The sequence below is a fragment of the Diprion similis genome, chromosome 6, assembly GCF_021155765.1.
Source record: "Diprion similis isolate iyDipSimi1 chromosome 6, iyDipSimi1.1, whole genome shotgun sequence".
Classification (NCBI taxonomy): Eukaryota; Metazoa; Arthropoda; class Insecta; order Hymenoptera; family Diprionidae; genus Diprion; species Diprion similis.
This window is the reverse complement of record NC_060110.1, coordinates 12223685-12512042: the sequence shown is the minus strand read 5'-3', so window position 1 is coordinate 12512042 and position 288358 is coordinate 12223685. Positions and strand designations below refer to the sequence as shown.

Below are 288358 nucleotides of genomic sequence, written 5' to 3'. Positions count from 1 at the left end.
ACGTAGTGTACTCATACACGAGCCAAACGATCGTTCGAGGTACATTCACCATCCTATTTCTCATTACGAATGGTGAAGGTTTTCAAGCTGATTCCCAACATGCGCCCCACACGCTAAGAACTATTCCAAACGTTGGTGGTGGGAGTTGTGGTGCTAGAGGGAAAAAATGCCCGCCTAATTGCAGCTAATTTTCATGCTTCAACAGCGAGAAAGTCCATGGAAGACTGTTATTTTAAGATGCATTTCACATCGTGGTATATTTTGATTGAAAATTATACTGTAAATTGACGTTGGACGTTGTAATGCTGCAAGTGTTATTCAGTCAGGATTCTACGTAGCAAAAGTCTTCAGCACCGCAATATATGATGGTTTGATTCTTGATTTTTTACCATGACTAGTTAGATTTCTGGTCAAGAGACTACATCAATGGACGTGCTGCACTTATAAATTGACGGAGAACTGGAGAATCGGTTTTGGTGTAATACACGGTTTTGTCTCAACATTTCTCAGCAGGAATTATTCCTCTACCGGTTTATGGTGGGCCACTTTACGTCATGAATAAAAATATGATGTATATGTAAAACCAGCGGTGACATTTCCGACGCACCTAATTTCTCGATATATTTAGGACATGAATAAATTCTACAGGGTCCCGTAGGTATCGGAAAGTATTGAACAACTTAGCCGTAAGTAAGGACTATTATCCTTCCTTTTGAGAGATCCTTACGCCGTGATACATTTCTAATTCGTTACTTTATGATAAGTGGAATCGCGGTGGAATATTTGGCAGGTTTGCGAAAGGAAGATTCAAAGCAAAAGACCGTGAGGCATTCGTCAAATCCGTTTGCCTGTAATACACAGAGCCGTTGGGATATCCCGACTTTGTTTATTTTATCATTAAATTCGATTTCAACGTCAGTTGTCAACCGAGTTAAGCCTGCATTTTATTTTGAATCATACGATTCTCGTCTCACCGATTCTGGCAGGGGTTGTTCGCAGCTCCCTCGAGGGAAATTGTACTCTTCTCCTACATGCGTTAGCACTTATCTCCTACTTGTCTGCCACACTCACAGCTCCAAAGTGAGTCCCCGAAATCGATCACGGCTTTACTTGCCTTCGCTTCACGTTAATTACAGTCTCTCAATCAGGTTTCAGAGTCGATAATATAATTATTCATACACTTTCTTTCGATGAAAATCTGGATACTACTTGTCGTAAGTTTTTGCATGCTCAATTTATTACAGAGCCCTATTACTGTGCGCAATATTGTGTTACAGTGACAGAACATTATTTCTTCCGAAGGCGAAGCATCGAGTTACGCAATTTTGCTCGTTGCGTAATACGGGTACTGTTTAATTGGATCCACATTCGAAAGTTCTGGGTAATCCGAGATTTTCATTATATCCGATAATTGCGAAACTCCCATAAACGATGACTTTTCTAGTGCTTGTTGCAAAGTTTCGGAAAGTTATCAGATTATAATGTGTTATATTGACGTACATACCTATAATAAATTATTTTTATACCTGCGATGAAACACTACAAATATTAAAATTTGATCTGGAAAAACGATTGATATCAAGTATTACAGTGTCAATTGCATCTCATTTGTCATGTAATATACGAAACACGTAAGTGGCAACTACGACATTCATTAAATTCATGCAGGTGATTTTTTAATTTTTCCGCTGCGGGTAGAATTAAGAGACTGAGATCGAGGATCAAAACTTGTTGAATAATGCCGCATTATTAATACTGTAAGGTTTCAGAATGCAGGCAACGCCACAGTTCTTACAAAATGAACAAAAGTTGCAGTGGATGGATGTTTTCCTGCACGCCGCTTGTCGCCGAGACCATGTCATGTACAAAATAAATAAGGTACAAACATGTGATGTGGTAAATTACAATAAAAATGAGATACTTTTGATTTAGAGGTGAACTATCGTCGCTTGAATTCAATTTTGTTACCTGTAGAATTTTTCTTATTGGCATTTCTTTTTTGTTTAACTCAATTTCTATTTGCTCCGTTGTTATCCTGGCATCGCAGCTTGATTTCGATGCTATTACTTGTTCAGAATTCAACTCGTGAGCCAAGATTTGATTTCACTATTCCTCTTTTAATGTTTCTAATCGATATCAATCATCCCCCCTTTCAATTATGTCCACGTACACACGAATGTGATACTTCGTGTATTAATATAATTATCGCTTTCAAGGATTGTTTAAAACTGTAATCTGGTATCAATACTCATGTATAATATGATTCATTGAATATGTCAAGTTAAGACACGCGAAAAGAATCAAACTATATCGATAAGTGGGACCAATCTGCATTACAAATCGAATTACAATAAGGTTATATGCGTGCGTCAGTGTCAGATCGATCAGTTATAAAATTAGCTGAAATCGGAGATAAAAATAAGTACATTTTATGTTCATCTTGGGCCGTAAAGATATTGTGTCAACAATAGGCATTGCTGACGGAATGTATAGTGTATGCTGCGAAAATTCGCCACAGATGTTCGCAACGTTTAAAAACAGTGGGAGTTATGATTTTCTGCTAAATTGATGCTGGGGGCAGAACGAACGGCGGCGAATACCGCTGGCTCTCGTCAAACCGGCCCGTCAATAACAGGTGAGGTGAACGTTGAGTGTCATGGACCATTTATATCTCGGTGCGTTCCGCCAAAGAGACGTCGAGACTAACGCTTGGAGCGTGTCAAGAGGAAGGTTGAGAAAGAGTGGAGTGAAGAATGAGACAAGAGCTGGGGTCGCGTTGGCCGAGGAGGAGGAGGAGGAGGAGAAAATAATAGGGGCGTGCGAAGGGTGGATAATTAATAAATTCACCCAAGCAGCCACCATCAGTTTCACTTCCTCACGAACTGGGATATGTACATGCCACACAAACTTCCGCCCTCCTAAACAAACAATCACCTTGCATTCGAGACGGTGCGCAATTATTGCCCTGTAATCAATCGAATTGTGATTAAGTATAATCAAATTTACATGGATCTCGTCGAGCAGATAACTGGCAAACAATCAATCATTCTATGCGCAACACTCGGTGGTTACAGTCGATTTACTCGTGAATAGTTATGTCCAAATCAACAACCTCCAACCCAGTTGAAATGCAGAACAAACACACGATATGAAAAGTTGTCGTGGGTACGCGCACGCATTCACGTAGGTACGTCTTTCTGTGCGACGATTTTTATTATTTTTTCTTCTTTCTATGTGATTAGCGGGTTAAGTTAGCCGTGGGACTAATGCAGGAAGTTACGGACACTGATGAATACTTTCCTCGCATGATGCTCCACATCGATATAGCGTGCTTGGGGTAATACGAGCATGAAGGTACGTAGAACCCGATTGCCTCGGTATTCCTATTATCGTTGGTGGTTTCCCGCGTTCTTGCGCCAGTGTTCTTTTGTCATGGAACTTCCGAGAAAGTTTCCCGTCAAGTGAAAGTGGCAAAAAGTGGAACAAGGGTTTAGTATTATTTGTGACCGGAAGCAGACGAGCTGTCCAAGAGCTCGTTATGCGGATAGACTTAAAGCTACATGATGCACTCAGCCTTTCATGAACTATAAACATGCTGTGCCATCTTTTCACGAGGAAGAATTTCAGGATCTTTTCCTTTCGTTTCACGACCGTTATCAAGGACATTAACCGCACGACCTGTCTGCATCAGTTTCGTTGGAGTTGTTCAAATTTCCGAGAACATATGGAAGGACCTCCATAATCTGTCGATCGTGCTATTCGCTCATCTCCAACATATTTGGAAGTCTGGTATTAACTGTGGCAGACGGAAGGTTATGAGCAAGGACATGTGAACTATCGGGGTCTGAAACTGCTAAGTCACGTCTTGAGTGTCACCTTGGAGGTCGGTATGCATAGATGAACTCAGTGTTTTACAGGACAGTTGACGGCAACTTCTGCGACTTTGTTTGTTATCGAGTGGATACAGCGTGGAATAATATTCAAAGGCTTAGATTGAGCGAGAACTTGATTCAAATTCTGAATTTCAAAAGTCGCGATTCAATTCGAATCTTATTGTTAAGAAGGTTAGACAACTTTTCGAATTCTAAGATTACAACGTGAATTATATTTTCGGTTTTTTACCGTTAACGTGTGCAATTCCAGATTTTTTTCAATATTTACTAATCTCGGAACAATGATGTTGAAGATGGTTTGTAATCTGTGTGGAATTTGAATTGAAGAGCTTTCTGAGGAACTCAGACGTGACTTTTGAGCGTTCCTCTCCGCTTCTAATTCTTCACGCTTTTCCCTTTAGCTCTGGTTCTGCGGAGGCATCAACCTTCTCCGTGCTGCCTTTGACTGCACGAGGAAATGTGTTTCCCTCGTCAATTATAGGACCGCTAAATGAAATTACTCGAGTGATTGTACGGTGAAATTCCAAGTCCTTAACTTATTTTGAATCATATAATTGCAAGGCAAAGATACAGGGCAACCCGTGTTTCCCTCTCGCCAGCCAAAATTCCGTGAAAATTGTTCAAGATCCTCGTAAATCGCCGTGTCATACCGTCTAAGGTTATTTGAGCTGACGTGAATATAATCTAATTAAAGGAAAGTTAAACTTACTAATTTACCGGTAACGAGGAGATATCATTTGACTGCGGGGAGAGGATAGAGGAGACGGAGGGTCGCGGGGTCGAGGGAAACCAACACCCTACCAGATCCTTCCCTATACCCTACGCTACGCCGGGGTGCCGACACCAATGCCGGCTCTGTACCAACATCACCATCTATACCTGCCTCCAGCGTTGTAACTTTGGCGCCCGACACCCACTCTGACAACTCGTATTCGCATCCTCGCCACTTGAGAAAGTTTAAGCACTACTTCCGAAGCACGTAAACGGGAGTTACAAGAAGAGAATAGAATAAACAATGTGACGCTGCCTTGGTGTACATGTCCGCGCGGGTGTATTTCATAATGCAGTAAGTAGATGCCATTCGCATATACTTTGTAGGTAAGATTTTGCCTGATGTCAACTCATATGTATGCACAAAGTGCAATAACTTGGAGGGTATTTTTAAGCGAAGTCTAGCAATCTTGACCATTTCGTACAACATTAGTTGCTTTCAAGCGATGGAAATGCCAGGATCATTCCACCTTCCACCTTATGTGTTCCATCAAATTTGCTGAATACAGAACATGTTGTTACATCGTAAGTACGGGGACTTCGTTGAATCGCAACAATTGACGTCACCTAAAGCGCTTTGATCACATATGTGGAGGGTCTATTGTTGATCAGTGGAATTTCACTTTACGATTCGTGCTTTAAAGAGGAGTCGTGAAATTGAACTACTTTACGGGAAGGTGATTTCAATGGTTGCAGCGTGTAATGCGGTATGCATGATAAGGTAAGCTCGTAGGTTTCACCACGGGCAAACTGCTCCTCACCCATTGGTAAGAATCACCGCAATGAAAATCGCAAACGTACCGTACGTTCAAGATATATCTACAACGTGTAAAAGTGGGTACTGTGATACGTGACGTCGTTTACTTGCGTCTTCTTTTTTTCCCTATAAAAATTCAGAGGTCTACTGAAAGCTCGCGGTACTGTTAGTCTAATATTCACACCACTAACAAAAGAATTTCAGGCGTACCATAGCATATGTTTATTCGTTTCCCAGATGGCCTACAGTTCTATACATGCGATTTTCATCATGAAAGTAGGAGTGCTCAGTTTAGACCAATGAAATATTATCTGTGTGTCTGTGGACATGGGGACGTGCATGGAGCCGTACACATACGATTGTAGTTTGTACCATTGGCTCACATGACCAAACTCTAACTAGCTAAATATTAGAGGATCTATCGGAAAGAAGGGCAAGACGCGGAAACCCGAGCTATCGGATTCCAGCCACGTCGTTTTCCAAGAAGAAGAAATAAGAACCAGCCGAGTTTCAACTTTCATTCGAGCTTTCGTGATACCAGTGAAAGATCCAGGATTGTAACGATGTCCAACCTGGGTATAGAAAGCGAGGGGCGTCTGTCTCCTAGTCCCTCTCGCATCTTAGCCACAGAGAAGGTTAAGGAATTGCTATTTGCTTATCTTGCGGTTTTCCTCTGGCAAGCATGACGTAAGGCAGTAGTTTGATGTCAACACGTTGTTTAACTAACGAGTTTAGCGACAACGAGCTCAAAGCATCTATCCGAAACGCCTCACAATTAGTCGTCCACTGGTATATCAGCCGGTCACTCTTGATTGATTTAAAATCGATCCAAAGTTAGGTGAGCGAGACAAGAGAAGAAATGGAAAGAAGATATATAATATAAATTTGTCAGCATACTTGACACGTAATAGCGAGACGGTAGATGCGCAGTAATATTCATTAATTACTTAACCTTTCAGCTAACTTATTTTCGGTCCGAAATAAAATGCGAATTCAATTTTATACGAATTATGTAACAATGACTTCCATTCCCTCACGTGGGCTACATCGCCAGTCATTGTCAAAAAATTTCTATAGAATCGAACTCGCATTTCGTTTTGAACCGAAAACAAGCTAGCCGGAAAGTTAAGGTATTAATACATTACTGTACGTTATTCCAACATGAAGGAATGTCCTAGTAATTCCTCTGAGAGCCGCAGGAAACAAAGGTGTAATTGTGAATTGCCAACCCAGGGAGTACTTCCGCTGGTAGGTAGATAGGCAGGTATATCGACAACGCGACAAATGAAAATTGGCCAATACAACGAAACTTCACCGGCTCACTGTATCTGGTTTGTATTTAATCTCCTACGTGCTCGCGGAATTCCGTTTGCAGAAAATCAGACGGTGGTCCGGATGCGACCCAGCGCCAACCCGGAGGTGACCCGGGGACCGGTCATTGGCAACGACCGCCACGAGCAACCCGTCGTTGAAATATAAACATACCGCGGCCTCGGATCACCAGCATTCTGCGACAGAGTGAGAGATTATACTGAAAATTGCGTACTTCTACCATTCCCTGCAGTACTCTCTGCTGCGCCAGTGGTATGGTCATGGAAATGAAGCCAAAAGTTGTCGAAGCATGGCTCAGTAGTGGATTCAAACCAGTAACCACGATTTTGGAATGCCGAGTTGAAGGAAATCCGACACCGCTTTTCCATTTGGAAACCTCGGGACCATGATCGATTCCAAGTAGTTAACGCTGTTGTTTGTCAGCTCCAATTTCGTACAATCTAGATTAAGACACATTTCATTTAAAATACATAGAATGGTGGAAAGACCAACTGGAAGTGTATCTGAATCTCAGTTTACACCTAATGTGTAAAATCAATTCCGTTCATGCAGATATAAAAGTACAAGCTTATGTTTCTTTTCTTTTATGCACAGGGAACTTATATAGGACTATAGACGAAATTTCGACACACTTTGCACACCACTAACTTAGAAGATGAGAAAAAGCATGTGTGCATTTTCACATGCATGTGTGTGTCGACGAATTTGGCATTGTGGTGTAAATCGCACTTCTGCGCGTGATTAGGGTGCCTGGGTGTGATTGAGTGGGTGGATTTCCAATTTGCATTGCGACGCCAAAGATGGCGCAATACGGTACATATAGGTTACAGATGGCACAGCCATAGATGAAACTGAAGCTCAAACTGGAGATAGGAGTGGCGGAGGCGGAGGAGGAGGTGGATGTAGTCGCGGTGTGACGGAGGTGGAGGCAAGTTGGGCTCCCAACTCACCCCGGTTCACCAGGCGATGGCGGCCGACTGGTCTGGTTAGTAGTGGATGGTGTTGCCTGGGTAGTTGGCGGAATGGGGTGTAACCGCAGGCCGTGAGTGATATACCCTCAATATCCACACTTTACTCTAAGATCTCCCTAAATCTCTCTTATACTCTCTCCAGTCTCCCATCGCCCCACGTTCGCGAGCATTTATGCACGGGGTGCTCCCAATTTACGAGTCTTAATATCTCACCGTATATCATGCGTGTCTACGTATGAACAGTACGTAACGTACATGCGTGACGTGGTGTTGGTACACGCATAAAATCTAAGAAATATGTGCACATTGTTGCGATTCCGATCTAAAGACTCTGAGGAATTATGGAGAGTTTTATACATCGCATCGTCTGCCTGCCTACATCACCTATTCACATATTTCGCGAATGTATACACATAATAGAAGTTTCCTTGACAGAGTGAGGAACGAGTATACTGCCGGTGCCTGGCACGACAGGGAAACGATATATATTAAAATAAAAACCGAAGGACTTGAATAACGCAGTAAAGTCCAATCGAGGGAGTTAAGAACCAAGTCAGGCAAGGTAGCGAAAATATTTCGAATTTATTCGTAGCGTAGCAAATCGGCAGACATACGATATGGACATGTCGTATATTATGCGCAAGGGTGTGCCACTCGACAACAAACATGCGTTGTGATAAAAGGCGGCGTTTATCGAACATCGACCAATCTGGGTATAAGTCGGTTTTGCATGTCCCCCTCAGACGTCCCAGATGAGTTCACGACAATTCACCCTAGAACTGTATCACAAATGGGATTAAGGGCATTTGGGAAATTGATTGCAATGGCAATGCCGTTAAGCTGCCACTTGATTTTTGCCATAAGTTTTTCTGCAATCGAACTGGCCTGCCAACTGTTCCAAACCACTTCGGCTTCCCATTTCCGGTCTTACAGAAACCTCAGACCAAATACATGTGTATACAGTACAACTGTCGTGAGCTACGCCAAAATTTCACTCTCACGTTTAACCGATGTACATTGCACGTCGCAGTGCACTACCTAATGCCAGATTTCACTTGACGGATTTACATACTGTGATCTCCACACACTGTCTCCGGGCTCATTGTACCGAAAGCTGAAATCAATCGGATGAATTCACGGGATCAATGGTTACAGTTTCGTCAACGGTGAAGCCACTCCAATCTCGATTCCGTATGCAACGTTGTTTTGATATCAGGAATCTCCGTACGCCGTGAAGGATGTGGAACTTTGATTCGTGTAACCGGGGATCCATTGAAACTGTAGTTATCGTTGCTACTGAGACGGTCATAAGCTCTGAATCTTGTACGTATTATTGGTATTGGATTGCCTGTAAGTGAGATGTACCACATACAACCAAATATCTAGCTTGCACGAAAATTGATACGACTATTCTTCATCTAGTGGTTTTGTGTAATCGAACTTCAAAACCATTAGGAAATTATGGTGTTAATATTCGGTACAACGAGAAGAGACTTGGTGCAGCGATTTTGGGTGTTGTATGAATTTTGATGTAATATTTGCCGGGTTTAATTAGAGAACCTTTTTAATCTGTGACAGCACGCGTTATCTATACCAACGTGTCTGATTGAAAGATTTCCCTTCGGAGAATGTCCAGCATATGCTTCGCTAATAATTTGCCAATGTGTACGATCCATTCGATGCGACGCGCTCTAGGGATTTGCTGCTGGTGTTCAATTATGAGATTGCAGGTCATCCTTCGGCTGAATCGATTGATCGGGTCGGAGTACTATGTCATAATTCTGTCTGCTCGGAAAGAGTAGTCGATGAAAGCCGTAATTAGTGCTGTGAATTTGAAAAAGTTTTTAAATGAAATTGAATGCAAAAATTTCTTTCTCTCGTACGCAGCTAAGATATTGCCAACTGTATAGTCGTTTGTGATCTTATTTATTTAAATCTACAATATTAAGACAATCAGAAACAGAAACGTCAGTAATTCGCCGACAAATAAATTACGCAAATGGTTCGTAACCGGATTGATGTCACGAACAATATTGTATAGAGCCCTCTGTGCGCAGCTCAAACGGATAAGTTGATTTATCACCATATTGGGGAAAGAATTCTTTAGATCGATGGTGAACATTTCTGCATAGTCTGATCCGCTGATTCTCAAGGATTTCAAGCTAAAGTCTGTCTGAATCCATACTCTACGACGCGTCACCTCTTCTGTTGGAAAATTCATAGTGAAACCTTTCAACACCCGATTACGAAGGTGGAGTCGATAAAAAGTTGAATAACGTTAAACATCCAGAACGGTTAGTGAGATCGTCTGAATATCTAGCATGAGAACCACTGGTCCAGACAATCACGGCGCCAGTATCACGAGCACGCATGAGACTTTTGAAAGAAGTGAATCTGCGGCCTTGCTATTTTCTGTGCAAGATTCGTCCATCCATCCACGCCAATGACGTCGCCATATAATGTCCCACGGTCTGCAACAGTGTAGAGATATCTGAGAGAGGCTCAGAGGACAGAAAATTCATGTAGCTGTTTTCCCTCAGGGCACGAGAGTCTCAACCCCACGTTATGTCAGTCACTCGGTCATTCGTTGGACTATCAGTCAGAAGGTGACTCTTCTCCAGGTTCACTAACGTGAGTGCTGCGTCTGTGACTCAACACCCAAGTCTACGCTGCCAATATGTACACATCCTAAGGATTTGAAATTCTGCTAGAGTGTGCAAACTGTTCACTACTGACGCACCAATGGCAAATAGATGAGAAAAACAGATCAGGATGAAGAGTCTAGACTAGAATTGCGTTTGATTAAATCGTGACCATTGAAGGTAAGGCTTCAGGAAAATTATTCTCCCGTGGTAATATCTCCTCGTATTACGTTTAGCATCACCAAAGACTTGTGGGGAGAAGGGAAACGTTTTGGGAGGGATTTCGAAGGTATTTCATCATCGGGGCTCCGGGAGCTTGAGTACACTTACCACAAAACCGAAGTGCGTCTCACACTCGCTCCGTGAGGGGGAACGCTTTTAATGAAGTTGCGAATCGACTGCCAAGAGGCAATTCTCCCGTGAACTGGACGAGCTCGTTCAAGTGCACTCGAAACCAAGTTGAATGGTAATACCTACTCACTCGCTCCCTCGAATCTTCTGCGTCGAATTTTATACCTATAGCTCATATCCTAAGTCAACGGGCGACGGTTGCGGCATGCGCCCCGTAAAGTACTAATGTCTAGTAGTCGATTTCCTTGCTTTATTTCCCCCCTCTTTTCCGTTTTCAATCAAGTACCAAGCGGTCAGTCATTTTTATATTCTTCGCAGAATTACCAGACATTTCAAACTTTGTTTATCATAAATGAGTACACACACGTGAATACCGATATAGAATTCCCTATTTCCAATTGCAATCACTTACGCTGGACGAGATCTTATTGCTTCTGGGCAAAAGCTGGCCGAAACTTTCTGCAAAACTAACATACACTTCTTTCCAATCCATTTCAAACTCTGATAGGGTCAAAACTTATACCAGTTGTGAACTTTAGTCTACAGAGCATCGCTTGATCCTACTTCTTACGGCGTTCTTAAGTCCTCTGCTGCCGCCTCGACGTAACAATATTTCGGTAGACGAATCCTTGCACAGCTGCAGTATAAAGCGTCAACTATTCAATTTGAATGGAAAATATTCACAACAATTTAGCGATAGCGCAAGAGTATTTTCAAACCATTTTCCGCCTCCACTCTCAATCATTCGACATTTCATCCCGTCGCTCTGTATAAGCTGTTGCGAAGCCGGATCCACTTTTGGCTTAAATTGTGCCATACCAATGCAGCCGGTTTAGTAGGGTGTGGTTCCTAACTCTCGATACTTTATCCAGGATTACACAACACGGTATAGTAAATAACATTACCGCTGGAACCGAGTAATCGATCGGTTGTGGTGAAAAATCGTATCGAAGAGAAGCTTGAACAAATCCACACTCCGGTCCCCGTGACGTCTTGTTATTTTCATTATTCTTACCCTCTTTTCTCTGATTTCATCCGTCCATCGCTCTGCTTGCGACGACTTCGATCATATATTTACAGTAATTTTTCATGGAATAGTGTATGAAGTGAATGTTCGTTCGTGCACGCAATCCGAACGTGCAAACTTCTGGTTCTGAAACGCGTCTCACATCGGAGTCTGGAAGACCGGCTCCTTTGTTCGTGGTCGCGTGGGAATGAGGGTGGGATTCGACGCGACCGTCGTGCTCTAGGAACTCTGCATACCGGCTGGCCACTTTCTGTCTCTCCTTTTCCCCTGCCTTGCTCCACGGTTTCGTCCTTCTCTTCGCCATCAGCCGAGTAGCTTTCGGTGAATTATTGGCGTTTGAAAGTTCCTTCCATGTTGGTTTCGAATTTACGAAATTTCCGACGTGGTAACTCGCGTGGAAGATATTTCTGAATATACTTGCCTGAAATAAGAAATCATTTTTTGTCCCTGTCCGTTCATTTCGTTTTTTCTTTAGGTGTGAATTATGCTTCTGTTGTCGCTCGTCACCTGTTGTCTCTGACAACAATATTACTGATATACTATAGTATGTGCAGGCAATATAACCATATTAATACCGGAAATATCATCTGCGGAGCTGATCTCCTCATTTTTGTTGGAACATCGTTATCGAGTTAGCAAGGGTGCTTTAATCCAAAAAGTCTTTGAAACCGGATGCAACGAGTTTTTAAAGATCGACAATCAACACTTGGCCAATAAATTAGTACAGTACAAATTAATTTCCTGTCGCGATGTAACATAACGTATACCCTTATAATAGGGGAGAATAATTTTGAACAAATGCAAATTGAATCGAGGATTTGAAATTGAACGAGGGCTATATGTAGCGAAGGTACAGGGATGAATTTTCCTTGGAAAATCCATTTTTCGGAAAGTTTCGTAAATTTTGTCACCCAAAGTTCGCTCCGTGTGACTTGGTACAATGAAATAATGCAGCGAGGCGTAGCGAAGTTGAGGAAACTTTATGCGAGGCGGCGTGATCTTGCAAATAGGTGGCATAAATCAATAGGGCATAAAGTGGGGGTAACGAGAAATTGAAGGAGCCGACCCAAATGGATGTTCCCGATTAAGAGAAAAATCGTATATAAATGGAGGAATCGAACTGGATGAAGTTTTATCTGTCTTTCCGTTCGAGGAAACGGAGATGGGAATGTAAGCACATGATTTCAACGGAGGAACCTGCGCTGGAAACATATTTCGAATGAAAAAATTGTCAAGAATTCCGTGTTTTCTCAGAAAGCAGTGATCGTACAACATACGTAGAAACTATAAACACACACTACTTAGAACAGTTGTAAAAAATGTATTTAGAATCTAGTAAAATTGTTATGATTGCAAATCGTATAAATATTATTGTCAAGTTTCTCCAAAACTTCATCTCCTCGTCACATGACATTTTAGGCTTTAACCGGTGGAAAATGGTTTACAAGCAGCCTGATCAATAGCATCAAAATATACACACACAAACACACACACACGCGCGCATACACATATATATATTTAAGATCATCACTCCTTGGCAAATGAGAAAAATACCCAACCCTTTGTTCCGGGGTTGCAGGGGGATCGATACGTTTTTTCAATTAGCGTTACGGCATCCCGTCTTCACTGATAGCTTCGGCAGCGATTCCCATCGGTATTTTCTTGCCAACGTTCTCGAATGACAACGCTAATAGTGCTGATTTTGTTTTTGTCCTTCGACAAGCTCTTCACGTTGAAGTTGGCGTTCCAGAAAAGTTTGCCAACTTCCAGCAATAGAGACGGATGTTATAAAATCGAGACATGACAATGAGTGTATTCAGCTTGGCGGAAAAATTTCAATGGAATAGTAAAGCTGAGGAAAAGAAATCGGAGAGATGTGTTTATCATGGTGCAGAAACGATTGGACTCGCACAAAGGCAATTCTATCTCGATAATCAGGGATTACGTAACGGCGATTGGCTGTAGGGGAGAGAGGTTGAAACAGATCTGCGCTGGATCGCTCTATATCCCGAGACAAACATAAAAACTGCTCCCGAGCCACTACAATGACGGATCAGGCCGGGAAATAACATTTTTCCGATTGGGCTCCGGCTATGCCGTGACTCACCGCCTACCTTTGTGCTTTGTCTGGTGCTCATACGCGTGGAAATAGGAGCTGATAGAGTGTACGTGAAACTAGGTACATAAGCGGTTAGAAAATATAAGGGAAAAACCAGAACGAAAGCGAGAAAGAAGAGATGATCAGCCCAGAGTGGACAGTGATTCAAGAGTTAGGTCAGGGTGAAGGACTTGGATCGATTAGCTACCTGGTGGAGTACCTGGAACATGAATACACGTAAGTTACGAAAGAGGAAAGGAATTGTTACGAAAAGCAAGGAAATGTGGGTGTTTGGTGAAAATGGAAGAGCGAGAGAGTGGAGAGGAAAAAAAAACCGGTAGGAGAGGAAAAGTGAAGGGTATACACGTACCTCAGACACAATGGCGGATTTGCTTGGAAGCCGCTTGCAATTAAGGAGTCGTATTGCAGCTGCGCCCGTCATATTATGCTTATGAAGTCACGTTGGAGAAATAATAACAGCCCGGTCTATTCGAACAACTGAGAGAGCTACGCAGTGAAAGGTAGCGAATCCAGGACGGATAAACAAAGGACGATCTTTGTCAGGTAAGTACATACTTATATTGTTGCCGCTATAAAGTTCATAGCTCCTGACGCTTTTTAAATTTATACTCCAAAATTATAAGGGTACGTATAGATTTTGTTTATTTTAAAGTAAGTTTGTAATCACAGGGTCGATGATACAGTTCAATAAATTGCACTGTTCAAGTTCAGTAAATGTGAGTAAGCCTGGTGTGTTACAATGTTTCGGTACAGTTTGTAAAATTAACTAAATGTTACAAATTGATGCCTTTTTGTTAAATTCAAAGGGGAAGCCACTTTCTTCCTCTTCTTGGCATCGATATGGGCTGCAAATTGTCAACTGTCAGTGCTCATGTGACTTGCACATGGGGTGCAGGCCCAGGAAAACACTTAAAACTAGGTTCCCTTAAATTGCTAGTGTCACGCCTACGAGGCTTCGGTATCTTTATGGTTATAATCTTGAACTCAAGACCTTTCAAAATAAGTAATAAGTCAATGCCCCGTATTATGAGTCGTTCGTAAGCCTAATCCTTGTGTTAAATTGTACACGTTGAATTTCTGAACACTAGATAGGGTTGTATACGAACGTACAAGGTTGTGGATGATTACAACCAAAAGAACCGATGAAGTCATTGGTGAGCTGCCAGTCCTACGACGAATCCAGAACCCCCTAGTTTTGTGCTGAATTCAAACCAGCTGGGTATACATTAGGGACAATTACATGCACTTGACTGAGGCAAATTACGTTACTTTGTTTCTCGATTGAATTCATACGGAAGATCGTACATAAGTCTCTCGTTTACAATGAGAAATCTGCCAGTTGGGCGAACCTTCTTGTTTTGTACGGCCACGCTATGCATACCCAGTTTACCTTGACATCTCTGATGACTTACAACAGACCGTCTTGCTTCTATAATTTCTCTATATATTATAGTAACGTTCTATTCACGATTCCTTAAAAATGGGTAAAGTCACTGCGATATTGGTTTCTATTCTGCACTTTCACCTCGTCATGGAAGGTGGTACTTATTCACACCCTCTTCGTATTGAACACTGAAATATCAAAATTTATCACTTTCGATGACAGAATGAACACTGACCACACCTTCGTTGATTCCTGGAACAGCTTGAAACGTCACTTTGGTAAATTTATATACATCTTCTAAATCTTGACAGAAACATTAAGTTTCGATCTTTGTGAACCGTTATTTGTCGTTGACGTTTTCAAGGTTCAATTAATGTTAGAATCATATCCGCTTCAGAAAAGTGATGGTCAGACTTGATGAAGAGACAGATGCAACATACAAGTATGACGCATTAGTTTGAAAGCTTGTAAAATGTTATTATAAATGTAACTGCGATTTTCAGGTTTCGTGAATTATCACCGTTGTATAGCAGCGACTATTCGAAAGTTTGTTCGCATAAAAACAACGATATTTCTCACCCAATGACCACGGTATCGAAGCTATAACACACAGATCAGTGGCAGTTTCGATGACGTTGCAAGAGTAAAAGGAGATCAATCCCAATCGAACATCTGAAGCGAGTGTAATATGTAGATGCAATTCCGTAACCAAGATCTGTTACTGTGAGTGCTGAACGTATTGACATCTATAGTGGTAACTGATTTATACCCATGCGAAACATAAACGCCAATACGCCCAAGACATTACCAATGGTTGGTTCTTCCTGGATAACGATCCAGCCAGATAGGATGTGAAATCGTTAACGACGGTCGAATGTGAAGCTCGAACAGCAGCAGCAGCAGCAGTAGCAGTCGGCGATCGGTCGATCGGGTCATTGGGGGGAGGAGGAGGAGGAGATAGCGCACGGTTGGGAAAACCAAGCAAGTGGTTAAGTGGATGAGTCGAATCCGAGTGCAAAAGGGTACCCTCGGTTAATAGAAATTTAATTGATTCTTTGGCTATGCGCAGTCGAGCGCAATGAAAATTAAAGCGTTCCAGGGAGCCGCGGATGGAAGGGCGTCGGGTCGGCAAAGAGGGCTGCCAGAGAATCCTGGAGTGGGCTTGGAGAGGGTATGGCGAACGCGTGTGGACAAGAGGACAACAGCGAACAGCACTCTTGTCCCACGCGGCTCAGTTCGCTGTTACACCCATCCGTCCGTCCATCCCGACTCTGACACCCTCCCTCCCGACGCTGAATTCCGACCAAACCGAAACCACTCTCTCCTCTCATTCTCTCTCGGCGCTCTGCCGAACCCTACTAATCCTCTCCTGGTACCGAGGCTGTGGCACCCTGCTCTGGCTTGGTTTCGCGTGTGTGCGCGTCTGCAGAGCTGGAAGAGCGACGCTGCGAGGCGTCGGGACGGCGGAGTGTACCTACCGCAATGGTGAACCCGGTTTACACCATTAGGCACCCTTAATCCGGTTATTTTCTAAATTGGAAATCTCGGAGATCAATTGAGACACGATCGGTTTTAACTTCGGGAAAATAACCTGAGGACCGACGTCAACGGCGTCCATGCGCCGTGGTTCCGGGTTTATTGATTACACCCTCTGCAATCGGGATTGTGCGTACATGTATAGGTAACTCAGTTCATAAGTTGTCTATTAAATCTCTAGGCGTCGGGAATCCCCAGCAACACCGTTGATACTGTCCCCTGATAACTGGTATCCGATATCTTGGACGAAACGTCGCTCCAGTGGTTTCTCCCGTCAGGTCACAAGCTCCAGCGACAAGGCTGACTGGCACTGATTTTATGCTCCGAAGTCGCGGCGGAGAATTCAACCCTCTTGGTCTCATGGAAGATGTAAAATCTACTCGGATTGAGATGGGTAATTCTAGGAAATGGTCAAGTGCTTATTTATAATGAATGGTCAGATTGACGTATTGGCGAACTTGCGATATTATTGAATAGTTGGTAATATTTCAATCGTTGTGAAATGTAAAATGAAAGAAACTTGAATGCGCACGCTCCATAATATCGTTTCATTTGGTTAGCGTTTCGAGATTTAGATCCTTGGAATCAAAATTAATAGTCAAGTTAAATGAATTTTCAACCAAACGCTAGCAAGCCACATCATTGAGATAATCGATTCATGTTTCTCAACTGTCTCTTTCAGTTACCTGAAATCTGGCCAAGTATAATTTCTTGAGACCTGCCTGCCAAACTTACTGTATGGGGTAGGTTTCGTGCTGAGCCTCTGCCACGCTCAACACTTTAACTCATGCAATCAATTTGTAATTTCCACATTGTTGCATATTTTCATGTTAAAACGCATTACCTAGCGCTCCGTAGAATCGTGGTTAATAACTGAAACTGTTCATAGCCTTCAGCAACTTGGAAAAAATTCAAGAGACTTTACAGAAATTCGTTTTGGATCATGCTTCAAAATATCTCGATTCTGTACTCAAGACATATCAAATCTTCACTACACTACCTGTAAAATTACCAGATACGTAGTTAATAACTGACAGTCGATAACGCATATGATAATGAATTAAAGTTCCGCTAAAAGAACAGTCATGAAAAAAATTTAATACTTTATATCTCGCAAGTATATGACAGGAATAATATGGATACAGTGTGGTATACGCTTCAGGTGGAAAGCGTGCGTCGGAAAACTGAGCTTTGCATTCGAGGTATTTCTATACATATGGAAATATATTTTCCGGTACCCATAAGAGCGCATGCACAACTGGACACATGTATAAATCTACACACCGGTGTTGAACCCCTGCATATCACATGCGAGCTAGTGCCTTGGAGCTGAGTCACAAGTTTCCAGAGTTCTGACTCCCGTCTCGTGGGTGGTCTTGCAGTTCTCAACGCTGAAGACGCGAAGGCTGCCATGCAATCTGCTTTCACTGAAATTAAACTGACGTATTTCGCGTGATACGTTTACGAATTGCATGCCATTATAAAATTAATGCGTTATATTTCTGCGACGCACTGATTCCGTTGAACGTTTGTGCCGCACTTAATAACTCACCGAGGCTTTTTTCCTGTTAACAGGGTCTTCAAATTTTTTCTAACTGAAAAGAATACGTTTCACACGTTAATTTTAAGGACTTTAAAGTAGCATTTACGGACGGATTACACTCGCCCTTACTCTTTCAACTGATAAACAAAAAGTAACTTTTACTGTTTCAACGTTTCTTGATTCGTCTGCGTTATATCGTTGTACACAATTAGTCGTTATCATACTCACAAACTCATTTGAACATGTTATTTAATTTTCTATCCTATTCTACTCCCTAGCTTGAATCAAAATAAATATGTACGTATATAGATACATTAGATACATATACTTGACGAAATATGTAGCACTCGAGGGCGCAAACTGCAGTTATAAAAGATGGAATACAGCATTGCAGGTGTTGCGGGGTGAAACAACCCCATACTACTCACACAAATTAGAGAGTAAAGGCAGGAAGAACTGCGGCTATGCAACGAGTAAACCACCCTGCAGTGCTTTAACTCAGCAGGTGTATAGTCGCTACACCCATCATACTTTCAGACAATCTACTGCTACAAAACTTCACCGTCATCATTGTGCAAATTACGAGTTGTCACAGTGATATAAGTTTCGAATTTTGTGGCCAAATTACAGCCTAACTATCTCGCTTGATTTGAAAGCCGAAATATCAAGTGTTATGATCGCGGGACTTTACTGGGTTTGAGATACTGCTTACATTTATATGTAAGCATTGTGAAAAAAAGTTTGAGGTCGATTCGTTTGGAATTGACGAAAAAAAATATTATTTAAATGAAGAAATTGCTGTAATAATATACCAACCGCATCTTTACTCAACCAAAGTTCATACCGTCGAGCTTCGTTACCGGATGCGTGAACCAAATACTTATATACGACTTGAGCCTAGAGGATTTTCCAACTTTTGTTTTCCAAATCCTTTAAGCTAAAAGTTTTTTGTTTTCTCTGTTTATTTTTCTCTTGCCATTTCTTTTTTGCTCAAGCAGCGATCAATAGTGTCACCCGCATAGAAAACAACGCGTGGTCAAAAAATTAAGGGATAGCCACAGTATTCGTAATTGTTGACCTCGACAAATGGGAAAAGTACAAATTCTATTGCGTTGGAATTATTCTCTGAAAATACTGAATTTTTGGGACTGCGGAAAATCACTTACTAAATCAGGTACAAACGAAGTATAAATGAGATTTCTTTTTTGGCAGCTAATTATAACAGACTTTATATGTGTTCACTAAAAAATGTTTAATAAAGTGTCCACTCTCGGTAAGCTGGAAAAAAAGTTTTACCAGTTATATTAAATTCGTACAGTCATGATTTTACAGTAAACTGCGTTGCTAAATCCTATCACCGAAATTTTACACGCAGTTTAATTAAAAAAGCATTTTGAAAATGAAAAAAGTTTCATAGGCCTCATGGTACTTTGTACAATGAATTTACGCAATGAAATAATTTCCGCCACAATCACGCTTCATAACTATACAAGTACGCATCTAATATTAAATTATACATTGGATTTAGAGTTTTTTTTTTTTTTACCGAGAATGTATAAATGGACAGCTAATTTGATTGCGTACTTTTATACTCATGCCTCTCGCTGCAGTAAAAATCCGATAAATAATGGTAATACTATCAGAGAAGATTCCCTCATGTAGTTAAAGGAATCTCAAGAACAGACAAAACTAAAAGAAAAAAACTTGAAACCTTTCCGCACAAATGCATTATGATGCAATTTTTCACGAACATAAAAATATTAGCAATACATCATGCATCGTTAATTCATATTCCGTAACAGACAATGTAAATCGGCTGCTGATACTTGCAGATTGTATCACGAATGCGTGCAAATATTCGAATACGATTTAGAAACGTCATACCCATACCAAGGAACGGGGAACGACGAAGGAAGACATTAAAACGAGTCCCAACGTTATGACGAATTATTCACAGCTGATAAATTCCAGGCCTGTTTCGGGAAGCGTGATACGAATAGCTCGGTAAAGGGGACGGTTTTGTACGCCGAATCAATACTACATTTCCCTAGCTATGATTAGAACACTTTCTGGCTATGTATATGGTATACTAGCACCGGGTTGAAAGAAGACGAGAGGATTTTAGTTTCCGTGTATAGTTTTTATAAGAACAGTATAAAATTGTCGATATAATTCACCGTCCCTCGCAATTTATAAAACGTAATTCAATTTATACTTCATGAATTCACTCAGCCCCATTAATTTTCATTGTTTCTGGTGGGGCGGTTTATATCGCATTTCATTATGAATACAGCAATTTTAAGTAGCCCAGGCACTCGTGAACTTTGTTCCACGCGGGACAATCGCATACCGCAGCTGTTTTACGCGGTGCGAGGGAAAGATTTAGTGGAATATATATACGCTCCTCGGGCAGTGCAAGCTAAGCAGACGCCCGAATTAAATGCCTAAATTATGAACATTGATAATTATTTAGAGAGCGTTGCGAAACGTAAGAAAATATTTCCACCTTCACTGCATCGTTGCTGATAGTCGTGATAAAAATTCTCAAAATTTTCGGATATTCGCTGGAAAAATCGGAAAATCAAATATTACGTATTATTTTTCGGGGAAAATGAAATCAATTGAATGAATATTAATTTGACGCGTTGAGTGTATTCCAAAAAAGTAAAAAAAAGAAAAAAAAAAATCGCACGTCCATTTACCTCCCTCGCTTAATTCTCGGAAAAACGGAACCAACACGAAGTATTTTCGCTGAAATTGAAAATGAATTTACCGCCAAAACGTCGCATCATGGCGTGACTGGCCGAGTTGCCTGCGGCCCGTACTTTCCACCCGCGGGAGTTTGATGTTGAATTGATTGGGTGGAAGGCACGGAGGGGGGGAGGGGGAGGAGCGATCAAGAAGGGTCACGCGATATTCCCCCATTGAAAGCGAACGAAGATGCTGTTGAAATTGCATGAAACTTTTAACATTCCGCGAGTGGTCCAGATACCCAATGCGTGATTGATTGTCGTCGAGCTGCGCTATCCTCGGAAAAACTTTTGTCTCAAAAGTGCGGGAGGATTCGATGCCGGTGAGATTAGATCGGCGCATAATGGACCGCACTCGTCACCGTCACCAATCTGAAGGAGATTCGTCCTCGGAAGGGTGAAAAAAACAAATATAAATAAATAAAATGGAAAGAGGAAATACCTTAAGGACATCAAAAGCCCGGCTTTTGTAATGCCGACCAGATTTTGTGTCCGACAATAAGAATCAGGCAGAGTTTGGTGATGCGAAAAACGCGCACTTTCCCCCCTTCTTTCTTTCCTTCCTTCCTTCCTTCCTTCGCCACACGGTGGCTCAGCAGTGCAAGCTCCTCAGTGACAACTTTACTTCTTCCATTAATCAACCCTCCTACTACTTTTGTTGCTTCTCGCGGCCGCGTACGCTGACGCGTTCCATAGTCACATAGTCACGTTGTTTTCTTGCTTTTGAAGATAACGTTCTGAAACTCGTGTTAACTTGCCTCGTTCCACTGCAACCGCTCTTCTGCCAGCCGCTTTTTGCCCACTTCACCTATCTCTGTCTTCTTTCTCTGCGTCTTCTTCTTTTTTTCTTCTTTTTTTACACCTTGTTACTTACGTCGTGCTCGAAAAATACTTGAAATGCCTTCAATTCGCATTTTCTAATCGCATAAAGATCATGACTGAGAATTTTTCGAGTTAGATTATTTTTCTGACATACACTATGGCAGGTGATTATAGTGTTACGGAATTTACAGTACTGATCTGATTCTGATTAAATCCCTGCGATAAACTCACGTCTGCAGTTTTGAATCCGCATTTACTTTTCCTCGGCATGAAAAATCTAAACGATTATTCGAAATTCGTCGGTTTTTTATTTTTATGCCACCTCAACGACCTCGTAATCATGCCTTATAACCAGTCAGTATAAATATATTAAACCTCACGTTAATTTTTTCCGAACGAATAAAAGAAAAAAGAAAGTTTTGCAATCGCCACGGAAGTGAAGAGTTGAGTGTTCACTAAATCTTGTCGTTTCAGACTGGGTGTGTCAACGGATTTGGATGATTTTGGTCCTAATCGACGCAGCTTTTTTTGGCTAGGATTTGGATTTTATCGATCATAAATTTTGAGTTATTCGAATAATAAGATGAAAAAATTAATAAATCTTATTTAACAAATGTTCTACGCGCTCGAAACGCATCCCAGTGAAAAGCTCTTGGGCTGGTCCAACGCAAGTTTTTACCTTAAATTTTGCACAAAAATTATTTCGATGGCGTCGAGATATTTCTGCAGTAACGGTGTGATGATGGGTACAGATACCGTGTCGTATCGCGTTCTACGTCGTTTCAGAAATTCGAGTGATGGGTTGGAGATGGATTTCAAGCTGGTGATACGAGGGTGGAATGTGAAATGCGTAGCCTATTATTGTTATTACGTGTAAACGGAGGATTCGAGATGATCAAGCGAAGGTCTGATGGATATTATGAGCTCTTCCACACCTGATTTGCGTAGAATTCTGTCGTTATATATATATATATATATATATATATTAACTAGAATTATATTTAACCTTATACATATCATTTCTAGCCACTGAAATAATCTGGATAAATGATAAGAAAACGAAAAAAATACAGTAGAAGATGTGAACAGAATAAAAAAAATATCTGATTCTCATTTCAAATAGTTTTTTTTTTTTCTGAACAACCGAGCCTGTATAGACTTATAATCACTAATTACTGGCTGTGTTTTTTGAATGAAAATTAGCCGAGTCGGTGGAATGAGAGTGGATCGATACACTTACATTTAGGGCTGAATTATTATTCCGGAGGAGAATTAAGCTGCGAATGAATGGAAGCTCGAAACCAGGCAACAGACTCCTCCCGCGGGAAGCTGCTAATAGCGTTTAAGAAAAAGGAATAATTAAGAAGAAAATAATGAGATTGGCGAGACTGAAAATAAAATTTTCCCTGCATCTGCAGTTCTAAAGTAAGAGGAAATTATTATTCCAGAGATAAACGTGCGATTCCATTAAACGTCAATTACTCAGTTAATTATTATTTTCTAGGAAAAGAACTTAACGCTTTGCGGTTTTCTTACAGTGAGTACTTTATCCCGACACATCGCATTAATTCAGTCGTAAATATCATAAAGATGAACCTGAGCATCCATAAATGAAGATAAAAACTCGGTTGAAAACTTTATTAGGCAAGCTTATTGCATAGCACAACGTATTATAAATGTGACATTTTTCACGATGACCGAAAACGGTAAACTCGACTACGCACAGAAAAGAATGTTCACTTTCAAATTTCATCTCAATTTGTGAGGTGACGTCTTGTTTATTCGTTTTGAAAGCACGAGAGATTTCGCGGATGGTATTAAAATGTTAAACTGATGTTTATTACACTTTGCATAATACCTCCGTTGGACGAAACCTACATTGTAGATACAAAAAAAACTTATATGTACAATGAATGTAGCTGACTATGAATATCAAATCACCGACGTGGTCGCTGATATCATTTTTGCTACCTCTATTACCGTTTCTGTTGTCGCATACAATTACCGTCGAGGCAAATTCAACCACGAATGCATACTAGCTCTTCGTGATACGAATATCGCAGGTCATTCGCATCGATCCCTGTGCCCAGCTGGTTATCGGGGGAAAAAAATCTTGCCGGGAATTGTACGTTCCTTTTCTCACATCGGAATAAGTTTCGTTTCTTTAATTAAAAAGTATAAATTAACAGTCGTATTGTACAGTCTAATGCTCGGCCAACAAGTATTACGAAGATACAACGATAAATGAAGAGGCGTTTTCTAAAATATTTAAAAATCTGATCATGATTGTTCTGAAAAGAAAATCGTCGATGGAGAATAATTTTTTTTGCCTTTCTAATTGAGTCATAAAAACATGAAACGATTTTTCGTTAAATATTCCGGGACGGAAAACCTTGCACTAACTGGACGGTCTACAACTAAAACAAATTGAAATGAAAGACCTGCAAGAACTTTAAGTACCAAAACTTGGATAATCAGAACGGTCATAAGCTGTTACTGCCAACCTTTCAAAGTTGCACGAATGGGAAGAGAGAATGTGGAAATGTACGTTAAAATTTTCTCTACATTTAAATTGTCAACTAAACGAACTGAAACGACGTGTGTGAGACGAGCAACAAATTCGCTTTGTTTCAGGAACTCATCGCAGCATCTTCTTAATTCTGCACGCTAAATTCACGACGAAACACGTACAACCCGCATCAAATCGTGAGAAAAATTTGTGAACACTTTAAAATTTTCAATCTTACAATTTCATCTTGATCGATTCATCGACATAGTAATTCGATAATTTCACTCATCTTTGTTCAAATTCGTTAGGAATGAAATCGAGCTGACAAACGGTCGATTAGAAATGACAACACAATCTTAGTAAATTGATTCGTATGAGAATAATTTATTTTACGATAAAAGTTGCAAATGAATCTCAATAACGCTCCATTATTAATTTCCGCCAAAGCGAAGTATGGCTGTTATGAGGTGGTCCGTTTCCCAGCAAAGCTGAAAGGGAGTTGGAGAGACTGTAATGGGTAATCAAAGAGGGTGAGGCATAATTCATACGATTCAGTGGACGGCCATGCTGACAGCTTTGTAACGATCAAACGGAGGGGTTGAACCTAATTATTCTTCAGGCATGTGACTTCGATGCAGAGCATGCTGTGCCCCGGAGATATATTGTATGTGAATAAAAAAGGTGTAAATATATCACGTCTATTTGTATTATTGAAAAATTCTGGTCGGTGCACATATGTTTTGACAGCCTAAGCGAACGCCATAAACATTAGAGTGTATAAGTTTAGTAATTGGAAGAATAAATTTAAAACACCCTCAGAGATTTTGCCACAATAACTTGAAGCGTTAACGTGTAAAGGGGAGAACTTGGCGAGGAAACAAGAGAGAGAAGAACAGAGAGACTGAGTGTGGCCGGAAGGGAGTGAAGAAAATCCGAGTGCGATAAAGCAATGAGAAAACGAACTGGGTGAAAATCCAAGCGGAATAAAACCCAGAGAGAATCGTTTGACCGTGTGGGTAAAGAAAAGCGATGACATTTGTAAGATGCCAAAACCTTTGACTTTGTAAAAAGTTGTTGGAGTGTCTTGCAATCTGAGCCAAAATAGCGGTGATATCAGATCACAATAGGGGCACAATGGACGCTGGAGGCGGATACGCGGTCGGCACTCAAAGAAATTGGCTCCCGGGTCCCATGACCCACGCGGTAACCTTCCCAGATAGTTTCGAACTCGAAGATAGCAGGTGGCCGAACGCAGGACTTACAGGATTTCGCTCTGTTCCTCTTGCCTCCAAAACTTGCAGCTTTTACTCTTCTCCCCTTATTTTCACGTCGCCTTTTCTACGTGTCGCTTGTTTCCTCGTCTTATATTCTTCCTTCTGTTTCTTTTTTTCCCGCCTGGTTCGCACTCGATAAGTAAAAGTTTACAGCACCCTGCAACAACCTCTGGAAGAGTCTGAGAACAGATTATCGCTAATTGCAACTCCTACGCGATATGAAAATCAAGATTCTGTTGTGAAAGAGGTAGTTTGGTATACTTGTTCGGTGGTTGAGTATTACGTACTTCAATTGAATCAGAGAACTCGCGTTTTACGGTAATTAGGTACGTTAAGATACATCATGACTTATGACGTCCAATTATCGCACGTAATTTCTTTGCAAATAGCCGCGGGAGAAAATTGCCGAGAACGACGCAACGTAGCTGAGTTCGAGAGTTTCACTGATCCTTTCTGTGAACTCGCATAGCACGTATCGTTGTGTTATAGGGATGGTTCCCTGACGCTACAATTTTAATCGGATTAAGTACCGCTGATCGCTACGTGGGAGAACATCGCGAAACATACCGCGCGAGCATATAACGATGGTTCGACTCATGATAGGTATTACATTGAGGTTATTCATATTATGAACCTGCACAATTTACGACCATGGAGTTGAAATGCTTCAGCTGTATTCCCACGCGAGTAACCGATTAGTAGAAAAATCAATGAACGCGACGAACTCCTGCAGCGAGTTTCCCTTCCGATTGTTCATCCTCGGCTGAGGGGCTTTCTAATCTGAACTTCGGAGTATTGAGACGATTTGTCCTTATCATTTTACAGTCGGTTAGCCAGACAGACTGGTAAACACGTCCGCTCGAGTATTAATACCATTGCATATTCAAAATTCTGCATTCTGAATATTCACATTCCTATAAATGATGGGCTGCACTTTAACCGCACGGTCGAGGTGAATAATATCGCAATTTATTGTCAATTCGGTCTTCCGATCGATGGATATAGGATAGCTTTCATTAAAATTCCAACGAGTCGGTGCTGGTGAATCGGTCGACAGCAAAGCCGAGAAGGCTCGATTAAAACCGGAAGGCAAACAAACGGCTTACCTTAATTCACCTGAGCGCCTTTTTCAGACTCTGAATCATTCGGAGTTAACCGTCCATTGCAGATTTAATGCCGACTCTAGGTACGTGTCACAACTCGAGAGGCAACGATCCGTAAAATTGGATTTCGTAAAAAGAATTTTCTAAACATTGGGGCACTCTGCAAGACGCGACGAGAAAAAGCCGAGCGCGAGATACAGGAAGACATCGCGAAGCTGCGCAAGCTTTGCTCAAAAATCGCTACGAAATCTGACGGAGGCATAAATCACGCGGCTCACATCGATTTTCAAGGGTGCAGATCAAAGTTCGGGCGATTAGAATTACGTTGACCTGCACGAGATTACACAATTATGTCGGACTTCTTTCGTCCGGAAAGTCAGAAGATCATAGTTTCGATTCACAAATTGGACAAAATCGGACCTGCGTAATGTCAAAACCGACTCCTGCCCATACCAAATGTCAATTTTCATCGTTTCTCCGAAGTGCCAAGAAGCTAAATGAATCATTTCGCTAGGTTTTCCGCCTTCCAGCCGGGGGTGCGTCTCGGAGGTATGGTAAGTCGGGGCGAGATCGGGCAGCGGGATCAAAGCCCGGCAAGTGTGTTATCCGCTCGAAGTGTCCCACGAGCGTGCTAATGCTAGTTTTATCACCAGGCTCTCCCCCGTTTTCCCCGCTACGCGAAACTCGGCACCTTTCCATTTTCTTTTCCCCTTTATACTGCCACCCTTCTCCGATGTCGACATCTTCTAGTTCCTTCACAGCGGGTAATTCTCTCTCTGCTTTTCAGGCCCCCACCCTCGCTTCTCTCTCTCTCTCTCTCTCTCTGTCTCGCCCGCATTTCCTGTTCCTCGGGGAAGCGAGAGAGCGAAACGAACCCCGACCGAGACGAGAACGCGGCAGGATTCAGCCCCCGCTGCCATGACACCTCAGTAGCGACCCGTGGTTGATGCATGGTGTGACGTGACCAACACCGGTTCACCTCGCCGCCGCTTTTCCCGGCTGAATAATACCCGTTTAAAAGCTAGCGGCAACAGTTTTTCTTCGCATCTCTTCTCCCTCGCTCACATACCGCCCTCCACCCCTTTTCCACCCCCACCCCCTACTACGCAGAGACTGAATAATTAGTTCAGGGCTTCACCCCTGCACACGCTTGTACCCCCGTGTAGCACGACTCCGTCCCGATTTTCACCCCCCAATTTTTTCCAATTCACAGAGGGTGTCACAGCTCGCATGGCTCACCTCCCCTTGCGCTAGGTATAGCCGTTTTACATGCCGCGAATCAGGTCCGCGTTTTTCGTCGAAAATATACGCAGGCATGTCGCAATTCCATTTAATCGTCAAATTCAACTATATCATTGCAAGACTATCTCACAGTCAATTTCGGAACGTTTCGATGTGCTTGAAACAGCTTTTTTCATCAGTCCGTAGATAATTTAATAATTTTGCAGTACCTTTCACAATGTCTTGTTCTAACCTGAGTGATAGTATTATGTAGCGATTAGTAAACTTCGAGAATTCTTATAATTTAAGTTCAGTGTTTTGTGCCAACATAATGAAAGTAAAAGTTGGATTGACAGTAAGGTAGCTCGGAAAGTTCATTTGATCTGCCATTGAATTGTTGAGTCAGCTCTATTTTAGAAAATTTGTGTTTTAAACTTTTTACAATTTCTTCTCTTCTGTATTCCATATAAATATCAAGAGAATGAAAGTAACGGGACGATCGCTAGCTTGATTGACGCAGGTTCTCTAACTTTCTGATTCCCAATAAAGCTCCGCCCTCAGAACCCCGTGGGTAGGAAGTTATGAGATGCACGCCAGCACATCGGTGCCAATCCATGCGGCATTTGTGTCGGCAGTATTTTCTATTCTTTTATTTTTTTTTCCTGCCACCCAAGGAGCGACGAGTTTTCAAGTAGAATTCGTTCGAGTCGGGGGCATTGTTAACGCGAAGTAGAAGTAACAACGGAAGATAGTATAGGTATAAGAATCTGCAAAGTTAACGATCTTATTTTCGAAGATGGGGTTGCGGCGGCTTTTCCGCGCGCAACAACTGTCCCAATCGACGTCGATCGAACATCTCCAAGCTGCGAAGTACTTTCGCCGGAAAAAGCACTACGCATACCTAGACCATCAAGTTGTCCCGCAGGAAAGGGAACAAATTCTGCTGCACGTTTTCTGCAAGCTGCGGGACACGATCCGCTTTTTTCCCGCGTTTCGTCGCATCTATTTCGCCACCAGTTTTCACCCTCGCCGTTGGATACGTGCTGCGATTTGCTGAAATAGTCAAGCGCGTGCTGATAAAATGGAACGGAATTATTAGCGGTTGGTTCCTAGGGCTTTCACCGAAAACAATGATTTTCATTCCCAATAATCCTTATCGTCGATACACGCGACGTGCCTGCACACAATGGATGGATGGATAAAACCACGTGCACTTCGTACTTTCGATATATTCAACGATGGCTCGATTTTACAAGGCACACGTTTCATCGCCGGTGTATGCAGAAACGCAATTGCGTAATTGCAGGTATTTCAGCATATTTTTTCCGTCGCATCGAAGATCGTTGGTTAAGTATTTTCGAGTCTCGATTCGAGTACTTGTCAGAATAAAATAATTGTCATTCAAATATTGATAACCTTTTGTTAGAGATGAAATCAAACTTAGTATATGTACAATTTCAAGAATTGGCATCTTGCTAATTAGACTCGTGTCGTCGCGAATGATAAACGATGTTACCTTGCCTTCAATAGTTGACAAATTCTCCTGACGAATCCTTTGAACTAGGATCGGAAAATAATCGAGGCTTAGAGAATTTGACGTCCTAGGAATTAAAATCAATGGATCGATTCTGCTTATCCAACAAAAATATTAGTGCGTAGATAAGAATCTTAATTACAGCATCATATTTTTTTCTACAAAATGCAGTCGCGCGACAGTTATCTGATTTCAGTTGTAGGAATTTCGCATGGTGCTAATTTTTACTCACCTCATTCGCAGTCTTGTTTAACGTATCGATCAAGCTGACGTTAATTGTTGACAAATTGATACGCTGCCTCGGAAATCTATGACAGATTTATAGTAATAATGAAATGTGAAAAAAATCGAATGAGGAACTTAATACGGAAAGCATGCGTAGAGAACCGTTTCAAAAATATTTGTTTACAGCATCATTTGAGTCACATCGTATCCTTCACAAAACGCACGTTTCATTAATAAATATACCAACAAAATTACCGCTCCTCTGTTACGAATACCGATTGTGCCGATTTCTTTCACGCCGATGATGAAAATGAAAAAAATTATTCCGAGCTAAGCATCTCACGAAATACCGTTCAAAAGCATGATGAAACTGCGAAGTACGCAAGCAACGTAGGCGGCAAAGCGTGATAACTCTAACAATTCCTCGGTGTAGGTGAAGTAAAATACTTCGTATGCGGAGAGTGAATTTAAGAAATTGTCTGATTGTAGGTGTCGCAAACTATAGAATAAGGCAGCAAATTGAATTTTTCATTCAATTTTGCGACCGCTTTCTGCTCGGAGATTTTGAATATTAAACTCCGAGCGACGTTATTAAAATTATGGCACGTTACCCCGTCGTCGAGGTGGCCAATTGTGGGGTGAAATTATTTCCTATCTTTGCGCCAAAGGTACATGAGAGCAGATCTTGGGGTGGTGGAAGGGGGCAAAGCACGTCGCTAACCACCGCTTAGAGTTTCACTGATCGCGACCCCCTTACTCTTGAGGATAATAACTTTATCCCATCTTAGATAATTGATTCGAACTCTAGAGTAATTAGCTGACGAGTGCAGAGATTTTACGCCTCCTTTCTGTTCCTCGCGCCTCGAGTCTGTCGCCTGATCTCTGATCCCCTTAGGCTTGTTTCCGTGCCTTAAAGTCTCGTGGATTTCGCAAGCTTTCCTCCCCCCCCGTCTCCGCTGTCGTCGTCGTCATCGTCGTCGTCGTTGTTGCCGTAGTTTCTATTCAATTCAAGCGAGACTATTCAACAAGCTAGACATCGCCGCCGGTAAATGCCGTTCTACTACGAGCACGAGCCTCGATCCCGAATCCATGACTTACCATTGAAATCCGATTTAGCTTGTGAGATTTGCGAATTGAGCCTGACGTCCGGTACATAGGATATACAACCGGGCATCATCCTCCTCTGGAAACTCGGCAAAGTAGTATCAGAAGTGTGGATCTATCTTCCCATGGTCCTATCCTCGGACAAGCTTATACACTCTGCTGTCCTCGTCTGGATTTTGTTGAATAAGGTATGAAAATTTTTTACGATAAATTATAGATTTCCGACAAATCTGTAGGTCGGAAGCGAAGTTCAATATCAAATCCGACAATACGAGTTATCGGGAACCCGCGACGTTTATATCGTTATTTTATCATAGATACCCTAATTCGATATCCAATTTAGGTGGATTGGTCCGAAAGTAAAACCGGCTACTTTGAAGCTGAAAAATCTCTTTGTGCCACAGTCGAGGCGCTGCAATATAATGTTGTATAGATATATATGTGCGCACATAAATATGAAGCCATTATTTCATTACAGCTAATTTGAGACTTTCGCCATTGGTCGGCGGTAGAAAGCAATGAGCTTGTGAAAGCTGCAGCTCGGGGAGAGAAGTCAGCTGTCATTAAACGGGCGACGCTAGTGAAGATTAACGAGGTTCTAGAACTAGAGGTCCGCCGAAAATTAATAACATTCTTTTTCCAAGTACACGGTACCCTCGGTGAAAGTCCAGGCGCAAGCTAAGCAAAAAGCTCCCACGCCGAAACGCCCGAAGAGCTTATAAGCTAACCCAAGGTTAGGTGCGTTGATGTTCGTAAGCGAGTATGTTTGTGAATAATTTTGCATTTTTCGCACGTAATTATATTCCTAAGCATGAATGGTAGGCACTTCAGGGCAGCACGTGACGGATTTTCAATATCAAATCTCGGTAATATTAAACAACCCAATTAGGCGTCCCTTCTCGGAGAAAGGTTTCCATCCAAGGAGATAAAAGAGAAAGTAAGTAGAAGGACAGATTACTGAAAAAACTCGTCAACTCCGCTGACTTATTAGGATATTTAAGTTGGTTTTCCGTAGCCTATCCAAGAGAAAGAGGGTGTCTCCACGGCGTATTAAGCGCAATAACGCCGCTCTCATTCGCAATGTCGTGAAATATCGTCTTCCTATGAGCGCGCTGCTGGCGGTATAATGCTATCGCTTTCCAATATGGAGGGATGGGGCGAAGAAGGAACTGAAAATATCGTCCCCACTGCGGCACTTCTCGGACCATATGGTGACCAACATATATCATATTAGAAGCCAATTTTTAACTCCAGAAGAGCACATTTCACGAAAAGTGGTGTTATAAACTTACCGCTAAAATCCAATGAATTGATGGTGAACGTTTAGGACCGAGACGCGCGGGGGATTCAGAACGGTGCGATTTCCCCGTTTCTGGTTTCACGCTTGAGGTCCATCAGCTCCGTTCGTGAGAGGAAACTACGGTAATACCTCATACAGGATCGGGGGAAGTGGAAGTGGTGTATGCCGCGATAGAGTCCGGCAATATAGACAGCCGCAGCCAGCGGCTGATAGCTATTCGTAAATTCGTTCCTGCAAGCTGAGTTGGAGACAGGAAGGTTTCGATTCCAATGGTGATATTGAATTTTACATTTTTTTTCCCCATCGCGTCAAAAAAGCTCAATCTCAGCGAAGGGCGCTCTGATTTTTTATCTCTATGTCTCTCGTTCCCACTTTTTTATGCTTTTCCCATAGCGATAATTTTGAGTTGAATAGACTCCACTAACTGTGAAATAGATTAAACCATTCAATGTGGAATGCAGTGCATTCCATTCCGCAGTTATAAATTTTATTTTACGTAGGGGTGAATTCTTGACCTACTAATTTGAGTGACAACTATGTTTAGAAGTGTTAAGGGATCGGTAACTGCACCTTCCTAATTGGGGCAGCAGGATGACACCAAACGTTCAATAATAGCGGATTGAAGATCAGGTGAACCATTAATCATGCATTGCAGTGCCGTCACTTAGTTGGATTTCACTGTCTCAATTATATACTATGTCAGGAAACTTTTCGCCCTCTTCAGTCTTATCTCTTAAATATAATATTTTAGCTACAAGTAAATACGTGAACGTATCTATTTACGTATACATCCAAATATAGACAGTTTGATTGGTAGCACCGAGTTTTCCTGTCAGGGAAGCTCCTTCACAGATTGGGACAGCCGGATTCAAGTTGATCCCGTGTCATTATGGACACAAAATAGAGCAGAAACATCTGCCCATTGAATGAGAATTCGTATTTACGAAACTGCCCAGTCGATGAACTAGCATTTGAAATATTTTTCATAAGTTGAAAAAACACGTTCAACCCACAGTGGTAACGCGTTTATTGATGCGATGCTTTGGGAATGTTGATAACGTGAACCTGCGGCATTCCAATCATCAGGCTTGAATTCGTCCCCGCAGATATGAAATATAAAAACGAAATATACGAAATCGATGCATTCAGTGCCGGCTGTATTTTACACGGTGAGATTTTTATTTGCTCCAAATATTGAATTTTGTTCAAATATTAACTCACAACTGAACGTTTACCGTGCACTTAATGTTGCAAAACGATGTGTCCCATTTCTGCATTGAATATCAGCGCTTCTCAAAAATTAATTTCATCTGGAATTTCAGCGGGTCCATTTAGTTACATTTTCTCGCTGAACAGCGTCCTACTTTGCTGCCAGAACAAACTTGAAAAGTGATAATTAATTCATCAATACACGAGCTGAGTCTCTCTGCTTGCATCGACAGTTCGTTATTCTCTTCATTCCACTTAATTTTCTCTTTTCCGTTGTAGAGAAGGCGCCGGAAAATCTGTTCCTTGCGGTGAAGCATTCTTCGGTCAGATTCACTCGATTTATCGTGGTTTGATTCGAGGGGAAAATCTTTAACAATCTTATTACTCTCTATAAATAGCTTGCAGCCTGACAGTAGTGAACTAATCCGGGAAGTGAAGAGAATTGGTGCTAAGTTCAATTAGGTATACCTATTTCTCAAAATAACTTCATTTGTCCTCCTTTGCGAATTGCTACACAAGTGCAATGCTCGATTTGAATTACTAAGAGGCCAGGAGAACTTGTTTCTCATAAAACTAACTCACGTTTAACGAAATCAAATTACCTTGTGCGAATTAAATTTCGTAACATTACTCGTCAAGCGTTGGAATCTATTGTTCCTCTTGGTTTCACTCACAGCACGGAAATCTTACTAGAAATATTCGGAGATCGTTCCCATTGCAATTGTTAAAATAGTCTCTAAAGAAATGTTCGATATTGATAGATCAGATCCTGCCCAATGTCACGTAATAACTCATCTACTAATTCCTGGGGTAATTTTTAATACTTTACACTAAATGTCCACGTAAAAACCTCCACGTAACCGAAAAAATATACAATTTGATATGTTTTTCGCTTTTATAACCACCCATGTAAAAAACCGTTCCAATAACTGTACGTGTATTGCAAACAGTTGTTCAAACAAAATATCCCGTATACCGCAAGGGATACTCCGATAAAGAAAGATCTCTGGCGCAAAACGCAAATATCGATAGATCCAATTTCTCTTCCTCGAGTGTATCAGTTCATTCCCCGTTTTCCTGTAATATTTTGTTCCACAGTGTATCGGAATTATACGAGGCGGGTGTCCTGTCCTTCGAATAAGGTACGTCTTGTTTTATTCAGCACTAGCTGGCTATGTTCGCCCTTCGACGGAGGGAGCCATCCATAGCGAAATAACCGGCCGTGCTTCCATCTCCCCTTGCCAATTATCCTCCTTGGTGGTCGGGAAATATTCGGACTACTCCTCAACTGACCGACGACGCTGTGGGTAAGGCTATAAAGAGGCGTTTTCATTCTGAGCCCACGTAATATAAGCTGAACTTGGGACTATTTCATTTCTGCAGGAACGACGCATGCAGCTCAGCGACGTTGCTTATCAGTTATCGGTCGCGTTTCATGTCCTGCCAATTACGATAACGTCAGTCATAACGGATGTGATTATCGGTTGCGTTTGACCGATGTTGGGAGTAATTGCAGTCTGGATTAGATTCTTTCGTTAGATTTCTACATGATTGTTTACAAAAATATGGTTAGGCTACAGTTACAGAGATGCAATAGTCGACACGACCTTCTCGCGTATACATATATTGTGGCCTTCTGTATGAAATAGTTGAGCCCATAAAATCCCGCATGTGGGAAAACAAAATTCAGGATTACGGTAATACTTCCCATTTCTAACAATTTCGTTTGTAGCAGGGATCGTTTGGTTTCATTAAAGGTTAAACGAAGCTAAATGGAAGTGTAGAGGTGACGTAATACTTGCTGGCAAACTGTACATGTATGTATATATACATATACATATATATAATGAAATAGCTGTGCAAATACATTACCGTCTGATTTACGCCTCTCCCCGTACATTTATCTCCTACCTCTGCACTCCTCGCCCTTCCAATAACGAAACATAAATACAAAGGCCAATCTGTAGGGAAACTTTGCATACAGACAATGCAAATTTTCCAAGTACCTCTCACACTCTCGTCCCATCCTCACTGTCCATACTTACGAAAACCAATCGATCTACTGTGTACAACTAATCGTTTTGAATTAGTGCCAAGAAATCATTGCGAATTCCTGCCGTCCATTAGGCACCTCGAATACTGCAGTGTGAGCAGGCAACAACTCCATTAGGTTGGAAACAGTCAACGAACGAATAAAATTGGTCAGTAATTCTGCAGGACATTTTCTCCCAGTTTCATGCTATTTTATACCGCACAGAAGAAGTTTTACCGCGTCGTCAACCGCCGTGTATAAGTCGTCGAAAGAAATTGCGACGTCACCGTGGCTGTAATAGTGTGCTTAGGAAAAAAACAACGCATTTCGAGTCGCGAATCAATGCTGATTCTGAAACAAACTGCAGCTTATTCTCCGGATCTCTGCGCGCTATTTGTCGGGCAATTTTGGTATGGTATTAGAATTAACAATGCACACGATTTGCTGAACAATTATTAGTTCGGACCCTCCATTTGCGTCTAACAGTGCGCTATTCTGATACTGTTCAAACCTCATCCAGAACTGGTCTCTGGAGAATTGGGAAGCGAACAGTGACCGAGACTCATTTCTCTTACGACGAGTCGCTTAATACGTTGAGATCCACGAATTATTTCGACTGACGTCTTCGCGAACGGAGCGGCGAGTTTCCGATGTCAGTGAATTTCGTTACCGAATCGCAGATTCCCTGACGGAAATGCCGATATGCCCTTAGAGCGGAAAAATAACGACCAAGTTAATGGCTCCCCACGACTCACGAGTCATGAGTTTCATGCCCTCTTGATCCCCTAATCCCTCTGTCTCTCTTCCTCGCCCCTCACCTCATTCCTCAACCTTGCGGAATCGCCGGCCCGAGAAGGGAGGTCAGGGCTGATCCGGGGTTCGTTCCCTGGGGGTGCCACACCGTGAAGCTGAAGTGGTCGCCCGGCAGACGCGATCAGGGTTAGCCATTTTACTGGTTTTCTTCCGCTCTAGGCGTCACCCTACAGCAAAAGAAGAAGACCAATATGGCTCCGTTTAGGCGCTCCGCAGTCTGGCCTCGATCATCGGAGGTGATGGCCGTCAAGGCTCCTCAAATTTCCCCTAATTACTCCCAAAGGCTAGCCCGAGGTTTCACCTTCCTTTGAAAAGACCGGACTAACCTGAGTTTAAATGGAATTGAAATGGATTAAAGAAGGCGAAATTGGAGAACAAAAGAGGTTCACCCGCATTCAACTTTCGCGTGGCTTTGTGTCGCTTCGTGATATCTGCCCTCTCTCCTTTTAGCTCTCGGCCCCGTCTCTCTTTCTAGCCAGCCTGCTCCGTCTCTTCCTATTTATCTTTCGCTGTAGGGAAGCTGTCTAGGGCGATACCTTCGAGATGCGTATCCCCGGACATACGCAGGGATGGCGATCCGACATAGGTTCAAAATAACAAGTCCGCCTTCTTTCTTTAACTGCCGTTTTTTACGGATACATTATTTTACGGAAAAGAAACATACACCCCGTTCATTACTACATGGCTTGTCTTTCATAAACTGTTTAAATTGAAGACCGTGATACTTTTTCACTTTTATATCCATTTTCATTAGGCACCTGATTAAGTCTCATTCATATTTTGTCAGCTGTTTTTAAAATGCTTTCAAATCTTGAATTCAAAAATAGATCACCAATTCAAAGACTTTGATCGCGATATGAGCCAACCGTAATGACTTATTTTACTTTCACTGTACTAACAACGAGACGAATCAATGCATGGAATACGGTATGAATTCGAAATTACTGAAGTTACTTTCGTTTCCGGATTGCCGTCAATGTATTAATCTTGCAGGAGAATTCCACGTGAATGTAAATGTACACGAAGACTGAATTCGACAGGTAAAATAATCCCCGTGAAATATCAATATTCAGCTGAAGCCAAAGTGGCGACCATCATAACGAATACTAAACCATATATATGCAGTGAATGAATGAATCGATCCTTCAAATCTAGTAATAAACGTGACCAACGCTCACACCAGTGGAAATTTGATTCAACCCTTCTCATCACTATCTGGCAATTACCGAGGCGTTAGCACTTTCTCGTTTCTCATGTTACTTCTTTCTCTGTTTTTTTGTTAACCACGGTAATGTAGCGAAGTAGGTGATGTTTTTCTATGGGATTCACAGCGAGTGTGCCAACGTTGAGTGGTCTTTAGAGTTATCCGTGGGTTGAAGACACTCTCTGCAACAGCGGCGTGTGTTTCTCTCTTTCGGCACGTCTCTCCTTCGGCTTCGCATCGACATAACCCCACGTGTTCCAATCCCCCAAGGAATGCGCAGGACACTTTCAAGATTACGCCTACCTCCACCATTCCCCACCGCCTTCAGCTTTTATCCGCTATATTGTATTTCCTTCGTGTCGTGGCATCGCGACGAACGTCGGAGCACAAATACCTAAACGCGCCCCCTGAACCCACCCTTCGGCGTCACACGAAGCTTACGGTACAGACCGGAGTTCAACAAACCTCCAGATTCTCCAGTAGGGCGATTCACTACCGAAGAATCAGTCCACCCTTCCAACTAAGTATATTCGTGACACGATTATGGATGCGGTTGAAGAAGGTCAAATTGTTAAGCTCGCGAATCTCCTCGACGGCGCGTCGTATACGTACATATTAACAGCCCCTGCCCGGGTCACCAATATCGGCGTCTGCAGGTCTTCTTGATTCAACCTTCGACGTGGGTTTAAGCCCGGGGTTCAAGTTTCGAGTTATTTATTGCGTGGGAAGGTTTGTTGGTGGTAAACCGCCACCCGGGGCCATGGGGCTTCTCACTTCTTGTTGACGTTGATGCGAACACATTGAGTCGAGTAACTAACTAGTTTAGCTGCGGTGTAAATTCGTCATTCCGTTGCTCCCTTCGTAATTACAATCGCTTGTCACGGCCCCCCAGCCGGCGTATCCTTCGTTTTACCCTCTGAGCCTCTTTCTCGCACTCGGCGCCATTCCCGCCGGCGTTTCTTCCCTCGGGAGAGTAAAAAATAAATGGTAGCTGCCCTGATTGATTGCCACCCCTCCAGCTTATACGCGGACCACTCGCGCTCTACTTTTTGCACTTTTAATTGAGGGTCATTTACACCGGCACAGATATTCTCTTCCATCCCTTTCCTAGTACTCGGTTCAGTGACGATTTTCTCTCTGCCAACCGCCAACGTCGAGATATAGAACCGGCGCTTTTGTCACACCGTACGTGATGTAGAATCATAGACAACGATTATACGGTCTGTGAAAAAAGATTTGATACCTACCTTGACGCTCTGGATTTCGATTGAAAAATTTTTCCGTCATTTCTTCGTTTCCCGGAATTAATATTTTTTTAAAGGAGGTTTCCCGGGTAATAACAGAAGAAGATGATCATTTTATTTAATGATTTATTGTGTCTAGTCGAATGGACGGAACAGTGTAAACTAGAACGCGTTTGTAAGCTGTGGATTTTTACTGTAAAACATAAAAAAGTTTTTTCAATTATTCATAATATTGACTCCGGTACGTCTGTTTAGGTGGTTCTCTGAAGAAAACAATTGGCAAAACGGTGACTACGTTTGTAGGCGAATGAAATATATAAAATACGAAAACCAAGACCTTTTATAATGGTCAATATGCCCTCTAAGCTTTCGTGGAACGGATTTTGATAAATTCAAGATCGGCTTGGCTGCTATTTTTTTTTCGTCAGAATTCGTGTTTTATTGAGACGATCAGGAACGTTTTTATCAATTTCTCAGGAACAAAAAGTCGAGTAAAAAATTGCATAGCAATCAAAGCAAAACTACATGTAAACGGACGTACAGAAGTCAATTTGTAAGATAATTTGAAAAAAAGTTTTGTTCTTCCAAGTGAAAATCTGCAGATTCCAAATGCATTCTTGTTCACTCTGCTTCATTCGTTAGTCTAATCACAATAAAACATTGACCAAAATAATCATATCTCAATGTGAAACTATTGGTATGAAACCAATTTCTAAACTTGAAACGGCGGGCAAATAATTTTTTCGACAACTTTTCATCCATCGTTCATTTCTCTTGCTTATAGTTAGCTGTAGATGACTAATAAACTGCAACAAGCTTCCCACAACACCCCAACCCTTCTCCAAATTGCTAAGCCATTCCATCGGCACGAATAATCAACTTTTGGAGAGAACAATGCCAATGCAACGCTAGCTGTATTGTCGGCTTCATTGGACTCGATACTTTCTTATCCGCCGCCTCAGCAATCGATTTTCTCTCCAAAACGAATAGACATGGCATACATATACCTACCTTACACGTACACCGTGGAACGAGTATCTACTTTGGTCAGCAAAGTAGCTCTGGGTAGTCATTTTCAAACTACACCTTTGCTCAAACTCTGCTGACCATGATCATATCGGGCACATCATATCCGTCAACCAGGGACGTGTAGGAATAAAATGGGCTTACGATAAAACTCACTTCACAAGTACTGTTAAATATGATGCAGTGCTGATGTGCGGATAACGAGACACTGCAAAGGTTTAGAGTATAGTTTGGTTGGTGGAAATGGGTTCGGGATGGATGGGGGGATAAGGAGATAATCAGTTGAATTAACAACGACGAATTATACCAGCACGATGTAAATAAAATCAATGATGATATATCTATATTTTTCGTTTGTTTTCATCATATTTATGTAATATATCAATAAATACAACAAATTATTATCTACAATGGATACAATATTTTTTGTTTTTCAAATCAATTCATGTATGTATAATTAATATCTTTATTTATATTCTATTTTCGTTTACTCCAATTCACCACCTCACCATTTTTCTCAATATCTTATCGTACCGCTACTATATTTTCTATACTACAATATATTAAATTATAGTCATGTATATCATATAATATCATAACATTATAATATCGGTATTTCCTTATTAATCTATCTCGCGTATAGAACGTGATTCCGATTGATGCAGACCATCTAATCCACAGTAGAAAAAAATCTGTGTCAACCGAAAATTCTCCCACGCGGTTTAATCGTGGACCAAGTGAATTCCCATCAAACGCAGGCTTTCCAATCAGCTTCTCGCGTCCGCGGAGACTTTATTTATTTATCCGTCTTTCCAATGAACCTCCGTATAGTCAAACAACAAAAATCGTTTTACAAACGGCGAGCTAGCCTAGCTAGGTGCCCGCGGTAGCGTGACAGCCTGACATGGGTTGGTAATATTTGTCAGTGGCACATAACCAGCTTGTCACGAGACAGCCGTCTCCGGATCTTTGACACGCTACTGACACAAAGGTCGGAACGCGGTTCGCTAGATCACCTCGACGTATCTTCAATACGGTCACGAAGCTTTTCGCCTCTATACTCGAGGTTGAAGTTCCAACTTCTGACCGGATCCCAGGTGACCTTCCGACTCCGACCCTTTCGTTCTCTCTCATTACCACGGGTCGACTTCTCTGCAAGAAATATCGTAACACCGCCAGTGTAGTTATATATATATATATATATATATATATATGTATAGTGTCGTGTTCTGCACCAATCGTAACCCATTCTTCGCTCTTAGTATTATCTTTCAGGCTCCCGAGAAGTCTAGTTCAGTTCAGTCAAGTGATGTTCATCTCGGTCGAAGTGACTATACGTAGCTTAACAGTTACTTTCTCTCTCTCTCTCACTCTTTCAACACCACACACTCTGTACAATTTTTAAACGAACACGAGAAAAAAGAAAACCCAATCAATAGAAATGGAAGGCTCGCATTATGAGGCCGTTCGAGTCGCTGTCTTATTACAGCTGAAGCAATACGCGCATCATCCAAGCACCGAATGATTTCGTCTCGAAAGCCATTCTCAATCGTGTTTCTGAAAGAATGAAAAATAAAGAAAAAAAAAAGTTTCACCTGACGCACAATTTTCAACGAAAACATCGGTAAGCACGGGTAATATTGAAAAATCAATTTGACATCTCATACTCTACAATAATTTGAGGAAGGATTTACAATCACACTTGGGCTTGACATTTTAAATTTCACTTCATTACATTTTATGATATTACACTGCTGCACGGTGATTATATTCCACAGAGTGAATGAAATATATGTATTTCATGTGCATAAGTTCCGTTGTTCAAATTTTATAACTAAACATATCTAGCAATTGAATCGATCAAAGATGAGTGCGAGGTTTCTTTACCGGATTGATATACTCATATGTGCTTTGATTTTACAAGCTGAGATATCAAGTTTCATTGTATAGTCCCTCACATTTCTCTCTGCAGTTTTACGATTTCATTCCGACGACCGATTTTCATTCGGCTACAATACTCGTAGAGCAAGATTTTTACAGCTGGAAAGTTGTTACACATTCTCAGTACTAACATCTCGCAGCATATACATTCCTCTCTTAATCAACGGAGCACATTGTAGCTACATTTTTCACGTGCCTTTAAATGTGTACAGAAATGGGTGTTGCGCATATTTTACTTCCGTTAAGAATAAACGAAATAGTTTCGCAACCGTGAAACGAGATCAAAAAATTCTGATTATGGGAAATACGTGCCATTTTCCTTTGACGTCTATGGCCGGTCACAGTCCGTGAAATGAAAAAGATTCTCGCTTCGGAGCCACGCATGGAAATTAATTAGATACTCCATCGATACACGCGTATTTGAGTGGGTATAATTTGAGCATTGTAACCTAATTGGTTCTTTGAATCGAGCTACTCAAGCGAATACCATTCTCGGGCGTTGTCGTCAAATTGATCCACCGGTCTCAATGGTGGATTCAACAAATCGTGAAATTCACCTATTGTGGCGACAATTTCTTCCGATGGATGCTTTCGAGTTACACCGAATTTCGCGAAATTTGCAAAAACACAAGGTTGCCTTTTGGCTCGTGTTCGTTTTCATTTAATTTATATATTATTACACGGGGTTCGCTCCGCTTCCGTCATTCAAAGTCACTCGAGCAAGTAATACTTCCCTATTTATAATACTTTTTCTAAACACTACTCGAACACACTCACCGATTACATTTTATTAAATTCATTTTGCATCGAAATTTTATTTTCGGTCGAGCAATTTATTCAAACATTTTAAACACTCGAGAATAATCGCGATACGTCTTCTTCTCAATGAAACTTGTTCAGCAGATTTTTCATCTTCCAGTGAACGATAATTTAAAATTATGAACACCGTTTTTGGTCGCTGTTGTAAGCTTGATTGCGTTCGAACTACAAATATAGACGTTTCGACTACTTGACCGAGAATGATTGTTTGCCGAAAGCGGATTCTTTTATACATATATATTATGTAAACATGTTTATATGTATTCAATATATGCATAACTATACATTTTATACCTTTGACTATAACATGATTTCATACGTATCAGCTACGAGCTCTTGATCGATGTTTTCTCGCGTAACTATTTATTACATCTCTTACATAATACTGCACAAGCATTTTCAAAATCTCGCGTATAACATCAAAGCAGCAAGGACGTCAACGGGTTCGTGACAGTGGGCATTAACTATATGTATCGCCTCATATATTGACGCAAAATAGCTGATTGCAGGGACGGTCGGCCCTCAAAAAACGTCTGTTGGGAACAATTCAAAATCAATGAATTCTGAATGATTAGTTGTCAGTGCCCAGTCCCAATATACATATATTTAGTTATTTTTCTCCGTATTGTGGAAGGGAAATGATCTCAGGAGAATTATAGTCGAGGATTCTTCCATCGGCTGAAATGGTTATCGAATACCTTTTTCCCGGCGGCGTCGCGAAGCATGATAACGAAAGTCTGTCACCGATTGCTTCAACAGCTCTGTGAATGCAAAATAAATCATGAATTATTTACTTCGGCGTCAAATTTATTATCCCTCAAGTGAACACTGAATTGGCATTTTCGAGTTATAATATATGTGTATGTGTGTGTGTGCGTGTGTATTTACAGCGAGATATGCGAAAGTGCCATCAGCGATATTACATTATGCGAAGAAAAATGACGACACGAAAGTAGATAAGCATTTTCATCCGATGCAGCTGCTGGCGCGACGTACGAACATCAATTCGAGAAACATTTCCACTTCACCCTGAGACACTTCGCCTTTCCTGGAGTATAAGTTATAAATTTTCGTCCTACCCTACCTGCCTATTTGGAATATCAAAATGCGTCGGTAGACTTCCCAAATGTGAATAAGTAGGTACACCTTGACACACGTATTTCGTCTGTTACAGTTATTACAAGCGAACTTTCGTCTCCGTGGTAGAAATGAGAAAAAGGTTACAGCTTGATTTCAAACTAGCAACATGAACCGAAAAATATTTTTCACCCAAACTGTTCAACATACGGATAATATTTAAAACGCGTTGGTACATATTGCAGGTGAAAAGTGTGCATTTTTCTCGTGGGAAGATTCATGTATTCAGATAACCTTCGTTCATGATCAAATTTACAATCTTTTGTAAGAATTATAACAGCACCATATCGAATGTCGTATGAATTAAACTCTTGTCGAGACATTCACTTGAAATGAAAATGCATTCGTGTTTTATTTTATTTTTCAAAAATGTTGTTCATTAGTAGTTTAATGAGCTCATTAAAAGAATATCAGAACCTATGTATTATATACATATATACATACTTTACCGGACTAATTACAGTTTGTCGAGATAACTTTTACGATCCATCTATCGTAAAGTGATGAAATCCTGATCCGATAAATTATCGATGGTCTACATAATAATAATAACAATCACTTCCATTTCCCAAAAATCTACATGAGACTGTGCGGGACGAGGGAAGGGACGCCTTAGCGACCCTCAATAAAAGGTTATAAAAAAAGTTGCTGCAAGTTTTTATTACAGATATCGCATAAGACTCGAATCCTGTGAAAAACGGTAGTTAATACGAAGGAATGTAAAGAAAAGAAAAATTAAAAAAAGTCACTTCACTCGACACTGTACATTATTACAGTTGCCTGGTCATAGTTTGCACGCGTCATGGACGCCTGTGAGGTACATCACCCATACTTTCGGCAGGCGGACATGGCTGTGGTTATACGTTAGGTTACATAGTTCGCAGAGCGATAGCCTGTGTAATTAGTTGCACGATGACAAACGCTGTTCGTTATCTTCGGGTATAAAAGGCCTAGGGGGTAGGTACTCTAATTGGAACATCGTGTATAATTAATGATTTTCGGTCCGACACGCCCTGGCGTTATAAATACTTACATAGATACATACGTACACACACACCGTATGCCGGACGCAATTGTAACCGGGATCGGACAATGAGCTGCAGCTGGATCGAACGCGATCGCGTCCTTGCAGGATCTAATATTAAGTGGAAAACGACGCCGCGGCGAACATCATGAGCTTCGAGCTTCCTTCGTTGCGTTTTTATAATACAGAATTTTGTTTTTCTACGCCTTTTTATTTTTACGTCTTAGTTGGGTTATTTACTTATTTATTGATTACTCGTTATCATTTAAGTTCGTTCTTTTTTTTTTTTTTTTTTTTCATTTTCTTTATTTTTGCCTTCTGGATCTTCGTTTCTTACTAGTTTATTTCTCTTCGTCTTCTTCGTCACGATTTCGATAATACTACGCTTCTCTCCTTCACCTTCTCTTAATTTTTTCGTGTTTTTTTTTTTTTAATTTTTTTAATTTTTTTTAATAATAAACTTTTATACTTATTTATAAGTCGTTTAGTATGAAAATAATTTAGCACACTCTTCTGCGGCAGAAATTTCATAGCTGCCGTCCATACCGCCTAATAAACACTAACTGGAAGCCCCATCCGGAACGTAAGAATCATCTTCTGGCAACGAACAACAGCACGAGGCTCAGAAAGAGGAGGAGATCCGTCCAGATTCCTTGAACCCGTAGCGAGGCTGGTTTGCCAGAGGCATCCGATGGGTCTTGGGGCGTCCGCATCGAGACCAGAGTGTAATCGCCGTCGGAATCTGAAAACAGATTCACAATATCGTTCTGACAATTCAAGGCATGAAAATTAAAGCATGGAACCCGCTTGACTCACCCCCCTTATTTTCTCTCTCTCTTCAATGGAAACTCGACGAATGGTGCAGTGCAGGGGATTTTACGACATTGTACCTACTTTCGAAAATAATGGTGCGGGACATTCAGGCGAACGACTTGAGTACGCGGAGTTTGATCACGAGCAGCTATAGGTACGTACCTACATATAATATATACGGAGCTGTATGAGCGAGATATTTTTATTACTCGCGGTTTACGATTTTGGCCAGGAGGTACAGCTCCTGCAGAAGGTGCTCGGAGAGCTCTGCAGTTTCAGAATGCAAATTATTCGCAAGCACGCGCCATTGTCGCGAACGTCCGGCCGAAACGCGGGGTGCCGGTCGACAAGTGAATGGGGAAAAGTTGATTTTCTCGGCTGATATACCTACACCTAGTCAGGCAGTCGGTCTTATGGGGGAATCTTCCCACGGGAGAAGCTGACAGCCCGGAAACTGCGGCCTGCACCGCAATCACCAGGACTGTGTTCAACCTACGAGCGAAGGTCGGGTAAACCGAGGCAGTTTGGAAACTTACTTAGAATCGTTTCATACACCGGCCTGCAAGCCTCGCACTGTGGTGACATTAAAAGTGACCCCTACCATTAGCTCACGCCCCGAGGCCCTTCAAAGACTCTGCAGTTCGAATGAATATTGTATAAGCGAGGTACAATATTGCTTCACATTTTAGTCTTATCGCTACCGAGTTATGGTCCTCCTGTGTACCATCACAAACGCCACAGCTATAACTCGATTCCTTTCTTTCTTTCTTTCTTTCTTTCTTTCTTTTTTTTTCTCTCTTTCATTTTACTCGCTCGTTTATTTTTATTACAACTTGTCTTTTTTCTTGGCAAATGAATTGAGAATAAAATTACCATTTTGTTCACCAGAAAACGATGGATATTGGTGAATTCTCGGAGATAATGGCTTCTGCGCGAAAATTCTTTTTCAATTTTTTCGTTACGCAAATTCCCAATGCAAGTCGCTGGAGTAAAACTATCCCGATCAAATATGCAGCCAATGTTTTCTTCTTTTCTTCGTTTCTTCTCCGTCTGCCACACCTGTGCTTTGAACTCGTTCAATTTTTAATCAGAGGTGTTAAATCGATCCTTCTTCCGTGTGAATTTTCGTAGAACCGGATTCCGTCGACAATGGGGTAGCGGAAGACAGATTCTGCACGTTTACTCCCATCTTGTTATCGCTGGCCCTTCGTCCTTCCAACTGTCATGGTTTCGTTTTTGCATCGTGGCTTGCTGACGATTCGTTTTACATACGTAAACCATTTCGATGCTACATGCGCGTCTTCGTAAACAAATTGACCTGTCTCTGCACGAAGATGAATAGATGGATAGACGAAAGATCTATAGATTCTCTGCTATTGACGAACTTTGCACGAAGGTTGGCTGACCGCGATTCGAGGACAAACAAGCGTCATGAAATTTCTCATATCGTTTCGCTGCATGTTCATCTTGTATCATCGTAACTCTGCCCGAATATGGCAATGGTCGGAAAACTTGTTCAAAATATTTTCACCGTGCACATTACATATACGTGTAAAAATTGGTTGTACAGACATACGATTGCAGCGTATATTTTTTGTGGGTGTCGTGCAAGAAGCTTTACATATAACCCGACTTGGATTTATATTTTTCGAGCAGAGACCGTGTCGGTAAGGAAAATTAAGGCATCAAGAATTGGTATTATTGTTTTTTAGCTTTATATACATATATATGTATATATTTTTGTTCTGGAAATGAGCTTATTTACTGATGTATTGACTTTTCTCTTGCGACTGGGCATTAAGCAGATCTACAAAGATTGCTAAATTGACAGTTTGCGTGGCTCAGAACCACTAAGCGGACGATAATATCCGTTAAAGTATATAATTATGACCGTTATGCGTGGAGTTCCACTAATAAAAGGTGATCTTAGCGGCGAGTTGGTTTTACGTTCCTCCCTATCCCCCACGGAAAACGTGCAAACATTTCCCGGAGTCATCGTTTTTCTTTCAAACTGGAAAAAGATCAACTCCGCTGGGAGCTTTCTTTCAAAGTTCCTTCAACACACGGCAAAATATTGTGATTCAGAACGTTAAAGAGTTTATTGAGAAAAACGGAGGGAAATATAAAAGAACGTCATTTTTCAGTGAACCCAAACGTAGTATTTTTTTAACGCGAATTATTACTCAAAAACTCATAGAAAGAAAACTTGCGTACCTATATTCTTGAAAATCTCAGTGCGATTGAATGAAAATTTCATATTCCTGGAGGAATACTTACATTCGCGTTTAACTAAAACTTACATTTTAGAAAATAAGACTCCGGTCTCCGAATGAAGCCAAAAAAAAAAAAAAATTCAAAAACGAAAAAACCACAGAAATAATTTTTCACACCCTTTCGCGAGGTATTCGGCCTAGTTAAAAAAAATCACCTCTATATTTCTACGTTTGTAATTTGCAAAAAATGTCATATATGCTTCGACTCCGCGGTGGTGCTGGCGGGAATATGAAGGCTGTGACGTACGCCGGTGAGGTGACGGAGTGCCTACGGAGAGTGGCAATGAGAAAAGGAAGTTTTAGAGCGTCGACGCCCAGCCCCAGCCCCAGCCCCAGCCCTCAAACTTTGCTTCACAATCCTCATCTCGGATGAAGAAATTGCGGCGAATTCGTTTGTTGAATTTATACACGAGCAGCCAAACGACTGTGAATTCTCATCTCGGTATAGCAGGCGCATAAAATGGGGGAAAAATTAAACTTTAGAAACATAAGTCAGGCACTTGCGTATAATCGTGATTCGTGAAAGCAATATAACATCCAAACACGCCGGAACTTCAACGACAGAATCAAAACTGGAACTCATTCTTATCAGAGAGTAGAAAATTATTATTTATAAGACTTGGCGTGATATACCTTGCGGAAAAATGATACCGTTCGTTGAAGCCTGCGGAAGTTCATCGCTTCGCTGATCCTGAGAGGATATCACGAAAGCGAAAGCCGCATGTGTGTGTTCGAGTACGACTGAAGGGAAGTCGAGACCCGGAAAACATGCAAAAGTTGCGTTCTTATCAAACGGTTGGAACATTTGCCGACGTGGTATGGATTTATTTCCCTTCTTCCATCTCTTTTTACGTCTGTCTCTATTTTTTTCTTTCTCTTTTTCTCTCCATCCACCTCCCGCGTCACTCCCCCTCCTCTTTTATCTCGCTCCTTCCTTCTTACGCGTGCAAGACGCCATTTGTCTCAATTCTCACACCTCGTTCCAGAGGATTTCGTAGGACATTGGTAATTCGAGCGAAGCCATTGATAGCGGGACCGTCAGACCCTGTCGCGAATATTGATTAGTTAGAGCAAGTTTTTGTTGTTCCTCCCTGTGACTTTTTTGCTTTCACGTATTCAGTCTCAAAGCTCTTGGATCCTCGACGTTGGTCCGGTGTGTCAAACGTCCACCAGCAGCATTCTTCGCATCAGCCTGTCCAGTATAGAGAATTTTTAATAAAATTTATCCTCCGACAAAGACGTTACGGGGAAGACGAATTTTCCACGCATTCCCAGCTGATGCTACCATGGGCGAGTTTATCTCTGTGATCCTCTTTATATTTATATGAAATTCTTCCATCCAGCTTGAGTATTCAAATTACATCACAGGCATATCTTTGTGCTTCATTCTGCAAGGAATAAAAGCGAATGGAAGAACGTTCCCGGAATTCTGTAAATTCGAAGTTGTCCTGACACCAGCGCTAATAGTCCTTAATCCACGTATTGCACCTCCTTCAATTTATCATCGATACGTCTCCCCGACTTTTTCTATCTCGCTTTTCTATCCTCGTGGAATACACTCACTCGTTGTACGCAGGTACTGTCGTTCAAACGAATTACTTGTGAATGGCTGAGAGAATCAAAGGGCGGAAAGGTAGAATCTAGGATGTGCGAATACGATTTTTAATGGGCGAATGACATTCTCTTTATTTCGGGGTAAAAATAATCGACACTGAGTGTTCTTTAGCAGCATATTCACTGATTGAATATTCACACCGTAACCTGAACTTACGTTCTGGTAACGCCTTTCATCTGACATGGCATTGTGAATTCGTCATGGAATCACGTATGCAAGGCGTAAAGCTCTGCGCGATTAACACTCGATCAATTCTGATAAAACTAAATGAGGGTGCGTACGTAAAATAAATAAAAGATAGGAAAAGTAAAAAACCGAACGGATAGTGACTGAACGATTCGTGAGATGCGTCGAAAAGGTATTTTTTATGATAAGCTGTGACGTGTGAGTATATACCTGCAATCAACGGTATTGTGCAAATTTCGAGCTGTTGTGAATGGTTTAATTAAATGAACCAACCTGATTCTCGCCATTCTTCTACCGCGTAGTCGATAGGCCGTTGACGCGAGTTTTTATTTCCATTTCTCCCTGCAAACACGCCACAGTTTCGGTGTAAATTATGTTCGAGGGAAAGCGACAAAAACTTTTCATGCAGGTCATCGTGTCGAAGCGAATTTTTGTCAACGTTAATTACACTCAGAAATTAAGGGTCAAATTTCAGAGCTGCGATGTTGCAGTGAATTTGTGAAATATAACGTACAATATATGTATATGTACTTGGGTGGAAAACCGTACAAGAATGAAAATTGAATTCACTTTATTTAATAACGTGCACGAACCTACCACCGTGAGATGTTAACGAGAATTATCCAATGTTTCTTGCAGAGTATAACGGATACATTAAGACTGACGTAGCAGAAGATTTATTGTACGGAACAAGTTACATGTACGTGTATATGTGAAATACGTGTATAAATGTTATAGTGTATATGTATATATTCGAATACGGATGTGAAACATCGTGGTTAGGACAGAAAAATTACCGTTTTTTTTTATTGATGACGTCACGTGAGGGGAAACTTGCGTTGTCGTGGTGGAAGGGGCTGGAATCTCTGTAACAAACGATTCCATCGTACCATTTCGCTGTTATTACTTTTTACCCGTGAATTCGGAACCGCGTGTGAGCAATTCTACTTGGATTTTTTACTTCTACATGGATTTTAAAATCCAGTGAACTATTGTAGGAAATAAATTAAATGATAGAAAAAATGCGTTTATAAATGCTTGTTATTTAACACAAGAACGTCTTTGTGAGATTACTAATAAGCATTTTGTATCGAGAAATCCGAAAAATTCTAGATGAACTTGGAACGGAATCGAACGACGCCTTGAATGGTAAGGTACCGTTTACCAAGCGGAGATACTTTATCGTAACGATTCGTCAGTTAACCGCTTGCATCATTCTCCATTTCGTATAAAATAGCGTGTTCCATGTTCTCTTGCTTTAACCCGCAGTTTGATCTTCGATCCACGACATATGTATACATGATATATTTGAGTTATGACAACACTTACGGTATTTTATGCAAGAGAGAATGGAGAAAAAACATCAGCAAAAGAAAAGAAAAAAACACATATCGACAAACTCGTAAATCTACCAAACGTTATAGATAATTCACACGACAAAGATCGAATCTGATTCTAGCTCTTTTGTTTGAAAAAAATTAAATATATATAAATAAAATTCACGTAAGCTCACAAATTCTCTACAGATTACTTGCAGAGTTATGAATTATTATCATACAACTCAAATTGCGCATCGCAGAATATTCCATTGTCAGAATGAAGTTTAGTGAAAGACTAAAACTTAATAATAGCCAGAGTCATGATTGTGTCAAGCAACTGCAAGCAGAAAAAGCCTAATTTTCAAATGAAAAAATAACCTAAAACTATATTCTTAGCGAGGGAGAAGAACTCCGGACTGAAATAAATATACATCGTTTCAATTTAGCCGTCATTTAGATTTGAGGTCGAACGAAAACGATGCTTGACCTCGAGGTTTGATCGATCTCGGCTAATTCCAAGGGTCAAGATTGCACGGATACGGTGGTTCATTACCGCGAGCGGTCGATCGACGCGATTAGATTTCGTGTTACATTGACATTCGGTCGTTGGTACGGCAATGTGATAAGAAAGAAATAAAGAGAAAAGCAAAATGTTATCCTCCTGACGAATCGTGCGAATTGACTAACCGTCCAGTTTAATCACGCCGTCCGTTTCTCCCAATGAATTTTTCGCCACGCATTTGTACGATCCAAAGTCTTTCGGATTGACGTTCCTTATCTTCAGCATCATATACTTGTTGTACCCGCTATCCGACGAGACAGCCTCGTGCTTGTCACCTGAAACAAGAAGGTTATCTAGGCCAATGGAAGAAAGGACGACGAAGCTTCGGTTAGAATGGAATTCACAAACTGAGTTTCGCGAATGGGTTCAGCGTTAATCAACGCGACTGCAAGCAATTCCTTCTGCAAGTTTTATAAAAGTCTCCGGGATATTACTACCGTAAAATCACATTTGTACTGCACTTTTTAAAAAGGCTCTTGTTCAGACGGCTTAACTCGAGGTAAAACTTTTCACGCGTGCAGGGGCTGCAGGTGCACATTATACACATACATGTATACGGGACGAATTTACCCGTTTCAATGAACTTTGCAAAATAATGAATCTCCATTCGCTGACGTGAGCAAAAAATTTATTCAACCTGCGTGTACTCGGCGACACTTCGTTATTCATTTCATTCCGTCATATTATATCTCTTTATCTTTTTCTTATTTTTTCAGACTTCCGTTCTTCCTCGTCCTTTTCCACCTCAGTAATAATCATCCGCCAGATCTAACGTTTAATCTCGGATGTAACGCCTGAGCAATAAAATGCTGGTATTACCGGAGATAATCATGTCGCCACGTTCCGTCGTCCAATAGTTGATCGAGGTCGGGTAGGCCTCGGTGAGACATTCCAGGGTAACATCCTGCCCAATATACGCACCTTCCAGCTGATTCGGTATCGACAACATCGGCGGGACTGTGCAGAGAAAACATATACAAACACCCATGAAGATATATATATATATATATATATATATCAATGCACCTATATACAAGGATGATAAATCGTCGCAATGAACTTCTCGCCATTATTATATACCTGCATGTAAGTGTATACGTATGTGTTTTCGCGCGGATGCAACATACAATAATACACTTCACGTTTTGCTTTGCAACGTTTTCCCTTAACGGGGGGCGAGAGGGGCTGAATTTTTCAATAGCCCCCTTTTCACAAGCCCCGAGGAGAAAATACCCGCCCGCGGAATATGGCGGAAACGTGCTCACCTCCTCGAGGCTGGCAAATAGCTCGTTTCCTTGTTCACGGAATCTAAAATACACCCCCGCACACATCCCTCGAGAGTTGTTGCGCGTATACAACGCGTGTTCGCCTTGTCCAGCTCGTTCTAACTTTCACCTCGACTAATCAAACCCTTACACACCAGACTGAGTTGGGATTAAATTAAACTGATAATTCGATTACCGCGCGGTCGCGATGCACTAAGTACCATTTATCCCATAATCTATAGGTTTGCGAACTTTTGTGGTTATGCAGTAACCGGATTCGTCAATTGTCAAAAACGAGTCGATACAGGTAAGCTAATTGATGATCGAATGACGCGAATGACGAATGAATGGATCATACAACGAATTCCAAATTTACACTGATGTATATTCTACTAAGACAGGAATACCATTGATAATAGAAAAAAATAACGTGATTATAGTACATAATAGAGACGCGGAATGAATCAAACTGATATTTTATCGAAAGATAACTTTTGCCAAAAAGAATACTTCCCAGAAATATATTCTACCAATCGGGCTTATTTTTGTCCCGAAAATCTCATCACCGTCCGAGGTAACGAAGATTATCCGCTAGTGAACCGCTTACCGGATCAATTTTAATTAAACGTTATATATAAGTCCACTACCTTCATCGCCTCATAAACAATTGTGGACAAATTCGCTATCATTATGCCACCAAGTTATTTTCTTCGTGTGGCACGGGGATTATTAATTAACGGATGGTTTACCAGACATGTATTTACTCGGGTTTGAGATTGATCATACCTGCGAGGCTCGGCTTGCGCGCCTTACTGTTCATTAACATCGTCCAAGATCGGAAGTTTTCGACAATATTCGGAGGTAAACAGATTACCATATACGCACAATTTTCTTTTGGTGTTATGTAATTGGAGACCGCTGTGAAGGCCAAACTTGTTTTCAAAACAAAACCAAAGTCCGATCGCAAATAGATTTCAACTTCGAGATCCCTTAGTATCAAACGTGACGTGACGATTCGTAGACGCGTGTACGGTCCGTCCGATGAAAAGATTCGTTATTCGACTCTTGTAAGGGCGATTTCAACCCCAGTGAATTTTACGTTTCAAGTATTGACGGTGCCGCGTTAGACTTGTGTTCTATGAATGTGTTTTGGTGTTTCGGTTACGTGTGAGTCTGCAGCAACGATTCGACCTTGGATTATACCATCAGTTTGGGTAAGTTTGAATCGATCAATTATTCTTCTACTGTTGTGTTTATGGAATGCGTACTTGAACTTTTTATAAAAAAATGGGATCTACTTGTAAGCGACCGCCTGATATCGACAGTGAAAATAATAAAATAATAAATTCTTGACCGCGTTCGATAGAACAGAGATTCGTGATTCTAGTAACCGGCATTCCAAAGTATCGATAGAAAAAACTGAAAGCTCAGAGTGGTCAACGTCCTCCGTTATTGTCGAATGCCTGTGAAGGGTGGCAATTTTCAACGTGGTGTACAAAGCTCGTTAGTCCGCGCGAGAAATTCCTAATCACTCGAGAGTTCGCAGAGCGAGTTCCAATCACTCATTTGCCATTTGGGGTTCCGTTCATCCTAGACTTGACACGTGTAAGCTGGAAGTTCTAAGCGTGAGTGCGCACGCTTGTATCAAAGGGGTAACAACGAGCGTCTGGATTATCAAGCTGGGCACACGAAGACAGCCGCGTACGTATATGTTCAAGCACGCGACACAAGCCTTGAACCTTGTTCCCTACCTCAAAGAGAAATTCCCCCTGATTATTATCGCGTTACAGTTCGCGCTCGAGGTGCGAAGTAAACGTAGCAGTAGGGCGACTGTAACTCGAGAGTGAAACAAACGGTTGTAACTCGAGTGCATCCCGTCCCAACTCTGTTGTCTCGATCCGCTAGAAAGCGTTGGTGACATATCAACTAGCGTTAGGGCACAAAACACGTACAGGCAGGACGTGGAGCCTTGGTCCAGGCTTTCAGCCTGTCCACTTTTCTTCGAGGCGCTCGAGCTCGGATAATGGCGAGCTTTCAACGTGTCTCTGGCCTATAGCCTTAGCGCAAGCGCCTCGGCAATGTTACGCTTTATTTTATATTCCTGAAGATACCGAACACCGCCCATCCCGGTCCCCCCCTTATCGCCCACCGAGGGGAGAGCGCTGTCTTGACTCGATCCTTCCCTGAGAGGGTTCAAGGGTTGAGTTATGACAGAGGGATAATATATCGCGGAGAATCGACCTAGATCCCGAATTTCTGCTACGTTTGCACTGCTTCTAATCCCTAATGTACCAGGTTCGAGACTCGTCCGCAGCTCCGATCTAGACGGAGAAGGAAGCCGGGCACTTCCAACTTTGAAACTTCAAAACCGTGTAGCTATCCGGTATTTTACTTCCGCCAAAAAACTTTTGCCCGCCGGTATACTCTCCCGAACTGAAGAAGGTTTGTCTTGTCCACTCCCACCTATTATATATCAACGATGGTTTTTTCACCCCTGAAACGATGGAGGTGAAAAATGTTACCAAGACAATACACAAGTCTTGTCAACCTGCAGCTTCGTTGTAGGGGCGAAACTCGGGATTAGTCGACAATGTGACTCTTGAAATGTTCAAAACCACTTACATTGCACCCGGAGAACGATTCTCTTACTGATCGAGGGTGGGACTCCGTTAGAAGCGATGCAGAGGTAGGCACCCATGTGCAGTCGGCTGATCTTGACGATGTGGAGGACTTCACCGTCGACTACGTTCACTGGAACATAAAGTTAACCATTATTCGAACCACAGATCCTCCGAATCACCTTTCCGTCATCCTCATAGTTCACGATCGTTCAGCCTTTTATTTATACACACTAGGGTGTTCGTTAAATAGAAAATGACGTTGGATGGTCATAAATCGGAATAAATTTTTATTCTCAGCCCTTAGTTTCCTTGTAGATCATATATTTTACACGAGTCGTGGGTGTTTTAACTTAGTGTATTATTTTTATATCATTTTTCAAGCTATATAACGCCGTATTTCATACTTTTTTTAATCTTCGTTCAATTGTGAAGCGTCTTTATTTTCTATTGTATAGGAAGATGTGTAGGGAAATCCATTCTAGTGCTCAAGAATTAAGTACAAAAAAAGCCAGCAGAGAGACTTAGGATTCAAAATAGAAATCCAAAAGATTAGAATTGTTTTTTTTTTACATATAAAGCCGATCTGCGACCATCAAAGACTGAAATTCCAAAAAAATCATTAAACGACTACCTTAATTCACACGCTTAAAAACATGCTGCCGTCAATATTTATAAGTGGAAGAGTAACGAATGCATCGTAGCATAATTGGAAACCAGCAATATTCGCGACAGTTTAGAAGATTCGTGAAGCTGTGGAAACATGATCCCGTCAACACTCTTTGGTTGATTGAAATTGTTGGCCCGCAGTCATACGAGATCGGACAATCAATTTGTACTTGATCGATACGTGTTATAGTTGAAGCGATCAATCACTTAGACTCCAATCCACTTCATTGGAGATGCAAAGGCCGTAGTTCAGCTTTGTTTTTCACCTACAACGCCAGTGGCGAAACGAAATACGTGCATGGGAGTGCGTGTTTAATCAACGGAAAGGAATGGCATTAGGTTTTTTTTTTGGCTCTGCGAATAAATTCATCTAGATCCATCTATAGACCTTCCCTTGTACTTTTCACAGTAGTAGTTTTTTTTTTTTACATTCCTAAAATACTAAGCATTTTTCGAAGCATTGCCTCGGGTTCTATCAAGCCCGCATATCCCTGAGCAAAAAAGTTATGCCTATTCGGGCAAAAGGAACCATGCTCCAGGGAAAAATAATCGCTGTCAGAAGTAGAAGCCAAGATTTATTAGCCACCGTGTTTCGCTTTGAGCCACGGCTATTTCCACTGTCGAAAAAACTTCAGCCCCAATACGTACGATTGCAAATCCTATTGTGGAAAACCTGCAAGCTCAAAAGCTCGGATCTTTTTTGCAGCAAATATACAAGTCACGTTGAACTTGAAAAATTCTTCAAGTGCAAATGTAGAATTACTAGTCCTGCGTTTAATTCGTTTGAGTGCGAAAAAAGAACGCATGGCTAATTAAGGCCACACACGCCGCAATTGGAATTAACTGCGAGCACTGAGTCGAGGTGTTTACGTTCATTAACAAAACTTACAGTCAGTCCTTCGCGTCGCGTGTCCAGGACGAGAGTGTCAAGCAGGTCAATCCTCACCACGCGGACTACGTCTAATAGGTGTATGTATATATATGCTTGACCGGAAAAATTATTACCCGGAAGTTGCTCAGAGTGAGTAGACCGAAGTGTTACATGTACTCAAGTGGGTTAAGGAGGGTGGGTCACAATCTTGTATTGTGTGGCCACTAATTGATCCTGATCATATTAATCATTGCATGCTAGAAAATATAAAGTGTGTACAGCAGTCGCCTGTAATTTCTTGAATGGAGAGGCACGTTCCAACACAGTGTTACAGAATTAATGGAATCTTAGTAGCTTGAACATCTGGTTCATTGAGTGCGCAACCGGTTCGTTATTCGCGATTACGCATTTTTTTGCCTCGTTTTGCATTACAGAATGTGGATGAAAAAAATTATGAAAACTGCGACTTATCGCAACATATCGTTGATCAGCGTTACGAATGGTTCCATTTGACGCAGCGGGTGTCTACAGCCTGAAGACGCGTGCCGGGTGTGAGAAATTCGCTCTTTCATATTTTCACATGTTGCACGACGGGAGCTATAGACATCACTTGATCTTTCAAAGAGCTCTATAGAAAAAATCGCGAAGCATTATGTCAGGAAAGCGCGGTGCTTTTTAGCAGAAGTGATGTCTACCGACCCCGCGACGTGCCATCCCTACAAAAATATGAAGGAACGTATTCGTTGGATATATATAGCTCCCGACGCAAAGTAACTCTCAAAATGTCAGCGACGTGGTACGACTATCACTTTACAAAAGGGTTGAATAATGATCGAGAGTTGACGTGGAACATTTCTTGGCGTTTGTCAATTTGATCGAATCGAAGCTTTGACTCGATCGTCATGGACATCGTTATTTCTTTAACCTCTTTTTACGAATGTATGTACACGATGTCAGGTACCTTTTACTCAGGATGTCACGCAAGTCGAATGACTACAACTCCAGTCTCTCTAAAGATTTGTGATGGATTTATTAACTTGAAAAATGTATGATTTCGCGAAGAGTTATAACGACGTGGATTTTCAAACCGATACAATGTGACTGCGAGCCAATTAATTAACTAAACCCAGGTGGAAATACCTCGTTGATGTGATTATAGGTACATACGTCTTCCAATAAAGGATCTGTGAAAATTCTTGACCGTCTTTTGCATTTTGAAACGGAATGCAGCGGCAAGCGCAAATGGCTCACGGGCTTCTTGGGATTTGATGTCGAAACTATTCAGGGAAGACTATAACGTACAGAGCCCAGCTCCTTTCAGAAATACGTAGGATACTCGCGTATAATGCAGGAACCTAGACTGCAGGAATGATCAAAGAACGGCGAGGCAGTGGAAGATTGCCGTGCCACCGTGTGTATCACGCGTTGTTTTACGTGAACAAAGGTAAACGCGTATATGTATACCTCGAGCTTTCGTATGCATGCAGTGAACTCATGAGATTTCAATCAAGGAGTCTCTCGGGATCTGAACCGCGACAGGAGCAGCCTGCAGGAAAAATAGAAGTTGATGTGCGTGGCTGCGATCCTTGCCTGAGGCGTCCTCGTTGCAATTCACTATTTTCCACTTTGTATAAGGTATAAACGTCTAACGAGTGGCAAATCGGATGGCCGCTAAAATTACGTGTAAATCGTTTCGACGCGCAAATTCACGCACGGTGTGCAACGACTCGGGGTGAAAAACACGCGATGAAGATGAATAGTTCATTCATTTTTCAAATACCAAGCAGAGGTGACCATTATTATGATGACCGTGGGGTACGAGTTTTGGAAAATTCTCATACCCCGTGGATATCCATTTGTGAAAAGTGTACATCGTGTTCGAGAATGGAGTTGTAGAATACAATTTTGCAAATGACGTGCTATAAGTTGGTTCGGTATAAATTAGAGACTAACATTTAATGAGGGGCTCTGAGAATTATTTTTAATTGAATCGAGGAAAATAATGTGACGTCAAACCAGTCAGTGTCTTATACTGGAAACGCCCACTCCTTCAAGATCGCTTTACTTCATCTAAAACGGTAAAGAAAACAACTCTAGTTTACAGAACAATGTTTCTTTCTCTTAAGCTGACAGTAGCATATTCTGAGAAATTCAATCGAAAGTCTCGACTCGCTGAAATAGTTTTATAAAATACAAGCGAACAGGAGGAAAAAGAAATTGTAAATCGAGTGAGCATCTGATCAATTCATCGTCTCCGACTCGATACTGCCATTTCCATCAATTGAGATCTCGTAACCCATTTATAACCGTCCTTCGCGTTGAGTCAATTCAAAAAAGCAAATAACGCATCATTTTTCAACTCACTGAATCAACGGTATGAATATAACTACAGTGTCAAAAATATCGGAGTGTTGTTACTCGAAGTTTTATATCATCACGGTTTTCGTTTCCTCTTAAATTTCTGCATTCCTTTCAGAAAACAGGTAGCGAATGTTTAAAAGTTGATCCAAATTATGCGTTCATTTCAATTTGTAACTTTCGCGATATTTTGTACATTACACAATAATTCACGGTCTTGCTAGTGTCACCCAAGATCAGCCGGGTAGTCAACGTTTTTTCAGAGGGTCTTTTGTAATTGCACTTTACGGTAGCTTGGTTATATTAACAATTACCCTTCAGGTAATAATTTTCAAGAGAAAGGTACGAAATTTTATAACTTAAGATTGCTCAAAATTTTAGAAAATTACTTTCAATCAGGCGTTATTTCAAGCAATAAAAATAACCAAACCAAAAACTCTGAGAGCTGAATGAGAAACGCATGCGTGTGTACTAAGCACGCGACTTTTATCTTTTTCCTCAAACGGGGCTAAGTTATATTTCTCTAGAAACATAGTGGCACACACATAAACAAATCTGCGCACTCTTGCACGAAACACAATTTAGTGGTGAGTATGTGAAATATTTCACGTCTTAGGGAAATACGTTGGAATGCCATAGCTATCTGCAATTTCTCTGAAAATTTACAATATGTACCTCGGTTGAGCGCCGTCTGTATCTAATACCCATATGTACTAGTATACCTGCATGAAACACGTGTGCAGTACGTCCGCATCTGAGCCTCGCGTAATAGAACCAAGGAGTCGAATAAATTAGACCCTATTTAGGTCACAGCGAGACCTGCAACGGCGATAACGGCAAAAACAGCACTCCTTTCAACGTTTCCCGATATGTTTTTTGCCACTAGGCGATTTCGTTTCGATGTACCGATTTGATTGCAGTGCATAATAAAAGACATCGCGAGATAGGAAATTATTCGACACATGCAATATTGCGTCTTGGTATAATATTGATTCTTTAAAAGGAACTATGTATTGTTTGTTTCATTTTTAACCAGAAATTGAACACCCAGGCACGTATAAATTTTCATCTACATACAACAAACTTCTAACTAGTTTATACATCGAATTGAAATTACCAAGAATGTTGCATTATTGTGTTACGTGGGATATGAAATTAAATTGAGATTAATTTCAATCCGATTATAAGTGAAATCTGATTAGTCGATCGAGGCGTAAAGAACGGCGGTTGAATATATTTACTATATAATCCTATATGAACTTGATAGCGTGGATATTTTAGTGTTATACGGTAGACTGATTTCCTGTTTCGACATGCAGTGCAGAATCCAATTATTCAAATGAATACGATGATAAATTTTATCGATGAAAGTTCCGACCGAATAGCTGGAACCTTTATCAATTGACATTTCATACGGGCACGAAGCTACGACCGGAAACTAAAAATAACACTGCGATTCCTACTCTGCAAGCCTTCATCACTGCAGGTCTACAAACGTTGTCTTTCACTCGAATCAATTTTAATTATCTTGGTTTTGCCTGGAGATAATTTTTGAGCTCATGAAGAGCGATATTATCAGCGTTGATCAATTGGAAATCGCGAGAAAAATATGTGCATGTAACCTATAAACGTTTGCGCGTGAATTCATCAAAGAGCACGATACTTGAGATACCTTGATTTTAGGTACAGCCTAAGTGGTCAATTGTGTAATGAATATTTTATACCATTATCCAAGCACGTGCGTGCTGCACGCTTCACATTCAGCCACGTTGTGTAGTTCGAGACGGTATTTGTCTCGAACGGCATTAATTTTCAATAAATCGCCTGTAGCGTGCCCTGAAACGGTAATTATCCTCGTGTAGGCTTTGCGAAAGGATATCGAAAATCCAGAATCTCGCATAAAAAATTCATTCGCCAATGTTTCAGCCTGCCAGCGGCAAAACGTTTCGAGAATCAGAAAGTTCACTGTCGAATCCCCAAAGCTTACTTCTGTAAGTATTCCGGAGACCTTAGCAACCGAAAAGTAAACTTTCCTCGACGCTTCGTTTAAAAAACGATCATCGAATTCGAGTCACCATAAAACTGCGATTTTCTATCCCTTCTTTTTATACGTCAGAAGCGTACGTGCAGTTCTACGATTTTCTGTAACCTCATTGACGATCAATCACCTGCTCAGAAATTCCTCCGTCCTTCATTATCTTGTAATCGAATAGCCTCGACGAAGCTAGATACAAATGATGAAGAATTCAAACTTCGTTGAAAATGCAAAGACTGACGCAGTCAATAAATCCTGATCTTTCAGACTGTGAAGTATGTGGGCGGCCCCTCGGAGATGTGAAAATAGCGGTCCGTCAAGCCTCGGAAATGGTTTACGAGTGTAAAGTACATCGGTTGTTCTCTTGAAAATACTCAACATTCTCTCGACCTTTCGTCCCTTTTCGTTCTACCGATGACTCCTAATTTGTCTGTAATTTTGACAGACTGCCTGCTGAACGAAATTAGAACGGTACTAGTTGAGGTGAAAATGGTTCAATGGCAAGTAGGAAACAAACATCGAGAAAATCCGTACGTCTTCAACTATCCAATTCAAGTACCTAACAGCGTCGAATGACAGACTTTCACGAGATGTCTCGCTATCTTTTTCGACAAAAGAAATTAGTGGGATTCGGGTGGTGTAGGAGACCGGTCGGTAACAATGGCGTCATTTTGCGATCTCGGAGATCTCTTTGCTGTGCAGCCGCGGTTCGAACCAGTGTAACTGTGTATAACGTGCTTCCACGGATAATCCATTGTCTAACGGGGAACAATGCCACTCGGACTAAGCCTTCTGTTCCCAGATATACTCGTCCGAGACAATCCCTACCTCCCCTTCACCCATTTATCCAATTACTTAATTACTCCACGGACAAATCACGCGATCCCCTAAACGACCAAGGAGAACAGAGTTGCATCGCGATTAAGAAGCTGCAGCGGGTCTATTCCTTACGGTACGTATACCGCCGCAACACCTGCTGCGATGACTTACCAGCACTTGTTCCTAGTGCAAACAGCTGGAGTTATAGGTGCACACGTACATGTGTGTTATACACAGTATACGTGTACGTACCTACAAGTATATACCGTGTTTGACGCACGTGTCGTAGGCTTCTGGCTACCACCGGAAGACAAAATGTAGGGTGAAAACAAACGGAACTGGGTATTTGGAAACTTGTTATGTTTGTGTTAGGAGGGCCCGCGCAGTCCGTTGTGTTTAGAGAAAATAGTACGATTGCTTTCTTCTATATTTGCAGGAGCTATATCCTTCGTACGTCGATGTGAAGTTCTTCCTCTCAGTACACACCTACGTACGGACGTAGGTACACACGTAGACACATACCCCGCGATAGTTTCACCAAACTCGATTTGCTCCCCCTTCATCCCCTTTCTGGCAACCCGGCCTCTCGCTAGCTATTCTTCTTTTTCTCGGTTATTCTTGGCGGGGTTTGCGCTCGCCGCGAAGGAGCGCGCGCGTGAATCGGCGAATCCGTTCTCCCGAGAAAGGGTTGTCGGGACTGGAAGAGCAGGCCGGCCGCGAGGGTGTCTGGAGGCTATCGGGCAGGAAGTAATGGCGTTAGCCGCCCCTCGGGCCCCAGAGGCCAACACATCAGTTAGCAGAACCGTAGAGCGAGCCGCTCCAACCACATCCACCCGTGGATTCTGGATATCCGGTCGTGCCGAATCCGCGCAGCCGGCGAAGCGACGTCGCGGTTTTTCCTTCAATTATGATAATCACGGTATGTGTGTCCGTGACGTTAACGCTTCTTGGCAAAAGATGAAAATTCTGATATTCCGCGGGGGTTTCTCGATCACTTTGCTTACGCCTTTATCCGTTCATTCGAGGCCTCCTTGTTAAGAAATACGCTACGTGCGAAAAGGTCACTTTCTCATTTTCATTACCTTTAAATTCAGAAGGTTTTTCATTTGTTTCGTTGAAATGTTTTTCTTCCGGAGAATGTTTTCATGTCCCTGATCAAACCGCGTTGCTCGAGCAAATGGTTTAGATTGAAAAAAGAACCGCCGATGAATTATTCACGTGTAATGATTTATGGTGATTCGCGAAAGAATGTAGGAAACAATTTTTGTGATATATAGCCCCACAACGAAAGCACATTTTGACGTTTGCTACACGTGCTAAATGATTATCATTTTTCTCTTTGTCATTTAGCGAATCTACGTGTCTGGCAACAGGCACGCGTTGTAAGCTGTGTGTGTGTGTGTGTGTGTGTGTGTACAGAGTTGATATTTTTGAGAGAACGGTGTTTAATTATTCAGCCTCGCCTCGAAGGGGGTGCAAATTGCCGTTTAGCGAGCTACGCTCACAGACGCACCGCTGCAATCATCCGCCGGCCAAAGTGAGACAAATTTAAAATTCATTCATATTATCTCTCTGGGAATCAGCCCTCATCTGTTCACTCCTGAGGTGAGCGATAGCTACCTGCAGAGTCAGTAAAGCGAGGATAATAAGTACTTAAGCCGTTCAGTGTAATTCGATTTCAAGGCTTACAAATAGATTCATTTATTAGAAAAAATTGTTGTTCTACTGAACTTGGAAAGACATGAATTTTCGCAGAAAATTATGTCTATTATGGTCATGGGATTTCGAATAAATTCAGAAAATCACCATAATAGTGAATTATCAGAATGAGAGATTTTATGAAACGTCGATAAATTCATTATTTGCAAAGGTTATAATTACATCAACTTCACGATAAATTGCTGGTCGAAAAAATTTTAAACGTTAGAGAAAAAAAAGAAAAAATGTTAATCTAGAAAGTAAAATCACCAGTTAGATGGATCCAACGCCACCTTCCAACGACTCGGAGCTATTATCCGGCTTGATTTTAACAAAATTAGAGGTGTGCAGTCGAAAATTGTTAGTTACACCGGGCAAATGGTGAATTTTATATAAAATGAATCCACGCTATTTGGTCTCCATTTAACCATTAGCTGCGGCGTACACCGCAGGAAAACCATGAACGATCGTACAGACTCGATTTGGCACACCAATAATTTATGAGTATCGCTATCAACGACAGGAAGTAGGAAAAGAGTGGTGGAACGTTTTCCTGTTTATCTCGCAGCTAATACAATTAATAAATCATAGCGTACCCACGGATGCCGGTGATTGAACCAGGAAAAAAGCTTCGCGGATAATTAATACCTTCAATATTCATTCAGAATTAATCGATCACGCATTCTCACTTGCTTATGTTTTCAGTCCAAGCTTCATAAAGCGTACGAATGTGTTCTTGGGTGATGTGAATACGGTGGAAACGTCACACTTACGGAAAATTAGGCGCAATTTTATTTGCAATGGTACAAAGTACACACGTGCACATGGAGGAATAATACGTTTTATTACGCGAATGGAATTGAGACAGACCTCGCGTTGATCTTCGATGCTTTACTTTTCCCAGAAGTGAAGTTTCGCTTTTTACACCGAAAATAAAAATATCTTCGGAATGGCAGAGGTGCGTGGGTCATGGAATATTCACGTCCCTTGGTTCGATCACAACCTGTTGACCGAGCAAAAAGGAAGCCTCGCAGCAGAATTCTACATATTCAGATATCGATGAAGCGAGAAATTTCTATCGATTCGTACGCGCGGAGTGTAATAACCCTAGCAAACAGCTCCCAGCTCTATACATATATATTCCGTGTACATATTTGTCAAGCGTCAAAAATTCCGGAGTTGTTGAGTTCAGCAAAACTCAGACGAGTCAAGTGAATACCTACTTATGCATACATTTTTTATCAATATCGAACAGAACTTTATACATTATTATACCCTGCAGGCACATCCCAGTCAGTCAGAAACGCTGCAACTACGGGAAACAGGAAATGGAATGAATACTTAAAGGCGTTATTAATAAATTGTCGCATAGCTTACTTCCTCGTAAATTTGCATTTACGTTTGTTGAAAATCAGAAGTATTCTCTTCCGACGTAAAACATGAGCAACAACGACAGCCGTTAATCAAAGCATTGTTGATCATAAAATTCAATTGCAAAACATGTGAACGAACTACAAATGGTCTGGTAATTAGTTGAGTTAGTAAAACAATTAAAATACGTTCAGCTGAACTTTTAAACAATAATTGATTGCGATATCGGCGGTTGGCGAATATCTAAATTCGAATTTCTCGACAAACCTTAAGCTGTTGCCTTTACCAAATGCGTATCGATTAAGATGATTTTTTGTCAAGCTTAGTGGCTGATCAGCGGTGAATTGGTTGTTTAATTAAACTTGAACATTTTGAGTAAGGATCAGATTTCTCGGTGCCCGAGGATATTGAACCAACAAGATGATCTAATCGCTGTGCGTAACCTCGTAATTAATTCCGACATGCCTGGCGAGGTCCTGGGTGATATTGAAACGACAATTCCCAAATTGCAGGACACCGGCCACCCGCCACGAACGCTGGGGTGAATTTTAACGAAAGGCGATCGCGTGATAACAAATGTGTGGTCACGCGTGCCCGGTTAATTGAAAAATAACATCTGTGGGTAAATTCAGTCACAAGATGGTGCTGATTTAAAGTAAACGTCGCCTGTGTTGTAGCTTGTTTGAAAAGGAAGAACTTTTGCCAACGTTAATTCCGGCTGTTGAACCAGCGGGGCAAATTTTTAACATTGCATCTGATTCATGCCGGCGATACTAAAAATTTCATGTCTCATATTTAAAAGCAAATTTTGTCATAATATGTGTATATCGTTACAACAGTCACGGCTTAAATATTTTCGGAATCATAAGGAAGCGTGGTACGAGTGGCTATTTAACGTAATCTATAAAGTTATTATCTCTAAATTTTTTGGTTTTTTCACTACCTTCCACTGCCTTTCTTCAGTTAAGTGAGTGGGCTTCAAGATTAATCTATCGTTATGCCAACATTAAATTATTGGAATGGTTACAGATAAATTTAGTACGCGTGAACGTAAACAAGAAGAATAAAAATGGTAACTTAATCTAGATTTTCTGGTTACATCTACAAAACTCATCGAGATTTTTTACTCATGGTCTCTCTTCTTCGATCATGGTGAAAAAGGAAGATATTTGAAAAGATAAAATATCGAACGTATGTGGTACGTATATGCGTGCGCGGTAGGTACAACCTATCTCGTTTTGGCCGTTTGACGCTAGAGTCAAGCGATTGACCGTTCATAGCTAGAAAGAAAAAACCGAACACAAAAAAGTATGCCGAATACGAATAAACTAACGATTAGAAATGGTAAAACGACGAATATGGCTTCATATTCGTCAACGTTCCCTCTGGATTTATATCACAAGACTAATCGACCCGCAGCTACATTGTAGTTTGTTGAATCTGACCCCAGTTCTCAACAGCCTGTGAAACGTTAGCATATACAGAGAGATGAGAATATAGCGTTGCGGTGTGTATTAATGGACAATCGATCCAACAAATACCGATACCCAGCTAAATTTGAGCATCGCTATAAGTATGATGGAACTTTCACCCCAATCTGTATACCAACGTGTTTCACCACACGCCAGACTCAAGTGATCGAAACGTCGATTTCAATTCTAATACATTAATATCATCAAGCTGACGCGTGACGGGTCAATAGAACAGATTTCAATCAGTCTGTATTGGTAATACGTAACATTTACTATCCGTCAACTGTGTAATCTGATATTATGAATTAATGATAACCTGAATATGCGAGTGTAATATTCAAATCGAGACCAAGATAGCGGTGAATGAATATTTGAAAAATTATTCTGGACAAACGTACTTATCATACGTATACGTATTCTCAGTTTTATCGCAACAGTAATGGAAAAGCAATAACCGTTCTCGAGTTAAATATTACTGTAAATGTCACTATATACGGATAGTTGAAACGTATACGTGTACATTGTTGCCATTTTGTTGTTGAAAAAATTACCTGTTTCACCGTTGTAATTGATGTCTTCGCCATCTTCACGTCTCCACATAACATAGGGTTCGGGATAGCCGACCGCTTTGCAGTTCAAAGTGACGTTCGAAGCTTCACGAACGACCATATCCGTGCTGGTCTCCTTATCGACGATCGATGGCGGTACTGCAATGAGAAAAGAGGAAATGAATAAGAAAGTGGGGGGCAGGGGGGGTTGGGAGGGGGACACGCTTTGATAGTATATGAAAAGGACTTGTTTATTTCTTTATTTTTTTTCCGCTACAAAAAGATATTTTTTATGTACTCTCTCTCGTTGATTTCCTCTGCTGTTTTCTTTCCATCTCTCACAGAGCGGAATTTTCCACCATACCTTATACGCAGCTGGTGTATATATAGATATATATATGTATAGGTGTGTGTGTGTGTGTGTGTGTATAATGTATATTTTATATATATATATATATATATATATAGTAGAGGCAAATATATGTATGTACTTGATATTTCTCTTTTGTGCTTTATTCAAATTCGACACTTGACATCACCGATTGGCAGTCGGTCGGGCGTAAGATGATGCGGTGGTAGGGGGGGGAATCAAAAATGCTTATCGTGTAAGAAGAAAGCGGGGCAGAATCTAAGCGCGACGCAGACAGGGACTCGAAAGAGTTTTCTCGGTTTTGTATTTTTCTCATTTCCTTCTTCTCCCGCTTCTTCTTCTTCTTCTTCTTCTTCTTCTTCTTATTCTACCTCTTTTCATTATTATCCTCAGCCCTCCCTTACCTGGCGGAAAGCTTTCTCGTCTCTCGGTGACACGTGAAATTTTTTTGGGAATCAACTTACCCACCACCTGAAGGTAGCCTTGACGACTTCGCATCGGGTCCGTATTCACTTGACACATGTACCAGCCTCGGTCAACTTCTTGAACATTTTTTATCTGCAGGTACCAGGACCTGTGGTCGTTGTACGACAGCGAAATCCGCGAATTCTGCGTTATCACATTGTGATGAATCGACAAAATTGTTTGCGTATCGACTCTGACCCACGCCACCTGCAACAAACGAATTACCCGAATGTTATACGCCTGCGGGATTCATTTCTATCCCGACGGACCTGCACGCAGATGCAGTCACCGTCGTGAGCGAAAAAACTTCCGGTTCACGCGCTGCTGTTACGTATTATTTCGAAAAATTCGTACGAAAACATCGATAGTTAAAAAGTTTATTCAACCTGTAAAAATAATCATTCGAAAAATGAACGATACTCTAAACAATTCTAAACTGTTTCATTCAACTTTCGGAATTACTGTAGCATCAACTATGCCGTATATAAAGGATTTTTCTGAATGCTACCGTATTTTACACTATCCAAAAAGTCGGTATCTGGCTTTTTAGTAGAAAATACCGCGTATTGTACTGGTTAAAAGTAATGCTGCATATACATATCATGTGCACTGGGAATGGGTTTACCTTGTAGTTGCGCAAATTGTCGACAACGCAGGGGAGCAAAGCATCGCGTCCAATTGTTACGGTCACATTAGGTATTGGCTCAGCGAATCTTGGAAACTGGACTTCTGCAAACAGAGAAAATTCACGCGACGTGTTAGATGATTATATGGCACATGTGCTTAAATGCTTTCGGAGAAATGGCGTGAGAGGAATAAAAAAACGAAGACGTAGAAGAAAGAATGTTAATATTTGAGTCGATCGTTATCAGTTGCACGCAAGAAGCACCGCGTCTAGCTTTCTGTGACGATAAATATTTAGTATAGGTAGTATTTTGAGAATATATCACGATGACATCAGGCTTTCAACTCGGTACACACATTAAGGAGTAAAGGAACCGTATCGATTTTCTACGGAATCCATTCCCCGGAAGTAGTCGAACGAATCATTTCACACTCAAGAGAAGTACGTTTTTCTTTGTCCGGTGCGATGTCAGGGAAATGAGGATAAATATTCCTCGTCGTGTAAGTGTGTAGTACATCGTGTTGTTATTTATCAAAACGACCCACGAACAGCCCATGTAAATCACATGTACAGTCTGGTTAAAATGTGTCGAATTCAATCTTACACGAATATAAAAGGTACTCAAATCAAGTATCGAAAAGCTGTTACTGAAGTTGGTTGTATTGACAATTCACACGAATCAGTTCGATATCAGTAGTATTTACTCAAGACTGAAAAAATTTCGATAATTTACTAGTACCGAAAAATTAATTATGAAATATAAAAATACGTGAACAATGTACTGGTATCGAAAACCGTAGCAGAATCATGCTGTTGATACTCGACTGGAATTTTTCAATGAAACTTGATGTTCTTCACATTTTGTCAAATCGTCAAAAAGACGCTTTTGATTTGTAATAGCCGAGTCGATTATCTACAACTGCACTTTGCTATGAATCGTTTCCGATAAAACCGTGAGGTTAACAAATTTTTATTACAGACTCGACTGTTTTAAATAACTGCGAAAGCGTCTACCGATTTTCTTCAAATGCGTCATCCGGCATTCCGGGCATAAAGTTTTTCAGCAATTAATCAGCATGCCATTATTCCCATCCTCGTCAGCATATCCAACGTTCTCTATGCTCGGTTTCAGGATCCAATACTAATCAATTTCAAACCGATATTTCAATCGCTGCAGCCCGAACGGCAATATACCTTCACGTCAGCTTGCAATACTAGTTTGCGCATGAATGAAAAATGAAGAGATCCGGATGCTCTTCCAAATTACTAGCCAATATTTCAATCTGTTACCGAAGAACGGCACAACGCAACGTGGATGCAGGGTATACCTACACCTACATTCCGTTCAGCTATTGTCGGAATATTTTGCCCCGCGTGGTTCTCCGCTCGGTGGAAGGGAGGGGAGGGTTCGTAATGGCAAACGGAAAGGTATAACAGAAAATATTTCACTTTCTCGGAGCTATCCCTCCTGAATATTCACCCAATAAAGAACGCCTACTGCAGCAGTCTCTGCCTGCGGATACACTCACGCGAACACAAATAGCGAATGCAAATTGCCCCGCACTCTCTACTTCGGTGATACAACGTATTACTCGGCATGCTTATGCCGGTGGTGTAATTAAGGAAGGATTCGAGCGGCGCGTCCTGTTGCTACCATGAAATACGAGCTGTAAATGTTGTTGTGCTTGAGCCTTTCATAAATTACGGAAAATTTAATTTCTAACGACAATTTAACAATTCATTTATTATACGGGCACGTGTGTGTGTTCGATAAAATTCTTTCGTTATATAATAGCTGGCAGGAAATTTTATCATAAATTAAACATGGATTGATCCGTGCGAATGTTGATATTTATTATACTTTTTAAAAATATTTTTAATTCCTTAGCAATTGGTGGTTCCGTGAAATACTCGTACCGCGTGTGTGTTTTTTCAGGTATTTAATTATCGAAATATTTTGAAATATTAATTCGAACTTTAACCGTGAAAATAATGACAAGGAAAACCTTGTTTCAATTCACTGGCTTTCTAATCACTTGAGAGTAATATTTTCACTAAAAAGAAATAAGACAAGGAATACATCACTTGACATAAAGAAAGTTTGTACATTTAGTTGCTCGAGATTAGGCAGTTGTCCGTGACAAGAAAAATATTCAGTGCCGATCGAGATTCTGTTATCCTAAACAGATAAACGCATAATCTCTTCCTTGAAATACTTATTGAAATATGGTAACTCAGTGAATATCGGGGTAACAACTTCGGGGTAAAAGTGATATATAATCGTGCAGCATCGTTAAGGAAGCACCGCATGGCGTTGTATCCGTTGTACAAAGAACAGGAAGCTTCCGATTGTACTCAAAGACGTACGTCTCGTTAGTTCAACGTCAAAGCGGCGATATCATTGAAATGATGTGTGCTTCACAGAATTGGCGCAGCAGTTAGGGGGTGAAAACTGAAAAATAATGTCCGAAAGCTGAGTCATAACCGAGGTATAAAATGTCAAGCTCGTTATAAAGACGAAATATTTATACAAACGTTAGAATAGATTTTTTTTCTGTGTTTCACGACAATAGAAGTGACGATTGAGATGAAAGAGATGCTGCAGGGTTAAATTTTCTACTCATAAACGTCATTATAATTCAGTTTTTAATGCGATGTTTTTATCGAATCAAAGTCAATCGCGGTGACGAACGTTATCTGAAAGTTTCGACTGAGAAGAGTGTTCAATAACGCATGGATTCATAAAAAGCGGGCTTGGCGAGGGGATAGTGGGACGACACAGGACACGCAGCCATTCCGCTTCGAAATTACCGCCTCTTGGCACCGTTTCCTAAACCTTATCGCGCTCGTTCTGCTCGAGGTTGTCGCAAACTATCGATTTCGCCGTCTTATCATCGAGACGCCAGCAGTCAGATACCCTCGTGAGCTTTCTGAGTTATCGAGAGCCGGTTACGTGGACCAGTAAGCCCGAAGCACACACCACCTGCAACCCGAACTGTTCGCTCATTTGGCGAAAAAAAGCGGGGAATCGGATTTACCGGAACTTTTCTGACAATGGATTTGCCTCAAATCGATCATTAGTGCAAATTGGATGCGATACTGCTAATCTAATCTCGAAGCGCTGGAGGCTGTGCTGGGATTAAATTACATCGCATATAAAGCGGGTCAAACAGAATTTTGCACATTTATTACCAATCCTATTTTACATACGGTTTTGAATTGAATGTCAAATAGAATTCACAATGAATTCAGTTGCAAATTCGACTATGGATAATTATATTCGTATGCCATACTCGGAGACAAATTTTATTATTATTATCACAATTTGGCAAGAACTGTTGTTCATGTCGCCGATGAAAGTGGATCTATAAGAAAGAGAATAGCGAGCGCAAGTTTTAATTCGCGCGTTATTCTTTAGAGCCACGTTTATTTGCGAGGGATGAAATTGAACTCTTTAACGCATACCGCGAATACATACCTACCTACCAACTGGAAAAATGTAATTTCTCCCTAAGCTTTAGCTTGTCTGCGTTTACGAACAGCGTGCGGGGAAATGGAAAGCGCGCGATTCCTCAAGACTCGGAGCCACTGCAGAGTGAAAGTGAGAGCCTTGAAAAGTGTAAGTGAGAACGAGGGGAGCAAGGGGCCAACGTTTTTATGACCCTCCTCGGAAAAAAGCGAAAAGTAAAAAAGGTATTTACGTTTCAACCGCCAAATTTCCTCACATATTTTTCCCTCGAGCAAAAAACTCACTCTCTGCCAGTTCTCAAGACGTTCATATCCAACCAAGTCAGTTCACCCATTCCACTTATTACATCTCTTTTGCACTTATACGGTGCGAAACACATGCTTCTACGGAGGAAGTTGTGCTTTCCGCAAATTTACACCGTGCGTGTAAGCTATCCAACAAGTGATTCTGATTATCGCTGGATTTTAAAGGACTATTTTTCATTCTGATTCGACGATACTCCAATTTTTGTGTAATTTTTGTGAATGTATGAATTCATCACGATTGGAAAGTTTCGTAATTGCGATGATTCTTACAGCAATTGAACGATTATTCGACACGTGTCATTCATTCGCACTTTATACCAGCATTTGACCTTACATCGACGTTTACGCGGGATGCGATGTAAAACGGTGAAATGATTTCGAATAAGGGAGACGGAATGATGTATGGAGCAGGCGAGGTTCGAGTAAAAAATTCTGAGGAAACGAGCGGCTTTTTCTTTAACCATTACTTTCAGGGAACACTATTTTTCAAACTTATGCAAATTCTTGGGTAGAATTTATACCCGTGCGTCTTTTACAGGTAACTTGTTAAAATAGGCAAAATGACAAACGATAAAACGTATTTCGTGGAACATATGTATGCAGAGCTATTATAATACGGGCGTTACGAAAGAGGCTGCGAGAAAAATTCTAGCCGATTAATCGCAAGTCGCAAAAAATTTTTTATTCAACGTGAATATGAAACAATAAAAATTATGCATGACCCATATTTAAATTTTCAATATATGTCAATCCTCGTCTTCCAGACGTGATTTAGAAGGAACAGTTGGATCAGTTTTATAACACATGAAAGAGAACCGGACAGAAAGACTTGCCGAGGAGTGTTTCTGGTAGTTTGTCGAATCGCACGCTACGCAAAATGTCAGTAGTCGGTGATTTGCCGAAATTTACGTCCCTTCAATTAAAGCCTCGAGAGTCCTTGCCGAATATCAATTGCCGGAAGAGTGTCCACCCTCTAGCATATTTTCCACAGTCGTCTCCGCCTCGTCGCTTCCCTTAATAGGAAACGAAGAGTAATTCTTGCAGCATTTCTTTCACCGCGGTGATGATCGCCCGCTGACAAAATGACAAATCTGCCGGAGCAATTCTTCGGGTTAAATATACCGTGTTTAATAACTTCTGTATAATAGCAGACACGTGACGTCTCGCGTGCGTGCAGGGTGAAATTGTCTGGTCCGTATATCCCATCGCATTAATTATTTCATACCTATATGTATATAAGTAGTATATATGTATATACACCGACGAACACGAGAATCGTGGGTTTTCTCACGAGACAAATGACGGTAAAAAATTACCACGTTGTCTCGATGAATGCTGTTACTATTGCTGCTGCTCCTGCTACTACCCCAAAAGCTTTCTTGCGACTCGTTTTGTACGTATATCGCCCTCAAACGACGCCCAACTCGTAGAGCAATTTAACGGCAATAAGCCGAGTATATTTGGGAGGAAAGGGAGGGGGAAGCTTCATTATATACTCGCAACTTCTTTGGCTTGTTTTCTGTACGTTTGTAGTTGGATGTAGTCGCGGAAATGATTTGGTAGTAAAAAACGTAGCTTTGCATTGAATTATACATTCCTTTCGAATTTTTCAGCCCCTTTTCATTTTTGTACATTCCCGATGCGCGATGACTTATAAAGATACCCGTCAAACGACGTTATGGTGTTTTTTTCCCTTTTGTTTCAACCCCCCGTCCCCCGTCTTAGACGTGATTATTGGCCAAGTTTTAAAGAAATTAAGTCGCAAGAAACGGTGACTAAAAGGTCTGCGCGTGATTATAATTGGCCCCCAAGTTACCAGCTGATGCAGGGGAGACAAAAGATTGCCAGTACATTTAACGAATAATATTCATTCGTGGTAACTAATTTTGTAAAACAAAAGAACCAATTAAAGCAACGAGGAGTAGAGGACCGCGAAGCGGAAAAGTTTTGCATGAAATAATAAGAGAAGAAAAATGACCACTATTAAAGCCGGCCGTAAAAGGAACCATGAAACAATTGCGCCTTTTACTAATTCAATCTTATAACCCACCTGCGGGCTGTTTGCAGCATAGAACAATTCGCCGGAATATTATAGCGAGAGCCGAATTACTGGCTGGCTGAGTATTCCACATCTCTTGTCCGTACTAGATTTGCCACACCATGCACCATTACGAACAGATACTTTGATTGATGGATCGACGTTGCGCGGAGAAATTCATCCACTTATAATTGATACCGCAGCTGTGACCTAGCTACATTTGATCGAGATATCGGGAGGGTGAATTCAATCAGCGGATTGAAACGATGCGGTTACTCTCAAGTGTTTATCATCATTTACTACTGCGCGGAATTTAACATCGAACGGAGGCTTGCAATTTAGGCTTCATTCGTGTTATTATTATCACGAATCTAGCTGCTTGCGGATATTCGCGTTCACACATGTCGCCGGAGTTGGATATAGGAGCCGAATATAAGGATGCATATATATGCTAGCTGAAGTGTATGTACCTACGCGTGGATTTTCCTGATATTGTCTCTCCCCTGTTCGGCTGACGCTCAAATTTCCACTCTTTTATCGCTGCCTAAAGTGGCCTCTGCGCACTGCCAATTTTCACCAACGTTTTTCATATACCTACCCGCCTATTCCACCTTATATACCTTCGGAGGTATTCTTCTGTCAAAATGTAATACGACTCCTGCCATGATGTGAAAATAGCGCCTGTTCTGTGTCCTTCCAATTTTTGGCTTCTATTTTTTTTTTGTTTTTTTCTCTCTCTCTCTCTCTCTCTCTCTGAAATGTTTCTTGTACAATTTTCACCTGCTCGATTCCTATTTTTAGAATCTGACTTCTGGTAAGATTTCTACGAAACACCGTTAGTGGGAGAAATAATGAGGTAATTATTCCTCAGCTTATTTGATCTTTGGACTTGGTGCAATTTTCCGTTTGTTAAACCCGCTCCGATTTCTACATGCTGGAGTAAGCTATAGGCTCTATAAATAGGCTGCAAGATTCCCGATTGATCGTTTCTGCACAGTCACATGGCGATGTGAATTATTCGCAATCGCAACCGCGGATAAATTGGCAAAAAGGTGGAGCGAGACGAGGTGCAGGAGTCAGATATGAGTTTTCCGACAGCTAGACGGTAGGTGGCGTTTTCACCGGCGCATCAATCTTTCATGGGTATCAAATTTCGCGGGGACGTGTCTCGAGACCGCCCCCAGCCTTGTCTATGTTAAGAACAGGCGTCCTCGTGGTGTGCCAAAAAATTCCATCACCCTATCTCGTGATCTTAAATAATCACATCCACCGAAGGGGTGAAATATTATTTTAAACCCGGGTATAAGGTACTCTTAAAATTCGCCACCGTTTCCGCGCAAGTGTCTTGGCAGAACGTCACGTTATAATAACTCTCGGGACGATTGCAGCAAGTCAAATTAATCGCTTCTCGTGTGTCACGTCAGATAAGTGTAGGTAGGTGTACGAGTATAAGAGTATGTAGGCCAGGTACCGCATCATTGAGGAGGGCAGCTGCTTTCGCCTGAGGGGAAGCACGAGACGCGAATTAATTGTGTTTTTTCCGGGTGAATATAATGACGTTTAAAAAATATTTTTCCCGTGTTACTCGGTGGAAAAATAAGATTAGATATCGCTCAACACGTGCAGAAAAATAAATGTATTTTTCGCCATTGACACATGGAGTTACAAAAATTGGTATTTTAATTGCCTGACGCGATGCATGTGATCGTCGAGCGAAAAAAACAGCTGAAGAAAGGAACGACGGATCGTTTCACGGACCTCCGATTTTACAATATTCTGTGAAATTATACGCAAAAGTGAGTTTCAAAGTTATTCACGATTCGCGTCATTCATCCTGCACATTCCTGCCAATTTCACGAACCCACCTGTGCCAGGTATACGATATTCACCGTATCATAACCATCCCCGTTATTTTTTGCATATATGGCATGAATTCGCGTCGGCGGAGACAGTCACGGGAAAAATAGATGTTATACAAAATTATATAGGACAAACGAAGGAATCATCCGTGGAAGGGCGTCCTTCAAGCTTTCCATCTGTATCCGGGAATTCCGTGTCAAAGTCATTCCTCCCGTTCGGGTTAAATTATGACAGCAGGCCGAACCAAGGAAGAAAAACGCGGAATATGTAGTTCGAGGAAATTGTAGAACCGTTCAAGAAGGCGGACGGAGTTTTATCGTGGCGAACAGCTCTACGCACATGATGTTGAACACTCTCCGTATATATAGAGACGGCGTATTGATCGAGCCAGAGCAAATAAAGGGGCACTTAGAATCATTGCATGCCGAAACTCACTCTGCGGCAGCAGGAGCCTACGCCCTCTCGCATAGACAAAGAGTCAGCAAAGAGAATTCTTAGATCGAGTAAAATGCTTGTTCCGGCTTTCAAATTACGAGTTACCTTTCAAAAGTCAAGACCGCGAAAGCTATGCGCAATTTTCGATTTATAGACGCAGTTCCGTGCCTAAGATTTCCGCGTTGCGGTTCCAGGAATATATGTGTCCTGACATAAATTGTATACCTTGACTTTAGCCTATTTTTCCGCCATTTTGTCTGCTATATTATTCATCGCGATTCAGATGGTCGGCGTTGAATTTCACAGGCTGACACGCGTGTCCGATAAATCGATACCTCGCATCAATCAAGAAAGTAATCCCGTTACATTAACGAAGCTTTCTTATTCTTCTTCTCTTACGGTGTATAATTCGCCGATACAGGCCATCTCTTCTCATGTATATATTGATCCTTACTCTTTCTCTTACGCGGGGAAAAAGCTCGCCAAGGCTTACACGTATCTATACGGAAAGACCAGATCGCGGGAAGAAATACCACTTAGCAAAACTTGAGCCGGTGAATTACTCTCTTGAGTGCAGCCGCATATACGCGTGTCTTGAGTTATTTACTTACGCTGCTTGTAACACCGTTTGTTCCACTGTGGGTAGAAAACGTTATAACTGTAGTCGTACGTATAATATTTAAGTGCGCAAACTACGCAGGAACCGATTTAAGGTGCAGATACGGCAATATCTGGGCGAAAGTTTGTCCCGTTGTATAAACGACGATGGCCGAAGTTTTACGCAAGTTTGATGATACATGTATACCATGTATAGTATACGTATATCGTGATTGCGATACGCATTGATTGCAGATGCTCACCATTGTTGAATTCCTCTGTTGCCAGCGTGAGATGAAGAGACGACAGCTTTCCATGATAATCCGAATTTCTCGTCTGTCGTCCTGCGGAAGAGAAGAAAAAATTTCACCTATTTAGTATCGGAGGATTAGTTTCATCAATTTTTGCATAGAATATACGGTGAATCTGACGCTTCAAATTCACTTCCAGCCCATACTTGGAATGAAATTTTCTGTTTACTTTGACATAACACACGCATATATGAAGTATTAGTACGTTTTTTTATATTTAATGTCTAAGTATATTTACACTTTAGTCATGAAAATGTTTTGTCAAAGTGTATTACTTAAGCTGTTATTTGAGATAGATGAGAACATCCTTGTCACATTAAAATTATCTTGTATGAAACGTTTAAAGTAGAGTATAACAGAGTATATAGAAATAATGCGTATGAAACTTGAAAAACGTGAAAAATCCAAAATTCCCGGGTTAAAAATGTTTAAGGCTACTTGCAAGCGGGATAAAGTTTAGAATAAAATAGTACGTCAGTCTATAGATCACAAAAAACAGCATTCATTTTTTTCACTGTACGTTATAAACTTCTTTGGGAGAGGATGCGATTCAAAAATGACATTTTTCGTTAGAAGCCCTACTTTTCGATCGGAATACCTAGGAATCCTGACCTGATGAAAAAAAAACGGTTAACACGTCATCGTGATCACCGCACCAAAATACACTGACTGATTCATTCAGCGTTTTGTTGGCAAATTTTTTAGCCCTGTGTAATCTGACCGCATAAGAAAAGCAACGGGTCTGAGGTTATAAAATAACAGGTGCTTCAACGGTTACGTCCGCACAAAAATGATGTATGCAAATGCGGCAATAAGTTCTCTCGCCGTTAAATCTCAGAAAAAGTAACGTGTATATGGGATGTCTGCGGTATAAGAGTGCATATACACATTATACGTATAAACCATGGTTTAACGGAGAGACGAGTGGTTGTAAGCATCGAAATTTTCTACCCCGCCTGCACGCTGTAGATTATGACTCTAATCTTCATGCCGCGATGTACTTGCCTTGGCTTGTGAATAATGTTTCGTTATGTCAGGTACAGAAATTCTAAAATAAATATTTAAACTGTTACCGGAAGGGTTGTCCCGCTTTTTTACCCTTTATTTTTTGCCCCGTTTTTACCGTTTTCCCGGTTGTTCTTTCTTTTCTTTAGACTCGACTTTTTTATCATTTTTTTTTCTTTTTTTTTTTCTTTTCCACCCTCTTCACTAAATCAACCAAATTATCGGCTGCTCGTATGCACGTTTATACCGAGTACGTGTCCATGTATACATATACAAGCCAGAGTCATAATTGATCCTTTGCCTCTATTCGTGCTTTAACGTGAAATATAACGCACAAGTAAAACGTTCATTTTTATATCGTTTCGTTTGTTTGCTGTATTCCACAAACTCTGCTCCACGTTTTGAAATCCATCGTGAACCATCAAGTCGGCATCGATTCACCGGCTCCACATCTGCTCGCGAACTTTTCAGTCATTATATTCGTTTCGCGAAAGCGCGAATATATACGCGCCGCGCAAACGTTGGCAACACGATCTGCAGTAGGCAGAAATTAGTTTCAAATTTTTCAGGGTGATTTATCACACTCGGGAATGATTTTTTAACGACTCGCAGTATCCCTTGACGTTCAAATACAGCCGGCCGTCGTCCGCGCTGTGAAAATTGCCAACCCTTTTTCTCGTCAAAGTACCTATAATATATACCCGGAGGCCCCTTTTCGAAATTAGCCTGTGAGAGCGAAAGAGAGAAGGCTTATTTACTTGACAAATACTAACTCGACTTGTTAGTCCACCCGGCTGTTATTCCCCCGGCGAAACATGCCGGTAAACGACCATCGAGCAGCTTGACGACCCGTTTACGTACCGCGTACTACGAACCATTTCAAGTCCTTAACAAGGCCTCGTTTAGCCGTCGCGTGGATCTTCCTCATCACCAACAGCGAAAAACCGCAATTGATGTTTCAGGCTTCTCCAAGAGGGTGGAAATTGCAAACTTGAAACGGAACTTAGTGCAGCAGGGTTATAGGCGACTGGTCCGAATCACGTGAATACTTAAAACGAACGACGTGTTGTCTTGGAGGAATACCGACGACATTTTCACACATGACACGATGCACCGTCACGTGCCAGGGAAATGGTGACAATTTGCCGTACGACCACGTCTGTGGACTTGATGTGCATGCAAGGATTTATTTCTACTAGTCGTATGGATTCTTTTGACAATTGTTGCAAGATTTCTGAAAATTTGCTTCAAGTGTTCATTATATAATTACTTTATTTTGGATCGGTAAATATATCGTGGCCCTAAATGCCAAGAGGGCGTTCACTTGTTTACACGCCCTTTTGGCTTTAGAGAGCCATCTAAAGCCAAAAAGGCGTATAATTTGTTTTTAAAAAGCTTTAAAGCCAAAAGAGCAGATACATTTTTTATCAGTATTTAGCTTAGAAATCAATCTATGGAACGATTACCAATGGAAAAAAATGATAGGCACTTTGAGCATTAGCACCGCGATACAATCACGATCTCTTTCACTTGATGTGATACGGATTACTAATGGCAACTATTCAGTTTTTTCCGCATTCATTTTCTTTGTATACCAGGTTCAGTATATAGAGTGAAATTGCGAATGAAACCTTGCGATATTTTATTGCGAATAAGCTTTTTCCTAGGCGCAGTTCTGTATTAAACTTTTTCATCGACTAGAAATTCTTTGACGATAAAAAGATCGAAATCGTCCGGTATAAGGGAGACTGAGATAATTGCGTGGAAGACTTCCTGTATGCTTTTACATTTTTTGTCCAGTATACCCAGAGCGTTCATCCCTTTCGTCGATGTCATCAATTTACTTTTTGCTATACCATCAAAAGGACCAGCTTAAGACCGCGTGTTGCTCGTATTTTCTATAACCCAGAATAGCCTACCTATACATCTCAAAAGCAGAAATATGACTTCCGGAAACTGTTGCAACGTAAGCTTTCTGCTGTACACATGATCGCTAACGTCACTTACAAATTGTTCTACACGAAACGAAACACCTTAGAGGGGTGAAAGACACGAATAGAGCGAATTCAGAGGGTGCAACAAAGGATTGACTTCATTTTTCCCGTTCTGCTTACACACCAGCAGTAAGTGCTTGCATAAATACTGTATATGTTATTCAGCGTTAGCCGTGACTGCATTCAACTAATCGAAAAAAGGTTTCGTTCTCAACACAGAGTGCTTGGAATTTCTCAGATATTCGCGAAATTTTACAACCGAATTGCATTGGTCGCTCCGAGCTAAATTGTCGGTACGTATGTAACGTGGTTTTAATAAAAGTTTCATCGTTACGGAATGCGGATATTTTTCTTATACAACGAAATCTCCCTGCTCTCCGTCTGTCGCTTATACTATCCCTGCAACTTCAATTTCTTCCCTTTGAACGACTCCAGGATGGTATGTATGCCTATATAATGCATACGTTTAATGTAAGTATGCGTGCGCGCGTACTCAGAAGATATTTACTCAAGCCAACGGCGGTTTATTGCCGCGAAGTAATATTCAAAACTGATACTTACTTGTATATATTATACTTGTGTACATATACATGTACATGTATATGTTGCATTTAATGTCAACGTGCGCTGAAAGTGCGATAGCTAAAAGCAACAAGCGAGTATCTGTTAACAGTTATTATTCCAATTCACGTTACATGTGGATCACGCATGATTAGAAAAATCGTCGTCGGTTAGTATAAGTCATCGCAAAAAATAACGCGAATCAGTATTCCCAATTACCTATTTCATCATTCGGTCGTGATACGGGATTGATCGGCATTGAACATGAAGCTAATTGTTGTGGACGAATGAGGTGAACAATTGGCAGGCTGTGATGAAGGGTTACCATCGGCGCATACTCGCCTTTCAAGGAAATTCTAGTAGCAGAAAGGGATGCATTCGGGAAAGGGTGATGAAACTCTGGTGTGATCAGGACGTTCCAATCACTATTCACGCATTTCAGACACCACCCCGGAGTTTCCGGTTTCAAACGAACAGTCACAGATCACGTTTCAATGTTCGAATGACGTTAATTGTAAGCCCGAGTTTAACCGGTCAGAGTCCTCCTAATTTTTCAGTTTACAAAATTTGTCGACTAGATAAATATCCGTTGCTATTCACCTGCTCTCTAAATTTAAATCGGTAAAAATTTACTGATATTCAGTTATAAGTATACCGCTTGAAAAAAAACTGAGCAAGTAATCTGACGATTCGGTTAATTTTCACTGATATTTCACTGATTTTCAGTGTTTATACACTGATTTTTTCCATGGTATATCCATAACTGATTCACATTTAGAGAGTGGGCTTGGACGTTTTAAGAATGCGGATCATTCTCTCACGATGTATGCTCCCCGTGTACATCTACGTGTTCGTAAGAAGGTTTATAACGTTTTGTGTATATTTGGGCACGTAGATACCGCCTCGTATTTGGACAGGGCAATATTCGGAGGGTAGGTTTGGAAATTTGATTTGAAAAAGACGATAGCAAAGAGAGAAAATAAAGAAACAACGGTTCGGAAGGTTGTTGGAGACATATGCATTTTGACAAAAAAACAATCCAACGACCTACCTTCGCGTTTACCCCAAAACTTCAACGTTCACGTGAACACGTATCGAAAAATTTAATAATTCATTTATTTTCATCGAACTGTTTGAGCCATATTGTTATTTATTAGAATAACTGGAATTATTTTTTTATACTTTATTTTTTATGAGAGTCGTTCCGAGTTATACACGATTCGTTAAAACTTTATGGCAAAGGGTTGAAACACGGTCTCGATAACGCGAAACCAGATTGCGTGTGAATTTGGAAGGGTGCATGACGCGTCGTAATTTATCTGAGACAAAGGAGGCCGGGGTGAATCGTAAAGCAAGTTAACAGCGGTTGGCGAGTTCTGAAGCAATAGATCTACTCGTTGAATTATGTAATCACTGAATAATTATTTGGGCAACAGCGCTGAATTAATTACACAAATTTTTCTGCCGCTAATTTTACCAAGCACCGCCATTAGTTAGCTACGCTAATTTATTCAGATTATGTACCACCCACTTCATGGCCTCTTCAATCTCTGACACCTACGCGGAAAACACTTTCACTCTTCTCGGAAGAACCTGTATCTCACGATTTGCGATATCCGTGAATTTGGTTTTAGCAATTTCTCACATATGACGTTTGACACTTGTTATTTTTCTTTCAATGTCAAAAAATTTATCAAAATTCATCCCGAAAATGATAGAATCATTTTATTAGGTGGGTCGTGAAATGACATCCGCTTTTACGTTTCCAAATCAATGCTGCGAAGTGAACAGATGCTGCGTGAATTATTGACTGATCGACGCGTGATTTTTCAGCAAAATTTTATGGGAAATAACGATCGTCGAGGGGATTTAATCGAAAGATTCGTTCGCGAATTTATCCGACCAGGAATTTTGACCATGACTTTTCATTACCGCATTTTGCACTATGATACAAACATTGCAGGTAGATAAATGTACGGACATTAATCCTGTGGTCACATGGACGACGCGGAGTGGATATATAGACGAAAATTTTTGCAGGGATGATAAAATAATTGCTGTGGCGGGTAGAGAAGAAATATACCCACTATTTTTTGCTCACGGGGGAGACGACTCGTGCATATTTCAAGTACGGTGCAGTTTGCGTTGCATGCAGCGTGGTGGTAGGTATATCGATTCGTTCAAACCCTTGTATCATGGTACACAGGTCTAGAGATTATTTCAAGAATTGACGCAGAGTCGTTTAAACACAGCTGAATTCGCTCTCTCCGGGGGGTGAAACGTACGTAAATAACCGAGTTTCTCGTTGCTTGATTTATGGAGTATATTAAGATTGGATTCACCCGTATTTCCACGCGCAATCGAAGCTGTCAGTCAAGTTCACCATTAGGTAACACCGTTTCATGGCTGTCATAAAAGAGAGGAGCTTTGGATACTTTCGAAGTATATCCGCGTACATCGCGGAGCTTAGGTCAGGGCACAAGAATGCTGCAGCCAAGTTCTTTTGAACCGAATGAAATATGGATCGAAGCAAGAAAGTTGGATGGGGAGCACATGAAGCAACAGAGGGGATAAGTTTCTAACTTTGAACCTAGAAAGTTGGTTTATCCGAGAATCGCCATCTTCAGCCAAGTTGGCACGTGGAGGCCCTCCAGCTACTGCAGAACCGTGAAGCTGCGGGAAGAACCTCGACAATCTGAACCTTATCCTCGCGTTATTTCCTCACGACAATGTCCCAGTTGTACAAGTCAGGGTATATTCGTACACTCACCCGCTTTCCGCAGTGTCGATTTCTGGCACCAATTTCTGTCGCGAATTTCTCGCCAATGAAATCTTAACGCAAATACACCAGAACATGCCAAGTTTTAAGATTAAAACGCGAAATCGCAATTTTCGTCGACTTGTCATCGGCATGCATACACTTGTAATGCACATCCAAATGGTCCAAATGGAATTTTTAACCCCTGAAAAAATTAAGTTTTTACGCACTCCGTGTGACTCGTGACTTTTCAAGGTCTAAACAATATGAAAAGAAAAGGGTTCGTGCATACTATGCATACTCATATAATTTACGAAGATGGTTAAACATTTTTTTTTCTTGTTGATGAAGAATGTTGGTAACATCGTGGAAAAAGTTTTCACCTTATTACTACAGCCCAGGTGGAAACAGTGTTCAAGAAATATACGGGGTTTAATAAACGAAATACCAAGCTTTCAGTTGGGTCGATTCTATCGGCTCATAAAACATTTCGTGCAACCGAATGTTCAATTAAAATATGTCGATGCATACGTCTCTCAATTTCGATTCCAGCCACATGAAGTCCAGAGGGTATACCATGACTGATCAAGTCTCGGCAAATGAATCACTGTTTCTTTATTAATTCATCGCGAAAAATTTAGCCACAGTGACGCACGACGTTTATTTCACCTCATGAATCATTTGCTGGTATACGCATATCGCATTATAGCTGCATAAAATGTTATGTTCATTTTGGCAAGACCGTTCAGTCTGCAAGCCTGCAGCTTTCAGGGAACTAAAATAAAGACGACGTTCCTGCGCCAAATACGGATGGGGGGGGCCAACGACCACGAGATTTATTCCAGTCAGAGTTTAGTTCGCTAAGAGTTCGAATTCACAAAAAGTTTACTGCGGGTTAATTTTTTCCTCCAACCCAGGAAGACGAATCGATCTAAAATAACCTACACGTGAACGTTTTGTATAACTTTAGATCGGATATCCTTGCTTTTGTTTATTTCAAATTTTCACACAATATAATATACCATTATTCAAATTCAATCTCTGTATCAAATAATAGAATCACTTTCGGTAGGATAATCTTTATTCGCCACCAAAGAGCGGAGCTTAAATTACTTTCATCGAACGATAAATTTTGGATTTCCCTATATAGTTTGAAACTGTTTGTGCCCGTGGAGCGGAGCCGAGGATAGACGAGGAGACCGAGGGAGATAGGGATAAAACGATTAACGATTCGTCTCCATTACACCCAAGTTCACAATTGCTACCAAGGATTATAGAGCTCAGAGCAAAGGGAGGTATGCTGCTAAGTGAAATACTTGGCTAGTCTCGGGCATTGTGTGTCTAGGGTGTAGATGGGATATGGAGCCCAGATACGTATAACTTGGGCACTATATATACGTGTCTACGTACGTAGATATACGTTACAGTTCTGGACGACGTTTGATAACGTTTTCGTATATGTATATTAACGAGGATCGGAATTAATATACCCAGCGGCCATGGCTAATATCGGCTGCAAGCCTTGAAACAGACACGCGTAGGAAAACAGAAAAGGGATAATATCCGAATTGGAGAGGCTAAGAGTGATGTGTTCGTGTTTTCGGTGATTTCGATGCACGGCTATATCGCCAATTGGTGTAGCTGAATTTCAATCGATGTCACAATTTCGTCGGTTTTGCGATCCGCAGCTGCGTAAATATCTCATAAATGCAGGTGGACATGGGAGGGTGAAAACTGGGTAGGGGGGTGAAAATTTATACCTACCTCGGCTGCAACGTTGTACAAATGTGCAGGGGGTAGTCGGACGACTTTGGAATTTTAACTAGCGGGAATGTTGACGAAATCGGTAACGGTTTTAGAGGTGAAATAGCGCGATGCACGCGTTCGGCCCTTTTTGTTCATTCAAATCGGAACGTCGATTCAATTTTCGAAACGTCCCATATTCTCGATTACACCTCTCGGCGACCTGCAATCGCGCCCTTTTCCCCGCAGATCCCGAGGTGCGAATGTATGCGTCGCGTGCAGCTCGCAATGACATTTACATTTATATTGACACGCCGTTTCGATGGGATCTTGAACAACGGGAGATACTTAACTGCATTCGTATAAGCACGGACAATCGTCAATGGTAAATCCCCGTGAATAGCCGGTGCGTGACCGACGTTTACAATAACCGACGCTGTTTCGGTCACCCTCGAGGCGAAATATGCGATTTGAATAAGAGGCGCTTCACGCAATTCCTTTTACGATCAGCCGATGCTCTTTATATCGTGCGTTTCATCCGCCCGTCCGTAAACCGCTACGGATTCACCGCAGACGGCGATTGGTTTGCTTCTTTTCTTTTTTAACGGTCGTGGAGAAATTGGGTTGCGGACATAAATAATTATTCCTACGTAAAATATCGGTAAAGTTAGGGGAAAACTTTGTTGAAAACTTACGACTACAGCGGGCAAACTCGATCGCTGTCGAATAGATAACTTCCACGCTATCCGGTCCATCAATGTGTATCGAATTTTCGAAACATTATGAATTATTTATCACGGTTAGGTTTGTTCGCAACCGTTATGCGAAACGGGAATTTGGGATCTTTGAAGAAACGTTCTCATAATTAATATCGACATCACGAGCCATAGTGATCGATCTACTCACTTTCAATATAACACCGTATTACTCGGCAAATTCCGAATTTCCTCCAACTTTTAGCCCCCTTCAGATGAATCAAACTTTCTATCCGCAATGTCAATAAAAAAGAAATGGCATCGAGTGGACACGGGGAAGTTAGAAGAAAAAAAAAACAGGGCAGATTCGAAGAACCGAACTAACTCGTAATACGTATATCTCTGTAATACTTTTCTGGGTCACAAGTCTTAAATAAATCTGATTCACAATTAACTTCAGTCTCTTGTGCCGGTATGGTAGAACTGTCAATACTTTACGTAAGCTGAGGTTAAGGAGAGTCAAATTATACAATTAACTTGGTGTACATAACGACGTAACAAGCGATTCAAGAAACGCGAAACCTTTCGATAAATCTCAAGTTTCGTCGTCAGTAGAGACAACGTTTCTCCAAAGCCAATATCGCGTTTTCTTTGGTCTTTCATTAGCACCTGCTTATAAAAATTACACAGTGTAATGATCTTCCAAGTCTAACTGTGTTAAATAAATCAACAGTCTGGCCAATGCGCGAACAGCTGTTCAAACCTCGAACCGTGCAAATGCAATATTTTGCATTTCCACGCGAAGAGCAGAGTTTACTTCGTATTCGCAAATAGAACCAAGTTCTTTTACTCCGCTGTAAACGTACGAATGAAAGATCGATATTTTAATTAAGATATGGATCTTCCCGTTTCTCGATATTAGTCAGACCTTCGAGCATTCAGAAAAGCTCTCACCGTGAAGGTTCGTCATTTACAAGCTGAGTGCGAGAGATCGTGACGTTGGTATCTCTAGTCATATATGCCATCTTCAGCCTGTCGTACCTAACCCACTTGACTAAATTCAACTCACGCATTTCCTACAGTCTTCGAGTTTAACCTCGATGAAATTCCGTATACAATTTGCTTCGTACAGTTCAACACTGAGATAGGATCCACAGCCAATCTGCCACCGTGTTTCAGGTGGCATTAACTTTATCATGTCAAAGGCCAGTTTTGATCTCTTAAACTACCTGTTTTTACTTAATTTTCAGTCCACGTGCTAGTTTCGGCTTACAGAAAAAATGAGCCTCTATCCTCGATACAAGCATGACACGCGTTTGGGGTCTTCAATATACAGCAAAAAACTTGCAACCCCGGTTGAATCAGAAATACGAGAACTGTTTAAAAGGTTGAATGAAAGATGGTTTGCATTCCGTGTCGACGACGAGCACTCTAATTGAACGAATTTGATCGTATGCATAAATTCTACAGAGTTTCTCTCATCGCCGCTTCTCCGGAAACGGAACATTTTTATTTGCAATCCTCTTTTTCTTTCGTTCGCTTCTCAAATGCAAGCGCCAGTCATATTACATGGAAAACCTTTTTCCAACTCATTATGTTGGATACGCGAGCAGTTGTAACGCGCGCCGAACAGAGAGATGAAAAGTAAACGCTTTGATGCCAGCGCGTACAAGTAGGATGTAGCTGTAATATATCAGCGTTACCAAACTGCGAAGCTGCCAGGTTGATTCAACTGAGTTTGAAAAATTCTCGAGATTATTCGATGGTTAATTAACAGACATTAGCGTTCGGGCAGCAGTCACCTCGGATGCTACCACGTACTTTATCAGGCACTTTCCGGTCTGTTTTTTCTTCTCTTCCTCTTTCTCTGAGAAATTTCTATCACACTCCTTGTTCTCGGTCATGCTTGCGTTTAATTTTCGAATGAAAAATTAATTAGCCTTCCGCAAATTTCGCTGCCTTTAGGCCTTTCCGATTAAATATTCCATCTTTCCTCGTTTTTCTTTCTTCGGTGTCCTTTTTTTCCTTATTCTTCGTCCCTATTTATCTCTCTCTGTGGCTTTGAAGGCAATGGCATATAAACTTCACCCAATGTACATACTGCACCCACTGCAAATTCACCGCGTAAATGGCATATTATTCAGCGTTTAGTCGAGCTTTGTTTAAAGAAACTGTACGCTGACTTTCAGGCAAACATTACACGCCCTTGTCTTGTGGGTCTCTGGTGTTCATGTCCTTTGTTGGGAACCGGCAAAACGAACCAACGATTCTTGTACACGGAAAGTATTATACATATATAGGCGGGCAGCCGTCAGCTTAAGGCGCTTAAGCTTTCCGTTCGCGAATAATACGACAGAACTTCAAATGGTTCAAAAGCCTTAATTGACTCACGAATAGAATAAACGCAAGCAAATGCATTTCGAGCTAAAGGTAACAGGAAAGGTGAAGGCGTCTTTGTGCAAAAATGTATACGTCAAACGAATTACATCGAGCAGACAGACCAAATATTACTATTCACTCGAAATTGAAATATAATGTATTGCAATTTCATAAATTATAATTGTCATTTTTAATTCATTTTCACATGCACTTTTTTTTGACAAAAGTACTTTAGTAGTTATTAATATACAATTGCGTTTACTCCTGCTAAGCGAGGTAAATGAATGACCACAGGTTGAAGAAGTACAAAATGATTCACAAAGACCGTCGTATTTCGAGGCTGAATGGTGGGGTAATCTCGCCCATTTCCCACAGCACCTCATCCCTCGACCGCGGTTAATAATCACGTAAATTCGTACACACAAAGTAAACACGCCAGAGGGTAGAGTGCGAGGTTTAAAACCTCCCCTTGGATGTACATATAATTCTGGTTGACGTTGAACGAAAAAGTCCGCTACCGCATCATCCACATGTCCGTGCCTGCTGTTCAGATAAGACCTTGCCAACGGGAGAAGGCGAATTGCGAAGCTTTATAGCCGACGTGTATGTGGCAGTTGCAGATTTCGTATGTAAGTTTAAGCCGCCGTTTGAGACGACCGGGGCGAAGGAACTTGTCCCGGATACCGCGACCATGAGTTCGCAAACTGCGAGTGCGTTCTCCAAAGAACTCTGCTGCAGCTCCACTCGTGAATGCCCTTTACTCCCGTTAGAAACTAGCCAGCTGAATTCTGCCGCCTAGCTTCAGAAATTGGAACTTATGCAAGTTTGCCTCCTTCAAAGTTGTCTCTTTCTCTCTCTCTCTTTTTTTTTCAATTTACGGGGCTCATTATCGAGGGCAGATTTTCATCTATCTTAATAGCCTTGACAGCGAAGATATTTGGATTCCGAGAGAGTCGGATATCCCACCACCTCGGCGGTCAAAGATTATGGATGGAACGGCGGTGCGGCGTCCCGTTGTCTGTCTGCATCCGGACATAATAATGTCGGCTTTGATTCCCCTTGAGCTCCGAGGAGCATGGAAGCTATACTGCACCAGAGCGACCGAGGAGGATTTGTAATATGAAACGATATCAAACGTCTGCAAGGTAACCTCGCCTAGATTTGCACTGCGGGATCGAGGGTGGTGCAAGCTGGTTTGGAATAGCTGTTGACAGACGAGTAAGAGAGGAAGGATGAGAACTGGCGGAAGGTCGTCGCCCAAATCAGCCCGACCACGCCCAAGGTTCTACAATTTGAATCCACAACCTCGCGGCTTGTAAGTCCCCCCAGTGTAATAAAAATCTACCCCTCATTTCCCGGCTTTTTGCAGTACGTACAAGCAAGACTCAGCTCCAAAATGTGTCCTTAGACGAGATACTCGTATCGTGTCGAAGGTGATTTCGGAAAATGCACGAGCAAATTTGAGGGAATGTAAAATGTGGCCTTCTCGTGTCAGGTTTATTAGCGTAATCAATCGTGGGAATTTCGGGTAAATGACTGGCACAGGTTTCCCTTACTGCTAGAATATGAAATATTCTCCAGACTGTAGTGTAGTTTTAACCCGGATGCCTCGATCTTTTCCAAGTACTAACGGATATTTTTGAAAAGATGAGAAAATCCACGTCATAAGTGTCACGTGAGAGTGATACTCGATTCACCCGACCTAACTAGACGCACCATACTTAACGTACATATCAGGTACCATAGAGGAGGTGCCGCAGGGGGGCCCTGCCGGGTAATTTTGTATTTGACTAACGCAGCTCGAGTGGCTCACAATGCTTGCGAGTACTGCTTACGAAGTCAGGGAATAGATGAGACCCCCTCCGATCCGCAGCGTTGCGGTAGCGGCCAGTTAAAGGCAACGTGCACCCGCTGACGAGGCTATCCTGTTCGTTGGGGTTGCCGGGGCGGGTCGTCGAGGTCGAAGAAGCACGGGGCGACGGCGAGGATGCAGGGGGTTGGGGGTTGGGGGGAGAGGGTTGAGAGGGATGGAACGGGGCAGCGAAGCTGAGCGGGCGGGATCGACGAGGCGGAAAACTCGACACCGCCCGAAGATTGCACTATCGCGAAGCCACTTGTTTTCCCTTCACTCGTATACACAAATCCGTACTTTTGTTCTGCCCTTGTTCCTCTTCCCGCCACCCTCGTCCTGCACACCTCCAGCAAACGAATCGGCCTCCGATCCGGGAATGAGAATCCCGTCGCGGTAGTGAGGACGTCAAATCCAGCCGGGGGTGATGAAAATCCGGAGGAATTAAAGTAATGAGAGGAAAGAAGGGGTGGAGAACCCCGCACAGCGCTTGGTGATACCAGAATGGAACTCTCGTCTGACCCGTGTAACTGTTTACGAGGCCGGGGCGATACCGTGTTTCGTTGATTAAAGTCTTGAACCTTATTTACGAGAGGGAATTGAAATAATAGGAGTGTTTTTTTTTTTCGCTTCAATTTTTAAAGAAAACAAGATCAACGCAATTTTCTTTTCAGTCTTGCACTCTCGACTTCGCTCTGCGCACTCTTCACCGAATCTTAGTTTAGTTTAGCTTATACCGTTCAACTTTCATCATACTAAACGCGACCGAACCATCACCATCGCTTGCAGCCCATGCGTCTATCCGTTGTTTGTCCAACCTTAGACTAACCGCGGCAAAAAGTTAATTGGAGAGATGTCGCCGTTGCATGGCGCAACTTCTCTCAGTCAACTTTACGTATACAATCTTGCCAAAATACCAACACGCTTCTCGTCACCAGACTTGTTCAACAAGACGAGGTGCAAATTTTGCACAAAAGACTTACGTACACCTAGAATTTCAGTTACACAGTGCTTATATAGTGCGGGGAGGGGAAAAAATCAGTGTCATTACCGTTATTTTTACAGTAACCAGCTTGTACTCTCTGCCCGAAAACTACTGTAACTAGTTAACTGTATCAAATATCTTAACGACTTTTAATTCATGATCCTCAAGAATCCGATCTGTTAGTATTTGAAGATTTTATAGTCTGTCTGCAGTTTTCCTTAAACCAGTAGAAGTTCGGACCGCACCCTCTAGCTCTATAGACAAGCTACGGCAAGGCTATATAATAATTTACTTGTGAGCCGTGGTGCCAACGAGGGTGAACCGATGTCGTCACGTCTTTCGACGAGGTGTCTATACCAACCACTGTCGTCAGTGTCGTCGTCGTCAGAGATTCGGCGAATAGTTTGGCGCAGAATCGATGAACCCACCCCCTCACCCCCCCTCCTCCCTGCCCTCCCGAACTTCCTAAGCTCTCGAGCATCGCTTTCATTATGCACCAGCCTGTGAGAGGGTCTACCGGTTGACGGATCACGGATGGAATGCGAACTTCATACATATAATTTTTACAAACTCCGCCTTGAATCTGTCAACGGTGAATTCAGTTAACCAATTATCACGGTGGAGATGGGACATCCGGTTACCAACAGAGCCGGGATAACGTCTCCTCCGATACCTGATTAATCAGCCCAACTCGGTCGCGCTAATGCGATGGGTGCGTGGAAACATTTCCCTGCGGTTATCAGCTTGATCGATGCTCGGTGATGCGGTCTATTGTCAAACCATTACTCTACACGGTTCGACGTAGCCGAAGCTTCGTGTAATTAAAGACCGAGATCATTGAATCACCGAGAACCAGCAACATATCGGAACATTATATATGTATGATCGGTGTGAAACGGAAGTGGCTGTCGAAAATCTCACTACACTGATCAATCAGAGATCAATCATCGCTTATATTTCACGCTCGTAGTGAATACAATTTATATAAAAGGTTTTGAAACGTACGTATATCGAGTCAGAGATTCTATTCACGTGAGTTGTATTGGTCGAATTAAAAAAATAAATCAGAGAGCTTGGGTACTTGAGATTAATTGGTTATACCACCTGTAAAATTGATTTCCGTGTTCTGAAATGAAAAATTTCTTCGCAGTATCACTTTTGACGCCACATTTTTTAAAATTATAATATACTCACATGTCTATTCTAAATTAATTCTAAAAACCACGAATGGTAAAGCCCTATTGTTTATGCCATTTCACTACTATATTGAGGAAACCCTTTTATTCGTTGAAGCATCGTGTGTTTCACCTTGCCAAAATAATACCCAACAATCCGGGATTTAATTCTAATCCCGCACGAGTACAAAACACGTTGTTTCCATTGAACAGTATTTTCGAATTCCCGAGAGCAGAAAATCGACGATCAGTCAGAACTAGAATTAATAAAAAATAAAAAAATAAATAACTAACCTTCGTGAGAGAGAAGAACGCTTGCAAAGCCGACAAAAAATCTCTGACCGAAAAAAGAATCTGAAAATAACGCAATCTATGGGGCGTGTATTGAATGCGTACAGAGATTTGGCGACAGAATGAATTAAAATAAAGTCGGTGGTTCAGCTAAGGGTGAAGTCACGCGGAATATATCCTAAATTTCAATAATCACGGGTCGAAGAGGACCAGCGGCCTCGCGAACGACCGGCACATTCTTTAGTCCCGGGTTTATCGTTGCCCTTCGTTGCGGTCAAGCGGTCTAGTTTCGAGCGGGAAAATATTCCAGCAATTTAGCGACACTGCGAAGCGACGCCCGGACGGGTTTCAGGGGCGGAGGGGCGGAGGGGTGACGCCGAGTCCGACGGCGTCGGGGAACTCCGGGTCTTTTTATGCCTCCGTTGCGCACCCGGCTTAGTTTTATCGGGGACGCGTTATCCTCCTGCGGACCAGGAGCCCTTAGCTCTGTCCTATTCTGGATTAATGCCGGTGGTCTTGCATCCCCTATATTCTCCTTCCCGGTTTTCTGGTTTGCATCCGTTTGAGTATCTCGCCGTCTTTATCTCGCTCCGACCATATAAACCCCCCGCGGAGCTTTCGCTGGCTCAAAATCACTGGACGTCTGTTACGGCTCAAAGAACCTCAACAAATCCGTCTGTTATACTGCTCGAGTCGCTGCTCTCCGGAGGCTAATTATTGCTGGACTAGCTGCTCATTTTAATAATACCTAACCCCATCCCTGCTAAATTACGTGCCGAGTTGGTCCGAGGTATTTGAGCTATTTCTAACCCCTTTTATCCCCCGCATTCACCGTCGAACGACGCGCGTCGACGCGACGGAGGAGCAACGACCCTCTATTAGTTGCCGACCCCCGGCAAATTGAGCCACGACCCGATTGAAGTGTATAAACGAATGGAATAATTTATGCAATTTATCCAAACCCCTCCCCTTTCTAGCCTCAGATTCCTCGCCTGCGTATATATCGCGCTCCTTGATCCCGATCACGCATCGTCGACGGTAAAGAAGCCGATCAAAGCTCCTGACTCGAATCAGTGAGAATAACCCTCTCGCTCCCGTTTTATCCATCCTGGAATTCGTTGGGCAGCTATTATTTCGCACCGGCTTTAGCCCGGTGGCGTGAAAAGCGGTTTTTATGACCAGTAGAGAAGAGAGAGAGAGAAAAAAGGGTGGTGGATAAAAGTGGGGGAGAAAAAAAGTAGGATAAATAAAAGAGGAAGTTGTCAAGTGGCGGGAGCAGTAATTCTATTCTCCACTTGTAGAAGTAATATAACTGCGGCGTTGGGAAAAACGGATAAAATGTAAAATTCATATGGAAAACGCGCGTTGAGCGGGCCAAGTTTATGTGCAGCCGGGAATTTAGCCCCTCCCGGGGATATTGCATCCATAAGTAGGTCGCAAGGTCGCTTAAATTCGAAATAAAAACTTTCCCATTAACTGTAATGAGCTGGATGGGATTACCATAACTAGTTCAATAAATATCGAACTTGGTCTCGACTTCGACCCTCGGATTCGGCGCTGAAGTCTTCGACGCTGGAACCGCACGCCGCAAAACAGCGCTGTTACCAGCTGCAGTATGTTTACGAGCTCATGCAAGCTCTTCGCCAGGACCTTACGCCGCAGTTTCGCAAGCTCTTTGCAAGCATCCGGGCCCTAGACGTTCGCGGATTACGTGTGTATCACCAACAGCCACCTACGTACGTGGGCACAAGCGACGCACGGCGAAATTCAATTTTCTTACGGTTTCGCAAACTCCTGGAGGGGTACAATTTGCGTCTCGTACACTAGTCTAGACGCCTCCTAACTTATTGCCCATTAGCTTTCGGTAACGTCGCCAACGCTTATGTGGGCCAACAACCTCCGCTTTGTAGTGTGAAAACTGTAACATTCCGCCCCAAACCTTCGATGTGTAACTCGCATTTTACACCCATGTATTATTCCGCCTATTATATGCATGTGCCAAATCTGCATGCCAAGTAACGCACTACGGGGAAAGTCGATGCATCGAGGGTGGCAAAAAAGTTTCCCACTGGATAGCCATAATCTCACTAGTCATTTTTCAAAAAGCGATAGTAAATACATTATATTAACCTCGTTTCTGAAAGTAAATTTATATCGCTTTCAAAAAGATCGGCGTGTAAAGAAGAATTTGAAAATAATGTTGAATTTCTTTTTCACCGCGTTTCAGAGGAAAGTTTTTGCATCTGTGCGTGCAGGAGTAGAAGCTCACGTTTTTCCACTCGAGCAGAGATAATGAAAATGCGAAAATAAAATTGAATTTTTTCGCTTGTTTATAATTTCTCTCTTTTTTTTCTTCTCTTCTCCTCCCGAGCTAATCCCTCGCTTAATTCAACTTGACGCACCGGGCGAAAACCATTAGCTGGTGCAAATAATCAATACAGTATAAAACTGTGGAGGGTGCCAGTTTCCTACTTCTGTCCAATGATTTTTCCGTGCCAACTGCAACGGCTTGCGTAACACCGGTGGCATTTTTATCTTATATCGTCGATAACGATATCGCGCGTAGAATTAACTGTCGATAAAACGTGCAGGACCTCGTTGCGTCCTTTTCACCTCAAAGGAATATACAAGGCTGGTTGTTACTTTGACGCTTCGGGTAGATAGCGGGACTGAAAACAGTGAGGTATGAGGCGGAAAAAGCTTGGAAGAGATTGTTCAGGTGTCAAGTAGGTAGTTTGGCGCTTAGGTAAGTGTCATCGCCGAGGCTGAAGCGCTCCAGTTAGCTTTTCTGCTTCTTTTATACCTCGACTGGGTAAAATCTAGACTTTAATATCCAGACTCTAATATGAAGCTGCGTTCAGTTTCTCTTTCAGGAAGTCTAACGAGCGGGAGAACTGCGCCGCTGAAACTTAATCTGTTATATTATTGCTAAAAATTTTCACATACAGCATAAATTAAGCGTACGTTTTCAGGTGTACTTCTGCAGATGAAATTAATCCTCAAATTTATCTGAGTTTCGAAATTCCGAAAGCAGCAAATTCCTGAAGGGCAAAATCGATAATGGGCACAAAATGTCAAAAGGGCATAACTCCGACAACTCAAAGTTCTGAGAGTGTGAAAATGAGAAAATTAAAAAATCTGAAACATTAAAATTCTGAATAATAAAAAATTTGCAATTTTGTTAATTTCTGGATTGGTGACATTTCACCACTTTTGTGTTTCTTTGACTTAGATTTCTGGAATCGCCTAGAATCCTGGTCATTCTGATTTTTGTTTTTTCTGATTTCTTCACACACACTCGTTCAGTGAACTATGTTGTGCGAGTATATTTTCATTTTCGCAATTTTACCTCATCGAAACTTTATTTTACGGAATTTTGCGCTATCAGAACTTTACTTTTCGGAACTTTCTTCTATGGTAACTTAAATTTTCGGTATCTTGTATTTCGGAAACTTGAACCGTCGGGTTCCGATCATTCCAAACTTTGTTGTTTCGTGCAAGTTTGAATCTTTTTTACTACAAGTTTCACCACCAAATAATTCGGAATTAGGCGCTTCCGCAACTTTTCAAATTCGAAAGTTCAACCCCGCCTCCGATGATTAAATTTGGTATTTAATTTACAACATACAAACGATTGCGCAGTTCAACGAAGCTTACCGCTTTATTTACGAAACTGTCACTTTTCTGTCCAACACCAATTGCATCCAATTTATTTTCCCGAACATACGACGCCAATACAGGCTTTAAAAAATACTCACCTCAAAAATGTTTCAAATTTCTCACTCAATATCGATGCACGCAATTTTTTTCAAGTGACCTGATAATATTTTAGCTGCAAATTTTGCTAGACTTTCAGCAAATGGATTAGATTTCTTGGGACAGTAAAACATTTAAGATTGTGTGCTTCAACTGTTGAACTTATCAGCCCTGAAAAAGACTAAAGCAAACTACCGAGACTCGTGTGGAATCTTGTCGGGACATCCACGCGTTCTTGAGGAGTCCTTAAAACCTAATATCGTCTACCCCGAAGCGATAAATTTTCCTCGCAAAAATCCATGCGTATCAAAACAATTACTCGACGATCGATGATCTACTACGCGAGGAAAAGTTCCGAGTGACGCGTGTTACACGATGCGTTAAGATTGAATCATCATATACGGTGTGGGTTGATCCTCGGACGAGTTATCACGTGCAGGTTAGTTGGGAACAGATATGCTTATTCAAGCAGTTATTTATTAGTTGGGGTAATTAGCATTAATTAGCGGAGTCTGGTGGGTGCATGTAGCAGGTTGCGGGGGTGTATTTCAGCGGTGAGACCGAGACGACGGGACCAAGGATAAGGAGGGGGATGAGAAGGATGGCGCGGTCGCAACGGATGCCATAATGCAACGGGCTGCGGAAACCACCCTCGAAGCCCCGGCGTAGGCCTTCGACCCCTCGACCCCTCGACCCTGTAAATCGTTCCTCGGACCAAAGGCTCGTTCCGAGACAACTTGCACCTCGGCACTCAATGCCGTCTCGGATCGGGTAAAATCCCATTCGAATCACGCGCATTATCATAAATCCTATAAACGCCGCCTTACCCGAATCGCTATCACGGTCAAATTTCAAACTGCTTGGCTCCGTTATCGCTCAACGAGCAGGATTAACTTTACACCAAATGCACGTTAGCGATAGTCCAGAGACCGAATCGATACCCTTGTTAACGATGTGTTCCCGCCACCTTTCAGGTAAGTTCTTACAAGCTTGCCCGGGGGTGAGTGAGTATATATTTTACATAACCGCACGTGAATTTACCTACCTCGAGCCGATCACAGGATACCTACTTCATGGACTCTGGAACCCTTCTCTTATCATTAATAAAACTTCGCTCAAGCTCTCTGCCTCTTACCGACCTCCACCCTTTCTCAAGATTCGCGTTTCATAAGTTTGCTTTTGCTCTGCAATTTTCAACTCATAAATCATCAGAGAGAGAGAGAGAGTATAACATTCTCTGCGGAACCGATGAGTTGATAATCGACTTACCTATATTCTATGTATAAAACGGATCGTCGTTTTTATTCGGAAATTTGCTTTCACCTCTGATGGTTTTTTGTATGCGAAAATTGAAACTTACTCAATCCCTAGAATAATCATATGAATGACCGGTTTATCGAATGAAGATCATCAACGATATCAAAATAACGAACAACTTTATACGTAATTGCTTTCAAAACATACAAAAAATGTACTTGTAACCATGTCTCCAAATTAACAGGAACGTTACACATTCGCGGAATTTGGTAATTGGAAAAAAAATTTAAAAGAAAAGAAAAATGATTCACGACCGATAGCAATTTTCGCATAGAACTGATATGAATATCCAACGACGGACATAGTATTCTGCATTTCCAAATTTTTTCCGCAGTCTATAGCTGAGAATTTCTATATTCTTCAGCCTACCATCAAACCCATACTTATATGTGGGTAGGCATGTATCTATAGTCTGAATTAAACTACGCCTCTGGGCCCCAACATTTTACGTGAATAAAATACTAAGATCGTCTCGTGACTACACCGGAATGTCGACGGTAGTGGGCGATTTTGAAAGGCAAGATAAAAGTGGGGCGCGTCGTGACAACCTCAGACCACTTATGGAATGTGGTAAGGTTTGCGAAGCTTCATCTGCAAGGAACTGGAATTACTTTGAGTGGGGGTGGTTTGAATTGAGAGAAAAAAAAAAAAAAAAATTCGATGTACAATGAATTTATCGGATAACGAAAGAATTTCTTTATTAAATATGTGAGATGTAATAATTATTTATGATGAAATGTAAATGGTCATAGTTGTAAAGGGGGTCTAGAATAAGCTAAGGCTGTTATTTGATATTCAGAGAGATGCTGATGAGTTGACTGTTGGTGTTTGACAGCTTTACCTCGTCGAACACTATTTTAAAAAAATATGGGGAAATGTACAAGTACGTAGGGGTGGAAAGTCGAAGTTCGTGGAAAAGTTCTTGAGAATGCAGGCGAGGAAGAGAAACTGCAGATACTGTATGTGGAACATTTTGGGCTTAAGGATTCTTAGTGTTAGGTATAAGAGACGGATAAGAAGGGGAAAAGATGCAAAGTGGAGTTGTGAAGAGGCTTAAGGGGTGAAGGGGGGGGGGGGGGTGCAGCTTGGATAGTCTATAATCATACCAATTTTTACTAGTTTTTTTTTTTGAAGAAAAATGAAAATATTTAAAGAAATTTGACTTTGAGATTTTTATGATTTATAGTTTTAAGAACATTTTAGAATTTTTTCATTGAAATTAATAGAAAAATTTCGGCATGATGCTTGTAAGTAGCAGCCGACCATGTTTTCAATCCGCCGGCGCAGATTCCTCGGTTAATTTTTCTGCGATCAAGTTAAAATTTTGACACAAACTGTAAAACTTGTTTATCGATTCAAGCTCGTCACTAGATTTTTGAATTTCAATCCTAAAATTTTTTTATACAAATTTTTTTAACAATTCTTTGATCGACAAATGAAATTCTTTGTTCATAATCGTTTCTATTCAAAAAAAGATATCCGAGACTTAAATTACTAGGTCGAACCTGAACGATGATTCTAGACCGTCCAAGTTGAACCCCACACCCCTTAAAGTTAATGAAAAAAAAAATTCCTAATATTTCCAGCATAATTCTAGATTGGAATCATAAAAAAAGTGACTCGTTAAGTGTCTTATGTCCGTAAAGCAGCTCGCGCTACAACGAGATCTACCACGTCCTTTATTTTAGTTCATTACTGTCGAATTCTACAAGCCATTCATTGGAGATTTATTCCGGTTAATAGATTCATCCGAGTGATCGGCTCCCCAATCATCGTACCATGCAATTGAAAGCGTCGAAAGCCGACAGGCTGTTGGAGGTTATGCCAATATTTTGAGCCGGAGCATAGTAGCAGTGAAAATTCAATGGGCACACGTGAATCATCTCGTTCGCGTTTTAATGCGAACCGGTAACGCGACGTGAAAACATCTCGCATATCGTACAGGCGAACGAGGAATCCCATCACGCCCATGCACACTCGTATAATTCCAGCCAACACTTTTTTAATCCCCCCCCCCCCCCCCCCCCCCCCCCCCATTTTTCGAATAACGTCCCGACGATCAGCCATTATCCGAATATAAAAACGGGAGTGCACAGAGTGCTTGACTTCTGACAAGATTAATCGACGCTGCAACAGATAAGTTGCGGTTTTAACCCCGCGTTTAATCCGTATATATTCATACTGCATATTTATTCAAGCTAGGTGTAGAATTGTTAATCGTTGAATCAAGTCTATTGCAAGCTCACCGTGACTGCACAATAAATATTATATCCAATTGTCGAGAGATGTTTTACTTTGGATGAAGAGAGAGAAATTGAGAAAAGGATAGCGAAAAACAACAAGGGATGAAGAAAAAATAAAACGTTATACCCCTCTAACACATACATATACATATATCTGCCAACCTACGTGGATCCGCGGAGCTTCGTGGGAGATATATATGCGAAATAATCAGCGAAGTCGTTAGGAGAATTTATATACCACTGCGTATACCAACGGTATAAACGTCGACGTATGTATACCGTATAGGTATAGAAAGCAGCTTGAGGCTTGGCATATATACCGGCGACCAATAGTATAAAAGGCTTGTCTCTCCGGAGGTAACGATTCGAACGAATCGGTCAGGAGAGTCCTGTAGAAAACAAACGATACTGGCTTCGGCGCAACATTATTAGCCTTGTTTTTGTCAACTCTGGAGGGTCGCTCCACAATTTCTTACCCGGGGTAGTAGTGATATTTTATCCCGGTAGACGGTCACCTTTTAAGCGTTTCACCGGAGGGCAACCGGGCGGCAGTTGCCCGCAGTGCAGAATTGCCATTTTCCGCTCTTCCACTTTCTCTCTCTCTCTCTCTTTTTCTCCTACCTCCCTCCCTCTCCACTTCATCCCCTAATCCCACCGGCTATAAATTAACCAGGACGGAAGTTCGATACGTTAGTTGCATTTGTTCACGGTTACGAAACAAAAAGAGATTAACATATATAGGCGAGGACCGACGCGACGGAGGATATCATATCTATATATAACATTATACCTTTGCTAACCTACCTCACCCGTAACACAATGTTGTATTATACCGACTTAATGCATACAATTTCACATACTCCGATCGTAATAATTCGTCGTTGCATCTCGCAAGCTCAGGGATTATGAACAAGAAGTGTATACATACCAGGATTACTATTTACTTCAAAGCAGTCGCATTTTATTACAGACTTTTTATTTCCTAGAAATTCTTACTTTATAACAATTCAAGCAAAGGTCTAACCGATTATTCACTTTTAAATGTCGCTCTTTCAGTCCGTCTCAATTTAGGAAAAACACGGAAAATCGCAAGGGGGTCAATGGATCGCAACTTATGTTAGCTCAGCAGAAGCGTACGACTCCACTCGACTTTCGTGTTGCGCTAACGAGCTCTATCGTAGAGACTCGTGATCTTCACGTCACTCTTCGCGGAGCTCTTCACCTACGAGTGCGAAGCGCTTGCCGCCAAGAACGACGCCAAGCCCCGGGGTCATTTGGTCTTGAGTAACGTGCCACATACGGATGGGGATGTAGACTCGTCACAACCCTTCGCACTTTAATTGCAGTTACATCGATGTTTCATTCCTGTTGTCTGTCGTTCCGGAGGTCTTTCAGCCATTGTCGATGTGGAGTTTAATTGGCTGTCGCTTTTATTTGTGACACGCTTTTTTGAGGGCGGAATTTTTATTTCGTCGAAAACGGTGAAAGAGTACGTTGAACGATAAAAACGGTACGTTGTCGCTGGAAAGACTGGTTCAAACAATCATCCAAGGAATTTGAGATTATTAGAAATTTCACAAGTCTTGAATCGATTCGGTGGTGTAATTGAATGTTAAGATTTGAAAAATGAGACATTTTTATAATTGGAATTTCACGATGGTGGCAAATAATTTGATCCTATTCAGATCAAGATCGAAATTGTAAATGTTCCACTTTTATTGTAATCTAATTATACCTCCGTTGAATTTTACAAATTCATGAATTATAGATCAACACTAATTTCTTACGAAACCCCTAAAATTCATAAAATCTGGCAGACTTGAAAATCAAACAAAAAAAAAAAAAAAAAAAATACTGCAACAACTAAAAAACGACATCTCAGAATTGAAGTTGAAAAAAATTTGGGACATAGATTGGGATTCATATTTTCAAACGGCGTTCTTAAAGAACATTTGAGAAAATTGCCAAAGGTATTTGACTGCAGGTTACCAGAGCCCTAGCTGTATGAGAGAATCGAGAGAATTGCATTTCGTCCTCCAACGTATACTTTGGTGGGTGTCGTAAATCACCAAAATCTGTGGCTAAGCATCCGAGTCCCTCGTTTCGGGACGAAAGGGCGTGAAGATCTCTCGAGCAGAGAAGTAATGAAATGCTTTGAAAAATCCATCCCTAATACGGAAGCCCTAATTTTCACTCCAATTTCTTGGTCGTATAACTTGCTGGCAGCATTACTGGAATCTTTTGAAAATCGTAAACCTTCATTTCCATTGCCCCTGCGTCTTCCGGGAGCTTGCGGCGAGAGTTAAACTTTATAGTCATGATATAAATAAAAATCATATCCCCCTGAGCTTTTATTCAATGAATTCTCAGACAATTTCATTTTTTTTAGTTCAAAATTTTTCGAAACTACAGAAACTACCAAAATTGCACAAGCAATTCTTCATATTCACTCATATTCAATCCCTTATAGTAGGTATCTACAGAGTTTTCAATTATTTTAAACATTTTCCTCTTCAACATACTTCACACTTTATACAGGTTTATTAAATTCAGGAGAAGAATTCATGACAGGAAAGAAATGACGATTCAAAATTATATCGATTAGCTGCACAAGTTACTTTATATCGACGATAATTTTGAGAACTTACTCTACTGAGATGGAAATAATTTTAAAGCTGAATATTCATTTGTTTATAACGTTTCATAAAATATTGAGTAATAATTCGGAGGAAAAAATCTGCAGCATTTCAGAAAATTTCTCTGCATCGTATTAAATCACGTAACTTTGTGAGGTATCGAAATATTGCTGATTGCAATACACGTATCATGTGTATAGCACGGAACAGCTCACTTGAAATTGCTGTTGACTCAACTCTTTCGGGAGATGCGATTTCCAGCACATCGAACCATGTGGCGATCAGTTTGCAATGTAGCGAAAAAGAAAGACTGTGTGAAATTGGATACAGTGAAAATTACAATGATATGGGATTGTTATATAAATTTAACCGGAAGAAATATGAAACGAGTAATATTAATCACTTTCAAAATTCCTAAACACGAGTCTGTTATTTAGTTTCTGAACATTTTCCAATTTATAGGAAAGTGATGTAAAGTCTTAACGAATTCGCAGTTAAAACATGACCAAAATACGATAATCCAGGTATCCATGCGATAACAACTGATAGTGATGCATGTACTATTCACACGTGAACCAATACCACTATAGATCATTCAATATCACGACGGAGAAAAGAATATATTTTTAAAAAAGTAATTGCACCATAATTGAATGTCTACTCTACACATTTGCAAAATTTGATTATTGCTAACTGTAGACTCCATACCCCACTCTATAATGTGTGGAAAAGTTGAAAGTAATTATACACGATATGCCGAAAATAACGCGAGTACAACGAATCCAAGAAACAGTCATATCACCGCAACCGATTACGAAGAATGATTTTTATCTGTGAATGAAAAACTACACTGTGAAGCGAAACCGTAATTGGTTTAGCAAAATATTACTTTGCGGATTAGAAAAAGAAGAAGAAAAGAGAACATTCTCTGGTGGCAGCTAAAGCCTTTGCAAGGCAAAGAAAGATTTTTAATGCGACGAACGAAAACTACGAAGATATGTCGAAAAGTAATAATTTTTTTCCTTTTTTCACCACCCGGAAAGAAAATATTCGTTTCGCCGTAGAGTCTTTTTTCTCATTGTCGGTATATTTGCATTGCTTTTTTCTTTCCCTCTTGCGTCCGTCCTAAAATTTTTTCTTCCTTCCTGTGCCACTTCCGCGTAAAGTAAAGCGTTAAAGGCTGTTAATAGCCGCGTCGTAAAATTGAATGATATTTTTTTCACAGACAGTTATATTTTCAAACGTGCAGCTACAAAAACTAATATCGGCAGTAAAGAGCGGAACGGAGATGCTGGAAGCATCGCCCACCTTATACCTCAACATATATTTATTCGCGGAATGAACAGGATTTTAATGTAATAAAAATTTATCGCCCCCGCGGATCGGTTGTTTCGCGGAATGACGCGCGTCTCTTTTAGCAGAAGGCCCGTCGGGCGTCGCATCGGCACGCGATCCAGACTCGGAAGGAGGTTTCGCGAACTTTCGGAGATGGTGATCTTCGCTCATTCCCGGCTCCTGCTCCCGAGGAAATGCAATAATACAAGTCGTTGTAGTCGGCGACAAGGCGGCGCGCCTTGTTCTGGTACCGCCAAGCTGCCTCTTTGTTTCCTACTCGGAGAGCAAGGGCGCTCGTCGACCTTGTTCCAAAGCCTTAGCCGAGATTACGCCCTTATTTACATAAACTAAGTTCATTCTTCCATCTCATTTCTCGAGGCCGGGTCCGCAGACTCCCTGCCGCCCTTTTCCTCGCCCCAGCTCCCGACCTCTTTCTTCTCCGCCCTTCGACTTTTCGCGACCCTACCGGAAATACCTTGGCAGGGTAGCGTTTGAATACTATGATAGTATAATAGATGCGTGCGGCCACGTGAAAGACCGCGACTCGAAAATTGTAGGCTTACGTAGGTATGTCACTGTATAGCTGAGTTTTCTCCCGCTGACTGAGATTGAAATCCGTATCGCAAACCATGCATAATTGTATATATGTATAATATTGCTTCATTGTTTAACGAGACGAGATATTGCTTGTGGAATAATGAATCTTCTGAAGACAACTTGGAGCAGAGGCCGCTGGGAACGAGAGGATATAGGTTGTTGAAGAGGGGAACAATTTATGCGTTGATTGTTTCTCTCTTTTAATTACTGAATTATTTAAATCCGACTCTTTATTCCAATTGCCAAGCATTATTTAGTCTCGTCATTGCATCCGTAATGTCGGAACGACGCCCCGTAACGTAGATTACGGGATTAGATAAAATTATTATACGCTGAACGCGGAAGCTTAAACAGCTAACCCCGTCCCCGTATATATAACGTATATAGTATATACGTATATGCGAGAAGTGGGGTGGATACGTACTACATGCACAATTTAGCCAGACGGTGTTGCTGATCAAAGGTAATCCTTGTCGTGTTAATGTAGGCTGGAACGTAATAAAACTTCCCCTACAAATATAGCAGTTTTGACACGTTGATACAACTTCTTTGTTTGCACCCTCCTGAATCGAATAACAAACGTGGAATGTTTCACGTTCACGGTCGTAGTAATAAAACCAAAAACCATTACAACCTTTTTTTTCAAGTAACTTCTAACCATATGCAGAAAAATAAATGAATTTGAAAGAAAGGCAAAAAAACTGACGAAGCTAATACGGAAAGACTCTGTTCGTATTAACCCAAGTGAATTTTAAGCTCAACAATGTACAATGGCCACTAATAGGCAGGATACTGTGGTTCAACTCTTTAACAGGTCTGCAATGTAACAATAAAAGGTGTAAGTATATGCGGTGTTCACGAAAATTAACACGTAATATATGCGGGTCATTTCACCAATTATGAGTAAAAGTTGTACCGGGTGGTGAAAAGTTTGAAAAATTAAATTTGCCTATCGAGAGACAGTAGTAAAAAAGATATTCATGATTTATTTTCGGCCATCCATAATATTAGATATTGGTATATTTTTTTTTTGAAAAATTCAAAGATTTACGAAACAAAAACGTCCCAAGTTTTTTTTTTTTTTTGTATCTATTACGGAAAAAGATATATATTGTGTTGAAAATCCCGTGATTTTGAAAACTTAAGAATTTGCCGCTGCTATTGCTCAAAAACTGCTGGCCAAAAAAAAATCAAAAAAAAAAAATCACGAACACCTTTTTTAGTACTGTCTTTCGAAAGGCAAATTCAATTTTTCAAAATTTTAACCACCCGGTACAACTTGTATCTTGCATAATTGTCGAAATGAGCCACATGTGTATGTCTTTCAGAGCAGCCAGAATATTAACAAGTAGGCATACATATTTATATGTATACACACGTGCCGTAAGCGTGAGAACAAAGGCAAGGTTTGTCGGACCGACAACTTGACAAAATGTCCCCACTGTCAACTCTGTATATTTCATAAATAGTCGCTGAGCCCACTCCATATTTTCAAACTTGTTTTCGTGGAAAAGGTTTAGAGTTTGCTGGGTGGTACTTGAGCGGCCTACCCGCAAGTTTTAGTAGCACAGATATGATTCCTTTAGAATGATGAAAGGCAGTGAAAAGTTTTTCATGCCTTTTCTTCTTTCTGTCTCGAAAGCTTTAGATCACGTATTGGACGACAAGCCAGATCCGCTGTATTGATTTTACCGGCTTCTTATCTTGTAAGAGCATTTCTCTTGAATCCGTTTACAGTTACCGGAAAACCAGACAATGATCGCTGGGCTAAAATATTTTTTATTCCGATTTGAGCTAAGTAAGTTATGAGTAGCAAGGAATGCATGAATTAAACGGAAGAAGGAATTAGAAAGGATAAAATCGGCACGTTTTGAGCTTATGTTTTATACATTGAAGAATGAAGAACGAAGAATGATTCGCTTGGGAGTCTCAAATGTGAACGCTGAACAATTTTCACAAGAAAAACTTTTATGGGGTGCAAAGTGAGGGAGAGGATGGATCAGTGTGGCGATGAAGGGTGAATTTCAGCTGCAAGGCAACTACATATCTCGCAAATGAATACAACGTTTCCAACACTCCGTAGTCGACGATACTCGTTGTTAAATTTTTCCACGCTGGCATAATGACGTGTAATATGTGCGCATTGAAGCTACACGCTCGCGAACGTTACACCCCGCTATATTTCGCGATAGAGAAGTTTTCTGATTATTCTCAACATCGTGAAATGTTTAACATGAACTGCGCGAGCCATGCATGCACACGTATGGTACTGGTATACCTTACATGCGAAACGGAAATAATCGAAGTGGAAAGCCTGGTGCTGCACGGATAGAAAAGCGTATACGAAAGAAGGACTTCATTGTGCGCATAGTTTATTCAGCGGTCTTGAAACCTGAATGAGAATTTGCTGCAGGTACGCGGCGTGGACGAAATATCTCTGCAGAGTGTTTATTTAAGCGATACGGAAGAGAGCTGTTGTCAATTCGCCGGAATTGCATTTCTGTCAGCTTTTACGAATCGCTCGAAATTACGGGATAAACGATCGATAAGTGATCAAGCGAAAATTGACTCAACGACAAGTGAGAACGCTGCGCGTTGGGAGCGAAGCAAGGGAGAGACGTGAGGTATCACCGGAAGCGTCGGGGTTTGTTGTTTGAAAAGAGAAGGAATTAGGGATTCATGAGGAAGAAGAAAAAGTGGAGATGGATCCTGGAAGGATTCATGGGAAAAAAAATATCTCCAAAAGAATTTTAGGGGTTGACTGCTGCGGAGTGGAGGAGATTTAGATCCCTCGCATCAAAATATCTCGCGTTCATCTCCGGGGGTATTTCGAAAGAAACGTTGCCGCGGTTCTTTGGTCTTGATCTTTATACCTACTCAACGGCAAACTCTCCAACGCGGAATTGTGCGGAGAACAACGAATTGACGGAGAGTTCATCCGCTAGGGGGAGGGAAAAAAAAAATAAAACTACGCCACGCGAGTTTTCAAACTTTGAGCACAATTCTCGCGGAAGTGCACTTTTGACAGTCTGAACTTTCCCATTACGTGGTCACGACGACGAGTGTTTGCTCGGTAATGAATCTCTCGTGTGAGGCACAGCCTCTGAAACTCGTCTCAAAAGTGCAAAATGGAGATAAAGAGGGAATTGAAGGGAGGAGAAGAACAAAAAAGGATAGAAAACAAAAACAAAAAGAGAACAAATGAACAAACGAACAAAGAACCTTTGTGTCAATTAAAACCGTCGTCCCTCTGGGTCGATCGGGTATTGTCGATGCACGGATCACATCATTGAACGTGTTTCAATTCAACGTCGTTTGCTGGATCTGCCGATCATGTAGGTATGAGGACGACGCAGTGATCTGTATATTAATGGCCTCTCGTCAATACCCTGTATCACATTCAATGGGGCGCAAGCCGAACAATGCGGGCTGAAACCTATTGAACCAGTCAATTATGGATACAAACGACGCACTCCAAAACTGCACAATTTTGAAATCATTCTGCTCGCGATTTGACTCTCTACATTTGCAAGGCTCCGTCAAAAATTACCGTCAAATGTTTTTCAATTTCATTTTCCCACACTTCACGGTGTCTGTGCAATCGATAAAATCTATTCTACCACCCGTAGAGTTGCTGTTTGAAAATGATAGAGTTGATGAAAAAGGATGTGATGTAACTTCGTGATTTTCAGTTTATTTTTTTCTCTTCTCTTTCGTTGCCAAAAAATTTTCTCGCAATCACCGGGTCGTCGGAACCGCCGTGCACATTGATATGCGCACTTACTCAGGCGCACATTCATTCGCGTGCACCTGGCTACCATTGGAATTGAACCGTTGAATCTATATTCCATGGGCATAACAGGTTGACGCAAAGCTTTCACTCAGGTACGGAAAAGCCTTCCAAGTTTGATTCGAAAGTCGATATTCACTCAGAGGAATAGAACGCGTATACACATATATACATGTACATACGTACATATGTAATATGCATTTTTATTACTAGGTGTGAGATTTTTTTAGTGTCAATCGAACGCGAATGTTAAAGACTATACATTTTTCTCTGCCTAGAAAACCGTCAGAGTTCAAGTTCAAAAGTTTTTCACGCTCGTTGATAATGGCCATGGTATCAATTTCACATTATTAATTTTATTTTTGTTTTGCGAGCTGCAGTTATTGTTCTTGAAACTTGTTACCACCTTCAGACACGTAACTTCACATACTACAACCGAATCCGCGGTAAAAAGTGTTTCGTACGAAACGAATGAATTAAAACAGTAGCTCGGAAATTAGGCGGGAAGAAGCTGCAGCGCGAAAAGTAAAAGTAGATTCGAACTTCCCTCGGACCCTGAGGCGCCACCATCGATTGACACCTCCGATAAAATTGTTTTCAACGCACCCGATAAAAGGGTCATTTCCCCTTGCGAAGGGTGAGAATAGAAGTTTGCGACTAATAAATTTTCCACCTACGAAGAAATTCACTCGCATTTCTCTAACATTGGATAGTATTCCTCGAAAAATGAAGAATTTGTAAGCTTATCCATATTCAAACCAACCGCGGTTCTCACTAAGAAAAAAAGAAGAAAACGACGACAACAACAAAAAACACTGACCTTCCACGCGGGGTGCGGAAGTTAGGACGACAGCAAAGGCTGCAGCGAGAAATCGGATCGGCGACATCCATCTAGAAGTTGAACACACGAAACGACAACGACACTTGGCGCGCCGGGGCCTCGGAGCGTACTGATGGAAGCGCTCAGCACGAGGGGGCGAAATCGCGATCCTCTTCTCCTTCTGTGTTAAGGCAACTCGCATGCGCTCAGGGTTCACGTGCCCTCCGCCATCGCGACTCCGGGACCCGCCTTCCTCGTAGAACCGGAGCCTCGGACGGACACGGCAAGTTCTCTCCTCGGCCATCCCTTGACCGTCTTCGGCCTCCACTCCACCTGGCCGCCTGCAAGGTGCAGGACCTCCAGGACCACGGCTAACAATAAGTACCTACTACTCGCACCGCGACCGTCGCCGACGCTAATGGACGTCCTGCTTTGCGGGGATTTTAAACCTGGGTCAACCTCGCCGCAAAGTTTCTAAGTTTTGGAACAGTTTTTTAAAAACCCAATCCGCTCCTGAGAGGATATGGTTCCTGTAACGCCTCTCTCTCTTTGTGCATTAAACTTTCTCGACGTTGTTCTTGTTCCGAACGGCACCACCTTATTCTTCCTTTATTTTTATCACTTTTCTGTCGCCAACTTCCTCGCTCTGCACAGACGTTTCGACGATCGTCCATGCGAGCTTCCTTACGGAGGCTGCGCGGGGAGGCGACTGAACTGAGGAGAAACTGAAATTGAATAAAAACTAAACTACTTTGAATAACGGAGTGCACGTAATACAGGGAAGAACAGGGCAAAGTGGCCACGCGGGAAGTAGCGAATTTTCTCCGCACGATTATCGGACTATACGTATAAGTTTTGTATTTTACTACCCGGAATTGCTTCAATAATTCTTTATTGGACCAATAATCGACTGATCGAATTATTAATCACCTTCTAAACAAAAACGATGTATGTGCCATTTGAAGTGTGAAACGGTTTAATGCTTATGAATATTCCAAATTATTTGAAACTGTAAAAAAATCAGATTGTTAAAATTTAACGGATGTTTTTTAACAACTGAATTGGTTGATCTAATATATTCTAACCAACCCTTTCACTCGCAGCGGGGTGCTCGTGTCTCACCTAAAAAATGTCCATGTCCTAGCCTTATCACGACAGTTTATTTACAACTTCAAATGATATTTGTTACTTCGTATGACTATTAAAACATGAACAAATCTAATTTCGGCCAGAATCATCGAATTCTGATAGTTTTTTCGATTTTACATCCAGTTTATTGGATCCTCCATCTTAGATTCAGAAATAATCAAATTCCGACTACAGATTCGTGATCAGCGAGCCCAAAAATCCCCGGGCAACAAAATTACTGAAAGGGTTAAATTTCTGGGCAAGAATTCCTGAAACTCATGAATGTACATACAACTGCTTCCATTAGTAGCCGCAGAGATAGTTGAAAAATATATAAACAGTAGTGCTTATAGCATAGGTAAATATTGTAATATTATCGGGCATCCCACACTTGTAATTGAATACCGAACAGTTAAAGATTGGAAACTATTTTACCGGAGGAACACATATGCGAGGGAAATTGCAGTGCGACCCTGGACTCCGGTGGCCAGTGGATAACGGGGTTGCACAGCGTAGAATCGACAATGCGTTATTTCAGTACTTGCAATTCCAGACTCCTCCGTCAGAGTTGGCCCAATTTATAGGAACGAATTCGATATTCTAATCTCGTTTAATTTCATCTGTGTAATGCAGCATTGCCGAAGAACGTACAGTTTTCGTACTCCAGGGCTCGTCGCGTCGCGTCGGGCTCTCGTACGCGTTTATTGCTAGGGTAAACTCGTTACAGGCAGCTGTAGCCTCGCTACCCGTGGCATGCCTTCGGGGAGTTTGGATTTGCATCGTCGCTCGGAAAATGTTATTTTCACATTTCATCAGGCTGACAAGCGTTGTGTGGCTCCCGTAAGCTCGATTTAATTTATATTTTTACTTTCTATTTTCATTAGTTTACTTTATTTTTCATTTCGTGCTACGTTGCGGCGAACGGGTGCCTGGGCGATAGATTCGTCGTTGGAAACTCTTGGAAAATTTTGAAGACATCTTCACGTCGATGGGAATATTGCAGGAATAAGGTTATATTACGCGCTTAAAATTTTACACCGAACTAGATTCTGAACCCTTGTGCTATCTCCTCGGCAAAATACATGAACACATGCAGACAGCGCATTTGTGTTTACCGTGCATCGTCAGGATCGACGCGTTATCATTATTAAGTGTTTACCAAAAGCTAATGCCTCGTGTTTGGTGAAAATATTTGATATAAAAACGTGCAGAAGGGATTCGAGGCTGAAGCGCGTGGTATAATATTGTTGTATCAACGTCGACCGCGGTGAAATTAATTGGCAAAAGTGTTTTTATAGAGATATTTTTATGGCCCGAACGCCCAAGATATTTCGTGACACTACAAGCCCGTAAGTATCCACCAAAAATCAATCCCTCCCCCAAACTCTAGGCTGCGATAATATAATTCTGGCTAACTTTCCTGATCATCGTGTACAAGGAAGTGCGGTAAAATGACTAGTCGTTAATTTCCTCATTTCGTTACGTCGTATCACTATACATACACTATACATACATAAACTCGGCGTCGTAAATAGTTGATGGATCCTTTCACAGATCGAAAAAAAGTTGGCAAATTCTTTATGAATGCACCATCTCGCGTATCTTGCAGCTTTCTCTCTCTCAAATTCCCGGTCCTATTGGTATCGCAGATTAGCCTCGGGATGCGCGCAGGTGTCGGCGAGGTCTTGAAGTTGTAATTGGCAGTGCGGGAACAATGGGACCAAGTCTATCGATCTTGGCCTATACCGATCTATTGGAGACCACGGAGGTGTATTGTCGAGTTATCTTAGGTGTAAATCAGGCCGATGAATAGAGATATGCAATTCGATTTTGGGCTATAATTTTGAGAGGAGGGTCACGGGGAAATATATGAATTATGCACAAATCGGTTACTCGCGGAAATCTTAATGGAAATTCTGGTCTCTCGTTTACCCTCGCGGCAGTTGATCAAGTTTCGCCGTAACTCACAATCAGAAGGACAATTGAAATATCAGTCTCATGGTCTTCACTGCAGCTCGAAAAGTTGACTGTGGTGTTTTCTTTTCTTACACTTTTCAAAAATGCTTCAAACTCAAAACTCATTATTGTTTCATACAAAATCAAAGAAGAATGTGAATATTCTGCAATTAAGACGGACAAGTCTTCTGGTCCATCAAATGGAATAATGTACTTTGATTTCTGCTGATTTCTCTCGAAGAAATTCATTCACGTTAAAAGGCGATACCGACATTCGTGTTCCTAGACAGACACAAGTTTAATTGAAAGTTTATTCACCTTTCATAGTTGAGCCAGTGTTTTAAAACTTATCATGGACTTTTAATTAAATTTCCATCTTTGCCTGGGTCTCGAATTATTTCTCGAAACATTGGCACGTGATCGTTTATTTTTTATTACGTGCAATTAAATCTCCAAGGACAAAATGGGATATAAGAGACAGCGGTGGGATAAGGTGAATCGTTAAACTTAATGCAAATTTATCTTCTGAATTATTCAAACCCTGCCCCGCTAAATTGCTGTTGCTATGAAAAGATTCTGATTTATTTACCCAATTATTATTGGTCAAATATACCGTGATGTTTTTTTTTTCATTCTAACTTACCGTACATGTATAGTCGCTTCGAAACGCAATCCAAAATTCATTTTCCATTTCCTAACTTGCACAGGATCAAATTAAAGAAGTACTTGGAAAGGAGATGTACATTATTGAAGAAAGTTTGCGGAAGTTCACATAGCGTCCAGTCTTTATAAGAGTGCTGGATAATTTGATTGTCACCGTACGACTGGATCAATTGATTATCCATCGCACTCTTATTCCCGGAAACCTACGTACATTTCAAGTTGGGCAAAGAAGATGTTGTCTGGTAGGAAAACTGGCTGGATTGAGATTTCATTTAAATTTCAGACTAGTGTCACTCATGAACGAGAACTAACAATGTATGATGATCGGTCGAATTTCATAGAGTAAATTACGGTGTAGACTAGGGGTGGGGTTTGATCGATTGATTGTGACAATAATAACGGTATTCAATGAAATGGTAATTGAAACTTTGAATGCCATTTCAATTAACACGAAAACTTTATGTATATACGCGGCGCGTGACGCGTTATACGCGATGTTTTATTTTTCATGCTATCATTTCAAATCAAGTATTAATTGACGAACTTCATTTATACACACCATTTAGTGAATCTCATTTCACTTGCATCAGGATTGTTTGATCAAAAAAAGAGAAAAAATATTTACGATTCTCCAATGTTGAAACAAAGATTTTAAGAGCAGTTGACCGTTTTACGTTACGTGAAAGATCGTCCTCATTCGATTTTTTACTTTTATTGACAATTTTTTTGAATTTCTGAAGAATAATAGAACGAACAACCTAGTTGGAGTAATACTCTCGTTTTACTGCTGCCAAGTGATGCTGAGTTTAGGGGTAAGATGCAGACGATTGCAAAACCATATCTGCCTCATACTCGAAGACTTTAGTATTGATCAAGTGCCTAATTAGGATCACCGAGTTCAGCTTAATGACGAGATTCTGGAATTGTGGAAGACGCTATGCTCTGACTTTCATCTTATGTAATTCCAACAAATTTCAAGCAGAATCTCTACAGATTCGCTTACGAATTCACAGTAAATATCAACAGTTCAGTATTTATACCTATATATGAATTTGTGGAGAAGAACAATTTTGCATGAAATTCGAGAGAAGTCGAGATCCCGAACTTTTTCGGGGGAAAAATGTCACCAGCTAGATTCTCCACACATCGCGGTGGTTAATTCTTGTTCAATTTTTTTATTTTGACTTCCTACCCCGGACTTTGGGGTATCCATTGTAAAATTGAAGGCACGCGGTATGGGCGGAACGAAACAGCAGGTCATCCCTGAAACAATACAATGGAGTAACAATAAGCCCGATCCCGAATGACGTCGCTGCAGGTATTCTTCGCCGGGCGAAACATTCAAAGCAAACAATTTACCCGGCGCGACAAAAAGTTCACGGGGTCAAATGTAGGTGCAGCATTTATACCACCCGGTGATGCTGGCACTAAAAATTTCAACAATGGTCCGGTGCTACAGCTCAACTCCATTATCAACGCAAATGAAACCACCAATGGATGACTGCAGAGACGACGACGCGTCGCGTCGGTCGGACCGATTTCAAATTGCTGGCTACACCCACGTATGGGCGAAACATCACGTACCGTGAATTGCGCGTACTTTCACACCCCACCATCGCTTTTCACACGTGGCAACGAATCAAAATTCCCATGGCATGGGAGGTAGGCATGGTAACAGGCTGTACACGCACGCCATGAAGGAACGTACATCAATTACGAGAATTTCCAACATTCCCTGTGTGCTTAACGGTTCAAGGGCCGAGTTTTGAAATTAGCCGCGTATTTTATTATTTCTTTCATTTTACAAAAACTGAAAATATTTCCAATATTCCATGGCTATTGTTGGACACGTGAAATAATTACGCGATATTAATTCACCTTCGTTGGCGCAATTGTAAAGCTAGGTAGCTGTTGTGGGTCGTAGGTAGAGAAGGAAATCAAGTTCCATTATATTACTCTTTCACCGGTGTAGAGCTCTTTCGTCGAAAGCGAGCTTCGTACCCCGAGAAACTACAATTCTCGCGAAGCAATTTCTCAAGGGAAGTATAGCGCTTTTAAACGCCATATGGGCGCGCGTCGTGACCGATATAATACAAGCGATATACAACCATAATGATTTAATTAATGTATTTTTGACATCATTCCATAAAGAATAAACGGGTGAGCTAGAGCCGCAGCTGCGACCGACGTTCTAGGTCATGCTCCGAGTAACACGTTCATTTATACCTGCCGACCGAGGAGAACCGAGAAGCGCTTTTTTCTTTTTAACAAAATTAATATATAAAGCTTTGTCAATCCGGAATCGCCCGCCATTTATACCCGACAACGAGTATACGCGGAGCTCTCGCGTTCGACATAAGAAGAAATGTACGTTACGTTACTCAAAATTTCACTCGCGTATCACGTTTCACTGGTACATCGGTATATCCTAACGATTGGATGGACCATTATTGACCACCTTAGAACCATAGGGAGCTATCGATTGTTTCATTTTTGTGGCCATATCCATTCGCTGTAAATGAAAGCCTAGTCGCAAAAGGCACACAAATGTTTGGTTGGCTTCGGCCGCTGTAAAATTTGATTTTCAAACAAGTCAGTGGTCTAAAGTTCCACTTGTTATTTCCTGTAGAAGAAATTTTTGTTAATGAATCAATAATTCGATTTATCGTACCAGAAACAATTGAAACGCCTTACGTGCGATCCATAGGACTTATTATTTTGAGAAATCTAGGATTTAATCGGCTCGAGTTCAGTTCGGCGATAGGTATAACTGCTGACGAAGACTCTATTATCTCGAATAGAAAAATCGGTACCGAAATCGTCGGCTCTTCTAAAAGAGGTCCATTTAGACGCCTTACATATATGTAATTTTATGTACCGCGCCGAATTTGCCGTCTTTGCAAAAACGCAATGACATAATGATAAAAAAGACAATTCTACAATGGATCACAATGGATACGAGAGTTTGGAGCGGAAGTAACTTATGTTCGGTTTTCCTAATCGGATGTTCGACTAGCTTTTCCTGGATAATAGCTTTGCCGAAGGATTAGGGAGCGAAGAGGGCCATGGATAGCTTTCTTTATCGAATCGATAACTTCGTTTGATGGTCTCGATAAACTGTTTTCGTTGAGGCTGAATTTTAGACTTGTATAAGAGGGGCTGACGCAGCCGGATACATGCTCTGAAAAGCTGATCGCATTTAGAAAAGGAACTTTTTCACCTTTCGACTAAACTCTTCGCTATATTACCGCGTTTAGACGCGTCCTTATACAAACTCACCCTAAGCAGGTTTGTTTCATGATATTCATTAGAAAAAAAAAAAAAAAAATTAACCCAGTTACTATATACTACACGGACGTGTTCGCACCGCGAGAAATCGATATGAGCACAATGTTTGTGGATATTATGCTGCTTAGAGTTGCGGAGAAAATTAGCTGCTTTCCTTTTTCTATATCTATAGCGCGCGAACGGAACGTGATTTCTTGATGAAAGTTCAAACGCGAAGATTGAAAACGCATTACATCAAGTTGAATAATTAATTTTAGGGGCTAGAAATTTTGTTCATAACAAATTCAGTGTAGTGTATGAAGTTCTCTCAGCAGGAGAGTTGAACAAGTCGGAGTCACGAAAATCAACTCCGGTAATTTAAGATTCACCATGCAGGTCGTTCCTCTATCATTTTGTTCCCTTCGACACTTTGTACTCGCAGATGACAAGCCCAATTAACCCGATTCAGATTTTGATTCTACAACGATTCGCGTTTAAAACAAACCAAAATTTAGAACCAGTCCAAGCAGCGCATACCAGTTTGATTTCCGCATGGTCAGTGTATCATTGAAATAAGTGCGAGGCAGGAAAGTATTAAAATATCTAATGAAAATGATATCCGTTTGGTAATTCGTGCGAGTAAACGTGTATAGACGTCGAAATGCCATCTGAAGCGCGCGCGCAAAAAAAAAAAAAATATATATATATAATATATATATATATCGATGATGAGAAAATCTCGTTTATTGCAAACATCAAGTTCCATAGGATCAATGTTTATAGATCCCATAAATATGATATTGCTCTCACAGCCTTATTACGAGTCTATATTGCCCTCGAGGTTCTTCAGCCTCCTCAGCGCGGGCGGCTAGGCGTCTCCCGGTTTATTGTTTTTTTTCTTTTCCAACTCCAAGGAGAGGCCCCCCTCCTCCCCCCCCCCCCCCTGAGTACGTACCCTCCGTACAATTTTTACACCGACTATGAGGCTCAATATTTAATGCCAATTCCCGCGGGCCACGAGCCCGCTGCAAGTGGATATTTGTATCGGTCATGTGGCATTACTTCTTCCCTGCAACTCAGACATGTGCGATTCTCAGCTCGCATTTGTCTGCCGAAAATCGTTCGAGTTGCTTTCAGTTATTCAGCCCCGTGTGGTAGGTATAGTGCAACTTGGAACCATTGGACCCGAGCGGAGAACCAAGGCTTCTGTAAAGGGTGTCGTCACAATGCAGGCTTAAGCACCGTGATTATATTAACTAGAGCAATTAATTGTAAGTAGTTCCGATAGCATCGTGAGTTGATGCTGGAAATTCCTCCGCGTTATGCTCGGGCATTCCTCGGATACTTGCCACGGCTTTCCGTAAAGCTCATGCTCCGGTATGCAACGGGTATCTTAATCGCCGTGGACCCGCCGGGGTCCAAGACACTTGAGCCTAGCCTCTGACTCATTCCGGTCGGTCACTTTTATCCCGAAGCCCTTGGTCTGTCTGACGTTTCTCTTCGTCTTGTTTTCTCGCTTCTCAGTTCCGAGTCTTAGTCCGCCCCTCCACTTGACTCGCTCATTTTATCTTCGTACATTTTCCATCAGCTGTGACTCACTCAATCCGTTTCGAAGGGCAACTTTAAACGCCTCGCGACATTGACAAACGCACTTCTTCCCCTCTTTCTCCGCTTCCACTTTGTCTCCAATTTTCTATTTCTGTCCTTTGATGCGAGGAGAAAATTGCGCCGTTCCTCATCCCTCGCTGCTCTGCTTATATCCCCGGATTCTGTGTGTCCTTTGCCCGTGCCAACGACGAGGGTGCACAGTTTGCCCGTCCTGCCACGGTCTGGACTGATCTTCGCCGCCCGCGAATGCATTATTTATTATCTTCCACTCGCTGTCCACTTGCTGTCCAATAAACTGCCGAGAAAAGTATGGCTGCGATTTTCCTCAAGGAAGCTAAGAGACAATGGGTGATGATCAGGAGACGAATGGGTACAATAAGAGGGTTGCTGCGATGAGACGAGGAACGCTGAAATTATCGCTACGGTATAATCGGAAACCTGCGAGGTTTCATCCCAGATTCGGAGCGGCAGATGTACGTTCACTCAACGCCAGTGTATTTGCAAATATAATTCAAACATCTACTGCAGCAGTCGATAAACCTGACGTAATTTCGCATTTCGTAACGCTTCTGGCGGCACGAAATTCCCACGATACGCGTTTCAATCCAACAGCAACCATATGGCTCGAACCGAATTTTTTCAACCTTCAACGGAACACTCGGTTTCTTCATAGGCATCGATTGGCTCGTCGGCAATAGAAGAATTACCCACAGAATACGTGTGAAAAACTATATGGTGGCTGGCAATAATTCACGATATGCGAACGTAAATTATTTGAACAGCAGAATGGACCTATGAAATAAATTTGAATTTCTTTTTTGTTTCTCTTTTTTACAATTTTTCTGATTCCTAAAAGACACCTTCGCTTAAACATGTTGTTAAAAAATGTGTTTGTCTTTGTCAGTTGATTTTTTTATTCGACGAGTGAAAACACCAATTGTCCAGGAAGATTCAGACTCGAAGTGCATATTTATAAATATCACGTCCTTGTTCTGGTGCAACGAACGCTTTGAACACAGATTAAACGAAACTCATTGTCCATATTCCTTTGTAGTTGTCTCTCTCAAACTAAGGTATGATTTGAATCGTGACTGACGGGTCTTTATCTCCAAGCTGCAGGAAACGTGTCACAATCTGCGGGATGAAATCGTCCCCGAGTCATTCGCGCATCAGCCTCAGGCGTGTAGTCATCAGTCTTGGTGAATTTTTGGAAATAGCCAATATTTGAGACGGATCGGGCGATGATTACGTTAACGATAGTCGTAATCCCAGTCCATTAACCAGACAGATGTAAACATGGGTAGTGATAGCGGTCTGCAAATTACCGCAGGAAACCTCGAGGGCTGTGATAGACAGGTTTGTGCGCGACCGATTAAGGGGAGATAATATGAGGGCAATTAGTTCGGAGTAATACTAGTGACGTCGAAAACACCTGCCCTGGCCAGGCCACGTGCGCGCGACACGTCACGTGATTTTTCTCAATTAGCTTCATCCACCGTATAACCGGATATATCGGCGCGGCGGCGTCGCTCCGATGCCTTTCCACCGCGCCTCGGCCTCTATTGAATTTCAATCGTGCAATTTAATCGCGATATGAACGAACTTACCGCCTCGTAAATTCCACCTCGGTAAACCGTGACGTTTAATTCCTCGGAAATTCCCGCACGAGCTGCAGTTATTCGTCATGGGTAGCTGATGCTTCGTGACAGGGTGTCACGCGCCCTTCGAACAATGATAAGTCGAGTTTCCCAGTTATTGACCCTGTCCCAATTGTTCACATTTTTTTTGTTGCATCTGTTTGAATCTTAGTTCGACAATTACCAAAAAATAGATTTGTAGCGTCCAACCCTCTAGCAATTGGCTTTGGTCGTCGAGAAATTAACAATTTCTGCCGTTAATTGATAATTTTAGAAAATATAAGGTTTAATAATTGCCTTAAAGAAAAGGTGTGCTTGTGTCTTCAAAAAGGTTGTTCCATAAGTGATCCGAATCAATGGTCAATTTAAAAAAAATCCCAAGTCGATTCGTAATTTTTCAAGGAATTAGTTAAACGGAAATTCAGTTCAATCATTATGTTTGCTACTGACTTTTCTTCTAATGAGAGCTCGCAGTATGCAGTCGTTGAATAGAGATTGAGTGACATCCGTATCTGAGTTATAAAATTTTCTTTGAATATTTCAATGACAGGCAATGAATCATCCGTTGATTTGATTTTACAATCAGTGTCCTTCCATCGGTGATAGAAACTATTTTCACATTTGATTACAGTAGGTTTTCCATTGATATTCAATTTCATTCGAAATTATCAATAAACGTTTGAGTGATCAGCAAATGAATTGGTGAAAATCTGTCGCTTCGATACTTCATATTACTTTTAAATATAACTCATTTTAGAACCGATACTACGGAATATCGTTGCTGCGTGAGATCAAATTGTGCAATGTTTATTTCTCGAGTTTTTGTTTCTGAACAACTCTGTTTTTCAAAACATTTCATACCTGCAGCTGAAACGTATATCCTCAAATTACTCGATTCATTTTTAGTTTCATGGCTAGTATTTAAACACACCGCCATAAGCTCGTGCTGATAATTACTGATGTTCGTTAAACTTATACGGTTGTAATATTGTTCGGGAGAAATATCGTGCAAGCCTTTAACTCGCTTGTATTGCTAGTGAAAGTTTCTCCATCCATCATAAAATTTGTATTTATCCTCCCTTGGCTGTCCGAACGTGCAATACATCGGCTACAAATTAACGTGCAGTTAAAACACGAACTCCTGCAGCAGGTTGCTGGTCTCGTCCAACTATTACGAATAGAACGTACTTGTAATATAAAACGGTTAGAAATTAAAGCTTCCCATTGCAGTCGTTCGCTACTTGGCTTCAAGTTTTTAATTTTATTTGCCAAAAATTTTCCACTCCGAGTAAAATCCTGTGAAAAACTTTTTAGGATCGCTAAGATAAAAATCACGCCAAATACGGTATACCCTTGGGTTCGCAGTGGGTATCCACCGCGAATTTCACCCTCCGATGAAGTATGATAATTTTATGCTGAATGTGCAGACTGAGAAAATTGATCCGTTTGTAAGGTATTTATTTCATTCTATTTGCCAATTATCCATTCTTCGGGGAAGCAGATACCTCAATTGTTCTTCAGAAGCCCTAACGTTACGGTGGAGTAATTTTAAACAATTGTTCCCTAAGTGCAGGTACCTGCTCCAGAGACGCGGTAATAAAGTTTCAAGCGCCATTTAAATCCTTGACTTATTCGCAGCGGCGTAACGTCAAACTCCTCTATAGATACGTACCGACTTTTATTTCTCGCTTCGATTTTCCCGGTGAAACGCGAGGAAATGCATTTTCCTCCTCGCTGCCTCATCTTTGTTTGCGTAACTGCTTGCAACGTTCTCTCTAACAACATTGTACTTCTCTCTTATTCTCCGTTTCTTGCTCTCTCTCGTCTACTGTCTCTTTGCATCAGGTTATGCTGGATTTTGAAACCGCGTTGATTGTACATCGAGTAGGAAACTTCGAAAATCTAATCAATTCTATCCGAGAAAGTGAGGCACAGAGTAAATAGGCATGAGATAGATATATCCAGTGACACGATTTAGCTTTCTCCGCAAATCTAATCCTCGATTTCAATCGAATAGAAATTCGAAGTTGAGGGCCATTCATCTTTCAACTCGAGCATTGATTGGAATGACGAATTTTGAACAAGATTTCGATTCCTGCACGCATCGCGACGAGCGATCATTCTCCCACTACCTTTACTGACACGAATATGTAATTTGACGGTGCAGCTTTGTGACTTTTGTAAATAGAAGTTATTCTGCCCTAGGATGTAGCCGTCTTGTTGATGGTGGAATCCAGTTTTCTGAAACTTGATGTACCATGTGCATTCGTAAAATGTTTATTCTAAAGAAAAGAGAAAAAAAAAAAAAAAAAAACAGGGTAGACATTCCCCACAGATTGTATCTCACCAATATACATACCGCAACTATTATAGTCGTAAAGACTGTCTAGTTTTTTGCGATTCGGTAGCGAAGTGTGAAAGGACTTGGATAAATCACGACGCCTCCGAAAATCCGGCTGCCCCGTTATATGGGAGAGTTTCGAGTCTGAACTTGGCAACGCAAAGTTATCGAGGATGAAGGGTTTTTCAGTGGGAGGTAAAAGCGAAAACGGACACCGTGCGTCGCAGCGATCGGCGATCCCTCGACCGTTAGGTTCCATCATTTGCCTTTCCACTTTGGGCCGGGCAGCGAAGATCGGCGGACCTGCAGAGCCGAGAGGGCTCAGGCGTTGCCTATCAGGGGCAATCACTACACTGAAACAGTCGCCCAGATTCGATTGGGACCCGAATCCCATGTGGCAGCCAGCTATCACGTGACGAGAATTTTTCGCGATGCCAGCTCCGGGAGCTTCGAGGATTCGCGATTCCACCTTCCCCCCTTCCCCCTTTCCGGCTTCCGTCTCGGGGTAGCTTCTACCTGCGGGGTAAGCATTCGGTTCGTGGCCAACGAAGCGAGGCAGCGTAGAACCGGGGGGCAAGAAGAAAGAGAAGGCGTCGGGATTGACGACGCGCCTCGCGATGGAGATTCACGAGGCACGAAGGTAATTAGCGAGAGTGCCGGACTGCCGTTAAATTTTTCCTATCACGCGGTATTCGATTCAACTCTCATTTATTGTATTCGTCTTATCGTTAATTTTATATTTGGTTTTTTCGGCCTCGTCGTGGTTTATTCCGTAAGCTCTGCATCCCAAGCTATACCTGATTCGGGTATATCACCGGTAATCACTTTGGCAGGTTGCTTATTTTTGCTATTGCAATATTTTTTATTCAATTCGTAGTATTCTTACTGTTTGATTCTTTTCTTCTCTATATTATAGGAATTAATTTTCTTTTTTCTTTTTTTGAAAAACAGTATAATGATTTATCTGAAAATGTTCTATTCTATTTGTTCTATCGGTCTGTTTCTGAGAATAATTACGCCTTCGAAATCATCAACTCGCTGAGGATAAAGTTAGAAATTATACTGATTTTTGAGGTAGTTTGAGAAAATTGGAAGATAACAGTGCGACGTTTATACTGTAATCAGTGAAATGGCAAATAAAGAATGAACAAGAATGCATAAATGAATAAATATAAGTAAAAATGATGTATTCGAGGCGTTACAGATACGGCCTTACCAGCTTATGCAGAATTCATCTAAAAACGATCGATCAAAGGATTGCCTAAATCTACTTCACAGTCAGAACTTTTTACTCCTGATATTTATGTAACATACATATATCATATCGGAGAAGCATTTCGTATTTAAAATAAGATATTGTATATACGAATATTATTACATTACGTACCGTGAGTGAGATGCTTCAATTATTTTTTCTCTTTTCGTTGGTTTGAATCATTTTCAAACGATGTTATCTTTCATTCAAATGTTGTTTGTTTTGTCGGATTGCCTCGGAACTCCAGAAAAATCAGATTAAAGAAAGAAAATTATATGTACCGTTCTACGAAAATATTCTTCGGTTGTTTTTCACTAAAACTGAGCGAACTCATCGTTGACATCGATCCGTTCACGTATGTATAATACGAGTATACCTAACATCAATGAGCTCCTTGCTAGACGTTACCGCATCCTATCCTGGTTATATTATAGTAATATCATTGAACTTGGCTAAAGACACTGGAGGAAATTTGGCGCTTTACAACTTCTCGACGTTTGCACCTCACCGCCAGGATATATGTACTATGATATACCTATGTAATGTGGTACGGTAGGTATGGATGTGAAAGGTTTCGCGCCTACGTATGTAACGTACCAACTCACCCGAAGCGAAACAATGTTTGCTGAGAAAATATTCAGAGGTGGGTAATAACAGAGCGCTGGGAAAGCCAATTAGGTGCGAACAATTAGATTTCGTTGATGGAACCGAAGATGCTGCGGAGGCCAGTCTCGTTGTCACTTCAATCGGGAATTAGATTACCTGGGCCAAACTTTGATTCTCGCTCGGTGAGATTATTACTAAACTTTTCACATCGAGGACTCCATCTGGTATTCTTTATTCGCTGGGAAGGTACAATTTTAAAGTCATTAAAATTTCTTTGCGAGCTAAAAATTCACATTTTTGATGTACCGTCTTAATCTGATCACATATATACATGTATACCTATGTGATGGATCTACACTTGCATCCGTATACACACACACACACGCACACCGCGTACTTTTTACAGATAATTATTTCTCTGCTTCGTAGAATAACACCTGGTCCTGAATTATTACACCGTACACGCGGTGGTGAAAACAATTAGCATAAAAGCATTATAACGTATAGCGTATATTGAGCAAAAAAATAATAATTTTGTTCTTCGGAACAAACCATTCTTAGATTCTTACGTTGATTTTATACTCTGTTATTTTTTAATCGATTTTTCACGACTTTGTAAAAATTTTTCGACCAAATCGAAGGTTTATTTGCGATAGTCGTTGATCGATTAACGCAGCGAGAAATCTTGTGGGTAAAATTTGGCGGTCACGTGACGGTGTTGGAAATTTCTCTGAGGAGAGGTTTGGCGGAGCTGCGGGAAACTGTAGATTTAGGGAAGGACAGAGCTGCACCCTTGCCAATAATATATTATCGCTCGCAGCTAATTAGAAAGATAAGAAGATACGTGTGTGGCGAACGCATATGCCATCCACGTGCGCGGCAGGAGTGGGTATATACACGCCGGGAGTAGTTCAACTCCTAAATCAGGGATTTGTCTTCGCAAAAGGCTTTCGCAAGCACCCAAAGCCAGAGACCCCGCAATGCGGCTAAGTACCAGCCCGGCTGAACCCGGAGCAGAACCCAGTCGAATCGAGGAGAACCGCGAGACCCGAGCTAGCAGCCATTGTTTCAGCATGATTTACGTAAGAGATTTCAATTTAGCATACAACCACGTTATAGAAGAATTGTATTGGCGGAAACGGTTTCTTCGTTTCAACGGTCGTCGGTCGGTCGATGGATGGGGTGGTTCGAGCACTAATATATTCCTCGAGGATTTAAAAATCCCTCGAATTTACATATATTTACTTTACATCACAAGGTGGATGGCTCGAAAAAGGAGCGGCGAATACGGAGGAGGGAACTTAAAGAAACTAAGTCTAACGCTGCTGCACGGGAAGTAACAGAGCAATAACAGCTGCGGGGATATGGACAATCGTTATATCTACGGAAACCTCTGGCGTCTGTCGAAAGGATAGAAAAATCGCCCTCCTTCTGGTGACAGAAGAAATCCTACAACACCTTCCTTTTCTTCCTATTTCCTGTTCCGATGCTGCTTTTGCGCTGTTTTCAATATCCCCACTGAGTACCGCCCAGTAAACACATCGTGAAAATGTTGGACGCACGTCGAATACGAGTCGATACAATGATTTGTGAAATTGAAACTTGAATTCTATCGATATGAAATCTTTGCTCCGCGGAAGAGAAAAGCAATTCACTCAAAATTCATGAGCTTCATTTTCCAACTGATGAGATCAGGGTTTCATATTGTTCTTTTAGATTTCTCGAGACAAAATTTCAGGCCGTCAGCATTGTTCGTTTTTACTTTGCAACCGAAAAGTTGATTCTTCATTAAAGAAATTAATATTCTAGTTGCAGTTTCACGAATTTTACATCACCTTGTGAGAATACCTATTTAGGTGATAATGTTTCCTAATCTCCAATCAAGCAATGTCGACTTTGACTGTATTCAACGGTTGAATTTTTCAACTTATTTGCGTGCAGAAAACATAACGCAAAGTGGATGAAAATGCTTTGAGAGAAGACTGAAAGTGCGCAGAACTCTTCCTCTGAAGTAAGCAAGAGGTTGATCGGCGCCTTGGTGTCAGCGAGTGTTCGTAGCTCTTTGTGGCCGGTAATCCGTCGGAACAATTTTCGCCGACGATAATCTCGTACAGAAGTTTAACGCGACCGATGCCCGGGGCTCCACGGTCTCACGTCAAAAGCAACGCGGAGCGACGAAGCTTTACAAGGTTTGAATTAGGTCCTGTTGTACTTTCCACCCCGACCTGAATGACCCCGGGTTAAGTGCAGCTCGAAAGGATTCACTGTAACCGGAATATCCGTGTATAAACGCTGCTGAACTTCCAAGCTTGCCAAACGAGTTCCGTTGACCCGGTACAGTATGAGGAGGTAATAACCCCCGTCAAAGGGACAGCTCTTATTCTCAATGGGTGACAATTCCACCATACTCGTCTTTGGACTCGTCTCGAATCGATGGAGGAAGAAGGCGAAGAGACTGATTACGCCTGTATATAGTTACCATTTTTGCGCTAAATCTATCAACGATTGTTTGTAGGTACGTAGCAAAAACGTCACCGACATTATAATACTGCGCCACGATCGTCGCCACTCTTGACACACGCATCTCTGGTGCAAGCTGGGTAAGTGCTCGAAGCGTCAAGCTCTGACAGGTGTCACGCATGACCCAGAAAATGGCTAAGACATGCGCGAGGGGATGGGTGGAGAGATTCGAAGGCCCTGCGGAGGCAGGCGTGCGTGCTTTTCCTCGGGTAACGCTGAGTGATCTAATTTTGTTTCCGTTAAATAATATTGTTGCCCGAAACCTCCGCGGAGATCCGGAAACGATTGGCTTGGGGCCAAACGGTTGGATCGAGGATCGCTCGTCCAAAACGCTCGAGCTAAACTTTCTGGGATGGCAAGGCTGGGCTATGAACTGACCGGAAAAATGCCCGCAGCGATAGGTACACATGTTTCCCTACCGGATATCCCGCAAGCTCAATTATTTTTCCCTCCGAGTGTATTCTATCCCGCCATTTCCTAATAACACCGCCCCAAGTGACGTATGTCGATAATTTTTTCCTCTCCCCGGGAGCCGAAACGAAGGAAGATATTCTCTTCGCCTCTAACGCCTTTTCGGGCCGCGGGGAGAGCTTCGAGGTCTTGATCTACTGCAGCAGCATCGCGGCTTACTTCCGTACCTAAGGCCTCGAATGATGTGAACTGAAGGGGCGAATGACGTCGGCGCACTGCTAAGGGTTGAAAAGAATAGATTGTTGGATTACGGTAAACCTATCGTCCGAATTTCGTTCGCGTTTTTCGCGCCCTTCGCTTCCATGCTTTCTCCTTCTCCGTGTTTGTACGCCTGTACCAAACGTCCTCGAGATTTTATCACCACGCCGCGTGCTCGAGTATCGGAAGATCTCTCGTAGGCCGTTTGCACTCGTGCTGGAAGAGGCTGGTTCGACTTCTTTAACCGAGTTACATTGGGATACTTCGGCGGCTGAAAGAACGCGCGCATATCGTCCAGATTTTCTTCCGACAAGGACCGGGATTCCGAGTTTCAGTCCTGATCAGGAAGCCCGATTGAGGACCTCGTGGGTAGCTATGCGTCTTTCCTGATTTCAACCAGGGCACAACTGATACTCTTACCTCAGAAGCATACATATATCTATTGCCAAATTACCTTACTTGGAACGAACTTTCATAATATTATCCCACATATTTATCCTAAAACATATCGGCGAATGATAAACAGCTAACCAGTCCAAAAAGCGAATGCCAATTGTTAGAATTAGCTGTTTTATGGTTGAGTCGAACGGATGATGTTACGTTGTGTTACGGTAGGTTGGGTATATCGGTTATCGGGTCAGGTTGGGCGATTGGTAAGGTGCGGCAGGAGCTACGGATGGGTGAAGGGGCGATATAGAGTATGAAGGTGATAAGGCAATGATATTGCGCATCGAAGCGTGCTGCCTAGATTGGACTCATTCCTTCCAGCCTCGTGATAATCACTCGGACAGCGGCTACCCGCAAACATTAAGACGCCCATCGAGACCTGCCTGCCATATTTTACCGGAAACCAACTCCATCGGTTCACCACGATGAATAATGGCTCCATGGTGCGAGAGTTGCACCTTCCGCGAATTTGTCATTCAAATAAGGTTTTACAATTTCATAAATCGAACCTTTTCACTTTGATGCGTTTTATACGACGTTTGTGGCGCAACTTCGCGGCTGGAAAAAGATAAAAGAACACTGCTTTATGACGAATGGTTTTCGAACGGTGTTAAAGGTATTTCTTTTTTTTCGCTCTCCCGCTTCAATTCAATTTCAACAACGGAAATGGCAACGCATGCCGAAATGCCTACGGCGTGGCCGCTTTTCAAAGAGATTTATTTTATCCGAAGAATGTATAGGTATAGGACGTAAGCCTTACGCCACTCATTTGTTTCACCTTTCGTTTGTGTTTCTATACCATTCTCAGAGGGTTCGTCAGTCAAACCAGTCCCCGCATGTATGCATCGTACTTATCACCTCCTTGCAGCTGATGTGTGTCGCAGACATGACGTCAAGTCGTTTATGTTGATTTGTCTGAATTGTCTGTCCAATGAATTGGAAAAGTGCGTTTAGATTGTCTTTTCGAAAGTTTAGAGAAAGGTTTATAAAATATGCATAATAATATATTCTGGAATTATTTCAACTCTGAAAGATAGTTTGTCAAAATTTTATAAAATCCATGCGATTATGGATCCACACTTGTCACTGTCAAAGCTATATTATTACAGCTTGCTGCCCGATTAAACAAATAAGTTTTCTCTTAGCTACCGGCAAATTTATTCTCTCCTTGAATTTGCTGACGCGTAGTATAATGAATATTTTTTTCTATAAGAGAAGAAAAAAGAATTTATTTGATTTCTCTCTTGTATTCCACTGAAGCACAGATTGAACATCCATTCGTACCAGCGCTCGCTTCATGCCTCAAGTATTTAATCCACATCATTCGAATCCGTCGAATGATCATAAGGGTAAATCGGATCATGCAGTGTGGAATCTCAGAAGCAATACGCTCGAGAGGTATGAAGTTCTGTTTAAATACTCTGGCAGGGGGTACGTCAAGTGATCGATATTCAAGAGGGGCGTGTTTTCGATGCGAGCATGGCAGAGCAGTTTGCTCGAAAACAATTAGCGGGCCAGCAATTTATTCGTCGAAACCTCATATCTCCGTCGGTTTGATAAATTATACTTCCGATTTTAATGCGTGGGTTTAACTTAATGTTCGATACTCGCGCGTAAGTTGCGCGCGTACTCGAGGCTCTTCTAGGAGTCATAAACATTCCTATATTTCATCGTGGAATCCCGCCTTGCGGTGTAAGCTCGTATATAACATGAGAGGATTCGGTTCAAGCAGCTCTTTGTCAAATAACGACAAACGCATATGCCGCGCAATCGTTTTCGTTCTTTTCCGCCTCACACGTTCACAAGGAAGTTATAATTGTTTACAGTGTAAACGGGGAAAATCACAGTCCACGCAAGCTTGCGCGAATGAAATTGATGAGAAATACCTCGATTTTCAATCACGTTATGCCCACATGCACTGCTGACACGTCTGCGAACGTAAAACTCTCGACGAATGCTGGATCACCTCGATCATCGGATAAAAACACGTACAGCGCTTCAGGTCCTTGAGAGCTTTCCGATAGCCAGGAGATTCGGAATGATTACGTGTTTCACGGCCTTCACACATTTATTGAGAATTTACAAGTGCATGCCGTTTATTCGTAGAAGTTCGCGCGTTTCGGATCACCGTCGCAACGTGCAACGCGAATCAACCATCTTAGGTTTAACTGAATCCGCGTGCTTATGACGCACTCTCTGGCGTCTGAGAGTAGTTGACATATACTATGTAGTCATAAAGAAGGCTAGGTCTTTCCTCAGAATTCTATTCATAATCCGATTTAGATCCAATTCATGCCGTTCTGAGTGATAACCTACATAGGTATCATACTTACGAACGTATTCGTGAGCATTGATGCTGCTGATTTACTCTACTTTTTTCATGCGAATTTTAATGGTGTGGGTCGAAATTCGTAAATAATCATTAGCGTGCCATAAATATATAACTCTGGAAGTATTCCGCGAAGCGTGTATGTCTCAAGTACGAACCAGGCAAAAACATTAATTATACCAGCAATATTGAACTTTCTCTTTAGATGTCGTAATTGGAGAACTCTTTTTGCAAAACAAGTGACTCGACGAAAAATTAAGAGGATCGATTAATTAATGGAACCATTAAAAACACTCGAGAGAAAAATAGAAACAATTAATTTGGAAGTTTGAAACTCTGTTGCGGTTTATTTTCGGTCACTGGACTGTTATAACTTCACAATTAAAATGGGAACCCTGAAAAGGCAACTACTACCAAGTCGTTCGATCCTTGGTCGATTTTGCCCAGCAAATTTTTCAGCAGAGTGCAATTTCTATTTTTGATTCGGCTTTAGCCGCATTTGTTGAATGACTACAGAATAGTCCTCCACTTTAACCATTAAACGTGGTTAGAAAAAAAATGCTCTAGCACGTCCACTAAAATTTTTTAGTTGATTTACCATTTTTTAACGTATTACTGAATGATAAAAAAAAAAAAGTAGAAATAGCGAATGAAATGTTGAAATGACAGTTTGAATATTAACATTACAAAAATTTGTATCATATTGCCTAACAGAAATGTAACAAATAACACAAATATAAAATTGACCAGCTGGGACATTATGTCTGTGTTGTTAAATTTTTCTAACAGTGACATGAGTAAATGAGATTTACATTAGATTATACCTACCATGATATTATTCAAATTTTCAAAAAAGTTGATTTCAATCTTGATGAAGTTTCGCACATTATTGCCACTTTTTACCAGACTGTGGGAAATTTTTTGCAGTGTAAATTTGCAAGCAAGAAGTAGATGGTTTCGGAGCCGAATAACGCTGGGGTAGACGGACGCGAAATTCACTCGATATATATCACACTCGGTGATATATTTGGCGTACGCGTTATGCCGCGCTGACGTGGCGTTTGTCGAGCAGGTACTGTAGTGTACTGTACTGTGCAGCATCAATATGTAATCCCGCATCGCACACTGCGGATTCATATTCGGCGTTGTTGATATTTATGTGCACACAAACGCGATAGGTAGCGTGTTTACCGCCATTTCAAAATCCAGGTGATGATTTTTCGGGGCGTTAAGCATCGTCCGTCATCCGTTACAGGTGTTATATGTAACTACCTGCACGTTTTGCCAGAGACGAGTTGTCACCCAGCTTCGATCGATCACACGTCAAAGAAGGCGAGAAGGCTATTTAGATATCGTAACTTGAATGGGCGCCGAGAAGCTGAAGAAGAAAGGGTACAACCGAATAAGCGTATGAAATCTGTTCCTAGTGATTGAAAAATAAAATTTCCCTGAAAATTTCATCTGTTAGACCCAAATATTCAAAACATAATTTAGAAAAAAGGTGTTTTTCAGTATTTATTTTGTTGCAACTATGCTATTGAATATTTTTTAACAAAGCTTTGCTCAGAATTATCGATAAGAGACGTTGCAAAGTAATTATTTATTAAGTTTTTAACCATCTGTCATTTTATTTAAATATATTCCAAGAGTTGAAATTCACAGGGAATTTTTTTCTTAAAGTAGAAATCTATCAGCCATATAGATTTTTAAAAATCACTAGGGTCACGTGTTATATGCTCATCCAGCTATATCCTTTGTAAACTTCGCGCGAGGGTCAATGCACTTGGGTACCAATGGCCAACACCGACTACCAATTACTTGGGCAAAAACTTTTTTGAAAAACCCGCCAACAGTCTCCGGGGAGCATCGGAAGATGCCGTCGTGAATTGTTCGCGGTAATTTCATCGCTGTCTCTACTCGGATCTGGGATTTTCCACGAGGCCACATTTTTCTCACTTAACATGCTTTTTACCACCAAGTCGGAAGAGTCGGAGACTTTTCAGGAATAAAACTATGTGAAGAAAAATGCCATGGTCTGTTAAAATGATGGAGGGTTGAACGGTGAAGTGTATAATCTTCATTCACCCCTGCTCTCAGAATTTTTCTTTTCGTTTGTAGATCTCTCACGAGAAATCACTTGAATCACTTCTTTTCTCTACTTACGCCTTCACAGGATGAGACAGTTTTTTTACGATCTTCAGTCTCGCGAATATGCACGAGCGATGCGTTCGAAAGGCCTCGTCTGCTGGTCGTTAACACAGAGATTTGACGAGTCTTTAATGTTGTATGCGGGGGCGGCCTTGCTTCATCGTTCGCACCCTCGTTTGAGTGAATATTTTAAAGCTTTCAGGACGTTTAGATGGTGTTACGAAAGAAAAAGGACTCTTAGGCTGATTGTACCTCGACGAAAACAAGCGGCGTTCAATTTAACCAGAGTACAATCTCTACGTCAATAACTTGGAAGAATTATTGGAATCTGGAATCTGGAAAAGCTGCCTCCCAGCGTAAGGTATGACGGTGAAAAATTCACTCGGAAATTTTCAGCGTTCCTCAGGCACCGTTCGCTTCATTATCGACCAAGTTATAACCCAATAGGAAGCCGTTTTATATAATTGATGATTCGACCAACGTCAGATACGAGTCTCTAGCGCAGCCCGCCACTCTTTGACGGGGGTAAAATCCTCGTGCAAGTACCGAAAATGCCATATTCCTTTCTCCCAAAGCAGAAGTAGCGGCTCTTTTCATCGATACAAAAAACACCTTGACAGCCGTACAAGTGCCATATTGGGTATTTGAGAAACAGCGAAGTCTTCTTATATTGCAAGAATCAACTATTCTCTCAAAAGTTACTTTCCTCCTAAGAGCCGATCCATTAATTCGCTATTCGGAATTCGGAATTCCGTATCAATATAGCTTTTATTCAAGATTCAGTGAATTGCTTTTAATCTGCAAGACCAAAACAATTTCTAAGAATTGGTATAACAGCACAACTGTATTATGCGGTAATTGTATAAATAGAAAATCTGATTTCAAAGTAGAAACGGTGCCAAGCAGCAGCTATACGCATCAATAACTTCGTAAGTAATGTTGGCATCAAGCAGGGTAATTCCGTGAAACCAGATATTGTGAACGAAGATTGATTAATTACTCTATAATTGCAGTTGAGTAAACCATGCGATACAGAGAGAATGAAAATTTCTATAAATCTTCGATGCGGAGCCACGGGCGTAAATAGCACCGCCCTGTCTTTCAATGGCTCGTATATTCGAACAGTAACCGAGTAAAGTGTAACGGCGCAGTCGTGAGCCGGGGACGCGGATCTAATGATACGGGGTAGTTTTACGCGGAGTATCAAACAGCTTCTCCCGACTTCACGGAATACCGAACGAGCGAAAAGCGACTGTGGCTCGGCTCGGCTCAGCTTCCGTAAAATGCGGGGGATGAAAATGAACCGAGTTTCTGTAATTCGTCCGGAATTTGCAGCGTGTGCTTCGGAAAACGAAATATCGGTATAATGGTAGGTATGTACTATGTACGAGTAGATATATAAGGCGCTAACAGAATGGGCGAGAATTTTTTTTGGAGTCGAAGCTGGAGAACGAAGGCGTAGGGCACCGACCACATGCATATACCTAAGGGTAGTTACGGCGTATCGCGTGTGTACGCGACGAATTGGAAAATTCCCATGCGTTTACCTCGCAACGGATGGATGTGGCGCTTAGTATTATTTACGGGGATGATTCCGCGCGAGATCTGATAACTCAGACACCAAAAGGCCGGGCTGGAACACGTCGTAGGTACGGCGAACATATTTACGTTAACGTATAAATCTAAACGTCGTGTGGGAATTGGCATGCATGAGAATACCCTCGGCATTCGATTTAATACGAGTAAAGAGGTAAGACGCCGTGAAACATATCTATCCTGTCTTATCGGATCTCGAAGATGTATATCGCCCACGTCCCTAACTTTCCTCTCCTCTTTTCCCCCTCCTCGTCTTCTCCTCTTCGACTCTTTCCCCCCCCCCCCCCCCCTCCCCCATTTCTCGCCCAACCATTTTCCTTCCGCCTTCTTTCATTGCTGCTCTACCTACCTGACTTTGTTACACCGTCGCCACACTTTCGATGTCATTTTCGCAATGCGATCGATTTCCAATATCACAGGGCTAAACGAAGGCTCATCACGTATTCCATTTCGTAGGGCTGATATGATAGATAAAGTCGACCGACCCCCAGGTGTAGAAGAAATCTTGGTGTCTTATATACATATATATGTATATATGTATAGATATACACACATGTATACATATCTAAAACTCTGGCTGCGGCGTCCGTTTGAAAGATATTTTTTTCCTGCCAACGCATCATTTTCCTTTCCACCCTTGTCCCTATCCTTGCGCAAAGCTACCCTTTTCTCTTCTTATATTGCTTTCGTCGTTACTTTACCCATCGTCAAGTTTTCGTGAAAGAGCACTGAGAAGAAGAAGAAGAAGAAAAAAGAATCACCTCCATATATTCGAATCATCGTATTTCTTACAGCTTTTTCGTAAATAAAATAAGACTGTGTAGTTGAGAACCAGGTATTGTTGATAAATAACCGTCGACGTATCGCCGGACACGGAAGCGTGCAGCGTTCAACGAAAACCAGACTGACGTTTACTTGGCTACCAGAGGTAGAAACTAACGGTAAGTGAACTGGAAAGCAGAGAGTTAAAACTAGCAAGCCAAGGGCTGACCGGTCGCTGAGAATTACCACTGAATTTGTCTAGCCGGGTGAATTTATGATCAGGATCGCGCGGCGGCTGAAACAACCCGAAATAAACGCTTCGGATCGGATACATTTATATGCTTAAGGTCTACGATTCGAGTGAGGTTGCAAATCATGATTTTCATATGTAAAAACGATGTGCGAAGTTACGCGTTTGCGTGTTTGGAATAAAATCATATTTCACCATAGCGTCGCGTTAGAAACTGAAAAGGACAAAAGCAAGATGAATCAAATTCCAATTCATACAATCTGTTCGTTTACTCAAAGTAAACTGTCCAGCGAATCGAAGCGACTTTATCCAGAATAAGCGTAAGTGCGCATGTAATTGTTGGTGGTAAAACCCGACTAAAAACGCGTAAATAAACGCGGCCAGTGTTGTTTTTCCGCAGTTGAAATAACCAAGCTCAGGATAGACCGCTACAATCCCTCGGTGCAATGTAAAACACGAGTTCTTTCATTGGCGAGGAAATGTGGCCCGTTTTGATCGATTGTCCTTTATTACAGCCCCGGCACCCTCCAACTTTTTTCTTTCTTCCTTTTCTTTAATTAATCGCGTTTTTATTAGCTTTATTTCGCTGACCTGTCTATTATATAGATGCAAGTGCTAATTTCTGCGAAGGTTATATACAACGGTCTACACGTCCCTCACCTCGCACCTCCGTGAATCGCGACATAGGTGATGCAAACTTTTTGATGGGCTTAATTTAGAAGTTTGTCAAGCTCGGATTGCGGACATCGTACGCACACAGTCGGAACGTAACGAGGCTCTGTGAGTTAAACAATTATTACACTTTTTTTTTTCTTCCACACTTTGCTGGTATTCCTGGAAATTTACATTGTATTTATATACGGACCCGCCACCGTTGATGAAGGAAAAATCGTATCACCCTGTAATCAGCATCCGTCTTTCTGCGAGTAATTAAAGCACAGCTAGAGCCAAGTGAAAAGTACTCAGTTCGAGGGAAGGTGCAGGAACAATGGGAAACGTGGAGAAAAAGCGATGAAAAACGTACTGTCAAAGCATAAATTACCTCCGGGTTAACCACTTTTGCATCTGGATTCTACATGTAAGAAAGGCTTTCGCTTACTTGTCTACCTTTATTAAACAAGTTATAGATTACATGTCGACGATAATGTAACAAATAATCGATCTTCAATATTGACTCCTCCTCACTGTAATCTCTCCTCACGTTAACCATGTTTGAAAAAGTTTTTTGAAAGGCTTGTTAAACACTTCGATACGGACCACTTGCGGATTGTTAAACGATGAAAATTAAACTTAAACGCCAACTGATCAATCGACGTCAAGCACTTCTAGCATAATCGATTTCTAGCACTTTGCTACGTATCGGTGGAAAGTTTTCTAAAAAGACCACCTTTTCTCGGTAGTTATATTCCTCGGCAACCCCGCAAAGATACGGTAGGTATACCACCTCCGCAGCAGACGTCTGAAATCAAATACGACGTTTATATCTGATGAGGGGGAGCTGTAATGAAGTCACTATCTGTCGGAAAATAAAATGCTGAGAAAGCAAATTGAGAGATGGTTTTCTCCTCGTTTCGAATGTTTTACTCTCTATATCATTAAATTCTTTCCTCGGAAAAATCTGCGCTTGGTTTTCGCTGTGGCGTTGACGAGCGCGGAATTGTTATTATTTCCTCTCCATTTTACTACATAGGTATGTATATATTCACAAAATTCTTCCGTATGTCTGTGCGAGTGTGACGTAAGCATTACAACGATCATTCTGCACGGTTAAAAGAAGTACGATTTTAAATTCAATCAGAAATTCGTCGAATAAAATTATCTCACGCGCTGTGTGCGGAAAATGGAAAAATAACCTTTCCGTCGAGTATTAATAATCGAGCTCACGCTTGTAATTTCCGATCATCGATACGACCGAAGCCAGATTTTACTATCCGATAACAGCCTGTTGTGACTTTGGTTTTTAACGTAATCGCCAGAGGTTTGCAACGAGGTAAATAAAATTCACACCCAATCAATCTATAAATTCAAGTTCACAAGACTTTCCAAACCATATATGTAGTTGTAACTCACGATTCTTTGTATTTCGTAGCATGTTTTATTATATGAGAAGATTTTTTTTCTTATCGTAATAGCGACGGAGCATCCCAAATGTATACCGCAAATTTTCATCATACTCGGTACGATCTTATATGAAAAATAAATAGCGAATAAAAATTGTCCACAATTTTAGGATCCACGGCGGAATTTGTATTACGTACGTATTAAGTGATAATGCGATTTATTTATTGGGAACGCCTGAAAACAACTTAATACGTTCAGGCGCTCCTGAATTAGAAATAACGCCAATGAGTCAGTCAAATCAGATACTCGTTATCGATGAAAGTTCGACATTTTTCAAGTATGCATGATCTGGTTGAGTATAGATCTAGACATATTCCATGTACCATTGAGGAGAAATTATTGGATTTCTGAGAAACGGAGAGTCAACCTGATATTCTTAGAAACGTAGTTTTATCAGAGCTTTGGTCTACAGTGCTGAAGCACTGCCAAAGGAACAGAGCTGGTGCACTTCGAAGAGTATGACGTTTGCTTGCCTTTTTCAATAACGCGGAACGTCCCGCTATGAGTATGATTGAAAACATAGTTTAATATCCCGAGTTGCACTGACGACAGCAAGTAATTTCAGATAGAATCAACCTACTGTGAGACTTTCGAAATCCATATCGCAAAATTATTTGTTCACAGACCATCGAACGCTCGGTTTAATAATTTGGAAAACGTTGCGCAGTTCGTGAAATGACCGATTCATCTGAAAAGTATGAAAAAATGCCATCCGCTGTCAAATCGTTTCCATCCATCTTCCTTTCGGAGTGGAAATATTTGTCGAACCATTAAGAGGTCAAAGGCATCCGTTGTCCCTCGTATGGTGAATCGTAATTAGAAGCATGTAGGCATCGTGTGCTCATGATTTAAGTCAATCAATCACCAGTTTCAAAAAAATATCAACTTGACGAGCAGCAAAGGGTCGTGGGCTGTTTTATTTACCATTGAGTTGAGCACTTATTAGCGCCACGTGTGACGATCGAGTGTGATGGGCAAGTGAAGTTAGAGACTCATGGAAAAATCAATAAGGGTTAACTTTTCACTTATAATTTATCCCACAGAAATTGACAGATAAAAATGCGATATGAGAAAATACAAGATGACGAAAACCGTATCGACTGACGAGTAAAATCTTGCTGTAGGTATCTACACTATTGCATATCGGTGTGAATCAGTTTAACTGACAATATTTATTGCGATTCGATCCGACACGCGCTCGGAGTCGAAAGTTTTTAAGTTTTGACGAAAGGCACATTCGGCGACCCACATCACCTGAGCCTCTGCCTGCCTTATCTGAAAACAAGATTTATTCGCCGAAACATTTTAGCAAAACTTTATTCTCGGGAGTATACCCGGGCTGCACCTGACCAAGTGCGGCACCTGCCAACTCGCAGCAATACTTTTTGCCCTCTCTTGATGCGAAATATTTCACCTCAGCGATCTCCAAGGGCCTGTCTGATTCTCGATGCATTGCTCTTACCGTTTCCGCTGATACTTTTTCCAGCCTTTTTTCAAGCCCCTGCCCATAATCACGTGCATGCTTATACTTCGCTCAGTTTCTATGGCGAATCATGAAAATTCAGACATGGCGAAACGGGGAGAAAAGCTGTCTCATAATGGGTTTTCACACTTTCCTGTTTCATAAATAAGTCGAATGTGGATTTATTAGCCGAAAACATCTGCAGTCTTTGGGTCACGAACGTATTTTTAACCTTTACGCTGGACACTTTCTGTGTATAAGACTGTTATCACACCGTGGACACTGGAGACTCCACATTAGAAATTGTTGTGTAGAAACGGGCATATCTATTGGAATAACTTGAAGAAATTCTGGGATACTCTTCTACTATTATATTTCAAGGCAAGCATCTGTAGCAAAATGAAATGTATCAATAACAATAATAGATGTGAAGTTGAATTTTTGGAAAAAGATGAATGACCAATTTTTACGATATATCTTTATCCATCTTTGATCAAATTAGATTATTTCGGATGTTTTTTACATGGAATTAACAGTCCATATACCATGCGGTCATTTTGACCCCGGTGTACAGCGTTAGGGTTAAGCCATTGATGTTAGAGCTCGAAGAGACCAACTTCTACCATCCTTGCAGAACGGCACCCATGCATTTCCAGTATGAAGTGATTCGAGGAACAAAACTATGCCAAATATTGCAAACTTCCAGAGATTCCGAGTAGCTCCGAACCTCGAACTGCACGGTATAAACATACATGCGGCAGAAGCGTTTGTCAGGCGCACAGCAACCAGACTTGGCGGGCTCGCTCGGGGACCATTTGTAAAAGTGTTGCGAATAATGAGATTGATTTTTTCTTCCGCAAGGATGGGAGATTGAGGAACGTCGAAGGGGATCCACGGACAATGTTAGGGTGACGGGGAAGCGCGCACGAGCGGAGAGCGTTGGGCGACCGATAATTGAATGAGGGGACGTGTGGACGTGGGACATGGGTGTTCCGGTTTTCGCCTGGACGAGGTCGGCACACCAACGACTCGTACTCGCCATCAGGGTCTTTCACCTTCGCGACACCTTTCGCGATCGAGATTCCCGCCGTGTCGTTATTCAGTGAAATCCGATACCGGTAATTCAATCCCACCCCAAATTGGACGCAGCCGCGGTGGTTGCAGAAGTGGGATATATGCGTCTAATGCAGTCGGTGCAGACGCAGGTGGAACACCATCATCGAAAGCTAGGGGGAAAGTTCCAGCCCTGCACTGTACGCATTTGCATAATCGAACCGTAGATCCTCCGGTTTTGATCACCTTGCTACCAGTTGAGACTGCATTTGTTACGTATAATCTGCAGAGCTTGTGGTCACAAATGGTACTTGGATCTATGTAAAGACTAATTATCGAACAAAAAATTCTATCAAGTATTAAAGACTATTGTCAAAAACGTTCTGGTGGTCGGATCTAAGGGGGATTTCTGATCTTCGTCAAATTATACGACGATTGTTAGTTTACAATTTATACTTTTTCTGATTACGATTATTGAGAATCTTCAAACTTTGGGAAATCATAGAGCTTACGACCGTGCTTGATTTATTGGATTGATGATGAAATACAAAAAATATCTGATTTAGTTGCAGTAGCGTGCCACAATGTCAAATCGAAGGAAACCTGGCTAAAAGTATTTTACTGTTTCCGTCAACAGTCCGAACTCTTCTCAGTTAACATGCAGAAGCACAGTAATGAACCCTATCATTTCATCGCTTAGGAAAAAAGGAGAATTATAGAATACGGTTTGCCATATTTGAAGCCGGTCCGACATCCCCTTGATCATGAATCGAATAATTGAGAAGATTGAAAGTGAAATTACCAGATACAAAACCTTATAAAAGTGACAAAAAATAACACCGTTAAACTGTTCATTTATTTCTGTACAAAGTACAATTTTATTTCAGTTCAACAGATCGAAAGTTGCTTTTCTGTAGTTGTGAAGGTTGATGAATTTGTTTACCAGTAGGTTACTACCTACGTACCTAGTACCAGTAAGACACTGGATTATTGCTAGATCATCCGAGCGATTTTGTAGCATTGTTGATATTCAAGTCATTGAAACAAAATTCAATTTTTGGAAACTACAAATATCTGAGTGTTAAAATCTACTCTAACTAAATTTTGAGGTGTGTAGTACTTCACACCTGTCATAGTGTTTTCGCCGCCCTTGTGCATCGGAATATTTCTTGAACCTGAAAATGGACGTGGACAAGCTGAAGAGAGAGTTCAAGAAAAAGTAGTTTTTACCCTCAAACCGCCTCAGAAAACCTGTCACGAATCGAACCTATGACTAACCATTGGCCGAAATTTAGCTGGCCACGAAGGGAAAGGTGAAGGACGTCGGGCGGACGTGAATGCACGCGTTTACGATACAGTTCCATCGTCGTAACCCTCGCAGTCACGGGAGCCGATAGTTTCACGTATAAACCCCAGAATCCCTGAGCCCTTGCTGCCTGTATATTATACTCGCCATGGTATAATAAAGGTGGCGTAGTGATGGGTTTTCCAGGATAATGATCGGGCGCGAGAAGATCCTTTCAGAAAAGGGCACCGCACTCTGAAATTTGATTGTGATTGTTCATCTTCGTCAATTTTTACATCGGAATTTCGTCTGCGTCAATGTTAAAGATACTTCTGAATCAAGCTTGCAGCAGCATTATGCATGTATCGACATCCAGTCAAAAGTGAACCTTGATTGTCAAGTTGGATTCTGCAAGCCGTGTCACAAGTGGCACGGATTATCCGTACGTCTAAGACATCTACGTAATCTGGCAGGTATTCATTATGTACGATGTATTCGTTGCATCATAAAGAAGGGGAGGAAAGGGTGGGACTAGCAGAAAGAGGAAGGAGAAGGAGAGAGAGGAAAAAATTGATGTGAGGAAGTCGCGCGGGTGAGCGGGCGCAATTCTCTAAATGCTGCAGCCATGGTACCTCGCCAGAGGATATTTCTCATGAATGTTTCAAACGAAATTGCGGATCTAACCCCACGGTGAGGCTAAATCATTTGAACCTCACCCTAGCCCAACGGCGTCCCAACACTCCTACATGGCGCACCTCAACCCTCGCCCGGTATTACTACCACTGCCTGTGAATGGATATCTATAATGCATGGCTCGCCGTATTCCAGATTTTCGATCTCAACGAAACTTAGCTTTTCCTCAGTAAACTGTACCGTCACATACGCAGGGGATAGAAAACAGAATTAAGAAAATAAACGAAAAACGAGAAGAGAAACGTAAAGTTCAAATTCACTTTTATTCGTATTTCACACTGGCTTTAATCGAGGTCTGCACGGTATTACCTGATTCAATGCATATTAATATGTACCTAAATAACGTTGTTAAACGTATGATTCATCGAATGTATTGTGGAATTCATTATTATCGGAAATGTATGATAACTGAAGCGTTCATAAAACTTTTAACTGAGATTATTTTATTTTCAATACAGTTTTTTTCGTTAAAACTATTCCATAAATTTCTGGATAAGTCTGATTTTTGAAGAGAAGAAAATTCAATAATGTAATAGCAGTTCGTGTCAGCAAGTGAATATTTTATTACGGCTTTCACAACTGCCTCTCTTCATTTTACTTTAATTTATGATCTGTTTAAAATACCAAGACGTTATGTTCCTCGGGGATAGCAGCCTTCAGATTTCCGGAGAGGTAGATTTACGTTTAAGAGCGTCGTTTGGAAGAGTATGGGTAGAATATGGAAAACCGCAAAACGGCGACGAACCGTACCAGTTAATTTGCGAACTACTTCGTTGATCCTAACCAAACTTTGCGAAATGCTTAAGCACACAAAGGAGGTAACAGGGTATAAGTTCAGAGAAGAACAATTAATCATCGCAATAATTACTATGAGGCAAATATACACGGAAATCCTGTCACCTTGCGTTTACGCCAACGTTATCTTGCGGTACTTTCTCATGTGTTTGACAGAGTTCAGGATGCCAAATATTAAAGACGGATAACTGAAACTCGTGGCATCAATTTCGTCTATCGAGTATCATCCGATTCAGATATGCAAGAAACAGAAGCAATGAAAAGAATTAGAACTTGAAATATTAGGGATCGGATTTATTCCGAATTTACTGCCTTACGAGTAATTCTAATTCACATTGATTTCCATCCGACATTAGATAGATTGCCTTCTTAATTCAAACGGACGCTAATGAGCACTTCGATTGTAGCTCCAACCTCATCAGACTCGACACGCATACTCGATTAAGTGCTCATTATTTATGCACGTTGATTGACAGAGAGTTTTTCAACAAACTCACGTTGCACTCGAATGAGAAATAATACTAACTGAGTTTCATTTTTATTGTTTTTTTCGGACATCAATATAATGCAAAAGTTGAGCTCTTGCGAAAGTGTCGAATGTAACAAAAAACTGAATTAAACCGGGTTATGTTAGGTCAAGTGGAATAAATGATTTTCTATAAAACGTCCGGTTTCTTTTGTGCACGTCGTATAGTCTCCACCCAGGAACACTTAGGAGCACTATTGTTTTTTATTGCTGGAATCGAATCCTCATAAAGGTCCGTACGTGAGAGTCATACCTACATCCCTACTGTGCCCAGTTGTTTGCCCCGCTGCCTAGTGCGTCGCATAGAACAAACAAGGTTTCTATTTTCAGACTAGCCTCGCGACCACCAAGTTTGGCTCGAGAATCGAATGGATGAACGAACATGCCGAATCACTCCTCTCTGTTTCTCTCTCTCTCCTATAATTCAATAACATCACAATTGCGCTTTTGATGCATCATGGAAGGCTGCAAAACGTTCCATTGATTCAATTTCATCACGATAGATATCTATTATTAGTCATACAACTTATTGTTAGATGAACTGCACCCTGAAATTCACCCTTGCATTTTCTTAGCTTTCAAATTATATGCAAAAAGTCTATCCATCGCACACAAACTTACGGATTATACTAAATTTGATTATAATATTAACGAAGTATCGTATTTTCTGGAGGAGTCGGGACTAGGATGTAAGTGAAACAACGTGTCATGAACACCGACAGAAATGGTCCGCACGCAATTTGCAGATGAAAACATTCTCGTTGGATTGCTGATTAAATCTGGTGATCACGTTTGCGAGAACGTGACTGCAGATCATTAGGTAGCTAGCTAGTCTAGGTCTTTTGGCTTCACCCTCAGTTTGGCGGTCCTCTTTCTCTACGTTCGATTTGAGACGAGCGTTCGATACCCTCTAAATAAATAACGGAGGCCACGGCCATTAAACGAATTAGTTGCATTTGATTCCATGCTTCTCTTCCTCTGCCTTCGTCGTCTTCTTCAGCTGATCCCTCCCCATCTCCAAATATACAGGAAATCAAGCAGGATCGGAAGAACCGTGACTATCCAGGACAAAACTGTTCGGTAACACAGTCGTCTTTGGGGTTGAAGATGACGTGACGATAAGTCCCGAGATAACTTGTAGGAAAGTAGGTACCTGAAAGCGTGCGTTAAAAATAAAACGATCAGAATAGATCTGCCAATCTCGATCTTCGCTTCAGGATTCGGCGGTATTCGCTCGGGAAGTGGGAAGATTCGATGAATTAGACGAGGCACGAGATATGAAGTCCCGGGCGTGAGAGAACCGGGATTATCGGTTAAACACTTCCATTTTCTCTGCGCAGAAAAGCTCGTGTGCGCATCGAATCGGAGCTTTAAAACAGCTAGCGTGAGAATCGAGTATTACCGATGTAACCGATGTAACGAACTCACCGCATCGGCTATCTGCTCTCGATCGTAGGTACATATACTTGTCTTTCTCGATAACTATGAACCAGTTTCGCGTAGCCAATTTGAATCTATTGCCAATCGCGGTTTCGAATGCGAGTCGATATTCCGTGCCCCGCACTATCCTCCAGGATACATTATACGTACATACTTAACGCGCGGACGTTAATTGGTCTCACACGTGTAGTTGGAATCAGCCTGCTCACTGCAGGGGTGGTCGGTGAAATTTTACGGGTGAATCCGCGAATCCGTCGCCTGTTTTCCGCAGCATAGCGTCGCGTAAGAAGTTGAACTTTGTTGAATTGGAATTTGTTTTTTAGTCACGCGTGAGGGATCTCTGATTCGTTTAAATTCTTTAGTGGCGCAGCCCTCCTTCCTCCCCTCCACCCCACCCTCCCTTATACTTTCCTTTCCTTCCTCCACTCTTTTCCTCTTTTTCTTCTTATATAATTCCTCCTGCCGCTGCATTCGAGATTATACACTGGGATTCAACCTCCGCCGCTTCCTCCGCCGAGGTAGCTAAGTATTCTAATTCCTTGCCGGTCGAACGTCTTTTGTCAAATTACACAGGGAATAATTGTCGCTCTGGCGGAACAAAGTTTGATCACGTGACGCGTCGCCCCGTTGAGGCACGGGGTAGCCGGCGTTTGGAAATTGAACGGGAACCGCACTCGAGCACGACCAGAGTCGAATCTCTCCCTCCCCCTCTTCCGCCCCTCTATACCCTTTCCATTTCCCTCCACCCGCGTCGCCTGTCGCCTCTCGGGGAATTATTTTCGAAACTATTGGTACAACGACGAGCAACGATTTCCACTCGGCGAGCAATGCCGAGAATCAATCGATCGCTGGTGTCTATACCTTTACACCCGCGTGTACATAGATGTATATAATATACGTATCTGCACATATACGTATACGTATCGTGCACAGATGGGCATACCCATCCACCAACACCAACCCCGAGTGCCTACCCACCAGGGCGCGATGCAACGAATACTAATTCGTTATCGATTATCTTCCCTCGGCTCGAGCATCGAGCATCGAGCATTGAGCCATGGCCTTGTACCATCGGTTCGCAAAAATAAATTTATAGACAACTAGAATCGTTCGTTCGGAAAATGCCATCGGTTTCAGCGCTGATGCGAGACCGTGCAGATTGATTTTTTGGTATTCCCGATCGCAGATTTCAAGGAGACCGATACGGGTCTGCACACAACGCTGAATATCGATATATGCGCGTAGCCTGATGCAGCCGCGAGTCGCTAAGCGGTTTCATTAAATATCGATGGGAAATTTTTTCGACAATCCTAATCTTTCATTTTCTGTTTTCTATTATTCTTGCCGTATCCTCTCCGCTATTGTACCCTCGCTATTATCAACCGCACTTTCGGAGGAACTTTCGGGGTGGTAGTAGGATTTCGGGCTGAGGATACCCCGAAGGCAACAAACGTTACGCTTGAGCTAAATAAGCAATGGGACTCGCCGGGATCGTTACTCCTTATTTCCTTGCGACGAGCGTCGCCCGCTCCTCCGTCGCTGCCACCCCCTCGGCAAAGTCCCGTCTCCCTTTTCCCACTTAAGCAACCTCTTCAATGTTCCCTAATGTCAACTTTTTATTCCAACCCTCGTGGAATCGTGCTTTATGAGGCAATACCATCCTCTATAAAGTGCGGCATAATTGCGCAATCAGCCACATAATGGTTGGTTATCTACCTGGGTGTGCGCAACCCGCCTTAGCCTGCAATGCGCTAACCAACTTCCTAATCGATGTGTGTTGCTCGTTGCGTACGATCCATGAATCACAAATCACTCACCGTTGTCCGATACTGACTATTGCCATTTGTACGACGGACCGACGAACATTGCAAATCTTGTACAGCTCGTCAGGGAATTCGGTGCAATTGTGAATAGAGAAACGCTGCTATATTTGACGGAGAAAATTACCTTGACAGAGTAATGGCGGTTCATTGTTCAGATGGTAACAAAATTGTCGGAGTCAGGGAAACTAAATTCAGTCAATTCTCTTCATCTTTCAGTTCATCAAGTTAAGTTAGAGCAAATTATCAGGAGGTTGAAAAAGATACTGAGTGACGTGACTCGGGCTAAGACATAGAAAGCCAGTAAAATGCAATTGCATATAACCTTTGAAATTGTCGTTTGCCGTGAAAATTTATCCTATTGTTCTAAACTATACTCTGATACATGCACATGAAAGTTGAGTTTTTTTCATCGGAAATCATCTGATTCGTCTAATGATGGTCAGGTTTGATTTAAAGAATGTCAAGCAAATATTTGAGATTGAACTTGGTACAACGATGGTATTCAGATCAGCATTGGATCGATAATTTCTGCTGGACAAATGAATGATAAGACGCGATCAACCTTGGAAGTTGCGGTTGAATATAAAGGAAAAGAAAGAACATCACAGGTCTGAAAACCTCGGAGTGGTAGTTAACGTATGCATCAGCTGCTAACCTATTTGCAATTCGACAGCAAAAATTTTTTTCGAAACATACCGGAGTTTCTGCTTCCGGATAGTTGGCAATATCTCGGGAAGGAAGTAAATGGGCCTCAGGGGGTTTAGATGTTGGAAAATATTCCGTATAATATGCGTCTGCAGTACGGATATCCGTTATTTTTATCACGCCTGTATGGTGAACATTGAAATAAGTCGATCAGAGTCGGTGGTCTGTAAGTATGAAGAATTGGCCATGGAAGGTACCGCGCGCAGGATTGGAAGAGAAGAGTGTTGGACTGGGTTTAACAGTGGCATCTTTTATTCATCGAGGGAGCTCGCTGTGTGGCTTGACGACTGCGTGAGCTGAGTTTATACACGGTCTAGTTAAAGTTCTAACAGCCCCGGGTCTAGGAATCGATCTGATGGATTTACAGCCCTTTACTGGAGCCGAGTATTCCCGTTGCGAAAACCCTGGATGATATCTGTTTCCTAATTTAAACACACGGGGTATGCACAGTCATATTTGCGGAGTTTTCGTTCTCCGTTTGTTTGTTTGTTTGTTTGTTTGTTTGTTTGTCGAACCTTCAGGGGTGCCGGAGATTCGATCGCCCCTCTAGAATCTCGATTAAGCCGCGACACGGAGACGTTTTTACATTCCAATCAAACCACGACGGGCAGGGAATCCCCTTGAATTATTTTTCGCACGGATCGGGGTATTCAGCTCCTCATCCCCTTCTGCTGCTTGGATTATCACAGGGTGTCGCTTGCTCCGAGTAATTTCAACTCTCTCGCTTGACCGCGTCATCGAGATGGGCCCTCGAAACTTTTCACCGGAATTTCCCTCTCCGAGTGATTAAGAACCCTGTCAAAGTTATCGACCGTTTAATAGCGATCTCATCGTCCCGGGCGATGAACCTGCTTGAAATGAAATCATAATTCTAATTCGGAAAAGTATATCACCGTGGCTCTTTTCTTTCTCCCTTTCGAGCATCTTTTTGCAAGAACAAGCAAGATAGATCAAACAAAATTAAAGGGGACAAAAATTCTACCATTCCTTTTTCTTTTTTTACTTTCATTTCAACGAAATTTATAAATACTACCCTCCACCATCTTCGAAATCTCATTGTACAATATGATCAAGGATGCAATGCTCGATTTAATAACGAAGGATGTGAACTTCTTTTCTTTCAAATCATTACGAATAACGGAACGACGCTGGAAAGCTGGGGACCATATTTTCACCCCCGTCTCATTAAAACAGCTGTACAAATTAAATAAGGTGATCGTCAAAGCAAAGACTTCATTGAACGTGAAGCCTTTTTCGCACACTGATTTTTGCTTCTGAGAACGAGTCAATCGTCAGCGTTTTTCACTTCCACTTTTCACGCAAACGAACACGTGACGAAATAAAACGCAGGTGGTTCCACATTTCGTGTAACACTTTCAGGGACTGACTTTTACCTCGGTACGTCTATACATTATTGTTAACAACATACCGTAAAGAAATTTCGTCATATTTATAACGTGATACTTTTTTGTTTCTCAAATCATTTTGTTTTCGTGAATAAGTGAGTGATCGATTAATGAAACGAAACAAGTAGTAAAAAAAACAACAAAAAAAAAAAACAAAAAACAACCACCGCATTGAAAGCCATTTAATAGCCGCAAGCATACCGATCGTTAATACCTTTGAAATCAGTTTTTGACACAGAACATGCCGGACTCCAGTCTCTACCTAGACATCCTCTGCTACCCTTGTACGTTCTTTTTTTCCTCTGACTCCCCTCATTTTTCTTTCGCTCTTTCAACCGCCCCGTGCGTGCCTCTGCTTCAGCTCGCGTGCTCGAATGCGTCCAAGACGGATAAACTTAATATCATCCGTATACCAGGGGGTAGTAGTGCCGTAGATGTGTGGCACACGAGAACAGAAACGCGTACGCGTAAAGGATTGCGAAAGACACTAAGCAGTAAAATTCTAAGACCGCGATAGGCATGGAGGAGGATCCGGAAGGAGAGTTAAGCCACCCTGGTACCGTAATACGCTGTGGTGATACACATACGACACATGTATACATACACATACATGAGCACATCCCAAGTGCTTTGGATCCCAAATAAATACAAATCGTATATATGTTGAAGTGCTTCCGTTTGGGGAAAACAAGAGGAAAGAAACATCAGCTTCAACTCGGACACGCCACCCTTTCCACCCTTCCATACACTCCCTTCGCCTTCGGCACAGCCCGTCTGATGCAGTGTTTTACAAACGCTGACCATATCACGTGATCGAATCGATGCCACCACTCAGCGCGAAGAGTTATATCCGGACACCGAAGAGATGTTAAAAACGTTAATTTACCTCTCGGCAACAGGCTCGATGATCATTTCGTATATACGTTTATACTTCCTGTCCGTTCTGTAATTTTCAGCTTTTTCATTCCGAGGTATCACAACATTTTTTTTCTGCCTTTACTCGTGGCGTAAAACTTTTACTACCCGTAATCCAAACTTTAACGGTGTATTGTGATACCATGCGTGAAAAACTCCAGAGCTAATGAAATATAGGAAATAGGTTCGAGCTTTACTCTCTTTTTTTTTTTTGTTTTTTTTTGCTGCTACGTTCTAGCATTGAATAATTATTGAAAACTTTCCGCGATATTTCGTTTCGTACAAACGTATCTTCGAGTGTCCCTCAACACTCTGGAAGCCTACGATACTGCGAAGTAAGAGCTTTTTCTCGAGAACTCCATTTTCATTATTACTTTCTGTAAACATATATCTTCTCTTTCCACCGGTATATACACGTTAGATGAAAATAAAGTAAGAGGGCTCGGAAGTTGAGCTATTCAGGTATGCAGTAAAACTTTAAATTGCTACGATTTCCTCTGACTTTGTACATTAAACAAAATTCACTCGCGTACACAGAGTAGGTACCAATCAAACGGTTCGTTGACATGCATACTTTTCTATCCTGTAGCCTTTCTACCAATATTGCATACTTTTTTTTAAACAGGTATCGACAGTATTATTGGCCAATTAAAAGTTACAGATGCAATGAATACAGTCTACGAATGCTACTTCCCGGCTTCGAGAAACGTAAATGTACATAAATATACATTTATCTTACTCCTTTTTCCAATCGATCCTGTTATCCAATGCAATATTTTCAGTTGTATTGTAAATGCAGGTGGATGTCAAACGGAACGCTCACTGTATCAGTATTTGTAAAGTAATCAAAAAATTTTCACACAGATTTATTAAAGTACACAATCAGGTTAATCACCTATAAACAAATGTGATTTATTATGCGTTAAAAAAGACATAGACGTCATTTCGAGAAGCGATAAAGTACCTTTACCTCGTCAACAGCTCCGCCGTATCGAGATACAACAATGGAACGAACCCCTGATGTCATAACAATTATGCATACGACAATGAGCGAAGAATGAATTTGCACGAATCTTATTCTTCCGCAAGTTTAACCGGCACGTTAATTGCGATAAAATCGTGTGTCCCGTTCGACCCTAGAGTCCCATTTAGCCTCAACTTCCGGCCCCACTTTGTTCAACGTATACAAAAGTTGGTGCGCAGTTTATTATAATGTGGTATAGAAATTCTTTGACCTCGTATACCGTGGGGGAGAAAAAAGTTGATGTTTTTCCGACGATTAGGTCAGTCGGAAAAGAAAAACTTTCCTCTCTTTCCAATCTCCTGCAAAACGTCACGCACCACACATTTTTTTTTTTTCATATTGCGCGCAATACTTTTGATGTAAGATACAATCAGTGATCTCAATTTTGACAAATCAATATGAAACAATCGAGCAATTTTGATTTTGAAAACATTCTAAAATCCATGTCCAAAAGAATCGAAAAACGAAAATTTATTAAGATTAGGATGATTTGATCATATTGTTGAATCTTTTCATTCGGTGGATAGATTACGAATCGTATACGTGTGGAATTCCTCCTTGACAAGGAAGTATTCTATATTGTTTACCGGAAGGTGGGCTGAAGCCCCCGGTTGTAAAGGAAAAAGTTCCCACGGACCTAATCGGCGAGAAAACAACTTCCTCCTGTTTATTGTAATATCCAACTTTGCTCGTAGTCAGCGAGTAGTTTTTACCATGACGAGCTCTCGAGTCACGTTCCGCGATTTATTATTACACCAGATCCTGCCGCTTCAGTATACGTATACATAAAACAAGCAGAACCCGGGTAAAAAGTCGCGTACAAGCGACTTTCTTCATTTTTGGCAAACGTGCGTGAAAGTGTGATAAAGTCGAACGTGTCGCACCCCCGCACAATATATTTGTACCTACAATGGAAGATACTCTGTAAAAAAAACGTGTCTGAACGTACAAAATGCAGACTCGCCGATGCGAGCAGCTTTGACGCCAGCAATTTTCGATCCAACTGCGGGCAACCATCCCAGTATAAAGTGGAAAGCACGTATTTTCCGGTTAGGAATTCGGAAAATGAATTGCGTGCGTTACGTTAATAACGCCCGCTGTGCAGCACACAACGGTGATAAATTTTCCTAGATAAACATATGGGCGGGTTGACGGTTTCCAAGAGGGTTTCAGCCCTGACTCGCCGGTTCGCTGCCTACCCTGAAACGATTTGACAACGACCCTAAAGGTTCCTGAGCCGCGGAGGACGAACGCGTCACGCGATAGACGCCACCCGTACCGCTTCGAGTCAACCGCGAGGATTCTCCCGATTTTCCCCAGCTCCCGCATCATTTGCATTTGGTTTTCCACATACGTGTGGACCGACGGGAAGCTCCTCTCGTCCAACGAGCGCGTGTCGAGGGACCCACACGAGCGCTCTCAAACTTGATTAGCGCTTGATTACCGCAGCGTTACCGTCGACGAACGTTGAGCCGATAATTTCCCCGTCGAAGCTAACGGCCCGCGACGTTCAACGCGGAAAATTTTGTTCCCCTCGAGCCCAGAGACCCGGCCATGTGACGTGCTCGATTTTTCACCAATTCGAACAAAAAGTAAGAAAGAAGCCACAGACGGAGCTTAGGGAATTATAGAATCTGACCGGAGTTGTTCGCTCGCCTCACCGTGATAAAAAAAATCCCCTCCCTCCCCCCCTTTTTCCCTCGTCGGTTTTTGTCCGGGTTCACCAGTTCAAGAGAAAGAATTCATCCAGTTCCGTTGTACCACGAGGTTAAGCCACTCAGTCGAACGCCTGAGGGCTGCGGCAAATTTACTTGTGTAACTTTCCAGGATCGAGGAAAATGTGATCGAGTGACTGTATAGCGGTGGAATTAATCAAAACGCTAAGTTCAGAGAGAAATTCTTGATTTTCTTAGTCCGCACCTCACCGATGCTATTGTGGCTGCCCGTTTCGTTTCGCTGTGACAAATACGGTTTGATACGGTTTGAATTTAATTCTGTGTTTGTTCGACGAACTTCTTTGTCTTAATCATGTCTTCAAAGTCTTTGCTTTTCAGACACGTGCGTAGCGTTGTTTTGTCCTGTAACGAGTTGAATACTTCCAACCTGGTGAAATATTTACCTTGGTACTTCACGAAAGGCCTGTGCGAGAAAATCAGTTACGAAAGGTGAAGTTCATCGTCAAGGCTGGCGCTTTAATTACCCGCCAAGCTATTTCAAAAAGCCTACTGTACTCGACAGCTTGACTGACAAGTCAATTGCTGACCAAATCCTTGGTGTCTACAAGCTATTCGGAATAATTTCTTACTTGCCTCTCGATTAATTACTTTGGGTAAATTTTGTACGAACGTCAAATGTGACGAATAATACTATGAGGAACGAATCGAAAACTATACAAATTTTTTCAAATTCGCTTATATTATAGTCGGATCGATATGCAGTCTAGATTTTTTAAATTTAGCACACTTTACACGTTTCATTTTATCCAGAAAATAAATTTGATTCCATTTCACTCTTCCCTGTGTGGAGTTTTCTCTCGTGCGACAATATAATCCCTGCTTTGGATCGTACCCATGAAATTACTAGAGATGTAGACCGATTAAGAGGCGGTATAAATAACTATGGTCTTAGGTGTGCCCCTTCCTCGCAAAACCTGACTTCACATCGCAAAGAATTCCCGGCACTATTCATCTATTCAATGCCTTTACCGTCAATGAATTGAAATTTTTCGTGCTCAGAATTATTGACGATGATTTCCGAGATGATACAAATGTTATTTACACATGCGACTTTTATCTAAGTACGCACTCATAACATTCAGGTATATATGTATATTATATGTTTAGGTATTGTATAATTTGTCCTGATGATTTTCCTAAAAGATTATCATACCGCTTAGTGGAAAGCTGCAGAAGTTAGGATCCTCCTACGTGATAGAAATTTTCAAACGACTTTCGAGTACGCGAAACTCCTTAGCATGTAGAGTGAGTTCGGAGTTTAAAAGCTTTGTGTACCCGGTGCTGTAGACTTCTGCTTACAACCAGCCACGACGCATGTATAAAGTGAACGAGGCATTCTTTCCACTTTCATTCACAGAAGAACCTGTTATTGTACAACGTAGTAAGAAAACATCGTGGAACACAACGGATAAACGTGATCTCTATCAGAAGCCGCATTTTACCTTTGGTATGCAGATTGAACGAAGGATAAATATATCTGGAGATAAGTTACGACCGCCTGCCATTTCCTTGTCATAAATGCGTATACCTCACGTTTTAATTTCGGAATACTCGTCAGGAATTATTTTGAAATGAAGTATCGCTTGGCCCGTCAGAAACACTTTGGTTAGCTGCAGAAAAAATTAAACCCTGGAGAATTTATGTACGTTGATAGATACTGTGCGTCAGGAGGAATAAATTAAACCAACGCAAACTGCGAGAAATAAAAACAGGCAAGAACTTTGAAACAGATGTGTCGAATTGGCGTTTGAAAAGGTCTTAAATTGGGTGAAACCTCTTTAAATCGTCGAGGAATTTTACGTTTAGACCGAAAATATTAATTAATTGAGTATTTGATTTTGATCGATCATCATTGAAACTTCATGTAATTGCATCGCAATATTCTCGTTCATACGTTCAGACTTGCTTCCACCCAATCTCTATGTTAATGTTTGCATACACTACCTCTTTCGCACTAGACGGTTGAAATATGAATTTCAATCCGATGCAAATAATTTACCAATGTAACAGAACTGCAAGCGGTAGAAAATATTACAAGTAATAAATAATTGGAACTTCAGCAATTAATTGTAGCTCTAAAAACATGGGGACAGGAGATTGCAGTGTCACGGTATGAAGAAAAAAAAATCGTTTTAAACCCTTCAGTATATCTGTTCAAAACATACAACGTCAGCATAGATAGTAAATATTAGATAATGCATTACTTTCAAGAAACAATGTCGAAGTGTGAAATAAACACTTTTTAAGTCGCAGCCACAATCGGACGATTCTCAGTCCGTCCTTCCGTCTTAAAATCCTGAAACGCTATAGAAGGGGGTTTCATATCGACGCCACAATCGTCAGTCAACACTCGGTCCTCTTCACTCGCTGCCGCCGCCGCCGCCGCCGCCGTCGCGACGCGTGTTAAGCCGCCTGACTATAGCAGCGTATTTCTACTGCGATCGCTGGGTGCTCTCACGAGTAGTAAATACCGGGGTGGGTACGGCAAGCGGTGATATCACCGCGCATAGCGACGTTTATACCCCGGGACTGGGAGTGACGCATAGCTACCTATGTATGTGTGTACTTACATCACGTACGATAGTCGTGGGCGTTGCTTTCAGTGTCCTAATTGTGTCGAACTCGAATGGTCCTGATACGCGGTCCGTATAACGTGGCGCATATTTAACCAGGGACAAAATACATATAATATCGGCATGTTGATTCAGTTTCTTAGCCATACAGTGACGCATGACGGTCTATTCACACATCGCGGCCGATGTTGAGTGCAGGAATCGAACTCCGTGTGTTTACTACGCAGGAAGTACTCCCCGAACACTCAGATAATGAAAATGAACCAACTTTTTAAATCCCGATGCAGAATCACGAGTGGTGTTCAAACTCTCTAGTTTCTTTGCTCAGAATCCCTTATTTTATGCAGCTTTTCTCTTATATATCCACTCTCTTTGATGAATACTAACTAAGAACGTACGCTGCTCAGTCCATCGTTCATACAATGCCCATTGCGGGTCATTTCGGACAAGTTGTTGCCGGGATTAGTTTAAAATGGTGAAAATTCACCGAACATGTAAATCTGACGAAGTGGAAAATAAAAATCATCAATCAAGAATGAAGTTTCTCATTCCGATACGGTTGAGTAATTAGAAACACTTTAAACAAGAAAAAAACAAGATTATACTTGATGAAGTTTCAATAAGTGAAACAATAGTCCACTTTCCTAGATTTAGATTCTCTCTTCGAAATGGAATTAAACTAACAATAGTGAATTTGAGAAAACTTCAGTTCTTAATAACATTTCAAACATTGCATCGAGTTATCAGGTTCTATTATTCCAATTTCAATATAATATATCGTTTAACGTCGCACGTATCAAAACTTGTTTCATGTCCGAATTAATATCATATTAATCACATGGAATGATGAACATATACGCCTGTGACTTATCATAATTTTGCGTGCCAAGTTCTTGGGGCCAACTAAGCATCTGAGGAAAACATTCATCTGAGGTAGGTAATTTTCACAGGATTTACACACAAATAAAATTGATAAACACCTTCACTGATTACCACATTCTGACAGTCAATTTCTATAACTTTTAGTACCACAGGTTATAAAACAGTCGAAAGCGTCGTCGTGCTGATATTTCTCGCCTGGTGCGTAGTCAGTCTGCAAAATTTCAATTTCCTGTGTACACGCGGTGATAGCAGGGGGGGGGGGGGGGGCATTTGCCAATAGAATTCCTGTATACGATATATGAAAGTTGTTTCGTTTACGCCCACGTTGAAACGCACACCCTATATAGGCGGGTAATGTCGAACAATGTCAACTTACAAACATTTCACACTTGGCACACGCAGTGACATCTTCTTTGCACACAAATGTGTAATTTCCAGAGAAACGCGTTCCTCCTTCTGCTTTTTTTGCTTCTTCTTTGTCTTCCGCGGCGCTGCCATCAAGCCCAAAAATTGCCACGTATATCCACCCTCGTGTTAATCAGTGTGTGTGTGAAGCTCGTGGATTCGAGCTACTTTTAAATTTTTTTTTTTTTTTTTTTGAATTACTTTCTGAACACGTCATAACGCTGACGAGTGGGGTGCGTGTGAACATGAGCAAACAGCTGGATATTGGATAAGAGTTGTTTATATATTTACCTCGGATTGGAAAAAGGTTTACCTTAGTCTTCAATGAGCTTGTTTTTTCATTAATTGCACGTAAATCGTTACAATCAATATTATTTTTATCGTGTTTCAGAATGTTGCGGATTGAACTGTATTTCCATCGCACTGCAGGGTGACGGAAAGCGAATCAACGTTTGGTAAGTCTCAATGTTTGAAATTCCTACTATTGCAGTGTGATACAAACCTGCAGCATAAATGTGTCAAATGATTGTCAAAGATCGTGTCCGAATTGCAATGTCCATATTTTTAGGTATTAAAAACGTTCCACCCTAAGCCAACGTTGTAATGAATTCTTCGCGGTTTGATCATTCGTAACAATTGATTCATAAGGCGTACTATATACTAAGGAGATATTTTCAAAGTACCATATCCTATTATCAACTAAGCCGCATCGGAGGTATTCGCGAATTTTGCAATGGATGTGATGCGGCAGTAAGGTACTCGGCGTATAATCCTTCCAGCCAGAAATCGACCGGTTGAGCGCTCGAAAACAAAGACAGTAGACACTGTTTGCCAGATAATGGATCGTAGATAATAGATGATAGATACTACAAGGTGTGAAATGCGATTACCACCAGCTACGTTCATCCTCCAGCCCTTTCGTTCTCTTTCTCTCTCTCTCTCTCCCTCTCTCTCTCACCTACCCTACGCCCAGCTATAATCTGTAGTTCAGTGTCCACTCTCTGCCCGAATACAGGGACCGCAATTGGGATTGCGGATCGTAAATCACTGACCGTTAGACAGGCTCTGACGTGCTGATACATTAAAGCACAACTGCAGGAGCGCATGGTTATACAATATTCGAGGTAACGGTTGCGAGTGAAGAAGTTGAATAAGTAATGCCCTTAATGTGACAGGAATATTCCACGGACGTAATGGGGTAGTGGTGGTATTATAAGGAAATAAATTTAGATTCATTTCTGTCGGTAGTTTGTGTATTATTGATATTAATATTATAGGTAGGTATGTAGGTATAAATACCGGTGTATACAAGTCACTTTCAAAAGATTCGCCGGGGAATTCAATTTGCACAAGCATTGCCAGAGATAGGTTTTCAAATGGAATTCTTAATCGTTGCATCTGTATACGACGTCGAGCTGGTAACCTTTGCGTGATCACGAGAAACCAATTGCCACGGAGTGACGTTTAGAAAATTACAACCGACAAATCGCCCGGTGCAAGTGCTGATAGTTGCATACAGCTGTGTGTGTGTATTAGATGGAGATGCTGTTGTAGATGGTAAGACTTACAAATGTGCTTCTCAGATGTGATCTCACCCAACCACCCTCACCTGCATACATAATGTATTTGTATAATGAAAAACGGAATATGTAAACAGCTCTGGGTAATGCAAGAATATAATAAACAACCCTCGACTATTTTTGGGCTTGAGGGGAAATCACCGTACGGTAAATTACAACTCGTATTTTTCCTGGTCAAGAAGATTGTTTGTTCAAACATATAAATGCAAATATTGCTCGGAGATGATGTACCGTATTGGGATAAAAGGTGGGGGGAAGACCGGGTAGCGAAACCGGTGTTGTTTATTCACCGAAAACGTGCTGAAGTATCGTGACATGTGAAATTTAACCACACGTACGAAAACTATTACAATCTTGAAATTAGAAATCATTGCGATCGCCTTGAATGATCAATAAATTATAGCAACGCGTGGTTAATCGGAATTTGAATCATTCTCTGCATAATCGATATTCGGGAATCTTTATTGTGCATAAAGTATAATAGGGCCAAAACGGCATAACAGACTCCTCGAATCACGCAAAGAAAAAAAAAAAAATTAGAAAAAACGAAAGCGTGGAAGAAAAAGTAAAACGGCAAAAAACCGCGGTCGCGTTTCTTTTATTTTCACAGTATTCGAAAAGCAGAATTTCATTACGTTTTTATCGGTCACGGCTAAGACGAGCCGCGGTGGATGTTGGGAACGTCGAGCAGCGAGGGGTCGAGGGATGTCCCATCAAGAAAATCGCGAGCCGGCCATCTCTCCTGTTTTTTTCCCCCTTTCGGGTTGCAATTTCGTAGCACTCTTATCTCCACGGTAAACTTCCACTGCGTATGGAGCAGGTAGTCCGAACAAAGACCAAACCTACAGGTATCCTTAAAATCTATCCTCGTCTTACGCTCCTTTACGAACCTTAGGAAATAAGCTCTTTCCCTGTCCTTTCCACCCATAGTCAAGTGCGCGAATTGCGACGCGTTGTTGCCGTCGATCGCAAGTTCACAGCCAAATAAAAATCCCCACTTTTTCTCAACCCCTCATCCAAGCTGCGAACCTGAAGACCTCCGTTACTGCAGCACGGTTGTTGCTACATCGCCTAAGCCCACGGCGTGCTTGCGGATGGGGAACCAGCCTGCTTTCCCTTTCCATATACCTACTAACTCCTTGTTATCTGCGGTGCTCTGAGTGGTGGTGGTGGTGGTGGTGGTGGTTGTGGGGTGCTCGTGGCCGCTGGTAGTTGCCCACCAAAGCGCGGTCCAGGACGACGCGTACGGAGGAAGCTGAGGGAGGAAAGACGGGGACCGTGCTTGCAGAGAGGGTGAGAGGGTGGTGGTGGGGGGAGAGGCGAGGCGAGGGGAGTGCGACACTAAGATAAGGTATCTGGAGGAGTGTTTTATCGGGGAGGCGGTTAATGAGGGTCCTCTGATAGATGACCGCTCTCAATCGCGCCGGCGCTACCCGCTCAGAGTCGCTCTCTAAGGTTGGTAATCGACTGATGGTGAAGTCAACGTCACCCGATACCCATACGCTACCAATCTCCCAAACCTCGGGTCCGCTACGACCACATGTATTTGTATGTGTGTATATATATAAAGACGTTTGTACAGCCTACGATTGCGGTGGCGGATTTAGATTTCGTTTCTCGAAATGTAAGCCACGGTCATTAAAAGTTGGGTGAATTTTATTTGGAATCGATATCTACTTTCTCTCTCAAAGCTGATGAAAAGAAATGACCGGGTTTGGAATGAACTGTTATAGGGAGTTCGCTGAACATTCCAAGTTGTTTGTATATCTCCTCTTGAATTTGACCAATTAGTGAGATAGAACGAATAACGAGAAAGATATCTGGTTACCGCATGAGTCTTTGTCTGAGTAATGCAAAGTTTAAGCTCGGTCCCAAATCATTAAGATGAAATTTCAAACAAGGTTCCAATATTTTATGATGTACCTATACCTACTGCAGATACACGCGTAACGGACAAATAACGATTTTAGAAATTGTACGTACAGAAATGAAACATTTACAGATATAATAAACTTGAAGAAAAATGCTAATTCGTTATTGCTTTCGAAACAGTTACGGATATTGCGATGAATAATGAAGTGAAACGAGTTTCAACGTTCAGATCGAAACATCATCAACGTCGTGCCACGATTCCTTTCATTTTTCGATAAAAATTGACTTTCTTGAGACAACAATTACTTCTTCGAAGTTCAATTCGCACCGGCAGCAACTGTTTTCGTTGCCCCGAATCGGCATAATCACCAAGACACGCTTCAATTTGTAACTGAGCTGCCAGGGTGTGTCCTATATTTGGAAAATTGGAATACCTACGTCCGTCGTTACCCATGCGTAGGTATTGCTTCCCCCCTTTCAGCAACGCTGTACGTGGAAACCCGCAACTCCTGCTGGCGAGCAGAATCATTAGCTGTAGCAAGGATCGTTATGTGAACGGTATCTGATTCGAAACGAGAGTGAATCTCGACACCGGACCTCGGCCTTTGAGGATGCCAAATCATTATCCAGCTGCCGATGATTTACTGACGATTCTCGAGATGAATATGAACTGAACCAGACCAGTCCCCACCGCCATGGGTATGGGCATGGGGAGCGGGATGGAAAGGTTGAAATCGACCGCGCCGGATGGCCCAGCGAAAAACGGGGTTGAATCAAGTCTTGGCGAAGCGCGATGGGGATGGGGATGAGACGCGGTTAACGACCCTTGGCGAGTGTGTACAATTTATCCAGTTATAGCTCTGGCTGACATCACCGCATCTGCAGGGCGCAGCTTTGTTCGTTTTATACCGCAAGCAATTCACCAGACAAGCCGACATTCCCGGGTGGCGAAGTACACGGACCGGTGTGGTTCTGCGAACACCTTCAACCTTCGCCTTGCCGTTATCGCCGCTTAACGCCCACCAACCTCTCCCGTGTCTGCGAGCTAACCCCACGAAATTTCATCCCTTCGAGGTGGACAGATCAGCTGATTATAGACACGCGAATGAGGTCTCATCCCCGAAAATTTAACACCCCTGCCTCGGCTTGCTTGGGGTGAATGGCAAGTCATTATTACTATTATTATTTATCGTTATGACTCTACTAATTAGGGGATGCTGGTTCATAAAAACGACAATTACGTGCATCACATCTCTACGCGAATTCGAAAATGTGCAGACATTTTTTCGTCCAATCCAGACGTAATTGAGTATTCAGGCGACGCGATGTGGGTCTTGCGTGGGAATCTAGTGTAGCACTATATATATTATCCCTCTCTCTCTCTCTCTCTCTCTCTCTCTCTCTCTCTCTCTCTTTATATATAATATAACACTTATATGTTATAGAGGCAACTGGGGAAACTTTTCCGGGAGCGGTTCATTCGCGACGGGCGGCGTTGGACCGAAACTTTTTCCAACTGTGAGTTACAGTTATTATATGTAAATATCACGTCTTATAAATAATCCAGTATTTCTACTATTCGAAGGCACATAAATCATGCAAATGAAGCATTTGACGTGATAAATATTGCGCCCTTGTGGTCTGTGTCCCCTTTGCACGATTGATTACCGGCAGATAAATCCAGGCCGCACATTAAGCGGAGACCCCCACCACCCCCGAAAGCCCCCGCCGCCAGTCGGTGCCGGAGGCGACTTTACTCGAGTAATAAAACGACATTTTAGCGGTAGAAAGACGGTGAACCGTTTTTCAAACGCCTCGACTCATCCATCTACATTTAAAACTTGGCGCATTAGCAAACAGAAATAAAATGCTCTTCGGTCGCTGCTGTTCAACAAAAATTGCAGCAGTCATTCCCGGATGACTTTGGCTCGTCGCGAGGATGCGTGCGGAAGGTTCTTCCCCGTCTATGCCGCGCCTTATCGCTTCCACCCCTCGTATAAGTCGCTTCGCCCGGATTTTACCGCCTTTTTTTCTACCCAAGTAAATCGAGGATACCAACGCCGACGCTGCTCGAGGAATCTCGGGAAAAATCGGGGCGGAACTCCACAATTGACGTCATTTCCAGAGATGAGAATCTAGCCTTCGCAGTCTCCCAAACGCTTTGTCCCTGTCGACGAGAGTTTCCTCGACTTTATGAACGTATTAATTGACGGCCTTCTGGAAATCCTTGATTTCTTCTCTCTAGCTTTTCCACCCTCAAATCTCTCCGCCGCCCCCAAACTATCTGCAGGACGACCGTCCTTAGTCACAGACTCAAGCTCACGATTTGCCCAATCACCGTCGTTGTCAACCTCGTTGCCTCGCTTCCCTCGCTTCTCCTTTTAACGAGCTATAGTACCAGACTGCAGTTGACGTGCGCCTAATAAAAGTGCAACGTCTTTCAATTCTCCTGAAACTAAACTATTACTGTTCATTAATTCTGCATCCCATTGTATCGTGCAGTAGCTTGGTAATCGAAAAAAAAAAATAAGTAAAAAGAATTCCGAAGTTTTTACATTCTAGATGAGAAGAAAATTTTTCATTCCAGTTTACATTTTCCATCTTTCGGTCATCCAGTTGGTGCAATGCTCGCGGTTCTCGCGGTTCACCGCTCGTAATCAAGTTATCATTATAACTGTCTAGTCAATTTTCATAAATTCATAGACATTTGAAGGCTAGATCCCAGCGCCCAGTGATACAGCTGAGCTTCCTTGAACTGTATCTTACCAAAGATCCCGGAACCCGAGAAAAGACCTGGAAGTAGCTCGGCTAAGAAGCTTCAAGGAGCCTCGCGCACTAGCATTAATATTCAACAGTTTCAGTTATGAAAGTAAAGTGAAAAAATAATGTGCTCACACAGCGGGAACGGCATATTTAAGTCAATTATATTACTTAACTCTGCCCTTTCTGACTTGGTATATACCCACTTATTACCGGGGAAACGTTCTTCCTTCTTCGTTATGAAGTATCGGCTTTTTGTCATTTTATTAACAACGAACGCGATGATTGATGGAACATCACTGATATACGATTCGCTGTCCTTTTTCAACTCGGCAAAGGGCTATGCAACCTGTTCCTATTGTGCCTGAATTCTACCCTTATTCTCACAAGACAGCTGCCCTCCTGGCTTCTTTTGTGTTGATTAAGTCAGGCTCTCACGTTTTGATATAAATCTATTATACGTACAGATTCGACTGACTCGTTATCGGTGAAATTATTTTACCATTAATCGTGGAAGGTATAGAATACTTTTAACGGTTTCATTTTTTTTTTTTTTTTGTTTTTTTGTTTTCTGGCCATATATTTGATTGTTTTCCGCTAAGAAAATCTCACTCCGTCTGGGTGAGACATTTTTACTACCTTTCGGTCCGTTTATGTTGAATTTCATACTCTGATGGTAAATCCAATTTCTGCTATGTTTGGCCATGCGGAGGAAAATTTTTCAACAAATTTTATCACGATCGGAATAAAATTCTTCACTTTTCGGAGGCGAGGAAAATAATTCAAAGTATGTACGAACGTTGTGTTTGAATAGTCTCCACTATATATTGCATGTAGATGAGAAAATCGTATTGGAAAATTATTCAGACGAAGTTAGCAGGTTCTTGACGGCGGAGTAGCTACGCTCCCGTGATTGATCGAAATCTCCACTCTCTTCGCCACCCTTTGCATTTGGAAAGCATATTTTCAGTTATTAAGCCCCCAAAGTTGACGAAAATAACGTCTAAACTTTTTTGTAAGCCGCGTGGAAGTTTTCGTTTGCATATATATGTTATAAGATTAGCAAAAAGGAGAGAAAATTTCACCCCAAGGTGAGTCAAATTTTGTCCCCAAGATGTTCCGCCACGACTATCAACTGGATACGTTCACACCTTTCGGGTATAATGGGGTTCACGATAAACATACACGGACGACAGCTTGTGAAATTGTTTAATTATTACGACCAATCTACAGATACGACGGTCACGCACTTCGGACTTGGCGCAGGGGGGATTTAATAGCTTTAATTAAGAGGAAAAGAGCAGTTAACGATTATTAAGATTAGATTTGCAGGTAATTAAACGCGTGTGGCACTCCTTCGGTAATGGTTTCTTAACACGAGTATACCCGTTGTTATCGTCGTTTGAGTTTGTCTTCTCAGAAAAGATAGTATCGAGCCGACCTATTGAACGATTCAGTGGCTAGAACGTAGAGTAAGTGTCACGAATAAAAAAGGTAACACAATTAGATCCCCAACCTGCTCGACGGCATGGGTTTTGATGTGCATGCATGATGCAGCTCGTATCGTATTCGGATTCGGTGTCTCATTTGATCGAAGAATTTTCCCGTGTATTTGTACTTGTGTCCGTCTGAAGGAACTTGAACGATGAATCTAACATCATGACAAGATATCGAAAGAAATATTCACACCGTGTCAAGTTTACCAGAAAACAAAACACCAGAACACAAGACGCTGAATTTGTAAGCTTGATCACCACGCCCTTCAGGGTATAAAGAGGTGAAGCAGAATGGACCATTTTACGGAAATCATTCCTTTCGGGAGACAGAAATTTATGCGTAGGATTTTCGAAAGGCTTATTCCGGTAAATCGAGACATACCGGCAACGCGGCTTTCTCATTTGCAAGCGGAAGCTAAATGTGCTTTTGCTCATTTTCATGTTTGCTGAACTGGTGAGAAGAGAGTCAACGAAGTATTGGTTTGATGATTTTTTCTCCTTGTCTCTACAACCAATTTACACGAAAACATCTTGACTGTTATTTGAAATTGATGCTGTAAATTTCTGACTATTTTTAATGTGTATTAAATACTAAAACAGAAGGGGTGAGTCAGAATACATCGAAAATTGCAGCCAGCAATGGCAGCTACGTTGTTTTGCAAGCTGGCGTGGATGGCGTGGCACCGGGCATGAAGAAAATTGAATACAGAATGTTGACGTACTATTACAATAAACGAAGACACATTGAAGCTGGAAAGAAAATGAAATTAACATGCTCGTAAAATGGCAAACAGTATAACGGTGCATTGGCAACTGGAAATGCTCGTCGCGAAGCACACGGCGTGAGTAAGTGTCTGATTCGCGTATATTCCCATATTCCCTTATGTACACTGTTCCGTTTCGAGCCGATTTCTCGTCTACATCCTCTCACGTACCTATATACGCCCGCCTCCTTTCCTCTAGAAAAGCCGACGTAGAGAATCTTCACGTTCGATGTATCCAGATACTTACATTATACGTGCGAATTGTCGGAGGGTAGACCCAAATTGACGGAACTTACGCCGTCTTCCCACCTTGATGCATAATAGAATATAACTGAGTTCACAGCTGCGTTATAGTTCGCACGTACATAGGTACATACCTCCGCCGTTATACCGCCAAGTAATTACAAACTTATCCTAATCGCATGATCTTGGGCAAATTACTTTAAAACTGTTCACGCAAAACTTTCCACTCTCTATGGTGTGATATTAGCATGTGTTACCGCTCTAGAAATGATCTGCTTGTTACTATTCTCGTTATTCTTAATTCACGATCAATCTTAAATGCAGTGTACATGGAAATTTTTTTTTTTTTTTTTTTTTTTTTTTTTTTTTGCGAAAATTGGACATTAATCAGTAAAACTTCGATCGAAATTGGCGATTATTATGTACAAACTAAAGCGACTATATAGTATCATTTGTCAATAGTCTACACTTGGCACTAATAAATGTATTCAAAAATTTCGTCTCATCGTAAGAAAGGAGCCGAACTCGGTAGCTATTTGCATTTGTTTTTGGACCATACATGTTTTTATATTAATATTTACTACAAAACATCGCAAACCCTCTAATACCGTAGTATAGAAAAATCCAGCTTTTATCACACATGAATTAGCGTATCCCAATACGTTCCAATGCTAGTACCTCGGGACCTAGTGTACCAATTTCCGAAGTTTTCTTTTTCTTAATCGACATGCCAGACATTAAAACAAACGAATATCTGGCGGAGGAAGTCATGAATTGTCTGATACTGAATGTACTAAAGATTCTCTACGACACGCCGTTTAGGAATGACGACCATTCGCGAAACTGAATGCGGTTAGCGTAACCCGGTGTGGTGTTGGGGGGTTAATAATAAGATCGTGCTTCCTTATCCTCCTCCAATTCCCCGCAGACGTTCTGAACGAAAAGTTACCTGTCACATTTAACACTCAGGTTTATTCTCCGTCTGACGATATAACCTAGAAATTATCATTGAGCGCGTTAATCAAGCCTTTATTGGCATTATATAGAACTGCCCGTAACTGCATACTCACCAAATTTAGCCAAGAGTGTCTCAATTATGCATAATCCACCGAGAGAGTAATTTGGAGGAGAGCGATACAATACAGACGTGTGTTACAAAATCGATGGAAAATTCATTTGAATCAAGTTGAGTTCTCACTTGTGGAATCGAGTGAAAGTCAACAGGATTGGGCTCGTTTTTATCGGGAGAAGTTTTTCACTACAGATCTCTGGAAGCTTAACGAGCTTAACAAAAACAAGTTTGACCGTACATAGGTTACAGGTATGCGTTATGCTGCGGGGCAGGTTCTCTTAATTTTTTAATCCACGAAGCCAACCTCGGGTTATAATTAATGTCGAGAGATGATGACGACGAACCTCATTAACTTTCGCTCTACGAGTTTCACTTCAGCTTCAGCTTCGGCTTCCCTGCCCAAATTGCCAAAGGTCCGGTTGCTCGGTCGACGTACTCGGGCGTCTAGCTACTCCCGCTACTACGTCATGACCCGACGTTGCTGCTTTATACCTAGGTATGTGTGTGTGTGTGTGTGTGTGTGTCAACTGAATGCGAGTGTTGTACAAACGGCTTGGAAAATACCAGCGTCGTTGTGACGTCGGGGTTCTATTTCACCGGCAGAAGTCCGGATAATCGAGACAAAGTGAGGTGTGTATATATACATATATCGTAGGTATATATGTGTGTAATATATAAACTATACGCCGCAGGTAATGAAGTTATATATTTATAAGACAGTATAGTTCTTGAGGTCCGTGATAACGCTGGCGGAAGCTGAGGGAAGGACCTCACATACCTACGTGGTTATCGAGCCCGACTCCAGTGATCCAATCATCTCTAGACGCTGTCATGAAATTGCGTCCCAACTCTATTCTGTCCGCGTGGCACAGCCAATTGCCCTCACCTCACCCCGCCCGAACACCCGGAGGAACTTTGCTGCATTTCGGATTAAAGCCGTCTGCTAACGAAACCGCCGCTCTTCGATATAGAACCCGGGATCCGGCTTCTTACAACAGCGGCGTTAAGGGATTAATTCCGATAATCAGAGTCGTTGCCTAAGGCACATAGATATCCACCTCTGAAGCGTTCGAATAAGAGGACGGAAGAAATTTGATTATGATGTTTACCGCTGCAGACTGCAAGTGAATGGTTTTTTACTCTATCGAATATAACGGCTGTACTTCCAAAAAGCTCTTTGCTCACCGAAAGCTGAGAAAAGTTGCGCCTCTGTTTCGAAATTTCAAGAATGATTTCAATTTTCCTGAAGCATTTCGAGCGGACCAGTTGAATTTGAATGTCACTGCAGAATATTTATGGAAAATAATATCGTCTTGTATTCTTGAAGCGTCAACCAGTCGACTAAAATTTGTCCACGATGAGTTATACGTTGTTCCTGAAGTCTGACTGGGGTTAGCGAATTATTATAACGTTGTTAAATCGTTTTTTGCTTCCTTTACGCCAGGCTGACATTTCGTGTGAAAAATTACAATAAAAAAGTGCTTGACTCCGCACTAAAAGTGGAGAGATCAGAACGTATACGTGTATTGTAGGCAGGCACAGCTGAGCTTTAGATAAAGCTGCAGGATCGTGCAGGAGTGGCACGGCGCTATTCCCCGACAGTTTTGAAATGAATTTGTAATTTGTGAGCTAGCTGTGAAACATTGATTGTTTTAAACTTCTTCATTGCCTTCGTCGAGGCGCGCAATACGTTTATTAAATGGAGGTGGCTGTATATAACCTGCGAAGAAAGTTGCGAGCGTAGTAAAGATGTAGAACACACGCAGCTCACGGCTGAATATTAACAACGAGTTATCGCTCGATTTATATTCCACTTTTGTTCAAATTTGCCACTTGAAAATTCCTGTTAAATGCAAGTCTTGCGCGAGGAATAGAGCACTGCTGCACAGACGATCATTAACGTCGAGAGGAATTAATAATTCAAGTTCGACTCCTGTGCGCAGTAATGCGGCTTCGAGTGAGATTGAGCGTCAAATTTATTACTTTAAAGATATCCAAGACGTCTTTTTACGCTGTAGGTATAAAACGTCGTCTTCGGAAATCTTCGATGCTCCAACTTTTGACAAAAGTAAAATCCAGACAAAACCGAGGCCACCAGTAATAGCAGTAATTCACCACACAGTATTACACCTTCTTTGTTTCACCTTCTCCACCGTATAAATCATCGAGCATTCGCACGAAGTATTGGGAAATTAAAAATGGAATATCATTATTCATTTTACAGAGGGGTTCTCCGATACTAAACATTTTTTATGATCAAAAATAGTCAGAGATGCCGGGGGAGGGTAATGTGTTTCTTATCGCGTACATTTTATGAAGCAGTTTCTTGGCGACGGATGGCCGTAGATCAGAAATTTATCTCTGCAGCTGCCAGTAAAATCTATCATAGGATCGAGCTACCGAGACTATACGTATATATCTATATATCGTCGCTGCAACGGATCCTGCGGTCGATTATATTGCTCGTAATTTCCCACGTGTGGACAGTAATTACGTTATGTTTTCTTGTTCTGTTATTTTTTTTCTTGCTGCTTGAAAAAACGCACCGTGTGCTTTCCTTCGCTCGCGGGGCATAATTGATCGAGACACGCTCACTCACCGGCTCTGACAGGTTTTTCGATTCAAGTTTCGAGATCGACTTTCGATTTATCGAGTTTCGGTCGCTTCCAATATCAATGAGAAAATCTCGCGGCCCCGGCAACAAGAATACGTGAAGAAAATTTCAAGCCAGAGTTTGGAGCGGCTCAAATACTTATAGCGTGTCCTCGCGAGGGTGCGAGGTAAGGGATAAAAGGTTTCCGGAAGCTGGCAGGGGAAGTTGGGCTGGGTGGCTCTCCGATACCGTTAAATCTGTTCCCTTTACACAAACGTGTGCGTTTTGTTGATCTTCAAGGAGCACAACAAAGCCGGAAAATGCGCATGCTTGCAGCTCATTCTCAATCTGCATCGCTGTACCAAGTTCCTTCACTTTGCGGCATACTTCTCACAACCGGATGCTCTATTCTCCTGCGATTCCAGCAATTTATTCATGCTATGCCAGTGAATTTATCACGAATGACGGAATGTCTGCTCCTCGGAAACTTAATGAATTCCGCTTGCATATTTTCTTTGAAAGAATGGATTCATTGAAAATCTGTATGATCTTTCAAGTCGCGGTACTGACGATAAACGCGTTTCCGCTGAAGGATGAGCAGCGTCAAACAATTCTGCGGGATTGGAGGTTCATAAAAATTATACCGTACTTGTAGAAAAGCCGATTTTAAAATCCTTGACAAACCTTTCGCGGTTGATATTTTAGGAAGCGTTACTCCGTCGCATGTATACCTACCCCCGTAGTTTGGGTTATTCGCAAATCGGCTTACGACCCCCTCAGCGGACACAGAAAGAGAGGGGAAGGGAGATATCCGCGAAAACAGCAGCAGCAGTAGCGGTGCTTCCAACAACTTGTAACGAAAATGCGGTTTGTTTCTGAAAACAGGCCGCAAATTTGTTGCTTTACAGAATTATCATTCACCCGTTGGTCTCAGGAAAAGCCGGACGCGCCTGGATTATAAAGGCGAAGAAGAATCCATCATCATCTGGTCGCGGTATCTTCGTTACAAACGCACGATTACTAATGCTCAAAGCGGAAATCAACTCAGCCGCGAATCAATAATGCAAAAATGACAAGCCTGTTTCTGCGTTATTTTACTAAAGCTGCGCGAGTATATTCTCGTGCGGAAATACCTACTCGGCTGATAAATCTGCATTGCCATTTGTCAGACATTTATTGTTCACGTAGCGTCAGGACGTCCGTTCGCATTACCTTCCGTGGTAATCGTTACAATAACTCATGTAACTGTGAATTTCACTTTTTTCCAACTGACAGATGGAGATGAAATCGGCTACCTAACCATTGGACGCTCCATCGAATTGGTCCGGCCGTGACCCCGAATATCACGACGTCTTTCCGATCGCCCCCGAACCGTGAACTATCGCGATCTATCACTTAACCGGAAACAACATGCGTGGCAAATATCAGGGTCCACCTTCCGTGGCGCCCATAATGCTATCACTTTGTCAAACAAATGGGGAGACTGACGTTTTCTTCCTGTCAGCTGACGTCGGTTTATGTCGATATTCGGTCAAAATGCCCGACCATTCATTTCAAATATATTCAGACTGTAAAAAATTGGTGGTATAAAGTACAATGGTGTATCAGAAACCAAAAACTACATTCCAAATGTGCTGAAAGAAAAAATTGTGTTCATTAATTATTATCAACACTGTTATGAATATAGGCTAATAATTGACTCATCCATCGGTGATGAATTGTTGGTTTTTATGTAAGTTGCGGCACCAACTATTCTGTCATTTCACACCAGCAGAGACTGGAAAGGATTAATTAGTTCCGAATGGCATAATTCAGAGTTACAGGCTCACGCCATTGCTTTAACACTAAAAGCGAGTTAAAACAAGTACCATAGGCAGCCACCAAACGTCGTCTGACACTCATTTATCTCGCAACAAATCGGGCTCAAGGGTATAACAATCCTGACGAAGCTGCGTATTTCAATTACTTAGGAATTTAAACGACTGTCTGTGGTTATCCATGGTGTATCACAAGACATCTACTTGATGCGTCGTCTGCGTAATTGTAACACGCTACAATAACAATGCGATAATTTTGAAAAAAAAAAAAATTAAACACAACTAAAGCTACTAACACAATTTTTTTTTTGTCGCGTATAAGTTGTCGGTAGACAGTTATCAATCTTCCGAGAGTGCTTACTAAGTGCTGGATTATTTTGAGAAAAAAGGAAACTCAGAACAATCAAGGCTTGTGCTCCTGTAAATGACACTCATTCCGCAAATGTCATGAGAAAAAACAAATTCGATCGTAAGAACCTGCTGATACCGGAAAATAAAAATACACGCATTACGACTGACTATGGCACTAGCTTTTGCACGACTTGCTCGAAATCATAACTTTCCATTTATGCCTTTATGCCACCTAGGCCTTGAATTTTTGATCGATTGCTTTTGTCATTGCGCAATAGAAATCATTAAACTGAAAACGAGCCTTTGAGGATTTGTAACGGTAATTTATTAGTAACAATGATAGCTCCTAGTGTAATCAGGAATGATCGCAAATTTAGTCAATACCGAAATCTGGCCACTTAGAAGATTGTTGGTATCCATTTGTAATAAACTCCGAAGCTTTTACTCTACTGTAGACATGCCATGTATGTTATATGTATGAGAGTTCGAAGCACGTGTTTAGTTCCTCCGATTGCCACAAATGATTGTACGACGGTTTGGTAACTACTGTGTGTCAGAAATGATAGAGCTCAAATACGATGACGCTATAGTAAAACGATTTTTTTTTTCAATTGTTGATTGAACTACCACTTGTTGGAATTTTAAAAATTATTCCTAGAACAATCTACGACGATTGAACTCCATGGAATTGGAAAAATCTCTTACCCCATTTACGATATTTCTGTGAGAATTATTAAATCAAACTATAATGGCTATGACCGTTATGGTTAAACGGTCTCTTCGCGTAATGTGGGCTTTTGCGCTGTGGATAGAACTGATACCATAACTGAGGAAAAATTCATGCAAATCTCACAAACGGTTCGCGAGATAAGGATACTTCTTTAAAAATACATTTTCCCCTCCCTTATCCAAGCTCCTCTAACCATTCCGTTCGAATTACGTATACCAGATCTACAAATTGCCTCTACCATAGAGGTATCTCGGCGATCAAATTTCACTCTAGATAGGTTACTCTATTACAAATTGCACAGAAGACGAACAATACCGGAAAGTACGGGTAACTCGATAGAGTATATCAAAACGCTGTTCAGGGATGCTGAAATAATTGCAAGCTCTCATATGACGTTCCAGGAATACGTAGATCAGTAGCGTTACATAAATTGGTAGCGAGTTTATGACTTCAGGATGTGATGCAAGGTAGCAGGAACAGCAATTTGCAAATAGAAAAAAATCGATTTGTCTATTTAACTTGTGAGCCGGAAAGTGCAGAGAACTCGCCGTTTCCATGTTTTACCAACATTATTACGGAACATTGTAATAAACCATCGGGATATGCGCGAGGCTCAATCGAATACGAGTAGCCGTAAAGGTGGGTTGTTTTGCAGAAGTGCGCCTTCAGGTTTCCGTTTCACGTCCCTCGCGCCGCGCGCCGCACCGGATATGCCCATCCCTCTCGGCGTTTCTCCTTCGTGGTGAACTTAACAAAGCCGTAAAAGAATAAATGGCGCGGTATGCGCGAAGGGAGATAAGTGGCGGGAGCCTCCTTGTTTGCTAATCTAGCAGAACGGGCCCGGATCATCTGTTGCAAGCTGTTGCGGCAGAGGATGATCGCTAATGGAGTTAGTCTCTACCTACCTCTCTACGGAACGCAAGACGCGAGGTAATCAATCACGCGTAGTCAAACAGAATACTGCGCGACCTCTTTCCGCTTTCCTCTCGACCTTACCCGGCCTTACCTTCCCTTACCTTACCTTACCTTCCCTTAACCAGTTTAACCCTGCCTTCACCGCCTTGCCGAGATTCGCTCGCAGTTTTACATTCGACGTTAAAAATGATTGTGAATTCGCTACACATCTACTTTGGAAAAAAGTTGCCAATTTACCAAATCAGCTTGAAAATTTATAAATTCGGTGTAGAGACGTAAATTGCTGTGTATTTTTCTCGAATTGACAATGAAAATTTTAGATTTTACTAAAATTTGTGGGAATAAAAACAGAGAAAAGTCATTTGAATCTACTAAATTGTGTAGTCAATTTATTGTATTTGTTAAGTGAATAAACAGTAAATATATGGTAAATTTCCTGTTTCGTATCCGAATAAAACTTCCAATACAGTGTAGGAAGTTCCTTAGAGAAATTTTCAACAGTGTTAGTCAGCTTTTTCTCGACTTCGGGGATACTTACTTATAATAACAGGATTTATTATCGTCGGGGTAAGCCATGTGCTTATTCATAGCAATCAGCATGCCTGCATCAAATTATGCAGGTGTGACAAATTTTAGCCATCAATATGCCGTGTCAGCCAGAATTTTATGCCACGATGAGCAGTAACTTCTTTAGGGATGTGTGGGGTCTCTCAGCGAAGCTGAAGACTGCATGTTTAGTGTATGCTATAAAAATTTTAAGCTGATTTATATATATACATACACCTACTCATTGATTCCAAAGTTACAGCGGTTAAGGTCTAGGAACCCTGACAACAACGAATTCAAGAGGCTATCACTCCTTCATTGTACTGTCAGATAGGTTTTCTCATTATCACAAGAAATGGGTTTTGTATAAATAATCAACAAAGTGTTTTTGTGAAATACGCAGATCAGCGAACTACTTCACTAAATTACAATTCAAATGAAATCGGGTGAATGCTAGCGAGAGAAATGATTAGTGGAAGGCAGATATTAAACAAAAGACATTTGTCAGGAATTTTTCCCCCCTCGGTATATAGGATGAGTGAAATTCATTGTTTCACTCTTCCAAGAAGAAAATTCCCCCTCGCGGAATTCTCACGGATAAGCGGGAAGCTTCGGAACGCGAATATTACATAGCTGGATGTATACACATCTGTTGTGAAGTGAGGCAGTCGTCAGATTGTCCAGTTCACGAGGTGGATGATTTAATTTATCCGTTACAAGAAATCGATATCAGTCTCCGGAAAAGGCTGCTCAGCTGCCTCGACTATACAAACATATACCGAGTGAAATGGAAATACATTAAAGGAAGATCCATTCATCAGTCGCTAAGAAAGAAGAAAGAGGAATGGAAAGACGGAGAAGAAGTAATAATTTCATTTAATAAAGCTGACGAATCGATTTAGACGCCTCGCTCAGTTTCACACGCTTTTCTTTCACGCGGATAATCAATTCCCTGCAGTCTTTCCTCTTTCACCAGTTTTACCGATCTCATTAGGTATATGCCCGCCTAAATTTAGACACAGAACGACATGATACAGATCGCAACTAATTCATTCTCATTGTGTCAATCATTATCAAACGTTCGCATTACAGTCGATAATGTCTTTGAAGTTGAAATAGGACGAGTAGCGCTGCGGTGGTCCCTTGATGAAATCCTGTTCACAAACCACGTTATCCACGCCCTGCACCGAAGCGATAGCCGTCCCACTCTGCGGTTAACAAATTAACACGTTTCATCAGGGAACATTCTGCTCGGCGAATGTCCAGCCCTCGTCAGCACTTTGACAATTCGTACAGGACGAAACCGATCGTGGGGAAATCTGCAGGGAAAGAAGTTGTGACGTATAGAAACAATTAATTACTCGTCCAGTACTTTTCCACCTCATGTTTGTACGCGTGATAAGTATTACACACGTACGTGCCAAGCCGTCACGAACTGCAAGTTCATCCATGAAGCACACCGCACGCGTAACAACGTCGGCAATAACTAGCAGCTATTCTACTCGTTGCTTTCCCGGGACCAGATTAATCAGCGGGCACCTCGTACATATATTTCATATCAGTATACACTTGACTTCGTTTATGAGATAAACTTTGCCCACTCACGTTCCCGATCCTCCTACCCTTTCCTTGTTACAAACTCAAATACCAATGAGGCACGTACCATGCATTACCTACCGCGAGTAGCAGCAGCACTGACTTACATTACACTACCTTATACGTGCGGTACGCTGGTTCATAACACTTGCAGTAAGTACCTGCAATGAGAGCTTCAAACACGAGTGGGATAGATTCTGTTCGGGGGTGGTCAAGTTCACCGTGAGCAAAACGAAACGAAACTCAAAGTGAAGTAACGCAACGCAACGCAATGTAACGTAACGTAATGATCGGGCATAGTAATGAGCACAAATGAAGTGGGTGAATTATACGCGAACGTCCCTATGGGAAACAGGTACTCGCTCGCTCATGAGTTATTCATGGGAGTCTATCATAGCCACTCCATCCAGATTGTGAGATTAATCGCGCGCGCAAACTCCTTTGCCGGTTGGCCCGCACGGGTCGACGTATTCATTTGGCACGAGGCGGAACATGGAGATGCGAAGTGGGACGAGGAGGAGGAGGGGGGAACTAAGGACCGAGAATGATGGATTCTGCGTTTGGATAGCGTTACTAGTCACTTTGGTTTCCCTCCAATTAGCGCCTCCCCTGAAATGACTCGCTACGCCTACAAGTGCGCCTCTTTTCTCTCTCTTTGTTGATCTCTTCTTTTATTCCCCGTTAATTTCTGCACTCTCAACGTCTCCCTGCAGCTCCATCCACAACGCTACTGTTCTTTCGAAAACATCGTATTACATCGTACCCAGATAATCGGCTTCGACTTTTGATTTCAGCGACGACCATCAAACGCACCTCAAACAGTGTTTCACATCACATCTACAGTAGGTCCTACATGTCCGTAATCAGATCTTTGAAATTTCACGCGACAAACTTCTTACTCGTCATGAGGAACGGGAGTCTGTAGTGTTTGCGCTGGCGGACTTTCACCTGCCAAACAAATCTTCGAGGATCGGTGACTCTGGTGGGTAAATTAATACAGCAAACACCTCCCCAACCTCAGCCATCGCTCTCCCGAAGGTGTGCTCGGGGTGTCTGGCGTCAGGATGCCCTCGAGCACGTCGGGCGCTCTCCTCTTCACTTGGCGTCCCCAAGCCCTGTTTTACGCATCACAGGGAGCCCTTCAAGTGTCTTATGAACAAAGTACCCAATGCCAGCTTTTCCGGGAGCAAAGTAGCTTTTGCAGCCAAGTTCTGAGCCTGTTGCTATTCACGGTGAAAGGGGTGGGTTAAAGAGTTTGTATATGGGCGCACAATGTTTCACTAATAAGAACGAGTAGCTCACTGCACTCTCAAAAAAGTGTCAAACATTTTTATTCCTTCAGGTTTGTTCGCCTTCCGCTTTGCCCAGTTGAGTTGATTATCTGTTAAACTAGATAACGGAATAACAATATCGTGCGTATGACTATCGTGCTTTCAAAGAGTTAATGCGTTAATTTTAGAGAACACATTGGCCACTTCGTTTGGTTATACATATATAGAACAGCTTTACCAACAATAAGTTGAAACCATTTACTGTTTCATTATTAAGAATCATGAGGACATTGAGGTTTACAGGAATTTCTACGTCCCGACTCGTTGCAACGAGTCGACTTCGTGTTTCGTGAGAGGATGTTTGCTCAAGCTTTTGTAAATGCCGACTCGTGATACAATGGAAGGTATACGCCTTATTCCTACGGCGCGTAAACATCAACCGAGAATTTGATGGTAAATAAATTACGTCGCGAGTTAAGCCCCCCACTCCGTCGACTATTGTCCAGGTGTTTTCTGGTGAAGTTTGAGGGCCTCGTTCGAGGGGCTACTGCAGGGTTGTACCGCGTGTTTTATGAGCATCGTACCTACCCTACCATCACCCACACCACACATACAGCGAGCCAGCGAGCCAGCCAACCAGCCAGCCACGTCTCGTAAAACGAAATTGGGGTGGTATTGCAGGTAGTCGATTAACTCGTCGCTTTACTCCTCCGGACCTCATCACGGGCCCCACCACCGCTGCCAGTTTCTCGGGATCGCCCTCATTCAGCGTTGGATTAATTTTTATTACGCTTTGCAGCCGGAGCGATTTGCCAAACAAACTTCAAACCAATTGCATTATCACGAGAATTGAATGAAACGGCGCGGAGCAGAGCGGAGCGGGATGAGAGCTCCACGGCATGGCCATCCAACGCTCGCTGCTCCACGAATGCCTGTGTATCATCCGTGCACCTATAGACACAAGCCTACCTAAATCCTTGGTCAATATTTGTCAGGTTAGGTTAACAGCTTCGGATCGTTGCCAGGGCTGGCCCTGACTTTGTTAAAGCCTTTCCAGAACTCGTGTTCTACAGTGCGCGGTCCACACCCTTGTGCGTACCTTCATACCCCATCTCCGCCGAGGACCCTAAGCGAGATATCCGCAGATGGGTATAACCTCTAAGTGGGTTTGAATGCCTGCCACGCGGTATACGGGTTATGGTGCTTTTTCTCCTTATTCCTTTTTCCCACCACCCCCGCTCTTTTACAGCTTTTCAAGGGCTTCGCGAGCCGGACGAAGGATATGGTATAAAGGAACAGATTTTTGTTCCTTTGCGACCACTTTTATTCCGACCGCCTGCAACTACCACTTCAACTTCAGATTTTTTGTCACCATTTACGGAACGACCAAGTCTTGAACGAAGTTCGGGCGGACGACGAACGTGCATGCATACATAGGTATACCGTATATAGTATACGCGTACATATGTAGGGAAAAAGTCACACTGTCCCGCTAAAGATATAGATAACTTACGACGAAAACTTGCAGTGCAAAACTATGAAAAAGTAATTCTACCCTCGCGGAGCAATTTCACGAGCAAGTGCCGCGCTTGTAAATCCGATTTGGAACGGCGATTAAGGCCGCTTTAGCGTTTTTTACCCATGTTTCTTCTTCTTCTTATTCTTCTTCTTCTTCGCCCTTTTCTTCTCAGGTTCTTATACTATAAATCCTTGTCTTCGGCGCACATTGCTCAAAGGCACAAATAGCATTTCTATACCTGCATGAATTCCTCCAGCATGTCAAATATGTATACCTACCTAAGTGTGTGTATTTATGTATAATGTGCCCACTGTATAAACCTTACGGTGGGTAAATTTTCGAAATCAGTGGAAAGCCAAATTAGCATCAATACAAGCGCCACAATCACCAGCAGCGCCGGAGGCCGCCGGGTGTAACACACTGACAAAGCTTCATGTAAATTGAAGACAATTAGAAATTTTGGCTCAAAGCAACGCCAAGCAGCGCTACCACCAGGAAGTACCGTGTACTTGCGATTTGAGTTTTGGCTGTCGGGAATTCCGCCCCTGAAAGGGAGAATCAGAGAATCTCATCCCTGGCAACGGGTAACGTGACCCCAGATGAACTGCGGCGACCGCTTTGACCGGGTTGTCGTCGGCTGCGGCGCAAATTTGGCTCTGTATGGACTTGGCTGCCATGCATGTTACGGATTTTCTACAGCGCCACTTTGACTCCGATTCGTCCGATATGGGCAGAAGTGACGGGAGAATTTACATACGAATGACGGTGTAATCACCGATGTATACGACGATGGTTAATACAATAGTAATAGAATTAACATTGACTGAAAATTCGGGCGATAATCAACGTAGTTCAGCAATCATCGCTTGTCGGAATAATTAACGATGGGATCCCGTCACCTGGTTCATCCGTCTACGCTACAAATACAGTATTTTCCCCGCGGTTCTGATCGAATAAACCTGAAATTTCACTGTACTATAAATGAAAATCCACGCTCTGAACTTTTATCTCATTACCCTACATCCGTTGAACCGAAAACACGGTCGTTCAACTCGAACCGTCATAAATACGCAATCGAAGATGCATTTCACTGAACTGGGGCACCGGAATATCTCGGTATGCATGATAATATCGTACCATAGGTGTATTAAAATGACCACCCTATTTGTATGTACACTACAAATATACACAGGTGTAATTAGATTGGTCCTCGAATTTCCTGGCAGTATACTCGAAAATTAGTTTCTAATAGCGGGGCGGCTGGAAAGCAGACTACCGACGTGAATTGTCTCATCAATGTTATCCAGTGATTAAAGCTCCCTGTGGGGGATATTCTGACAAAAGGCAGCATTTCAATATTTCAAGCTGCACGTAGCGTTAAGGGCGCAACGTTCGTAATTAAGGGTTTCAAATGTAAGGCCGGCATTGAATCATGGCTACCACTAACAAATTCATTCCATCTTATTCTACGTCACTTATGTCGTAGCCAACAGATTTTCACCCCTGATAAATTCTCCTACAATTAACCCGAAAAAAGTAGCGGATTATTCAATAATTCACGACGGTAATTGTACCAACGACATACAATTATTCCTGGAAATGATTGATGTTATAAGAATATGGAAAAAGAAAACAAAAATGGGTAAAGAAAAAATGCATCTCGATGCGCATGAAACGAAAAAATGTTCTTGGCTTTCCGATTCACCGAGTCGTGGCATGTCTTTGAAAATGAAAAGGTTCCATCAGCCCAAGCCTCCCTTGCATAATTTCGCAAGGGATAAGGAACGAAGTGGGTGATCATCGTCAAGACGCACGTATACGCGAGGGCTATAATTGAATGAAGTATAAAATATTTAAGTGGCTGAAATTACGTTGGAACACCGAGGGGTTGTCTATTTAAAACGCAGGAATTTGTCATCGAACGATCGTGAAACTATAATAATAATCCTCAGCGACGCGTCGTGGATTGACAGCTGAATGAGGACATTGAGAAAGCTCGTAGACATTAAATCAAACAAGCTTCTCGTGTGAACGTAATGTCTACAACTTGAAGAAACGGTCGCAGATTGTAGTCATAGCGTCTATTTTCCATTTTACAAAGAGTTTCAACCACCCACCCAGGTGCGTCATTTACCACACTTGTGGGCCCCGCTTGCGGCTTTAAAGCCGTACGTTTCGCTCGTGCCGACGGCGTTTAGTCTCCGCTGCAGTAAAAACATTGACGTGTTATCACGAACACGGAGCAAAACTACCCGAGCTTTACTTGCACATATGCGATGAACAAGGAAGCGGGAGCGCTATGGTCCACTTTACAGGTGAAAAGCGAGTCATCGAGCCAAGCACCACTCTCCTCCCTTCTACAGGTTACAGCTGTTCCGGTACCAAGGAGATATCGTTGCGCGAATATTACAGAATTCGAGACGTCGGTTATGAGCCGTGTAAGCCCCGGAGGTTCCTGACATCGCCGGACATTCCGGCAGAAATATCTCGGCGTCGCGCATCGCCCGCTTAACTTCTTTGTCGAGGCTCGATCCGGAGCAGATATCTTTTTCCGCTCCTCCCGAGTCTCGGGGTATAAATCTATTACGGAGCGCCGACATTCCGCGGGGGCTTGGCATGTTGGCTGTTGTTCAAATGGTCTATCCGACAATAAAAAGCGATGCACGTCTCCTGGAAATCCTCTACTTCCGCGAGATTTAAACGCACACCCCCGACCCGCAGAGCTACGTCTGTCCTTCCATCCCTTCGTCCCGCTCTTTTTATCCTCTTCCTCTCGTCGTTGTTGCCGTCACCACCGCGCGGCTCTTCTCCCTCTAACCCCCCCGCCCCTTCTTCCCTCTACGTCGTCCTCGTCCTCATCCCCGATCCCGACATCCCTTCCTTTCCGCGCCGCTTCCACTACTATCTCTACTCCTTTTTCAATGCAGGGAAAGAAACGTGTTTGTGTTTGGACTCCGGCCAGATAATCTACGGCAATAAATTTCTCTGTGTACAATGCCATGTGATTGGTTTTATCTATCGGCACTGTGCGGTGGTGGGTGGCGAGGAAGGTTCGGACCGGGTATAGCCACCTAGATTCAGACCGCTATCCACGTTGCACGCATCAAGCTTTCGCCCCGCAAATCGACTCGAACCGGAATGATTTCTCTTCCATTTACTACCTCCTATCTCATCTTCGGGGTGAAACTTTGAACGGACGATTCGAGTGCAATGCGCGCCGGTCCACTACGATTCGCTACAATGATTTCGGTGCATATCGATTCTTTTTACTATGTCGTTTATTTACTAGTATTACTTATTATTTTTTCTTTTTTCTTTCCATACACACGCCGAGTTCGTAGTTTTCCCCGATTGCTCGGGGATATTAACTCGCCTAATGGTGCGGTGGCGCGTTGAAAGTTGAAATAACCCGCTGATGTACCTACCTATCCTGCACCGATCCCAAACCAACTTTCCGAGCTTCTCCTATTTAAAGCACGTATGTTCGTTATTGGACAATAAATTTTGATTAAAGCGGAGAGGGAAATTTGGTCGGGTACTGACTTCTAGTTTCCCCCCGTTAGGTTATGGAACTTTTGAACCGAACCGGTTGTTGTTAATTCGCTAATGTTACTATAACCTGACCCCAAGCCTTGCTGTCGAGAAATTATTGCTTTGTATTGCCCGATGATGACACTATATATTACACCATTTACAATGTGCCGTATGTTTCCTGCTGGTGACCATTACCCCTAATCGTAATCGGTGTTCAGCCGTGAGTGTACAGTAACCTTCGCCCCTTCCACCGAATATACGCCTCTCTGTACAGTTATACATCGAAAGTGTTGTACAAATTGATTTCGACACTCGTTAAAATTGAAATGAAAAAATTTCGTATTTATTATACCCATGAGGTGGAATGAAATATTTCACGATTTAAACAAATATATTTTACTGACGTAACGATGGCGAAAGTAGGAATGAATACATTTTTATGAACGCCTGCGCATCCCGTGGTGCGATATAAAAGAGTGAAAAATTTGTTAAACGGTTGAAACAATCTATTTCTAAATTTTGTGACAGACGAGATCAGTCTGCACGATCCACGTTGGGGAGTATAGGAAAAATTTCATGATTCATGGGATCGTGAGCGCAAGAGATTCGGCGCGTGTAACAATCTTGAAAAGGATCGAATCATTCATCCGCGTTGCTTGATTCGATCGGTCGTATCTAGGCAAGTGACCGTTGTCAAAGTTGCATTGAAAACCGTAGGAGTCGACGTGCAGTTGGTAGCTGTATACAAAGTTCGATTGAAACTGCAGAAGTGCATGACGACAAAGCTTCAATTCGGCAAATACGCTCCGAATCGTCGCGATGCGGTTTGGTGCAAGGAAACGCACTATACACGATGGCGGTGGTGCGGAGTGGTGAAATCCCGAATGCAGTTTTGCAGCTGGATCCCCGAGTCGGACAGTGAAAGGAGTAAGTTGGGAGAGAAGTTGTCGCGCGGTTTTGTCTGCATTTTCTCTATGCGAGGAAAACAGGGTGTGCAGCTGGCGGTTCACTCTTTGCCAGGAATAAGGGCAGTTTTTCACCTCGCTACCTATTTTAATGTCGCATGCGCGCGGAAAACCACCCTATACTTCACCTTCCAACACCTACACCTTCACACACCCTCACTCACTCACTCACACACGGATCCTTGGCTGACGAAGAGAGGAGCGTCGTCACCGTCGCTCCCGCATCTTGCCGGCACAGTCGTGGCGCCAACGGCGAAACTTACTGTCGTATCAATACTACGGTATCCCCCCATTGTTTTCCCGAGATAACGTACGCGCAGAACTCTGTCCCTCTGCGTATCTCGCACTCTGCACAACCAGACGTTGTAGAATCTGTGACTTGACAACGCGCAATCGCGGCCAGCTCTTCTTGCTGATTGTAAGTCAGGAATTCATGGTCCATAGTCGAAACTCTGTGATTCCTTGTGCGTGGCGACTTTGCACGAGCATGCGGGCGGCCACCCCTGATACCGTTGTTATTATACGGCTGACAAATCTGACGGGGGAAGGGCCGACACGCGGGGAGCAGACGAGATTCTTGAGAATTGCCAGAATCCCGGAGGTTATGCTGAGGGGGAAAAACACCATCGTCGTAGCATCGCTGAACCCCCGATGAGTCACGTAACATGTGACGAGAAATTCGCGAGTCACGATCGAACATCCCCACAGGATACGAGGTCATGGAGTGGAGCAAAAAGCGCGCGACGATATCAATATATTTGTCCGATATTCATCGGGTACCGTGGAATACTGTTTTCTTTTTCTTTTTTTTCTTTTGGTTGATTTTCTTTTTACTTTAGTCGAACCGAAAAATTCAGAGTCCTCTGCAAGTAAGGAGGAATTAATTTATAGAATGAATATTTTCACCTACCTTTGACACAAGGTACATAAGCCAGCCATAAAGTGACACTGGAAATCAGGAACAACTTTGTTATTGTCATTTTTACGCAGCTTTCGATTACAACATTAACGCGACCCGGAGTTCAGACAGTGACTGGCTCGTGGATCGCTGTTCTCCAGGAATAACGCGAAACGCATGCGTCCTGGCCCACGTGCCAAACTCTTCCACCCCGCGACGTCCGTCCGCCTCCACACCCACGATCACCTGAGAATTCCTATACGCGAATTGGAAGGCACATGCGAGAGTAGCAACGTAATCATCTTTGTCGAAAAAAGTATTTCGCGTTGCATCGTCAGTTCGCTTGATACGATTTGCAAAAATTGCGCTGAAAGGGTAATATACTTGCAGAAATTAGGTTTCACCTGGATAAATGATGCGACTGGAATCGACTGATTTGTGTAGTAGAGGAAACAGGTCATAGTATAGTCACACTGTTTATTCTCTGATGTTTAAAAAATTTTCGAATAAAATTTTATTCAATTTAGATATGGGGCACTACAGATAAATTCTTTGAGCACCTAGAGAAAATTCATGGCTATTCTAAAGCAAGTGTGAATAGGATTTTTCAAAGTTGCAGAAAAAAATGCAAAGATCAATGATGAAAACGGGTCAAAACTGATGTATAATTTTTTTTTTTTGCACGCTTGTTTTATTGCTTTTGTCTTTATGTAAGAAACACAGGTTTTCAATGTGGCAAGTTGTTGCGAAATTATTGTCACCTTATTGTAGTGTCAACTTACCTCAACCCGCGATTTTGTTTAAATATATGCATACCTTGCTGACTCGCTATTCAAATATCGAAAACGTATATATCAAATGAAAGCGACAAGAATCACCTTTCCGCTTATCTTATTGCGAAATATTTTAATACAGCCAAGAAGATGAGAAAAAACATATTTAGCAGATGGAGGTTATTACTTATCAAGTCCAATTTTAGTTTTTCAATCACTGCGAGGCCGCATTTGATGCGATACTCTTGTTAACGACATTTGTGCGTTTCAAACATTGAAATACAACTTCGATCTATAGCGACACTCATTCCGATATCTAGCGGCGGAGATATGGATCCTGTGACAACTAGGACCCGTCTTCCCTAGGTTAATACTTGCAAGCGTCTACTTTTCTAAGATTTTTGTACCTCGTCCCACCCTTCTTAAATTTTCTTTCGTATATTATTCTTCCTTCTTTTTCTCCTTATTGTGCCGTTCATTTTTATTCTTTCACTCTTTTTTTTGTTTTCCTTAACAATTTAACTGCGTCGGGTTGAACCCTGGCAAAAATTTCGATGAGTTATGATTTTCTCCTTTATTCCTGGGCAGTTTACCTCGGGTCTTGATTACCGCAGGATTACGCCAGTCCGCGTTCTCCGGGATTAGTGTTACGGAGCTGGCGGACTTTTGAGGAGAAAATCTGTTTGTATCAAGGGGAAAGAAACGTTGAGGAAAAAAGAAGCTTCGTGATATTTTTCACCCTCCCCGTGGGTAATATCAATCGGTGTACAATATCCGATGGGAATCCCATTACTTGACACACTTGTTAAAAATATCTCAATTCCCACGAGGGTCGTATTTTAACACCGGAGTGCACTTTTTCTCAATTATAATTTTCACACGATCCTCACAGTTTCGATTTACTGGCAGACATATTTTTCCAATAATCGTCACTAATTGTGGCTATAAAGTGGAAATCTTCAATGTACTATGTGGCACAGTTGACAAACGACGAATTGTTCTTGTACACAAAATAACCGTGTAAAATACCAAAACCAACAACTAGAATGCCGTTATTGTTTCTTACAAGAAGGTTGAATCACATGGCAAAGATAACGCGACTAATAATTCTCGACGGCAGCATCTCACGTTCTTGGAAACCTCAAGCAGAATACAAACGGTCGGTGGTAGTTTCTTTAACGGTAATATACTCGAGCTCCTTTTGAGCACTCGAAGCTTCAAGAGTCTGGTTAATTCAAATAAACTCCATCGGGACGTGCTTGCTTAGCAGCAATAGTGAAATGGTACCGAATGGTCGCATTTCTCTGCATTACCCCAACTATCCTCGCTAATAAGTCTCTGAAAGCGACCAGTTATCAACGTCAGTTTGCGGCTGGCTAGTTTCTCGTCGGACACACGTCATCATCTTGATTCCGTTTCAAGAGTCACTTTCTCACGCTGCTAATTCGAGCCATAAATCGTATCCTGCATTATCGTTGCCATTGCCGTATTAAATTGTACGCAAATACCAAACGACGAGTGACTTAACGTTGCAGCTTTAATCAAGTTTCGACGACGAAGCCCGCAAGCCCACGGAGCTGAAATAATCCTAGAACGTTATAACCGAGACATGTCTGTCTTAACAGACATCCAATTTTACTTAACGCGTGCTTCAACCTCGATGGGGTTCATGCAGCCTGCACGTCTCGCAGAAACGTGCAAGTGTGCGCTATGAACGAGGCGTTGTCAACTCCGTTGCCGTTGCTGTTGCCGTTGCCGTTGCCGTTTCCATTCCGCATCTAGTTGGTCCCACCCTCCTATAACTCCTTTTCACCATACTCAACTGCCAGCTAGTGAATGTGAACCCTGTGCAGCTCGGTTGTGCGGTTTGCTTGTGAGTCTGGTATGTAATCAAGGACTTCCACAGTCTGGAACGTAGACAACTCATAGAATACCCGAAAATTCGAATAATTTACATTTGTACAGGGTACATTTAACATTCGGCTGTTACACTCCACGGTTACCCATATGGCGAGTCAAAATATTGCTTGTTTTTTGACAGTACATCGTATATATTTTCGAACGACGAACTCTTTTCTTGTAATTGGTCTACTTTCCTCCACGTCGTGTACTCATTACGGAACACTTGTGGTTTGAGACTCGAAAAGGCTGTTCGAGACTCGAGATGTCGTTATCGGTAACGGCAGCTCGTTGGACTTTGATCATACATATTCGGAACTTTTTTGCTGCACGAGATGAAACGACGGTGAATATAACAATAAAAATCAGAGGATAAATATGAAACACGCAGCAGATGGTACGTACTTTGGAAGGAGCCGGAAACGGAAGCAACTGAACCGGTAGGGAGTATATTTCATAAACGGGTGTGAAACAAAAGAAGATCTCACTTATTGCCGTGTCCTCGCTCTGCTCTACTCTCCTTTTCTCTCCCATGGGCAGTAAACTTTGGAAGCAGAAACTTATAGTCGATACCCAACCGTACATATACATATACACATACAAGCTGATGCTTCGAACACATTCAACCTTGTTTAATATATCATCACGCTACCCTTAAACTTTTTCACCGGGTTTTCAAAAAGGAAGAAACAGCCGATCTCGACCATACGAGTACACCAACGGTGTCTTCCTCATGATCTTACCACACCCTGATTCCATTGCTTACAACATTGGAAATTTCTTCCATTATTCCCGACGATTTAACCGCTTCTGATTAATTATTATTAAATGACTGTCTGAAATCGCTTAATCATGTGAATTAGGAATACTCGAAAGTGACAGCGAACCACTTTCCAAAAGGTCATAAGAGCTCGGAAACGATCAATCGGATAACGAGAATGAAATAAAACCAAAAATTAAATGAGCATACAGCAGACTCGCTGCAAGAAGGTTTTATGCGACCATATTTAATCCTTTGTTTCTGCATCGAGGGCAGCTTGTTTAGCCGCTTCGTTTTATTCACGAAGTTAGTTGTATATGCAAATACTTAACTGCTTTGAGATGACTTCGGAGCGACCTCGAACTTTTTTCTACCTATCCAGAGACATCGAGGCTTGTTCTACTCGCAGTGGCGGGCATCAGAGGAAAAAGTTCAATCTGTTTTTTCTTTGATACATTACGGAAAAGTATGCAAAGAATGATCCGTTCCACGAGCTGGGTTGTAATTAAATCTCACGTAAATAATATGAACAAAGGTTGTTGCGTTGTTTTCAGCTGGTTTTCTTTTCGAATCCTACGCTCATCGGTGATATTCTGTAGATTAATTTTTAACAGATTCACTTTGTACTCAAATTATCCAAAGTATAACACTGAGCTCTCAGAAGATCATGACTCGTGAGCATTGAACGTATTCAATCTCGACGGTCGATCGATTTGGCAGGATTTTACTTTCTTATAGTCGTTAGCAGCATGGTCGAATGACACGATGAACGAAAACGCCTTGCAGGCTTGAATGCAGAAGCAACGAAGACAGCGTTAGTCTGAAGCAGACGATCAATGGCGACTTATCCTTGATGTGCTCTAAGGACCTTCCGTGCGACTACCAGCATCGAATGCTCAAGTTTGTACCTACCTATGATGAACAATTTAATTGAATTTCAAAGCTGCCATCTGCAGTTGACTGCGCTGTCTCAGAACAGTGCTTGCAATTTGTCAACATATAGATCGTTGCAGAAGCCTCAAATCATCCGAATGTGTTCAAGTACATCCAAAGCCGATTGTTGACGGTAATTTGCCTCGTGTAGCTCTGAGGTATATATATATATGTATATTCAACTGATCAGTATCTGTAGCGGCGGTAAAGTGCTCAAGTGCTCACAGGGGTCTTTATCTTTCGAGAAAACTATTTACCTCGGTGTGATATGTGTGCGGTAATTGAGTTCATAGGATTCTTCTTCCCGTCACTAGTTCGTTATGGCTATAGAAATTACTGTACTGCGAGGATATAGAAATGCGGGGGTCGATAATATGCGGATAAGGATGAAAAGCAGGGAGAGCTTAATCGAAACTTTAGGTGCTTAAATCTGATCACAAGGTTTTTGTGTGCGTAGATGTGCGCGTGTGTGAGTGTGTAAGCTGTGACGAAGCGACATGGTAAAAGCTTCTTAAACTTCTTCTGTAAAGCGGAGAGAATCCAGTTACAACGTTATTGAATGAAGGCGGTGAAATTATGTCGCCAAAGAGGAAAGGATGAAAACTTTATACGACTGCGGGGTGAATTGTTTTATCAACACAACCCAAAATCACCTCAGCAGTATGTAATCCTAATCGTAATTGACTTGATATCTACGCCATTGTCAAAGCAAACTTCTTTAACTTGAGACTGGGCCAGTGGTTTTTTTTTTTTTTTTTGGATTGAGCTGTATCGTGGATACTGAGGGAAGCGAAGGCAAATGAGATATTCGACTGAGGCCTTGGCATCAACGCTCGAATTTCAACCCTTGGTAAGGACCGATTAATCTTCAAGGCACGAAAATTACTGCGATCTAACGGTGTGCGAGTCTATACAAATATAATAATGTCTTTGAACCAAAAGTTACAAATTTTCTCGAAAGCTATAGGGGTGGGTGAGGCAAGGTGGGCCCCTTACAAAAATAATGCCTAAAATCAGGATAAAATGTTTAGAGTAATTATGATTTCCGAATAATTCATATCTAACAAAAAGTTCGAGTGGTTAAATTTATCCCTTGTTATTCAAAAAATTTCAGGGGGCCCACTTTGCCCCTAAGTTTCTTGAGATATCAAGAATTTTAAGGGGCCCACTTTGTCCCACTCTCCCCTACACATGTACCGAAAAATCAGACATCGAAGAATATCCGTGATCAGCTCTCTACTGTTTTCGGAAATTTTGCCGGACTAAATAATCGCGAAAAGCTGTTATTCCGAGAAACACTGCAAGCGGGGCATTCACAATGCACCCTTGCTATTAGTGAGTATAAAATTTGTTGGGGAGGATGGGATTCCCTCCAATACATGCCTCGCTACATTCAGGAAATCGATACTTCGGTTATCGCCTCTATATTGGTAGAAGTCTTAGCAGGTTAATCAATGGCTCTATAGATATCGAGGGGAGAGCCACCACCACGTGCCTCGATGCCACGGTTCCACTATCCCGGTGTTCCTCCTCGGGTGGTGCAATCTGTCGATGACATAGCGCCCCGTCTTTTGTGGAGAAACTAAAACCCGGCGAGAGAAAATTACCCAGACAAAGAGAAGGAGAGGGAAGATGGTGGAAGCAGAAGGTAGGAGAGCGTTACACGTGAACTGCACAAGCGTCGCTATAGCTTCCGCAGACTCCAAGAATCGGTGGATCTCGACGGTATTTCAGTAAAGTATCTCAGAAGTGAAATGAAATGTAGAGGGAGAGAGGCGTGACTCGAAGCCGTATGAGCTGCGCCAGATGTTGCAATATTTACGACAAGAAAGTTAGATCGCAGATTTTAGACGCGATACCACTTAATAATCCTGATGTCTACCCACCCGAAGATCACTCACATTTGTCGTTTTCCAACTCTTATTCCGGAATAACCGATCTGCGTTGGAAGTTTCATTTAGATTTTCTATCTCACCAAACATCATCAAATAATTAATTAACCAATTACACACTACAGATTCGAATTCAAGTTCCGCAATTTTTGTTCAGTCGCCGTCGAGTTTCTTGCTCAAATTTGAATCTGGACTTCTGGCCTCGACTTCTTTCCACCTACATATACAGTACATACACACCACATAATACGTCCCTGGCTATATTTTCCACCACTCTTTTCACCCACCCACTGTTCCGGTATACAATACACACAAGTATACAGATGTATACACGCACACATACGTACTTGTTTTCCTCCGTACTCTCTTAAATTTATATTTGCCGGCTTACTGCTGCACCGAAGCACGTCCGTAATATTTAGTCAAGAGGGTCCCGCTCGCCGGAAGTCTTACGTCCCGTACTATGCTGTGCGTATTTTCACACGTGTTTGCACTCGTTCTGTAACAGCTATGACGTATCCCTAAGTCAAATATTTGCCCCCGACAGCTTAACTCATACATGTCCGATTCGAAATCGAAGTTACGGTTATTTTGTCATCTCTTTTCGACCCCGCGGGCTTTCGCTCGGATCGGAAAGAAGCCTCACCATCTCCGCATTAATTTTTTAATCGGCGCCGCGGCGCTAGAGTGGCTGGAATTTGACGACGTGACGCCGGCCGCGTCGAGTGGAAACCCGCGCCACGTAATGTAGTGGCGGTAAAGCCTTGCGCCGGCATAGACATTTTACCCTTGGAAGATGCATGGTCTTTGCTAATATGACGTTTGAAATATGGCGCAACTCGGCGCGGTCGAGTCGGGAGGGAGACCTGCGGGACGAAGGGTGGTGCAGGGTGGATGGGCGAGGCCGCCGGAGGGAAATGCCTCGAGAATTATAAAAGCTCGGAAGCTAGAACTTAAGACTCGTCGCGTGGGTTTGAATATCATTTCAAGTTGTTCGCTCGTGAAAAGACCTCGGCAAAACGCTTGTGTCTTGTGTAACACCTGGGTGCAGGCGCGGATCGTCCTAAATCGGTAACGATCGACTGCAGGCCGGCTGATCTCAGTTTCGGAAAAGTTTCGACCCTTTGCGAAACGACGAAGTGACGTTCGAATCGTCCACCAGCCAACCCCTGTTGCATAAATTCTCAACGCCAATTATTTGTAGGTATGCCAAATCAAAGCTCGCGGTAATTGATACCGATAATCGAGCCGATGCCGATCACCTTTCACCAGTGCGTGTTTTTTCTTGCTTTTCTTTCCCTCGCCGAATTATCAACCTTGTGTGATATAAGATGTACAGTTTAACGACGAGAATCTTCGATCCTGATGGGATCGAGTATCACGATTGGATCGAATGCTCGGCTTATATCTTGCGATTCGTGTGGGCTTGGCTGTGTTTTTATTTTTGAATTAAATTGGAAACTCGATTCGACGCCGCTCCCCCGTGGAGAATCGGAGTCCGAGGCTTCCGAAAAAAGAACTGCCGTACCTGAGCAATCGTCCTTCGCCTCTGTGTGCTGGCTGCAATAGTATCAAGAAACTCTAACCATTACTTCGAACTTCACTCGATCTCAGCCGGATATATCCTAAAAATAAAATTCACCGTATTCGAGTATTCAAAACCAGAGTCGTTCTTTCGTAGACGGAATGTTTGTTATTATGTACGTAATTTCTTTGTTGGTTTAAACAAGCATCATTCCCAGGCGGACTGCTCAAGGAATATTCTTATCTATGCCCCTGGAACCTTAAAACAATTTGCTGCAGCCCGCTTTTTTAAATTACTTTTCGTAACCGACAGGTAAATATCGTTTCATGATTCGTCCAGCCTTTTGAAAGGTTCGCGAATAACGCCTGTGCTGGTAGTGATCCTTGTCCTGAAATACGACCGAAAACTTTTCACCGAACATATATCATTATCGAGCGGTGAAAATCGACAAATTAAAGAAGGTTGACGTGGAATTCATTTTATCATCGGGAGTGGCTGACAACTGGTGGGAATCTCGTAGGACGTGCTGAGAAAGTGAAATCAAAAATTCCCCGGGCACGAACTTTTGAAACATCGCTCCACGTTCGTAATGCCATCTATTTTCTCCATCCACCCAACACTCTCCCGAAATTCACACGTGTACTTGCCAAGCTGATATACCTATTCGCATCAATTTTAATGCTTATAATCAGCCTCACAGAAACAGGTACGAATTGTTTATTCTTCAAGTTCAAATGAAATTTTCAAAAATCTTAAGTGAACCACTGCGGATTTTATTGATGGACTAGTTCTTTCTATCGTGTCACGACGTCACGTGATACTAGAGGTTTAAGAAAATCACGTAAACCTATTTGCACCAAATTTTCATGACAGATTAAATGAGCTTTTGTATGAAATACAGCCTTTCACTTCTATCTATTATTATATAAACTATGACCGAAAAAAAAAACAGACCGAATGTCAGTATCGTCAAGACAAGGAGAAATATAATAGTTAAGATGCCCAGGAAAATTTCATCATCTCGAAATTTTTCTTGGAGCTGGTCCTATTCCGAGGAAAAAGCTCGGATTTCTCTGTTTTGACTTTTACGAAAAATTGAATCGTATTTTTGGGTTTGGGACTGCGCCAGATTCTTGACTAAAAAGTAAGGATACGAAGTCCAGGAGTTTAAAATCAGAACACCTTCAGCGGGTGGTTTGCAGACGTTGTGCGAGGAGTTAACAGTTTGCGCTACAATAACGCAATAACAATGCAATTAAGAAAACTTTGGCACGGGTTGTCACTTCAGATTTCTCTCCGTTTATACCACGTCGTTGTAGGTATGTAGGCAATAATCCGATTACAAGTTTCCCCACTTCTTCAAACTTCCCCCGGCACAACTGCACTCTGTACTTCAACGTCATTTCAGCGAAAACTTGAATAAAATCTGTACCGTATCTGCATGACAGCAAAAACAATCCATTATTCACAGCAATATATTCCACCTGAAGATGCACGTGTATATTTGGAACACCTAGCTGTTCGAACTTATGAATAAACCGTTCGTGAAACGACTGTTTGTCGTATAATATATTGTAATACGTAGTAAAGTTTTATGATAAAAAAAAATCGAAGACCTCAATTTTGATAACGGCACGTATTATTGGCGCCTCGTGTTCGGGTTTTCGGAGATAGTCCTGCTAATATCATCCCACGTCATCGTTCAATTTTTTAAGCTGTACGAATTTTCAGCATTCCTAAACTTTCTCGTTACGATCTGTACGTGTGTTTAAACGTAAAGAGTAAAGAGAGCAGCGACGAAGGAAACCGTAGTCAATTCATTACTCACCGACATGTTTCTCTTTTCTCTTTTCTCTTTTCTTTTTTCTCCTCTCAAACATTTTTCATCATTTTTTCCTTCCAAGATGTATTGTTCGCCGATCGTTACGCGTCGTCCTTTTCCAGACAAGCTTCCAGTCCGTATATCGCTTCATACACTCTTCGTGTCGAAATATAACAATAAGCGCATTGCGACCCTCTTCATCTTCATCTTCGCTAATGAATACCAAACATATTGGTTCCTTAGTCTGAGCGTTAAGAAAGCGCGCGTCAAAAAAGATCGTTGCATTATTCCGACTGCTTATGCAAAGCTGGAAGGTACTTGCAAATATTTCGGAGAAAATAGCCGATAGGTCGACCTCTTCTGTCGACGCAAACTCGATCCTGCAGCCTTTTAGTTTCACTCCTCTTTCCTCCCCTTTTCCGACCGTGAGTCTCCCAGTCGTCCCATCCTTCCCCCCGTTTCACTTTCTCTGTCTCCCTTCGGCCACCCCTCACGTTTAGACTCCCGTTTAGAGTCCCATTCCCCTATCCGATTTCAATGTGGTTCCCTTACGTGTTTCAAATCAAAAACATAAGCGTTATTTCAGCACGTGGCTCTCACGTCTCTCCTCCGCCCGGCGAACCTGCCATGTCATTCCCTATCTCCCTTCGTCTCGAGAGGATCTCTTCGCTTCTCTCTCTCTCTCTTCCTCTACTCTCCAGGCTACTCTCACTCTCCCGCATGCACAGATGCCACCTTATAAACTTTTATTTTCGGGAACAGTCCAGGCGAAACGTGAAACGTGCTGGGAAGAGTGGCGGCGGCGGGGGATGAAGCCCAGAGGTGGCGGGGGTGGCGGGGGTGGCGGGGGTGGCGGGGGGAAAGCGTATGTTCTGTCAAGCTGTCGCTGAAAGGGAGCTCGACTGCCAACTTATGGGACACGTACAATGCGAACGAGGAATATTGCAGCGCGTCCAACGAAGACTATTCGCTGGCATATTGAAATGTACTTAACAAAAAATTGTAACACCGACCTCCGCGTATCCTGAATGTTAATACCGATATGCCATCCAGAACGGTTTTTTTCTTTCTATTTGCAGCATATTTCTTCTTGTCCTTTCCACTCTCTCTTCAAACTCAAATATGTATACTCCTCTTTTCAAAAAAATCTTGTACTCCATGACGCGACGATTACAGATTACGATCGGATCTATTTCGCGTCGCTTCCTGTCTGTAATATTATTTGTCCGTCGGCATACATATTATATACCGGATTCGATTAAACAGTGACTATTTTATGCAAATCTGATAAATAAAATATCCCCCGATGCGGGTGCTACAGAAATCGTACACAAATATATTCAGGTCGTGTACATCTTTAAAGATAGGTCCTAATCCTCAAGCGGATCGAATCGGATCGGATCAGATCGAATCACCTTCTTCTTTTTTTTTTCATTCAATCCTGATTCGAGTTTGGAAAATCTAAATAGTTTAGGGACTCTTGCTGCTCCTGAAAAACCCACGATGCTACAGTGTCTTTCTGTAATCCATCTGATTCATACATTGTTTCGTGTGAATATGATTTTTCCGTGTTATTCAACGAATTGAAAAAGTAAGATGTGTTTTTTTCGAGTTATTCCAGTGCCAGCGAACCCTTTCGCTAGATATAGGTATATAGGTATACGCTCGTGCATTAGATGAGTTCGAGTTATTGAAACCTGCAGTATTGGAATTGTATTTGTTCAGGAATATACGCTGGCAAATTCGAGGGTGCAAAACGTAAACACTCACCGTTCTGAACATATTGAGATTTTCAACAGCCCCTGCAATTACTTCCAGAGAGTTCTCCGGTAAGGATCCAATTTTTTCAACCTCTTGGTTCTCTGGTTTTTCTCCGTTTAACCATCCACGAGTTATTTGTGAAAGTAAACTGAAACAGCTATAGATGTTTAAGAACTGGTCCTTAGTAACTCAAAGTTTGATACAAGGTATATGGCTTCCTGTTATTGACTCTGAACTACACGCTCTCAATGGTTAATAATTGGGTGTTCTGTAATTTTTTTTCCACATTACACAGAAGCAGTTTTACCTTTGAGGGGAAAGGCCACTGTGACGGTAAAAAAAAAGATTCTTAAGAATTTTTTTCACAGGGATGTCTAATTAATCAAGGGATCGAATTGTTCATATTTTATTGAGTAAATATTAAACATGTTTTACATAAATTTCTATTGAAAAATATTTAAAATTAACAAAAGTATGGATCCTGACTGAACGACAGGTAACAAAAATTTCCCTTGTACCGTAGCATTGATATCTATCTTTTTATACAGCCAAGGGACCTTAAACCTTAGTGTTTGATATTAATTTGAACTCGATACCTTACCCGTTCCTGATAAAAAATGTCTGGATGGACGAACAGACAGGCGGACAACAAAGTGATCCTGTAAGGCTTTCTGCTTTTCTTTTTGAGGCACAAAATCCTAGAAAAGCTCGTATGAACCGTGACTTCGGCTTTGTAGAAAGTGTACTGATTCGATAACGATATACATATTTTTCTAAACCATCTGTGCGAAGATTCACACTGTCTGAAATTCGCTGTAGTGCCTAATTTCGAATCACGGGTAATTTTGTGAAATGAAATCAATTTCATCTTCCCTAAAGACTTACTATATAAGTGCAGCGATTAAATTTTGTATTTCTGAACCAGAAATAAAAAAAAAAATGCTATCAAGTGGTGTGAAATGTGTAGGTTCAATTTTACGATGAAAAGGAATTTTGTATTGGTTAAATTTTTTGATTTGAAGAAAAAAGTGTCGTGGGAACGTAATATTCTTTGAGCAAAGTATCAATCACTCGTTATATTCTAATCCCTTGAGTCTAACGAACATCGAAAAGGTATGTTGAAACTTTGTGTTGGAGACGTGAAGTGGAACACCGAGTATGAAGAGAACATGACTGGGTATATTCATTCTCGGCATTATACCATAGGTACTCAGATTAGCTGTCAAAAACATGATTTAAATTAATGAAACACCTTTCCGCAAGAAAACTCTTCAGGCTGCTGATGCGTGACAATAGGAGTTAATTGATTAATTATGGAATATAATTATTACGTTACAATGCTGGTACCTACCTGCGAGCCCCTCGTTTCTCCTACCTTTATAATAATGATGTAAACATAGGCACGCCGTCTTGTACAGGGTTTAGAGTGGTTTTTTCAACGTCGTCTTCATTCACAAAGGTAATTAAAAACTTCGGTAGAGTTAGAATCGTCAACCGATTTGCTAGGTCGATTAAATACCATTATTTCTAAATTTCCAGGGAATTGGATATAACCTTTGAGAAGATATCGATACTTGTTAAGATCCCGGTCGTTGAAGTGTAATTTTTGGCAATTGTTAAAGAGTTTTAATGCCTGAATTTTTTAGACATCTTTTTCCAGATCTTCGTCTTCTTATATTCATTACCCGATTTAACCACGGAGAGATAATTATCTATCTCTCTCTCTCTCTCTCTCTCTCTTGGTTCAAGACTTGGAATCTGCCCCCAATTACGTGAAGATAATCAGCTTAGAGTGCCGTCGTTCGAAGAAAGATTCGTTTAATTTAACACGGGAGGAAATAAACCTCGTTCGCGCATCATTTGCGTTCTTCTTCTTCTTCTTCTTCTTCTCCGTCTTCTTCTTCAATTTTCACGCAATACCTGCGGCACGGTGGCTGCCAGCAGGTGAGACATAAATCATTTGATACGGAAAAATTAATCATTATAACGAGGAACTTTTTCTTCGAGAGTTGTTCTTTTTCTCTCGATATGTCCATCAAACGGAATTGCAGGACTGTATTAATGATGGTAACGAAAATATAGCCGCGCGTATTTAATGTTGCCGAGCTTTTGTTATCGGAAATCAGTTATCAATTGTCTAGTATAATAACAATCAGTAGCGAACAGGAACACGATAATGTCCGCGGTGGTGCAATTTATACAATACAAACCGAAGCCCTGGAACAATATCCATAATAACAATAACACGTCTGATCGGATTTACATATTGCATAAAGCACGGTAGAACAAAAACGTAATCGAGGCGTACCTAAATCCAGTTATTATTATTCTAAAAACGTATTGGTATTTCTGGCCGGCCCAGCTATTGGATATATGATATTTCGCAAGCTCAGCTCGAAATCATTTTTTCGCTTCCGCCTCGTCGCATTGTCAACCCTCTGTCACAAATTGCAAATCGATGCTACATTTCGTTCCAAGATATCGTATTCGCGAATGGAAAAAGAAACCCATATAGTCGATCCCCCGATATCCGAATGTGTAACTTATGTATAGCATATAACGCTATAGAATATAATATTCATACCATTCAGTGAACCTTTCGTACCTATTTTGTTTCAATTCATAGACTGAACGTTTTTATTAATATACAAACACAATAAATAATATTACCCACAGTTAAAATTAGCCCTATAATTCTTATAAACTGGACTATTAAGTCATTCGTAGATCTCTTTAAAGCGTTTAAATACCCAATTGCAGGTCAAACAATTTGATCCCCTCCACCAGGATCCCTTTGGACTCGATAATTGGAAGCCTCTTCAAATTTTTTACCCTTACATTGCACCCCACCTGTCACTGTCCCCATTCCCGTCCGCATTCTGATTGTGGTATTGTAACATGCGAAGACAAGGTAGAAGCTCCGTGATGAAGGTTATCCGACGTTCTGGCAGAAGGGTCGGTATTCTTTTTGGTTGAAACCCAAGATACGGCCAATGCTGCAGGGTCCTTGCCGACCTTCTTTGTAGCATCGACCATTCGACGGCCAGTACACGAGATCGGCGGGACATTGGGATGAAACTCGGATGTAATCTACCTGGTCCGGAAAGTAGATGAAATCCGTACTGAGAGGACGCATCGCGCAGTTACCGTATGCGAGAAATACGAAGAGCACGAAAAGGCAGGAAGCCAACCTTATCCGCATCATCGATCCTCGGTGTAGGTTTAGAGCTTTCACGGCTGTAGGTAACAATCTGCAATTTCAAAGAACGCTGCGCTGATAAAAGCGATGGGATATTCTCAAGCTCAGTTGTTAATCTAACAGGGACCATTTTCAATGATTTTTATAAGAGTTACGAAATGTTACGATGAAATTAAGCAAAGCAGCAACTTCTGTCTAATTGTAAGTGGAAATGATCTCGAAATGGAAATTGAAACTTTGAGAATTTATTTCTCATGAATCTTCGGCTTCAAAGGATTATCGAATTACGTAAATCACTAATTGCACTGATTAAAAATCCTTTCAACTCTGTTTTTTACATTTTATTGAATAAATGAAATTTTTCTTATCAGTTAAGAAATTGAATCGTCGACGCTCAGCATGTAGCTGAATTTTTGATCGTGTTTATTCTATTAAATTTTCAAGTAAATTCCATTCATTCGTAACTCGCAGCCGATTTCACTTGAATCGTATAATTCTCGACACTATACCGACAGAGCAGTATTAAATTCCAACGAGATAATCAGTGTGTCTACAATCCCGTCGAATGTTTGCTACGGTACAGAAAATAGGTGAAAAAAACAATTCTCTAATTAACTGCCTGTCAGGCAAAGAATAAACAACGATAATTACCTTTGGAATTTATATCTAGACAGCTGAGTCGCTTAACGGTGATGATTAACTCTATGAAAATCTTCGTCGAAATTGAAGAAACGTAAGAAATTTTCAGGAATGCCGACTCCGTTTCTTCCGCGATTCTTGAAAATCGATAATTCGATGCACGCACGTATCTCGTGACAGAACTCACGTCAGTCGTCGTATATCAAAGGGATGAATTCAACGTGTAGGAAAAAAGAAACAGCGCCGTCGCAGAGCTGAAATAAAAGCAGCAAATTGCGAAAAGAGTCTCGAAGAAGATCTGCGGGCGTGAATGGGTGCACGAGAGCCGTTCGTCCTTAGGGAGCCGGGGGATTCCTCGGAGACATCCTTTGTTCAAAGAAGACGGACAATGCGGTGAAACGGAAGACTAACGATCAGAGGGCGGAATCAAAGTGGCCGAGTGACTCTAACTAGCTGGTTACAGTTACGTACCCAGGTATATATGAGCGCGGGATGAGGTAGTTTCTTGCCGCATTAAAAGTTTATCGGACACTAAGACGTCGCCTCGAGTTCAACAGAGTAATCTGGGCTAACGGTGTGCTGGTGCCTGCAGGTGTAACACGCCGCAGGTTGACCGCCGGTGGCGGGAGAGGCGAGTCATTAAGTCCGCGATAAATTACCCACACGTGGTTACTTTGCGCCGTTCCCAAAGCTCGTGATAAACCTCTGATCCTTGACCGAAGGACGCGGCTTTGAACTCCCTGGCCGTGATTGGGAATAGTAAGCGTCGAGATAGAGATCGAGATCGAGATCGAGATACGCGTTCGACGATCTGCATATCTGCGAGGATAGGCGACGAAGGATATCTCTCTGCAAGAAAATTCCGTAAGTAGATCAGGAACGTTTTAATAAAACTCTCCGCTGTGTCCCAGTTCCTTTGTGAGACATTGGCGGGTTGTGCAACTCTTTCCGTCATTGTTTAACCGCGAAGGCGGGACAAGGACACCCTGGAAAAGAGAGATTGGTCTCTTGGTCATCAGCGGCGGGCACCAAGGAGAAACGCCAAATAAGCGATACTTGTTCGGCAACAAAGCGAGAGCTCGGCCAAACAGAGCAAAGACCTAGCGAGACTTCCACTACTTGGCTCGTTCTATGGGTACGACCAAATCTTTGGCCAACTTGCACCACTAGCTTGACCCACACACGCTGATCATTTTGTCTTTGTCCCTGCGCCAGAGTTACGAAACTACGGAATCCTTCGTTTTTCCTTTAAGGAAAAACTCTCCTCTTGTACCTCGTACCGCCAGCGAACTTCCCATTGTACCACGAAAATACACGATTCTCCGCCCGACTTCTTTCTCGGGACGTACTTGTACTCTATACACCTATACATGCAGCTACACAGTCTTGTGTAGGGTTCAATGTGTGCGAATTGTATACGATGATGACTGCCCACGTGTTCACCTTGTACAAGTATGTGGGCTCGGTATGCTTCCGCGCCTCCCTATCGCATTCCAAAAATCTTATCCGGCTGTACAAGAGATTCCAACTAAGGAAAGTTAAGTCGTACATAACTTCTCAACCTCTGCGAATTGGCCGGGCTGCTGCAATCGATCATCCAACAATCTCCCATAAATGATTCACGTGCTTCGAGGAAAACAAAACTTTTACGTCACAGGTTCACTCTTGTATTCTATTTCTGCTTTTTATAGATGCTATAATGATGCGAGCTACGGCTCGCTATTGATAAATTTTAACAAGGATAAAGGTACTAAAAATTTCCATATACTTGTACGACTACGTGGAAGTGGACAGTGGTCATACAGTTCAGTTATACCAGGATAGGCACACGGGATTTTAATGAAAAAATGCCTCAGTTGTAATACGCGTGAACGTACAATATAAGGTATTAAAAAAATCATTAGCAGCATATCATTTTGCGAATATTCTCGTAAAATTTATACGTATATTGAGAGCATGGCACTTATGGAAAATCAAAAATTATATTGAAAAAGGAATATGCTCCGTAACCGTATACCGATACCTCGACATGGAATAATCAGCAAATGGAGAATCCTAATCTACTATCAGCAAAAATCAGTCCAACCATCAAATTCTGTACAACCCATCACATCTCGATTCGAGATAAAATCTGCCCCGTCTGTAACAATTAGCTCAGCCACCATTCAACTGACCAATGAAATTTCAACCAACAAATTGGAAAGCCAAAGAATGGGCGTCCAGCCAATCGGCGAACAAATACACGCAATATTGCAAGCGAGATTTTTGAGGCTCAATCGATCATGGCCTTTTTGATTTTCAACACACAATTAGTTGATCCTTTTTGCAACTTTGCATAAACAGCAGATGGATTTATCGTCAGAGTCTGTGTGCTAAGAATTAGGTAGAAAACTTTGCATACCGCATCCCACACCTGAAATTTCCTTAATAATTTCGAGCAAATTATAGTTTTGGAAGGCATGTGATGTCAGTACATGTGTAACAAAATGATTGAGGGAAGAGATTCTTGTCATATTTCACTTTATTTATTTGCTTATTCACCTGTTAATTACACTCTCTAATTTTCGCACTTATTTAGTAACAAATGATATCCAGTATCTGGTGATAATTATCATCATACAAATTACGAATTGCTGCGTAATCACGCCTGATTATTTATTATGGAAAACGTACAAATTAAGCCGCTGTTAATTATAAACCGATATTACAATTCTTCGAGAAAATGAAATTAGTCCTTATTAGGAACAAAGGCGAGGCTTGCAGATGCGATCAAATTTGCGCGTAATATTTGATAAGGTAATTTCATCACGCTTTGACAAAATAACTGGCAACTTGTTTATATTTCGCTTCGATCTGTTGACAAAAAAAAAACAACGGAAAATTACAAACATAAAATTGCTGATAAATATTTTGCGATACACACGCCTATTTCTTAAAACAAAAATTTCCATTCTCTGCGGCGTTAAATTTCAAATCATACGAGTTTCTAAGACAATCCTGAAGGGTGCTGAAAATACTCATGAAAAATATCTGTGATGTGAATAAATTAGCGTAGGGAACCAATATCACAGGAAGTTGATGTCTTCGCGTATTTCAAGGTATATTTTAAATTTGTGGGAAAAGTATAAATCTAGCTTCAAAGCTGTATATAAATTGTAGCAAATTTAAAAAGGCAGAGATGTCATCTGCTTTTCCGAGGTTATATTATTCCCTCAAACACTGCTGTGGAAGGTTTATTTTCCTGAAGAGTTGTACAAGCATTTTTCTTAGATCTCTTAAATTATTAATGCAGCCGCGACTCAAAACTGAATTCATTAGCGTGCAGAGCAGCCGACAGATCGCATTCAACTACACCGAGAAAAATGTTTTATAAACCGCAGTTCTTTGATTTGACAAAACAACCGGTTTCTACTTATTAAAATAACTCCACGATGATGCGAAAAAACTCTCATCGTGTGGCACATAATTTCTTTGAAATAATACCAGTTTGATTAGTCTTCTAAAATACAGCCAATGAAATTTTGAAAACGCCCATTAAATAATGTCCTGCTATAGAATCGATAGAAAATGTCTGAATTCGAGAAAATTATTTGCTACTCAAAAGAATCTTTCGGAATTGGAATAAATTAATTATCAATCACACGAATCGCAAGCTCTTTCGTATTTCCGGAACGAAAGATGCAGTCGAGTTGAATAAATATTTGTCCGAGCGTGCACGCGACTCTGAAGAGTACAGACGAAATTGATTAGCGCACCGCAACTGTTTTCAACATTTATCAAGCCTAAGTATATAATCAAAAAATCGTTTCTCTCTCCCCCCGACCGCGCCGCGCAACATATGAGTCTTCGGATGTTTTCAATATGCCTAAAATTAGTATGTACGTACACTTTCGCGAGCAGGTATATAGCTAGCTATACATTCCCCGGCTGCTGATAACACAAACGAAAGTTGGACGTCTGGAGTGTAAACAGAGCGGGGTAAATCCTCGAAGGCGAGGTATTACCGGCGTGGATGTGCCCATAACGCTCGGAGTATCCGAAGGCATACAAGACGGGAATATCGCGCTTGAATCCCTTAAACAACTAACGCGACGTGCCTCGTCTTACATGAATACATAAATACACGTCCAATTCCCAGTGCTTCAAATATCGCTGTTGGAGCTTCCGGGGTTTGCGAGCCGTGCCTAATACCCACACGTTTTACGCCCAGGAGGAAGCTGCAGCTGCAGCTGGTGGCTGCTCAACTTTCGGCGGAATTAATTTACCCGATCGAAGTCAAAGGCGACGTAAACCTCCACGCGGGGGTTCTTCGTACAAACGACTTTTCCATTCTACCCCTGCTAGGCGCATGTACCGGATAAACTATCCCCGGACTGTCTTTTCTGCATTTCCTCTCCGCCCTTTCTCTTCCTTTTACCTTTTCGCGAATGTGTACCTACCCCGAGCTACATGCACCCCCGATTCCGTTCGGCGAGTCGGAGTTTCGTGCAACGGAGGAACAAGGATCGGATCGACGATTGTACGCGAGTTTGCGCGCTAGGCGTATACCTATACATTCATGGGGAAACAGGGGGTGAAGAATACGTCGGGGTTGGGAGGCGGGCGACGGGCGACGGGCGACGAGCAACGGGACGTATAACTAGGATTGGAATAGCTGCCAGTAAATTCCGTGGACTCTCGTTAGCTGTGCCCGAATTTTGTGGCTAAAAGACATTTTCAACGAAGCTTCGAAGAAGGCTTAGAAAAGTTTTGCTAAGCCGTCTAAAATTCGTAATTCACCCTCCTTAAATCTATGCTAATTATTAACGACTCAGTCGATATGCCCAGCGTACTCTGGGGTAATCGCTTTATCACCCCTTTGCCCCTCCCCCCCCCAGTTTTATTCAACGCTCCTGCGGCGATACGCGCGACACGATATTGCTTGTCAAGTCCAATAAGCCGGTTCCATTTTGCTTCCAAGGGTCCTGCAGCTACGTTGCGCTTACCCTTTTTTAAACGGGCCATTCTACCATCCCCTTGAGTTGCCCGGGATTCGGAATTCGAAGTCGAGGGTCAATGCGACTGATCGTTATCGATTCACCTTGGACGATATGCTCTCGACTACTATCATACGGCAGATTTTACGAGTCAACCACTGACGTATTGTGCAGTGACAGTAAAAACGTGGCACTGATGCGACTCTTTGCAAACCCTTTCTCCCGCTCCCGATTATATATACCTATTGCGCATATGGATGGATGCACACGCGTATAATGTACTAGCTTCGTTTTGCAGAGGTTGGTCGATAGATGTCACTGGAAGACGTTTGAAATTGCACATTGACGTGCCTGCCTCCAATCATGTAATGTGCATTCGCTTGCAGTGGAGTGCAGGTACACGTATATCCCTTTGATTTTTCATATTCCCTGTATAGATAATGTATGCATTAGAGAATCGATATATGCACGATTCCCGAATGTTGGAATGGAGGGGAAAAACTTCGCGGAGTACATCGTTTACTTTTGTTACAACTGAGACTAATTGGTAAGAGATTTTCTCCGGATGCACCCCAATATTCGCATTTATTCGTCAGCAAAACTTGACGAAGGAAAAAACGTCAGGATCGTAAAATAAAATAGCAAAAAATTATCTTGATATTCCATGAAGTTCCAGCAGTTATTTCTTTCTCTTTTCAATATTGGAATTCACTGGTACAGTGAATTACATGATGCAATACTTGTTGTTACGTGTCATAAATTGTATAATCTGCATTCCGCGCGCCATGTGGCCATGATTTATCTCTAATGTCGTCTCGACGTCTGACAAGTGACACGGTGACCTTCTTTTTACTGGAATTCATTCATGTATTTATTTATTTATTTATTTATTCACTTGCTTCAAGTCAAGGTGCAGTGATGCGCGCTAAGTACGAAGGCGCAAAATGAGCGTCGAGGTATGAGATAACGGATGTGTACAGAAGTCGCGATTTCTAGAACTCAAGCTTCATAATATTAATATATATAATGGTCCGTGAAATAAGATGATATTTGAAACGAAGCGGAATTCTTGGTGAAAAGAGCGTCGGAAAATTTAAATTGCAAAGCATACGCCGAATCTTGGAGCGGTTACGAATATAATAAGATATATTTATAACTGTGTGTATGTCGTCTGTACCTATATATATACAAACCAAAAACTTTGCGAACGATGTTTTTTACACGTCTGTACACCGAAGTAGCGTCTCCTTGTAAATCTTTGAGCAGAAAATACTCAACGCGTATAGGTATCCCCAGCCGTCGACGTTCGATGGACGATGATATAAGGGTAGGTACATCGGTCCCCTTTTAGCGCGACAGCCCTTAATTACCCAGCTCGCGCGGCTTCGCAGAGAGATTTTTCTGTCCCGGCGTATGACTAAAAAGGTCCTTTCCATAGACATAATTCTGAAACCCGCTCCTTACCAGGGGACCGTGAAGAGGGCGGGAAGGGGAAAGTGGAGAACAAGAGACTTCGTCGAACTAGGCGTGCTGATCTATAGGGACTAGCAATTACCGAGATAATTACTGGACTATTTCACGGAATGAGAGAGAAAGAGCGGAAGAGAGAAAAGGAGTGAGTTTCCACGACGGAACGGTTAGTGATCGACCTGATTATATTAATTCACACCGATGTTAAGCGGGCCGATCGCCGGACTCTATCTAGGGGTGTATATTCCTATTTCACCATCTCGAACTCGATATCCCTCCCTGATGCGAATATAAAACGGGCATGCATTGCATCGTTGCGCAAGAGAGCGGAGAGCAATTCCCCGCAGCATACTTATTATTCAGTCTTTGGTTGATTAAGCGAAAACACTCGGATAAAGCGACGACGTTTCTGCACCGGCATGAAAATTAGGACACCCAATATACCCGGGCGACGGGCGAGTGTCGGTTGGAAGGATGGAGGAGGGACGGCTAGAGACTCCCGAGTGAGCTGTTTGCAGCTCCTTCCGCAAGCAAACGGTTTGCATTAGTTTGCATACATGAGTGAAAGTTTAAAGTTTAGTAATTTAAACAACCGCCGACTGTCTCGCGCCAAAATAGGCACAGGATTATACTATACCTGTAGGTACCTCGTTGCACTCCCACCGCAGGACCATACATATTTACTCCGATTCGGAACTGTCTGCTGGGTATATATTATTTTTACCAGACGGCAAAAACAACGAGGCCAAATATAGGATTGACGGAAATTGAGAAATTTTCAAAACGCCACCCGCAACCTGAGGCTAGGATCTGGGCTCTCGTTATCCTCAGGGACTCGCAGGGGGTCGGGATGTCTTTGACCTACCGTTAGAATAGGGCGGAGGACACTGTGTTCCCTCTTTTAATTTCATAAATCCCCCCCCTCCTCTCTGAAGTACGCCCGGGTCTTCTGTATAATGCCTTCGCGGTAGGCACCCACTCTCGGAATAGTACCTCTTAATTATGTAGTAAAATAGTAATCATCCCTTTATCGCTGTAATTTGCCTCCTTCAAAGTTTACCAAAAGGTGAGTTTATTAAGATTATAATGCCGTGCCGCTCGTCGTACATAATACATGCTTTGGAGTATGTGTATGTATTATGTACATATTTTACAATATATGAAGCCGCGGGACAGACTCGTGCAAACTGCGAGACTGACGCAGCTTAAAATTGAATTCAAAACTTCTTTCTATGATGGGATATAATGGGATATAAAGTTGTGTCGAGAGGAGACGAGACGCGTTAAAAAAGGGTTAGGTATAAGGCAATTAAGCACTCAATGGCGGTGTTGCTTCTTGTTGCCTGACAATTCCTTTCTTTCGTTTTAAAGAATTTATACTTGCTTTCGCATTCTTCAAAATTCTACGTCTCGCATTAGTTTTCTCTCTCTCACGGCCCGATATGCAGGGCTAATTTTAATTTGGATTAATTCGCCAAAAAGTTAGGCGGGTTACGGTCTGCGACGACGAACATTAAACTGAAACTTTTTTTTTACTTTTTCACTTTTTTGTCTGGCATGGTCGCGTGCATTGAAATTCAAATTCAGTCTCGCATATACATCTTAAAAACACACCAGAGACAACTCTGAATACCTTTGGGGTGTTCCGCCCACGAATGTTGACTCTTGAATGAAACTTGAAAATATCTTGTAAGCGAAATGTAAGAATAACGTTCCCCGGAGTAAGAAACAAATTGAATAAGAAAAATAATGTTTGAAAAAAAAAAAAAAAAAATCGGCAACTTTCGCTTCTCGTCAATTTCGTCTGCTAGCATCCGGATGAAAGTTGGCAAAATTCAGAAATGAAACTGCTACGTAATTTTGGGAGGTGCTATTCATTCCGATTGACAAGACGTCACAGCGTGAATTCACAACTTTCCATAATACGGGGCTGAAGAATCGAGAGAACAGTGTGAAAATCCAATAATAGCCTAGCGTAGAGAGAAATTCCGTTTCCAGTTTAAGTGGCCCTAAACTTTGAAGGCAGGGCTCCCAGAGTCTTTCTATGGAAATTATTCATATACATGATTATCATCCAGAAAAGCTTGACGGACAGTTTCTGTCTACACCCTCCGGCCTTTTGTGAGTCTTTGCTACAGATAGACATAGGTTGGTATGTATATAATAAATACATATAGGTAAATGCATAATTTATACGAGCGTACAGTATGACTGAAAGTAAATACATGAAATTACGACTGGACTGAGCCATTGTTTAATCGTGTCGTAAACGTATAACAAAACGAGTCATACATTCGTCGAATCAGTTTGAATACTCTGCGCAACTTCTTTCTCTCCAATTTAGTTTTTTTTTTTTCCGTTTTTTCGACATTGTTTTACCCGGGGTAGGGGCCGCCAGGAACCATTTTTAATTGCATTCTACTTCGCTTTCGTTTTAATTAAAACGTCTAGCCTTAGCTAACACACTCGCGCAAACACGCCCCCGCGGAAGAAATAATTTTTATTCGCCTCCGTGCAATTCTGTTTATCCTTGCTTTTGTTACTTCAATTACGATTATACTCCGTCCAGATTGCAACACGAGTGAAGTTTATTACATTATCGCTAAGATTATCATTTTCATTATTTTTATAACATATACACATCGCCTCACATCTGTTTGAACAATCTAATTATCGGATCCGAAGTGGTTTCACCGAATCAAATATCGCACTCGAGAGATGATTATCAGCGCTGGTGATTTAAGGCACCTTGTCGCGATCAAGGGCCGAGGTTAAGTAGTAAAAGGGTGGATGAACCGCGGGTCGATAACTGTTAAGGAAAAGCAGATGGCCATCTAACATATACCTAGATACATTCATACACACAATACACATGCACACATACTTACATACGGTGTACGTGTAATACGTACATACCCACGTAGAAAAGTCAGAGGATTCGACGCTGAACTTATTCTGTGATACTGTAATTGATTGTATTTTCGCAATGTTATACACCAATTTGAAATGTCATCTCCACGCGTCTTCACGTTCGAGTTGGACCTACTTGCGTCAAATTTACACCCCCAATTACGGTTACGTCTTCATTATAGGATAGTATTATACAACTGATTGTACTAACCACAGGCGTTAAAAACCGTATTGGTAGAATGGCAGTGAACGCGTGTTTAACGATACGTCTGTGTTACATGCAATACATAAACGCACAGATCGTCTTTAGAGGAAACTGACGATGAGTTTACGTGTGGAAAGTTAAAGCCTAGCTGCTGGGTGATCCCGATGCTTTGCCCTTTCGTGGAAGTTTATGAACAGGTTGTAACGTAGATACTAAAAACTGGTCGGCTGAGAAAAGTAGTTAATTTCGTCAGATGCGCACAGATTGTATACATGGTCGTTCACCCTGTCTCCGAGCCGCCTTGCCTGGTAATAATATTCAAAGAGGGCAGGAGTTAACGCCCGTAAACATCGGACGTGTGCCGATAATTTGATGTGAGTTGCTGCTGTTCATATACTTCGAAACGCGTTTTTGGTCTGTGTACCTACATATATCGTGACGAATTTCGAGCTTCTCCGCGCGTGCTTAAGCAATGTCATCAGTGCTTATATTGCATCTGATTCTCGAGTATTCACGATATTTGTTAACCGTAATTGGTGCACGTGTATGGTAGTTGGCAGTAATCACATGATTCAATTACCATTCGCATGATGATGAAAATTGATGCAAGCAACTTTGAAGTATTAGTTATAAGGCCGGAAAAGCTTTCCGACTGAATACTGATGTGCAATGCCGATATGGTGTACAAGCGTACAAAACTGCGCGTTTTTGTGCTTTCTTAAAAGGTGGGTGAAAAAGGCGGAGAACGTGTACAGAGCGCGATCCTAATGAATAAGATAACCTAGATTATTCAACGAGAACAACAATGTCTTGACAACGCTTTTTGCCGTGTAGTCGCTTCTTTTAACTAAAACGGGGAAACGATTCTGTTTTCTCCTGCGCTCGAACGACTAACGAGGATCGAGACTATACTCTTAGAAATCGTCGTTATGAGCTCGTACTAAAAATCATTTTTGTATACGAATATGGAACTTTTTAACGTGTCTGAAAATTTATTTCAGCTCTTGAATCCATCACGTTGTTTTTATGAAACTTTTTTGACAGCGTATTGGACAGAAATTCTTAAAATTATGACTTGTATACGTGAAGAAGGGACGGATTTCTGGTACTGCAATACATAACCGCGAGTTTCGCACTCTAGCAACAAAAGGCGTTTCGAATAAATCCCAACCACTCAAAGTTCCGCAAAATCACTCGGAATTTCGTCCCGCATCTGTTTGGCATTCTCTTTCTACGTTATTTTTAATACCAAATCAGTACTAAATCAAACAGCATAACCAGCATTCGTTGTGTTTATCGTTGGAATTAAATTTTAACCGAGCACACTAATCTGTACGTAATTTGACGTGATAATTGGGTTGAATTGTGACTTAATCTTATTCACTGTGTAACGGTTGATATCTATCACAAGAAATATTCCGTTGATATAAAAAAAAAAAAAAACTTAATGAAAAAGGAGGTAGATATTTGAATAACCCAATTTTTCAAGCCATTATGCCACGTTTTCGTTACACACACTCGATTTTCGTAGATGACTTTTCACTTTTAATCGGTATAAACTTATTAAAACGAGAATAAATTTGACTAGATTTTGTTTGATTAAGAAATAATATAGATTATAAAATTATATGTATTGGAATGTACAAATAGATTGAAAATGTGGATTACGAATTATTGATTGGATGTTGATTATTCGGCATCGGCCGCAGAGTGGGAACCGATGAAACTCATTTATCCATGCAAGCTACTTGTATTTAACTACTTTTCATATTTTGATTTACGTATTAGGCGCGCTGCATAAACTGTTGCAATTGAGATTCGAAACCTCGACGTCTCATTGATACGCTATTTGCTAAATACGCTCGATCGTTAAAAGAAGAAGATTCCGAGTTTCAAGACTAAAATCACTACGACATACGACCATGGAGAATAGTATGAGGAAATTTCAATAATCTGCGGCGGTACCTTCCCGAGCAGGAGCGGCAGCATCATTTCTTGGCGATCTGACAATACGTCTATTTCGTGTTTCCTCACTCCCATCTATCATACGTATATAAGGTATATTCTTTAGAACAAGAATGGATCCATAGGAGATCGCTGCGTCAGTATGCCAGGGTGATATATTCCCTCGGCACAATATTTCCGCTCAATACAGCGAGCTGTAATTAATTACCATCGATAGACAAACTTCCGCGGAGTATAAGGTCAATATATTTTCACCTGCAGTATTGTGCTCGAACTCGATCATTAGAATTGCTCGCCACATAATACTCTGGCAGTAAAGTGATAATCTGAGCTGCTGAAAAGTAATTCGCTTAACATCGAAGGGTGAGCGCCGTGATCAAATTACTTGCAAGTATTTATATCATCCGCACGGTCTGTACCCACCTATAACATATTATACATATGCCTAATCGGAAAATTAGCTATTAAAACGATATAACGCCATTAACCCTTGTCATGGATCGTAATTACTGATTACGGCACGGGTGAAACTGTTTGTCGTATACTGCACGCATATGCGTGGCTATTATACACGAATACGCGCGTTTGGATATATTTATTGCAAATTGCCATTGATCATGCGCCGTTCACTTCTGTTTCACTTTCGCTCTATCTGACACACGCGCAACGTCCGGTGTTTATCGCGTTACGCAGGCATGAACTGCAATATTAATTGTTTGCTTTCCGGTATCAATTACTCATTCAGTGTTACTGCTGCACAGCAATGCGCGATTTCTGAAATATAAATCACCTCGATGTATGGTTTGTTGATTTTTCATTCTCATAATCATGTATGAAAAGACTGAATGTATAGAAGATTTATTCACAGAACGTTATATGTGCCTATTATTCTCGATAAAACATGCTTTTCCATTTTGCTCTTTGTTTCCATTTTTCAAACAGGCATTGCGTACTTGTATGTAATTTTATATTATAGGTACGTTGCATGAGACCGCGTTAATTGTTAACGATCTAAAGAGCTTAACGTGGCGCGAGACTTGGAATAACGACGCTTGATTCGATCCACTCGTGACCCCCGAGTCGATGACGGTGTTTAGATGTCACTTGGCGAGGTGGCAGTCGCTTGACAGACTCAGTTCTGCCACGCTAGAGCCGGCCACACTTTATCATCTTGCAATTATTTTGCAGACTACCTCACTCCGTCTTCTCAACCTATCACAACCTCTATAAAATATACGTTTGTAGGCGGGCCAGTAGTAGGTGGTTATTTATTTTTCGAGTAAGTGTAATTTTTCAAACACTGCCCTGCGGAAAAATGTGCCAGGCTGTTTTTGACATGCTGAAAAATACGATGCTGGTACGAGCGTTTCTCGGCTCTGGAAAGGGTACGAAGAAGCAGCAAGGATTCTAAGTTATGGGATTGATTTCCTCTCTTGTCAGAACCCGACTATCCTTCTGTTACCTCGCACCTAATCTTTGAGCCCGGGAATAGCCCTTTGAAATACTTCCAGCGACACTCGACCATTGCCACCTGGGAAAGCCAAAAATAATGGCGTGCTTTCGTCGTCTTAGAAACCCTGGACGGAAAAGTGAAGTGCCAAGCCTGAGGAAGAGGAAATGGAAGGGAAGCAAGCATAGAAGAAGAAGAAGAAGAAGAAGAAGAAGAAGGGGAAGAAATGCGTAAATAGAGATAGAGCAAAGTGACGGAAGGCGGGTTACAGGTATACCAAGAAAACACGGAAATGCAGAAAGCGCATCAAGAGCAGAGAAACTGGTTTACAATTTGATAAAGTGTTTCTCAACAACGTGGTCTCCAGAGATAAACCGGGGACATGCCGTACATTTGTCATTTGCGCGATTCTGCTCGATATGCATCGTACACGGCAAGTACATTAAGTACACTTTTTTTATTCACGAGTAGTGGAACCAGTATTGCTCGAAATCGAGGTCACCGCAATGTTAACAGTGTAATCACCATCACTGGCAGACATTGCAATCGCACGAGTTACATCTCATCGTTGTTTCTTACAAACTAGTTCTTGAATATTTTGATATCAAGACATGGTTGAATTCGGTACAAGAAGCAAAAGACTAAAGCAGATGGATAGCTTGAATGCTTCGATTAAGATTCGATTAACTATCCGTTTGGTGAGAATATTCAAGAATTGTGCTAATGACAACACTAGAAATGTGAGTTCTCAATTTGATCCGGGTACAGATTTGTATTGAAAAACATTGTTCAACTTATTTACGTGATTTGAATACAACGCAAGTTCGCAAATAGCAAACATTATGCTCGTATAAGGAAACGGGATTCCACGTAAATATTCTCTCGATCCTCCTGGAAGAATCTTGAGATAAGCCTGGGAAAAACACCGTTCCATACACATTACATTTCGAGTACAAATTTCGCAGTATTTATATTCATGGAGGCTTGTCTCTCAGATACCTTAAATTTTTTATCTCACGAGGCCTCGTCGTATGCGTAAGTAGGAAATTTGATTTCTCGCGTAAATACAGGGCTGATGATTTCGTTGTGTGAGTCGGTGATTTCTGAAATTCCCTTAAAGGGGAACTGAGGAAAAGCCGCTGAATACTATAAAGATCACTCTGGCAAGGTGCGGAGGCGAATGGAGCAGCGGGAAGACCATTTGCTGCACCGGAAGTAGCATCTTGGGCTATTCTCCGCTCGCTCTATGGTGTACAGAAGTGCAACCATCCGCTGAATGCCGTAACGCACACACAATAAGGCGCCGACTATATATGCTCACGCGAAATGGTTATGTACCACGATTCCAAGGTGAAATAAAATTGGAATACTGCGATGTTCGCTACGCACCTTGCATTTCATCCCTTCTTAATAGACCGCTGACAACGATTACTCCGCCACGAAGTGACACACCCTCGAGTTTAAGCGGAATGATGCGTGTGGAAAAATTTTGTAAGCCATCATCAAAACGAACAGCTATTGACTTTTGATTCAAATATATAGCACGGTATAGAAACCGTTCATTTCAATATCGGACGGGTATCGTAACTGAAAGTGCTGCTGCTTAGTACGTGGAATTCGTAAATTGGAATAGCCAACCGTTCAACGCTATGTACCGACAGGGTAAGATTATATAAGTTACAGCCACGTATAAACTGTGAAATAATTCTTCCATCTACGATTTAATTCTGTCTCAAGTTTTTGTGCACTTCTTAGCTTGTAAGATGAAACAATTTGGGAAAACGATTTTCTATTTAGAAATTTTTAGTTTTGGCCGATGTCAAAATATCGAACTAATTATTGAACAACTGAACATAGCAGAGAACTGTTATCGGGCTACTATATACCTGTTTATAATAAGCTTTATACAGCCACCCTACTTGAGCAGCCGAACAGGGTTATATCAATCTACTTAGGTTTTCCACTTGCTTGGCAATCGGGACGATCATTTAACAACGATGCCAGTAAACTTTTGCGAAAATAATCTTTCCGTTATTCCGGAGCTTACACAACATCAACCGATATAGGTAGGATCCGTTTAATCAATGAGTAGAGACGTGAAGTATTCACAACTGACGCCAAGACGATTCAACAAGGGTGCTTCAATATCTACTTTGGCTGTAAATATCCGAGTAACGGAATTACACCTTTGCGGAGATCGTTGGAATCTTGGCGAGTACTTCGAAGGTGATATGAAATTGACAAGGAAAAATAAATTGTGCGCGAAAGTCGAATTAGGAGCGGAGAAGCTTCGATTCTCGATACACGGCCTAACCATCGATCGAGAAGTTTTTTCGATCCAACTGTGGCTACGCCCTCCACCCTTGTCAAATTTCGTGTATTGTCATAAAAGGCACGTAAAACCCCCGTTTATGTGAGTCGTATAATATATTGTACATAAATTTTCTAGCGGTCTGCTTTTCACGAGGTCCAAAAGGTGAAAGCTGGTGTATTAAACCCATTGAACCCTGATAATTCGTCTCTATACTCCAACGACTGCTGCTGCATTTCAGAACCAAAAAGGCCTTGTTTACGGTAACGTACTCGTGTTCATGATACAGTTTATACTAGATCGACGTCACTCAGTGGTCATCAAGGCTCGAGCACAGGTCTGTGTAAAAAATTGGATTGTCCGAAACGGTCAGAAGGTGGGCAAAGCTCAACTTCGTACTATATCCACTAAGCAGGCGCTTGGCACCCCGTTGAAGAGGGTTCACCGCAAGGTCGCTACAGCACGGCTGACAGGCTCAAGATGAAACAGCCAGGGGGTAAATCACTTGAAGTAAAATACCGTGTCCTGCAGATTCTGCAGAGGCGAAACATGGCTTCTCCTGCACCGTGAAATCGCGCTTTATGCTGGTCGACAACGCCGTTGATGATCACCTACAGAATTTGATTTCTCACCCTGAAGTATCTCGTGCGCGGGATTAACTTTTCAAGTTTCCTGTCTTCGGCTTACGTTGAACTTTATAACCCGGCAGCCTGCATCTTCCGTCTTGCATTAATCAGACTCCCACCATTTTTGATCGTATAAGGAACTCCTGTATGGTATGAACTCAGGGTGAGTTATGTTTAATCGGCTGACAAGCAGTCTCTGCTATTTTTTGCACCAGTACGTGATTGAATCACTGATTCACTTCTATCATTCGACCGACACGTTCATTGATCGTTGCAAGGCAGACGGAATAAATAGAAAACGGACTTTTGAACTCCACTGGATAATTACAAGTGTTTTTCTTTCTTCTTTAGTAGGAACGGAGTTCACATTTACCGAGTAAAGTTTCTTTTTTCTATCTTGGTATAGAATGCGATCAGATTTGTAAGCAGATTGAAAAAAAAAACATCGCAATGAGTTTTTGGACAAGTAATACTCTCCTTCAGTAGCAGACCATGCACTACAATTATTCTTAAGCTGTAAAAAATTTTGACTTATATACGTCGCTTATAAATAAAATAAATTCAGGTGTAAAGCACTTAGCGATGAAGTTTTTCGAATAGAATCAAGTTATTGTAACCATTTAATTTTACCGCAAGAAGCTGGAGCAAGCCTGAGATATTTTTCTCGAAAGTTCACTCGAACCCGAGCTTAGGGTGGGTTTTGCGGTGGAATTTACCTTACTCGCAAAATAAATCCCACCACTTTATCGATTTAACCCTCTTTCCTTTCCCCGGGGGTAAAACCAGCAAGGATACCCCTCGAGCTCAGCTAGGATAATAATATATTTATTGACGATAGCTAAAACTTGACTATCCGTCGCGCCGGCGAGAATTAACGGTTCGAAATTTGCCTGCCGTTATCGCAAACTTCCATATTACGTCTATAGGCGAGCATGCGGGGTCTGGTAGGTGCTTCGACTGTATACAGCGTAGCTTCTCGAAGACGTAAGAAGTTTCCATTGTGCTTTACATAGTTGGCTAACCGTGAAACGGAGTGTTGTAATTTCTTCCGTTACGTAACTCCATTATGCAACGGCATGCATTCGGGTGCACTTCAAGGTGCAGGGTGAAAACCTGTGTGCCGCAGCTCGGACTGACGTCGCTCAGTAGCAGCGAGCTCGAGAAAACGTAACGCGACAATTTCATAATCAGAGTCCTTCGCCTCCTCGGGCGAGACGCGATACACTAGTAAAGGGGCATAAAAAGTATCAAAAAGCGGCGCGGCGCTACACGTTTGAGCAGCTTTGTAACACCGTAGCGCCGCGCCGTACTACTAGCTTAACGACGTAACGCGAATTACCAAAGCGTCGCTCAGGGTGGAGGTTGTAATTACGCCACCTTGGGCCGGGCGCCTGACGTTTACCGAGTAAACAAGCAAACAAACGTACACCTACCTGACCAAGTATTCGATACGCCGAGGGCACGCATATCGCACGCGTGAATAGATACACGCGCGACAGGCAAAGGTGTAGGACGTACGTAGGTAGGCAGGTACAATAATTGTGTTTGGCTATAAACGGGCTGTAAAATATCGCGCCGCCAGGTTAGGCGGTTGGGGGGGAGTGAGTGAAACGGGGTAATGGGCCCAGTAATAAAATGTTGGGTAGTATAAGAAAGCAGGGGACTTGCAACGGGAGTGGAGTGGGTCACTGGGGAGCGACTTTGGAATGGTTGGTTTGAGGGTGCGGGGCAACCTGCCGGGGCACAAAACACCACCTTGTAAGTAAACCGATATGGAGGACACTCACGATCTCATCGTAAAATATATATACGAGGACACGTCAGAGGGATGCCAGGAAATTTATTTATTCTTTTCCTTTTTGGTCAAACCCTCGGCAACCCTTACACCGAATATATCGGGTAATACGATGGTCTCCAATCTTCGCTACGACTGACTACCGTGTCGCGCGGCTTCCTGTTAACTTCCATTACGCGATTCCCATAGGAATTGCGACACCTGGCTGTCTACCCGGTGCCAGGTTCTACATGCATTCTCCAACCGACGACTCAATGCGAGACGAGTAGACGAGTACCTTATCCATGAACACCGACGACCTCAACTCCGCAAACTACCTACCAATCTTTACTGTATGTATGTACCCGCATTCTCACCCGCTTCCTTTCTCACCGTCAGTTCACCGCTCATTGGGGGGGACTCCGCGGTAATCGAAGAAGTGCAAAACACGCTTGGGAAATCCTCCTGGTACATACCGCTAACCGAGAGGAGTAGATATACCTGCCTATACGTATGCACGTCTGTACGTGTGTGTGTGTATGCCTGTGGGGGTGAAACAACGTTCAGGAAAATTCGCGAAGAGACTCGGGATCAGGTCTGCAAAGCTTCAGGGGCGGTTGACGCGAGAGGATATTTTCAACACAGAAATTTTATCCTTCCACTTTCCGGAAAAGAATATCACAGCTCTTCTTCCTTCCACTCCTTTTGATACACCGGAACCCTGCAGGACTCCTCCAGTCGGTGATAAAGTAATCGGTGAGTTTTTATCAATTTTCAAATCAATTTTGACAAGTCTTAATTTACCCGGAATTATGCATTTCTCGTTCTAGGTTTCAATAGTTATCTCCTTTGCAAGCTGAATCGTGGTTATTGCTTATCGATTAAATAAGTACACTTGACAACTTAATTATACACATAATAATGTGTCTGTGGTATGTACGGTGCATAATATCGCAAATTTCAAGGAATTATTTTCTTGCCAACAAAGCTTGCGTGAAAGTTGTTAAATAACATTGAAGCGAATATATACCTAACATATGATGCATATAGTCGGGTAGAAATTCGAATCACTGTTCGAAATTAAAATTTTATGAATACCGGAGAAGAACCTTCATGTAGCTTGTAATTCTGGTGGAATGCTTTGCTAATCGTAAGCTCGACCCTACTTTGTTGGTAGGTATAAAAAGGGTCATTATGACCCGATCGTTACTTGTTATTCAAACATCAGGTAAGAGTTTTTATCCTCGTAATAATAATAATGAAACTGATTTGGTCCATTACTCTTTGTTTTTTACGAATTTTATACTTTTGCCCATCCTTTGTATTCAAACAATTGTGAAAGGTTTACGGTTCGCCCTCCATTTTTGTGGGAATTTAGGCCATATTTTTTGTCACCTGGTCCTCAGTTTACATCACTCCCCAAAACATGCCTACCACGTAAATTAGTTACACAACGTAATATCTACGTATCCGGAAAATATCTCTTGAGATTTATCAGAAGATCCTTTGGATTTATCAAAGGCCATTTACAATTTTATTGCCTCTGCGATTGATGAGTAAATTTTTAATCACTTTGAGGTATCACGTACAATGAAAATAATTTGATAAATTGACCCATTAGCAGGTTCGATTGGTGAATTACGAGTTCAATATTTCACCTATACTCGTTGTATATCTGTATTCATCGATTCCAGGTACTTTCACCGGGCAGTACAGCGAAGTATATTTCTTTCTTTTACCTGTAATTAAAATTAAACGTTTCGTGGGATTCAATATAACCGGACGGGAAACTCGCCGAATCAAAACAGAATTTGTTGAAGCGTAATATTTTTTCTTATGAATATGGATCCCTGAAGATTGAATTGCGATCTTTCTTCCATCGACTGATCCGTTATATTTATCGACGGAAATAAATAAGCTAAACTTTGACCATACGGTCACTTTTCCGTTTAAAATTTTTTCATTTATCCTTAGACAGCGTACATTTAATTTAATCGTATGATATTCAAGCCACTCTGTACGCTTCGATGTGTACGCATAATTACATATACGCATGCAGCTAGAGAGGGTGTGATAAATGCAAAATATTAAAGTAATTAATTTTATCTAAATCCGGAAACTGTTGCCCTTTATATGAATGCTCCGGCTTCCGTCGTTATTGTTTCAATTGTTTTTCATTTCAACGGATGGGTAAAAGTGGAACAAAAAATAAAGTAAAACTGAATCCATCACATACGATACACGATGAATACAATTTATTGTGCAACGATGCGAGATGGACCGATCACGCAATTCTTCTATACTGCACAATGCCAACGACTGTTGCCTGCAGTGCGATTGGGAGCGTAAAAGTGGAGCCGGAATTTCGTTATTTGCGAGCTGGACGAGGGGTCAATTAAAAAAGCAATTGAGCAGAAATTAAGTGTCGCAAACTGTTTGGCAGCAATATTGTTGCAGTCAGTCGTTAATCCAGTGACGGAATTTCATAGAGGTTTTGATGAAAGTCTAAGCGCCACGCGATGCTCGCTCGAAGCCTGTTCGGTGCAACGTGTGAGTCGGAAGTTAGTCCGAAACTATACCACTCTACGTCAGGCACAGGTACAGGAGCTCCGAAAGCGTCGAAAATTCTGATATATCGTCGAAGTATAATCCCTAGACGAAAAGTTCAAGGATCTGCGACGTCCGGCAGCAGCGAGTGTCGAGAGATGCAACAACGGAGTGTGATTTGCACGTGGAGATGAAAAAAGGAGGACCGATATAAAAAAAGAAAGGCAGAGAGAGGTGTGAAAACGAAATAAAAGTTGTATAGAAAACAAATAATAGGATACAAAATAGGAAACTAGGTACAAGAGGAAACAATAACTGGCGTTAAATTGGAATATCGGTGGCCCGGAGAGCGCAGACGCACTTCCGCAAAATGGCAGACTCAACTAAAACTCTGTCCTTCGACAGCGGAAGCCAAGTTACGCTAGTAAAGTAGTCGTGTGCAATGTGCCACCCGGTCCGCACATAGCTGGATGGTATACGATGGGTGTCTACCTACAACCTACCACCACCTACTTCACCCACCTACCCTGCAGCCGCGATCTAGCCGGTTGCCAACGGCAACCTGGTGCTGCACGGAGACCTATTACAGTTTCAGGGGGGCGCGCGGCTGATCATCGAACACATACAAGAATTCGCAGTTTACACATCGTAGTCAAATACCCGGTCATTTCTATGGTAATTTAACGCTGTTTTAGAGTTACACACACACATACGCAAGCGTCATCATCAACGAAAGCATCTCCAATTAGGATTAATCTTTCCTATATGCCTCTCGGTACATACAAAGCGCGAATTTCACGTCGGTGTGTTTTACCGGCGCGGCTGCTGCAGGATAAGCTACAAACGCTTCTCTTCGTTTACTAAATTCAACCCATCGCTCTCTGCTCATCCTCTCGAGTGAATTCTACTCAAAGAGAAGAGGGTGACGAGTCAATCGGCTTCACTGTCAAATACGATAAGTAAAGTATAAACTCAGACTTCTATTTCCGTATGCTCAAGAGTGTTATATATCCGTGATCGTGGTCTAAAATTATGCATTCGCGCTTTTATACTTTCTTTTCCCATTTTTTATTCACTTGTATCTTTTCTTTTCTCCTTCTTTTCAACCGCTTTATGATTTTTTTTTTGTTTTCTGCCAACCTTCAGCAACCCTTGTTCATACAATGCAGGAATGCGTCTGTTCACGTTTACCCTTGCGTTGCATCAGCTTCAGACATCGCCTGAACTCCTTACAATACTAATTAAAGAATTACAGGTATTAAGGACTGAATGAGATTTGCCCGTGATTGAAATAATAATAAATATATTCAACAAATTGACATGCGAGTAGATCGTCGTGATTATTTGTTAACACCAACTTCTCATCGATAGATTGTTGACGTGTAAAGATTGAAATTCGATGAAAATCACTCGCTGAGTGAACACTGGTCGACGACCAACAGTACATAATATTTGAAATTTAAAGAAAGGTAAAGTCGTGGGTGAGGGTCGAGTACAGATAGATTTTCAGGATGAAAGGGTCATAGATTTGCAGTACGCAGACGTGGTGGGAAAAAATGCAGCTATGTACTTAAACGGCTGGACATAGATAATCTGGAAAGTAAAATAGAGGATCCAGTGAAAGTTAGCAGAAAACATTTGGGAGCCAGATGTGTGGTTGTAAATTACCTCTTGAAGCCTAGCGAGTGTTTTGCGACGCAACAGTATCACCATGCGTACATAAATGCCCTGCACAGTGAAGAGTGAGATAACCTGGTGAACGAAGGAAAAACTAGGGGGTGGAAAGGATACTTTGTAGGGACGTTTTCAAGGTCAGAAGAGAATTTTGATCCGCTGTTGCAAATTAATTTGTTCTCACATGTACGCACATGGTTGGATATATTATGTATACAACGACGTAACATAAAGTCGGATGTAATGCAGTTGTCCTCGTTAAAGCTTTAACAAAGATCTAACTCGATAAAGTACATATTTCAACAGATTTTCCTGTGATAATAACTTTTCGGTATAAAAAACGGAATTACTCGCATTAAGCCGGGGTCAGATTTGTTGGAAACTCGTTCGCCGGTGTAATGAAATGATATTGCCGGCAGGAAACACGCCTTTTGTTTACCCGACGATATTGCGTATTTAAATATCGGATTCATTCTATATCCTGTGCTGCGTGTATGCATGCATATTATATCTCTGCAGTTTATACAACGAGTTATACCTCTGCAGATGACACATTGACTATCGGTCGGAAATTACACGACCGGTAGCGTATTGTTACGAGTCAACAAGATTTCGTTAAATGCACAATTTCCACAACGAAACCTTCGATAATTTATAGATTGATGATGTATCGAAAATTGGGTCACGTTTCGGTGACATTCACTTGTCGGACTAAATTCAAGCTCTACTACTTTTTCCACTTTACCAAATTTCACCTACATGTCAAATTGTTTTTCCACGTTTACCTGCAACGATGCATACCCTGTGGGATGTGAAGCTCCTTTTACATTAAACGTAACCCGAAATCGAAGCCTGCAACGATGATAAAAAATGTATGAAAAATTGGTAACGCACGTGCAATTGCAACAGTATTAAGTTCCGAAGCCCATATACGTGTGGAATTTCGTTTATTCGATGAAATTCGATAAAGCTCCTCAGTTAATCAATGCACTTGCACGCAATAAAAAGAGTTCAGAGATTGATTCGGTGGAATGTTTCATCACAAAATGTAGCTACTTGTGCTTTGATTGCGAGTTGACCACTGTTCTTTTATTATTATTATTATTTTGCTTTTTTCCAAATGAAACGCGCGACATGAATAGATTTTTGCCTCGCTTCCATTGGAATATCAGAAAAAGGTTATAAATGCGATTCATTTGCCTTATTGGCGGAAATCCGAAAAGCGTTTCGTTCGTTGGTATAATAAACATTGAATCGTACATGACTGGTATCTTAAGGAAAAACAGTTGCACAAATCGTTGGTCCGTTCGGTAATTCCGGTTCTCTGTGGCTGCGCGATACTGTAACTGCAGGGATTAAACGCTGCCGTCGCGTGCTCCGCTGTAATCTCATTGTGCTCCTTGGACTCCAGCCGAAGGGATGAGTTGGACCGAACGCGTGTTAGCAGGACTATAATATCTGCGCCGAGCCAGCCATCATCGTGAACAGGCAAGAGCAGCGAGCGCAGTTTCGTATGAAACAAATAGGATGAAATGTGTGATCCGTGTTGAGCGGTGCGAAAACGGTGGATTGCGAACATTGCAGATGATGAAACTGAGTGAATCAGTTTGTTTTGCGGTGGCAGGAGTCAGGAAGCGCCGAATCGTATCGCACCTATTGCGGCTGGGTATACATATAAATGTGCTGGACGGGTTGCGACCACTTAATTTCCTGTATTTTTCAAAAACACGAAAAAAATCACGACGTGTCGTCGAACAACGGGTGAAATCTTTACCACCAGCAGAAACCGCATGCCCGTTATGCGGTCAGGTTCGTTTCGTCGGACGTGTATTTATTGGCTCGAGCTGCCGTTGTATTCGTAACGATTTAATTCCCCCCAAATTCGAAGTGACCATCGAGTTAAACCTACGTACGTATAATTCATTACAACGTAAGCGACAAGGAAATAAAAATAAAGAGAAAAAATTAAAACAGAACCGGTCCGAGGCAGCCAATGTATAGTCATAATAGTCATAATCCATTGGTTATATATATATGTATATATATCTTTTATTTTGTTTTTTTTTCTGTCGCATGTTTTATTGCCCATGAATTTCTTTCGATACATTATCGTTTGAAACGAAACGTATAACCGTTGCGTTGGGCAGAAATCTTTCGCAGCTGCGTTTAATGAGTTGCCACGAGGGAAAGGTTGAACAGCAAATCGCAATAACAAGGCTTGAATTATACTTCGGGGGTGGAAGTATTATAATGGGGACGAAGGTGCGAGGAGAAATTGTGTGGGTGAGATTAAATAATTTCACCTTCGCCGTCTTGAAGCTTAAAAGTTGATTTCGTGATAGAAGGCTGTTTGCTCTTGGAAGAAATAAAAGCGTTTTTTCTTTTTTTTTTTTCTTTTTTTTTTTTTACCTCCTCCAAACTGCGTTGATGACCTCGTAAAATTCTGCGCATCATTTCTTCGGGCATAACTTTTTTTTCCACCCCATCCCCACGCGTTTCCGTTCGTCTCATCGCCCTCGAGTTTTTCATGATCGATCAAGAGATGAAACATAAAAAAAAGAAGAAAAAAACTATAGAGAAATGTGTCCTTTGCCTCGACCTGGACGTGAAAATTTGCCGAGACTGAACTCGGTGATTGAACTGCAGTATTTTATAGAGACGCATGTGCATACCGAAAACTAGTTAGCCGTGACGACGTGACGTCTGGCAAATATGCCATCGCGTGATTCATCCGCTGCTCGAGGAACAATAAATAACTTGATCAGTCAGAATAAATCAATTAGCGATTGAGCTACGAACAAAAATAATAATAACGAGTACGATGCAGGGTAATTGAAACGTTTTCAATCAGCTCATACCATGCGCACTTTCAAATGCGCGATGCTCCGTTTCACACGTATTAACCCAGTGTATGCAGGTTTCGAATGAAAAGCGTTGTTCGAAAGTTTTCCCAACTAGCAGTTAAACTGCGGTGATTATGCACCGTTGCAGGAGTATAACGGTAGTGGTTGGGTGAATCAGAATATTGATTGTGGACTTGGATCAAAGACCTTAATATTGTAACTTTGACACCGTCGAAGCTGCAGACTACGTAAAGGCTGTGACTAAATCATTCGTATCTACGTCCGTCTCGGTTTGAAGCGAATAGGTATAAGGTCGACGTATAAAATATCCTTTGTAAGAATAAATTGAAAGACAAAATTGCATCGGCCTGAAAAAGTTACGGTTGTCAGAGTTTCCAAGTTGAAGTTAACTAATCATGGCTCTGCACCAACGGGGACCCTGGCCGTTATTCCACCGTTAAAACAAATCGCGAGTGCAGTGATTGGTCAGCTTAAACTCTCCTCCATCCGCGAACCATTGTATTCGGGAACGTTTTCGCTGATACAACTTCGTCCCAGTTTTTCACAAAGAATATACAACCGGCGTGTATGTAAATGTGTGGGGGTGGGGTTAGTTGAGCATTTTGAAAGCTCGGATCCGGCTGCAGGAAGAGAAGCTTCGGCTGAACCCCGGCGGGCTGTTGAGCGAAAAGAAAAAAGAAAAAAGAAAAAAAAAAACGGAAAGAAAATAATACGAGATTCTGAGGATATTTAATTTTTAATTTAAGTAACGCCCCTCCTTATTCCACCATTCTTTTTTCACTTTGGGCTTTGTACGCAGCACTTTCTCAACTTAAAATATTAAGTACAGTCGTTCAATAAGCGCGAAACTCCGAGCTCCATAGATATTAAACGCGCTGCCTGGACAGTTTGGATAACCTTCGAAGAAGAATAAGCCAGAAGGTGGTGAAAAACAAAGACCAAGTGTCGTAGGCTTGGGTCTTGAAGAGGAAAAGCGAAAAAGAAAAATGAAAACGACAGTCACGACTCGGCAAATACTTTCGGGCGAACTTCATTAGCGGGTAAAGACCGTCTTAGGATGAGGTAATGGAGCCGCGCGTTCCAGAGGCGAAGGGTTCCACACTCGCCTAGTCTATAATTATGTATACTTCGTATTACCGACGTCTCAGACGCGGCCTTGCCTCGTAAATTTATACTTAAGTTGGTACGGGAATTCCCCCAGCGGGTTGTATGTTGTATGTATGTGGGTAATATATCTGATTAAGTAAATGAAGAACTTAACTTGATTGAACCGAACTCAGGTGTGATGCAATTTAACCCAAGGTAGGATAAAAGCATGCCCATTGCACATCGGGGGGAAGCTGTACCTACTTGTGAAAAGTAATTAGGAATAAATCAAGAACGCGGGATGGGAAATTAACGAATTAAGGTTTAAGGTAACCGAACCAATTATTCTCACAGCCGTTCGGTGAACGCGGTTGTGCGAAAGTATATGTAGGTATAATGTGCTGGGTTGGGAATAGAAAAGTTGAAAACGTCCATAATTTATAACTGAGGTATATAGGGAGTTATTTTCGCAGTGAATACATAACGATAAAAAAAAAAAAACTCAATTTGCATACGGCCGAGTGAAGTGCCGGTTGACTATGCAAATCAACATGTGATCAACAATTAAGCTCGTGGCAAAGGAATTGAATCCACAGGTACATATATATATGTATATATATACATACACATTTTGAAAAATACTCGATCCAATCGAGTTCGTTCCGTCCAATTTATTTTCATCTCTTTTAAATGAAGATACTTTGACACTGCAATCCACAAGCATGGAATGATTTGATTATTCAAATGTGCGAAAGTGAAATCGATACCCTTGTGAACGAGGAGCTGCGTAGCGCGCGTATATAACGTATAATACTTTAAAATAGAGGCAACAAAAGGGGAACTCGCTCAGTTCCAAGCTGAGATGGATGAATAAAAATATCGGGTTTCATTACCCGCGACGCGGCACAAAGAAGACGCGGAAGAGGATGAAGAAGGAGAAGGTCATCTGGGACTTGTATGATTTTGAACCGTCATGCGTGGGTGGTCTTTGCTCAAATTTCGAATGTTTCTTAACTTGTAGACGAAAAGCCGGAGAGAAGGCAACACGCTGTTTGGCCCAATTACCGGAACCCGTGCGGCAGGGCGACACGAAAACCCCGCTCCATGGGATCTGAATCAAACCCTTTTCGGACCTCTGGACCCGGATTACCGAACAGAGTCTCCACATCCTCCGGATCTCGAGATCTCGAGTCGGAGGTGAACTGAGCCACCGCGTCGCCACCACCGCCCCAAAAACATTCTAATTGAGCCTTAGGCGGTGACAAAGATCCTCGTGGTATAAATAATAAATAAGCCAGTGGATCGAATGAATCGAACACCTTGCGATGCGACGGCTGTAAAGTTTATAGGTACTTCCGAAGGTTACTTTTCTGTCCAGTCACGGTAGTAAAAAAAGTCATTAATATATCACAAAATAATCAACTTAAATATAAAATGTCTTTATGAACTGACAAGAGTTCAACATTTTTTTCCTTTCAATATTGTGACTTATTCTGCAGGTAACTTTGATCGAGAGTTCGACGTGTTTTGATCTATCGAAATTCATTTAAACTAGGTAGAAAATTTATCGAGGAGATTCGTTGACTGAAAATCGATGCTTCATTTGGAATCGTTTCTAAATAATTATAAATCTAACATATTTTTTTCAATTTCACTCTGTGATGGCTCATTGTATTTAGAAAAGTATTTTCCACAAATTCACTGAAACCACTGAAAACTAATGACCTTGGTGAATTTGTGGAGATAGAAATTTCCCGAATATAATGGGTTTACTAAATTTTTAAAGATTTTATAGCGATCGAAAACGAAGTATCGATATCAAAGCTTTTGTTTATAATTACAGTATTTATTATTTTTGTATCTTGAAAGAGATATTCGAAGTTCCCCGACCATTAAAATTCTGTACATACTTCGTCTATGACTATTGCATAATAAAATTAGTTAACATAGTAGGAATCGACTTTTGGCCAACCAACCTCCGCAATACACTTCTAGCAATAGACATAAAGACACGTGAATATGTCAATTGGCTTGAGAAAAGTGATAATTGTCAGGTAAAAATTTTGAAATACACAAAAATTGACATTCAAGTTAACAATGTCAATTCATCCGTATATTTAGAACACACAACTACGCACGCCATACGTTTGACATGTGTGATCCTTCATTATGTATAGGATGTATAATGTTGGAAATGAAGTTCTCTTCTTCATTTAATACTGCACACGGTGGACTGTCTGTTATCTTTTTCCCCCGATTCATACAGACGGCACAAACAAATTATAACAAACGGATAAATGATCATTAAGCCTAAAGGTATGTTTGAGAGCTGCGCGCGGTACAGCAAACATTTGCTTTTCCCCCAAACACAAGATGCCAATTAGAACCTACTAATTGGTGTATGTATATTTGTTGTTTTATCAACGAAATGTAACAAGCTATATTAATATCCAACAAAAACACCTTCGAAATCGTAAATTGTAATATTATTCCCGACACCAATGTGGACGTGGTATTTACAAAATCTGGAAAATCTTAGCGATATTATTATTATCATCATTGTCATGGCCATTATCATTATCATTATCATCATTATTATTATTTATAGTCTTCTTCCTTTTTCTTCTATTTTTTCTGCGAGATACAAGAAAAAATGCAGACGTGTAGCATGGGATTCACTAATAAAGCACATTAACACCGCCGGCGAGGTTAATTATTTATTTACGTACTTCGCGAAATCTCGGGACCCCGGCAATATAGGGACCAGCATCTAAAATGAAGATTAGTTGCCTGGTTAGCAAGGATATAGTATCGCTTTTCCCATCGCAATATTGTTTTAAGGGTACATATGATGTGTATGTATTACGTATGAAGCAACATATGCCTATTATGGATGCCTACAAAGTGGTTTAGATAGATTTTACAGTTTAAACTCAGTGTTCTCACCAATCATTGCACTTTTGCCACGTGTTTGCTAAAGAAATTGATCTGCATTTTTACCAGTCATTTGAAAACTTGCAAGTTTCTCACAGAAATTAACTACTTACGAGAAATTGAAAAAAAACTGCTGAACGTTTGTTGTTGTCACAATTTTTTCACCTTCGGGAAATGTTCGGTTTGAGTTTATTCCGAAAGCATTCATACCTACGATTTGGATGCTATTGGTAAGATTGAAGTTTCGTTAGATTATTATGGGTGTATAACGCTGCTTCATTTTGACCTATTTTTTTTTGCCTCTCGCATTAAAAGTCACTGCCTAATTCAAAAAAAAAAAATCTTGTTAACGTGCACAGCATAAAAAAAAATATTTACAGGTCACTACCAATTATTAAAATATTTTTTTATACATTTTTTTTTTGTGTACGGTTCAACAAGAATTTTTTTTCGGTTTTCAACACTTCTTTGCTGATTTGGATTTCTAATTTGGAGTTTTCAAGAGAGAGGCACAATAAAAAAAACTAAAAATATACATGCTTAAAATGAACCACCCTAAGGGGTATATACTAAAATCATGTATATGTATATGCATAATAATGTACCCCGTTAACTTGAATCTTATCGCGGTAGCCCTCGGCGCCCCCATCTTAATATTGTGGTTATTGTTGAGACTTTGTTTTATGCTTCTCAATTGTTTTTGTAACCCTCCACCTTTCTTTTCTTGTATCGTGAGATTAATCTAAGTATCTTTCAACTGTCCCTTCCTTCCTCACACTCCAACAAGGGGTGATATAAAAATCGTTACCATGGCGATGAAGTTTCTTTGGTACCGTGACACATCCTGGTGCGATTCGCAATATCTGCTATCTCAAATTTTTTTCCTTTCCTTCTTTATTTTTATTTGCCTTTTCTTCCTGTCTGTTACGCTTTTTATACAACTCTATTCTCCATGTCATTGATATTATCTTAGGATTATTTATTCGTCGAGTTTCCGATACCAATCGCCGCTTTTTCATCCCTCGAGCTTTTATATATTATCATTTTATTTTTCTTTTCCTTGGCCCTCTTGTTCCGCCTTTACCGCGATCGTAACCTTCCAAAGAGGCTGAGGACCCTCGAGCTCAGACCGCGGGTATAAAGCAGGATCATATTTGGGCTGCGTAGAAGACCCCATTATTACTAATTATCTTTTGTTCGCTGCAGCGTTATACGTCGCACGGTACTAATGGCCGGTGCCGTATATAGACATTACGCCCCAACAATATCCTCCCGCAAGTATAACTGGGAGTTAAGTAATTACAAAATCCTGTTGCAGTATACATACCCGACGTAGTCCCGACTTGCCATACCTAACCGGTATAAGCTGTGGTCTGCGGATTCTGGGGCCAAATGTTCCGAATTGTAGAATTCCTAGGAGAGACAGTTGCGCGTGCTTTTCCTGCCGCCGTTACGGGTAACTGAGCGAGACATATTTGTATGCGAAATTGAGTAAGCGTAGATAAATTATCGATGACACTGACAATGAGAAAGACAATTAGTAATTGGCTGGACCTTGTTTTCTTTAATGCGACAGAAGGTCGTTAAAAGAGTGAGAATTGATTGATTGAATAACGATTTATTGCAAACAAAATCGATGACACGTAGAATGTGAAAATTAACTCTTATCTACCGACATACGTTTTACTCATACCGTAGAGCAGAATTCCGTACGGTATTATGAAACTTACCTCACGTGTCTGTAATATGGTGCTATGCTAATTCAGAAATGAGTGTAACGAGAGCGGAAATAATTCCGGATAATCGTTCTTGGCATTGAACGAGCGTAGAGACAAAGAGAGAGGGAAAGAGAGAGAGAGAGAGGGAGGGGGATACAGAAAAAGAGACAGATGATAGAGCGTGATACTCTAAAGAAGAGAATACGGATTATCACCGAGATCGAATTAAAGATCACCCCGAACGGGAGACAATCCAAATACAGAATTACAAACGAGACCTGTTTTTCTCTCCGGATTACAGGAGAGTGAGGCTGTTCTTCGATCGACCTTCTTACGTCGGCTAGCCGTATATTTTCGAAGCGGTTATTCTTTAAACTGAAATCCCTTTGCAAGAATGAGCCACGGATCGAACTCTATCGGGATCTATTGCGACGGAAAGACGAACGTGTGTAGCTTTTTGGAAACTTCCGCTATTAATCCTCGGTAAGCATGTTCATTCGGCCAAACACACAATGGAACGGAATAATCGAACTATAAAATATAAAGTTTCCCCTCAGCATTTCACCGGGAATTATTGTCATATAGTATAGAACTGTATACATAGGTATAAAAGTACGAGCAGACATTATTCGGGGACCTGTACACATGGTCCAATAAATTATTTCGTTAATCTCGGCAAACAATATTTGCTTTTGTACAAATCGCTCAGTCTGCCCGAACAGCCCTGAGCGAGTCACCGGAGCAGCGGCCGAGCAGGGAAAATAAAGAGACAAGGCGAAGATGGTGACTTTCAAATATAGACTATTCAATAAGCCGTACAAGCTGCGCTTTGGCAAGTTCGAGTCAAGCTGGCTCGGAGTCTCGATTGGGTTGAGAGAAAAACATGCGCAGTAGACGAAAATGAATCGCGAAGTTATATGGCTGGGGAATAGGAGACGTAGGAATGGAGGAAAGGGAGGAAAGGGAGGAAGGAAGGAGGTGGGAGGTGGGAGGCGGGAGCGCCGGGAGAGAACCGACGGCGTACCGAGTCCTTCGCAAAGTAGCCGGAGCTTTTTGCGCTTTTGAATAACTCCTAAATTTCAATCTTCCAGTTTCGTTTCAAATTCCTTCTATTTCACCCCGCCTTGTCGGCGTATCCGGACTTATATGTAATGCACGAGACGAAAGAAGAGACTCTCTCGCTTCGATCGGAGAAACGGACGCGCGCAACCCCGGTATTATTCAGCAATAAACAAAATATCCTCCGAGGAAAACTGAGAACGCAGGAAGTGGTTAAACGTAAAATTCTAGTAGCAACGGAAGTAACCGTCGAACTGAATATTCCCCAGGAAGTAGTTACCCCAACGTCACCGTCTGTATACACTATAGCTTCATACATATATATGTATATGCACGCGCGGGCGTGTGTGTGTGTACGTATATATGTACAGATGTATATATATACGTGGCGCAAAACTAGGCGTTGGGGAACGCGGAGGAATTCCGATCACCTAAGGGAATTTCCCATTTCCCTGCCTCTGCATGCATGTTGTCATAAGGACAGTACCTGCAGTATACATATATACGTATATAGACAAAATAAGCTCCATCGCGGAAGAATGCGCGCTGCGCGTCCATAATCTCGCCGAAATTATTGAGCCCGTCAATTTGACAGGGTAGAAGCGACTGATTAACCCTGATGAATTTCCCCGGGGGAGAACCGAAGGTGTCCGATACTGCAACCGATCGAGATTCAGGAGCAGCCGGGCTTTCTTTGGCGGTAAAAAATCACTTGGCAGCAACGCTATACGGGCCGAAAGTTACGGATGTAGACATTCCTCGGGAGGATACTTGCGCCGGTTTACACTGTATGCGGTATAATGCATACTGCAGGTCCATAACTGCACAGACGATGGATGGGAGGCCGGGGTAAACTTGCCATGCGGGGCAAAGTAAATTTTCTGAACAATATCCAGCGGTGCGCGGTAACCACAGACTTTATGTGGGTCTACCTGTTTCGAGGATGCATATCATGCTGCAGCTTTTAAAACTGAACGTACTTTTTTGACTAGGTAAATTTTACTCAGGCTTGGAAAAATTGTGAGAAAACTAGCGCTTCGTGGAAAAGTACATTCGCGTTCTCTTGTTATACCATTTTCTGCGATATATTGCTCGAATCTCGTACTACCTGTTCCTCATTAGCATTCAGTGACGCACGTGTGGATTAACCTTTTTAAGCATTTGAACCAGATTTTGTCGAAAGTAAATTCATTGTTCTACACGCCACAGAGTCAGATGGACCGTGTCGAATGCTAGTCGAAACCGATCAACTAATCGAACGTAATTCAGCCGCCGGAAGCGGAGAGACTTTCGTTGTCAGCTGTACGCCGTGTATTTGAATCGTTCAACATCGAGATAGCAGAAGCTTGTCACTGAAGTTCAGTCGTCGCGATGGGCTCTAGTATTCATCGTATTATAGTCAGTCGCTAGAGGCGACGTCGTTGTAACGTCACGTAAACAGACCCGAAGAATCAAACAGCGCGTTACATCAGAGGTTAAGCTGTGCGAGGAGAATAGCATTTACTGATTCTAAACTTGACTAATAATTTTCCGGTATTGAAAATCTTAAGAGGATTTTCTCAAGCTGAGTAAATGAAATTTTATCAATTTTAAAAATTAACGTTGTCCGTAGAGCGAGTACAGTCAGGATTCCTCTCAATTTCTATTGAAAATGTGACGTTTATTGCTAGCGATATTGTCACTTCAGGTTGAACAATTTTTGAGCAAATCCTTGAGGTCGTTTGTTCTCCTCTGCACTTTAGTGCAACACGATGTCGAGTTAACGATATAGTTGAGGTAGCTAGCGGAAAACAGATCGTTTCACGGCGTCGTTGATGTTTTCGTATAAAGTGTTGTCGTTCCGCGTTTGATGCTGCAAGGTGATAGAGGTAAGAGAGACAAGGTCGCTTCCATGCAGCGTAACACACAGTATGCTGGGCGACGACACCCAGCGTTGAACGGCGCTATCGAATCACTTCGGTTTGCCAGTCGATGCACGGACTCGTTACAGGAAAAGTAGTGTTACGACGTTACGCGTTACGGGTATAAAAGTAAACGAGGTGTACTCTACACTAGTGGCGTGTGTGTGTGGTTCGACAGTGTAATCGCTCGTGTTTAGTGAGTAAAGGTCGTCCTAACGGACCCGAAATTTAAACCTACGTGTGCCCAATATCGAGTGAAGTACGCGGATTAACTTGTATAGTGGCGTGTGAGGTGCAGAAAAAAAGAAGGTGCCAAGGAGCAGAACATCATCGCGGGAAAAGGGATCGATCGTTAATTTCGAAGAACTACAGGTAAGCACTGATCAACAGCTTTGATACAGTCCGATTGGGTGTCTGCTTTTTTAGATTAACTTGCACTCGACTTGAAAAAATGATTTCGATACATGACGGGATAACATTTCATTCGATCAATTTAATTGACTCGCTTTTGGTATTGACATTCATTTTATAATTAGATGAGAAATTTGTCCAGAAGGATGTTTTGTTAGAAAGAATAAGCCATTATTTCTACTACCAATAAACTTGATTGTGGTATCGATAAAAGTATCTCACGCTTGCCCGATTACGACAGATTTTAGCGATTGACTCTCTTTATTGTCGAACTGTGATTTCCCGTAAAACCAATTCGCGGCTAGAATGTATTTACATATTTGAGGATCAGCCCACCCATAACTCGCCTTAACTTCTTTATTCTTATACACAGCCTTCTCAATATCCTGTCGAACAATGACTTGAAATTCCCGATCGCTGAAGAATTTTTTTACGTATCATACAGGCAAGAGCATAATATCATGAATAAAAACGAAATCCGCGTAAGAAATAACTATAAGGGGTCAAACGTCACTCTGTCATTATTGTGTTTGATCGTACGGCTAAAACGTGCACAGCTGGCTTCTGTTTATAACCTCAAATCACCGACTGAGAATACAAGTATAGCACATACACACACACACACACACACACACAGGGACACGGAATGTCGTCGGCGTTTTCCGCAGGAATCTACGAGCAATTTTCAGTTGTTCGGCCAAACGATTCTTGCGGTGATATTTTTCCAATTGTCACGCCATTTCACGCGGGATTCAGTAAAGTCCGAGTGCATTTTGCCCGCGGCGATACCGCGGATGGAGGCTACATATTGCAGGTTGAATGCACCTGCCATGTGTGACCTGGCCGGAGGCGACTGGAATCCGACCGATCTATCGTATCCCTTCAGGTGAAATTGGACGCATGTATGGATATCTGGACACGGTGGGTGGAGGTGGAGGTGAAGGTACCTACCTACTCCGACTCTAAAAGATTACCGCGGGGCATGAACATACCTGACAGAAATCAATACTTCGCGAGGAATGCGATTTTAGATATGAGGGAAAGCCAACGCCATCTAAAAATATTGATACTTTAAGTAAGGAGAAAAGTTTGGCCCCTTCTCGACGAGCGCCCAGCATCTGCGGCGGCTGCTATTGACGGGTCTCCAATTCTATCACGCTTCGAGAGAAAATATATATGTATTGGATGGCACATTATCGCGTATTAGTCATAAAACTTTTTTGCTAGAGATGAAATAAATTGCGACTCGTGTCAGACCTTTGCGTAGATTACACCGGGACGCGGCTCTGTAAGTGCAGGGGCAACTCGAAAAGGTACCTTGAACAGGCTGAGGAATATTAATGGGTACCAATGCCTCGCCGATTGGTTCGGATAAATTTGCCGGGGGAAAAAAGAATCCGACGAAAGTAAAGAAAATACAATTCCCTGTCTGTCGCACGACTTCGCTGATTCAGTCTCTCCATCTGCTACCCTTCGGGTCAAAATCGCACACACCGCTGTGAGAATGGGGTAGGAATTCCTGATCATCGATATTCGTATCGATCATCTGATGTCGTCGAACCTCATCAGTCCGCAGTAGTGAAACTCCCGATGCTTCTATTCCCAGAAATGCCTTACGAAAATCCTTTATCATAATTTTGAATCTTTCGGAATTTTTCCTGGTACCTTCGGAGTGCGCCGGGATTCGGCATGACCTGTCGCAGCAAGGAGGAAAGCGGTGCAGACAGGCGAAGAGGTCCTGATCCTCACTCCTTTCAGGTGGCAAATTTCGTTGATAATTGATATCTCGAAGCGACGCGTTTGCGGTACGGCAAGCAAATATACCTTCTCGTTTCACCGCGTCTCCCCCCCGACGGTCGTCCGCTTTCCAAGCTTCCTTCGTCCTTCGTCCTTCGCCCTTCGCCCGACGCTTATATCCCGAGCCATCCACCAAGGATAAAGGAGATCCTCGTCCGTTTTCCCGCTAGGTTACACGCCGCTGCTAATCTGCGTGGCTCTTCTCGGCTCTAGCCTTGGCACCCTGTTTCTCCAGGCTCCAGCCATCCGCCTTCCGGGCTTGTCTACTTTACAAAACGAATGAGGTACTCCGCCGGTGCCTTCGAGGTGATTCGTTGCGAGAGCCTGTGTTGGGAACAGGACGGATGCCCGATCGGCTTTCAGATTGTGCACCGATGTTACTTTCCAAAACGTCGCCAGGCTTTGCACGGACTTTCGTTACAACTTCCAGTCTAATGGAACGACAAACGCTTCTTTCTCCCTACCGCCCACGCTCTTCGTACTTCCGCGAAAGCGAACCTCATTCCCCTTCAATCATGCGAAAATAATTCACCTATAGTGCTTTTTCCTTCAAATTTATCACTTTTCCTTATGTAGTTAGTCGCGATAAGTATTGAACACTTTTTCCACAGAAGTTTCGCAGTTTATTCTTCTTCTTCTTCTTTGCTCCATATTTGATCCTTCATCCTCATTTTCACTCTTTTTATAGTTCCCTGTAAAAAAGCAGGCAAAACCCAGCTCGTTTTAAACTTCATCGTATTCCTCTACAGGCGGGAAAATACACCTCGTGATGAAATAAACCTGCAGGTAAACATTTACGGCGAATTTTTATTCCGGCCCATTCTATAATTACTGAAGATGTTCTCGCGCGGCGTCACTCGACGCTAAGGTACTCCCACTGAGCCCTGCTCCACAGCACTTACCTATATGAAAGTGCTTGACGAGTACAGTCCCTCGAGACTTCAGCTCTACCGTGTTGATTAATTCCCCAAAAAATTCCTCCGACTGAAAACACATGCACCCCCTCAATGTGACTCCGAGTTACGAGCGTTGGCGGGTTGGAATGAAAACTATCACCGTATCGTTGCACAAACCAGTGCAAACATCGTTACAGCAAGTACGAAATCATTAACGCTACAATTTTAATCCAGCATAAGTATTTCACGACTGCAGATGAAGACAGTCTGCGTAAAGGTTGAATTAATTTTCCGTACAATCTGATTTAAGGGTGAAAAAAAATTCAGCTAGATACTCGCTGACCCTATTTGATGCCAAATGTACAACCGCGTGAAAAGCAGTTCGACCTGATCTTTGAATTCGTTAAAGTCACCTCCACTCGAGAACTCCTAATTAAACCTGTGCCTACGTGATCCTGTCGGTCGGTTCTTCACAGTTTGTGACCACGATGCATTCAATCTATTTCCCACAATTCCACCGCAAAATAATGGAGGATCTTCGTTGTCCCGCTTACGCGAAGAATAGGCGCTGGGCTTTGGTTTGACGCGCTGAACTTTGAAACTTGCAGACAGTCTCGTGTTACAGAATGGTAAGCGTACCTCGATCAAATGGTTCTTCCACCTTTGCACGTGAGCATCTGAGTGTCCAGAGCTGGCTGGCAACGTGATATCGCCGTCTATATTGCAAAGACGCGAACCAGACAAATGTCTGATGAGACGTCTTGTCGCAGCGCCGACGTTAAACCACTTTAGTCTAAATGGCCCGTAGGGCATTCGTCGCCAGTTGAAAACGATTCATTGCATTTACTTTGCTCATCTTCATGGACCGTTTGGTACGAAGATTTAACGCTAGGTTAATACCGTGACCTTAGGAGAAATTTCATGCGCCAGCAGCACCGAAATCCTTCAGAAATCTAGTTGCAGGTTCGTGGGATACATTCAGTTAATATGGCTTCGAAAACTGATCGAGATTTGCCTGCGATGTCGTTAATTAATGAAAAAACAGATGTCAAAATTATCATGTGAAATCTTTTGTATGAGTATGAAATTGTACTAGAGAATAAAATCGTCGTTTCATTATACTTTTGGCCGGTTGAATCTTTTGTAAAATCTTGCCATTCTTGTTCTCGGTCCACGCTGCAACCAGAGGTAATTCAAAAACCCTGTTAAAAGTTTATTCGGTCAGCTAGAATTCCTTTGGTTTGCCTGTACAACCCGAGTAATGGATTAAAATATGGTTTCGAAAAAAGATTTCGATGAAACTTTTAATTACGCGCACGTTAATTTTTGTTACGAATTTTTTTATTGCCGTTGATTAACGAACGGGAATACGTAAATTGAAAACGTAGTATATTCCACCTTGAAATTAACGTCGAGACTACCGATACCAGAAGCCTAGTAATTTTTCTCTTCGATTCGAATTATCCAAGCCACTTTACAAACTCGCTCTTATACGGTCAGATTTTAATTCTGACTTCTGCATGATATTCATATAACCACTGTCCATGAGGTGAAACGATTCTACGCCGAGGAGTACCGAGGATAAATTCCCTTTTGCCTTAACGTTTTCAGATGTAGCTATAAGCGTGTAACGCGCCAACAGGCAAACGTATGCTTTATTAATTATTCCTGCGTTGTGATTAGTTTTCTTTTTCTTTTTTCCTCTTTTTTCACCGCAAGTGCGTGAGCAGTTTTCATAATAAACTCCATGTCCGAAGTTTCGAATCTTCTCGAATAATATTTACATTTTTAAAAGGAAGGAAAAATTAGAACGCTGTGAAAAAATTGAGCTCGTCATAAATTTATTGCGATAAACAGGGTTCGGAAAGTGGGTACGACGAAGAAAACGATGAGCGACAGAGAGGGTGGGGGAAAAATATTAACGATTTACTCGGAAAAATAACCTCATTAGTAGGAAATTAATAATCGATATTCCGAAGGCACGAAATTTTTTCATCTCCTTCGTCGAAGGGGTCATTTATTTTTCATACCTACCCATATAACATCCGCACTATATTCGGCGATATCCTTCCAAAGTTTGACGCGTACAGAACGATCCCGGTAAGCAACGAAAGTGTGCTTCATTCGCATATTGCATACATACTCCATTACGCAATTTGAAATGGAATTTGAAAAAAGTGGGAAAAAAAAAAAAACAACAAAATCTTGTCTCTTGGGAGCAACGCGACAAATATCAAATCGATACATTGCCCAGAGTTGCGCGCGCAACCAATAGTCATTCCCCCCACTACACTTAGCTCATTGGTAAATAGTAAAGTATATCGTGACCACTGAAAATTATTTGCATTTGAAAATCTCAGTCAAGTGACAGTCATTGTCACGAGTAATCGCTCGAGATTGTTTCACAAACCGAAACCAGCGGGACGTATTTTGATATCACACAAAACCACGGTACAAACTGCGCGCCAAAATTTGTCAAATCGAGAGCGTGAACTTAAATTTGATGTAAACGATAGTCTGGGTCAAATCGTGAGTTCATAACTCTGTGAGAGAACTTAATTACGCTCTTATTACCGGTTCACCGTATTGAATTACAATTCAACAGAATGGTTAGAAAAAGCTTCACCGTGCGATAGCGCGACAGACGTCGTATTTCAACTTTATAGATTCACAGAGCCCAAACTTTCACTCGTACGATAATTGAAAGACAAGGAAAAAAATCAAAAGAAAACAGAGTAGAATGAAAAATTTTGAAACACGATCATCGAAATTATACCTTCAACTCCGAATGGATATGTCGAACGGATTCCGTGGGCACAAAAATCATCGAAACGACCAGCAATTTGATCCCTCAATTTTGCCAGAGATCAACGGACTTGTGTAACTACAACAAATTGAAAATCGATGCTTCATTCTGATACCAACGGTCTCGTACAGATTTTCTGGCACCCGTATATGGGATTTGGCTTGTGCTCGTGTGTATTTAACTGGATGAAGTGGATTATTTTACACTAGCGTACCTCGACACGCGCACGAACGCAAGCGACACGTAATTTGTAGATATATTTGCGCACTAAATGCACAAAAAAAAATGATGTACGCTTTCGTACAACTCTTCGTACCGTTGAGACTTAATTTGTTGCATATGCAACATTAATTTCAAAGAAGCAACGGGGCGCTAAAAGTCGCTGCACTCTGCTCGGTGAAAACAAGGGAGTATAATTAAGGGACTTCCCGCTGCCCTGCTATTCGAGTTTCATGCCCAAGCGAAGCGACGGTATTATGCCGTTGAAAAGTCTCCGGTCTGTTCACTTTAGGGTAAGGACACTGGGACGGACCACCCCTTAGATCTGCTTTCGAATCCCGGCACGACGACGATCTAGCCTAAGGTCCAGATTAGGACAGCCGATACGGAACGATAATTCCGGCTGAAATTGGCGGAACTCTGCGCAGAATGTGGCGATAAATACGAAAAAAGCGAAAAACAAAATAAAATCTAATAAAAAGAAAAGGAAAAACGAAACGGAAACGGAGGAGAATAAAAGACGCGTATTTGAACCCAAAATAACACACAATACAAATTATTATTCGTGACCCGTGCTAGATAAAATTGACAAAGAGGTACTTTCAATTAACGGAATCTCTATTTTTTCCGTCTCGGAATCGTAGAATATTTCGATTCTCAAGAATTTAAACTTTCACTTTGAGGTGGCTGTTTACTTTCTGGAAAAAATTCAACCGTTGACAATCGAAATCAAGCAGCCTGCAATATCAATTTGTCTGGATAGTGATTATATAACTTGATTTTCATTCAATTATCGTCAATCGCTGATGATGTTAACAGGCTAAATGAATCGAACTGTATTTTTATTTCACTTATTTATCAAAGTGAACTCATACGGATCGCAAAATTCCTTTATTAATAAACCGACACCCGATTTGATTCTTTTGAAAACAAACACAAATATTAACCACCCTTGATATCGGATGAATGTTTTCGAGCCTCAGGAAGCAATGAAATCAATGTTATTTTACCACGTGAGCAAATATTCACGAGTTTTTCAACGCACCATACGGTCAAGCGAATTAAATGGCGGGACGGACAACGTCGTGCAAACGAATTCGAAACCGTAAATGGATAGACCTCGCATCGGAGGGGTTCGCCGTTTTCCGGTCTCAGCTTAGTTCCGTCAAGAGGGACAATTAATTTCACCTAATTATGGAGCCTAGGTTCGCGCTGCGAGATGCGTAGGTATAACGTCACAGTGCCGGGCATACCTACGTAAGGGGTGGAAAATAAAGAGGAAGAGGAACTGACGCGGGGCCGAGGTTGAAGGGAAGGACCCAGTCAAAGAGCGTCGCTGAGCCCGCTGAGAGGAGGACGCGATGCAATTAACCGTCGGGACACTACGCACCCTAAGCGCAGTTAAGCTATTTGGAAAAGTAAGGGTCGTCAGGGACTACGCAGGGAAATTCCGCCTTCTAATCTGGGTATGAAATTCCGTATAACGCGAGAGCTAAAGGAGAGTGCGGAAAATTCGTGGCGAACGGAAATGTAACCGGGAGAAGTCCAGAATCCTTGAGGGTCTGATCCGACGATACTGGACTCGGTTCTTCGGTTCTTGGTGGGCGATTTCCATCTCTTTATCTCTGTCTTCTGAGCCCCTTGACCAGTTTGCTCCGATGTTGATGTGTACGCGTTAGCAGGTGATGATTATGGCGAACAGACACGCCATTATTTGATCTTTTCTGCCGAATATGAGAGTACCAATAACACTGAGATGGAAAATTGGTCCAAGCCAATATGTTACAAAATTAAAAAATTTCATTTTCATCCTCCACGTTTCCCGCCAGACATTGATTCACGTGACCCTGGAAAATCTGACAGTTTTGAATATGCGTACGCTGGAATAAATTACTGCGATGACGTTGGTCACGTTGGTCAATCTGGAACGTATCGAACGGTGCGGGGCTTATGAAGGGACACAGCCTACCGATATATATAGATTACGAATCCGAATCTGCGAGGTAATTTCGACTAACCACACGGAGAGATATTTCCACGGAACAAATATGATCGTATCCGGGAATGAAATTACGCCTTGCAGGGTGGAATATTAAATCCGTTTTTGCGCTTCTAAATACAAGGGGAGTTTTTCCCGTTTGTTTGTGGATTGCGGAAAAAAATTTTGAAATTGTTATTTCTTCCGCTCTCCGTGTGTACAATTGATGTATGGATAGAGTACGAGTTTTGCTCAGAAACGTATTAGCTAAGAGCGTTATGAATAATTTTTTGTTATCCCTTTAATTACGTTTCAAGTGGCCTGTTTTGTGTACACCCTCTACTCGTCGTCGAGCCTGAAGAGGAGAGACACGCTCAGCGTAAATACAATCTCCAGATAATGCAAGGCAATTATACATGGTCGCACAATGAGCATCCCTATCTCGCGGGTCCCCCTTGCCCCTTACCTCAGGAAACTCACGCCACTCGCTGGTAATTTATTTAACTTAACTGGAGTTATTTCGCAAAGTCTCCTAATAAATAAAAAGACTAACAGTGAAATGAAACAGCGAATCGAGTTAAGCGTTCAAGATAAATTAGATGGTATTTTATATTATATATTTGCCAAAGAACGTATAAATTTCATACAAAACTCAATGCCCATTGCACAAATATATATAGTATATATACGTATAGATAGATTGATGAATGGATAGATATGTAATACGTGTATTGCAATCGGATTTATTTCTGATGCACCGACATTCGCGTGATATAATCGCATAACTGAAAAAAAATTGGCAGACGTGAAAACTTTTGATAATGCTTATAGTGCGGTTTCTAATCTCTTAACGCTTCAAAATTCTTTGTTATTAAATTTTTACGATATTTTTTCGTATCATACGCGTTCGTCAACTTGACATAAATTTGTGACGGAAAGCCGGGTCCTGTACAGCTATTAAATGCGTCATATCTACGTCTAGATGTCACATTATTGTGTACCCGAATCCAACTTCCTTCGCACACGTAGAATGTAGTAGAAGAAGCAAGTATGACAACGAGAGAATGCGACCTTTGATATCGTTCCCGCGTGTCAATCAGGCTGGCGTGACACTAAGGTGCAGTAATAAATCGAGATAAATCGTTCGGAACGATTTTACCCGCGTGTTATTATTTCCCAGCTCACGAAAACGCTTTATTCTTCTCGAAATTTTTTGTTCTTCCATAGTTGTAGTGGCAAGGATTTCTTGAACAGGTTTCCCCTCTTCGAGTAAGCTGAGCTGATGGAGAGGCTGAAAAAAAATTCTTTAATGCATTTTCTGTGTCAGTTCAAGTCAAAACTCGTTACGTCGTGGTCGTAGAAGCTCCAACAAGCCGTTTGCATAAAAATAGCATTATGCAATTTTTTAAGAGTCTCATAATTTCTAAACAGACTTACGCAGCGTGCCGCTGTTTTTACAACGATATCATAAAAAGTACCGCAGATTTCAGTTTAGATTCAACCTAACTTAAAGAAGAATCCCACGGTAAAAATTTTCGAGCGATCAATTACTTAATGTTGACCAAAATTGTTTGAACTGTGGTTGCATGGATCGTGTGATCAGTGAGAAATCTTCTGGTGGACGGGATTAGAGTATAGGTACAATGATCTTTGAAGCGGACTAAATTACACGATCCAAGCCGGTACTCCGTGGAGCCTAAAACTTCTCAAGAGCAGGGACCAATTGGGGTTTAATTAATTTTCCCGAATGTCCGGACACGTATGTGCGGCATACAGGGACACGTATACCTGTACGTGTAATACGCATATAGCTGGTCGCTATTACCATCAGAAAAGCGGAGGGGTGGGTAGGGTGCAATGTTAGGTAGAAATAAGGGGCCGTAGGTTGAGAAAATCACCTCGGAAAATATCGCGTCGCGCCAGGGAGCCCGAAAACACGAAGGAAAAACTCTAGACGACTGCTTATTCACATTTAGCCGAGCCAGTTCATTTACCGGGTGACGGGGCAGAACGAAGGAATCTCCCCTCGCCCCTCACACGGGCAACGTATACGGTTTCCGGCGGCTCGCGAGGACGTCGGAAACACTAGTGAAGTTGGCCTCGAGGTCCTTTCCCGGGCACTAAATCGCAGCCGACTGTAGGAGAGAGAGTCGGGGATCCCTCGACGTCACCGCGTAGAAACGCCACGCGGACCCCAATCGACGCTCGCAAGGAGGAGCGCCGCGACGCCTGGATCCGCAGCCCGAGTGGCCTCCCGGCGTCCCAGCATCCCGCGGAATCCGCGCCCTCACACGCACACACACGCGGGCTGCTTGAATTTATTCCCTGGACCATTTTCCCCACTCGGAATCGTCGCGAAAGGAATCAAAGATCGTTTCGCGTACGTTAGACGCGATATAAAACCACGGTATCCAGCTCCGACGCGCTTTTCGAAAAGCGTTTGGTTTTATCCTGCCCCGAATTATGAATTGCGATAGTTCCGCGGGTTCGAAACGCGGTGCAATGGAAGGATCGAGGTCTTCGACGTCGTACCTGCGACGCGGCACAAAGCAATTCCCTGTCACGCTCTTGTCCGTTCCGGTATGGCGTTGCATCAGTCAGGGGGTTGGATGTGGGTATACGTGACCGAAGAGGAAGACGAGACCCTCCCGCATCCCTCGAGTTCGTAGAGAAAAGTTATTACTTATTTGCTTTGGCTCTTCTTGAGCATTTGGATTCGGGCCACGCCCGATGAAAGAATAAAGCTGTTCACTTTTGATACCTACACGAAATCCATTGTGGAGGTGAACGAGCTATTGACAAAATGAATGATGGTTATACGGGGCTAACATACCCCGCCGTTCCCTCGCCCCGCGAAGCACTCATAAATCGTCTTTTATACAACGAACCGTTTCTACTATATACTACAGAGAGCAGTATATCCTTTTTCGCATTATTCCCAACGGAACACGTCGAGCTATGCATAACGGGGAAAAAGTATTCTCATCCTTGCAATCAGCGCTCTACGTCCAAGGAAGAAACATGAATCGACGAATTACTTCTCGCGCGTGGTTCTAGATCAAACCGTCGAGTCTTTGCCTCGAGCATTGAGATATATTTATATTGAAAACAGTTTCGATATCAAGCGTTTCGGGAAGAATAATATGGGCCCACTTCCGGGTAAAGTGCGTGCATGTGATACGTGTAAGTATATTAGCGTGTGTTATGGGTGAGTTTATTAACGCTTTTCTGATTCAATATACCTGGTGGAGACAAGATCGAAACTCAACGACACGCGACAGTTACAAAGAAGTTAGACAGCGTTTGTAGGATATTTGAATTTCTAATAAACTAAGAATATTGATTATTCTGTGTTGTCTGATTCTGGTTTGTAATGAGGACATAGTTTCAAACGTGATTATCCTATTATCATATAAACCAATGGAACTTCATGCCGCTACTGGAGCTTAACCATCTAATCTGAAATTAATCAAAGTGGTGCATGTGGTGCTATATATTCCAATTATTTAATCAAAGTAGTACGTGTGGCGCTATATGTTCTAATTAACATACCTAATTGCGACAAATCGATCACCATGTTATGTTACTACCGGCAAACTCTTCAGACTATATCATTTCGAATTATGCTATTTTTATTTCACAGCCTTCCACTCAACCGTGAAAATGATAGTAGAATTATGTGAAAAATAAATCTTGTCTTTCAGTTCTGACATTGAATCTTATATCATGTTTGTTTCGAAAGGGGAAGGAAAATGCAAGGGTCAATAAAGCATTTGCTACTGCATCAAGAGCGTGGAAAAAGTTCATTGCAATAGATATATTAAATGCTTGGAGAACGCGTCTGCTGCTTTTGTATCAAATGGAAAAAAATCGCTTATCCGTGTCCCTTCTTACCGAGTCATATTAGGTCGTTGAAATAAAGTGGTCCATTTTGTCGGAGTCTTTTCTATAATACGTACCGCCAATGGTAAACGCTTAAGCTAGACGTAGGGTATAATACGGCACTTCTCAAGGCTTTCGAATACGCCTGTAACGATAGGCAGACGAGCCAAAGATACACAACAAAATCGTAGTGCGTGTTGGGTGAAATGCGTCGCGTAGATCAAAAGCGCTATGGCGTTATAATAGTCGGGTGGCATTATCAGTTGAGTCCCCCGTTTAGGGAGCCTTTCGCACACGGGTAGGTACTTCGAAGGCCGCGGTTTGCGGGTCTTAAAATGGGTCCGGGTATCGGGAACCGGGAGTCCCATCGTTTGTAGTTTGTGGTTCCGCCACCCACCTTGTGACTCGTCGTAATTGACTACTTCACCCTTCGGCAGAGCGCGGTTTCGTCGTTCCATCAGGTTTGAAAATTTCATTATAAATTCAATGCGTGCTGGTGTGGGAAAAGTGATGAACACACGTCTTCCTCGCACGCCGCGAACAACTGCCCCGGGAGTTGTTCGAATGAAAAATCTAAACTCGGAACTGAAGGCAATTCGCTGCTGAAACGCCCGAGCGAATAGACGCGGAGTAGGTAGGTACGTACCTACATACATACATACATATGCCAAACCACAAATGCGCCTCGATACTGGCGTGCAGGCTGTAGGCGCACCACCTCGTGTGTGATTCGAGCTAAAGTTTCGTCATAAAGCGTCGGGCGAAGCTTCGCCAAACAAGTGCATTAAACTGGGTTTGCCCATACCTGCACACGACGTCCTCCTCGCCCCCCGCGGAACGACCTACGTCATATCGACGCCCCAGCGCTCTTAGCGCTCTTGGTCCTTTTTGCCTGAAAAAGACGAGCTTTCGCGTGTGAAATACAAGCGTCGGTTCGGTAAAATCGTACCTGCGCCATTCCATTTACCATATTGTCCTGCAGGACGACGACGGCCCGAGTGAAATACAGATCAGAAGCGCAATGGGGCGCGAAGATGTTTACGCCACCACCGTCTCGACGCCCACCTCGCGGTACCGACGTCGATCGTCGTGACGTTCGTCCCTCGGGCGCGGTTCATGATTTGGTCATACTGGATCCAGCAACGTTCGTCCGAGATCAGATTCTCGCTTAACCGGCGGCTGAAAGGGGGAGCTTTTTCTCGCCCACGAGGTACGGAATTATCACCTCGTATATCCGACGATTGTCCTGCAACTACCTTCCCGACGTGAGAGAATTGTTCGCACTTCAAAGCCGGAACCACTTGAAAAGATCACCTCATCGCCATTCCGTTTCGTATCAAGATCACGGCGTCACGGGCTTTGATCCGCTGCTGGAATGAATTAACGAAGTGAACCGTACTTCGGAGGACGCAAACGTCGTTTTCAAAGACTTGGATTGGTCCTTGAAATTATTCGCGTTTTTCGATTTATGAGCAGGAATTACTCGATAAAAAGTAAAATTCACTTTCTCACAAAGCGTTAAGTAGAAACGAAATACCAATCATGTTATTTACGGTGTATTTTATGTTCTCACCTATTCTTATCGAATAGCAAATTCGAACAAACACTCGAGTGCAAAGTTTTTCGTTGACTGGACTAAACTCGCTGTATCCTCAACTGCGAATACCATTAAATGCAGTTCTTTTGAAGCTCGTATAGAAAGTTTCGGTCAAAGTTGTTCGAGATCTGCTCTCTTGTAGCCGTTATAATGCAATGCGCCAAGTTGTCCACGATCTCTATGTGTTCAACAATATTCACGATGATAAAACTCGACCAAAGTGTGATTCGCCCAGTGAGGTTTGAGGCGAATGGAAGTGTGATACGGACGTGAATGAAGCTGGGAATTTTTTTTTTTTTTTCTCGAACAGCAACGCTGTCGTCAGTCCTTCACAGACTAGATGAATAATTGCGTCTAGGCTTATCAGGGGATAAACCAATTAGGATAAACCTTTTAATATTCACGGTGGGTTTCATCTCGCAGAGAGACGTGATGAATGTCTTGAAGTTCTCTGGTGTATGAACAAAAAAAGTATTTTTGAGGTAAGGAATTTAAGCTTGCTGGAGAGTAAAAGAAACGTACCCTGCTTCTACGTGAATTTGGGTAAAACAAAAATAATCCGGTTCTTTATATACAAAACAGATAAGTCGTTGTTATCGATGGTTGTAGAGAGAGAAAAAGAGAAAGAGAGAGAGAGAGAGGAAGAAAGGAGGAGGAAGGACGAAAGATGGACGAGTGGAAGAAAAATAATAAAAGTACGAGAAAGAACAATGGGTTCCTGCAGAATAAATGTCATTTACTCGAGAGGCATCCTTGGAAATAGAAAAGTAGACAGCTGGGAACAATGGGGAATCTTTTTCGAAAGTCGTTAGTCAGAAATGCCCGGGACTTGTGGAGAGTGGACTTTAAGGTTACTCTTCGAGCGTTTTATGTACACCAGTCGAGTCTGGTGTGAGGAGTTTGCAGACAAGCAGGCAGTTGGCTCGAATAAATACAAATTCCTTCGAAAGTCGATGGATCAACTACCTCCAACGCCAACGGTTCGATATTTACTCCAGCCTTGGGGGAAGTGCGAAGTGCTGTTTGTTTCCTATTTCTGGAATAGCACGCTTCTGGCCCGGTTGCGACCCCCAGCAGCGCTTCGTGCGCCGGTGGCTCAACTTTGTTAACACGATTGTACGCGACACCTCCAATAGACTATTACTTTCCGAACGACGTGGTCGGAACTTTGGAGAGATATTTTTGGTGCGGAAAATTTACCAAGGCACACCTATCCGTCCGACACTATTCGCGTTGCTTGAAAGGCCGCGTGTGCCACACGCTGATTCCAGTTCTACCATATCCTATAATTCAATTCCGAACTTATAACTCAACATTTCCGCTGATTTTTCAGCCGCGTAATTCGATCCAAATGCCGCTGGTGCAAAAACACTCCGAGCGTGAATTCGCACTTTCATTTTAAAGTCAGTTATACTTGGCCACATCCATAGGTCGTTAACCGGAAATGCGAAACGCTGTTGCCATTCCGTCCACAATATATCCGCCTACTTCATTATGGGAAAAACGGATCCGCCCTGCCTTACATCCGCTTGACATTCGAATAAAAATATTCCTTCCACCGACAGACGTACAGTATAAGCTTCCCCGGGGGGTAGAGAGATATGCAATGGAGGATTAAGAATGCGAAAAATCCAGCGTCGAGTTTCCGAGTGAATAGATGCTCGTCGAATTGATTTACGACCCTTCTTCGTGCCTCTAGAATTCATAACCGGCTACCCTCTCTACTCGCGCTTTGTCCCCGTGCTAATCTCTCGCGGAAGTATGAAAGAATAATGAAGCCAAATAGCTATAGCTGTACACAATCCTGCAGTGACCCAAAGTTGAACGAGTTTAAGTGGAAATTCATCATACGAAAATGGCTACAAAGAAAAGCCAAAAACGTATTCAATTCCTGCGATCCAAGTACAATAATAACTCAGGCAATTTATCGTTTATCGGTGGCGAGCATACAACATACCCCATAATGTCACCCAGCAGCTGATGCTGTTTGCACGTACACACTTAGGTATACCAAAATGGCAGCCGGTGCACCCAGGCGTACCTCCTTTTGCCCCTGTCTCTCCGGCATCTCGCGGATCGGAATCCACAACGGATTTCCACCACCCACCAAGACCAAACCTGCACTCTCTAGACTCGGGACTCCTGCAAAAGATCTCTCCTCTCCAGCGACGCCTGGCCCGTCGTCCCATTCGACCCACAGAGCCATTGACGATGCACGGTGAATTATTATAGCCACTCGCCTAACTCGAGTCACGGGCCAAAATGTGGTAATTAATACGTGACTCTGATTTATCTCGAGAAGGGTACCCCTTCGGGTTCTTACGTACCTTATCAATCAAGACACCACCGGCTCGGTGCCTGATATTTTATGGACGTCGGAGAGATCGCAGGACTATCGTGTCGATCTTCCACTGCGGAAAGATGTCACGCGACTGTCCATTGAGTATAGAAATCGTAAATTTCGCGATTGATTGGCAATTCGGGCGTATCCGGCGTAAGGCTTTTCGTTGAGAATGATATTGTCCCTTTGCTTGAAAGCTCCCGTCCTCCAAGGGTACTGGTCTTCGGAGCAACCCTTAGCGCGTAATATTTCATTTCGTTTTTATTGTCCTTTCTGCTTCGATCACAAGGCTGCTTCCTTCGTCAGACCGAATGCGAATCAAGGAATGGCTTTTGAGGTGAAACTCGACTACCTGCAGCAGATATATTTCGATACACATCTTGTGAATGCATGTATGTATAATGTAGGTACGTCGACGTTGTGTATAAACGAAACATTTTCTCCGCATGTGATTCTGACCTGTCTCGCAAGTTCGAATAGTCAGACATTACGTCTACCCACAGGGAATTATTAACGAAGCGGTTATCTTGCCCGGGCACATGTGGAGCTACTTGCTCCAGCGGAAAGCGTGTAAGCATCAAAGGCTGAATAAACCTTGCACACCTGAGATGTCAGCCTCGGGACACGGAGGTTGGATTTTGGATCGTCGTGTTCCGCTATGATCATGGCGAGGCTGTTATAACGCTCGATTTTGAAATGAATACAGCTTCGGGGATGTGAGAAGCCACTCGGAAAGCCTAGTTACGCTCGAATTATTATTCATATTCCAGCCTACCGCGTGCTTCGCATTCAGTCTCAAAATCTACCTTCAGCTTCTCAACGCGTGACAATTTCGCTCAATTTTTCATTGCACGCTGCCATATCGCACGAGGGGGCTGAAATACAATGAGCGTAGAAATCGCATGAATTGCAACCGAGGATAAGGTCAAAGAATACGATGGTAGCACCGCAGAGCTAGGTTACCTACATTTTTCTAGCTCTCTTCCCAATCTAATATCGCAGGTTTACGGTCGCGTTTCAGAGCGCCAGGCTCTTTGCCTTTTTGGACGATTTCCCGTTTCCAGGATCGTACACCACTCTGAAAGAGGATCATTCAATCAACGGAAAAAGGGACCGGCTCCCGTCACGTAAGAAAAAGATTATTTTTTTCTTCTCAATACGCCTGTCTGCTTCTCTTCGGATATGTAATACCGTTGTGATTCTACATGACAAAGTTACAGGCACGTGTGTCGTACGCGAGTAATAACTGTGTGGGTCATTACGTGAGTAGGGTCTTATAAATATTTGGAATTTCATAACTTGGAGAATTTCTACTAACAGGGAGAGTATCGGACCTCCGGATTACAAATTCTGTTGAAACTTCTAGGGGTGTGTTTCTATGGTCCAAAGTATGAAGTATGAAGCTTCTCATGCGTAGTTCCATCCATCGGGTCTGTCTTCGCTCGGTTTACAATATATGAGGTTCTCGAAAATTCGTAGTTTATACTTTACTATGGTTCTGAAATAATAATATACCGGTTTACACTTCAATCTATGAGAACCTGTCAACGAAATTTCAAAATGACAATCAAAATTGATATAGTAGAAAAAATACACGACGCCTTGCTTTATCAGGGCATTCCATTCATTAAAACTGCTAATATAATCAATTTCAAGCTGAGTGAAGAACGACTCGTGGATGAAACTACACGACGAAAGCGCCATATTTTGAGGCGAAGAAACACCCCTAAAAGTTTCAGCAGAATCCGTAATCCGGAGGTCTAATACTCTCCTTGTGAGAGTCGACTTGGGGCCACATTCTTTCAAAATTCTCGTAGCTTTTCTTCAACCTCTCGCCAACTTTGTTTTTGACGCGTAGTGGACAAAGAATTAACAAAGTTGCCAGTATTCTTGTCCCGGGTGCTTGAATGCAGGGTCACAAAAATCGATAACTCTTGATATTTTCACATGAGTGATTTTCAAACTTGCCAATGAACAAAAAAACTCTTCATCGAATGCAAGAGAACTTCACTCTCGAGTCTAATCCAGCACCAAGCTTTCAGAATCTTTTGCCGAAGCTATTAATTCATATTTACCATCTTACCGCTAAAGTAACAGGCATCTTGGCATAAACCACCAGACACTGACTGCGAAAATCGCAGAGAACCACGTGCAAAGTAATCTCGTAAAAGTTCCAATGACTCGCAATTGTGAAATCTGGACGCCGATCGAAGTTCTCGTTGTGAGAAAGAATATCGCCTTGATTTCCTTATACGCTAGTTTCGGTGCTTCAAAGGAAGTAATGGTACCGCGAGGTGGCGATGCTAGCGAATATCTGAATATTTCATGAAGCCAGTTTACAAACTCTCAGTTTGGTACAAGTTTCATCCGAAGATTTCCTTCCGCACCACTTATATATTAGCACATTGTACGTACGTAACGTACGTAAGTGCATCACGCGCATACCTGCATCCCTGAAAATATTCAGCTCGCAGTATAGTTTTGCCCAGTGCAAAAAAAAGCTCGCTATTATGTATACGTACACAGAAATTGATATCACGCATTTGTCTGTGAGTGGCAATCGATAGAGGCGAATAAAACGCTGGTGGACTCGATAAGTTTAGTCAAAACCTGCTCGGAAATGTGACTTTGAAATTTTTCTCCCCCTATGTCGATCATATACAGTTGGCACTAGCTAAAATTGAACTCCCAAACCGCATGTTGTGCGAATGCGCCAAGCTGCGCGGTTAAACTTGAGTTCATTTTTGTTTGCTTTCACCACGTTTTGCGCTCGGGCTGAAAAAGTAAATTGCGGTTTAAATTGAATGGCCCACCTCGGGGCTTAACAGCTTAATCTCCTATTCAAAGGAAATACCTGCCGTTACAATGTGCTGAAAGTTACGGAAAACAATGTTTTCTTTTTTTTTAAATATTTATATTTATATATATGAATTACATAGATTGGAGCAGAAATTGTTATAACGGTTTCTCAGCTCTTTCTGCAACGGTGTAATCGAACTAAAGAAAAACCAAGCAATAAAATTTCTACAGTGTAAGATATGTTAATAAGAAAATTCGGAGAGTCGAATCAAGAATACTGGATAAAATATAATTTTCATTAAAAACAAAAGCTTAGCTTTTACTCTCGTAGAGTCGACTTTACGGAGATGCTTAAGTGAAATAGTGATCTCAGAAGCGAGAATCGGAGCTAAACTTTCCGGAAATAACATAAGTAATGTAGAATCTATACATATAAATGTGTATTTATGTAAAGTCGCCATATTTTAGTAGCTTGTATGAAATAATTTAAAAAAATGAAAATGACGTATGCTTAGAACTCGAGTATTTTGTTGAACTTTCGGATAGACATAGCTCCAATATTTTTGCCAAACATCCGAACAGTGGAGCGCACCGCCCAAAGTGATGTACAAAAGCTGCACGCTATACCTACCAACGCCGGGAGAAAATATATTGCCGATTCATTGGAAAGCTTTCACCAGCTAGAAAAGCGCTGGATATATCAGAGTTGAAATGTTTTGCTATTTATTCTACTTAAAATGCTCGCAGTAAAGTATCCTCTTTGACACAATACCGCAGTATATGGAATGCGGCCGCCCCTCGCCCCCCCCCCCCCCCCCTTGCAGTGTTTCACGATTACCCTTCCTGTACTTACACACTGTGTGTACCGCGAGTAAAATATTTTCAAATACCACGCTAGAAGTGATAGTGCAGTAACCACGACGACGCCGATAATATATTTCCATAATTTTTTCGGGAAAAAGTTTTAATATTGCCATGGCGAAATTCAGAATCTACGTTATTTTAAAATACGCGTTTGTATCTACGGTTTTTCAATTTGGTTAAATAAATGATGGAAAAAACGTTACTTGAACTATTTACGCAATATTGAAATACGGCGCAATTCAGTTATTCAGCTCAAACATGGAACCCGTTTGAAACACTTGATTCGAATAAACAATATTTAGGTTGAAACCACATTTTCAACCGAACGAGTTGTGCGCTTTAATTATATAAATACAATTAACAAGAATTTGCACCGGCAGGATGAGAAGCTGGAGGCTAGTTTGATCGGCATCAGAGCTCGGATCTGTACCAGTTTAAAGATCGCGTACTACTTGAATTACCAACAATAAGTGCTGTTCGCGACAGATATAAGTATTCCGAGTTAATTAATATCATCAATAGATTTCTTATTATACTTTCTCGTAGTTGGCGAGGATTGGCGAATAGAATTCATCTTTCTCCGGAGTTTCAAGGCGTTCCCCCGAGTCACGGATTAAGCTAGATTGGTTATTATCGTGGATCGGCGTACTTCCGTCGATATACTTTACGCGATATCGTAAAAAGACCGGGGCAAAATCGCAGAGTCGACAACTCAAAGTTATACGATTCTATACTTATACATCTGGGTATAATACATAACTATAGATATGGATACTCGCCCACTCGCAATGCGTGCTTCGATCTATTTCTTTCTACGTGCATGCCGTCGTCGCTGAAAACCGTCGGTGATTTATGCACGTGCAACGTCGCTAATGCTCAATAGAAAGCAAAGAAAGTTCCTCGGGTTTGTACACCTACACCTAGATTCACGTTTACACGTATGCATGTAAGGCGGGCTGGCAGACTCGACTTGCTGGCTTGCCGCAGCGGCGGTCGGATCCTTTGCAATGACGTAAGTTTCAACCATTTTCGGAGAAACGTAACGTCAAGACAAAGCCAGTAACAGTGACAAAGCGCGTTGTACGAGTACTTGGGGCAGGGGGTAGTAGGTACCAACCTCCTAAATGTACAGGTACACGCGCATACACAGACAGACACCCGGGCACGCGAGCAGACGCGTGCATGCATGTGTGTACGCTTATATGGCAGCGAAGACAATCCAGTTTCCTGAGGAACAATATGGGTCACGTCTCCTCGCTATCTCTTCAGCTCTCCGCTCTCCCTGCACTCCCGCCTCTCTAATATTCTTTCCTTTTCAAAACATGCGGAGAACTTGCAGAGGATGTGACGAGTAAGTGAAAAAAGAAGAGGGCGCCAAGGATGGGGATGCCGGACGAAAAGGTATAAAATTTAATCATACGAGTTATTCATGAAATTCAAACCGTACTCCTTTATATATATATATATACATATAGAGTGCGTTCCGCTTCTTCGCGCGAGGATCTACATCGTCATCGAGTAGAGAATCCGCAATCTTATCCGAAACTGATCTCTGCTGTAGCAGCCTCTGTTTCGAGTCATATTATTCACCTTTCTTTATTGTTTCCTTTTCGGAGGAGTTTTCCTTCAGCGTGAATTGCGGACGAAGCATGTTTCTTCCCGCAGGAACAATACCTACCGTCGCCGGAACTAGTCGATGGATATATATCGATGGTGCGGATACCACCGAGTGTGCCTTATGGCGCGATTCTAGTTCGCCAAAATCCGGTGCCACGGATTGTCAATATCGCGCCACTGCAGAAGTCGTTTACGCCGTTTTTGGCCCCGAGCTAATTTAAGTCCCGCTCGTTCTTGCCGCTCAATTACCAATCACTAATTACACAACGACTTAGACGATGTAGAGAGGCTTTTTGTAGAACTGCGAGCGCTCGTTCCGATAGGATATATCTACGGGAAATCGTCACGTTTGTTTTCTACCCCTGGCAAAACCGCGGAGCTCTCGGTGATAAAAACTGAACAAAAAATCCAGGCAAATACTAATCACGAAACAATTCGATACGAAGGAACTCACTGCGATACTCAGTGTCGTGTAACGTTACTCCGAAATTGCCCAAGTTTTGTTCGCGCGAGGAAACTCCCGCGGGTGCAGAGAGGGAGGGAGGGAGAGAGAGAGAGAGAGAAAGAAAGAAAGAAAGAAAGCGAGGCAAATAGCAAAGTGTGTAACAACTTTGTCAGTGAAATTTGACCCACGGTAACACACGATTTCCCGCTCGGCGAACATACATGCATACCTACATACATATGTACATTGTACACTGTTTGCAATGTTTGAAATCGCAACTAGTTTCGACGCGGCGAGAAAGGCTGCTGCTGGTTATTGCCAGATGCTTTCATAGAGGGGCGTTGAAAAAGTTTCGAGCATCTATACGTCATCGCTACTGCAGCAGTTTCGTCCGGTACTTATGCGGTGAAAAACACACGGTGTTGCTTACCAAAGGCCACTCAACACTTTCAAAGTCGATACATGCAGTTTTATTCCGAGGATTGAATATTGGCTTATGGAAAATTTCACGTCAAGATAACCGCGCTACCGCATCGGAAAGAGGTGTGACTTTGCTGTTTTATGAAGCGTATTGCACGCCCGTTTCGCCGTCTCGGATCGAATCGGGTAAGTTTCACCATTATTCGTCCTCGGTTGTGGTATGGCTCGAATTATTTTTCCGAGCAGTATACCATCGTCTGTTTTCGGTAGGTCTGTGCCATCAAGTACGACAGTGTCTGTCTATTTTTAAAAGAATCTGAAAATCATTTGAAAATCAATCAGGTTTACGAAAACTTAGACGAATGAGAGATCCAAGCTAGTTGAGATGAAAAGTAATTCAAGTTGAAACGTACGGATGAATCTATGTACATACGTACGTATAGAGATATTTTTATAGACTAGATTTCATATGTTATATCGAGATTGGCCAAACATAGGTATAATACACTTGTAAGGTGCCTAGAGCTCTGAGAGGGTTGAAATTCTCATGAGCCGGTCTCTCATTTCTCTTGATTAATGAATCCGGGGATATTTGTGCGGGCAATAAGGTTCGCCGAGCAGTTTTCTCTCGCTCTTCGTCCAGACGAAATCGACGTTGACAGACGCTCGGCGTCTCTGCGTAGGTACCTACATATAGATACCTACAGTAGATATGTACATACATATGTACGTATGCACATACCGAAATCTCTTAGGTACTACGAGACGACTGCAGAACTCGACCCGAGTGAAATCAGGTTGTCGAAGAGCGACGGTGAGCGTTGAATTGTTTTCCTACTTCGCCGGTTTGATCCAAACGCGAGCACCCCTCCTCGGTGACCTGAAATTCGTGAATTTTACCCCTCGCGTAGGTAATCGGTGTGGCAGTTTGCACGAGCACGCGTACCGAGCCTTGGCAAACCGATGAATCTGTCAGTACGGAGGCGGAGTACATCAATACAGGCACGTGGAGCCGTGATTAAAGTCTGAGCAAGCCCCGGGTTTCTCTTCTGAAGAAGCATTGTGCCCTCGCGGGGAATCGATTACCCGCCCCCGACCCCTCGGCGAAAATTAACAGGTACAGAGATTACGTATATGGTTAGGGCGGGAGAATTTCCACGTTTTCCCGATTTTTTATTTTATTTATTTATTTTATTTTTTTTTACCTTTTCATTTCGTCCTTTTCTATATTCCTTTTTTTCTCTTCGCCGTGGTTTTGTTCCCCGGCCTGCCGAACGAGGGTGTCAACCAGCCAGGCAAGCACGCCGTGAACGCAATCACCGCTCCTGGAGGACTGGGGTCCGATCCTGCGAATCCGGGCAGAGGAAGTCGAGATACGGATTTTTTAGAAGACGAATTTATCTTCAGTATTATATACGAGTACAATTCTCGAGTGGCTGCTGCGAGAATTTGAAAGGAAAGTTTATTGACTAATTACCCAATTAGGTACGCGAATATTCGGCTTGGCTCAGGTTCGTTCATTCTTGGGACTGCTGCTACTGCCGCTGCCACCCCTCCTAAGAACACTTTGCGTTATATCGTCCCCCGCATACCGAACAAACCGACCCTCTGCAGGTGTAGTTGCACCCCACGTCACGCCCTAGGGTATACCCAACGCTTTCTCCAATTTACCGTGACTTTCACTCACGTGTATTACACGCAGACGCGCCCTGTTGCGGTTGAAAATGAACCAAAACCGCGTTTCATCCCCCTCTCGGTTCTTTCTCTGGTCGTTAAGAATGTGAAAGGATCATGCTGTTTCTTGAATATACCATAATGTGAGATTTTTATAGCAGAATCAAAGAATTGAAGGGCTTGAAAGTACTTCTATTACAGTATTTATTATTCAGTTTAAGTTTCGCGTAATTAACGCGTGTCTGATTCAAAATCCCTAGTTTAGTGATCTGTAGAGAAGAAGTGGATATAGACATCAGAACGAGACCCCGTTTTTGGAATGGGGAAGTTTGATCTCAGACAAGAATGTTTAAAATACATTTGTTGCTCTTCGACATATCAATTCGCACGGTTCGATTGTTTCACGTTTATTCTTGAACGGTGAAGAGCAATATTTAAAAAGAAATGTTTGCTCGAATCGTTCTCGGATACGTTTAGAAAAACGTAGTTATTACGGACATTCGCTTCAGCCGACGATTTACGAATTGGAAAAAAAGAATGATATCTTTTCATCCGAAACACCCGGATGTGTACTCCTATAAACGTACGGGAATGCAGAGCGTGCGTGTGAAAGGGAGGCATATATAGACGTATACACGTATACACGCCAGGTTGCCGCCAGTAATTTCCTTTTCCCCTAAAGAGCTATAGCGCCGCGGCCGGAACGGGACGCCTATGGGCATGACGTTTTTATGCGTCGGCCTCTTTACTGTTATGCCAGGAACCATGAAAATTGTTGGGAGGCAACTGCCTGGAGGAAAATTTTACGCGGTAGGTCCTTAATAAGATACCGAAGAGTCCCATATCGTTGGCTGAAACAAAAATCAGGATTCTTAAGGAGGATCGGGGGTCGCCGTGTGTTTGGGACGCGGCAGAGAAAACACTCGGGTGGTAAGGATGAGCCGCGCAGAATGGGGCGGAAAAAGAGAAATAAACCGAGAGGAAGCCGGCGGAGGATGGGCTCTGATTTTCCAAGGCGTCCCGACTAATTATTGATGGAATGCCATCGCCCATCGAAGCCGGGCCGGTGCGGCTGCTGTTTTCGCATTTTTCCGATAATGTCCTGACCCGATTGACGAACCCGTCGGTCGTGCCGAGGGTTCCTCGTTTTTTGAATTATCAGCCTCCTCGAGCTGATCCTGGCATCCGAAGAGGGTCGGTAATTCTCGCTCTCACCGCCGTTAAATCTCTCCAACCGATACTCCTCCCGCGGTGTCCGAAGTACTTGCCTGCACATGAGATGTAACAGAATGCCAACGGGTTTCGAGTGAGCGTATACATGTGCTCGAGGATTGAGTTATTCGCAGGCCGCTCACGCTCCGCACTCGCTTTATGGGGCAACTTTTAGCAACCTTCGGTTTTCAACCTATAGTCAAATTTTTTTCCATCCAAATTTCGATTTTAACTTCGATACGCACTCTGCCCGGCTCTTGGTACCCATACAACAAAACTTTGCTAATCCAAAACCAGGCCGAAAATCGCTGAGTAAACGACACTGACAAGTCCGATGTGTGTTTTTAGTAGATGGCTGGGCGGTGGAAAAAAAAAATTATCTTGTGGAAAGGGGTGCGTTTCAATTCCGCTATATTTATCCACGAATATCAAGACGACGTTCAAGTCGGAGGTGAAGTTATTAGGAAATTAGTCGTCTAGGGATGACGATGATGATGATATGCGGAGTAACGTGGCCGCTACCTTGAACACCGTTCCCTTATACCCATACACGCCGCGTTACCACCCTTGCTTCAACAGGCCAATAAATCGCAACCCCGAATGTGTTGTCATGGATCATCTTATAAGCCGTACGTTAGAATTTATGCCCATCAGATGCTCGGAGCATATACTATACGCGTATATTATACGTGCACTCTCTCCCCCGTTACCTACCCGCTGGGCTTGCGCTAACCCCGAACTCCGCAATACTTTCCTTGCTCAACACACAAACTTATTTATATGATCCACATGCCTCTCGGGCGTAGCTTGTATGTACGTGTGTATCCACGTGTCTCGCCCCCTCTAAGCTCCGACAAATCAGGAGCTGAACATTCATTTCCCAGCTGCATTTGTACCGGCGATGTTTACGACAAACAGACCTTCTTATATTCGTTTACTACGAGTCACTTAATAATGGTGCTTCAGAGTGACATTCATGTAACCGTTATTCTCTGAGAAACTCCGCAATACGTATACGTATAGGACTAACGGAAGGAACCGGTGATGTGTGTGATATAAGGACCTTCTTATACTCTTCGGTACAGAATTCTTAGCCCATCATTCCCGTTATATGAAGGAATCGGGATGGAATTTCGACGAAAGACGTGATTAACGTCGAAGGATATTTGAAAACACTTGACACAATTTAGATAAGCTTTAGGACGGTTTTTTTTTTCAGCGATGCGAAACCTTTCCAAACTTCCTGAAACGCCACACTCGTCCGATTATTATATTTAAAAATTTCAAAATACAGGAAATCAGTTTAACGTCGTGGCGATAAATAATTGCTCATTCGATCCCGACCGATTGAGGAACTGGAGTGGATTTTTTCGACAGCGTATAGAGCAGTGCAGCGAGCCAATGCATGATATGATCTGGCTGACCCGCATCAATTTGTGAAGCACATAATCTCTTGGCTGGATTAAAATTGGATCTAAAGAGCACGCTTTAGGTGCAACTGGCTTTCGGCTGCCTTAACCGTTTAATTTGTCAGCCGCACGAAATGCTCTTTGCGCCAAAGTTTGACATGCTTTATTGCACGAATTACGACTGTGCTTATACCGTTCGAGATAGCAGGAAAGAAGCTGCATGGCGTTGTTACGCAATTTGAGAGATAAAACCGGCTAACAAAACGGAGAGAAGTTTAAAGGAAAGGTCATTAGAGTCTCATATATACTTATACAATTCCCGGATATACATTAGACTGTATAAAAAAACGACTGTATTTTTTTCAAAATTCAAGTTGAAAATATTGGTCCAATTTATGAAAAAAAAGAAGGTGTCTCCGTTTCAGCACTTGATAATAATATTTAAAGATGCATCATCGCGATTTTATATTTCCTATTTAAATAACATGGGACATTTTTTTTCTAAAATTTGGAATTTTAGAACTCATCTAAGCATTAGCTTACTGATAAGATCAGAACGTATTTTTGTTGGTAATTAAAAGCTCTATTTAAGGTCAAAAGGAATTTAAGGACCTTAAATAACTTTTGAAATAGTAGATTTATCATAAAATAATGATACTTTTTTTGTACAGCGTTCAATTCCCTAAAAAAATACGTTCCGATTTTATCAGTACACTAATACGTCGAGGAGTTATAAAATTCCAAATTTTAGAAAAAAAAATCCCATGTTATTTAAATAGAAAATCGCAATGATGCACCTCGAAATATCAATACTAAGAGCTGAAACTTAGGCAGCACTCTTTTTCATCATTTCGAACAATATTTTCGACTTGAATTTTGAAAAAATCAACAGTTGGTTTCTTTATACAATCTAATATACATTTAGTTATAATTACCGCAAGTATAAAACGTGATGCTGCAGTTTAGTTGCATTTATGCACGAGAACATGAGCCGATCCTCGTATGCTTGTAACGGTAAGTCGAACCGGCTATTATATCCGAGTATGGAAATTTTTATTGAAAAAATCCAGATTCATGTACTCTCGGCAGCATTTCCAGTTCCAAGCGAGGGTAAATAGCCGCACAATCGAGTCGTCGGAGGGAGAGAAACGTAATCAATTTTTCCATTTCATGGTTGGTTATGATAACACGCGGAAGGAACGAACAAATATTTTGATCGCTTATTTTATGAAAAGCGATAAAATTTCAACCATACCAACGGTTATTGACAAACGCGATTTCGCCTTGAGTCCAATTAGTCTCGAAAATATAAACCATACCGTCGATTATCGACTGATTCACGTTAAGAGCACGTGATCTGTTTCCCAAGTGAGCCACGCGTTACACACGATTTGTTATCAGGCACTGTGCTAGAGCATCCTGCACCTTCGACTGAGTTGAAACTTAAATTTGACAAAGGAGGCGTCACGAGGCTGACCGTTAGATTGATTTTCGGCAGTATATTGTGTCTCTCGGGCCAGCTTACTTTACCTGCCACTGAGTTGGATGGGTTTTACCCTCTCCTCATCCCCAGCTGCGAACCCCACCTTGTATTTTGACATCAATCAACTTTCCACGTCAAAGTCTGAGTCTATCACTCTTCGACGACGCGACGGTCGTACCTCTGTGCGTGTGTAGGTATACCGCGGTTATTTTCTTTGTACTTTGTAGAGATCCGCATACCGGTTATAATAATTTCGACTACCGAGCTGATCAAAGCCGATATCTATTCCAAAAAGTACGATTAGAGAACGGCTGATTCTCGTCCCCTTATTGCATCCAGAAACTATAGCTCCAATGAATCGGCCGAAAGTAACGCGTCGCTGTGAGGTGATTGCACCTTGAAAGCTCTCCCGATGTACAAACTGACTCGGACGTTCGTTATAGGTCTTTGCTCGGTCTCTCCGTTGCCCTCTTACTCCACCATCCCCCTCTGTCTTCAAACAACCAATTAACACCGATCGATCGCTATGCTATAACCCTACCCGTTCTTGTCATAAAACAAACGAGAGAGGGAGAAAGAGAGAAGGTGTTGGAAAAAATATATGTACGTCGCGGCAATTAGCCCAATATCCGAAAAAGTTCAAGCCATTTGTCTTTGAAACTTTTAGACCCCTTCAAAATTTCGTTTTACACGATCTTCACTCGCCGCGTTTTCCGACGTTTATGAATTAATGAGAGTCGTATAGATTGTTTAACAATCCCGCTGTAACTTTTTCCGTTTCCAGAAATGGAAACAAAAAAAGGTTTCGCGAAGTGCGGATTACGCGACGATACCGTCGTAAAACCTGATCACGTGGTCAAGATAACGCCGATAGCGGACGTGTCGTGCGAATTTCATCGTCGTTTTATGTCGCGAATACAAATGACCACGTGTATTTTTTCTGTTTTTCCCCACCCTCCCACCGCCTTTTCACCCCGTTGTGACCGTGAAATAACAGCTTGTGTAACCCCCTCATGGATTCATTGTAATTTATAAAAGGCAATACCCGTGTTATCTACAGCTGTATAGAAATGTGACATTTTTTAAACAATTCCTTGGCGATACGTGTATGCAGATCGAGTAATCTCGGATTCTGGAACGCTTGTGGACAAAGTGTGTTTGTTATAAAATATCATCACATTTCATGGCAGCGGTTTGATTTCCTTTTGAATTATGTCTTTTTTCATCGATGAGTTAGAAATGCGAGTATCCACTGACGTTACGGAAATTTTAATCTCTTTCGGCAACCCCTCGTCAAAGTTATTACGCTACATACGACGCAGGGGGTTGTCCTCCTTTTACTCATATATTCCTGTCCTTTATCAATTTCCCTCGCACAAAGTAGCTTGTTTCTCCAGGGGATACGCACGCTTCGTACACCAAGGTGTGCCGGTTTTCGAAAGCATGGTTCTATTTCACCGAAGCGTTACCAAAGCTGCCGGGTGGCTCAAGTCAGCAGGTTCTATTCGGCGCCTTCGACTCTGGGAGTTCAGGCGCTAGGCGGTCTGCAGGGTGAGTCCGTTACATCCGTGGCACGAATTCATGCGGATGACTTGCGTTTTGTGCCTGGCAACGGGAGAGCTCTCAGTTTGCACAAAGTCTGACGAATGACAAATTCAAATGCTTACCTAGGCGCTGTAACGTGGGGAATTAATATCATCTTCCACTATACCGGATATATTCAGCCCGACGGGGCTCACGCGTCACTTGTTATGTACACACCGCCTAGTTGTATGCTCAGATGAACCTAGGGTCTGTCTATGAATGCATGGATACCTATATCTATACGTATAGGTACGTGTGTCTCATTGTCGGCTCAGGATGAATACATTCGCGCGTGTGTAATTTGAACGGAAAATGCATTACGTCCTGCAGTTCGAGTTCTTGCCTGATTATTTATAGAGCATATGGTTCTTCCTTTCTTTACGTTTAAACGTTAAGTTGAATCTTGGCACGAAAGTAGTTCGCGATTTGCTCGCGATGCCAATACCGTGGCTCGACAATAGAACACACCAACCTCCGACAATTCTACTACTTCGCGCAAAGCTTGCTAGAGTGTAAAAATCATATAAAGTTTCGTTGGAGAAACTTGAAAGTCGAGCAGTTTCGGAAAATTTCAAAAGAACACCAATTCTCCGTGCTCGATCTTGTATCGCGGATGCAAGAACTCAACCGCTTTTTCCTTCGATCCAACCTGCAGACAATTTTCCAAATTCTTTTTGCTGCAACCGGAACGGAATTCGTCGGGTAACTCTAGCTGCGCATTTCAGCCGAGAGTAATCACTCCTATATATACCTATATAAAACTTGTACTTCCGTGCTACTTCGAATCAAGCGATAAACGAGCGTTTTGTACCTCTATTATTCATACCTTCGCACAGGAATGTATACATGTGCTGAGGAATGTACGAGAAAGTTGCAGATCAGCGGCACCCCTTAATTAAAACCGTTTCTCAAAGTTTGCTGGAGAGGCTACCGCATTTGTTTGTTTTCCCCGTTGAAATGAAGCGCGTGCGATAATTCTATATTTCGCAATTTGTAGATGTACTGCACAAACAGGCGTGCACGCACAGATTCGAATCCTCGCTCGAGGGAACCTCGCAAATCCCAAAAAGCATGCAGTAAACTAGACACTGATGTCAATAATACTAGGACGGCTGTAAAACGGATCGTGAATATGCAGTAAACCTTTCTCTGTTGAGTTTACAACCCCGATGATAATAGCAGTGGTGGGTATTAGATTACAGTTTTAACATGCGATAATGTAATTGTTGACCGCGCAACCAACCTCAATGGTAATGCCCACATAAACTTGAATGCTACCACCACGGACGTATCACCGTTGACACAGTTGCAGATTTTCCCCTCAAATTTGTTACCTACCATTCAAACCTAATGCCGACCATCTACACCAATTCTCCGTGTAGTTAACGAAAATTGTCGAACGGAATACATCTGCGAGATCAACGACTCGAGTGTAACTTTTCCCAGAGTTTTTTTTTTCACGGAAACATTGACATTTCGCACGTTACAGTTTTCATTGTAATCGTACTGCGATACTGAACGACATCGTCTTGTACAATATTCAACAGTCGAAGTTTGAAGCGAACGAAAGCTACTCGATATTGCGAATTTCAAAAGATTGAACACTCACACAGAAGGATGAAACCATGCCGTAACATGCTGTCATTTTGCGAGCCTGAATATCACGTCGGATAGCCGGTGGCTCGTGAAAGTGATCGTAGTGTCCAAAATGTAATTGCAGGCCTGTCAACGGCAGCGTTGTTAATTTTACGACAGCGTTTCAATTCGTCGGACAAATATTTTACAAGCAATTCTCGTCGTTAGGTATTTTAGCGGTAATTTACGGTTAACTTATGACGTGTTAATTCATCCAGCGTGATTCGTAGGATAGTTACGGAGGTCTACCTTTGAACCCGGTGATAGAAATATGGATGAGGCAGACACACGGAGTGTGAATGCAGTCTTAAATGGACATTTGCTAACGACAGTCGTTGAATTTATCACGTATATGCCGGAAAAAGATGGAATTAATTAGGATAGGATATCTGCTCAGTGAATTCCTACTGGCAACGGTCCAGTAAACAAGTAGGTATTGATTCAGATGGTAGGCAAGTTGGGCGGAGGGGATGCGAGGAGGGCTTGCTCGCATTAACTGACTGTCCCACGTATTTATCCGCAAATTTATATACCTTTGTGCATGTGTGCTGCGGCCCGTTTCGTCCGGTTCGATTCGTGGAACATGCTGTTGAACGGAAGTTTTACAAGTTAAATATGCGAAACACGTGTAGACGTCAATCGTTCGGATTACGTAAATCGTGCAGAAATTTAACCGAGAGTCAAAGGGTTATTGCACAAATTTTGCGACAGGATAAAATTTCCTGTTATTTCACCGCTCGTACGCAGATCGTTGCCGTCGTTTCGCCGTTTTCATTCGATTAATTATACATTCGTCAGCATCGCATTATACCCACCTATACGTATAGAGATACACCGGAATATAATTTCCCCGGATTACCCCCGGGGACTTGCGACGTTACGACGTGACACATCCGCACATGTTCGCAACGAAACGGTCACCGATACCAGCAGCCATTTCTTCTACTAATCGCCCCAAATTTTCACCCTTTTTACGATCCCATACATCTTTTAATGGGGCTACTTCGTTCGCTCGTTCACTCGCTCGTATATGCTCGCCCATTCGCTCGATGGCGATGCTGAGTGATATATTTGAATAGAGGGGCAGGCACTGTGTATACATATCCATACATATACATATAGATATGTACGTACGCACCTCCAGCCTATACAATACACATGTATTTACAGGCGATTTGCATTGGTTTTGGTTTTGCAATGGAGCTTCCCATTCGAATGCTATACGTAATCCAACGACCTGTCAGTAAAACTGTATTTTTTTTCGCTCCTATCTCCAAGTATACCTACCTTCGCACCTACACGTATAGTATACGTTCTACCCGTAATACACCTGCTCTGCTGGTGCTAAATCTGCATGCGCGGGTGTATATGAGCAAAACCGTGGGGTTGACTGCGGCGTCAATCTCCATTTTATATGTATGATGTGTGCGAGAGCATGAAAAACATGACAGGAGGCATGTTTTTCGCGGGGAGAAACTTGTCCAGTAATTTTTCCGAGCCGCTCGCTTGGCGTAGTCCCTCACCCCCCCTCCATCTAAAAGATCGTATCCGTGCACGTATACACCTATACATATAATGCAGCGTGCACATATTGGCCGCCTGCACACAATCGTCTTATGGCATTATTTCCCGCACTAAGAGTATATGTTTTTCGAAATACTTCTTCCTTTTAGCAAGTTGGACTCTGCCCAAACTTTGTCTTCAGCTAGCCTAACTTCCGTCTTGACGAGATGAATGAGCAGCTCGCGTCCCTTGCTTCCTTCCTTCCTTCCACCCATGTGCTTTTTCCCTAAGCTAGTCCGAAGTTACTTATATAAGTTATGTTTTCGAGTGAACTTCGCTGGCACTGCGGAATTTCTAAACTTTGATATTCAATAACTCTGGTTCCTCATTTTTCAACCTTTTATAGAAAATTTTCTATCTTTCTTTCTTCGGTGGCTCTTTCTCCGATTTCTTCTCCACACTTTTATACACAACTCCTACGCTTCTAGCTTCTCCTTCGCTCTCTGAGGCCTCCAGGGTTCACCTCTCCTCCTTCTCCCTCTCTCTCTCTCTCTCTCTCTCTTTCTCTGGTGCTCCATAGGTGACCGTCCTCGAGTCGGTGGTGGTCGATGTCCTCGGCTCCGGGCACCTGGAGGGATGAGGTTCGTGACGAACGTCGCAGCAGCGACGTCGCCAACGACGAAAGAGATTAAATTTGTCAAAGAGAAATTTCATCCGAATGCTTTTCATGCGGTTACCCGGAATCACAATACTTCGTCAAGAAGTCGCGACTGCGCGTAGGCATAATGGAATCGCAATCAATGTGCAATCAAATGGAATCAACATAAGGGGGACGACCAATGGGAGGGGGGAGGGGAGGTGATGAATTTACTGTCGAATACTTCCGTCGACCCCACCATCGACACTTTTAGCCCTCCTCTCTATCTTCCCCGAAGAGAAAAGCGCGAAAATTCAACCTCACCTATGTATCTTATTTATGTACATATTTACCTTGACGTATGTACCATTTACACGCTGGAACGACTGCCTGGCTTGCGTGTAATGCACAGTAAACACTATACGTATAGCCGCAGCCTTAACCCAAAAATTATAGTCGGGTACAAATTCGGTATATTATATACATATATATATATATTATATATATATATATATATATATATGTATAGAAGGTGTGACGGATGCACGGTTGAACCGTTTCGACAAATTTCAAAGGGTGAAACTGCCCCCATGCGACAACGTATGAATATTTATATCTTAATAACTACGCCAGTTACGAAAAGCAAAATTTGAAAAACGAAAAAATCACTGTTTTTAACCTCAATAACCGCTGGTGATAAAACTTTTGGGAAATTTCATAAACTGGAACTTTTTACTATGATGGAGGTATGTGGCTGAAATTCAATTCATAGTTTACAGTAAATTGTCGTCGATTGATGAGTCAGTAAGTCAGATTGACGAATTACTAGTATATTGTATGTATATATGATACAGCCACAAGCTAATACCCGTTATAGGTGAGCGAAGCAAACTAATTTCACATAATATTCCATAAAGGAAATATTTTAGGTTAAAGCTTACACAGCTGCGAAAGAGAAAAGATACTTGAATTGTCTATTTGCCCCGAGCTTCTCGAAGTCTTAAGCAGTTCGATCGTTACTTCAATATTACTTTTTCTTCTCCTTTTTTTACCATTTTTTTTTCTTCCTTTTTTCTCTCATTTCGTTTCCTTCTATCACTCCTAGCTGTGCTTTTGTGCCGCACTACGTTAATTCGGCTCAATCGCACAATATAATTATCACATGTGAATTACATGGGTGAACTAGATCATAGATCACGTGGTATAATTCAAAGAAAATGAAGCTAGCAGCCAAAATTAGTAGCGAAACATGTTTAATTCTTCCGAAATAGGAAAATGCAGTTCAGTTTTATTCTCATCATTCTACAAAATTATTAGGTATTACACAAAATTTCAATTTTCGGATTTCTCTACCTTACTTGAAAGAACATGAGAACATTTGGCGGCTAATTCTGGCTGCCAGCTTCAGACTCGTTACAATTCATACACCTGAAAAGATTTCCGGCAACGTTAATGCATCGATGAGTATCTGCGACATATCGCTGGGACTTCGATATCGTTGCTCGTATTTCGCAGTAAATTTATAGTGCACCGCAAATATCAGCGTTCTATTTCAAATGGTAAGCCAACGCTTGAACCACCCCCGCCTGCAGACTCCGGGTTCCGTCTCTTTGAACAGCCTTGCTCATGCTGCTTCCGTATATCTGTATCTGTAAATCGAGTGCTCAATAACTACGTTCTGTGCTTAGCTAAGTCAATCGCTCGTCAGCCCGTTGCGCATATAATCCACATTCTCGAGGACGAGCTGTTGTCTCATTTTAGGGTCGGGATGGTGAATCAAGGATGTCGACGGGCAGACGAACGCCTTCCGACTTCCGATGTAACGACATTGAACTTGAGGATTATCTCGGAATCCTCTGCAGATGACTTATATCTGGTGCCGGATTTCTAATCAAGGGATAAACCCTGGAACGGTTAACGAGTAATCGACAAGTTTTCCTTCCGGCATTTTCAACGCTACGGACAAAATTGACGACGACCCTTTACCCCCAGTGACGAGTGACCGAGCGGTTTCACCGAAGACCTTTATCCCCGAAGTGTGCGAATTGAGCGAAGGTTCTAACGAGTAAACGAATCGAAGATCGCCCGATTCACGACAATCAAACCACACTCGCCCTTATAAGGACATCCTTTGTTCTCCGCTGTACTCCGGAGCTCTATAAAGCACCATAAATTATATTCCAACCGATCAAGGGTCGCGGCAAGAGAGCTCAAAGCTGCGAGGCGGTCAGAAAATGTCTGAAGTTTGATTTAATTTTTTGTCGTCTAAGCGAAGTTTCGTGTCGCCCCGCGCGATCCTTCGGCTACAGAACTCAACAACGGGAAGGGGTGCGAACCAGGCGTCGAGGGACGGGGCGGTGAAACGGGGAGGAAGGAACGGGCGGAGGAATGGGACTGGGGGAGAGATCGTTTCGGAAGAAACTGCGCAGGAGAGGAAACTCTGATGTTGCCGGATGATTCCGAGGGCGAGAGACTCGAACTCCAGGTGGCCGGATAAACGCGAGAAAGTGGCATATGATCCGAGGCACGTGTGGATCCACTTTTTCGACTTTCGGCGCTCGATCTCAGGCGAGAAATCGTGCAGCCTTCTTATAGCTACTCATATTATCACCCTCTGTGGATCCAACGCGAGAGTAACTGATGCGTGCTGTGGATATTGGGTCGATGAGAAATTTTTTTTCTCCTCTCCCTTCCGGATAATGAGCTCATACCCTCAACGTCGTCTTTGTCATCTCCGAGGGCACCTTTGAAACTAAAATTTTAAAGAATGCTCGCTGACCCGTTTCCGTGCGGTATCGCATTTCGAAGCGCTGTATTATGACAGCTCACGCTCTCCTGGCGGATGCTCGTCTTCTTCGTCGAAACGTGGTCAGCATTTTCTTATTGAATCCGTGAGGTATTATCATCCCCCTTGTCCCTGGTACACAATTTTTCCCCGTAACTGTAACGAGAAATAAAAAGGCACAATCTATATAACATGTCTTGCCTCCCGGACAAGAATGGCCGCTACCGCTTCAAGCTCGCTAATTGTATTAGCTGATCTTTTACTGCGACAATGCACCCTGAGTAGTGCTCTGAAAAAAATGTACCATCGGGATTTTTCACTCACCGTGTAAAAAAAAAGCGCTTCACTCCTAAATTTTTCAAATCCATTCGTATCACTAGACTCGCAGCAAGTTAAACCTTTCTACCATCTCGTGTAATAAAGTCACTATAATTATGGGGATGGATCTGGAAATTCTGGATCGACGTTCGACTGTCGTATAGTTTGTTATCAATGCTTACTCGCGCAACGCATTATCATCACTACGAACCGGTATACCGCTGCAGTGCTGCAAGTGAAACGTGATAAGGGATTTGGAAATGTACGTGCTGGTGGATTGGCAGAACTGGAAAATCAATCGGCTTTCAGGATTTGCAGTGATGGCGTTTTGTGCAACTCGATGTCCTTTCTTGTTTCCGGGCTACTTCTTAGCGTTTATCTCATATTCCGCATCAGGCTGCTGATTTAAAAGATACACAGTTCAGCAGGACACAGTGAAAATCGGTACAAATGTACGAAAGTTTCAGCTTTCGATAGAAACTTTCTCGTCAAATGCACACAAATGAAAACAAAGATCAAAGCAAACAGCCAAAAGTTATGAGAAGGCGGTTGTAAGGAACGCGAATGGTCTGCTCTAATCCTCGCCTTTGCGAATTATCCAGTTTCAATCTGACGATACCAGTTCCGGTTGATCGAGAGTGTCAGTAAGTGAAATATATCGAGACGGCGAAGAAAGGTTGGGAAGTGCCAGAGGCTACGAGAGAATATCGGTTAGTAACGAAAGCTCGGACAGATTGACAGAGACTACGACCACCGCGTCAGAAATGACGGACCGTCGGCAGTTCCGCACCTTTTTCGCAACGACGTCCGGATCCCGCCCATCCACTGAACGAAATTACCACGTGTCCCCAGCAGGGATGCCGAGCAGTCCGGAGACCCGGGTGAAATTCACTGTCACCGAATTGGGCCGTTTTGTAACGCCGTAGTTTATTTACCTCACCCTCGGCGATGCCTCTCCTTCTTTCTCTCCCTCATCCTCATCCTCACCCTCAGCCTCAGCCTCAGCCTCAGCCTCACCCTCGCCCTTCCGCCCGCTCTCTTAAACCTTCTTCGACCCCGCCGCCGCGGTACTCGACACCCTTACAGATCAAGCCTGGCAACTGGTAACTAACCACGACTGCGCCCTGCGCGACCCCTCGACTTCGACGTCGCGTACTTGACTCGAACTCTGATGCTGTTACCTCGCCGCCTTCAGCCTCGTCCTCCTCCTTGTAGTCCTGAGCGTCGTTGATCCCGCAATAGCTATACATCTCCATTGAAGATGGTTTCGGGAAGCCTTGACTTCACCTACAGCATTTCTCTGTGGAGGTGTCTTCGTCTGGTCTGTACCGGCGGTAATACCTACTTGGAAGGCGTAATCACACCGCGAGATGTATAGGTATATACTCATGTATATATATATATATATATATATATATATATATAAACAGCTGATATGTAAAAGCTCGCATTGATCCAGAACTCCGGCGCTAAACGGAAAGCCCCCATTAATTGGACGCAGTGGTGGTGTTTCTCGATTCTCTTTGGGGGCGGCCTGACGATTTGCTGGGCTGGCTTGCGGGAGGTAGACCATAGGAAGCTAGACGGCGGCGAGGAGATAAGCCGGAAACAAGCAGCGCGGGAGCGGACGTAAACATGTTTAAGAAAGTTATGGGGCCAGCCCTGCAGTGTGTAGCCCCGTCGCGTAGTCGGGAAGGCAGCAGTTTAGAATCGAAGCAGAATTTCGGTGCGAAAACGAGACCATCCGGCTAGCCGGAGGCTCGCACCCTCGGGAATTCCTCCCGCTTCCTGGTTCGACGCCACCTCCGGCACTGCAGCCGGCAGAAAAAGAGTGGAGCCTCCGCTTTTCCGTCGGAATCTATCCTGACGTCGAACTAAACGCCCGCGAACCTGCTGTGTCAACGAATCGAAGGAACGATCGACGCGAAGGGCGTCGTGTCGACTCGATTCTTACGCCCCCGCGACTTTTCTACCACCCGCGAAACCTTTAAATGGTCGCAAAGGCACTCGAATCGGAATCCCGACGTCTTTTACATGTATATAGATATATATTTATATATACATGCACGTACGTAGGTACGTGTGCCATGTACAATGTATACCTATACCTACCAATAGGATGCAGAAGTGCGCAATCACCACTCGTCCGTACATATCTACCAATCGATATGCACGACGCTCCGGGATCCGTTGGCGCTCTAGCCGCGATTCACTCTGATCGCGATTCAAAAGCCAGACCAAGCTGTCCTCTCTACCATCATTTTATTTCATTTCTTTACTCCTATTTTTCCCGTCCGGTAAAATCTCTCTCGGAGCTCGTCGGGCTATCGCGATATTCCAGACTCCTTGTCTCGCTGTATAACGGTCCAGCAATTTGCTAATTGATTCGAGCAGGGCCGTCGAGCCGAAGTGTACAGGTCTTCTTTACTTCTCCTCTCGAAGTCTTATTGGAGTACTTTTTTTATCTTTTACTGCTGGAAATTTTTGGCCACTTCGAGAGCCGTCTTACAGGTAATAAGGATCGCACGTGTAAGCCGGGTACCTCCCTAAACTGACCTGATAATTCGCATAACGGTAATGCCCGCTTGTAATCTGCTTAAAGCTCGCAAGCTCGAAGTCTCCCTTGCTGCGGGTGAGCAAGAAAATCCTTAAGGCTGGCGGGATATTTATTTATTTATTTAGTTATTTATTTTCCTCTCTTTCTTTCTTCTCGTTTACTTGTAATTTATTTATTTTTTTTCTCTTCTTTTGACTTCTTTTTATTCCCATATCGACAAGGGATATATTTCAGGCGAAAAAGAAGTAAAAGCGCTCGCGCAATTTGAAAGCAAATTTTTTTTCAGTTTAAAGCGCCCCTTCCGAATACAAGGCAACATGGCTTTGATATATGGAACCCAAAATTCACCAACGGTTCTCACTGGAAGCGGGTGGGTTCATTTTGTACATTCATTAGATCCTCCTGATAGATTGTTCACCTCTTTTCACGTCCCGTCTCTTTTCGCTCGTTGCTTGCGATCTTTTTTCGAGGACTGACATCGCCATTTATCGGTTCGTCACACAGCTGAGTTAAACGGAATAACAGACGAACGGCTTGCTGGGAAAAACACAACGGACGATAAGGAGTATGACAGAAAGAATTTTCTCGTCAATACACTTCTCGAAACACGAAGGAACTTCGCTCGAGTCTTTGACGGAGATAACACATCTCGGTGAATGTGTTAATACTTTGTGGAACAGCTGATTAAAGAAGATCCGAGCTAGGCAATGTGTGCACAAAAACGGAAGAACATCTCGTCACCATTTCCTCTGCTTCTGCATCTGATATCCTTACAATTATTACATTTACCTTGCACCTTTGGAGCGTTTTAGTCTGATCTAAGCACTGGCACAGTTACCGAGCTAATAGCTTCCAACGAGAAAAGTTTCGCCTTCGATTCTCGCAATGAAATAATTTCTCGTATCACCGGGCAATTTCACCCTCGAAAAGTTATTCTGTCCCACCCCACGAACTCCGATAGAACTAACGCTATACGTATATGCTCGTGAATTTTAACACGCGCGAATTGATTTCCAACAGGATCTTAATGCATGCTTGCACCTGCATTTGAATCTCGCGCAATGTTAAACTGATAATTTGTGTAAATTTTGGGGCACAACTTCAGGTCTAGCTGGGTACGTTTATTGCACGATACTCGTTATCCTGAAGCCTTATCCGGTACGCGCAGCACCCTGAAGTTATCTTCGAGAAGCGGTGACTAATTCACTGATAACGGCACGTATACATATACCGTTCAAAAGTTTTCCTACGATTCTTGCTCAACGATAATCGTTAACGTTGGGAAATTTCGTGTCGAGAGCTTATTCTGTAGATTGCTAAATTCTACTCCGGGTTGCAGAATAACCTGCGCGATAATTCATATTTTATTTTTTTTTAACACACGAGTTCATTCCTTTGTTTTTCACCCTTCTTTTTTTTTCTCGTTGTCACATGGGACAGTGGCTTTGTGGAATATGAGTTCTGCAAGTCAGAATCTCGTGTGAGAGACTCGGCAAAAAATTCACTCTTACATTTACATCTGCTTTATTTTCAGTCAAAGTTGTTTCAGTTATGATGGAATTTATTTATTATCGCTGGTTCAATTCACATTCAAATGATTTGAATTAAATTTTAGCTACTTTTATGTGTCAATATAATTGCAACCATAAAACGTATATTTAACAGTGAATTTTAGTCAGTGCAGCATCATACGAAACACAAAAAGAACAGGGTGCTTTGAAAATTTAGATAAAGCTGGACATTCCATCAAATTTGCTGCCGAGTAATGCGAGCTTAATACAGAATGTATTCCATTATTAAATTCGCAGGCATTGCAAACTTTACAACTCCAATTGTAGATCATTACTGCGAATTTTTGAAGTATTAATCCCGAAGCTGGTGAAATAATTGTGAAATTCCTCAATATTCGTATTGAAACCATAACAATCTACGGAATGCACATTCAGTATATCAAGAGTAATGTTAATAAATAGAGAAATAGTTGAAATATTGGTATGATTTTTAGCAGAAACATCGATTTTAGATAGCACAACACGCTACAACAAAGATTAGCTAGATGCAGCCTAATTAATTCAGCTTTCGGACTTGGCAAATTGTACGCGACTTGAGATTTGGTGTCCCGTTGCACTGAAACCATTGAAAGCCCCAGGAAATTGGCGTAGTAGGTTATACGTACCTACGTTTCGAGTCAGGTGTTGTCCCCTCGTACCGGCGGGTGTATATGTAACATATACATATATTATACACGTATACATAGGATATACCTACCTACTCGCGCAACGCCCATATTGCGGAAATCTCATATAAGAAATTCCTCTGCAATGCAGCTTATACTTGTATACCTGTAGAGCAAAATTTACGAATCCTGCAGCTCTCCATTATTGTTACGCGTAAGTTTTTTTTTTCATTCTCCATTTTCTCCACTCGTTCTCTATTCCGAGAAAAATATCCGCATATTTTATCAAGGCAAAACTTTTACACTATCGTTACAAACGTGGTACTAACTAACCCCGAAAGAATTCAAAGACGCTTTTTTATTTTAAAATTCCTTTAAAATTGGTGTGAGATTCCAGGAGAAATATTTAACTTACTTCGTTAATACCCATCGCCATCCGCCTCCAACTTAATTAAACGACTTTCTGTTTTGCTGCGGTATTCATGCCGTAAAATCGTAATTAATGTCAAGTACATTTCAAAAAAGTTTTCGAAGTTTGATCTTTCAACTTTATTACCGGTACGTCAGTTTTCCGTCAGCTCAAACCGAGAGTATTGGTTAAAGCTCAGCACTGACGACTTCAAATCTTTACAAAAAGAACGAAGAAAATGATGTCAACAATAATCAAATCGTTCAGATAAATCGGAGCCGCGGCAATCAGGAAGTAGGTACCTTCTAAATGCATTTCCCGTCTTTGCCACAGGACTCCAACGAGTTTCACATAAATGTTATAAAATTTTACCGAGAAATGATTCTGTTCATAATTTTGAAAAGATGAGCAGATTCCGTTGGCCGCGTTTCAGTTCAGTTATATATCTTTCAATAAACTTTTCGCCCAAGCGTCGAGCTTTAAATTTAAAAGCCAGGATCAGCAGGGATCCGCGTGACCCTGTGCCTTAATCGAAGCTAAGTTTTGCCAAGAGGCTGTAAAGGAGAAGTAAACGAGCTCCTCGCCGCATATCAATGCCGGCGAATATGGTTCGTCAACCCTGTCCTGCAGGCAAGGGAGTCCAGAAGGCTAATTACCCGCACGTCCTAAAATAATTTCGTTAAGTTGTCCGAGGGGAGCGGAAAGCTACGCGACGTGAAATTAAGATGAAAATTGAGAACCGCTGTGCCCCGGCATGGCGTACGGCGCGGCGTGACAGTATTTCGGGGCAAGTTTTGACTCGAAGCCACTCTAAGGTATAGGAATGATCGGGCAGTTGGCACTTACAATTAGTAACTTGGCGGTTGCGACCCGGCCATCGGGAACTAAACCCACCTCACTCGACGCAGTACATTTGGCAGCTGGGTAAACTACCCCTCAAGGGAGTGCAAGACTGGCAATGAACTGGGCGCGCTGCATGCCCTTGCGAATGGAAATCACTATCAAGCAGAGCCCCGGGAAGAGCCGAGTAGTTGACCAGTTGCCTTGGCAGATGACCGAGGGGCGGGGGTCGAGGGGAGTGAAATTCTGGAAGTGGATTCGGACTGTCTTTGACCTCTCGTGGTCGCGGAAGGAGTCAAAGGGCGCACGAGACCCCCGATTAGTGTAGCCAAATGTGATTAGGTTGTAATTTGCGGACACGTGTCGAACTACTCTATTAGTAATGAGGGTTCGGACCGTTTCGGGCAGGTCCAGCGGATGTCGGCTTAGCACCGGCATCAACTGCCGCCGCGACTGGGATATCCGGAATTCGAGTCGAAGCTCCGTCTATACCCACCTCACCCATAAATTGAAAAGATTCCGTTTTACGTTCGTTCCTGTTGACTCTCGTCGACTTATCCCTGCGCTTGGGTACCAGGTATTGGAATCCGCGTCATCTCCGAGCGATCTCCGCCCTCGCGATCGACCCTAGCCCACCTTTTTTTCAAACCCGTATCACGACGCCCCTCAACCTCGAACCTCTCGTCCTCCGTTAGTCCGTTAGGACAGGTGTTCGACTGATGTACGTGTGAGTTTATCTGGCTGTGTTGAACCGGCCTGCTTCCTCCTCCTTTCACTCCTTCTAAGCGCTCGCGTCACTTATAGGGGTGACGTCGCGTTGAGGTAGGTTGTCAGAAATAATCAAGAACCGTTCGCCCTGATAGAAGTCACCCGAAAGAGTCGCCGTAACGATTCACTCTTCCCAGCAGACCTTAACGCTCGTTTGCCACCGTCCACCACCAACACGGGTGCCCATCACACATCCTCGAATACGCAGGCTCGCACACATCCAACGAAATGGTAACGATGACTCCTTCGTAATGACGTGAAGATCTACTCTGATATCACCGCGAAAGCTCTTTCCTATGGAAATAACCCTCTCAGCATCATATGACGAGGGTAACAAAATTCGAACAGATATTCAGGGTATTTAGGGGAATCCTTAAACTCGTTTCGAGCTGCGGATGTTGGCGTCGACGCGTACCTATCATGTCTCGATATTCCTGATTGTTATCGGGAAAAATGGCAGACGACCTCCCAAGAGCAGATATCTTCGACCGAATTCGGTCCAACACGAGCATTCCTCGAACGTGTATTGCACAATGTGAATTCGAAACAACTCGTGTTCCAAATCATTTACACCGACTTCGCCATTCTTGAATACCTCGTCTAACACCGCTTAAAAAAAAAACGCTAATGTTCTTTGAAATCAGGTGTAAACTCCTCTTCATTGTCAGACGAAAAAGCTGCGGTCAATTGGACTCGAAATTATTGGTACAATACACGCCAGAGGTTCTTATGCATTATACATACACGATTCGTACTAGCCCCCGAGGTTATTGTCGACTTGGCGAGAAGGGTTCGAGACGACTTGTCGAATATTAAAGGAGGAAATGACCGTGGCGGTGGGTCGGGAGACGGAGACTGTTATTTATTCCTCGGAGGTCCTCGAGGTCCTTGAGGTCATCCAACTCGTCGAAATCCTCGGGCAGTCGCTTCCGACGCAGAGCTTACACGGCCCCCGGGACTCCGGTGGCACCCGGAAGAGGACTCAACCCCTTCCGACGGACACCCACGATTTTAAACACCACACGAACATCTGTCCTCGCGTCGAGTAGGACTCGGCTGACAAATACAGGTCTTTTTTCACGCTACGTCCTCGCCACGCCTTTCATCTTGCCGCGATCCTTCCAGGCAAAAGCACCCTCTATTCACAAAATCAGCCTGACTGACCGCGGACTGGATGCTCTGAGAGTGCAAGTTCGAATTGTAAGTTGGGAGTCGTTGGAGCGGCAACTTGCTGCAGCACTCGGAGTCGTTTATGGAAAAGGGTATCGAGCAGGGGTCGGAGAGGCGAAAGCGAAGGGCACGAACACTCCGTCGTTGTAATGCTCGATAAACTGATTCTCCGAGTCGAAAAGTCTGAAAGTCTATTAGCTCGAATCGGATCGTATTAAAACAGCTTTTGGCTCAACCGACTTAAGCTTCGCTGGAACTCGCCGTGCCAAGTAACTTATTTCCTACGGTTCAACGAGTACTCGGAACTGATCCTTTTTCCCGCCATACCAACCCCTGAAGTCCGGCTGGACGGAAATGACGCGTGTTCGTGAAACCACCGCTATATGAGACGTAGGTACTCGTAACTGCTGCGAGAATTCTTTAACAAAATTTTTCTTTGTGCTCTTCTTATTTTCAAAGCTTCACCGGGTTATTGCATTCGTGACTGCATGCACACTATCCGCACGTGTGTGTTTCTACGTCGCGCAGATTTCTTTTCAACAAAGGTACACCACCACTGCTGCTGCTGCTGCTGTTGTTACCGTTGCAACAATGGCAACAAAACCAAATTGAAAAACCTATTCCGCAAGGATTTCGAATGACTATTTTCGCTTTTCCAACTACCAGCTCATTTCGACAGACTTAGTAATTCATCTGCTTTTTTACGGGACAGAATTTGCAAAACGTGTTTTCCACGCTTCGCCTACAATTTTTGGCTTTTTTGCGCAACAATCCAATTATGCATAGTACACGCCTCGGATTTTATCCTCGACACGTTTTTTCTGCCTTGGAGTAATTTCTACGGGTACGTGTACACATTGATGTTTTTACTCGATTTATCTGGTTTATTTTTCCCTATTACGGCTGATTGAATAATCCAGTCGGGGAAGCTAATGCTATGCATTCATCTCTTCCTTTTAGGTTCTTTCGAATAACACTGGCGGTCCGAAGAGTTGAATACCACGAGATAAGTGCAATTACACTTAATAATGCCGAGCTTTTCCCGTGCAATCCTACAACGGGTGAATAAATTCTGTGAAAATTGTATTTATGCTCGTTACCTTGAATGTATACATATATGTGCAGGTTTTTTCTCACTCACTTCTCGCCCCTCGCTCTCTCTATCTCTCGCTTTCCCACCACGCTCGTAACGTTTCATTATCAACGGACTTCCTATATTTGCACCCTTACTTAAACCTCCATCCGACGATACAACTTTTACGTTATTATCCACTACCCGAATTAAACCTTATTTTTCACCTTACCTTATGATTATTATAACTCATGATCTGGGCTACTTACTTACGGTTTCCATTTCTCCATAAAATGTCGATCGTAACTCATGTGAGAATAATCTTTTCTCCTTTATCCAGTGATTCAAATATATCTATAATTCACTTGGCTAAGTTCCTTGTGAAACTGAGAAAATGTTCATACATAAGCATCAGATTGTTATTTCTTTGCTTCCTATAACCGTTCGCGAAAGGCGCACCACCGAATTAACTAAACACTTTTATATAGACAATATGAAAAAATATGATGATACCTCAGTGAAATAAGCCATCTGCTACAATTTATTAAAAATTCAATCTACTTGCAAAATGTATTAGTCAAAACAGTTTTCTTTTAATTTTTTAATTTTTTCCAACATTCACGCCAATTAGCTTCTCCAACAGTGTATAACAGACGTATCCCGCGCCCGAATCAGTTGCAGCTAATGAATTATCAGTGCCCGACGATAAGGGGAGAAATCAAAACCGTGAACAGGCCGTGCCTAGCCCCGTAGGAAAAATAATTGTATAATCGTGGTTGGGTGTAATGGTAAGAAAATCAGTGGTCTTCGCCCGCAGTGTAATCAGCCTAATTCAACTTTAATTAATGTAATGCACGTGTTAAATTAGTGGACGCCGGTAGCAGGTAACCGAGTAAGTAATAGTAAGTAAGTAAGTACACGTGCAGTCACGCAACACGACACGTGTCCGTCAGTTTGTCCGATAGGACGCGTTGCGTCGCGTGACACCGTCTCTTTCGGGACGTCTGCCTGAAAAGATATATAGACCAGACACCTACATACCAATGCATCTAGAATTATACGTATACCGATGTACGTATGTATGGATACTTGCAGGAGACAGTCGTCGCCACGCCGTCGGGCTTCGAACAGCAGGTATACGTACAAGCCTCGCTTTGCATGGTTGCGATAAGCTTTTTGCCCATTAAGGTGATTAAATACGGCATGAAATTAGTATACAAGTTTATTCCCGTTTTTTCCCTACCTATCCCTCTTCCTTTTTATCTCTTTAATTTTCATTTTATAAGGCAACGCTACCTGCAGCTACGAGTTTCGCGTCTCTCCGTTATACCTAATATTTCCACAGCTTTTAAATGAAAAAGTTTATTTTTACTTTAGCATCATGAACGATGAACCGGATCGCGATGGTCGGATAATGAAGTCTTGAGAATGTTTCATCGGCCACATTGAGGTTGATTGATTGGCCCGTTAAAGCCGATATATTAGCGATACGGTATCAGCGGCGGGTGCAGCGTAATATCGGAGTAACGCCTCGTTTCATACAATACCCAAAGTTCGACGAATAAAACAACATTCATCACCTTAAGCAACGACATATGCGAAATACCTGATCGATATCACCCCTTGTTTTATATTATCGTACTCACAGGCTGCGTCGAACGCTTTTAAAAGTATCAAAAACCGCGCCTCGTTTCCTGAGAATCGCTATCGTTATAAATGAACGAATTCGTTGTTTTATTTGTATTTTTCATTTTTATCACGTTCTTTGACTCACCGTTGAAAAATATAACATTCTGTTGGAGTTTTTATTATGGTTCTACAGATTCAGCATTTGGAGTACATATTTTCTGATGGTTATGAGCGATCGTAGGTTAGATTAGGTACTGTGTAAAATATCTACCTAGTGAATATAGGCAAGATTTCAGGTTCTGAAAATCCTTAAACTAATGATTCGTGTCTTTCAATTTTCATGTACTGGTTGAATCAAGCGCTGAAAAGATAGCGGTGTTTTTGAGGGCAAAAGTCTGTAGGTACGTGGGATTCAAGGCGCGCTTCGATCTTTTATGCATGACGTGCCGTGCTGTAGCGAATTCTCAGGAGTAGAGATAAAAAGAACATATATATGCTGTTGTTCTTTTTTTTTTTATTATTTTTTTTTTCTTACTATGTTTTTTTCGTACTTTTCTTTGCTCCTTCCTTTTTCTACAGTCTCGGACTGCCGACGACTATTTGACCAAGAGAAATTGGTTACTCTTTGATATCCCCTGTCTCGGGTTATTTTCCTTCTTATTTCACCTTAGAATTGATATTCTCATGTCACACATGAGTCGGGATGCACAGCTTAGATTGTACGGCACACCGTGAATTTCAAACTTAATCATCCTTCGTACCATGCATTTGATATTCATTGGCGGTAGAATTCGTCGCGAAATTTCATAATTGTGTACTTTTTGATCGATGACTTAGAGTGAAACAAAAACTGTACAGGCGTGTGTACACAAAAAGGTGTTCAATACAGCGGAGAGTATCCCTTAAGACTATCATTAACCGATTTAAATAGTGGAAAAGGACGCTGCGTAGCAAAATTGAACTTTTCAAGTTGTCTTAGTGTCAAAAATCGAACTGTTAGTAGAGATGATCACGTCAAGAAGGAGTAACTTTTTTTTTTTTACAGAGTCAAAATTGATATTTATCCCGGAAGGTATCCCTTCGGCTACGAGGATAAGAATTCGGTGGGTACGACGCGTATATACACAGGTATCTTTTCCTTTCAGTGTTCGCGGTTTGTTAGAACGACGTAACAAATAAGGTAATCTTCCACACATATAGTTGGGTTGTTGAAGCCGGATGCCGCTCTGACTCTAAAACAGCGTCGGGACCACCGAGTGCGATTCGGTGAGCGAAAAAGAAGGACGAAAAAAGGTCGGAGGCTCGGGGCGAAGGTGGAACCAAGGGATGGGACCGAGGGCCGAGTAAAGGCTCACGCATGCAGGAGAGAGAGCCGCCGGCACTACGTGGCTTGAAAGCTTGGAAAGCTCGGGAAAGCTCTAGCCCTATATTCTCTATATTCTAGATTTCTTCATTACGAGATCATGTAAGGGATGTCGTGAGGGCTTTGAGAATTTCCAGTTCGCGTTATTCATGGAATAAACTCGGTGCCGAATCAGACCGAGTCGTGTGACCAAACTGCTAACCGTTTAACCGACCCTGCAGCTCTGCAATCGTTAATTCGGAATACCACAAACACCGGCGAGGCTCCGAAATTGGTTTGCGGCATGATGCGTGAATCATGTCCACGATCCGGTCAGTTCACCTCGAAAGTTTCTACCAAGCGTTGGATTTTTTGTCTAGACAACTGTATCGGCTAGAAGTGACCCGTTGTCGGCATTGCATGATGCGTGAACTTTCCAAGCTGAGCCCTGAAGCTTTGAACTTTCGTCAAAGTTGAATCCGTGGTTAAACTATTCTTACCGTCATTGTGTTCGACGATAACTTTACCCCAGTCATTTACAAGTATAGAAAACGATCAGACAGCCGAGATAAAATGGCAGCCTTGTCAATGGCCGCCATGTTGCCTCTAGAAATACTTTCAAACGTCCTGCAAACGGTTATTGAATAACTTTTGGCCAATTTTGAGATTACGCAGCTTTCATTGGAGTATCGGGGTTGTCGGATCATTGTGTAAATTCATTGATTCTGAGAAATTCAACAACGCTGTGAGTATCGATGATCTATTCGAATACCAATAAATACAACGCGATCACTGTGTCATTTGAGGAAAATACAATAAGACACGGCTGTTCAACCCTCCTGAATATGCAATCCGTTTGGATGTTATTAGAATATTTTTGTATACATTTAGGGGAGCGATGTCGGAAAATGGTGTCTGAGTATAGATATTGGTCCTTTATTTCTTGCGGATCTTATTGTCCGCGTCTATAGATTTTGCAGTGTCGCTGCTCGCCTATTGTCAGAGATCAAAATTCTCATATTCAAATGACGAAACTTTCGGTAAACAAGAATTCGACCCAACCCGACATAATTGTACCTCTTTTAACGTCTATTTAACGCAACAATGAGACCTCGCGGCTGAATTTACACCCTCCGGTGCGCCGCGGGGCGTCTCGACTCTTTCCAACCCCGATGATCTGACCTGACTGAAAATCAGATGATCAAAAGCTCGACGTAACTACCTGGAACTGAAAACGTTTCTTTTGATACGTACCTTCCACCCGATTTAACCCTATTATTACTCCTTCACGACTTGTTGCATTCAATTTACGACACTGCAAACAGAGTCTACCGAAGGTAGAGAAAGAGCCCGCGACGATCACCGAGGAATCGCATCGTTGATCAAATACTCGAGAACTCCACACGGTCTTGTTTATTCAGAATATTATTTGAAGAATCCAGACTTTGATGCTGTACCTATAGGACGAGGCTTCGTCGCGAAAACTTTTCTTTTGAAAACAGGGGTGAGTCATCATTTTAAGGGTGGATGTCGCGCGCGGGTCACACAACTGTGAGGTTTGAAGAATATGATGAGTTTGCTACAGTGATTAGTAAGGTCTTTGTGCGGCCGAAGATTACAGCGGAACGCCTTGTACGCACCCTGCACGGTTGTGATTTCATCTTCCCACCGTATCAGGTGCAGTCCTGAAAATCTCGAACAATACTCCAAAATTTAGAATACACGCTGGAAATTTATTACTACGATGCTCGGCAGTAGACATAAGCGTGGATATACATCTCGCTCAGCTCATGAAAATCGCGATTCGAAAGCGAGCGCTCTCGCCCGTGGTCGGGAAATAATAATGAACGTTAATGAGAAAGTTAATAAAAGATATTATTCTTCGGTGTCTGGTAGAAAAAAGTTGTAGATTTTTTTTTCCCCCTCACATATATTTCGGTTACTCAGGCAAGCCCAATTTGGTGATTTATTTTCTTTGTTCGTTTGAAAGATCATAAAGTTGATGAAAATTATCGGCAGATTGATATTGGCACTGTGCGACTTAAATTACGCTACAATATATCTATATTTAATATGAAGAAAGTAACAGTGAAATTCAATTGCATGAAACTTTTTCATCTATCATTTGTACTGTAAATAATACGATCCAATTATTTTAAACTACTTCACTTCACGGACATATAATGGGAAAAGCGAGAATTTTTCTTTCCCGCAAAACTCTCCCATTGTACAATTATACAACTCTGTTGAATTTCTGACAAATATTAAACAGGACTTGAAACAATTAACAAACCCCGAGGAAAGTCAAATTAATTGTAACACAGCTGTATTACAGATTCAAAAACAACTGCAAATAACATTTTTAAGAAGTAGCTGAAAGCCGAGCACTTACACGAAGCTAAGCGGCCATTCAGCCATGCTTCTGATGACACATTAACCGGAAAAGCTCCCCTGAGCGAAGCAGTTATGCGAGAATTTCCCACGTCGAGCCGGGTGAACGAGTAAAACACCCCGCATGGCCAGGTGTCAGGGTTAAATCCGCCAAGGGAGCGGGGGCGGTGCGGACAAATAAAATACCCTAAATATTTAGCGGACAAACAAATCTACCCGGGCAGCAACATTGTCCCCGAAGGACATGGTTCGAGCCATTGCTTCGCTACATCGTCTTTACGCGGGGTGCCGTTGTGTAATAGAATCGCATTTTCAGAGTACAAAACCAACAACACAACAAGCACGACGACAACAACAACATCAACATCAACAACAACAACAAAAAAAACAATTACGAAAAAACATAAAATGTAAATTCAACCGTACCGGCAGTAGAATTATTGCTCGAGGCCTGGACTTTTCGTTAAAGCTTAAACCGAGTGAGAGAAGCAGCGGGAACGAATTGGTTTCGGCTGGGTAAAGGGTGTGGCTCTGAAGGGTACCAGGCGGGTGCCCTCCTCCCCCTCCTCGGTTATTAGCGAGGCGAAATAATTATGATGGCGCCCCACGTCGCATCGACGGATTCTTTCATATCGTCACCCGACGAAAATCAGCGTGATGCCCTGCTCTTGCGTCTCTCAAGAATCAGCTTGTACGCTCGCTGGTGAAAAAGCTTGGCAAAACAATGAAGAACAGGAATTATTTGAACCGTGAATTCGGGGCATGCATATATACTTGATATTTCACTAACGGCAAGTCGGCATTGCCTCTCTCTTATTCTTGGATTTAGTGTGAACGTGACGGCTGCATTTATCGTTTTATTTCATACAACGTCTAAAGTCGATATATTTTACACTCTTCTTTAGGCGTGCACGCCTCACTCGGCCTAACACCGTTTCTTGCATACCCATCCGGAGGAGGATCCTTTCAAACTGCGCGCGTTTAGGTAACCTATTCGTGTATTTTCATGGGCTCATATTTTTTCAAGCATATAGGTACAATACGACGCGATGTATATATTGATGCCATTTACGAAAAGTAGCACGTTTCAGATTTCTTACGAAAAGTAGCTTGTTGTGGTTTTCACTGCAAAAAGTAACACGTTTTAATAGAAATAAGTCAGAGTGTGGTATTGCTGGGTATGAAAATCTAAAAAGATTGATTTAGTCATCTACAATTGTAGAAATATTACGCATAGCTCAGGCAAGAACTACTTGATACAAATATAATAAGACTAATTGATTTTTATGTTGATAAAAAATGGCAGAAATTGAAAACATCTCTAAATAACCTGTAAGAAAAGCATTTATTTATCTTAGATCTGCATCGACAACACAATTTGGAGGATATTTATAAGTTTATTTTGTATGCGCAAATTGACTTTCATTCCGACAATCGTACGCGGGCATAAATCTTCAGAAAATCCTTATTGCACTAATCGAAACATTACAGTTTCGCGGCAATAACCGAAACGTGTTAATTTTTACTGCGATACGTGAAGCTTGCTAGTTTTTGTAAAAAATCGAAACGTGGTAGTCTTCGGAAAAAATCTGAAACATGCTAGTTTTCGCAAGAGGCTTCGATATGATACAGTCGTCATGGCTGGCACGTTCATCGCCGCATTGGCGCCATGCACATGACGATGCGATACGTTACGCGTGTCGATGAACTCGTCGGATAATGATAACGAAAAATTTTCAAATGTTCTTTGAAGATATTCAGCGTCAAAGGAAAATTATAATAAACCCGGAGCTCGCTCAGCGGTGAGACGTCCTTTCAATTTTATTATACCTATAATATACCTTATTATATATATAGATACATATATATATATATATATATATATATATATATATATATATAACCTACATCCGTCTCATCTCGTTATTGAAATTGCTCTTGAAAGAAACTCACTCGCCGGATAATCTAATCTCTGAGTTCCTTCTCGATGTGATGCATTGCTTACAGGCGTATACATAATAATTTCTGTGCCATTTTTACGTTGTTTATTAACTTTCGTTGTTATTGAATTTCCCCGGCTGAGGTACGCTTCGCTGGCTGATCAATTCATCCCTCAAACCATGACGTGCCTCCGGATCCGTACTTCGGGTCACCGTCGACCGCCCGCAATCTGTTTCAGCCAAAAAATATATAATCCTAATCGGTAAAAAATGACCGTACAAAGTTGACGTTGGGTCGAGGGTCGTGCGGTTGGTAAAATTCGCGTAGAACTTCACCGTCGGTGAAGTCTTGGAGAAAAACTGAAGTTACGTCCAAGCGCTCACTTGTATTTTACCTAAGTGACGTGATTGCTTACCTATACATATTAGGTAGCACTGCAGACAGGTTTTACTCGGCACGATTGACGTCTGTGAGATATGAATATAATCTTGGCAAAACGACAGGCGAATAACTCGCGATTCGGGCTCTACGTAGCACACAGCTTGCGTTGAAAAATATTCAACTCCCTGCGGGGCTGCATATACTGAGTCAGTTTTCCAAGCATCCACGCCCAACCTTCAATCACAATTACATCTCCCTCTGCAGCGTATTCGGGATCCGAGTTTTCACTCGAAAATATAATGGCAATATCGGAAGTGTTCGCTGATAATATCTCGTCAAAGAATAAATCATAATGTTGCTAGATATCAACATTTCGTATTCACAATCAATGCGGGAGCTTTTGACAGTCCGAATGCAAACAACGGCGCTGGATTTACAAATGGCATATTATATACAGGCAGCGAATGAAAGTTTTTTTAATGAATTTCTAGCTTTCATCCCGACGATAGTTATCGATCACAGAGCATATCATTCCTAGAAATATGTGACTAGTTTACCGATTAATAGAAGAATTATAATCAAATATATCGAAGAATTGAAATCTATTTGAATAAATTGGTGAATGAAATCGAAAAAGTCAACACGTTCCATCCTTTTGAGAAAAAACATCTCTGTAATAAGCTCAAAGTTGTGATTCATAGTTTGTCGACCAAAACATCGATTTTGTTCTAAACTACTTTTGGAAAATATTTTTATCAGATTAGAATCCGCAGTTTTTCAAACCTTCGCAAGATATATTAAAGTATGGATGAAGGGATGAACTAATATTTAGAGACACAGCTCTTGTTTCCCGCTATCAACAATACCTGAGTATGTTCCATCCAGAATCATAAGTTACTCAAGTAACTTATTTCTTTTTCGATGGCCGTAAAATGAAGAAAAAATCTATTAACGTATACAACGATTAGTTAACTTCCGGTTTGGGAATGATGGCGTTGCGACTTCGGCTTCGAGTAGAACCTCCAAAGTAAGGTACCGTTCATTATGTAAGCTTCCGAAGTAGTCTGACCAGAGACAAAGTTCTATCACTTCTGTTGATGATGCATATTTATGGCGACTTGTGAGCACCGGTGTAATTGGCCTGACATGAGGTATAAAAATTGGCGAAAGAGCAGATTTCGGTGTTTCTAAAAAACATGCAGGGTGAATGAAAAAGAATACCCTTTGAAAAATTTAATCTAGGTTATAACACTCGGTGTCTTTTTCGAAGCTGTAATATTCTGATTACAGATGAATTTTTCGCTTTCTCTGCAGAAGCAAAAATGGGAGGGTATAAATTTTTAATTGATGTACGCTACACACGTTGTGCCAAACCTACTCGTGGACGCACTTTACGCATTAGGAAGGTGTAATTGCGGCGCTGCCTGGAAAACGAAACCGTTAATTACTCGAAACTGTATGTTATATATATATGTCATACAACTACCTTGAAATTACTCGTAATTTGATGTCATGTTTGTTAATGAGCTTTTCAAAGTGCACAAGTCTTCAATATTATCGGATAGAAATACTCCGGTAACTGCAAGGCTTGCAAGGATCTGTACAGGATTTCGATCATATATATATATATATAAGTACCTGCAGGTGAAAACTCCTAGAAGTAAATACTTCGCACGAAAAATTCGTCAAATCTTCACAATCGCTGCTCGTTTTAACGGGTTTGAAAGACGTGCAGGTACGATATTGTCAGGAGATTTCACCGCGCCACATAGTTGTGATGGTGGTAACGGGAAGAAAACTTGATGCAACTTCGACACAGTTTGCTCGTAGATCACATAGTTTAACGCCCTGATATATTACTCCTGGAATGAAACTAGATCGCACCTAATTTATCCAAAGGTGAGTGTATTGTCTTTGTGGGTACATTAATTCGTTACGAGGACGATAGCATGTTTCCAAAGAAGCAAAGAAAGAATACTTCTACCCTGGAGGCTAAGTTGCAGTATTCCTTAAAACGATGCAGCCAACCAACAGCACTGCAAAAACTGAACAGCAGCCGAGAGTTTGTTAGCTGTTCAGGGGTGTGCAGTATGGAAATTCACGTCGATGATATTACCCAGAATCTCTCTGCTCCCAGTGGTCAAAACTCCAAATTGTTCTAATTACCGAAGGGTCGTACTTCCGCATGATTCTAATTAATTACGGAAAATCTGCGCAAGGCTTTAGGAGAATTAACTCGAGAAATATTGAAAAATATAAGGGTTCTGGATTTCGACTATTCGGGAATTCAACGTAATGGTTTATCAATCTGAGTTCTGACCATCCGGAATTTTGCCCATGTTCGTCCATGTATGATCAGATCGGAAAACCTGTTCATCCGTCCCCGTCGAAATCACATGCGGTGATACACAAGGCGCGGATTCCGTTCAACATTTTTCAGCCGAAATCACGGTATGTACACCACCCCGCGCACCCCTTGAAGAAATATGACAGTCGAGCCAGACTTTCGGGCGTGCGGATAAAACGCCATTTTCCTCCGGTATACGGTACACCTGCAGCTATCACTCGTGACCTGCGAGAAAGTGTACATATTTATCTTTCCCCCATACCATCCAATCTTCCTCTCGCCCTCGTATCATTTCCCTTTTGGAAACCCACTCCTCCCTGCCAACTCTGCACCCCCTCGTGTATCTGTACTCGCCTCGGCTCGAATCCTGCAACTTTTCGTCCCTGTGATCAAGAGTCGTTTTTCCTCAACGATGAAAAGCTAATGAAAGCATGCAATTAAACCCAACATCGAGCATCAGACTGAGGGTTACTTTATTTCCGAGATTTCATCATTGGACAGTTTACTGAAGCTCCCCGTGCGTATCGTTGTTTCTTTCCACTATACTATAATAAAAGTATATTCGTTAATTTTCTGAGTGAAAGAGGTGAACACAACTTGCCCCGAAGCAGTACTGGTACTTGGGAAGCAGAAATATGAAGGACATCAGAGTTGCAAGGTTATACCGGAGAAGAGTTTTACCGCGACAAAGGCTCACTGAGCAATTAGGCATTGACAGAAATAGGATAATCAACCCCAATCAAGGGCGGAGGTTCATCTTGAAAAGGGAAACTTTTAAAAGGCTGCGGTGTGCCTGAAAAGAGTTTAATTTATTTTATTTTACTTTTTTTGTGTTTTTTATTTTTTGTTTTTTTTTTCGTTTGATAACCCTACATTATTGCAGTAATTTACGAACCCTTTGAAGTATATCCAGTTATAAAAGTCAGAATCTGTGGAACGGTGCCTCTTGCACTTCGTAACAGTTGAAACAATGGTGGTTAGCGCAATGAGCAGAACGCATTGTCCATTAAAAACTTTCGAAAGTCATAACACAGAGTTATTCACTGACCAAAAAATTCCAAACCAATTGAATGATGATGCGTTGACGGTTGTGATACGTCGTATATATTTCTAACATTTACTTTTGGACGCAATACTAATCGATAAGTATTCACATATATGTACATCTACCTATACATTCTTCTGACATTGAATTAACAGCGAGAAATTTGATTTCTTGGAATATTGCAGTATTAATTCGGCATGAAATTAACTCATTACTGGCACAGATTTATCGCGCGAAATTTCAAGGGACGTGGATACAAACGAACTTCGCGCTTAAAGATGAACGCTTTTACTTCGGCTTCAACTAATTGTGAGATCTTTCACAGGTCGAGTCTTTCATCTGGTTATATGCCTACTTCAAAAGGCCATTGCCTTCCCAAAAAATACCTCAAAGACAGACAAGTCCTTCAAAAGTTTTCTCTTTGGAAAGAAATGTTCATGAGCGCTTCAAACCTATTAGAACTCTCAGATAATACTGGAACTTTGAATATGAAGCCAAAAATGGCGGAGGGAAAGGATGGGAGATAGGAACGGTAATCAACAGTGCAAATAAATATATCAATGAAATTTTTTTTCCATAACAGTAATATATTTCAGTGTAACAGGTTACAAAGCGAATCTATATCCCGCGTATATTTGTAGAGGGTAACATTTTGAACGAATATCATATCGCGTTCGATCAATGACAGATCAAATAATTTTCATGCAACGTAAAATAACTGACTCACGGATGTCAGTAAAAATTATATGATTTCGTAGATAAACTCTTAATCCCAGTACTAACAATGAAGGAAGGTATGACGGGTATCTGGCTATTTAAATTCAGTAGAATTGATTATTTTTAACTATTTTCTGTTGGGAATTACACGTCTTTTGCATGTGTGACCACGCTTGTAGTTAACAAAAAGTCATTTTGAATAAATATTTTTCTCAGTGAATGCGATGGACATTGCGCCTGTTTATAAAACATATTAGGTATTCCATGATGGGAACTGTGTAGTGTGACATGGGACTGCTTACACGCTTGTCTGATCATGATCGGGGTAAATGCTGAATTCTGGTATTTAGAGCAGTCGATCCCGGTTCACGCAGAAGTGTTGTGAAGGAATTCGACGGTAAGGACCGGAGCGGTACATCGGAGCTCACGTGAATCCTTTCGAGAGAATTTCCAACTGCCCGTATCTGTTTTCAAACCTCGATTAATCACTTCCTAGGAGTAGCTAGAGTCGCTGTATCGATTCCGAT

The 288358-nt window shown here is 42.0% G+C and overlaps 1 protein-coding gene across 2 annotated transcripts; it reads right to left on the bottom strand.

The window, feature by feature from the left end:
• Nucleotides 1-45057: 45057 nt before the first annotated feature.
• On the bottom strand, nucleotides 45058-182184 carry LOC124407210 (lachesin-like). Of its 2 annotated transcripts, none has more exons than XM_046883098.1 (11): nucleotides 182074-182184; nucleotides 77537-77617; nucleotides 68570-68673; nucleotides 67944-68151; nucleotides 67113-67268; nucleotides 55273-55401; nucleotides 52205-52342; nucleotides 51511-51660; nucleotides 50302-50370; nucleotides 49778-49846; nucleotides 45058-45359 (listed from the first exon to the last, which is right to left on the bottom strand). In XM_046883098.1, the coding sequence occupies exons 1-11, from the start codon at nucleotides 182141-182143 to the stop codon at nucleotides 45208-45210; spliced, it is 1326 nt and encodes a 441-aa protein (XP_046739054.1). In that variant the 5' UTR covers nucleotides 182144-182184; the 3' UTR covers nucleotides 45058-45207. The 2 variants fall into 2 exon arrangements, with proteins under 2 accessions (XP_046739054.1, XP_046739055.1); XM_046883099.1 differs by lacking the exon at nucleotides 182074-182184 and adding an exon at nucleotides 109514-109632.
• Between the last annotated feature and the right edge of the window lie 106174 nt (nucleotides 182185-288358).

What these genes read in the sequence shown, in the direction of transcription:
- LOC124407210 (XM_046883098.1), bottom strand. Translation starts at nt 182,143, where the DNA reads ATGACAATAACAAAGTTGTTCCTGATTTCCAGTGTCACTTTATGGCTG. An exon ending in TTATGTACCTTGTGTCAAAG is followed by an intron (nt 77,618 to 182,073) that starts GTAGGTGAAAAT and finishes TCTCTTCCGCAG; the next exon opens with GACGACAGACGAGAAATTCG. An exon ending in CAATTACAACGGTGAAACAG is followed by an intron (nt 55,402 to 67,112) that starts GTAATTTTTTCA and finishes TTTATGTTCCAG; the next exon opens with TGAACGTAGTCGACGGTGAA.